At 42.7% G+C, this 286,927-nt stretch overlaps 6 protein-coding genes and 1 long non-coding RNA gene across 25 annotated transcripts; 3 read left to right on the top strand and 4 right to left on the bottom strand.

Annotated features, from left to right (window-relative positions):
- Window positions 1-19,653: 19,653 nt before the first annotated feature.
- Window positions 19,654-21,393, bottom strand: GADD45G (growth arrest and DNA damage inducible gamma). Its single transcript, XM_050329090.1, has 4 exons — window positions 21,239-21,393; window positions 21,022-21,123; window positions 20,700-20,913; window positions 19,654-20,331 (listed from the first exon to the last, which is right to left on the bottom strand). The coding sequence occupies exons 1-4, from the start codon at window positions 21,289-21,291 to the stop codon at window positions 20,221-20,223; spliced, it is 480 nt and encodes a 159-aa protein (XP_050185047.1). The 5' UTR covers window positions 21,292-21,393; the 3' UTR covers window positions 19,654-20,220.
- A 40,159-nt stretch (window positions 21,394-61,552) lies between these two features.
- On the top strand, window positions 61,553-154,415 carry SEMA4D (semaphorin 4D). 10 transcript variants are annotated; one of them, XM_050330159.1, is made up of 21 exons: window positions 61,694-61,793; window positions 62,322-62,371; window positions 113,826-113,888; window positions 119,922-120,314; window positions 122,563-122,708; window positions 123,921-123,983; window positions 126,342-126,440; window positions 127,631-127,724; window positions 128,663-128,776; window positions 129,659-129,810; window positions 131,387-131,562; window positions 131,700-131,856; window positions 132,640-132,862; window positions 133,281-133,396; window positions 136,848-137,020; window positions 137,224-137,267; window positions 138,190-139,065; window positions 140,988-141,194; window positions 149,383-149,592; window positions 151,808-151,905; window positions 152,464-154,415. In XM_050330159.1, the coding sequence occupies exons 4-21, from the start codon at window positions 120,221-120,223 to the stop codon at window positions 152,491-152,493; spliced, it is 3,072 nt and encodes a 1,023-aa protein (XP_050186116.1). In that variant the 5' UTR covers window positions 61,694-61,793; window positions 62,322-62,371; window positions 113,826-113,888; window positions 119,922-120,220; the 3' UTR covers window positions 152,494-154,415. The 10 variants fall into 10 exon arrangements, with proteins under 10 accessions (XP_050186113.1, XP_050186116.1, XP_050186111.1 ...); XM_050330157.1 differs by adding an exon at window positions 82,404-82,533 and having other exon boundaries at window positions 61,718-61,793; window positions 151,808-154,415; XM_050330156.1 differs by lacking the exon at window positions 61,694-61,793 and adding an exon at window positions 61,553-61,645 and having other exon boundaries at window positions 151,808-154,415.
- Window positions 154,416-154,513: 98 nt separating this feature from the next.
- Window positions 154,514-178,822, bottom strand: SECISBP2 (SECIS binding protein 2). Of its 4 annotated transcripts, none has more exons than XM_050330165.1 (18): window positions 178,767-178,822; window positions 177,544-177,689; window positions 175,469-175,664; window positions 173,954-174,083; window positions 173,316-173,539; window positions 172,182-172,269; window positions 169,877-170,022; window positions 169,184-169,342; window positions 166,618-166,719; window positions 165,305-165,424; window positions 164,021-164,153; window positions 161,289-161,458; window positions 160,371-160,509; window positions 159,827-159,956; window positions 158,532-158,752; window positions 157,679-157,833; window positions 157,049-157,250; window positions 154,514-156,400 (listed from the first exon to the last, which is right to left on the bottom strand). In XM_050330165.1, exons 1-18 carry the CDS (start codon window positions 178,806-178,808, stop codon window positions 156,291-156,293), a joined length of 2,613 nt encoding a protein of 870 aa, XP_050186122.1. In that variant the 5' UTR covers window positions 178,809-178,822; the 3' UTR covers window positions 154,514-156,290. The 4 variants fall into 4 exon arrangements, with proteins under 4 accessions (XP_050186122.1, XP_050186123.1, XP_050186126.1 ...); XM_050330166.1 differs by having other exon boundaries at window positions 169,184-169,339; XM_050330169.1 differs by having other exon boundaries at window positions 173,385-173,539.
- Window positions 178,823-180,463: 1,641 nt separating this feature from the next.
- Window positions 180,464-183,002, bottom strand: CKS2 (CDC28 protein kinase regulatory subunit 2). Its single transcript, XM_050328895.1, has 3 exons — window positions 182,905-183,002; window positions 182,072-182,199; window positions 180,464-181,116 (listed from the first exon to the last, which is right to left on the bottom strand). Exons 1-3 carry the CDS (start codon window positions 182,961-182,963, stop codon window positions 181,064-181,066), a joined length of 240 nt encoding a protein of 79 aa, XP_050184852.1. The 5' UTR covers window positions 182,964-183,002; the 3' UTR covers window positions 180,464-181,063.
- Window positions 183,003-214,515: 31,513 nt separating this feature from the next.
- On the top strand, window positions 214,516-273,586 carry SHC3 (SHC adaptor protein 3). 7 transcript variants are annotated; one of them, XM_050329663.1, is made up of 15 exons: window positions 214,516-214,694; window positions 215,338-215,530; window positions 215,819-215,901; window positions 216,826-216,990; window positions 232,543-232,613; window positions 244,467-244,530; window positions 247,236-247,355; window positions 250,264-250,317; window positions 254,595-254,646; window positions 258,667-258,793; window positions 259,843-259,996; window positions 260,956-261,052; window positions 261,959-262,153; window positions 264,387-264,682; window positions 267,504-273,586. In XM_050329663.1, the coding sequence occupies exons 4-15, from the start codon at window positions 216,841-216,843 to the stop codon at window positions 267,630-267,632; spliced, it is 1,509 nt and encodes a 502-aa protein (XP_050185620.1). In that variant the 5' UTR covers window positions 214,516-214,694; window positions 215,338-215,530; window positions 215,819-215,901; window positions 216,826-216,840; the 3' UTR covers window positions 267,633-273,586. The 7 variants fall into 7 exon arrangements, with proteins under 7 accessions (XP_050185620.1, XP_050185621.1, XP_050185617.1 ...); XM_050329664.1 differs by having other exon boundaries at window positions 214,516-214,765; XM_050329660.1 differs by having other exon boundaries at window positions 214,516-214,865.
- LOC126647436 (uncharacterized) lies at window positions 236,578-239,600 on the top strand. The gene is made up of 2 exons (XR_007630598.1): window positions 236,578-237,309; window positions 239,273-239,600. It is a non-coding gene; the product is annotated as an uncharacterized LOC126647436 (long non-coding RNA).
- A 3,313-nt stretch (window positions 273,587-276,899) lies between the features above and the next one.
- S1PR3 (sphingosine-1-phosphate receptor 3) lies at window positions 276,900-286,478 on the bottom strand. Its single transcript, XM_050329667.1, has 2 exons — window positions 286,380-286,478; window positions 276,900-281,407 (listed from the first exon to the last, which is right to left on the bottom strand). The coding sequence occupies exon 2, from the start codon at window positions 281,223-281,225 to the stop codon at window positions 280,080-280,082; it is 1,146 nt and encodes a 381-aa protein (XP_050185624.1). The 5' UTR covers window positions 281,226-281,407; window positions 286,380-286,478; the 3' UTR covers window positions 276,900-280,079.
- Between the last annotated feature and the right edge of the window lie 449 nt (window positions 286,479-286,927).

The following is a 286,927-nucleotide window of genomic DNA, read 5'->3' as shown; positions in this document are numbered from 1 at the left end:
CATGCAAGAGAAACTGGGTTTGACAGAAGAGAGTGAGACAGCATGACGAAAAACAGCCCATAATAACACTGAATATTCAATGGGGACATGAGAATTATAAGTGCTGCATTTGTGAATAATCCTAGACATGCGCTTATGTGGTCTCATTAGAAATTCTCCAAGTAGGGAGGATGCGTTTTGGGTTAAGAAATTGGGTTTTTTTTGCTTGACCTAGAAGAGACATCTCTTGGGTTATAGTTCCTGCAAGAAAACAAATTTCACTTCGGGACAATCTTGTATTCCTCTGGCAGTTTGATAACCAAAGCATACGCTTAAATATTCAGACACAACCTTCTCCTGGAATACTACTGGTCTCCAGCAGACAGAAATTAAGTGATAAAAATAACTGCTTTGAGAAAGTTTACTGAATGTCTACTTAGATACTGTTATATTCCCATGAACTACGTGATTCATTTCTTGCTTATGTTCCTGCTGAATATGTACAATTGGGATGCTTGAGGTTCCCACAAGCACAAAGTCTCAAGTCCAGGATGCAAACAGTTAAGCTGCTGCAAAACAAAAGTCTGAGCAGCCATGTAGGTGCCATATTGACTTATGAACTGTCTCACTCATCATGCTTATTCTTTGTACTGTAATGCAAATAAGACCCATGGTCTCCACTCTTTTCCCCCCCTCCCTTCCCCCCCAGTCCTTTGCTGTGTTTAGGTCTACCAAAACCCGACTTCTGAAGATCACCTTCCCTTCTCTGGGCTGAGCTGCCCTTCTGCAAATGGACCAGTCTGTAGGCACTGATTTGCACGTGGCTGGAGCTGTTTCCACTCCCTACTATGCCCATGGGCAAAATGCAGGAAAGGAAGCCTGGGCTATTAACTTGCTCCTAGCTCCACTGGTAGGCCAGAGTTTTGCCCCTGGTACTTGGTTTTTCATGCCACTAAAACAGATTCTGAAGGCTCCCAGCCTGCATTCCTTTCAGCAATGTTTCAGCATGGTAAGGATGTCTGGGAGAGAAGGCGACTGCAGGTGTGACTCTGTGTCTGGGAGCTTTTGTAAATCGACTTTAGTGGGGATTATGCTTGAAGACACTTGTACAGATGGTACATCCCCCCCAGAGCCACCACAAGCAAATCTAGGTGGGTGCACAGGCTCCAAAACTAGCTGGTGGGCATGCTTCCAGCCAGCTCTGAAGATGAAAACCCACAGACAGGCATCATGCACCACCAGGCTCCTCCCAGCCCCTCCCAGGACCTCCTTGGGGCAGGAGTATTCCCAGGGGTTTTGGTCTGTGTCCCCTGCGCCCGCTGCTGTGCTGGCAGCACAGAGACCATGGGTCTGCATCCTCCTCACGGGCAGCCAGGCAAGCAGCTCTTCTGCTGCCCCCAGCATGAGTGTGAAGCAGCTGGGCAGGTGGAAAGGACAGCCTTGGACCACCTCTCCAGCAGCTTGCCCCACCTACACCCCTGGAGTCACAAAGAGCTGGGAAGAGGTCAAAGGCATCGTGCTCTGTGGGTTACAAATAAAGGTACTAATTAATGTTTGGGATGTGTATAAGGTCTTGAGTTTAGCAGAAGGCACACTTACAATAGAGACACTGCTCTGGCAGACAGACTCTAAAGAGAAGAAATAGCGTGTATGTTGGTAAGGTCCTTGGTGGAAATGCAGTTGGCCTCATCCTCAAGCTCCTTTCATAGCACCATGCCATTCTTTGCGGAGAGCAAAGCTCTGTCCTTGCATGTGCTGGAAAGGGCAGTGCTGAGCGTTCGTGGGGGATGCTGAGAGGCTTTCTAAGCTACCTAGAGGACTGGGACAGCATGAGGAGCTGAAGGTAGAAAAAGAAAATACACAGATGGCTCTGAAGCCTGCCTGGCACCCCCTCTGCCCTGAGAGTCTCACCCTGGTGCAGATGTGGCTCAGGGAATGGAGCAGAGGGCAATCGGGGGTTGCCCAACGCCAGTGGCTGCACAAGGACCTGGGACCTCCTGCAAACAGGGCACTGTTCCCATCACACCGAGCCCCGCCTTGCCTCGTTTTGTGTCCTCATTCGATACACTGAAATCTAGGCGCCAGGTGTGTCTCTCTTGGAAGTACCAGATTGCACTGCGGGTACTGATGGGTGCATTTTGATACATAAATCCTTGAAACTCAAGCTTTGGGAGGTGTTGCTTACAGCCAAGGCCGAGGAGATCACGAAGCAAGGCAAAACTGATAAGAAGATGCAGTCACGTTCACAAAAGCGGATTTGTTGATTAGAGGAGAAAAATTTGAGTCCTGACAATTCTAATACAAGCCCAAAATGGTTGATGAAAGCTTTTACAACACACCTCTGGCTCAAATGCCTTTTGGATACCAATGAGTGCTCACCTGTGTGTATGCTTTACTATTGATACATTCAGCCATCTCTCAGACACCCATTTGGAGGGAAAGTTCCTCAGGAAAAGTAGCCAGGGCTGAAATAACATCATCAAGGAGGAGAAACTGGCAGCTCCTCACAAAGCCGGCTTCAGCTTACCACTTGTTTCAAGACTCCAACCTGATGACTGATCACAGGAATGCTGAGGACACAGGGTCCAAATGGAGCCGCCACCAACCCCCTGGCCAAGGGATGGAAAAAAAATAACCAAGCTACCAGTCCAGCATTGGTCTAATATGTGTTTATGCTCAGCTTTGGGGAAGGGAGTCAGCTAAGTAATTGCAGGCCTTGTTTGTGCTTTGTTCTATTCATGTGACTGCCCGTGTCCAGTCCCTTTTATTCCTGAACTGCTCTGCTCTCACTGCGGTGCCTGCTGACAAGGTGCACGACTGCCTGTGCAAGAGGCTGCTGCTCCTTCTCCTGCTGCTGCTGCTGCTCCTGCTGCTGTTCCTTCTGCTGCATGGATAGGGGACTTTGGCTGGGCTGGCTTTGGGGCAGCTCCCCTGGCCAGTGGAGCAGCTGTGCGCTCCCCATCAGCCTTCACTCTCAGTCAGAGCAGCTAGCCTGAATGTGAAAACGTGTTCCTACTTGCCCTGCAGAAAATCCCAACAGGAAGAAGGAGGGAGCCTGTTCCAGAGCAGGCTTTCCACATCCCTCGGTTTTTTTCACCTCTGACCCAAAGATGAGTCAGCAGTGACACAACAGCGAGACAGAAAAGCCAGTTCAAAATTGCACCAGAAACTCTTCCTTTGCACCTCCCCTTCTGCATGCTTACCTCTTTCAGAGGATCAGCTTTAAGACTGTGCAATTAGACACTTTTTTTTTAAAGTGTTTAAGCAGAATGCCTGTCACAAACCAGCTTGTACTGGTCACATGAACAGAGCAAATCTCACTTTTAAGAAGCAGTCCTTTATTATCTTATAAACCTCCCAGCCTCAGCAACTCAGTATTAGTGATATTCCTGCACAGGTTCAAGCTGTATAGTAGGACTCAGAGAGCATGGGCCAGAACTGCAAAGAAATCTGTTTTCTTGGTGCTTCTGCCAGCAGGGATTTTCTTGCCTGTCTGACAGCATGTAAGCACTATGACATCATACTTGTGTTATGTGTCATTCTCACTCTTAGGATCATGATCAGGGACAGAAAAAAAAAAAGATCCCAAACAGTGCTGCAGAACTGAAAATCAAAGCTGCAGAGTTTCCAGCATGACATATTACTCTAGAAACCTGGAAGGCTTTTTGATAACAAGGAAATGGGGTCATATTTGGAAATGTGAGAGAGAGGGGTCATATGGGGATATACCCTGAACTCGTGTAACACACTGTAAATGAAACAGGAAATTAATCCATGGACACACAGTAGCAGTGAGCAAAATTCACTAACCTGTCACAGAGGAAAAACATTAAATCTGTAATTTTGCTGTGGTTTTCCTCTCCCCTACAGACATGTTCTTCACTGAGATGGGCAGATTGCATTTTGCTCTCAGTAAAGCCTATTGCAAGTTTAGCAGTGTTGCAGTATTTGGTAAAGGGCTCACATGATCAAGACTTAGACTATAATTGACTCTCAGACTATTTACACCAACTATTTACTATAGCAAACAGGCACCTCAAATGTGTCAGCTGTCTTTGTTCTGTGATTACATGACTGCTAATTTTGAAAGAAGATGAACATAGAGAATGGTATAGCACCTGACCAAGGAACCACGTGCTCAAGGAGAGCACTGCAAGAAACTTATCCACCCACTCACGTCTGTGAGTTTAGTCACAAAAAAACCCCATATTCAAATCACTTTCTGTGATTTGTCTAAGTTATATCACGGCTGGGCTCTCCTTGCTGCTGAATAAATAACCTGAGCTCATTTGCTACCTATAAATAAGTACGGATCAGTGCAGTTGAGTCTAGTGTTATAATGAGACAAATAAAAACTGGCGTAATGGAACGAGAAGCCAGTGTGTGTTTTCCCACAGAAGGCAACACACAGAGCATTTTTTGAGCACATTTTGAGGACTCCAGCTAATAACATGTAGCACGAGCACCACTGCACTCTCTGGGCCATGAAAATTTAAAAACAATTTGGGAGTGAGGCCTGCCTCTGCAGGAGGAGAAAGAAAGGTGGAGCAGGAGCTTTGCAAAAGTTCTGTGTCTGCATTTGCAGGGGCTCTGCCAAGCGAAGTGGGTCCTGTAGCCAGAAAAGCATTGGCAGGAGCCAGCGTCAGGGGGACAGTGCTGAGGCGGGGAGGAGAAAGCACCGACCGAAACAGCGTGGCGTGAATGTGGGTTCCATGTGAGGCCAAGATGTCTTTAATCAGGCAGGAATGCTCGGGGCACTGAGGAGTTTTAATGGGTTTTTGCACACGCAGAGCCACGCACTGGCTGCAGCAGGAGACAAAGCGGTGTGGAATGCTCCCTGAACATCTGCAGACCAGGCACTGCCGGCTCTTCACCACAAACACCCTCCTGTCACCCAGCATAAGCCAGGAGAAGCGTATCCTTCGTGGGTACACACCTGAAATAAATTTTCAAATGCTTGGCCAGCTATTTCTATTAGAAGGCTCTGATACCTGATCCTCAGTGACATCGAGGGCTGATTTGCGTTCCTCTGGCCTTAAATCTGTCTTTACGGGCCAGTTGGGAACTAAGATGAAAGGGTGAATTAACTCATGGCAGCCCCAGGAGATTGGTAAAGGAGGATGTGATCCAACAAGGCTTTCCTCTTCGGTCCCTTCTGAGTAGCAATCAGGCTGCTGAATCTCCCTTGGGTACCAAGGCCCAGAAATAAGTATGGCTTGACAGCACCTGCAGAATAGGAAGGGTAATAGGTAATTCACTGGTAAAAAATGGGCTAATTTTGATTTGAAATGTTTACTTTACTGGGAAGCCACTCAGTTCACCCTCCTCCTCAAAATGGTCTCTAAAGTGAGACCAGGAACATTTTCTGTCCAGCTTTGAGTGTCTCCAGGGGTGGGGATAGCAGCCCAGTGTTCAGTGCCCACCAGAGAAAAACTGATTTTCTTTACAGCTTGTTCCAATTTTCCTTGATGAAATTTGTGGCAGTTTGCCTCTCATTCTCTCTCTCTCTCATTCCACCCTAAATGACAGATTTGACATTTATGGCCATCAGGGGGTTGCCATGAGCTCTGGCTTGTTGAGGTGACCAAGCAGCAGCGCTGCCCTTCCAGGCAAAGACCCCTTCTCAGCAGTCCATCCCCAAACTCAGGGCATTCTCATCCCAGCATCCTGCACACTGCCAACACTGGGACAAACGTCCTAAGCCCTGGGTGGTGAAAATGAGACCCAGTGCACTTGTCCTGTTGGCTTCATGTGTCCTTTCAACATGCAGTAACTGCGGACCAGCCCCTCCTTCACACGAAAAGGGGGTGGGAGTTTGCTGCAAAATAAAGTTGCTCTCCTCAGTTATGAGAAATGCTTTATGGAGTCTTTTCCAAAGCAATGGCTGAGGGGGGACAGGTATGTGTCCCAAGTGAACACTTTCAGATCCATTACTGGATCACAACACTTTCAACTTTCATTGTGAGCCATTTTATTCTATATGCATTTTTCACTAGCAAACAATTCCTAGAAAATATTTGTTGTCAGTTTTAGAAATTGACTTCATGATCCCTGAGGATTTTTGTAATACACAGAATTAAAATCTTCCTTAAAAACTTCTCCTTAGTAAAATGTAAATTAGTTGTCCTTTGGTCTTCTTTCCTTTGAGGCACAGCATCCCAGACCTGAAGTGCTTTTTTGCTGGCTGATTTCCTCCAGCAGGGCACAGTTAGTTTTTTAATTTCTCTTTTTTTCTTTTTTTTTTTAGCAATTAGTTTCCCTGTAGCAGTATTCTCATAATTTTACATATTTCTACAATGAAATTTTAAAGAAATATTAGAGATACTGCGCGCCTGCAATACTTGGGAAAGATATTCTGGATCTCAATTTGGTTTTCTTTCTAAAGTGAAGTGAACACACCACCAAAATTAATTTTTTACTACATCCAGTGGTGCTTTTTCCCTACACAAACTAGTTTAAAGACTTAATAGGTCATGCACCTCACTGTGTCAAAAGACAGAACACAAAGAAGTTACTTTCCTCATTTCTTCTTCCCTAAGATGAAATAATGAACCAGGCCCATAATAAAAATAGCTGCAGACCCACCACACTTTTCTTTAAGGCAATAGTTTTAATTCTTTTCACAGAGTGTAGTTATAGGAGGGTATCAGGGTATCTGAAAGCTCCCTTTTGCTCTGCAATGCTGTCTCCAGTTTAGCTGATGCAAGGCTTCAAAACCAGAGGTGAAAAAATTGCTACAGACTTTGACCTCCAGGCAACATTCACTGAGCAGTTGATTTTGTAAGAAAGCTCACTTTGCCTTCATTCACTGCAGTTCTCTTCTAAGGCACCATAGAAAGATATAGCCAACCTTTCACAGGAAAAAAGATATAGCAATGTCCTTAGGAAAGCACAATAGTGGAATTACATACTAAGACTTGCCAGGACGTTGTTCCCCTGCTGGGTCCTGCAAAACCTTTGGAGAAAAAATGTCCTTTCTCCATGGGCAAAATACCCCTCTGCACACAGCTAGCAAGTAACACAAGGGTCAGATTCTGGGCAGAGGTATAATAATAATAATAGTAGTAGTAACAACAACAATAATAGTAATTAGTGATAAACCCTGCTAACTGCCTTGGTTTAAAGGTTAATTTTGGGGTGGGAACTCCAATAACATTAACTCCCTCCCCTTTTATTCCCCACCAATACAGAGAGACAAAATGCGAGCAGGTACAAGTGGGAAAATAGCAGTTTAATGACGAGGAAATGGCAGCAACCACAAAGACACAAAGGAAACAGCTCAAGAAGGGGAATTCAGCACCCACCTGCCCCCACCGGGAACAAGGGGAAAAAAATGCCAGCCACCCCTCTCTGCACAACCAAACAGGAGAAACAATGGAGAAACAGGGGCAAAAGCTGTCAGCTCTTGGGTCCTCACCTTGGGGTTTCTGAATACTCAGGGTTCCCAACTTACTGTGCTCATCCTCAGTCCCCAGACTTCACACTGCATGCAGCTCATGGGACAGGCCTGCCCTACACTCTCGTCTTGTGAAGGGTGAACAGCCCCTAAGTTTACAGATAAATAGCTTCCCAAATTCCGTGGTTGTTTTCTCTTTCAAGGGGTCACGTCTACTGAAGAGCCTGCAGGCTCTCTGAAGAAAATCGTGAACTGCAATCCCATGCACAGTGGTTACACTTCAGTTTTAAGTTTCCTCTCTGTTTCATTTTTAATTCTGGCTGCATTGCTGCCATGCCAGCAAAACATGCCTTTGGCTTCTTCAGCCTGCGTGACTGCTGGTGTGGGTGACTGTGCACAGCTGGAGCGACAACCCACACGCTTGCAGGATAGATACACTTGTTGGCTAATCGTGCTGGCTGAGGAGAGGGAGAGAGGACAGCAGCTGAGGTAACTGTGCAAGAGTGCAGAGTACCCAGCACCGATGCCACGCTGAGTTTCAGCCCCCCACGCGTGCTCGAAAAACTTCAACAGCGCACAGTGCAAGCCTCACTAAAGTAGAAGAGGTAGAACATAAGTCTTGGAAGAGCAGTGCTCATTTTCCTACAAAAAAGATGTGCACGAATCCAGCTGTACAATCAGAAGCCCACTTCCCTACTTCCCCTTTCACACAGTGTGTAGTAAAAAGCAGTAGGTGCCAGGGAAGGTGGGTTTTCCTGTGCTGCTGTGTTTTTTGAAGAGAGCTGCACACCATGCCTCCATAAAAGAATCTAATAATTCAGCATGAAGGCCTAGGTGCTGTCTCTAATTAAAAGGCTATATCAAAAGTAAATGCAGGAATATTGTCCAGGAGGAGCAGCTGAGTAAGGCTGAAGACAATTAAACCATAAGGTAACATACAGTGAGGTTTTTTTCACGCTACCCATCAAATGGAGATGTGTCTTGGCTACACTTTGCCCACATCTTCCAAAAGCTAGCACCATGCCCACGTCATCCAGCTAAGCACAGGTACTGCATGTTTCAGATCCTTCAGCAGTACGGGCTGCGCTGGCAAGATGCTCATAGAGCAGTCTGGGAGTCACAACTCTCATTATCGTGCAAACAGCAATGAAAGTCAAGGGTGGTACAAATCCTGAGGGACTCTGAAGCAGCCATGCAGCTTCCCAAGGGAGCCCATCACAAAGTGACAAATTTAGCTCTTATTACACTGAACTGGACAGAGCTACCACCACAGCAGTTTGGCCCAATTTTTACAGTTTGCCACTGAAGTTAAGCACAGCATCACTCCTTTTCCAGCAGCAGCACAATCTCTGTGAACTACACAAGGGTAGCAGTTTGCAGAACTGCTTTCAGTGGCTGCTCTATCTCTCTGACTTTTCACTCTGCTATAATGTCCTGCTGTATAAATACATTTATAAACACCATATTCAGAGGGGAGGTTCTGCTGAGCTGTGCTGGGTTTTCTGGTTCTCTCAGAGGGATGCAAAAATCAGTGGCTTCAAATGTCCAGACCTGTGTTGTTTATGCCTGAAAAATGATGGTCAAGCAATGAAATCTTCCTGGAGAAACAGCAGGAGTGTTTCTTTTCTGGGGGAATTTGTGACAACAGAAGGCTGACACTCCTCACAGAAAGGGACAGCTTAGAGTCAACTCTAAGTTTCATCCACATCTCTCTTGAAGCCACATAGCTATGACTAATGTTTCTGTACATGTAAAGTGATAGGGCCCAAAATAATATTGTCCCTGTTGTATGATTTGGGTGGGAGAAAAAAACCCTTCAGGTTTACTCAGCTTTATTTGACACAGTTTTGTCAGCTGTTGGCTCCTGAGCCTGGGATTCTCAGGGTTCCCTGCTCACTTACCCACATCAAGGCTCTATAAAATAATACCATCAAACACCTGAAGAGGAAAGCATTTTTTGAAAACTGATAGAGATGGCATTTTTCTGCAGGTAATACCTGATTTTGTTTTCAGTAAACAGCTGCCTTTCTGCATCTGTGCTCAAGCCCACAAGTTGGGTGCAGAATTCAGGAAACAAGTATTTGTCCTTAAAGTCTCCCCTGCCCTCTGTCCTACCACTAGCAGAGAACCTAATGCTTGTTCTGGATACAGCCATATACAGTGAGCCCATTCACTGGGCAAAGGAGTCTCAGAGACAGCCTGATCACCCTGCCAAGGTGACTTTTAGGTAGTGTAAAGCCTGCATCCTTGGGGGCTCTTCAGCCTGTGTAAGGTAGTACAAGCTTCCAGCTGGCGAAATTAGATGACCCTGGAAAGCAGCTGGGTTGGCAACTGGACCTCAAGGTCTGATATTTTGTATATTTGTTAAATTTCCAAATTCAAGGAATTTACACCTTGTGTTCTTTGAACACACCCACATCCAGCTTTTGAAAGAGAGCAGTCCCTGCCCCATCACATATTCTTCTGACCCACACATGGAACTTCACTTTCCATGTCCATGAATGGTTGCTGGTTATAGTTTTTTCTTTCATCAGAGGTGTTCCTCAAAGTAAAGTCTATGTGTCTTTCTTCCTGTCGTTGGAGCAACAATAAAGTGTGCCTGCACTAATCAGATACCACTGAATTTTATTACTCATCTTTGGCATTAATTAGGTGGTTAAAATTGCCTTTTTTTTTTTTACTTCAGGGGCAATAACAAGCATTAAAAAATTATCAGGGCTACTATCAAGAGCATACATCGAACTGCAATAATTTTTTCCTTAGTAAGCAGTATAGCCCTTCCTGAGTTCTAAGGTATGACTTAACCAGAATAAAAGCCCTTCCTTCCAGACAAAATTAACAGTGAAGTCTTGCAACCCTCTCCTGGAAAAGGCACGATCATTGGACCCTTGCAGTGATATCTCTGCCTTCAAAAGCAAACAGAATATGCAGCTTTGCCTTCCTCTTTACTGAGGAAGAGAGGATCTATGGAAGCATGCACTTCACCTGGGAACTCTCTTTTTTCTGTGTTTCTGGAGATACAGTCCTTCTTCAGGGACATTTTGGATATGATTTTGAGTTGTCTGTGCACTTCCTACATATCTATTGCCATGTACCTGAATTTTAAGCATTCAGCCTCTAAGCAAGGTATGGTCAAAATATATATTGTTATTTTATATAGCACTAGACACAGAAATTCCCAGGACTGCAGCTTTCTGAAGGATTTCACTTAGGGGAAGGATCCCTCTGTGCTTGCCCTTTTCTGATACCCTTCTCTAGACATCCACTCTTGGCCACTGATAGAAAAAAAAATATATTAGGCAGGATGGACCTTTTCTTTGAATCTGTAGTTATATATTTTGCTGAACTTTGTCCAAAAGTCAAGCTACACTGCTCAGTGTTCACATATGTGAGTGCTGTAACAGGTATTTATGAACCATCAGGTATTTCTACGCAGTCTGCAAGGAAGAAAACACTGGTAACATCTAAATCAAACCACAAAAGCCAGCAGTGCCAAAGATGTGTTATATTGTCTAATCCACCCTGCCAGTGTCCAGTATACCATATGACTTTTACAGGGATTTTTCTGGTTTACCTCTAATACTTGCTGTAATACAGCACAGCAGAGTCCAGCATTGGTACTTCTAATTGGTATCTTTTAAAAAGAATAAATATGAAGAATTGTTAAAAATAAAAACATACCCCAAACAACTGTAAGTAGCTAGGAGGACAATGAACCTTTTAGGAACGGGTCACATTTCAGAATTAACATTATCATTTTTTTCCCTTGTTTTCATGTTTTTGTTTTTGTTTTTTTTTTTTAATAACAGTTTGTGCACCAATAGAGGCATCAAAGTAGGGCATTAGATATTAAAACATATATTCTTAAATATCACCTGTGTTTTCTAACTATGTAGAGTCAGCTTCTGCTACTTGGAAGCTGAAAGTCAGTAAGGAGTGTAAAAAGGAGAAGGGCTGGCATTAAGGCACTTCTAGCAGGGATGATTATTACAGGCAATTAGGCTACATAATTGCCCCAGGAGAGGAAATCATCTGCTGCTAAGAAACAAAGAAACCCCAGTTTCTAGTAGCAGCCCCTACCAGCTGATGTGCTGCTGCCCTGAAAGGCTTTATATATTTGGTAACCCCAGTTGTGGATTATATTCAGTTTTTGTTTCAATAAATAATATGCCACTGGCAGATTAGAATATTACTGTGAAAGCTGAGTCAGGTGGCTGCTTTCTCCTGCAGTTATCATAAAAGGAAACACTGTCTCTGGAAGGAACTGCAGCTTCTGAAGTTTTCCACTAGTCTTCTGATATTCTCTTCAGAGAGTCACAGAGAACATGGCATGGTTTTAGCAGATAAGCAGTTGGCTCAGTGTAGGTAAATCAGCTGGGAAGTGGGGAGTTCTGAGGGGCACGGAGGGAGCCCTTTCTCCTCCTCTGGGGCAGGAGGGTGGGTGGGCTGGGTTCAACCCCTCTGGATCCCTGGGGCTGAAACATCCCTGCAGCCACTACACCTCTGGCGTCCCAGAGAGTGACAGACAGTGACACATTTGCTACCCTTTCCTGTTTCAGCTTCAGTCCCTGTCAAAGAGGCGCTGCCGAAACCTGGAAAGGGCAACCAGACCTGGAAAACCCTGGATCAGCCTGCTCCTGCACAGGGAAGCTGCACAGATACCTCTGAAGCTGTGGGCTCTGCAGAGGCAGCAATACAGGATGTGAGCCTGAGGGGGAGAAATGCAGGTTTGGGAGGTGAGGAACCAGTTCTTGCAAAATGTCCCCAGCCAGCCGAGGCTTGCGCAGTAACGTCAGCGCTCCGGGGAGCGGAGCGTGCTCCAGCATCTTCTCCACAGGGTCCTCCTGGGTCTGGCCTGCATGGGTTTATTATCATAATTAATGCTGCAATTTGCTTCAAATGACACACTGAGGTAAGCTGTTAGTAATTCAGGGGAAGGTACAGCAAGGCCAGTCAAATGTTTACCTTGTAAACAGAGCATCGTATTATCCTTCAGGTCCATGCGGGTGATCACATGTAACTTGCGTGATGCAGCCAGGGCTGTTACAGTAGCCACAAGCTCTGGAGCCTGGTTTCACCTGGAGGTGTACCCTCATGGCTGGCTGTGCATGCTGCCAGATTCTGTTTCTGCAGCTGAATCATGCAGCAATCCTTTCTCCGGAGATGACTTCCTGGAGTCCGTAATGAGTTATGAGCACACGCAGCAGGCTTTGTGCCAGGCAGGACACTGAGCTGCTCTAATCTGTCTAGACAACAACTTTTGCAGGTCTTGTAGGGCTTGGTTATTTTCAAGACCTCTGGCCCTGTGGCCAGCTGGTTCAAAAACTCACTGTGGAGCTCCATATATGCTGCAATCGTAGTCTTAGGACATGTCCTTGTGCCACCAAACCAAACTCCAGTGACCATTTCCACTCCTGATGCCCTCCACTCAGCCATATATCTCCAGCTGCGCCTCTCCAAAAGCGAGCCTCCAATGCTTCCACATTCTTGCTAGGTAGAGCACCACTAATCTCCCCTTGCAAACGAGGTACAGAGCAGCCTGCATTTCTAAAGGGTTAGATATGGAATAATTAGGGTGCCAAAACTGTATTTGCACCATTGCTTTGAAAAGCACCATGCTGAGTTCCTTTTGCCAGCTTTGTAAGCCACGCTTGCGCAACTCCTTCCCTTCTTGCTGGAATAAATTCGGTGCTACCTCATCAGCTCCTGCACCACAGGGTGGCCAAATCATGGGCCCTTGATACCAGTGAACTAACAACTGTTGAGGAGCGCAGCACGAGACAAAAAGTTATTTGAAAATGCAGTCCAGCAGTCTGGGTAGAGGAGGTACAAGAGCTGAGAAACCCTTCACACCATTTTCCAAGTGTTGCTGTTGTTTTACCACTAAGTGACGGGACCCCTGGGAAGTGTACAACACAGACAGATCTTCGTAGCACAGTATCAAGTTTGTTTTTTGGTGTTTTTGTTTGGTTGGTTGGTTTTTTGTTTGTTTTGTTTTTTTGTGGATTTTTGGTTTGTTTGTTTTGTTTTTTTTTTTATTCTGTTGAAACAGCCAAGCTTGCAGAAAGTGATAAAGCCAGGGAATTCCATTCTGCAGCTGTGTTCCAGTGGTAAATTTCCTTCTGACAGAAGATGGAGCGGCGCACAGGGAGACAAAATGCAAGCCAAAATGTTTATGCAGTGTCACATTTGAATCATTCTGCATCTCCTCCTTGTCTGTATATGAAAGAATGCTTATGGGTGAGAATCTATTTTGCATGCACACTACGAAGATAAGTGTACTATGCTTAGTTAAATGCAGTGTTTCTCTTCTGGAAGTATGTCTGAATTATTTTATAGGTACAACTACCATGATTCATTGCTAGTGTTATTGTCTATTTATTTAATTTAGCCACCCATCTCCTCTAGTGCTTCTCAGGACTTTGCTTTAAATAAGGAATTATTTTGCCTATTGCACATATCTCAAAGTGAAGAAAAATATTATAAAATCCAAGATGTACCTTAGCATGGGGAAAAAAACACAACATCTTTCCCAATTAAACAATATTTTCACGTGTGTTACAGGCCATGGAGAACAGCCTGAAAGCTGTTTTAGATGTTATAAAAGCAAAAAAAGCAGCACAAAAATAAAATTTTATTTAAATCAAGGAACCACATTCTGAACCGGAAAATATCTCTTTCCAGAGAGCCACGCAGTCTACCTTTGCTGTAAATTAGACGAGCCAGATGGTTAGAGAGACCTGGAACAATTTCTGTGGTCACATTTAATAGGCAGAAAGCTTCCTTCTATTGCCCACAACCCGGAAACACAATCAAAAGCACCTGTTTTTTAAATTTGCACATTTCAGTCCAGCTTTGTAAGGCAGTGACTTACGGAAGGCTGAGCCTGGCATCCGTAGGGGTGAGTGGTTCCCGCCCCAGGCAGGACAGGCTGTGTCTGTCCCTCTGCAGGAGGGGTTCCATCCAAATAACACAGCCACGAGTGCTTGTTGTTGTTGTTTTGTTCTTCACCAGTTTTGCTTGAAGGATTTTACAGCACCGCAGGAACAGAGCGGAACGTGAGGCAGAGAGCATGTGTTCTAGCTAAAAGCACAGCTGATTCTCTGGAAGAAGTGAAGTGCTTCACCATCCTTCCGTTTTTGACCACATCTGGCCAGCTTGCACTTCGTTCCTCATGTTGCATAAACATGCCCTCAATGGCACAGAACCACCTAGAGTGGCTTCATGCATTTCTTTATTTGGGGTGGCACGGCTGTGGGGTGGGATCACCATGGCTCATGAGGCCACCTGCTCCTCAGGCACAAGGGCAAGGGGCCAGGCAAAGCTGTCCCAGCGCTGCCAGTTGGACAGTGCTGGTCCATTACAAAAAATAACCTTTGGCAACACTTCTAGAAATAGTTCCATTCATCGTTCTTGCCTCAGAGACAATTAAATTCAGCAAGCTGCTGCCAAAGCGGATTTTTAACCCTGTTAATTCAAAAGCATGCATTTGTTTAAAGCAAACTGGTATGTGTATTACTCTAAAATCTCTCCTTTCTTGAAAAGTAGGCCAAAGTGCTTCTCTTCTTTGATTGCCAAGACTTGCTTATTTACTCTTAATCAGCAAATAATTGTCTGTATGTACCTCAAGTGTGGTCTCGTGAACTGAATGCCCAATAGCAGCTGGAAAGCATCAGGGAGTTCCCCTAGGGCATGTCTTCTGGCTTGGTTTTTTCCAAGAGAAATCCTGTTTGCACACTCCAAGTCTGTTCTGCCACATGAACCAAAGCAGGTTACCGGGAGAGAACCCACAGATTCACTCCAGGCACTCGACCAATCCAAGACAAAACACTTTGATGCAGCTGTGCCAAAGAGTAACACATCTTTAAGCAGAGGAGAAAAACCTGAAGTCTGGTAAGTAAGTTTATGGCTACACAGCTAAATAAGTTGACTGGCTGGAGAGTTTTTAAGTCTGGGCTCCCAGTTGAGCATATCGATATCTGAATGTACTTAGCAGGCGTCTTGTTTCTGAAATAAAAAAATCTGAAACGTTGGGCCTTGATTACTCATTTATGCATTTAAATAGAAATTACTAAGCACCACTGCTTTGTGCTGGCTGCAGTAGGATGTGAAAGGTAAATTGCCAGAGCCTGGTACCCCCGAACATGGAGTAGAAAGCAAAACTTAAATTCACCGCTCAGATAATTCTCAACTTTGTGGCGTGGTGGGACATAAAAATTCCTCCAGATATTGAAATTCACGTTGCACGTCCTTTGCTAAATTTTGTCACTATTCTGCAATGGGTTACAGCACCTGGGACTTTCTACCAGGAGTTAAACAGACTTTCTTAAAAAAAAAACAAAACAAAACCAAAAACCAAAAAACCTCAGTTGCAGCATAGAGGAAATACAAAAACAGTAAGTAAACCTTGTGTTATATCTCTACAGTTATTTCTCCAGTCTGGAGGGGAGGGGGGAAACGAGCTGCAAAAACTAGTTTTTAATCAGCAATGTGCACTCACAGTAGCATTGCAAAGTCATGATTTCAAAGTAAAATTGGCTCTACAGAGAGGATTGGACACACAAAGAAAATAATTTTGTGTTATTTCCAGGAAGAGAAGGAAAATAAGCATGCAGAATAATCGTACACCAATGTAGTGGAAGACTGGAGGAGATATAACTACTATGACTGTGATGTTTGGGATCTGATTATACTTTTAATGATACCAATACATTCAAATTAATATTTCACATACACTCCAATAGTCTGAATGTTGTGTATAAGGATATTTTACTGGAGGACAATGCAGAATAATAGGAGTATTTACTCATTCAGTATAATTATACAGAAAGTACTAACTCAGCTTTTTACAATATCCTACTGTTGCATGTTACAGACTTTACCAAGTGAGTAAGTCACACCTGACACAACGAAAGGGACAAGGAACGAGCAGGGATGAAAAGCAGATTTCACAAAACCACGTAGAAAGGATGGCTGTGGTGAGGTGCATGTACTACCCGTGCAGCTCCATCCCCCTGCCAGCCTTAGATTCTGCCACTGCCCTGTGGCTGAATACTCATGAGCACAGCTGTCCACAATGTGTGTCCCCTACCAGGGACACAACACTCACACGTCCTTCTCCACACGTCTCTCTTGCACACACATGTGATGGCATTTGCTTCCACTGGGAAGAGCCTGTCTGCATGCTTGCCATGTTTTAACCTGGGCACACACACTGCTCTTTCCTCCTGGTGCCAGGGGACCTGAGAGCTGGAGTAAATAGATGTGTTGGTGTGAGCCAGAGTGTCCCTCGTGTATCAGACAGCCGTGCTATGGCACGTTTCTGACACGAGCAGTTTTGCAAAGACGGTCTCCTTGCAGAACATACGTTAATTCAAACATCCTCCGCCTGTAGCTAAAACTCCACCTGTTTGTAGAACTCTAAGCTCCTTCCCTGAGCATCCAGAGCTATAAGCACTGTTTATAACACGCAGCATACGCACAGAATTTAGTGCAGCAGTTTGCTCACCTCTTTGTAACACAGCCTTTATTATCTTCCTTTCTGTATTCCCTACTCACCAGAGAAAGCAAAATCTTCGTTTACAACAACTGTGTGTTGCTATTCATACATATATCCTGGTAAGATGGTAAGGCAGTTAATACAGCACGTACTAAAACAATCGGGCTTCTGAAGAGATCACCATCTACAACCACAAAGAGAGAAAAGTGAAGTGATGCACAGAATCGTAACAGGAAGAAAAGAGAATTAAGAGAAGGAAACCACATACAAGGGGAAATTCCTGTCAGTCAGTAGTACCATTAGATGGTGAAATAGATATGCAGGCAGAGAAACACAAACCCCGTTGCTCGAAAAATATGAAATGAAACCACTTCATGGATCACTTCATGAACAAATGTGCTCAGAAGTGTGGTCAGCACAACATGAATGTCTGTGATTACAATATTGAAATACACAGTTTTTATCACCTAGTGGCACACAAGTTAAAGGTTTGATGGGCAGCAGAGCCAGAACTGCCACTGCTCTGTGACTCCACTCCGTGTCCTGCACCTTCTGCCATGTCCTTCAGCTGGGTCATGTCCTGGACAACCACCTTTAGCATCAGCAGCTATTAACCTCAGTCTTCTCCCCAGAGCCCCCTAACACGGCCCATCATGCCACAAACCAAGCCAGCCCTTGAAGACCATGCAGCACAGCTGGGATGTGGACACCTCGGCAGAGCTCCCAGCAGCCCTGGAAACCCGGAGTGCCTCTCTCCTGGGTGCTTCTGTTTCCTGGGAAGGCAAAGCACTCAGGGCACATTGCTTACTGGCACAAGAGGTTGGTGTCCACAGCCTCCAGATCCCTCAGGTACTTGCAAAACACCCTGGACATCTGGTGAGCCAACCATCTCTCAAGCAGCTGTCCCCACTAGAGACAGTAACACTCGAGTCTACTGTCCACCTCTGACAACTGTACAGTTGCTCCTTGCACAGTTACACATCTGGGCACATCAAGATGTAGATACCAGCTGCTGAATTTTTGCTACATTAAGTAGAGGTGATCCTTACAGATGCTGGCAGCAGCAAGCAACTGGCAAGTTACAGCTGTCTCTGGTTGCAACTCCGCATTGATAACATTTGCAGGCTAATTCAGTTTGGCATTATTTGCATTACAGTGTGTTTGCACTGATCTGGAAGGGATTTCAGGGAAATTGTACCTGCCCCTAAAAAATCATGTACCTCTCATGGGGCACAGCTTACAGCTTCAAAAGGCTGATGGTAAGGTGAAGATCACCCTCCTCTCTTCTACGAGACTGCAGAACCCATTCCCACAAGGGCGTTTTGGTGTTGCCTCACTAATTTCATTGTTTGCTGCATAGTGTATTTCTTCCACAAAACCTGGAAAGTTAAACTTCTAGCAGCTACCACTGTCTATGCCTGCTGTCTCGGCAAACAGATCATCTGTGCACACTCTCTGCTATAATGGTCTGTGTAATTGTATACATGCTTGAGAGCTTCCTTTGGTCTTCTCAGGCTTTTGTTTAAACCACTCAAAGCTGTAAAGTATTGCTTACATTGCACAGGAAAGTTGATTTCGGGACAGTACATGTTAATCTGTTCTTGGCCCTAAGTACTGATTAGGCCCCAAGCAAAGAGCAGAAATATGTTTCTTGGCTGCAAAATGAAGAAACCTGCATTTACTAGGAGAAAAAAATAAAAACGTGCAATAAAGCACACAGACTTGATATTTTCTGTGTATCAAGGCGACTGCCTTACAGGCAGTTTCTGTTATCACAGCTGCCAGAGCTGCTCATTCTCTTGCTTCTCTGTGTGACTTCCCTAAAACCACAACTGCTCAAGACATCCCATGTTGAAGTAACCACTTTTCAGCAAATGCTACTGTCAATCACTGCAATGGAAATGTAATTGTGATAATGTGAGTATTTTTTGTGTCTACAAAGGAAGTGAGTAGTTTAGGTTTCTTGCTCTCTGGAGAAGAGGTCTTTACTATGTCATTTTAACATCAAGTCCTGGAGCACTCATACAGTTTGTGCACAAAAATGGGGTGATATTTTTCCCTTTTAACATAGGGCCAAATCAGCCTGCCCATATTAACTTTCCATGACAGGATCTCTAAAAAAAAGGCCACTCCGTCCTTAAATTGTTTTGGACTTAATTTGGTGTTGTCATGCAATTAGGTTTTGCAAAATTGGCTTCTGGAGTGACAGCTTCTATTGTTACAGCATATGGCAATCAGAGAGAAGCTTGTGGCAGATGTGATGTTTATTCACCATTTGCTAGTTTTAGATTTAATGATGTCATTCTAATCAAAGCAAATGTTAGATGTGTTTGACATCTAAGGAGTTTCGCAGCCCCCCCCATCATGTTTAAGCTGCTTCTGTCAAGTGGAAACACGTCAGCCCTAAATGCATCTAAGTCATATTTAAGAACTAATGATGCAATTTACTGGAGGTCTGTATTCCAAAAATCCATGTTTCCAACATGCATTGTGTTCCTCCAGCAGACTACAAAGACCACCTATTACAATAAGTGAGCTCATTAAGCATGCAACTCCTCAGTCTTGCAAGCTGTTGCGATAAGCAGCTGTTGCAAGAGGGTAAAAGGTTGAATTATCAACTTGGACAGCACAGCACTTCATTCAGCCAGCCCAGGAAAGTGTTTGAGCAATAGCTCCATTAGTGTGGAGTATACACACTCTGACTACTGCACACAAGCAAAGCATCAGTGGTATTTCAGTGACATGCTTCCCCACCCAGCAAGCAAGACACTCCCAGAAGTTAATTGTCAAAAATTTATTATGAAAGCTTCAATAGCAGCAAATATTTCAATAAAAGTTATTGCATTATTAAACCAGTTCTGCAGAGTGACCCAAGAGGCCTGTTGAAGTCTGTCTGCTTTGGAATCTTTGTATTTGTCTCAGTAACCAATCCCCAGTAGTCCACCAAATATTGACACTTTCTCCGGTGTGTTTTGCAGACAGCACCAACAGTTCCTAGTTCCAGAACTCTATCCAGTCCTTCTGGAAAGTTTTGGCCCACTTCCCCCGACTTTCTCTCTCCCTTCTGAAACAGCTCCACGTGGCTGACAAACTTGCAATACTTCTTTCAGTTCCATGGTATGTCAGCCTCTCCATGGTTGCAGCCTACTGAGGCTCACTGGTGAGGTGAGCCGTTCTCCTCTTCCTCCTCTGTAAGAGCCCACTGCATGCCAGTCTGAGGGACCTTAATCCAGTCTCTTGACCAGGCTAATCCATGGAATCAGCAGCTTGTTGCGCAGTTTGGTGAACCCACAACACGTCGAGAATGCAACAAAGGTTTCAGCCTCCCCAGTGCACCAGGTCACGATCACTCGGGCAGGGTGATAGTTGGCACCCAGTCATTGACATTTCGGCTCTCTTCGCAAAACAAGTTCAGCTTTTCAAGAGCTGGCTCCTTCCAGCCTTCTTCATTCGGGTTCTGCCAGAAAGAAAAAAAGTTGCACACCATGAGTGCTGCCCGCTAGCTGAGGTCAGCATAATATTTACAGAAGCATTAACTTAGGACGCCAGGCACTCCCAGACAGTTTCTGTCCCGACACAGACAAGGCAGGAAGCAGAGATGGTGCCCTTGTGGACAAGGGAGGAAACCCACAGTTACGAGAAGTGCTGCCTCCTCCTACTACTACAACTCAGCTGACTCTCTGCGTGCCAAGCGCCCTTGCCGTGCCCAGCAGAGGACTCGGACACCAGCAGCGAGTGAAGGGGCCGCTCCCGACGGGCTGTGGCCGTGCGGGGCAGAGCCCGGCAGCGGCGGGGGGACAGCGCTCGCCTCCCGGGGACACCCACCGTGATGAGGATGCAGTGCAGGTCCCGCGGCTCCCCGGACTCCTCGCTGGGCCCCACGATGGCCGCCAGCTTGGCCACGTCGTTCACCCGCACGATGTCGATGTCGTTCTCGCAGCAGAAGGCTTGGATCAGGGTGAAGTGGATCTGCAGGGCGATGTCCCCCTCGTCCTCCTGGTCCGTGGCCAGCACGCAGAACGCGACGTTGTCAGGGTCGCTGTAAAAGAAGGAAGCGGCGCCTTGAGCCCCGCGGCCGCCGCCGGCCGCCCCCGCCGCCCCGCCGGGCGCACCGAGCGCGTTCCCCCCGTCCCGCCGCCCTACTTACACATTCATCAGCTTGGCCGACTCGTAGACGCCGGCAGTGAGGCAGCCTCGGCGCTGCGCCGACACCAGCAGCTCGTGGAGGGCCGTGCCGGCTCCCTGCATCCTGCGGGCCGGGAGAAGGCAAAGGGTCAGCGCCACCGCCGCCACCGCCGCGACACCGCTCGCTGCGCGCTGCCCCCGCCCGGCCCCCACCGCGGCCCACCAACACCCGCACGTACCAGTCGTGGCCCACGGGCGCAGGCTGCTGTCCGTGGATCTCCTCCAGAGTCATGGCAGCGAGTCCCCACAGCTCGGCGGCTCCGTCAGCTGCTCGATCGGCGGCTCGACCGGCAGCTCCTTCCGCTAAACCTCCCCGGGCGCTCTGAGGCGGCTGCTGCGCGGCGCGCGCTACTTATAGCCCGCGAGGCGGCCTCGCGGGCTCCCATTGGCCGGCGGGGGAGAAAGGGGCGGCTTTATTATGCTAATGGGCGCGCGCCGGAGAGGAAGCGGGGGGGGGAGGCGCGGCTCGTGCCGGGAGGCCGCGGGGGCGGGGGCGGGGCCCAGGCACGCGCCGCCCCGCCCCGGCCGAGCCTGAGGGGACAGCGGGGGGGGAAGGCCGGGGGTACCGGGAGTGACACCGGGCACGGGGTACCGGGGGGGACAGAGCTCCGGGGGTCACACACCGGTGACAGGGGTGACACACGGGTGACAGGGGTCACACACCGGTGCCAGGGGTCACACACACCGGTGCCAGGGCCGGCTCCTGCTCCCCGGCGCAGCACTCGCCGGCGGGTCGTGCCCGCGAGCAGCCCGGCGAGCCGGGACCGAAAACCCGCACGGGAGCAGGGAAAAGAAAGAAAAAAAAAAAAAAAAAAGAAAGAAAGGTTTTGTCGATACGTTTTCTGCAAATGCAAATGCAAGACGCCGAGCCCTGGCTCCCGGGAGGGGGTGATGGCCGTGCAGCCGGCCGGGCTGAGGGCAGAGCCGGGGTCCGGGCTGGCAGCGCGGCCAGCACCGCCCCGGCTGCAGCAGCCGCCCCTGCCCGGGGCTGTACGAGCAGGACCATGGCCGGGCAGCCGGGCGAGGGGATAATCCACCCCCGATCTGCACTCACGGGACAACAGCGGGGGGAGCGGGTCCGCTTGGGGCACCGCCAGGGGAGGAAACACGTCGATAACCTGCAGCAGGTGCTGAGGAGTCCAGCCTGAGGGACCAAGGCCCGGGGAAGGCACAGTTTGGGGGGCAACAGCACCTCCCCAAAACCTGCGGAGGGATCATCAAAGAGACAGCTCCAGGGCTTTCATAGCAATGCCCAGTGGAGAGGCAAGAGAAAATACGGTGCGTCAAGAGGGATGTAAAGACAACCCTTCTCCTCCTGAGAGCAGAGTAGGCTCCCTGACCAGGGAGAGCTGTGTAGACTCCATCCTTGCAGGACTGCAGTCCCGATGGGACCAAGTTCTGTTCTGAGCTCACTGATGATCCTGCTGAAAGATGTATTCGCCTACGATTCTGTAATTTTTATTTGTTTTTTTTCCCCAGCAAATAGGTATTTTTTTGCAATTGAGCTTTATTAAAAGTAGCTCTAATTTGCACAGTGTATCCTTCGTAATAAATTCATCGCAAAACAAGTCCTGTTGCTGAACTCAGATCTGAACCTGTTTGTCAGCAAACTAAGCAACAGTAAAACAAATTTTCCCACTGTGAATGAGTACGGTCTAAAGGGGCAAATCACTTTCCGAGTGCCTTCAGCGTCTGACACTCAGGCTTTCAGGTTCACGGTTAGCGCTTGTCTACCGAGTCGCAGCTTCAGACCAGCCCCAAGTCATTTAACAGAGGTTGTGGAGAGCCACCTTGGAGCCGCCTGTGCCTATTGCAACCTGCGCCGGTACAGCAGGCTGCACAAACACAGCCCTCTGACTCGGCACGCTTGCTGTTCTCCAGCCTCCAGCCACATCGTCTCCTTTGGAGTGTGCTGAAACCCGGATCCCGCGGGTGTCGTTTCCAGTACTTCACAGGCCTGGATCAGGCATGCCTCATCTGTAACTCTGTATAAGATGTACTCTGCCCAGTGGTTTCAGTTACTTGGGCACCATGGTCTCCAAATTGCCTCTCAAACTGAGCCACTTCAACGAGCTGCTGTGTTTCTGCTTCCAGTGGTTTCTGGTTTCTAGATGTCCCAGGCATCTCCACAGGTGACAGCTTTGGACCCAGCAGTAATCATTTAGTGAGCTTCCATTTTAAACTGCTGACAACAGATGCATGACATCAGCCCGACACATCCAACCTCTCTGAGAACATTTCCCAGATATCTCCAAATCTGTCAGGACTTGGGAGAAAACTCTTTGTTATAACAACCAATTTTCAGACTTAACTAACGTTTTAACCCTACCTGACATGGAAAGACATTCTTGACTTGGATGCCAAAGCAGTGACCTGTGACACTGAATTTGCTTGAGAATGGTGTAAATTCTTAGTTTGCTTTCTTTAAAAAAGATGTGAGAATTTTTCAGAAAATTATATCCTGGTCTGTATTCATGAAATAGCAATTACCTTCACTAGCTGGAATTAGCATAGTGTACATAGCACGTACTGTTCATTCTCAAAACGCAAAAACCCTTCATACATCTGCCTCTTTTTTTCTTTTTTTTTCATTTATAAATGGAGATGAATGCAGAAGAATAGCTTGAGTGGTAAGATATGTTAAATGGTATGTATCTTAGAGGTATTGAAGGGCCTATTTCTGATGTAATAAGTGGCAAATCCTGATCTGACTCACATCTTTGAAAGATGATGATATTAGCTATGACTTTGATGGCTTTCTCCTTAGAGTAGAAATGAAAGTTACTTAAAATGGACTGAAATTAGCAAGCCAAATTAACTCATAATGGAGAACAGTGCATATGTAATAGTATAACACATACATAAATGTCTAAATAATAAAGTGATATATGGAACCATATTGATGCATTCACATGCAAGCTTCCAGTCACAGTTTAATGATGCAGGACCCTGGAATTAGGGGTCCTTGATATCACACTTTTCAGTCTGCCCCAGTATTCCCGAGCCTCCTAGCACAGATGGTGCTGAAGGCCATGAAGCATTCATTACCAGATACCTGATCCAGTTTATTCCAAACCACAGTATCAACAGCAGGCCTCTGACGCAGGAGAGGAGGTGCGGAGAGGAGAGCTGTGCAAGGCCCAGGTCATGTCCCCGTCCTGAAGGCGTCAGCTCTGCAGATGTGGTGCCTTTGATGTCTGTTGAGCAAGCTGAACTTCAGTGGAGGTCAGTCTCCACTGCTTGCTTTCTTGGTCTTTTCCTCCCGTGTTTTTAGAACGAGGGAGGCACAGACTTTTGGGGGATCAACTGGTGAGTGCCTGAAGCCATATCCTGCAGATCAAGGGGGAGATGGGGGAATGGGGGGAGGCAGGCGGGGAGATGGGGAGAGGGGGAACATCACATGGCAACAGCACTCAGACATGAACGCGTGGATTCTGTGACTGCTTCTGACAGCAGGTGCGACGCCGGTGCCGCTTCCCCGTGCTGTGCTCGGCGCGGCACGGCTCGTCTTCAAACCCTTCCTTCCATCATCCCGCGGCGCCTCCAGGGCGCTCCCGAGCCTGTCCCGGCCGAGGGGGCTCTGCGCGGCCTCTGGGGACCTCCAGTGCTCATCCCTGGAATTGCCGCCCGCTCCCAGCGCATCCCCAGCCCCCGGCACGCCACACCGACGGCGACTAAGGAAAAAAAAAATAAAACCCTATTAAAAAGAAAAAAGAAAAATTGGACCTCGGTGTTTCCTGCACCCCACAGTGGGTGTGTTGATCTGTTGAGCTGCTCGAGTTGTAGGAAGGCTCTACGGAGCGACCTGCACAGACTTGATAAATGGGCTCAGGACAACTGTATGAGGTTCAGCAAGGGCAGTGCCGGGTCCTGGACCTGGGCTGCAGCAACACCACCCAGTGCTGTAGGCCTGGGGAGGAGTGGCTCGAGAGCTGTTTGGCACAAAGGGACTCGGGGTGCTGGTTCACAGCCAGCTCAATATGAGCCAGCAGTGTGCCCAGGTGGCCAAGAAGGGCAATGGCATCTTGGCCTGTATCAGCAATAGTGTGGTCAGCAGGACTAGGGAAGTGATCAGGGAAGTGATCATCCCCCTGAACGCAGCACTGGTGAGGCCACACCTTGAGTACTGTGTTCATTCAGCTCTGGACTACTCACTTTTAAAAGGACATTGGAGTGCTGAAGTGTACCCAGAAAGGAAAATAAGGGTCTTGTGCTGCATATCCAGACTTTGCATCAGAAGGACTCTCTTTACCAAGACAGACCAGTCCTTTCAGTTTAGATGGAGTACTTCCTCCTCAACGTCTTTTGTAATCCAGCAGAGCTTCTCCTCTTCCCACTCCAGTCCTCCATGAAGTCCTCCTCCTCTGCAGCCCTGTTGTCATTATCCAGCAAGCTTCTTTCTGCAGATATGACATCTCACAGAAATAAAATAAAAATCTCACAAAATAAAAACCAAACCAAAAGCTGGGTCATGTCCAGGCTCTCACTCACCAGCACCCCCAGGTCCCTCTCAGCAGGGCTGCTCTCCATCCTCCAACCTGTATCTATACCAGGGGTTGCCCCAGCCTGGCTGCAGCACCTTACACTTGGCCTCGTTGATCCTCATGAGGTTCCCATGGGCGCCCCCCCTTCTCAACTTTTCCAGGTCCCTTAAAACTTTGGAGGTTTTGACAGAGATGCCTACTTTTAGGCAACTCTCTCTTTTTATATAGGTGGGAGGTTGAAAGAGGTAATTTTGAAAACACATTCTTGGAGTGGGTGAGAGCCCTCATAGAGGAAGAGTCAAGTACAGTTGAGGCCAAGGGAAAGGGAGAAAAACTGCACCCAGCGACTTGTACTGCAGCAGCTCTGCAAAATCTGCCTTGCTTTGCTGCAATAGACAGTAGTCCCTGCCTGATAATGTAAATGGATGTTGATACCTACAACACCTTGTAATCTGGCATCAGCTAAAAGCATCAGCCAGCCAATGCAACTGAGTGATTGGGATCAGGACGCCACTGACCTTCCTTGAAACTCGTTGTTTGTAAAGGCTCCTTCCTACCTCAAAACACAGTGATATTTTCTTCAGCAGGTTTGCTTTCACTGACATACTTAAATGGCAGTATTCAGCAAGTTCAAGCCTTGTATCTCTTTACACATGAGACATCTAAACTTGCTGCTTAATTTCCTTTACTGCATTTATCTAGCCATGTTATCCCTCAGTAGTGACACACAGAATCATAGAATCATTTACTGACACATCTGCACAGCTTTTAAATACCTCCAGGGATGGTGACTCGACCGCTTCCCTGGGCAGCCTGTTCCAGTGCTTGACAACCCTTCCGGTGAACAAACTTTTCCTAATGTCTATCCTGTTACATTCCTAATATGAGTTTATCCTAATATCCAATCTAAACCTCCCTTGGCACAACTTGAGGCCGTTTCTTCTTGTCCTATCACTTGATACCTGGGAAAAGCCGACACCCACCTCTCTACTGCCTCCTTCCAGGCAGTTGTAGAGAGCAAAAAGGTCTCCCCAGAGCTTCCTTTTCTCCAGGCTGAACAACCCCAGCTCCCTCAGCTGCTCCTCATAGGACTTGTTTTACAGACCCTTCACCAGCCCTATTTCCCCTCTCTGGACACACTCCAGCACCTCAATGTCTTTCTTGTAGAAACATTGCACATGTGGGTTTCATCTTCTGAAAAACAATATGATCCTGCTCATCTCTGTCCACCAGGAGTGACTAATAGGGTTACAGACAGGAAGTTTTTATTTCCATGCTTATCTTCGCTGTTGCACTCCTGAGAGACCCACCCTCGTATGCATTAAAAAAAAAAAAAAAAAAGCAAGCAATTGTTAAACCTGCTTTGCCCATTCTGTACTCAGACTGTAGTGAGCTGCAAGTGTGCAAGGAACATGTATCCGGAACAGCCCCCTCCCCAGCCCTGTGCCAAAATCTGCATAATTCACATCCTACTGGGAGCTGAGAAAGGCAGTCCAAAGCATCTCTTGGGGGGTAACTGATGACGTGTCAGGGAACCTTCTGCAACACCACAGCTCAGGAGTCCCTCAGAAACACTGGGAGGCATAATTTTTTTTTCTTTTCTTTTTAATTAATAACTGCTGAAAGCCAAGTTTTCTTGGCAACGCTTTCTCTTTTTTCAGATCAGAATTTTATCAGGGCAGATTTTTCAGGATCCTCTCCTGGGATTTCTGTGTGTCTGTAGGTCCAGCAACTGAAGCCTTATTGTGCATTCACAGCAGCCCTGACTGGCTGCTGTAGGACTGGTAATCCTAGACACATTCACAGCCCATATGCACCACGGCTGCAGAACACCCAGCTCAGTAAATCCTTTTTTTTTCCCTGGCCAAATCAGACAGATTGTGCAAGCATGTTCATCTGAAGCCTGTGTGCCAGGAAGTCTGCAGTGTCAGATTTACTATCCTTGAGCATTGTCCAGGAATGCCTGGAAATCTTACTTAGTAGTATGACTTCAGATGGAAGGTTAGAAAATTATACTAAAAAATTATATTTGTTAATAATTCAAGCCAGAAGAAGGGCAGCAAATCCTAGCATCAAAAATCCCAGGTTCTGGCTCTCCATTCACTCAACACTGCAGCCCTGCAGCTGCTGCCAACAACAGTCTCAAGTGAGGCTCAGTTACAAATAAAACTGGGAGCTTCTTGTGGTATAGCTGTTTTTCATCACCACTTACCTTACTTCCTTATATTGTTTTTTCTGCTCTATCTGTTAATGCCTGCACAGGGGCCTCTCTCCTCCAGCAAAATAAAACTACTGAAAAACAGCCTCGTTTTGCTGTCTCTCCAGTTCAACCAGATGACATTAAAGACAGATTTGAATTACGAAGCTGTTTGTCCCAATGACAGTGGCTCCATATGATGCCAAAGTGAGTTTTTTAACAGCTGAACATAATTTGATCAGTGTAACACTAAAGAATCTGATTTTTTTTTTTGTTTTGTTGTGTGCTGACCTTTCTTAGAGATGCCAAGAAATGTTAAAAAACAAATGCTTAAGGAGATCACTGAAGAGCTGTCTGTGTTACAGTGAAAGAAGAGCACGATCTTCCCTTAGCTCAGATGCTGCCAGAATTATTCATTTCACTGGGCAATTCTACAGCATGAAGAAATGTAATGCACAAAGTAGACAGATCACAGAAGCATAGATTGGTTTGGATTGGAAGGGACCTTAAAAATCAGCTACTTCCAACCTCCCTGCCACAGACAGGGACAACTTTCACTAGACCAGTTTGTTCCACACCCCATCCAACCTGGCTTTGAGCCGGGCAATCTGTTCCAGTGCCACGTCACACCACTCTCACAGAAAATAATTTCTTTCATATATCTGACCTACCTGAGTGAAATATCCTGATCCTTCGTTAGTTCTTTGGTGTCCTCTGTCGCAGGTGTAACAGAACGGGCAACTTGAGAATGAGAACTCAGATGGTTAGTCTAGATCTTAAATGTGCAACTCCGAGTTTTTTCCATGTGCTTTTTCCTGCCTTTGAAACAAAAATCTATGAGACTGGCTCACATCTAAACGTGTCAGAAATTAGATCTGATGGGAGTGGGGTTACCTTACCTCGACCCTTTTCTTTGAAACAAACTGAAAGGTAAGAACAGCAAAAATCTTTACCAACCAACCTCAGTTATTTGCTGAGACACCTCTGCACATGCCAATTTTCCCTGCTCACAAGCAACATCAAATGAGAACATTTGTATCCACCAATCCTTGAGACAGTAAATAAAGGAAAAACTTAAAAGTGGAAAACGGACACATTTTCTGTTTCCTTTTCACTCACACAAGATGAATAGAAACATGTTCTTTAGATATATATAAGCATATTAATTAAGCTAGTATGTAATGATATCTAGAAGTTCAGATTTTCTCTTTGAAGCCTTGTTAATCAAATGCCCCAAACATCACCCTGAGAAGTGAGCCGTGAGTGACTCCCACAAAGTGAAATCCAGTTGCACTCTTTGATGCACAAGGTTACAAAAAGCAAGCGGTGACAGATGATAAATGTGCAGAAATATAACTTAAGATTTAGATGCAGTTTAGTGCTGTGTAGGACAGCAGGCCAACTGGAAGCTATTGATTATGAAATTACTGCAGTAATTCCTGGCTATCACGTTCCTGTGCGTAATCCTTGTCATTTTCCCATGTAGCCCTGTTCCTCAGTTACTGAGTATTTTGGACCAAACATATAAATCACAGGTTTCCACCCACACCTTAGGTGTTCATTTGGTAGGGGGAAGGCGGGGCAGGCAGTGGCACAGGTGTTGTACATAAGAAGCAGGGTGGCATTTCTCTTGAGAAATGTACTCTGGTCAGTTACTATCTGGGGCATGGATATGACACTGTTTCCAGAAAATGTGGATACCTAAAACTTCTCTGATTCCAGTCAGGTTGTATACGATCCTGGGCATCAGGCAGACACTCTTAGTGGCAATTAAAAAGTCAGTGTCCACATCAACAGCGCAAGTTCTGTCAGCTGTGATTTATGCCTGGCCCCTGACACCTGCTCTCAGGATCACACATGTTGTTCACCATAAACAAGCCTTAAGGGAAGGATGCAGTGGTCCTCCACATGGAGACCAGAATGCAGTTTTCCCCAGTTCCAGCTGCCTCCCTTGAGCAATAGAAGCAGAGTGTCTGAGCAGGACTCTCTCACGTGCAGCATGTACTGGAGTTTGGTGAGGAGTGGGACTGCCTACTTGTACTGGCTGAACAGAAAGGGTGTCAGGCGGCACCCATGCCAGTGCAGCATATAATTTCCACCAAAGCTATGCCCAGGGAGGGCTTCTGACAGTCCTGGAAATGGAAACGGGGATGTATGAGAACACTGAGCAAAGTCTTTTGTGCCCAGCCAAATAAACAGGGGCAGAAGCAACAGCTGCCACGGGTCCTGGGTTTGCCTGGGCAGAACAGCCAATTTTGGTGCTCAGTGCAGCTTTAAAGATGTGGGCTGTGCACTCTGGACCATCAAGGCCTAGTTATAGGAGGCAGCACTGAAAGTCTGAAATTGCTCTAGACATTCCCACCAGCAAGAATTCATTTTTGGGAACGTCTCTATTCGAAGCTGAATCAGATATGGAGAGGATGAAGGAATAAGATCTATGCCCCTCAACTTGCACCCACCCCCTGCCCTTATGAGTCTTTCTGTAGCTGTGTACCCAAAGCTGTAACATCTGGGAAGGCAGTAGTTCTTCAGAGTCCCACAGTTATCGAACAGGGACTCCTCTCCTCACGACACCGCATTTGATAATTCGTTTTAGTGCACAGCATCTCATTTCCCACTACGGTGCTCTGCCTCTGTAATTTGTATAATACAGATAAGGGAGGCCATTAGCAAGCTCCTTCGACTTGTGCCTCCAAATATTCTGAGAAAAAGGATGCCAAAGTGGGCTTTCAAGACTTATCTCGCACAGTGACTTCACTGTCCGTACATACGTACGCAATGAGGACGAGTAAAATCACTGGAGGCATGCACTGATCTAGTCTCTTGTTTAGTATTCTTCTGTAACCTGATGAATGAGTGTTAAAAAGAAGAAAAAAAGATCTGCCTGCTACTACAGGTAATGCCAGAAACCAAAAAATACATGCTACCTTTAGGGTGGCATTATCATACATGTAAAGCAAAATAGCGTAGATGTTTTTTATAGTGTGGAAGAGTTTGAAAATTGGGGACTAATACAGAGTCCTTTCTCTGCTCTGCACAGAACTTGTGTGAAACGGACCTCTAGTGGTTAAAATGGGTATTTCTTCAAACCTTTTTATTGAGGAAGTCTGGGAACATTGGACCCGACATTTATGTGAGAATAATAAGACTGAATTTGTTACAGAGCTCTTCTTCCACTGTACAGCACTGTGCAACAAGCAGTTATCATTCAGAATACAGAAGCAACTGTAAAACCTTAAGACAACTACCGAAGACGGGAAGCCTAGGAATTATTCATGTAGCTTGGCATGTACTAACAAGGATTAAAGAGAATGCTGGCCAAGTAGTCTTGTATTGTGGTTTGAAATGGGGAATATGCTGTAGAGTTTAGTCATCTCTGTTTTTCACAAGAGCAAGACTTGTTTAGTAATCTGGACATCAGCACATCTAACTCTGTCCAAGATGATATGTAACCCTGGGCAAAATGGTAAATCTCTCTGTGCCTTGTCTAGTTCCAGATGTGCCAAACAGGATCAGCAGACTGGCTGAAGGTCTGCATATTTTCTGTAATTTTAGATCTTTCCAGTTCCTGGATTCATGCTAGCGAAGGGAAGCTTTTTGTTTTTTGAATTATCGCTTACTTGCTCTTACAGCTTGAGAGAAAAGCTAGCATGGGAATGAAATATATAGAGTGACGGCAAAATTTAAAAATAAAATAATAATATAAAAACAGGATTAAAAAAATCTGCTAATTGAAAAAAAAATCTTTAAATCAAATGTCATGACATTTTCTGTGGTTTGTTTGTCAAGCTTTTGGCAAAGGAGGGGCTACAGGGCTGTGGGAAGGAACAACACTGGAGGAATTCATGGAGGACTGTCTCCCGTGGGTGGGACCCCACACTGAAGCAGAGGAAGAGCGTGAGGAGTCCTTCTCCTGAGGAGGAAGGAGCAGCAGAGACATGTGATGAACTGACTGCTGCAGCTGGAGAAGGCAGAGAATTTTGGGTTGAAGTTAAATCTGGGAAGAAGAGAAGGATGGGATGAAGGCATTTCAAGATTTGGTTTGTATCTCTCGTTATCCTGCTCTGATTTGATTGGCAATAAATTAAATTGCTTTCTCCAAGCCTGTTTGGCCCATGAATGATCCCTCCCTGCCCTTACCTTAACACACAAGGTTTTTGTTATATTTTCCCTCCCTGCGCAGCTGAGGAGGCAAAGGACGGAGCAGCTTTGGTGGGCACTTGGCGTCCAGTCATGGTCAACCCACCACACTCTTAATTTTCAAGGAAGCAAAGTTTTGCTGATTAACAGTCTCAAAAATACATGAAAAAAAAAAAACCTAGGTTTGGTAAAACAGAGCACGTAACTGTCGTTGCTAACGCTGGCATTTTTAAGCATTTGTGAAGCATTTGCTCTGCACGCCTCCAGTTACGGGTGGATAAGTAACCTCGCAGAAGAGACATTAACAGCATCGCTCACAAGGTGTCACCCACGGGTTATGCTCCTGCAGATTTGCTGAACGCAGCTTCCCGAGGGGCTTTTGGAAACCCGTGGAAAGTGCATTAGCGTTGGGTTTTCTCTTAGGGCCACCGGTGGGGCAGGTCATCCATGTCTCGTGGTGAAACCAGGCTGAAGAAACCAGTGTGCTTACTGGGTCACTGCTGCGCTGAGCACACCCGGGAAGTTCCCACTGCCATCACTTTCTGGAATTAATTACAGACCCTTCTCTTTTGTTCTTGTTAATTTAGCATCTGCATACAGCATGGTCAAAATAGGATAGATTTGGTATACCCGAGCCTAAGCAGTGCTCGGCAGAAGGGGTAGGAGATGAGGAAGCAGGTTCCCCGCTTCACCTACAACGCCCCTGATTTCCAGAGAGCAAAGCCTGCGCTGAGGATGCCTCTGTCAGGCACCTACAGAAAGCATTGCTTTCGACGGCAGGCAGAAAGCAGCCAGGGCTTTGGAAGCACGAAAGCGACCATGGCTGGGAAGGACAGGAACAAACAACTCAGCCACCCGACAGCGTCAGCCTGATTTATACAGCATTCTACCGCCACAACTCAGAATCAAAGTTAGCCACTCAGTGTCCCAGCACCTGAAGCCCTGCATGTGTTGTAATGAGACATATTAAGGTAATTAGCTGCTTCTTCAACTCTTTCTGTGCGTGGATTAGGTTGTACCCTAAAAGTGACTTGAAAGCACTGCTGCAACAGGACTATTTGCAAATGCTTTAGCCTAGACGTGGATTAAATTCCTGCAGACTCTGGACCTGAATGTTTGCTCCATCACACAGCTTTGGAGTGTCTTTAGCGCCACTGTCCTGACAATTTTCCTGACACATCCATAACAGACAGAAAGAGGTTAATGGAATCCCATCTGCAGTCAGACAGTCTCAGATCCCTGCAATTAGATGTTATCATCGCATTTGTGCTTGTAAAATGTCTGACGGATCCTATGATTTCATTAATTTGCAAACCCACAAGTCTGGTTAAAATTATGCTAGAGTAAAAGCTGAATAAATACTTGCAATTTTACACAACAGTTAGATGATTATAATGATAATAATTATAGTAATAATTAATAAAGCTGAAGGTTTTGCACACTGCTCTTTTTTCCCAGCGTCAAATCCCAGGAAAAGAGACATCTGCAACACTTGAAGTGAAAGCAGGAAAAAATAAACCCAAGCTTCATGCTGCATGGCTCGTTCACCCTCCCCCCTTCAAGGCACAACGCTCCCTGGGGTCTCCCACTCTTCCTTCCGCCTCTGCTCGCACCAGTTCTCCCGGCACACACGGAGCCTCTTCCAGGGGTCACCACATCCCTGCTGGAGTCGCTCCGCTCCCTGGAGAAACACTCCAGTTACCCTTCCCCCTGATTTCCGCGGTGAACCCATCAGCTGCACGTCCCTGCTCCTGCCTTCACAGCTGGCTGACCCACTCCAAGTGCCCCTCTTGCAAGACGAGTCCGGGAAATTGAAAATGAAGTTTGTGGCTTCACCGAAAGAGAGGAAAGGGAAAAAAAATAATTAAAATAAATAAATAAATAAATAAATATAACCACCAAGAGGGGAAAATAATGTTTGATGAGAATAATGTGAAGATGTGTGTTCTGCTTTCTCATTCAAGGCTCTCGAGCAGTAAAACAGAAACAAAATATTTCAGGCCCTCTTTTTTGCAGATTTGGGGCCACCTTTGGACAGCATAGCCTTGCCCGCATGGCAGAGCATGGTCTAGGTCCTGTCATATATTTAATGTACAGGAGGTCGCAGAGTCCCCACACAGCCTTGCTGGCTTTTTACAGGTCCTATGAAACTTCTCTGACGTATGCCTGTGGCCAAAAAATAACGGCATTAATGCACTAATATGCTTCAAAATGTCACACCATTGTTCACAAAGAAACCTCCAGAAGGCTCTGAGAAATCACCACTGATTCTTCAGCTCAGGTTCGCTGCCACACCCAAAACTCTAATGCTTTTGCACCACACTTCTAGTGCAAAAGGAATAAATCCTTTATTTTGGGGGGGGGGCGGTTTCAAGGATACTTGTGACTCAGAAATGCCCCTTGTGTCACCAGGCTGCAAAGAAGGGGTTACTCCTGCCACAGTCCGAGGCAGTGCTGGTCATCAGGAGGAGAGGGGCGAAGACATGGGGTGGCTGTGCCCTGCTCCGTGCCCCTGGTGTCACCAGGGCCCCACGGATCCTGCTCTGCAAGCAGGATCAAAGCAGGATCCGCTGCTGGCAAAGAGGGCGAGAGCCGACCCCTCAGTCGCTCATCTCACGCAGTGTCTGCAGCTGGGTGGTGCAAAATGGACACTGCATGCACACGTGGCTTTGTCTAGATGGGAATGTACGAGATGTTGAGTGTACTTTAGGCAACCTGAGGCTGGAAGTCGAGTCCCTCCCGTGTGGGTTACTTAACAAGGCGCAGTGCTCGCGGTGCCTCAGATGTTAACAGCCTTCACAGAACATTTAAACTCGTTTTCTTATAATGAATTCAGATAATTTTGTTAAACTGGAATTGCAGACAGCCCAAGGACGTGCACTAAACCAGCAAATAATTTGCAGGAGTCTGACTTAACCATTTTGTAGCTGTTTGGGGCGGCTCAAAGAGAGAAAGATACTTAATAGGAGGACGTGTAACCAAACCACCTGGGACCCGAACTCAATGCTAACCCTTGAAATGAGTGTTCATCTTTTTAGGGAATAAAAAAAGGCAAACAAAAAGCAAGTCACTAGCAGGCTCAGCTGTACTTTGTTCAAGGCATAATAGAAAGGACTGTTCAGCTTTGACTTTCAATTTGCCGTAGATCTTGAACCTACAGCAGGAACAGCATCCTGGGAATAAACAAATTACTCTCTTAACCCAATTTAAAACAGTTTTGGCTGATTCACACCATCGTTGGAGTAGTATTCAACACATAGTAGCAGCTATGAATTTCTAAAAATGAGTAAGACACACATGTACGGAGCAGTGGGAGGCAGAACTCAACTGCACTATCTTTCTGCTTAGTGAGCGAGATCAGACAGCCTTGTACATTTAAATATATTGCCTTATATCTCTGAGGAACGTATTTGGTATCCCAAGCTGAGCACGGCACAGGCAGCCTATGTGCAATTACATTTATTCACAGAGCTCTCCTGTTATTTTAGGAACCACACCACTCCACAGTGCTCATCCTCCCTGGTGGCCTATACTCTTTGTTTCGAGATCCAGCAGTCGGTTGCTTTGAAATATGCATTTCAGTGGCAAATAAACATCCCAGCTCAGCGTATTTAACTGACCTGTTCACACCACAGCTCAGTTATGCCAAGCAGTGACAGTCCCACAGCTGATTTGTGATGATTTCAGGTTTCCTTTCAGAGGAAGACCGTGTTGAAGGGTACCGTGTGTACAGCACATCCTTCTCAGGTCCAGCTGCAAATGGACAACAGTTTCCCAAGCAGGGTTGCCTTTGCACTCCCCAGTTCCCCAGTTCTTAGTTCACTCAGTAGGGGGCTGCAGTCATTTTGTACAGCACCCATCACTATTGGTTTTATAATCAGCCTGTGGTGGAGGTTTAAGACCCTTCACTCTGTCGATTGCATCCTGTATCAGCCACTCCATTACCTCTGGTGATGGATGTCAGATTCAGGAGCATTTACTGCCCCACTCATCCCATTTACTCTTTTAAAATATTGGCTTTTTTCCAACCCTTTTCAGTATCTTTACTGTTCCGTTTTTTATTTTTCATTGTGTTGACACTAATGGTTCAGAGAGCTCTTTGGCCAATTCCTGGAAGTTATCCAATCCTGAAGACATTTAAATGTTTAAGCTTAATATCCACCATTTAATATCCTCCCCAGTCACTCACTAATGGAATAGAAGGTAATCATCATCACATCCTCATACCTTTCACACATCCATCAAAGACTAAAACGTCTCTTCCACAGAGAGGATGTTTCAAATCCCTTTCCCCTGTTGGTGGCCCTCCCCATCACAGCCAGGTGCCTGAGGCAGCAGGAAGGCACGGTTGAGGAAGGCATGCCAAACTGCCACCTTGAACTGCTGTAGGAGGGGAGCCCTTAAGCTCCAAACTGACTTATTTCACCGTTTCTTGTACTATTTCCTGCATCTCCTGCCTTTTTTTGTCTGCGATCTCTGCTTCCCTAAAAATGCCAATACCCCGAACCACACCGTGTTTTAAAACAGATGAACTTGGATCAGACACTGGCTGAAACTAGCCATGCCCTCAAATACATCCTGGCTGGCTTCTGCCAGGAAGATGCAGACTTTGAAAGATGCTTTGAAAAACAGTGTCAGAAATAAGGGGATTTCTGCTTGAAAGGGATTCCCTAAAGCTACAAATATTCTGATTTTCCGAAGCTGCAAAGAAATACAATGGCTCTCAGATAAAAAGCAACAATTATCTCTAACTTTGGATAGTGATTTTCATCAGTGGATCTAACAGGCCTTTTACAAAGGAGACAAGCATTATTATTACTCCTGTTTTACAAAGGGACAAATTACAGAACAGAAAGGCTGAGAGACTATTGGTCACCCGTTTGGGTAGTGATGGAGGTAGATAGTCATCTGATTTCCAGTCAGATCTTGTGGCCACTAACCTCCCTGCAGAAGCAGGTTATTTACAGAGACTTGTTCCTCAGCGACAGGTCATGACCACACAAATGTGTAACCAACAAACAGTGGAAACCACTGTTTTATTTTTAAATGCAGTCCATTTTTGTCCTTCTCTCTCTGCAGAGGTCTATGACATTTGTGTTCCTGCACTGAGACAGTCCAACAGAGAGGATTTAAGTAACCATCAAAGAACCCCACAGAGATCTATGGATTTTCCAATAGTGCCTGACTATCCATTTAATTCAGCTTACTTGTGAAAGAGAGATAAGCTTTTGCTGTTAGTGTTTTGACACTAACTTCAGGCCTGCTGACACACACTTTCAGAGCTGTGGCAGAAAAATCCCAAGGCTGGTTCTGCTAAGAGAACGGCAGAATATTGCTAACGCAGTGTGAGGTGCTGATGGTGCTGAAACACATTCACTTCACAGAGCAGCTTGAAGATTGCACGTTGTCCTTATGGTACAAGAGCTGGTTAGGAAATGGTGCTTGCTGCTGACAGTGCTGATGGTGGGGATGTCCGTCAGCATCACTATTCTTGCTCTCACAAAGCAGATGGAGTACTCCAGCTCTGCCTCCTACACGTCTCTGCTGTCCCTAAGAATGGCAATAGTGAACATAACCAACCCTCCAGGTGTGAAACTGTCAGTGGTTTGAGCAGAAATGAGTCTCCTCTTTCCTAAAACATGCATTAAGTTAACCTGTCACTTCTACGCTGGGGCCAAACTTTGCTGGAAAACACCTGAAACCAAATTACAAGGGAAATAAAAGTTTCTCCAAATGCCAGAGACATTTGAGCACAACACAGAAGCACAAATACTTAAGGCAATGAACATGCAGCTTTGATGGCATATTTTCCCTTTGATGTAAATTGAAAACGATGTTCCTGGTATCAGTTCAAGCTTCAGTAAATATAAGCTAAATTTAGTGGACTACTGAAAATTATACGTCAGCTTTATAAATACATTTTGGTTGAAACCATCCGAGTGGGCCATATTTTTTCCCCTGTGGCACAGATGCACAGCTCTGGACCCCAGCAGAGCTCTACTGCACCTTATCTGCGTGCTTTGTGATTACCTAATCCTATGAAAACTGGAAAACTGGCACCCACAGAAACATGAGAGTTTTCCCAAGTGCATTTCAATTCAGGGTTGTTTACCCAGTGTCTGCAACTGTAGGAACCACCTCATGTTTTATTTAATAATTTACATAGCAAATGAAATCATTCTGTGAAAACTGAGAGATTGCAAAGACAAGGCTGCGAGGTGGATTCGGCAAAGACTCGTACAGAGCTGAAGTGCTGCAATGATTTTTCAGCTCTCGACTCTTGAAAAAGGATCGATGGGTTTATGTTGTGTCCTGCAGCTGCTGATACAGGGTGCTGGAAGTCCTTGATGCCTCGGACTGAAGATGCAAAACACCCGCAACCACAGGGGCCACACAAACAAGCACTGAGCACTAAAAACATGTGAAATGTCAGCCTGCTCCAGGGGCTAAATCTGGGTCAGGGCTGCCAGAATCCACCAACCTGAATCCGGTTCTGAAAAACAGTTCAACCTAGTGCCTCTTGGTGCAATACTGAGGCTATTTACAGCACAGGAACAAATGCAAGAGCTAAGCCTAGGAAGAAAATCTGGGAGACCTGAGCTCTAGACCTTGCTCCAGAGGATGTTTCTGTGTATGCATAACCAGACATAAATCTTGTTTTCTGTGTAACAAGCGATGTTAACCACAAGACCAGGACATGGAGCTGCCTGGTTCCCTTACCAGTAGACCTCTCTTAGGCCCCCTCTTCAGTTCCCTCCTTCTCATTCTTGTTCTGGTTTAGATATTAACCTCAAAGGACTTTTGGTAAAGCATATCACTTTTTTTTATCCCTGTCAGGCCAGTGCCTTGCAAGAGCGAAAACTGGGGCAAAATGTGGGGAGAAACCACTGCCTGGTAGAGAAAGTACAGCCCTGTGGCTGACCTGGACTTGCTCATGGGAGGAGCTGCAGCCCGCTCTGGGCTCTGAAGACAAGGGCTGTTCTTCAGATGTGTTCAGTGCCTGCTGTGCAGACAGCAGGGATGCCCCGGAGAGCCAGGTAGCTCTGTCTGCTGACACATCCCATGAAACACCCAGGTTGTCAGCTGAATGTGGAACTACAGTTGGAGGAGCTAATTTTGCAGAAGCAGAGCATTTAGTAACCACAAACAATGCGGAATTAGTGACACACGTTTGCTTCAGAACGCGTAAAGGACATGGTCAGGAGGCAAGAAGGAGAGGAGAAATCAGATTTCACTAAAAGGCCTTGCATTTTACAAAGCAGCAAGCAGCCCAGTCATGGGACTCGCCGCATTTAATGAGCCAAGTGAGAAAGACCTGTTTAGCGAGACTTTGCACAGCAGCACTCTCAAACAATTATGCAGTGCTCCTGGCAGCCAGGAAGATGTGTTTTAACATGTACTTTGGCCTCTCTCACACGGCATATTGCTGTACTTCTGTCTTGACAGGCTTTCCCGCTCCACTGTCCTGGAGCCAAGCTGATGTGTGGTGCAAGCAGGTTCAACCCCAGAGCAGCCACTGCAGCGAGGGATTTGGCAACCCACGCTCGAAATGCTGCTTTTCACAGGCCTGCTCTTGCACAGCCCTTGGGTCAGCCCAGCTCACTTCTCAGATTTTATTGCAAGCTGAAAATCCTCAGCATTTTTTGAAGACTGGACTTGAAATAATTAAGACAATCCCAAAACCACCAACCCAACCTGATGAGTAGATTTTCCTTCTCCCGGTTTCAGTCTTGGAGGTTAACTTTTTGGTGGTGATCGGGTTATTGACTGTGTTACTAAGACTTCCCACTGTCCTGGATGCACAAACAAACCAGTTATGCTTTTGGAAGACATAACCCAGGGTTGCCACAGCTGTTATACAGCCAAAAATCTTTGCATTTTAGGCTTAAGTGAAGTAAGTACATAATAAAATCTCTTCCTATAGGTAAAACTATAGAGAACCTTTACATTGTAGGAAAGGGTTCCTGTAATAATGCAATTCTGGGTGCAATCCACATCTGTCAGTGCTTCATGCATCCTCTAGCCTAAAAGGTTTGGAATGTGTGGACATGCTTACAGGATAAAATGTGCCTGTAAGACAGTAGCCACGTCAAGCTGCCTTTCCCAACACACTTGCTGACTTCAGTTTCTGCCAGGTTCATGGAAGTTGCAGTATAATAATGTACCTGTAACACAAACCAGGCAACCCAGCCCAAGCTTCAAAACAGGCAGGAAAGAGGATCACTTTGTGTTACTCCCACGGTGCTAATGGCTCCTGCAGTACAAGAAGCAGTGGGGAATTTCTGGGGAGCGTATGACTGGCACAACCCTCTGTGCTACCCACCCCTCCAGACTTTCTTCTGCCAGGGGGCACATTAGAATAGGAGAGGAGATGAGAGGAGGTATTTCCAGATTCCCAGCTGCACTGTATTACAGGCAACTGGCTCCTGTGAGAACTGGGTATTTCGAGGCACTGAAAGGGAGCATCTGCATGTGGCATTTTGAGGCATCCCTCCGGGTTATCCTTAAACCAGAGAGCCCTTTGCAAACCGGAATCCGCTGTGCTGGGAAGAGCTCCAGGTGGCAAGGACTGGCTCCCCTGCAGTTACAGGTCAGACCTGCACTGGCACAGTGCATTTAAAGCTCACCCTGGTGCAGTGGTTCACTTGCCTTATTACTCACACGCTCAAAAGAGCACAAGTGGGCCACAGTGAGCAGGGAACTGCTCCACCTTGCAGAGGAAAGGCCCTAAAAGGAGATGTAGCTGAGTGTGTCCAGACACCCAAAGCCCCAGCGAGGGGACAGGAAGTGCTGGTGAGAGCACCAGGACCTAAAAAGCAACACAGGAAGGAAGACAACCCGTGCATAAGGTGCCTGCAAACCAAGCTGGAGGTGGGTTGCTCTCCCGAGACCCCTCAGACGGACCAGCTGCAAGATGCCAAGTCAGACCATCAAGCCCCAGCCTGCTGCTCTTGCAGCGCTGCCTGGCAGGCTCACCACACGTGGTGCAAAAGCAGGCACAGCACCCCAGCCTGCCAGCCATGGAAAGCCCCACTGCCGTGGACCATAAATCAGCACAGCTCTGGGGAAGAGGCTGCTGCCCCCATGTTCCCTTTTTGCCTGCCTGCAGCAGGAGCCAGACCCAGCCAGCGGCAACAGCCACCCCTGTAGGAACCCCAGCACAGCACCCCCTACTCCTGCAGGACCACCAGGAAGGACAGAATGAGCCGGAAAAACCACAATGGGAAAGATGCCTGAAGGTGGTGTGAGCCCTGCACTCTTGACACACTCTCCCTGCAGGGAGAAGAGCAGGTTTTCTGCGATGGTTAACCAAGCTGTAGGCACCGTGTGGGTCTTTCAAAGCCATCTCGACGTTCCATTACTTAAATCTGGACGTTAACATGTGGGGCGAGCAAGTTTGCATGTGAACAAAATCACACCCTTTCCCTGGCAGCTAAATACCCAAATAAGTACTCTGCTCATATATAAATATGTATGTCACTGAATGCCTAATGAATGTGTCAAAAACCAGTTATAATGCGTGAGATTTTCCAGGTTGTTTTTTTTTATGCACTATAAGCCTTTAATAAGGGATAATTCGGCACTGAAATCAAGTAAAAGCTTACTTCTTTGCTTTGACAGTTACAAAATGAGGACACAGAATGGGTACAGACAGCAGGCAGACTCCTAGCTCTGAATTCCACTTCTTGCCACCAGAACATGTTATTAACCACTGTTATCAACATGGATAACCACAGGAGGGACAGCACAAGGTAGTACTGCTGCCTTCATGCAGCTCAGTCTCCTCTGGGATGCTCCAGAGGCAGGTGTATGTTCCCTTTAGAAAACCAACCACTCGTGACAGATACTCTAGCACTAATTAGAAGGTGCAAGAGAGGTAGATCTGCATCAGGCCCAGCTAAAACAGTGAGGCATATTTTATCCTGAGAGACACCTTTGGCTGGGCCAGCCATCTTTCAAGTCACTCTAAGGACTGGGGACCGGCTGGGGCTCCTGGCCCGGACCCTTTGATCTCGGTGCCTCTGTCACATGATAAGCCTATGCATGATTTGTGTCTCCAAAAAAAAAAATCCCAACACCTCCTGCAGCTGCTGGCATGAAGGCACAGTGGGTGGTCTCCCCCTCTGCCCCTCCCTCACCTTCAGCAGCTCTTCCTGTGGCATCTCAGCAGTGAGGATGCAGCTCAGCCCTGTCCCTGAGAGAACCAGGACAAACACCGTCCTTCAGGGATGAAAACTCACCTTTGGGGTGGCAGCATCTCCCACCCTCCTGGGTGCCCTCTGGGAGGTGACCTGGCTGGCAGACCAGCACCACTGGTGCTCTGCGAACTGTTTTTATGTTCCTGGTCCTCACACTCCTCCTGCCTTCACAGAGTGTCCTCTGCCACCAGCAGTGTTTGCAGCTAGAGCTTCTGTCTTCTCAGGTCGTTTTCCCAACCCAGGGGTCTTGGCAGCTGGGGCTGAGCTGAAGCCCTGCCCTGAAAGGAGGGCAGCAGCAGGGAGAAGGGGAGGAGGAGGGAGTGGGTGCAGAGTGGATACCACAGTTTCAGGAAGGAAGGGTCGGTCGGGGTCAATGAGACCTGCGAGGGAGGACTGCCCTGAGTGGGCACTGAGCAAAAATGTCTGGACATCCTTCCCATTAATGCCCTGAGCCTGCCCTGGGCCCCCTGACCCACTCCTCCAGGATCCCTGTGCCTGCCCCTGCCTCTGGTTCCGATACTTCATCTGCAGCAAGATGGGTCCCACCCGGCAAACCCTGCTGTCAAGTGGCTTTTGGAGGCCGTGGCCCCTTTTACAGTGATTATGCGGCGCTGCAGCCAGGGCTGCTGAACTTTTCACCTCCTTGGTCACTCATTTTTTACAAATCACAGCACCACCACACTTTTGCATATTGCACAACCGGGGGACCTGACCAAGGGGCTTGCTTCCAGCACCAGGGAAAATAAAAGGAGAAATCAATATTCTAAAGGTTAAAACAGTCCTCCAAGGCCAGACACTCAGCAGCTACAAATCAATGCAGCAGCATTCGCTACAGAAAAGCTTATGGTAGTTTAGGATGTGGCCTGAAAAGAATTCAAATAATAAAATCGCAGCAACAAGATGGAAAAGAACGATTAGATCATCTCCTCCATCCCTCGGGCCTGGGACATCAGGCTACACTGAGTGTTTTGTGCTGTGGTCAGAATAGCTGTAGCTGGTTCAGGCTATGCCAGGGCTTTCCATTTCTGTTCTCCTAGTGCTTCTTCTTTAACAAATGTATTTTGAGTGAATAATTTATGCTTGGGATATTTAAAGAACAGAAACCTAAATCCTCTATTTACTGAAATCAAGCAGTACTAGCCTAGAAGGAAACAGCTGCAATGCCTCATTTCCCACTGGCTCCTCTCGCTGACCTGCTCAGGACCTTCACCCCAGCCCAGGAAGAGCATCCTCTCCAGGAGAAGCAGTTTTAGAAGAGCAGTGCTAAAATAATTCATAAAGGATCATGTTAAAACAGTTTACTTAACATGTTAGGGGTCCAGGAGTGTTACAATATGCTTTGGTTCCTTGTCTGTTCCACGACAAAGGTGAAAGATGTGCCATATCCTCAAAAAAAAAGATCCTGGTAAGTCCACATTATCGATTCCTGCAGCTCCAGCCTTGTCTCTCTTTTGAACACAGATTCCAAATTATGCTGTCTGATGCCATCTGGTGAATCCACAGGGGATAAGTAAACAATACCAAACTGATTTCCCTGTACCAAAGGAACTTGGCTTGCATTCACATTCCCTTGGAGATAAATCATTATTATTCTGATTGCTAAGGCAGATTCCACTGAGAGCAGAAGGAAAGGAAGGGAAGTGATAAAGGGGCCTCCTTGTGCAGCAAGAGTGCAGTGGAGATCATGGAGACAAGGTGCAATAATAAAAGCAACTGACGTGATAGGGATTGCTCTTTTGATGTGCTGGTGAATCATAAGCCCTGATTTAAGCAAATAGGTCTGCATCTGCTCTGCAGATAAGCAAAGAAAGAACAGCGTGACTGAAAAATCTACTGATTTTTTTAATAGGGTAGGCAGTCTGAGGTACACTGTGTTCTCAGCTCAATAGTAAAGAAAGAAAACCAAAAGAGAGAAGCTCGAAAAGTAGGTGCGGGAGATCTAGAAATTTATAAAATGGGGAAGGGGGATTTTATTCAGCACATCCTACATTCAGATTACTTCCTTTTGTAATTAGACCTCTGTGACTGATATTTTTCAAACCACCAAAACTGTGCAGTAACTTCGTAGTGTGAAAGAAATAAGACAAGAGGCCAGCCCAGGATGGCCCACACCTGACTGGCTGTGTCCCCCCAGCGAGGCCAGCGCGTTCCAGAAGAGCCCTGCACAGGCGACAGACCCCACGTAGGATAAACCCCCAGGGTGTGCAGGAGCACTTTCTTCAGGATGGCTGCCCAAAGCTGCAGGTGACAGATTGCTGCTTAGCACAGTGGTCTGCTGTCAGAAGGACAGGGGTTGTCAGGAATGTCCTACTTTTAGGGGATGAAAAATGCGCCGTCTATAGACTCGGGGACTACGTGAGTCATTACAACAGATGTAGAAGGAAGCAAATTTATTGCCGTATCATGGGGACAAAGAGGACAAAAAAAAAAAGTTACAATGTTACAATGGCCTTTGGGGACCAGGCAAGCATCTACAGGATGACTCTGGGGAGAAAGGATGACTGGCATCATCCACAAGAGCAAGCTCCAGTCCGTTGTGGGGAGAGCCAGTGAACCATTGGGAAAGGGATATTTCCTCGGTGTACAAAAAGAAAATACTCAGAATGCAGTACTTTTTCAGCAGTTGTAATAACATTAAGGAGAGAAAAAAAGAGCACTTGCAGGCAGGAATGAAGAATAGCTCATAGAGGACATCCAGGAGTGACTGAGAAAGGCAGATGTCCTAAATCACCCAGGCTGCAGAAAACAGGGAAAGAGAAAGGACTCCCAGCCTGCTCTCCAGGACTCACTTGCATCTCAGGTGGTGGCAGGGAGGGGATTGGTGAAGACAGACAGTGTGACTGAGCTCCCACCTCGGAGAGGGATCGGGCTCCCATGGGGAGCTGCTGCAGGCAGGGTTTTGGCAGCCTGTCCGGACAGGTCCTGCGAAGGGAGAGGAGAGTTTATCTGTTTCAGTCTGTTTTTTGTTTGTTTTTTAAACACCAACAGTGTTTACCAGCGATTATACTCGTGTTTGCCCTCATTAGAAGCAGTTAATACAGTATCTTTTGCCTTGGATTCCTACCACTTCGGGAAAGCAGAAACTTCCTCTGCCGTAGGGTGTTTGGGTTTGCGCAATTCGTTTTAGGAAATCTCCCTGGATTTCCCCGGGTTTTGTATACGTTTGGTTTTATTGGTGGTTGCCTCCGCACTTCAAACCCCTCTTTGCTTTTGGTATGTTCTCGTGGCTCTGCTCCACAGCACTCAGAGGCCAGCTGGGAAACAAAAGGAACCTCTGAGATCAAAAAGCTTCCAGCAAACGTGTGGTCCAGACCTGCGACAGGGTTACCTCGAGAAAAAAAAAAAAAAAAATTGTTTCGGAATATTTTAAGGAGAATGAAGTGTTAAGGATATAACTTACATATATATGTATAAATATATATCTTTTTTTTTTCCCCTTGCGTGTTGACAGCCTTATTTTTGTAACAGCTCCCCTAGATAGAAGAACCCATGTGCTAGCTAGGTGTGATTAACTTTAGGCTCTGGGCATCACCATGACCTGCTAACATCTTCTAAAGCCTAAACTATCCGTTGTAATTCTTGTGGATTCGCATATGATCATCTGCTAGGTCATATTTTCTATTTTAATCTTAGTTAAAACGTAACTGATACTGAGTCGATGTGTTTAGTAATGCAGTGCTTCACCACCCCTCCTCCCCAGCGTGGCACTTCCATACTTAGGGAGGCTTTTCAGTTAATTCTTCCAAAAAAAAAAAAAAAAAATAGAACCAGCAAGGTCCGCGCTTCTGCCAAGGCTCTTGTCGGTGCGGTCGGTCTGGCTGCACAACAGAGGCAAGCAGAGAGAGCTACTCCGCGAAAATAAAGTAGAGGCATGCATGGTTCAAACGCAGGAGTGGCTTCTGCCCTTCCCCTGTCCCTTCCCAGCCGCACCCCGGGGTCGGGATGGGCACGGTGAGCGGGGGAGCTTTCCCCGGATGGGGATACATCCCCATTCCTCCATTCGGGCCGTGCCTGGGAATCCCGAATCTCAGAGGAAAGAATTTGTTGCAGAATGTGCATAACCATTAACCCAAAGGGCCGGGGCAAACTGCCTTTTCACATGCAAGCGGGCAGGTAACACAAGCTCCAGGTACATGCCAATGCCCCCCTACAGGGAGGACAATATCACTGCTATCAGCCTCTCCCCTCCTTTTTCATAGCTGTGGGTTAAGCCCTGGCACTTACACAAGCCGTACCCATCCATCCGATCCCTTATGGCTCTGTTGCCTAGTTTAAAAGCTTCATTAAAATTCAGATTTCCAGTCCTACCTGATTATTCCAGCAGCGAGCTGCAGGAGGTCTGACAAGACCCGGGCAGGTGGCAATCCCTGTCACATGCGATCGTGATTTCCAAGCTTCCTTTTTTGGAAAGTGGCCAAGACCAGCACCAGAAGCACCAGAATTCCGAAAAGGGCAAATATAACAAGAGATATTTGTCGGGGGCAGTGGGGCGGGGAAGCAGAAGCGCCAACATCCAAACAATGCAGAAGCTCACAAAAGCAATTCCGAGGGGCTCTCTGGCCAACCCCCCCCAGACACTGAAAGTGCCACGGATCTCATTTGTCCCTGCAGCTTCACCTCTCTCACACATTAAGCTCTTGGAAGGGAAAAAAGGAAATCTCCCTGCCCTTCTCCACAGACTGCATACACCTCTGCACGGCAGCCAGACCAAATGCAGTACAGCAGAGTGCACATCTGTCTTGGAGATCTTTCCTGCTCGTTTTGGCTCCAAAGGAAACGTTTTACAAATGAAAGGGCAGCTCACCAGGCTCTCAGTGCATCTCCAAGGAACTTCAAAGTTTCTGTGTTGAACAGCTGTTCCAAAAAGAAGCCCCCCCAAACCAAAAGTGGTATCCTTCTTAAATGGTAGGAAAAGCTACTTTTTTTTTTGCCATATTCTTCCTTCATGAAAAATGGCAAAGCCTAGAGCAGTATTTTCTGCATGCTGAGCTGCCTCCATCTTTAATAGCTTCACACAGAAACCATTTTCCCTCTCTGTAACTGACTCTAGACTCATTGAGGACGCAATAAATTAAAACCACAATTATTTATTAATGAATGACCATATTTATTCATAGGAAACACAGTTATGGACCTCCTCTGAAAGGGTTAAAGCGCTTTTTTGGCTGCTGACCATCAATTTGGGTAGTTAACCCAGTGGGGACTGAGGAGCCAGGCTGGGAGCTGCTGTATGTTTGCAGAGTACACCTAAGATGGAAGCCTGACACTGTACAGAGTAAATGAAGATGGAGTAATGAAGACTACTTGTTTTAAGTAAGGACTTTATCCCATCTGAGCAAAAAGGATCAAGAATGTTTATAAATAAACTGTTGAGGAGAAATGTTTTTAGACTCCACCATAACAGGCTAGCAACAAACAGACATTTCTGTAACGTTAATTCTAGTTCAAGCAGTAACTGTACACACATGCATGCTGAGGGAAATCAAATTACACCAAAATACTTTGCACAGGGACAAGTCATTCTCACCATTTTACTGTGCTGCACAAGGAGTAAGTAATATCATAATGTAACTGCTCTCTACAGAACCTGATCACACATCATCTCCCCCAATTTATCATTGTGCTGGTTCATACCAGTAAGTTCCCAAAGGAGCAGCTTAGTTAGCAGCAGGCATCGATTTCTGAGCTCAGAATGCATCTTCCTACTATTACATTTTACTTGAGAACTGAAAATGTTTCTGAAAACTGGCAGTGGGGCAGCACACCGTCTTCCTGGGAAGGGAACATAATAAGGCATTTACTGCTGTCAGCACCAATTCCATTTACAAGGTTGTAGTGCATGGGAAACTTTTCTGCATTACTAATGAATAACAACTTCTGAAAGATGGGAAATTAATTTGATAAGAAGCCACCCCAAACCCTTGCAGAGCAGGATAAAGGCATCCAGGAATGCATAAACAGGATGGCTGAGTCGGCAGGGTGAAGCAGGAGGGCTGTCAGAGCAACACAGTCTCACATGAACAGATTTTGACTTTCCAAGAAGCTCCTCGGGGAGCAGCTTCCCTGGGCCCTGAATGCCACAACATCAGCAGGGCACTGATTTCACACCCAGCTTCACCTTCTGGCCTTCTCTGTATGGCCCTGCTCACATCCCTGGAGCAGCAGTGGGTCTGACAAGAGCCAGGAAGGTACTGAGAGTTTCAGACCTCCCTAATTAACTCCTTAGTCATCACAGCCCTTGATCTTTCCAGTATGGCCTGTCTTCCTTCTACTGATCCATGAAATCAGGAGAAGTGCTGACAAAAGTATAATTACTTGGGCTGTTGTTTCATGATAGTGAGCGTTTGGTGGCAATACAGCCTGAAGGTGTTCCTGTTCCCCTCCCCTTGCTACTGGTGGGGAGACCACTCCAGCAGCCTTGCTGCAAGCTGCTTGAGGAAATGTCCCAGCTTAAAAAAACTCTAAACCTGCAAAAAACCAGACACCACACCTAGGACAGATCCGTGTGTGTGCATGGGGGAGAGTGGGAATGAGGAGCTGATTTCAGGGCAGGAGCTGATTTCCAGGAGCAGGGCTGCCTCAAGCTTGGATCATCACCAAGCACTTGGTAGCCTTATACACATGAATGTTCAGGGAGGTTTCTCCTCTGAGAGGAACTCGCTGTATTTTATATGCAAGGAGACAGCCATGGCTAGCAATTAAACTGCTACTGAGTGTGATGATATTTCCATTAATTAAGATGTATTTGCATCTGAGTTCAGCGAGTGACCAAGTGCCTATGATGGCTTCATGCCTAGAGAGTTATCAATCAGTGCTCCTTCCTTTTTATTCTGCACTCCTAAATCTGATTGGTACTTTTATCTCTGAGGTTAGAGATGAACTTATTGTTCTTTCTTCCTAATACCATTAAAACCTTGTCATTTTGGCTTTGTGAGATACTTTATTTAATCGAAAAAGGAAAATAAGGGATTTTATTTCTACAAAGACTAGCAGAAGGCAAGAGCTGGTATTATAGAGCTTTGAGAACAGTTGCTATCAAGAAAATTGCTCTCCAGCTGGAGGCTGAGGGCACTGACCACGGTGAACTGAACTGTGACATGTAATTTCATTGCTCTGGCTGGGCTAAGCTGCCTAAGCTTATTGCTGCCTTCAGCAACAGGGCACGTGGGCTCGCAGCGCTGTGGAAGGATGTGAAACGCTCTGAGATTGCTAAATTTTCTCTGGAGTGCCTAAAAAGTGTCCAGCTGGTCATTAGCTGACCACCTCTCGGTTCAAACAGATCCCACACCTCTGAGATCCTGCAAACAGGCTGGTTGGCACCTAAGGCAGCGCCGCCGTCAGAGCAGCCCTTGCAGAATCACCACGCACGGAGGAAATCTGCTTGATTCCCACGTGTGTTTGGTTTTCAGACTTACAGGCTCCGTGGTGGGGAAGGGGGAAAAAAAAACCCCAACAACCAAACAATCCTTCTTTCTTTTGAGACCTGGGCTGCATTATTTTACTGTATGCAGTCCTTTGTTGTTCATGAGGCTGCAGGTACCCGTGCAGCATTTCTTCTCCTTCCTGGTCCTTTGATAGTGAGACGGTGAGATGGAGCGGCAATCCTGCATGGTGGGTATGTATATCTGTCTGTAAACATTTGTATGCGACTTTCATGTCTGTGAGTTGTGCTGGCCAGATAATCATGAAAACCTGACAGCCTCTCCTTCAAAAGCAGAACTGTGAGAAGCAATTACGCGCTCTTGGAATACCAGCCGGACAAGCTTCCCACACCGTAAAACACACCGTGTTTAATTTTGAACTTGGAGGAGAGAGAGTGTCGCATCCTGCCATCTTTACTCTGCCTTCAAATAAGATTACCTGTGCTGTGCTCCAGGGGAGGGGAGAAAAAAAAAAAAAAAGCAGCTCATTATTTGAGCTAGCTGCAGGAAACCCCGGCTGAAATTCGCTGAGCTCCGTGATACGCAAGGTGAGACTGAATGTTCAATCATCTTTAATCCTTAAAACCTATGAATAGAGAGAGGGAAGTGCCCAGCTCGCTGTGAGACGAGCTGTCCTGTTATCTATGGCACAAGCCCTAGTACATAAGGCCCTAAGCTTCCTAAACTGCCTCGTAAAATCCTGCATTTATCATGGGTGTTGGTACTGGGTGTAACTAAACCAGCATGGAGAGTGGTTTAACAACATGTATAAACAAGACCAAGCAATGCAAATCACAGTTCCTGCAACTCCTTTTGAGCTGTTCTTAGAACAGGGAAGAGCGATATACAATAAAGGGTGAAAAATCATTGGTTTTCCCCTTTTTGAGCTTTTACTTCTCGTTAATTAGTTCATACTGTGAATTAGTTCTGGTTGGTGGATGCATTTAGGTGTTTTGTGAATCTGAGAGCATGTCCTACCTCCATTCAGATTATGAAACAAGCACAACAAACATGCCTATTGACTGGGTATCCGTATTGCATTTGGCCATTTGGGAAATCTGTCCCCATAAAGGTCAAATGGATCTCTGAGGACAGGAGGAAGGTGGGAGTGTAGAGGCCCATACACTGCACAGGGGCTGCCAGGGGACAGAAGTTGTGGACAGGCTCTTTTGCCCCCCTTGTCAATCTAGTAATCCATACATTAGTGATAGTGATGTATTAACTTTTCTTCTAAATCAGTGAGTATACCCGAGCTCAATCAGTTTCAAATTATCACTAATCAGCACTCCAAAACTACCTTAAAGCCTTCACACACCAAGTGCTGTAAGCCAGTCAGCCAGGCTCACTGCAGAACACAGGAAAAAACTTCTTGTGTGATTTATTTAACTTCCTCAGTCTGAAACATCAAAGGGAGCGTTCATTATGTGGATGAAAATAATTTTCTGATTTATCAGGATTCTAATACGTGTTTTTAAATTGCTGTTTCTCTTTTTCCCTAAACATAGTTCCAGCTAGCCCTTGGAAGACCAACCCATGCTGAAGTGCCTGCTGTACCTGTTTGACATAAAGTGGCTGGAAAAATGGCCAAGAGTTACCAGGAACACCCAGAATACAGCAGAAGAGGAATTGGAAAAATTAAGGAAAAAAAAAACTATGAATGTTCTAAGTAAGGGCATTCTCTCATGTCATTTCCTTCTGTGCAAAAGCTCTGTGAAGAAGGCTGCCCTTGCAGGGATTTTCACAAATCCTGCTGAGAAGGGAGGTGTCACCCAGGAGGAACATGTTGTCCTCCGCATCTGTAATTTTTGCCAGAGATGAAGCAATCTGCACTGACAATTTTCTCCTCAGTATCAGGTCAGGATTTTGTTCAGCTTGCTCTGGCAGCACAGCTGGGAAAAGGGGAGAGGGGCTGTGACACTCTAAAACTGTGGGAAAATGGGAGAGGGGTGATGACACCGAGGGGCAGATGGGTCCCACTCATACCCACAAGACTCAGCATGGTAAGGGCAGGTTGTCTTGCATCACCCCCTGATCAAATCTGGTTGATGACCAGAGAGTTGGCAACAGATCCATCCTACAGAGACCATCCTACAGAAGCTGTTGGCCAGCCTAAGGTTTGAAGATCATGAAGGGGGAGATCTTTCACTTCCAAAGAGACGAGAAAACACCATTACAAGGCCCAGCCTTGTGTATATTTGCTATTGTATATATGCTATTCGCCTTCTCCATTTCATTGAAAACCAAGTCATTGTCAAGATTACAGACGGACACAAGACAACAATGCCTCACAGCTCGGGCATGGCATTAATAGGCTTAAAATCCCTCAGAACAGCAGTCGGTTATCTCATTTTTAAATAGGTTAAATAATTGTGTTGCATGGAACTTTAAGGACTCACGGTACAGGCGCATATTGTGCCACTAGTCCAGTGCACTGAGGTTTGGAGAGAATGTGGCTCCTCAGCTTGGCCTGCTGTACCCCAGGAACTCTTTTCCTGGGCTCCCACTGCTGGTGATTCGCTGCACAGATGGGCAACCCGAGCCTGCTTTTTGGATGCGCGTTCAGCCTTTGGAAGATCTATCACTTGGCGCTCGTGAAAGTATCTGCTACTCCTGCAAAAACAGCAGGCAGCTTAACACGTTTTGGATCTGGGCCTGGCTTACTTTTTTTTTTTTCCCCCCTTTGCTTCGCACAGAGGCTCACGAGCGGTTCTTGTGACGCCGTTCGCTTTTTCGCCGTGCAATAATTTTGCACTAACCAAGACTCCCTCGGCTGTTATGCATAAAAATGATTTCCAGGTGGCTGCCTGGCAGACGAACAGATGAGGCTGGGCTCTGCACCAGGTAAGGGAGCCTGGCCCTGTGTGAGCCTCTGCCTCCGGACAGTGGGGTTTCATGCGGGAAGGAGGCAGGAGGATCCGTATGGAGTGAATGGAAGGGACTGATATGATACTGATCCCTAAAATCAATTCAACTGTCTTTGACTGAGCTATTTGTTCAGCTGCAAGGTCAAAGGAAAAGCGGGCACAGAAAGCAATAAATACCATTTTCTTGCCCTTTGTTGTAGGATCATGTACTTTTTTCCAATAAAGGAGTGCACACAATAGATACAGACTGAATACACAATGCAAGCAGACTACCAGTGACTCTCAAAAGCATTGCTTTAAAATGTCTGCCCCTAGGCACATCTCACAACGAATCCCAGAAGCTGGAAACTCCAGGCCTGCCCTGACACTGAAGACAGATATAATAACCAGAAACAACAGGCCTTGAAAGCAACTTCAAAACCCTAGGAAGTCTGGGAGTGAATTTTCTTTATTGCTTCTAATTACAGAGTATTTCTTATCTTTCCCTTTATCACAGTGGAAAGACATTTTAAATGTGCGAAACATATAAATAACAGGCCCAGCAGAGTCATTACATTTTTCTAAATTTTTTTTTTTTTGCTGATCTTTTTTTCTCTACCCTTTTTTTTTGTTTTTTCTTTCTTTATCTTGGATTTTTCTTACTGAAGATGCATGCTTGACTTTTCGTTCTCTATTTTGATTCCTAAAGCCAAAGCAAAGAACAGTGGCTATCAGCTGATTCCTTATTCCTTCATTATTCCTTTGGTGAAGTTTTTCTTGGTCTTTTTCTTACCTCTGTTATCCTAAAATAACTAAAAACTTTATTCAAACGGAAACAAAGGGTAAATATTACATCTCGCCAGCCTCAGCACAGGTATATTAGTATATACAGGTATATTAGTTACCACGGCCCAGATTTTGGGTGGCAACGTGCAGAGAGACCATGCCCTGCCTCTCTAATGCCTTTGGCCACATAGTTGCATCACACTGTCATGAAACCACGAGACCTAAATGTGAGTTACCAGCAGACTTTTACATTCATCATTTGCTATCTTAAGCCTGTCTTAACATGAAGGAAAGCTTCCTTGCTCTCAAAGTGCCACCGACTCAAAACCAAAAAAAATCAATGGGGGGAAATTGCTCCCAGGCGAATGGTCAATCAAGCTGCTTAATCTATAATTGAATATTAAAAAAAAACCAAACAAAACAAAATTAAAAGTTTCAAAATAAGAAATCCCTCAGGATAAAAACTTTTTGGCTAATTGATAAAAATTTTGGCTCACTCGATAGTTTTAAGAACAAAGTCAGTATTTAATCACGGTAACTGAAACTCTTTCCTGGTAAGTTGTTGTTATGATAAGCAAGGGAGAATTTTTGGGATTATATGAAAAAAAAAAATCCCAACTTGCTCTGCAATAAAACTTTTGCTTCCTCCTCTTCCAAGACTTTTTTTTTTTTTTTTTTTATTTCTCTCTATTGTCTGGCAGTTTTGCAGAAACATGAATAGAGAACTTCTAAGGAGGAGAATGTTTTAGACAGATACAATAGCCCAACAGCCAAACCACTCAATACACATTAAATGCAGTAACCATAAGTCTTTGCATGTGTTCCCTTCTGGGGGGGACAGCAAGATACAGATGTGGATTTTGATATTGTGCACCTCTACTCACTTAGGCTGTTACACAAGTCTTAGAAAAACTGTAAAATGTTCCAAATTTCTGCACACCTAAAATGATCTTTTCCGCCTCTGTGAGTCTCTTTTCAAAGACTATCCTTGGTCCCTTCCACCCTATGTTTTATTTTTCATTTTGTTATTCTCTGGAACAACTGTGTTCCCAAGAGGGTCCTGATAGTTGCAGATTGCTCAAACCAGCTTAGAAGAACCCATCCTTTCCTGTACTGTATGTCCTTTTATTGAATTTACAATAATGAGGCAATAGGATCCTCTGCTTTTGTTCTCCATATGAAGGAACAGAAACCTGATAGGAACAACCAGTGGAAAGGAAAACCTTACTGCAGGGCAGGAAAGAAATGTCCCTGTGACATCACACTGGGAAATCGTGACCTGGTTTAGCTTCAGCCAAAGGGGTGGTTATTAGATTAACTCGGTGCCTTAGTTCAAGAACCAAGTTACATCAGGTTTTTGCATTCTTTGGGAGTGAGAAGGACAAGGGATGCCAGCACAAAAAAACCAAAACCCCCACAAAAAACAACCAACCAACTGGGAGTCTACTGGTTTTATCTGGGTAATTCAGCAGAAGTTACAGGCATTGGTACAAGCCAAAGAGTCCCACCAGTCTGGTGATTCTCTCCAAGTAAACTGGTGTGTATGAAAAGAAATTGGATTAAAAAGATATGCTGAATGATAAAAGGGCAAAGTCTTTGCTCACTACATAAAGGAGATGGGTTTGTGGCTACTATCTTTTACAATCAAGTTTGCCACCAGGAAAATCCCTTATAATTCCATTCCTTAACTTGTATTTGTGAAGTGTGATATATGAAGTCATTAGTCTATAAAAATAAGTGTGAAAAATATGAAAATGTCATAAAGTATTGTAATAGTGCAGCCAATAAAAACGTAGGGTTCATGCAGGAAAACTGGAATCTAAGTATAAAGTTTGTAAATGTTTCAATCCATTACTGTCAAACCCTACATTTGCTTTTCTTGTGTTAACAACAGACCACCCTTTTTACCTCTCTGGTTTCATATTTATTCATGAGTAGCACAGTTACCCCACATCAGTAGTTTGATATTGATATTATAGATGAGAAAAGCATGTAATCAGAAACAATTCCTGTCACCAGTGATGACTCTGTTAAAAAATTTCATTAATTTGATCTTTTTGGAAATGTAATTGCATTTTCAAAAAAAAAGATGAAAAACAATATATTGAGTTTTACTTTCTTCACTGTTCTTAATGTACTGCATTATTGATGTTGCCTCGTTGACCTTGTCCCTTGAGGCAGGCACTGCTGACACCTTTTTTATTATTTTTCTCATTAATAAACATGTTGTGCCTCCTTCACTAGCCGAAGCACTTCTTCCACCGTGTAGAGTGGATAAAGTGTCTTTTATCATTCATTTATAATTCATTGGCTGTTGATCCTAAGTCTTTCCATGCCAGCTTCCTACAAAAAGACCAACTGAGTGGTTACTTTCATAATTTTGTACCCATGAACACAACTTAGCTGTTTGAGTAAAAAATTTGAGTAAGGCTGCGTGTTTGGACACAAAATTACACAAAATATTTGGGTTTTAAATACTAAAATTAATCTAATAATTAATTTAATTTTATCCCATTTTAAAATACAAATGCTTATACAGCACCAGAACGAGGAGAATCCCTACTACTTTTGCCCATCCTTCCCTAAATTCACCATGCCCCTTATCCCTTCAGCAAACTTTTTTAACAGGCTTTGCAGTGAGATTTAGCAGACTGGACTACAGACAAAGCCATTGGTGAGAAAAAATAACCTACAGTGTAGCCCCCAGATGAGGAAATAAAAGAAAAAAAATACTCTCTGTGACCTTTACAGCATTCTTAACCACTAGATCCACCAAAAGTGGAAAGAAAAAGACCTTCTGCCACGTCATCTGGCCGTGTTCTTCCTCTGCACTACATCATCTAAATGCAGATGTCTGTGCAGCACTGACTTAGTTCTCTCTTCTGTCTTAAGACACACAAACAGACACATAGTAAATAAAGGAACAGTTTTAAAGTCTCAGAGTGTATCCTCTACATAATTGCTACGTTTATCCGTAATGATATAGGAAGCGTTCAGTCCCCCCAAAAAAAAACCTCAAAACCTCAAGCTCAGGAGATAACACCCCTTGACTATTATAATTTAGTTTCATTGCCTCTGTAATTACAAAAGTGAAGGCAATGCATTTTCTCTGCCTGATGGGGAAGATACAAAAGTAAAAGGTCAAGTCTTTATCTGTCTGTGGTTCTGCCAGTGACTTACTGTATAATCTTGCGCAAATCACTTTGAGATGTTGTGTATCAGGTTCCTTGGTAGGATAAAGAGTAAATGGCATCTTCCTACTCTGCAAGTAATTTTAGGTCTGTGTCCGTTCTAGTAGTTTAATAATGTTAATCAACACTAATTTACTGGACAGTGCTTTTAAGCCCTCTCTTGAGTTTATTTTTCTGTGTTAAGATTTCCAAACTTGTTTTTATTGTCACGACTGTAAAATGCATTTAAAACCTGCAGTTTTTATCATGCTATTTTCCCAAGATTGTTAGTGAAAATAGTTTTTCTTTCGGGAATTTGTTGTTTTCCTCTAGCGTTGGCTGACGTCAGTCACAACTGATCTGAAAAGTCATGCCATCACAGCAATATCACAGTACAGCCTGAAACTTTGACTTTGTTCAGAATTGTTCAGTCGCCCTCATTCAACCCAAGTATTTATTCTTTTATCCTCTCATCCATTCATTCTCTCACGTACTCTGCTTCTGACCTATTCACTGCATTATATATTGGTTTGCAAACCTCCGGGCACGTGGACTGCCCTTTTCACTGACTTACTGAAAACCTACCACCTGTTCCCTCACTCACTCTTGGACTGACCCGCCCTCAGCCTCAGATCTGGCTTCCGAGCCAGTTTTGGTCTTTCATCCCCTACTCTCCTCTGGTATCTTCTACCCTGCAGCTTATTTCTTCCTGAGTTTAATTAAGGACTTCAGGTTTAAGAGCACACTCAGTTGTTACAGCTTTCTTTAACTTTTTCCTTGCTCAATTCTTTGTTGGTTTTTTTTTTTCTTCCTAGCACAGATTCGATTACAGCTTGCCTAGACTTAAAATACCCACGTGTATATTCAATCCTCAACACATTGTCTGAACCAGGTATATTATGACTGAGGCAGTCTTTACATGTCTTTACCTTGCAGAACGCATTATCTGCCCTTTTGAAGATCAGACTTTATTATGCTTATAGTAGAGGTTTTTAAAAGCATGTTTCCTGCGTGTTCTTGGAATACTCATTATGGAATTGCTGTGGACATGTATTAATAATTGCTCATTGTGTGATCTCACTGCCGCAGCATCCAGCATTTGAAAACCGATAATCTTTTTTTAGGAATACAAAATCAGTTGTAATTACTGCAAGGACAAGTGTCTTCAGCCCTACACCAGCAGTTCACATACAATCCAGAATAATGTCACAGACCTTTGGAAGCCTCCCAGATTTGTGTCCATCATGCCTTGGAGGCCATTTGTTTTTTAAGTCCCGTGAAAGACACTGCTCCCAGTTGGAAGAGAGAGGAATCTTCAGTGGTGCAATTTACGCTACTACCCGTAGGTACCCAACACCATTGTTATTACCACAGTGTTTCCTTCTTCTCAACAAATTCCATTTAGTAATTCCATTTAGTAATTTCTCAGCAAATTCCATTTAGCTGCTCTGGGTTTTTGGAACCCTGTGCAGGCTGCAGGCTCCCTGGGGAAAACGTGACAAAATCCCTGTGGTTCTCCTACTTGGTTCTAAGAACCGCCCTAGCCTAGACTTCACAACATGTGAGAGAGATTAAAAAAGCATCTTTGTTTCTTCCTTTGGAATGCAATTTCATAGCTGTATCTCTCAGGAGATGCCTAAAGTCTTGTCCAGGAGGGTTTTGCTAGCATATAGGTGGCTAAAGCATTGGTGCCACTGGCAGAATTTTGTTTTTTTCGACCATGGGGCTAATTCTATGGTAGAGTCAGATGGGCTTAATCTATCTAGCAAGGGCAAAGGGACTGTAGCCCACAAGTTGGCAGGGGTGATCAGGAGGGCTTTAAACTAGGTTTGAAGGGGGAAGGGATCGAAACCAGGCTCTCCAGAGATGAGCCTAAGGGTGCAAAGCCCGAGTTAAGGGTGAAATCAGCAGCCCAGCTGAAGTGCATGTTCACCAATGCAGGCAGCATGGGCAACAAACAGGAGGAGCTGGAAGCCACCAAAAGCAGGAAAGCTGTGATGTAGTTGCTATCACAGAAACATGGTGGGATGACTCGATGACTGGAGTGCTGCCATGGATGGCTACAAGCTCTTCAGAAAGGAGAGGCAGGCTGGGAGAGGTGGAGGGGTGGCTCTAAATGTTAGAGAGTCTCTTGACTCTGTAGAACTTGAGGTCACCAATTATAAGGTTGAGAGTTCGTGGAGCAGAATTAGGGGGAAGGCCAACAAGGCTGATATCCCATACAGACCACCCAAGCAGGATGATGAAGGGGATGAATTATTCTACAAGCAGCTGGCAGATGTCTCAAAATCGCCAGCCCTTGTTCTTGTGGGTGACTTTAACCTGCTAGATGTCTGTTGGGAGCTCAACATGACAGAGAAGAGGTAATCTAGGAGATTCCTAGAGTGTAGAGAGGATAATTTCCTGCTCCATCTGGTAAATAAGCCTACCAGGGATGGGGCTTGCTAGACCTTCTGTTCACAAACAGAGAGGGGCTGGTGGGAGCTGTGGTGGTTGGAGTCCGTCTGGGGCACAGTGATCATGAAATAAGAGAGTTTGTAGTACTCAGGGATACAAGGAGGGCCATCAATAAAACCTCTGCACTGGACTTCTGCAGGGTAGATTTCAGCCTACTGAGAAGACTGGTTCAGAGGGTACTTTGGGAAACAGCCCTTGAAAACAAGGGGGTACAGGAGGAACGGACATGCTTCAAGAAGGAAGTCCTGAATGCACAGGAACAGGCTGTCCCAGCCTGCTGAAAGGCAAGCTGGCAGGGAAGATGACCAATCTGACTGAACAGGGAGATTTTGAAGGAAATTAGGGGAAAAAAGAGAGCCTGGAGGTTATGGAAAAAAGGGCTGGCTACTCAGGAAGAGTTAATGAATATAGTTAGGTCATGTAGAAAGAAAATCAGAGAGATAAAGGCACAATTTGAACTCAGTCTTGCCACTTCCATCAGAGATAACAAGAAGTGCTTCTCCAAATACATCAGTAGCAAAAGGAGAGAAAAGGAAAACCTCCATTCTTTGTTGGACATGGGCAGGAACATTGTTATCAAAGACGAGGACAAGGCTGAGGTATTTAACACCTTCTTTACCTCAGACAGGTTGTCCCGAGGACAGCTGGCTTCTGGAGCTTGTAGACAGGGATAAGAAGCTTAGTAGCTCCCTATAATCCAGGAGGGAACAGTTAGCAACCTGCTGAGCCACTTGGATCCTCACAAGTCCATGAGACCAGATGGGATCCACCTAAGGGTGATGAGGGAGCTGGTAGAAGAGCTCACCAAGCTGCTCTCCATCATTTCCCAACAGTCCTGGTTCACTGGGAAGGTCCCAGACAATTGGAAGTTGGCAAATGTCACGCCCATCCACAAAAAGGGACGGAAGGAGGTTGTAGCCAGGTGGGGGTTGGTCTCTCTTCTCGCAGGAGCCAGCAGTAGAATAAGAGGGCTTGGTCTTAAGCTTTGCCAGGGGAGGTTTAGGATGGACACTGGGAAGCAATTTTTTACAGAGAGAATGATCAGGCATTGGAATGGGCTGCCCAGGGAGGTGGTGGATTCACCGTCCCTGGAGGTGTTTAAGATGAGACCAGATGTGGCATCAGTGCCATGGTCTGGTAACCATGGCAGGGTTGGACTTGATGATCTCGGGGGTCTTTTCCAACCCAGTTGATTCTACGATTCTATATTAATATCAGCAGCCAGTCCCAGAGGAGATTGAACTTATTCTTCTGCTGGTATAAATTATAGCAATTGCCCAAATAAAATAAGGATTTTTTTTCTACCCTGCTACCGTATTTGCACTATGGACTTTCTGGCATGGGTTCAACATTTGATCCTTTTTTACACTCCTGGTAAGTCCCAGGTAAATCATCAGAAGTGGCCATCCCCCTTCCTGCCAGGCCCTGGCCCCTCAGCCCCTCCTGCTCCCTGTTGCTGTTGCCTCCCAGAGCTGGGCATGGCTACTTTTTTCTCCATACTTCATATGCAACGTTTTGATGGCAGATGAATGTATTCGATGTTAACAGTGCAATGGACAACCGGTGGCCCAGCGTTAATCTGGCCTAAGTCAAATCATCATTCTGAAAATGTTATGAAGGGAAGGGGATTCCCCAGCGTTTTCCACACAACAAACTGTCCGCTGTTTCTGCTAATGCCCTCCTTCAAACCCTACTGTTTCTAAGACCCTGAAATATCAAGGTGGTCAGGTCTTGCCTTACATCTAAACTTTCTTCATCTGAGGTTGTCATTATGACTCCATGTCTTCAAAAGGCTCCATTTCCTCATTAATTTCTTCTTGACAGTATTTCTTATCTACATCTACTGTGAATTATGGATATTAGAAATTGACTGCCATGTTATTGTAACACTACACACATACTGTGTAATGCTGGAATTAAAATGTCAGCCAGTAAAGCAAATGCCAATAAACAATATTCTGTTCGGTCTTGCTGAAATGACTCCTGCTAACCAAGCTATATCAATCTGATGACACTGGGTATCACCTGTTCCACAGCAGTAAAAAGAAAAGCCCAGTCACCCATGTGTTGGTTCATGTCATTCATCAGCACAGTCACACCAGGCGTGCAGGGACACGATGGTAATCAATAACTCATCCGTGACTCAGCAGAGGGATGGCGGGTGAGACCTGTGCAGACACACTGGTCCATTTTCTCTGCTCCTTTAACACCGCCGAGCAGCCGCCTCGGCGAGCCTGCCTTTAAGGTGCAGTAATTCCAGCACCGCCTGCTTTCGATGCGTGAGCTACTGGCATTCCCATGGTGGCGGGAGGCCGGATCCCGGATGCGGTTTGGGGTTCGCGGATCCATCCTGCCCCCCTGGCGAGGCGGAGGAGGCGGAGGAGCAGGGGGATGCGACAAGTGCCGCCGGGTGCGGGGCTGCGGGGCTGCGGGACAGGACAGCGCACCCGCTCCGGGCCGAGGCGCGGCCGTTCCCCGGCCCCGCAGCGCCGGGACGAGCCGTGCGGGGGGAATGGATGGAAGAGCGCGCCGCTGCCGTTAACGGGCAGGGCAGGGCAGGGCAGGCAGGGCAGGGCAGGGCAGGCAGGGCAGGCAGGGCAGGGCAGCACCGAGGCGAGGCCGGGCAGCCCCCCGGCCGGACCCCCGAGAGCGAGGGCCGGGCCCGCCCCCCGCGCCGCGCGGCCGCCATAACTGCGGGGCGACCCAAACTTGTTACTCGCGGGCACCAACTCCTCCTGCTGCCGCCGCCGCTCCTCCTCCTCCTCCTCCTCCCGCCGCCCTGCCCCTCCGCCGCGGCGAGGAGGGCGCTGCGCCGGCCCAGCCCCAGCCGCGGGGAAGGCGCCGAGGCGGGCGGGGGCCGTGCGAGGGCAGCGCCGCAGCCCCCCGCAGGTAGGAGCGCCCGGCGGGGCGGGCCTGGGGAGAGAGACGGCGGCGGGGGCGGGCGGAGGGAGCGGGCGGCGGCGGCGGAGCCGGAGCCGAAGCGGTCGGCGCTGGGGCAGCGGCTGGCCGTGCCCGCCGTGCCTTCTCCTTCTGCGAGGTGGGTGCGGGGCCGGGGCCCGGGCGGGCGCTGCGGGCGGGGGCGCTGGCAGCCCCCACCCGCGGCCGCGGCGAGGCGGAGAGGAGCCTCCCGCGGCAGCAAATGAGCGAGGGCTTGCCAGGTTTATAAATCTGGTTTTAGCTGCCACCTTCCCCCCCCGAGTCCCGCCGGCTCCGGCGCCAGCGACCGCCCGGCGCGGCTCGGCCAGGTGCGTGCCCGGGGTGGCCGCCGGGCCCGCTGCCCGCGCCGGCCGCACCTGCCGCGGCTGCGGGGCCGGGGCGGCCTCGGGGCGGTGCGGACCGAGGCGAGGCGCTTCGGCGGGGCTGGGCAGGGGTCTCGGTTTCCCTGTGCCGGCAGCCCAGGTTGCCGGGAGCGGGGCCGGGCGCTCCGGGGAGGCCGCTGCCCCCGCCGGGGAAAGCGCCGCGCCTCCGTCGGCGGAGAAGCGGGACGCGGCGCCGGGGTGCTCGCTGCTGGGAAACCGGCTGCCTGGGTTCTGAAGAGCTGTTGTGTGCTGTTTTTATTTTTCAGCTGTCAGGAGAGTTTAAATCGGGTCTCGGCGGAGGTGCGCGGTTTGCAAGGTATGGGTGAAGCGAGAGTTTTCCCGGTCCCCGTTTGCCCTTGGTCTGATTCTGAGGGGGTGTCTTCGCTGGTTCCCCGAGGTGTGGGCTGTTTGGGTGATGTTTTCCGCGTATACAAAACTGTGCATCGTCGGCATTGAAGGGAGAAGGATTGAGTGGGTGAATGCAGCCGTGGTAACTTCATTGTTACGGCTCCTTTTTGTGACGCGCTGCCTTTAGCAGGGTGGGGAGCAGGAGCTTGCTCCTGCCTTGGTGTGGGAGGGGACCTGATGGATCTGCAGGTTGAAGCGCTTTTTCAAGTCTGCTCTTTCATTTAATGCTGAAACCTTTTCCTGCCTTCATTCATGTCTCTTTTAATCGTGTACCCCTTGCGGGTGGTTGTTACTTAGGCTGAAAAACGTGAAACATCACTTTTAAGTCTATGACACCCAAGTGTTTCTGGTAGGCTCTGGAAATCAATGTAGTTGTAAAGCCTCTGAAAAAAACCCAATAAAATTCCTGCTATAATTATCGATAGGCTGTTGCCTGCTTTATGCCCATCAGGCTCAGAAATAGCTACTAATCTCGTACTCCCTTTTGGATACCTGTGTGAAGGTTTTGTTAGGGAACTGTTTAATGACTTCTTTTATTAGAAAGAGTGCGAGCCCAGGCGGTTACGCAAGTGCGCCTCAAGGAAGCCGCGCTGACTGCATGGATGGCAAATGTGGAGGCCGTGCAGGAGTGGGAGTATCATTTACAAACTGAGTTAGAAAGGGGCATTGTAGGAGAGAGAACCGAGTAGCTCGAGTGGGGTGAAGCAGTCCCTGCTGTGCAGGGAGAGGTGTTGGTGCAGTGTGCTCCCTGGGATGAGCACTCGTAATTCTTTCCTGTAGTCGAGATGAGGTACAGGTGACTTTTCCACTGGAAGCAAATGAGTGGCAAGGGAATGTGTTTCTGCGCATATGTTCTTAAAAGAAAAACAAACCCCCCCAAAAAAGCTTTGAAAATGTAGAGCTGGATCGACAGATGAAGCCTGGCTTTACTAGGATCTCTTGGCCTGGAGAGGAAGTCTTTCACGGTTCCCCCCCTCCCTCCCCTGGAGCAATTACTTTACGTACCCTTTGTGATGGTCAGGGATTGCTACAGAGTCTGCTGACAAAAGCTACTTACATTCACACCTACCGAAATAGGTCTACAGTTGTTTATTTATTTATTTATTCATTTATTTATTTGAAACGAGAGCCATTGTAGAGTGGTCACTACTTCCACAGCAAATGAAGCGTTTGATGTGCATGGATCTATTTCAAAACTGTAACACTGATTCATAGGTTTTTCTGGACACTGGAGGTAGAGGTGTGCCCACAGACTTCTTTTAACATGCTGTGTTGCCATCTCTTTGCTGGTATATTATGATTCAGTCCCTTCTCCTCCTCCTGTCCCTGTATAAACCTGATACCGTTTTGTTAACCTGCTCTCATGGATACAGCAGTACTGTGCCAAAATGTGTGTCTTTATACCACTTAGAAGTCCTGCAAGGAGGGGAGTTGTTCTGGATGCCCTGGTGCTTCCCTTGCTGGCCCCTCTCCTGGGCAACTGAGCTTCAGAGGTACCTGCTTCATGAACCTCTTACTGGGGAGGAGCTGGAGAGGATCTGTCATCTGCCCAGGGCCACTTGGCTGGAGTTGGAGACTGCACTGTGCTCGCTCTTTGGTGGACTCTCTCCCTCTCTCCCAGCTGGCTTAGAGGGTTTGTGTCAAATGAACATTCTGTTGTTAAAATACATCGTCTTAGATGTTTTCTTACGGTGAAGTAAGTGGCAGGTCGCTTTCAGTCATGTCAAAATTAATTCTTGGTCTGGGCTGCTGGCATTAGATGCATGTGCCACCTGGTTTGCAAAAGGTGTTGCATAAGTTGGTAGATAAGTTGTGCCATACTCTGATTTTAAGGAAGACTTTCCAATGTCTTGGGACTCTGAATCAAGGGAAATAAAATCTTGGAGCATTTCTGTCATAGTTATGCTATCTTGGAACTCTGCCAGTTTTTTTGTTTCAGTTGTGGTTTTCTCCAGGAAAAATGGAATCTCAAGCCACAGTTGTTGCAATAGGGATTTTGTAGATAATAAGGAAATAAAGTATTTATGCTGAATGCTCAGAGGTGAAGTTTTTTATCCCAGTTTTTGCTGTGCAGTGGTTACTGGAAATAATTGCCAAGGTTGACTAACATTTCTTATGAGCCTTCAGTACTTCGAAATGTTGGATCTTATTAGATTCATATTCTGTGATTTAAAGTGAGCTGAAAAGGAGTTTCTGAAGGTAAATTACCATGAAAGTGTTTTTCATGAGTGGGTGCTGATCTACTGTGCTACTTATTAAACTGAGGTTTAAGAAATTGAATTACTTATAGACGTGACTGAGAGAATTTTTCACAATGTTTTAGTTTCAGAAAAAAGTCATTAAATATTTTCTGGATGGCACGTGACAATAAGGTTGGAGATTTTAGTTGACAACAAAAAGAAGGAAAACAGGTTGTTAACTTCCCTGAGTTACCTGAGTTATCCATTAGAAGTTCCTCTCTGTTTTTTTTTCTTTTTACACATGTCTGTAAATTACTGTGTTGGAAGTTTAAAGTGGGAATTCAGATTTTTATTATTGTGTTAACATTAAACACTTCAGGGAGGTTGTTCTTTGTTGTGCCTTGTACTTAGCTGCTGTGTGCTATGTTAGCTGAAGAAAGGTATGCCCAGTTGGGAAGTTGCATAATAAACAAGGAGGTGGGAAGTGCTTTTGGCTTTTTATTTGATTCTTCTTTCTCTGAAGCTTTCTCCCTCCTTGTAACTAGTCATTTCTGTGATGATACAGCAGCCTTTTATAAGACCTTCTTATAGTCCTGTGCTTGAGTGTCTAGATAGGCAGGTAGAAGAAATGCATTGAAAAGAATGAGAAAAGTCCCACTTATGTTATTTGTGTCTCAAGTTTTGGGAAGCTGAAGTGGTTGTAGAGTTGCTGCACCAAGAGGAGCTTGTGGATGTCTAAAAGGCTGCTGCACCTTCTGTTTGGAGAGTTAACTCACCTCTGTGTGGATGTAACTGTGCAGGCTAGGGTGTGGAAGCTGTTTTAATTGTTTTCCTTGTGACATGAGGGGTTTGCGTTTGTTTCTTGGATGAATTAGTGAAAGGAACAAAATGGACTTTTTCTTATACCACAACTCTTCAGCTACAAAAAGTAGCACCTCATATTTCGGACTGATGTGTGCCATCATCTTGGATGATGGGGAAGTTACAGCTCTTGCTATCCAGAACTGGATTAATGAAGTCTTGCATTAATTCTGTTCTGGCCAAAAAGCTTTTATGTTCTGTCTTTTATCTGCCTCTAAAGTACCAGGAATGCAAAGGGCCGTTTAGCTTTCTGGGGGTGCTGCTGCAGCCTGCCTTCACTATGAGGAAACTTAGTGCCTGCAATAAGAAGTGCGTTGTGCTCCACTTCTGCTAACCAAAGGTGCCTGTGAGCTGCTCTGTCTCCTCCTGCTCCCTGCAACACTGAGCTGTGCTGCAGTGAGCTGCTGGATATGTGAACATGTCTCTGAAAACGGCATGAATAAATAAAGAAAAACTTATTTTTAGTACAGTTAGTGTTACTTTTTTTTTTTTTTTTAAATCATGGGATGGAGGAGAATAAAAGACTTTTTTTTTTGAATGAGAGGCGTGCATGTTGTTTGTAGTACTGTAACTCTTGAGATTTTTGACAAGTAAGGGTTTTAAAGCACTGAACAGCAGCCTTTACTTCAAGAGAATGTTCTTACATACCAGTTTTTGTGGCCTGAGGGGGACGCAAAACTGATGGAAAAATAGTAAAAACCTGGACTATAGATGTAAGCCGATAAGGAACTTCTCTGAAGACAATAAATAAAGTTAATTGAATCCCATGTATCAAGTTTAGAATAAGTTTTTTGGTAATCTAGAAGTAGTGTACCCACTTTCTTGTCTTTACCCACTCTTCCACCTATTTCTTTTTCTCTCTGTTCATGTCCAGCAGTGAACACATAATCCACCAGGCATTTTCTGCCCTGATCCTCTTAAAAAATTAGTATTAGCCTATATATGAGGCAGGCCAAAGAGGATTGAACACTGCTGCAAAATTAGTACCTGTTGGCCTCATTGCAAGGGCAGGCGAGTTCCCTTTCTCTTGTGAGGAGCTCGGCCGTGCCCTCTGTGCAGGACTGTGCGTGCTGAGCAGACATGCAGGTGATGGAGCACGGATATGGAAGTGACCGGGAAATCCTGGCCTTGTCAGAGCATCTGAATACTCGCATGGGAGACATGCAAAGCAGGGGAATGTTCAGGGAGACGGGCAGTTCTGCTGGGAAAGCAGGCAGGGCAGTAGAAACTTGTGCAGAGTTGGGTAGCTCTTCGCTGGTGCGCGACAGAGGCACCGAAGGTTGTCTGGAAGCTAAAGCAGGTCTGGCAGAATGTCATCGAGGCAGAGTGGGAAGTCTGGTGTTCCTCTGTGCCTGAATAAAACGTCCAGGTCCACACAGATTTGCATGCATTGCAAATGGCAGAGTGGAGGAGTAGGGGGAAAAAATGCATGAAATGTGATTATGGTTCCTGCTTTGTTCAAGAGTGGTTTTCAAGGGCAGGCTTTAGCTGTGTTTCTGCTCAGTTCTCCTCCTTCTGCCAATATAAAGCAGGCATTCTTCTTGCCCCAAATAATTGTTTGTATATGCTCATTTGTGCCTTTTTTTTTTTTTTTTTTTATAAATAATACTGTATGAACGTTGTCATTGTACATGCAGAGAGATGCATGGAAACATGGAGGCTTTTTGTTTTTATAGAATGTCTTTGTTCTCATTTCCAGTGAACAAGATAATGAGTTCAGTTTGTTTGTTACTGGAAAAACAATGCAGGATGTAGGGAAGAGACCTAGACATGTGCAAGCCTTTGGATTTGTATTTGAATTCTCCCTCCCTGCAATTTTGATGTGTTCTGGAGAGAATGGAGCAATAGAGACTTTTTAAAACACAAAGTGCCCACTGAATCTGTGCCTTAATTCAGGTCACAAAAGTTGTGCTTGGCTTTGGTTAGGTTTGTTGTAGTTAACCTTTTAAGTTTGAGATACTTCAAAAGGAGCTGTCTTTTGTATGGCTTAGAGGGATATAGACTGGTCAAAGCTTGTGTAGGGACACACTGAATTTAGTAATTTATGTCTGTAGGATGCATTACTTCACCTGTGTGGTTTGCAAGGTCTTGTTACAGTAGGAGAGATTAAACTTGCTGTGCCATGTGTTGTTTGGGACTGTCATATGCAGGTGGGTAACGCTGGTTTGTTTGCTAGAGTAACAGTGACTTGTGAGAATGTATGTCAGTATGATGTTTTACAGATACCCTTCTCTGTGCTCTCACTTCATCTCATAATGCTTGAAATTCGCTCAGAAGACACTTATTAAATCACATTTAAGGAATAAAATCCCAGTTAATGCAAGCAGACCACGTGGCTGTTCAGCGAAACCAGATGAGATTCCTCTCGCTCGCCTGAGGGTGTAAGGAAGACAGAGTTTGTGGAAAGAGGCTGTATTGATCATTGGACCAACTGATGTGATGGCAGGCTTTGGGACAGTCAGTATTCTCTCAGCCTGATCTTATAAAATATTTATTGCCCTTCTCTCTAAGCCCCATCTTAGACGTTCTTGGTAGACTGTAATTCTTTCCAGACACTGCAGTGTGAGCTGTGAGATATGGCTGTGTGTAAATCTGTACTTAATTCGAGTATGGTAAGAATTGTCTGCAAAGCATTTAAAAACAGAGGAGTGGTCTGCACACAGAACTTTATAATCAGGACCCTGACCTTGCCAGCAGGTTTGTGTGGGTGGAGTGTAGCTGAGGTTGGGGATATCCCTGTAGGACAGGGGCCCTGCACAAGCATACTGTCCTGACCTCTCTCAAAAACAGATGAAAAAAAAGCCCCCAACAACCAAACAAAACCGAAAAAACCAACAACAACAACCCCCCCCCAAAGGAACAAGAAAATACCAGACAAACAAACCAACCAAAAACCCCCGACCCCGAAGAAAACTCAAAACAACAAAAAAATTGCGGTAGTAACAGGGCAGTGATGCTCTGATTGGCCATTTCCAATATAGAAGTCTGCTGGAGCAGTGCTGTGCTCAGAGCTTTTTTTTTTCTCTTCCACTTACCTGTTATTGCTTCTCATAGAAAGTGCGTAAAATAGCCAGAGGCAAGAAATTGGACATTCCTGTTTCCACTCAGCAACTGCATAAAATTACTAAGAATTTGCTAGAGGTGCGTGTGTGTGCCCACACAGGTCCCCATCTATATTTGGCTGCAGATGTACCCTACCTGAAGGGTCTGTTTGTTCAGAGATCAGAACCATTTGTCATCCATCAGAACTGTAGGTGTAAAGAAAATAAGTACCTTTGATAGAACTGATACTCCCCCACCAAGAAACAGAAACGACAACAAGAAACGCCTGCAAAGCCACTAAAAAGTATTTGCTAAGAAGTAAGAATTAAGTTTTTCTTTGTTGTCAAAATCTAGTCTTACTTAAATGAATGACTGCCTTTTTCTTCCTGAGATGATTTGGATTGTTAAAAATCTTCAGTAAAATGTTTAGATTCTTGACCCTATTGGAAATAAATTTACTATTCAGTTTTATCAGACTAGGTTTTACTCATTAAATAAAATGCCTTGAAAGGCCATCCTGATTATCTTCTAGGTAAGTGAGACATAGAATGGCCTTTTCATTTCACTTCTTTTGCACTGGGATTAGTTGTGAGGGATTGTACGATAAATATGTAAGACAGACCTTTCGTTAGGCTTAAGAGCTTTCCTCTCTGCGCAATTCTCTCTCTCCAAAGAATTAAAAATAAAAGAACCAACCCATGTGTATACATTCACATATATATTAGTAATTTCAAATATTTGACTAACCATTTCCAATGAGGGTGGACACTATTGGAATAGTTTCTGTCCTCAGATATACAAATAAATTCACTCTAAATGTATCTGGAATCTTATCTTTTATGAGTTTAAGGGATTTATTATTGCAGTGTCAAAGGGAGTAAGACACAAATCTCTATTTCATACAAACACACAGCTGCATAAATTGTGTGTATTTGCTCAAAGTATTGAGATGCTGATAAGAAGACATTCTCAAATGGTTGAATTTGCCTATTTGGAATTGATTTAAAATTAAAAAAGCATCTTCTTGCATCCATCTTGAGACAGGATTCCTATGTGCATAAGTTGATTGTGCATCGAGTAGTACATGCTGATATTCAGGAATTCTGCTGAGGTTTTTTAGGAATTTCTTTCTCCTGCTTTAGTGCTGACAGCTACCAGATAAAAAAGTAACCATTATTCAGAACCTGTCTTCTGTTCTCTAATGGTTGGCTCTTATTGAGAGTTCAGCTCCTGTTGCTGCATGTCTGCCTCTGTTTTTCCTCATAGCTGTGCCTTCATCTTCCTGGAATAGGATGCAGGTTTACTATACATCACATTTCTTTGCAAAAAGAAATTTCTCAAGAGATTATGAAATGATGCTCTCGATCAGGATGAAGCATCTGATGGCCTCTGCACTCTCAGATTTCTGCTTGGTGTTTGCTGAGCAGGCTGTACACACCGAAGATCAATTTGCTGCAGTGTGAAGGGTGGTGCTGGAACAGGTCTGGGAGCGTGTCCTGGGGAATGGGCAGGAGCAGAAAAAAATTTGTGGGGCAGGAGTAGTTGCTGTTTGCCTGTGGAAGGTGAATGGAGTCGGCTGTGCTAATTTCCATGCACATAAATGGGCTCTGGGAGTCAGAGGTGCTAACGTGACCCTGTCATTACACGGCACCCCAGCAGTGAAGGGAGCTTTGAGGTTCCCACAGAGAGATGTTGGCCTGCTTATTTCCATGGCAACAGCCATCCCTCACACATTTATAACCTTTGATTAAGGATAGAAAAAGGAGGGGAAAACCTTTTTAAAAGTTAAAAATGTAAAGCTTTAACCATACCTTTAAAACCACATCCGTTACTTGCGTTCCTTGGAGTGTGGAGATTTTATAAGGAATGCAGATGTCCTTTCCCCATCTGCTAGACTTCAAGGTGACGTGTGGGGACAACTCTGATGTTCTGGAGATGGCCATCTGACTTTGATCATAGCTGCACTAACATCACTCCACCAATTTAGTTCCTATCTATTTATATTAATATATTTTATACCAAAATTGTACTTGAAGTCTGTTATGTGAGGAGATTTTTGTCTCTGATAAAAAGATTTGAAGGGAAAAAAAAACCCTTATTTTTCTGTTGAATAAGACTTATTTTCAAAGATGAGGAGCATGAGATATACCCTAAATCTTGGTTTCTGGAGCAGTATAATGGCTGATGCAAAAAAGCCTTATGCTCATGGTGAGAGCAAGCTGTTCCTGCAGAAACTTGCTGTTGGCTTGTGAGCTGTCTGGAAGGGCATGTTTATGCTTGGTGTATCTTCACGTCTCTCCCTCCTCTACCCCCCTGCCTGTTCTTGAAGGTGTTTTGCTTCATGCAGTGGTGGCCAGGTAGCAGTCTTTGTGAAAGGAGTGCTCTCTGTTCAGGGCCATTGTTCTCCTGGGTAATGCTCAGATGCACCGTGCAGCATTTCCTGGGAATTTGTCGCTACTGAAGAGCAGTGGAATTTTGCCACCCGTCACTTTTCTTGAGTCGTCCTTGGGGAGAAATGCTGAATTGTTTGTGGGTTTCATGTTTATGCTGCCAGGAGCTGAGCCATACTATCAGGACTAGTGCAGTGGGGGACCTCTGAAGAGGGATGAAATAAAACTGTATTTCTTCTGTGCATTTACTTTGGGTAGCTAAAGTTTGGTTTTGCTTTGGATTAATCAGTACTGACTGGAGGGGAAGGCAGAAGTGACTGGCTTGGTGAGGGAAAATGACAAATGGTTTTCTGGAACTACATGTGGAGTTTCTCCAGTATTTCGTCCTCATTTCTTTCAGAAAGAAGAGGTGTATAGATGCTGCTAAGCCTCATGGTGGGTGATTGATAGTTGAAATGGGCAGGGATGGATACAGCTAACAGAGCAGGGAGTTCTGCAGACCCGTTGTTCCACCTGAATTGCTAAGGCTGAGTGCACTGTATGGTTAGTAGTAGCCTCATGTGCTGCTTCTGCCTTGACCATGAAGTGCCCTTCATGCTGCTTATGTACAAACTCTTAACATTCCTGGAGGAAGTTTTTGGTACTGAAACATCCAGTTGGCTACTGGGCCGAGTTCACAGTGGCTGTGAAAACAGGACTGGAAAGTTCATGATGCTGGGATACTTAGAAGGATGTTGTTCTCCTTTTATAAAACAGAAAGGGAAGAAAAAAGAAAACTTGGAGGAAAGGCTAGCAGTGGATATTGATACTGTTAAGATATAACTGTTGTCTGCTTGGGATCTGAATAAAAGCAGTAGGAAACAGGTCATCCTGGTTGTACAGGATTGTATGTCCAATGGACTTGATGGCATAGTTACAGCATTTCCCTCTACTTTCAGGAATCAGAAAGCTGAGGTTTAGCACTAATTGATGTGAGTTGGGTTTTTTTGTTTGTTTGTTTTTTTAATAGTCAGGGGATGAAGCATTGTTTTGGCAACTTTGAGTTTCAACCAAAGTTAAACAGTTGGATTTTAAGGCTGAAGTAACTGCTGGACCACGCTGCCTTGCCACCTGAACAGAAGACATCATGCAAGTGTATTGAGTTACACCCGTGAAGAGTGTGGTCATTTGTCTTCTGGTGGAAGAGGGCTGTCAGACCAAAGTCACAAACACCTCCTCTCTGAGGTGGTCTTGTTCTAGTGGTTATTATCACCAGAGAAGGAAAGTTGTGCTGTTTTTTTCAGCTTCTACTGTGGGGCAGGAGAGATTCCCAGACTGTTGTATGGTGCAAACAGTGGGGTAATGCTTAAGAGTAGGAAACATTTATTAGTTTCTGTATCAATTACAGCCAAGAGTCTAACTCCTGTTTTAGGGTCATGAAAAGTTGTTTGCGAGCTTTGTAAGGGTTTATGTCCTGTTTCATCAAAACAGAATAAAAATAAGCAAGGTCCAAATAAATAACATAAATTCAAACTACCTAAAAGGCAGATAGGGATGTGTAGAGGTGGGGAACCAAGTGGTCAGAAATTAAGAATATTGAAAGCACATGTTGGAGTTTGAAGATGGGTGCATAGAATACAGGACAGACAGACCCTGATGATCTCAACACGTGCCTCTGGCTGGAAAGGTGGTGTGGCAGCTCTGAACTCGTGCATTCAGACCATGATGTTTGGGCAGTCTTGGTGAATAGTTCATCCAGATCCTGAAGGGTCTGTCTGGATAAAGCTCATCTGGAATAGGTACGTATGTAGAAGATAATGCAGTAGCCTTTGTTCACAATTTGCAGGCTTTTGCGTTGGCTTCTGAAAAATGTTTTAATGGTCTAACTAAGAAGAGCAGTGGGGATTTTCAGTGTAGTACTTTCATTACAGCCATTAGAACCATGAAAATGTTTGGTTAGATGCCCATGCAGGATTGGTGCCTTGACTTTGGGCCTTGTTCAGATGTGATCAGGTGACTTCAGCAGGCTCTTTTGAGACCCTTCCTGTGGTGTTGAAAATCCTTTGTGATAACATGAGTTCAAGATGTTCAAGCCTTGAGATTTAAGAGTTGGAAATTGTAAATGTAGATGAGATTCTATATTTGGTTACTCAGGCTATTACTTTTTTTTTTGCCACCTCTGCATGTGCCTTCCGTTCACAGACAGAAGAACCTTTGTTTAGGGTTAAAATTAATCAAATATTGACAGTAAAGCCATAAGCATTTTATAGACCATAGAATCTAAAGCTGGCATATATTAAGATTTTTGTGGGAAACAAGAAAAAAAAAAGCTTCATTACTGAGATAATAACAGTAATGATGCCTATCAATTTCAGCATTCAGAGGGAGAAAACACAGTTTTGAAGCACTGTGTTTGTTACAGCAAGTTATTTTTTTTAAAATGTATTGATGGAACTGTTTGTACTGTTGTGAGCCAGAACAATGTCAGGTGGGTACTGCCTGTACTGGAAAAAACAACTTCATGATTTCCTGAATCATCCTGACTATAGGAATGTGAAGGCCAAAACTGTAATAAAAATGTGTTATTACTGCTTTTCACTCAAAGAGAAAAGCCATAGCTAAAATTTAATTTAGTTTTAATTCTTGATGTTTCATTTCCTTTACTTCAAAACAGTTCATAAAAGCATAGTTGATACCTTGCTTCTAAAGACAAGTGTGTTCCATGGGACTTAGAATTCAGGCTTCACATGTTAGTCTAAATTTCAATCTCAAGCTGCTTAGAAATTGTTTTAATCTAAATTTTAATCTCAAACTGCATAGATAGTTACATGGGTAGAGGAAAGTTGGTATTTTAGTTATTTTTAGCTAGTAGCTCACATAAATCAGGTTATGTATGTAGCATTCCTACCACCTAGGACAAAGAAGTATTGCATACAAAGCTTGCTTTTTCGTTGCCCAAATTTCCCAGTGCTGTCATGTACAACAAATGTAGGCATAGCTGTCTCTTGTCTTTGCAAATGATGTGTAACGTTGGCACAGATTTTCCAGGCTCACCACGCTGAACCAGTGGGATGGGTGCCAAAGGGTTAAGTGTGTGGAATGACAGCAGTGGCATCAGCAGCACCAGCAGGGTGATGATCTCTTTTCTCTCTCGGGGTCTGTTGTGACTTACAAAGTTTGTGCAACGATCCTGCAAAACCTTGTACTTACGTTAGTGCTTTCAGTGCTTGGGGTTTGTGGCAGAGGCAGAGGGTGGGAGGGTGAGGAAAATGCACAGCAGAGTGTGTCTCGTTTGGTTGGGAGGCTGTGTCTCAGCCCAGCTGTCAGCCAGCGGACTGCTCGCAGGAATAAAGTGCTGGTGCTTGTTTTGGCGCCGGGCTTTGTGGCAGGGGGGAATTGGGTTCACTACAACAGCCCAGTGCTTGCTGTGGCAGCTGTGGCGTGTGCCTGGACTTGGGCTGTGACCCCTTGCTCAGCTCTTTTTGGCAGGAGGGCAGAGTGATCTGGTCCAGAGCCTGAGGTCACCTACTCAGGCTTTTACATCTCTGCCTAGCTCTGAAACTGCTGAAGGGGGAGACACTGTGGTAGCAGTGGGGGTCAGTAGTGAAGCTTCATGCTGCTTGTTGTGGCCATCTGCAGAGCTGGGAACGTGCTGGTGAGGTTTGGTGCGTGCCGTGTAAGGGCTGTTTATGTGGGTGTGCATCATACAGGAATACATTAATTAATCAAGGAAGTATTCTAGTATGAACAGGAAACTGTTGAAAACCTGAGCTTTTCAGTAGCACTTCCCCTTCCCTGTCTAGGCTCTGTGTGATGAAATAACTTCTGAGCTTGAATGCTTTAAGCACTTGGCAAAACTTTTTTGTACGCAAGCTTTCTGTATCTGCTTACATTACTACCATGTTTTTTCAGCTTTCTCAGTGTGCCTTGATCATATTAAGGATATAAAGCACTTCTTTTTGGGGGGAATCTCCCAAAGCAGGGATTGCTCTCTTCATTTTCAAAACTTAATGCTTTAATTTTAATTCTTAATTGTATTTGTTCTTCAGAGTTTTTGGGAAAAGGGTTAGATTTTTTTTTTTTTGTTACTGTAATGTGAGATGAAGCAAGAGCAGTTTAATCTTCTGTAGTTGATGAAATTGTGAGCTTTAAAAAAATGTTCAGGAAGGAGAGAAGAAAGCAAGCTGAGATTTCACTGATTCTTTGAGAGGCTGTGGAAGTGATTACGAAGGCTCCTGAAACTTTCATCCCAACAATCAAGCCGTGTCTGATATAACCAAATTAGGTAATTCCCTTTGTGTGGGGAAGAGGGACTTGAGGGTTGCGAAAGGACAGTGTGTCTCACTTTCACAGTTAATGATTTCCGTTTCCTGCAAAAATCTGGAGGCTCTAGACTCGAGTGTAATTGATGGGTTTATGGTACTAACAGGGCTATGTTGTGTTCTGGTGGCAGTTGAGGGCCCCAGTCAGGCAGGGCTTTGGTGTGTTAAGAGTTTATGGTATATAAACACCAGTGAGAGACGTGGTCACTTGCTTGAAGTTTACAGCGTGGTTTGAAACAAGAAGAAAATGAGCCTTGTGGAAGGAGGGTAAGCAGGATTTGCAAGATAACTTGAGTGGCCCTGCTGCATCCAGTCATCTGTTTTCTCTGAAAATTATTTCCTGTAAGTTTTTCTAAATCTTTTTGCAGATGTGAATCCCAGGTGCCTGGGAGTGAGAGAGGGGAAGCTGTTTTCTTTTGTTGTTGTTGTTGAATAATCTGCAAAATTAAATGAGCTTGGGGCAGAGAATAAGAGCATCAGCCATAGGTAAGAGCTGTGTGGTGTGGACTTCAAGATTGGATAGTTGGGAAGGATAGAAAACTGTATAAAAAGAATTATTTAAGTGTTCTCACAGAAAAGGTGATTTTAGTGTCTCTGAAAATGAGGATAGTAAGGATCATGTCCAGATTTTCAAGTGAATGCGTGATGTGGGGAAGAAAAGGTGACTTGCTCTGAAGAAACACATCCATGTGATTTCTAAATGCTGATGTTTCATTCTGGACTGAAACTACAGCATGTGTTACTAATCTGATGAAAGCCAAAATTTGTATTTTTCTGATTCACATTTTGCCTTCTTGGTATACCCACTGCAAGTGTCTTAACAAAGCCCATGAGCATGTTTTTTTTTTCTCTTAATCTCAATTTATTGAGAAATAGATACATAATTTTATTTTCTAAGATATCTGTGCAGAGAACTCACTGCATTTTGTAAATCTGGCGTAATTCTACTGGTATCCTTCCTATGCCACAGCAATGGAACTTGTAAACCTACTCCTGCTTGTTACCGTGTTCACACTGTGATAAAAAATTTAAACATAGTGCAGCTGATTATTGCTTGTGTTTATGTATCTAGGTATACCAAACCTGCTGAGTTCGTTTCTACAAATGGGGTTTTCCCTGAGGTTTGGATGCAGGCTGCACTAATTGATCCTTGGCAGTAGCTGTATCGATAAGCTGAGTCCTAATAGGCAGCTGGTCTAATAGAAGTGGGTTTTTGGAGGGCGGCCTTATTGGAATATGGCTCTCATTATGGGAGAGCACCACATTTAAAGTCATTTTAGTTCTTGCTGTTGCAGTAGTGCCTGCTGGAGATGGTGTGATTACTCCAGGGAGAAGGTGGAAATGCCTCACATCACTCAGCTGTCCTCCTGCTGATTAAGGAGTGCTACTGTCCAAGATGCCTTTAGGAGGTAGGCAATTATTTTCAGACAGAGAGATGTTAACCAAGAACTGGAGCCCTATGGGAGGAAGGGGTGAGCAGAGCTGGAGAGGGAGGGGGGCCACTCCCAAAGCATGCAGCATTTCTTTTGCTGCTTCTCAGTATTAATCTCTCTTTAGAAAGCTTTCTCCATTTACATGGTGAAGCATTTAGCACTTGTGGGCTGACTGCGTGCAGAGCTAAGTGTTCTCTGTTTCATATTCTTATTTTTGCACTTGCTTGAATGTAAAACAACCTAGTGCTAATTTGCATAGTGCTAGTAATTGTTAGTGAGAGCAGCACAGATGCTTTTTATTCCTGCTGCTCTTTCCAGAGAGTATTAGGGGGTTTGTTTTGGTTATGTTTTAATATTGATCCAAAATCTAGTTTTAAGCAGCAGAGGGATTTATGTGCAGCAGGCTGCTGCCATGTGGTCACTGTTTTTGTGGCAGACTCATTACTTGATGACAAAATTCAGGCCATTGCCAAGTGCTCAAGGCAACCTTTTGCTAAGGTTGTTGAAATGGAGCTCTGGGAACAGCCATGCAGCTTGAGTTGCAGGTAATAAATTAATTTTTTAGATACTTTGTTAGGGAGAGTATATTGAAAGCTCATTTAAAGATTCTTCATCTAGTAAATCTGTTGTCACAATAGGGAATAATTTAGTGGCAATGGAAAAGAATCGTCTTAAACTGTAAAATTCTGTAATCTAGACTCCAAGTGAGAGACATTTACATAGTGTTGCCACTGCTGACTGACCAGTTTCATTACATCATAACTGACAATGAAGCTGTTTGAATTACTCAGCAGACTGAGATGTCTTCAACTGTGAGTCATGCTACCTAAGTGGAGATTAATTTGTAAATGATCTTATGTTTATATGTACATTGGAGAGGGATTTCTTTCTCTGACTAGAGATCATGTTTTCATCATGTCTGTGAAAGGCTTGGTCAACACTGAGAGTACCCAGACAGGCACACGTAGGTGTAGTTTCCCACGGACAGCAATGCCTGAATAAGTGCCTCGGTGTTTTCATACAACTTATCGGGGAGCTGTCTTTCTTTAAATTTTGTTGGTGCACTTTATATAGATACTGTGTGTTTTCTACTGCCATACGGCTTAACTGCAAGGAATTCACAAAAAAACGTGGTGTATGTTGTGTAGGTTGTAGCTGAACAGTTGGCTGCTTTGTTTATGCTGTTTAAGCGTGCAAACCTGTAGTCTGAATCTCTAGATCTAATTTGAAGTCATCAGGCTTTGAAGTGATTTGTAATAACGTATAGAGAATAATATGTGTTTATGAAAGTAACTGGCAGTTGAATATCAGTATTCTTTACCCAAAGGCATGCTGAAGTTAGATGAATAAATGGGGGCTGGGATGACAGGGCCAGATTTCAGTTGTCTTCTAGAATGTATTATTGCATTTTCTGGTTATTGCTTTCAAATCATGCCAGTGCTTTTGTTTTTTATTAAAACTTGTGGTATGTATTGCGTAACTAGTTCTGGGTTTGTGTTTTTAAAATTTAACTGTGCCTTGGTTATCAGCATCACGGAAGCTCACTTGAGTAAATGAGCAGAATTCACTCCACACAAATCCAGAGTCAGTAGGGTGTTGTTTTGCAATTATGTACAAAACAAAAGGCAAACCAAGAATAAAATCTGCCTTTTTGGAAGACACCAGAATAATGTTTTATGCTTTCTTAATAACAAGAAAATACTTAAAGTTAAATATTGAAAGGATGCTGTTACCTTTTGATGACACTGATGCTTTGTCTATTAAGGAACAGAGAAAACAAAAGGGGAGGGGAATCTGGGAGCACTTTGAAAAGTAATAATTTAAAAAGGAATTTACCTTGTGTGAATTTAGCAGATTTTTTTTTGTTTTACTGGGTTGGAAAGTCTCATTACTCTAGTCAAGGTCTGAGTGAACCTATTAATTCTTAATTAGTTTTTTTTTGGTTGAATTTGGTCAGAGAAGGAAAACCGAAACTGTCACATTGACAAAAAAAGGTGGTTTCTGAGAAACAAACCTTTGTTACTGAGTTGTTTTGTTGTGGTTGGGCATGCAGTGCTGTCTGAGGCTTGATGTCTTGAACTTGCTTTTCCCCTCCTACTACAGAAATAAGTGTGTGTGTGTATATATATATTTGTTTCTAGGGAGAACAGCAAATAGCCTCAGTAAGAGCTGATGTAGTGTACAAAATGGGGAAGGTTTTTACAGTAAGTGAGACCATGGCACACACAAAGAATTGGATACCTTGAGGTGTCTTCTCTTGAGGAGGTCCATCTTTGTTGGGAAGGGAGCCTTCCCTGGCAGAGGCTGTGGCTGATGAGATGGTTTCCATGGATCGTTGTGCCGTGAGCACAGGATGGGTGCAGGGAGGAGAGCAGGGTTTGGCCTGGTGGTGGCAGGTCCTTCAGAAAGAGTTTGGCACAGCAGGCTTTTCTTGGTTCTGGTTTGGCTGCCGGGGCTGGCGGGAGATGAGGTTTGTTTCCATGGGTGCAGGTGGCCTTTCCCTGCACTCAGGTGGAGTGGTGTGAGAGGGTGGTCACGTCTGTCGTGGGAGATGTGTGTGATACAGACCTGCTTTTCTCCTGAATGGCTGAAACCTGGCATGGTGTAACTTTCTTTGGGGAGTGGAAAGATGATGCTTCTGATCTGGAGTAGCTGTCGTTGGTATTTTGCTTTCCCCATTGTCTGTCTGGGTATGTAGCTTTTTCCTTTTCCTTTTTTTATTTTATTTTATTTTTTTTAAGCTAATCAGATGCCATATGATTGGTGTCCTGAGTAACTCTCTGTAGTCTTGTTTTTGGATGGACTTCAGTACAGACTCCTCTGCCTTTGCTTTTGTACCTGTTGCTTTTATGCTGGTTGGTTTGCCCTGAGCTCTGCAGGCACTGGCAGCCAGGGGCAGAGGTGCCAGTGCTGTGGGGTGGCTCAGGAGGTGGCTCTGCTGATCTGGCAAACCCTTGAATTTTTTTCATAGTGCAGCTTCTGTTCGTGTCCTGAGAGTTACTGCCTTTTAGTGGCAAAAGTCACGCTGTAAATGCCAGTTGAGGAGATGTAGTTGCAGATTTGAAGTGGGCAGCGTTCAGGTTTCCTTCTTCATTTTGTCAAGAGCTAAATGGTTAAAGCAGTGAGAGGTTTCCAGTTACCATACTTGTATCAGCTGCCTGCGTGTTTTTCTTTTTAATGAAATGTGGCTAGCTGAGTGGTTGGCATCTGCTGTGAGGAAGGGTGAATGGAAGAGGGAAATACCAGCGATCAGTTTTGTGACTTCGCTTTGTAGCCCAGCTGTTCAACAGAGTGCAGTAAAACTTGGCAGTTTCAGCGATTCAGAATGATACTCTGGCAGTTTCACATTGTTTTACTGCTCGAACAGAGTAGCTGCTGTTGTTCTGGTTGTTGCTGTTTGCTGTGTGCCTTCATCAGTGTAAAATGAGGTCCACAGGAACTGCTGTGAAACTAATGATCTCTTCTGAGGGGATCACAAACGTTTGGGATTAGTCCGGTTGCTTCAGGAGCGTGACCAAGGACCGGGCTGGGGGTGTGTGGGACGGAATGCCAGGGCAGAAGCCCTTGGTGCACGCTGGCTTCTGCAGTTAAAACGGGTTTGTGAAAACAGTGCTGACAAAGTCACCCCGTTGCATTAGCAACCAGAGATGCAAACAAGAGGTCTGGGGAGGGCTGCAGTGGCTGAATCGCCACGTTTTGTCCCGCCTCTGGGAAAGCCACGGTGTAGCTGAAGAAGTTTTGTTTTAAAAAGTTCTGCGGGACTTTGGGGTGATAGCTTTGGTTATGTGGGCAACGTGAATCTGCAGTTTGAATTTTACAACTGGGAGGAGAATTTTCAAAAAGCTCAATGGAGTAAAGTGCTTAAATTTGCATGAAAGACTAAAGTGAGTGAATAACCCGATTTTCATGCCTCTTACATTTTCTCCTTTTATATTAAATGTTGCTTTAAACTTTAAAGGCATCAGTAAATGAAAGAAGTCTGTACCTTTCTAATTTTTTTAATACATATAAGTAATTATATCACTGTATTAATATATATTATAGTACCTAGCATATATCTTCTAATATATTATTATAAGTAATTATAGTAATTACATTATTAATCATGTAAATACAAATTTTCTTGTCTGGAAATCTAGTGAAGGTCAGAATCCTGAAGGGCCCTGTTTACTTGAAGTTCAGATGTTATTCTGGGGATGTATGAGGAACTTGAGGAAGAAAAAACAAGTTATACCTGTTTCTTTGATTTGAGAGTTACTAGTTACAAGCTCAGGAGTATTCACCGCTGTTATTACAGGACCTGCCTTGATTTGGATTTGTGGGTGACAGAAGCAGATGAAATATTTTAGGAAGTAGTCAAGGATGGAGAAGGGAGGCTTCTTGAGCTCAGTGCCTGCCAACTGATTATATTTTGTCCATCTTTCTAGGTAGTGGAGATTCATTACTTCCTGAAGGGACAACCCATGCCTTGAGAGGCTTGAGACGTACAAGGCTCGTGGGAAGGAGGGATTATGTTTAACTCTGTCAAGAGTAGCACTTCCATACCAGGCATTAGATGAGTGATCCTGCTCTGCTTGAGAACTGTAGTCTTGTGAAGAGAAGGTCTGGTGAGGCAGGAAATATCCTTAGCTGAGCTGGCACTGGTTGTTGACTTCAGTTTGGCAGGTGATGTTCGGAGTGAGGTGTTCTGATAGTGTGTTTTCAATAACCCTTCAGCCCGTTTTGGTTCATCAGAGCAGTAACAGTGGGAGCACAAATGCCTTGGTCGAGTGATGATTTGGACGAGAGACTTCCTCCAAACACATTGCTACTACCTCATGCAAAACATCACATCCTGCTGCTTTTCTTTTGCTCCAGACCATCCCAGACAGCTTCAGATCCCATGTGAGGTTTTAAGAGAAAGTCTTCCGAGGTCTGGCGTGCGTGCAGATTTCACAGTGTCTTGAGGATGAAACTTACCTTCCCATTTATTTGATTTTACAGATTTTACTTTTGTGGTCTACAATGAGATTTTTTCTTCACATGGGGTTTCTCAGGCAGGCTCTTGATTATCATGTGCAGTTTGGGGGGTTCCACTTGCATTACTTTCAGCTGATGTTCTGTCAGTGTACTTAGGTGTTCTATGTGTTGTTACAATTGCTGTTCATGAACTACACCAGAACTATGCTAGTGTTTATCTGGAAATAGAGAAGTAAATGGTGTAGCGCAGTGTAACCATGACATATGAAATAAATCTATACTGACACATTTCCTTAGCCTTAGCTTGAAATATCTCTGAGTTAAATATGCAAAAATATGCAGAGAGAACGTTTGTAATTATGCCGTGCAAGGTTGCAGGAGTTAATATGGAGAACTCGTATTGAAAGGATTCATGGCAAACAAGAGCAGACTTCAAGGAGTATGGCTTTGTGAAGGAGACTTCTTTAAAATCTGGGTGGGACTCTTCCAAGATGAGTATGCAGCCAAAGAGAAACAGGAAGGTTTTTTCAAAATAATTTTCAGATAGTTGACTGAGCAGAGCGTTGCTTTGTAATGATGAGACGTTACATTTCCACAAATGTACTGGTGCCTGGGTTTAGCTTCCAACTTGGTAATGGGTTGGTCAGATTCACAGTGAAAAAAATCTGTGCTCTAATGATGAATTGTTGTTTTTTGCTGTGGTGTGGGTATCTTTTTGGTTTTGTTCCAGTTTGTTTTTTGGCGGAATAATGGAGAAATGTGTATTCGAAACAGCCACAGGACTGATTGCCGCCTGGATCTTTGCTGTGTCTCTCAGAGGTACACGCGTGAAGTCTCCCTGAGCACTGCATGGGATGACAAGGTTCCCTGTTTGTGAGGCAGCAGCGCGTGTGACAGCAGGCTGGTGAGTGGTTTCTGCCCTACACTGCAGAGCCATGCATGCTGGTGCTGCAGCTGTGCTCTGCCCTTCATTGCTCCTGCGGCTTTCTGGCTAGGGCTGCTTTGTAGAACTATCAAAAAAATGTAAAAGTTAGGAAAAGTCCTGATAGGGCTGGGAAATCAGTTTTCTTGTAGCACCCCAGGCTTACAGTGGCTGATATCCTGCCTGCCCCTTCAGTGCCCTTCTCTTGCCTGAGACAGAGGTTGGTGGGGTGTGAGCTTCAACCTGTCGGAGGTGAAAAGATAACCTGAAGAAAAAAGTAACCCAGAGCTTCCCTGAAGAACAGCAAATTAAAGGTGTTACCTTAGCCCCTGAGGAACATGGGCCTCTGGAATGACCGGGTGAAATTCTGTACCAAGCCTTGTCCACTGCTCTCATGTTCCCCATGCAGAAAACGGATCCCTCCTCATTTTGTTTCTAATGATTGCAAATCCCCCATGTCATCTTATTTCCAGTCTTTAATGACTCTCCCCTGTGAGAGTCTGCACTTTTTATTGTTGATCATTAGTTCCTGGGTACTGGATCTTTTCAGTACCTTATGAAATACGCTATTTCATATCACCTTCTCCTATAAACATGATAAACTCTTCAGTTGCTTGCATATTGGGTTTTTTTCCCCATAAGTAAATGGGTTACTGCTGGAAGAGGTGAACTCTGTGCACAAAGAGGTGTATAAATGTCTATAATTTCTAGTGTTAAAATTCCAGAATATAGTTTTGTAAAAGTGAAAGTCTTCAAATGCTGTAAAATGAGATTATAGGAAAAATGAGCAAAATCAGTAATAAATCTTGCTAGTATTTTTTTTTTTCAGTTGATTTACCAGATGTTTTAATTACAGTGCTGAGTAATTCACCACCTAAAAGCACGGTCCTAGAACAATCAACCTCATTATTTGATCTTAAGTAAATAAATAATTTTGCTGCTTTTACTCTTTTATGAGAGGGTTGGAGAGGAAGATGAGTGGTTATGTTATTGAGTGTACAAGTTAAATATACTAGGCTATTTACACTGTAACTGATATTAATGTTGATTAACTCTGGGGATGAATTTGTTTTTACTTAGTATGAAGAGACAGCTATAACAGTTGTATGCTCTATTAGACATGAAATCAGTTTTTAAGTACAGGTAGAGTAGGAATTTTTTTGAACCAGCAAGTGCAGGAAAACTAAACTTCTTGTTCAAACTGGTGAGTGTATGCTTAGCTGTTAACTTGAGCTGTGTGGTCTGCTGCCTCTCCTCCCCTGAAAATAAAAGCAACATGTACCTTGAGCAAACTCAGCCTATGTCTGCCTCGAGTCCTGCTTTTGCTAGCAAAAAGGAGGGGGGTGTTTTAAATTAAAAAATCCCCGAGGGGAACAGGAGAGGCTCGGGGCAGCATGCTCTGTTTGACAGTGTCTGCGATAGTTGGAGGCAGGGTTTGGGTCCCCAGAGATGCGAAGAGGGGCAAAAGCTGCTTGGTGCATTGCCTTCAGGTACACTTTGGCAGTGAAAAACACTCAGCAGCCAGAGTCCCAATTCAGTTTTTCGGTATTATTTATTTTAGCATAGAGAACAGTTGCTCTGTTTCTGACTGCCTTTTTTTTTTTTTTTTTTTTTTTTAAATCTCTAAGTCTTTCTGAACCTGGGACTAACCCTGGTAAGTTCTTGAAAAGCTTTGCAGAGAAATACGTATAAAATCAGTTTAGGAGGAGGAGACCACTGCAAGCAGTTGCGTGAAGCTGTTCATGCAGATGACACTGACTGGCAGTGAAAACATGCACTCCTGTGTTTTATGCCCTTAACTTGGTGATGCTGATGTGCTTCAGTGGCGATTCTCAAGAGATGGCACATACGCATCTCAAGCGTGCCCCCTTCACAGTAGCTTTTTGTGACACAACAGCCCGTTTTTTCAGTGCAGTTTGCTTTGACGTTTACTCGAGTAGTTGAAAAGGGTATTTCAGATACCTTACAGTAAGGTTTACAAAAGAGTTGCATTTAATTGCTCGGGCTGAAGTGCTCACCCCTCCCCACTCGCACACACTCTGCCCATGAAACATGTTAATCCCCTCCTGCCCTCCCCCCCATTGAAGAAGCCTGATACATTTCCTTTTGCATTAGTTAGGCCTTCTGGGAAATACATGCAGAAATAAAAGGCTTTTCTATAGCCCTTTCTCCCTCAGGAATGCATAGAAACCAGCTCCTTGGATCTGGTCCACAAACTTGAAACTTGATTTTGGTTGGGAGTTGTGGGGGGAAGGGAAGGAAATCTATAATCCTCTGCACATGTGACTGAGAGAATCCTAATTACAAACTGAGGTAAGGTATAGGAGCTCGTAAGATCTCATGGTACTTTGTAAATAAGGAACATGTTTTTTTGTTTTGTTTTGTTTTGTTTTTTTAAACCTCTGTGTTGTGCTGAAGTTGTCTCCAAAGGAGGTATTTAGAACTCTTTTAGCTTGGTGAGCTGCTCGTCTTTCATCTTCCTGAGCAGCGTGTACCCAGACAGTCTACAAAAAGAGGGTTATTTTGTTTACGGAGATGACTCAGGTATGGTGATGGTTTCTCAACTACCAGCAAATACCTCGGACATCTTACCTTAACTATGGCAAGAAGTGGACCCTTTCCCTTGGGATAACTATTTATGTGTGCTGGTTATACATGCACGAAAACCCATGGGAAAAGGTACTGCAGGTTTTTACAGTGGTATTGCTGTATTGATAATTGGTACCTGTGGTGTACCACGGGCAGAAAGGCCAGGCTGAGCTTGGTGTATTCTTTACCCCTCAGTGTGTTGGGATGTACAGAAACGCCCTGCAACTTGGAGTGGACTGGCTGTCGTGTTACAGAGGACCCAGAGCTTTCAGCTCCCTATATATCTCAGTGGCTTTTTAGGCACATAGGTGCCACACTTTTACAAGAAGGACCTCGGGAGGAGCCATCCTGGGGGTAGCTGTGGTGACAGAGTGGTGCTGACAGGGTAGGGAGCGTGTAAAGTGGTGTGATGGCTTGGGCACATGGTCACTCCATGTCACTGGGCACGTCATGGTGTTCATGCTGTCCTCCTCCTGCCTAAAAGAGGTGTCAGTGTGACTTGAGACACGTGAAACGTGAATACAAGCCCTTACTGGCAGGACAGTGTGGTTGTTCCCAACATATGCTTGTCTGTGGGTTCGTCATTACCATGGGCAAAACCAGAGCTGCCTCTCTCTCCTCCATGATTGTATTTATTGTTTGAATGCAGCTTGAGCATTGCACAATAAAACTCTTCTTGTGAACACCTATGCAAACATCTGATGTCACTGCTTGCTCATTAAGATTAGCTCCAGTGCAGCATCATTAGTGGTGTTTTACGTGTGTCAGGTGGTCATCGCGTTTGTGGAAGCTTGTGCCTCTCCATGTGGGTGCTCCACTGCCTCTGCATGTGCCAGAAAAGCCAGCCTGCCAATTCCCACTCCCTCTCCTTGCTCCCATGCAGCCTCCTCAGAAGTGGTGGTGCTCAGAGGCCTGATGCTGCACCACATCAGTGCTGCTTGCTGTGGTGTGCCCCCACCAGTGACAAAACAGCACCGCTGTGGGGCCAAGAGCTGCTTCAGCTGGTTTTGCCAGCAAGAGGAGTGTTGGTGAAACCATGGTGTGATCTGTGCTGTGGTGAGCTGGAGCATGAAAATGGGCATCAGCAAATTAGGGGTGAATCTGACTTGACCGAAGCGACAATTTCTTTCAGCTGATAAAAAAATATTTCATAAATGCTGGCTTTCTTTCACTTATTATCTAGTGTGGAACTGTAGGTCGTGTTCCTTGGCAGCCACCAAAGGAGGGAATTATTTTAATTCCACGCCTCTCCCTGAAGCAAGAGATTATGATCTCTGTGATGATGGGTTGTCAGGTTATCTGTTCTCCCCCCAAGTTTTAGAAGAGGATTGCAGAGGATGGGGTGTCAGAGACCTGTGGCACAGTGTCCTTATCCTTTTGATGCCAACATCTTCATCTCACACTCCAGTGATCTCTGCTCCCTGACTTCTGCTATGGCTCGGTTTAATAGCAGCATCCATCGCCCTTATGAGTCCAGCTGGCAGTTCCTTAGGGCAAACTGTATATTTTGTTTTCTCTCTGATTTTAGTTTCAGGTTAGCAGTTGATCCTGTTTGTGCAGGCACAGATTTTCACCACCTTGTTTGCTCTCAATAGAGGTGGCATTTCGTTCTGCGGGCTGTCTTGGGTTAAGCCCAGACCTTCAGTGTAGAGGGAGGGCTCTCCCTAAAGAATGCAGAGGTGGTGTAATCTGGCCTGTAGGCTTTTGGGTACACTTTGCAACGCTGACCAGCTCACTGACATTGATTACTTTGCTGCTGATGAATTGGGGGTTGTTTTCTGTACTTTTGTTACTGTCAGTCCTTGGTGCTTTTTCACAGCTTTCATTCTGCTGCCTAAGTAGTTTCCCTGAGATTTAATATGCTGCTTCCAACCTATATTTTTTTATTATGTTCAGCAAGTTGCTGATTTTAATATGGAGTAGTCATCCGTTAATGACTTTGCAGGCAGTAGGCGGTGGTTTGGTACAAAACTGTTTTGCTTTAGCTCACCCATATGTGGCAGTTGCATTGGAGTTTGTTGGTCCAGCTGACTTAATGCCAGACTACTTACTAGGTAAGAAGGCTGAAAGCAGAAGTTTTTGTTTAATTTGAAAACTGTGAACTTTTTGTAGACTGAAACACTTTTCACAGTATCACGTAGTACGTAAATATAGCATACGGGTAGTCTTTTTTGGGAGTATTGCTTGCTTTTGAATGGTGGAAAAGTTCTGAAAAGAAATGTGTTGGAAAACACAGCTGTTTAATGACAGGGTCTTAATTTTCTCCTTGATTTAGTGACTTAATTTTTAAATATGCAGATATCTTTCTGTACCAAAACTTGCATCGTAGGGACAGTGCGGTGTGTAGCTTCTTTTTAATCGCCTTCCTGGAAGAATGGTTTCTATACGCATGGTAAGTCTTCAGTCGATTTATTGAAGAGTGCCTGAGGGTTAAAATGTACTTAATCATGCTGAGTATGTTTATCTAGCACTTTAAACTCCTAATTTGCTGTATTGTTTAGACTGGTTTTATTTCAAATAATGCATTTGTCTGTGGAACAGGGTTAGGGTGCGGGGAATATACCTCCTTCTTTTACAAGGGGTACAGTGTTATTTTGTGTTTGTGGGTCAGAAAAGTGAGTATCAGCAGGGTTTTTTCAAAGCTAGAAATGTGTACAAATTGGGGGAGGGATGTTTTATTTTGTGTGTGTGTGTTTTTTTTTTTTTTTTTTTTTTTTAATTCTAGTTACAGTACGAATCATTTGACAGTCAGGTTCTATGTGAAAAACCTGGGCAAGGGTTCCAAAGTATAAAATGTGAACTAATAAAAGCTGGTTTTGTGTGCTGTAGGAAAAGAGGGCTGACCCTTAACTTGAAAAACTGATCAGTTAATGTGTTCAGCATGGATAAGATGCCTTTGAAGGGTCCAATAAATCAGTTGTGTGGCTTAACATCGAACAAAACCCCTTTAAAAAATAACTGTCTGATATTGTTCCTTAAATTATCGATGGCTAGTGATGGCTGTAGACCTCCTTCCTTCTTTTGCGAAGTATCTCAGTGTCTATTGCTTGTGGACTCCCTGGCTGTGTCAGCAGTGCTGACCAGCAGCTGATGGCTTGGTGTGGCCAGAGCCCCCTGGGGCAGCCAGAGACTGACTGGGATGTGAGGTGTGCTAAGGATATAGGGAGGCTTTGACCCAAACTTTTCACCAAACAGGAATGCAACTAGGGGTGCATTAATAAGGGACAGTTTGTGCCACGCAAAGGGCATTAAGAGCATGGACTTAGTTTTCTTTGTAAATTAGGTGTGGAGTTGTTTAAGCAGGTTTAATGAGTAAGATGTCTTCCTAGAGGATTTGTATTTGGCACAGGACCTGTCGTGAGGGCTGGGCTCTCTCACTTTTAGGTAATGATGCTGTTAATAAGATAGTCCAATGTGTAATGTGGGAGTATTCTTTGTCCAAACTGATGTGTTTTGTCCGAATGCTAACCCATGCCACCCAGGCCATCAGGTTTCTGCAATTTCCAGGGCTCACTTTAAATGCAAGATTGGATTGGATTTTTTTTTTTTCTTTTACCATTTTGGTGTTGCTGAACTTTTTTCTTAAGTCCTCTCAATTCCTTAGGTATCATTTTTTTAAGTATTTTTGCTTGTTTTGTTGAGGAGCTTCCTGGAACAGACAGCTCTCATCCATGAAATGTTTAAGCTTTGGTTGAGGGGCAGACACTGGGTTTCTTCACTGCTTGAATGAAAGTAAGTGCAGATGGTAATTGATCTGAGTGATTTCTGCTGAGTGACGAAGGCAAGAGGTTTGGCTTATAGAGGATGAAAAGGGAATGAGTCAGAATGTTTAATTTGGTTTCTACAGTCCCATTTGTCCCCTTTCTTTTGCAAACTTTTATGTACATTTTAGCTGATGGGAATAAGAGGATGAAGGTGATTTTTTTGTATCCTCTAGCAGTATGAGAATTGAACTCAGATTGAAGAAAAGTGTGTGTATTCATGGTGTGGTCAAAGTTGTGTCACAAGAAAAATCTGTTGTAACTGTCTCAGTGGCTTATCTCTTGTCCTTACTTAGTCAGAAGGATTTCTACCTGACATAGCTTCTTCATCCACATGAAGGGATGGATGTACCTTCACTCAAAAAGGAATGCATAAGTATTCTAAGGCTTACTTCTTGCTTCTTAACCCTAGGAGTGCTTTTCCTGTGCTCTACTGGCTGAACTGGCATAACTTAAATATTTTTGTGTATGGAAATAATAGCTGATTTAAAAAGAAAAAGAAAAAAAATAAACCAAAGCCAAAACGAAACCTCCAGAAACAGTTTTACCTATGCACCACATGTTGTATAACAAGCGTGTCTTTGTCTTAGAAGATTCTGGAAACTATAAATGCCTGCTGGAGGCTTCTCCTTTCAGTAACTCCAGAGCTACCAAAATTGACTTGACACCAGAGGACTCCAATGCTGACAGCCCCTGGAGGCTGGTGGTGTCAGTCATGACTGTGGGCTGTCCAAAACATGAGGTTTTGGACGGACATTGTGTCTGAATGTCTCAAAAACAAACAGTTCTAAAAGCCACTTCCAAGGATGTGTTTGAAAGTTTGGGAGTTTTATTGTAACGTCTTAGCCATGATGAGCTGATGCTGTGTGTGTTTTTAATCTGTGGTGCTTGTAATGCGTATCAGTTTAGCGAGGCTCACAAAAGCAGGGTTTAACCTTCTTCCATTATCTTGTGTGCCTGTGAAGGAGTACAGGAGTTGGTGAGTGCTAGAAAATGTTTACAGTGGGATAAATTCAAGAAGCACTACCTGTGTGGCTTAGCAAAGAAAAGGTGATGGGCATAAATGAATAAATACAGATGATGGGGGGGGGAATACAGCTGACTCCTTAGAGTAATGCACATAGCACCTCAGTGTTTGGAAGCTGAAGGCAGGTATTTCAGGGCAGTGATGGAGCACACTTACATAACAGAAAACTGGTAATGTACTATACCTCTGCAGGAGGCTGTATGTTGGGGACTATCTACTTTTCTAAGAGCAGATTTTCACTTCAGCTGACTCGTGGAGGGGTTTAGAAGAAGCCTCTGTTATGCAGGAGAGCAAACAGATTTTCCGTGACAGCTTTGGCTTTGTTAGCTGCAGGTTTTTTTTCCCATCCATATCTTCCCTCCTGTAAATGCCTACCATGTAATAATTGATCTTTGTGAGTCTGTTTTATTGCTTATAGCCTTCTCCCCTTCTAATTCATAGCTCTTGGGTTACCTACCTCTGTGCTTTGGCTTCATACATCGTTTCATCTATACCCTAATTTAGAAGCAGAGATGTTTTAAAGTAGGTGATGTTCTGCTCTTGGGAGAATTACAGCTTACATCTACTTTTCTAAGTTCTTTTAGTCGATTTTGAAGATAGCATTAAGGCATACCTTCATAAACTTGGGGTCAAAAAAAGTAATGAATTTTGAGCCGTTGTTTAAAGTCTTCATCTGTCATTTCCACGAGATTATCGCTTACAGGCACTTGACATCAGCCTACCCAGATCCATATTGCTAATTGAAAAACACTTTCTCCCTGCGTGAATTCCTAAATCATGTGGGCTCATTACATAACCTGACACTAACAGGCTGTGATAGAATAAATCACCACCATTATTAGAGGCCCTTTACTTATATCAGCCTGTTACTTCATTTTGTTCTGGGGTTCCTTCGTTACTAGTTTCTGAAACTTTGGATGTTTTTTCATCTGTTTTGGTGCTCTTAGGAAAATTGGGATGAAAGTATTTATTTTGCTCTTTGGAGTTGGTCCTCACATTGTGCCAACTGTGATTGCTGTTTGTAGTTGGTGCAGTTGATAAAAAAATCACAGTTTAGAAAGTGTTGATATGAATATGAATCGATTTTTGTTTTTAAATGTGTCATTATGTACTCATGGAACACCACCAGCAGTTCAAAATCCCTCTTTTGTTTACTCTCCTTCCCTCCTCCCAGGTCACCATATTTAGTTTACTCTCCTTCCCAGGGAGCTGTTTTGCACCGTGTCTCTAGCTAATGACATCGGGGTGTGCTGTCGGACTTAGAATCTGATGAAAGGGTGCTGTTCAGTGAAAAACTGCAATAGAAAACCTAAGTTTGGTTTTGTTCTGTTTTTGCTAAGGGTTTTCACCTCTTCTTTCAGTGCAAGATCTTTCTTTGCTGTTGTGTTTGTTGGTGAGGAGCCCTGCTATACCTGCAGAAATCCTTGTGGACTGTGCAACACTCACCTTTTGTTCTCCAGTTGAATATGTAAAAGACTGACTAACAATGGTTTCCTTATGTGATGGCTCCTGAATGCGCTGTTGCCTGATGGGCAAGGAAGCTGTCAGCTTTAATTAATGGACAGTCTGTTAGTACAGTTTGTTTGTTTGAACTGTGCTAGGAGGCCCATTGGTCAGTGATACACTAACCTACAGGAATATTTGCTGTCTGCCTTGGGAACCTCTCAGACCAGTCTGCAAATTGCAGCACCAAAAACTCACTGATGGGCAGAAGAGTTAGACTTGCACCAGTAGCTGGGAATGATGATTTATGTGCTTTGAAGCTCCACTTCTGAGTGACAGCCTTAGCATCCAGCTCTTCTTACGGGGAAGTTAAGTGGGTGCCATCCACGCCTGGGCAGGGTTTTAGTCACAGACTTGCTTCTAGCTCCTCAAGACTGTAGTACCCTCATAGATCGATTTGGGAAGTGCAGTTCTTTGGGACCCCATGAGGGCATGCATTTGTACTGGGGTCGACATACCTCTTAAAACAGAGTTTCTCATACCCATTGCTCAGGGGTGCATAGCGGGAGAATCAAAGGTTAATGAAGTGCCTGTGTGTGAAGGTCTTAGTTGTATGTTAACTTTTTCTTTGGCAACTCTAAGCTGTCCTGATTATAGCTTTTGTAAAAAGCCTTTTCTCTCTGCTACAGCTGTTGTGACTGTACCGTGTGTTGTGGTCAGTCCGTCACTGTTCATTGATCTGGAGGGTGCAGCCACTAATTACTCGTTCCACTACCTGTTTCTCTACCAGTTTTGCATTTAGAATCCTGTGATGACCATACCAGTCTAACTTTGATAGAGGGAGATGGAAGAATTTGATTAAACATCAGTTTATTTCACATTAGTTTATTTAAAACTGTTTGTTCGAAGAATTGTGTTTTCTGATTTTTTTTTTTTTTTGGCTGTTGTTGTTGTTTTTTGGTTGATTGGTTTTTGTTCAGGCAGCCAGCAAAGGCTGCAAGAAGTTGTATCAGGCTGAGGGCTGTGAGACTGTGTAACTGTAATGCAGTTGGTTTGTGTGTTTGCTGTACCCATTGCCTTGGTTTGGCAAATCATCCTTTACAGTACATTTTCAGCCCTGAACATGCCATGGCAGGTGAATTTTAAACACACTAACAGTGCTTGCTCATACTTTTTTTTTTTTTTTTTGTGATATCCAGGTGGTGAAACCAACTTGTGGTAGAAATTGTACTTCTGAACTTGTGGTCGGGTGTTATCTGCTCTATCTCACAGCATTCAAATGGCTCTTGGTGTTCTGCACTTAGTGAAATTGGAAGACAAATAAAAGTAAACAAACAGGCTTTAGCATAGGTGACTTGTCCTTTCTCTTTTTCCTCACTGCTTCTTTTCGGGTCCTGCTGGCCATTTGTGATGGTCGCACGCATCATTATGGTCACACAGTGTTGAAATGTTATGTCTGTGCCACAGTTTGCTGGCTTTCATTGGCCTGGGAATGGAAGAGGACTGTGGGAGAGCTGCCATTCAGTGATTTTATTTTATTTTTTTTAAATCTTCTGGGAGCAGCTCACATTGAGGCTGGGGGTTGGGGGTAAGATGGAGTGACACAAGGTCTGGGATGGGAATCGAGTGAGGGCAGCATGATCTGGATTTGGAACTCCAGATTTTCCACTCTTCAGAACACCTGTGTTACAAGCTTTAACACGTTATCAGTACTGTAGAAGATCAGAATCCTTCAGCTGTGCGTGGCAGGTATGTTTCAGGGACGCTCACGTTGCTGTTTCTGAAGTGTGCTCCAGTGTGCACAGCTCATGCATTTGCACTTGTGTTTTATTCAGTCCCCTGGCACCAACATGGGGCTTTCAAGACCTGCGTGGTCTAACTTCTCACCTTCACTGGAGCTCTAACACAAGTTAACAAAAGACTTCAGATAGAACAGGTTGGTATTTTGCAGTGTTTTCTCGTCCCAGGTGCCTGTTAACCCTGTGCGTGTTATGAGCTCATGAGACGTGCGTCAGAGTTTATGTCAAACCTCTGGTGCAAGTGCCAGAAGGAAAATTACATAAAAGAGGTTCAGAAGATACCCAGTTGCAATTAAAAATTGAGGACACAGGTGCATCAGTGGAAACCCCAGCTTGTGAGGAACACATGAAAGATGCTTTGTTCCATGGCAGCAACTGGTCCAGTAGATTCCAGTGTGTTTTCTCTAGTTGGCAGAATTTCAGTCAAAACCTTAACACTTCCCCAAACCGTGGTTCTGCACAGTGAAGGAGACAGAGCATATTTTTCTTGAAAACCTGCAGTTAAATGAGCTTTCACTTTTTTCCCTGCATTAGTATTACAATTTGTCTGGCTGTGTAGTGAGCTACATTCAGAAACTGATCTGACTGAAAAGTAATGTCACACCTCCTTTTTTCCCTGTAAAAGCAAATGGCCTAGTTTTTCAACTGGGTAAGCTTCTTGAACCAATGTAAACTTTAATATTTCTATTTGTCTCTTAAGAACAAGGAAAAAAACCCTGTGAACATGTATCTTTCTGCATCTCTCATCCTAATTTATATATGTTTCATATTTACTGCTGTGTGTCACTCCAGGTACCGTCAATCTAGTTTTTGTATAAAGTCTTGTGTTTTTCTGCTTGTGTGCCTGGTTGTGTTCTTCTGATCCCCTGGATGATGACATTTTATTCCTGGTTGGTGGAGGTGGAGAGAAGCCTGTGTCTGCTGCTGACAAGTCGCTGCATCTCAATTAACGCGCTGCTAATATTTGTTCAAATTATCTGCTGTCTCCTCCCTGACACAGTTCAAACAAGTGAGTCTGGGGGCTTTTCCAACGAAGCAAATTTAAAGCAGTTGGGTAGTTTACAATACAATCTTTGTAATCCTTGATAAATAACACGGATCTGACACTGAGAGGGAGAGGAAATGGACGTGCTCAGATGTGACTCTAAGGCACTCACCTGGAAAACATGTTTTTGTTTTATTTGTCTTTATATATCCCAGAAGGATATTCTCCAGGACAGGCTGGATCTGGGAAGTGCTACAACGAGCAGCACTATGGGTCTTTGCCTCAATTGTTTTAGTAGGATCCCTGGTTTGTGGGATCCCCCCAGTGTTTGGGGGAGCACTGCTCCTCTCTTTGCTGTGTTAGTAGGGAACGCCAGCCTTCTCCCCATGTGGCCTAGGCTGGTTCAGGATACAGTGGGGGATAATGCTCAGAATTTTCATTAGTGTGAGAAAAGGGAAAGGAGTTGGAATATAGTGCTGTTTGAGCAGACTGCCATGCCACGTTTGATGGGAAGATCTTTTCCTTCCCCTTCGCACAGTGATGAGATGTGTGTTGTTGGCTGCCTGTTTCCTGGCCTGAGGCCAGGAGTGTTCAGGGACTTTGACTGAAATGGAGGGCACAGCATCCTGGCAGCGTTCGGTGCTGGTGTCCAGATGATGTGCAACAAGGCCCATCCTGCCATGGCTCTGTGGATGGTCCTTCTTACCTGTCCTGCCACACACAGGGTGAGCCAACACAGTTTCAGTTACTACAGTTTTTGCCAGCAGGGCACAAATTCTCAGGCCAGTGCAGAGGAGGAGAGGTGTCTTTTTAAATCACTGAGTGTAGCAAACACCCTACTTATATACCATTTTCCTTTGAATTATGGAGTGCTTTTGCTTCTTTGAACAGCAGGTGCTGCGTGTCTTCACTTGTGGCACTGTCTTAGTGCTTTCTGCTTTGATTTTCGTGAACCTTATGTTTCAGTCACTTATCACGTGCAGAAGGAGGAAATGGCACCATTTGCAGTGGGAGAACTGGCTGTTTGTAGAAATTTAGTTTTGGCCTTATGGAGTTCCTCTGATAGCTTTGTCCTGGCTTGGGAGCACTCTGTTAGCCACATGTTATTTGAGATGAGTTAGCTGTGCCTGTGACAGTAGCCACACGACTGCTTTTGGAGAATCTCAGCACTGGAGAGAAAAAGGTAATATTTCTTTGTCCTTGCAGTACCATTTCTGCCTTTTTTTTTTTTTCCTCCCTGTATAAAACCCAGGAATTACAGCCTTTCTTTCGTTGTGAAAAGGCCAAATTTGGGAGGCACACTTCCTTAATGAATGCAAGTAAAAGACTGGTTTTATTGCAGAGAAATCTGGGAGAAAAAACTGTAAATTGAGAATTTCTTGTTTCTCTTCGTGCTGCAACAGGCTTGGCCCTGTGAAGAAGCAGCACTTTGACAATATGTTTTGAACTGTGAGCATGGAATTTTGTCACTTAGTGCTGCAAGAGCAGAGCAAATGTTCGCACCCAGGTTTTGGTGTATGGAATTTTACTGATTTTTTTTTTTTTTAAAGCAGCTTTACTCTGATTTTTGCTTGTCTTGTGCTACTGCTATAACTCTCACCAGATGATTACTGAAATTTTGAATATGCAGTCTTAGTATGTTAAATGCGAGTCCCCCTGAGAAAACATGCTTTTTGGAAACTGCCATAAAAAAAACATTCAAAAGAGAGATTCTTCTCCCTTTCTTGACCCCAACCTTCTGCAGAAAGTCTTGCTGTGGATACAGTAAAACCCAGAACATCCATGTTGTGTGTTCATGCTCTTGCTCTTGGTGTCTGAAGGCTCCGTTTCCCTACAAATGAACTTAGGTTCATTTTTTTGTGCCACTCATAGCTTCTTTAATTTTTTTTTTTTTTTTGGTGGTTGTTGTTCATGATGTTTTGTTTGTAACTGAGCACAACCATTAATTGTGTTGAAAAGTGATTTAAAGAGCCAGGCAAAAGGTAAGGCTCCATTGTGCTTGGTACCATGATGAATGTATTTTCTGTTCCCCCATGACTTGCAATGCTATTAATTTCAGAGTTGTCTTGGATACACAAGGAAAGGGGTTTTTACCTTTCTGATCTTGCATTATGATTGAAGGGTGTATTTTTCAGTTGGAAACCCACACTTCAGCTTATTTAATACTGCCAGATGCAGCAGAAGTTAATCCTGTGCTGGAATACATCTCTTTGAAAAATCACATTTTAAGCTGCTGCCAGAGGGGCGATAACAGATGGGAAATTGTAGCAATGGGCCTCTGAGTTTGGAGTGTTAAAAGTCAACGTGTGTTACGTATCTGTACTCTGTGTAAAAGCAGCAACTTCATGCAGGAGTGCTGCCTCATGTTCAGTCTTGCCTGGCTGTGCCTCTTCCAGGACTCCTTCCCTGCATATCCCAGGGGGATGGGCAACATCCTCATAGCTGGAATGAGCTGCTGAAGGTGTGTGGCAATTGCATGGTGTGACAGCGCTTTCCTATAGCCTGTACAGCAGTTGTTTTAAATCTGTGTTTCCTGGTTGGTGTTTTACAGATGGATTGGATAGAGTTTCCAAAAAGTAAGTGAACGTAAGTTTTTAATTTCGGGGCTGTGCTACTCTGAGGCTTAACACTGAGTTATTTTTAAATTGTGGATCAGTTAGCTTCCTTGATTGGACATTGTTTACGTTACCAAATAATATATTCAAATATTTAAAAACAAACATTGCAAGTTTCAGTTTTATATTTGCAATGCAACTCACTAGTCTATTGCCTTTCTTCAAGATACAAACATTGCCAAAACTGTTGTCAGTAATATGATATCTGCATATGATTATACGAGCAAAATATTTTCAGTGAATTTTTCTTCTGCTTCTTGCTTTGCTTTTTGCAAAGGTTGTAGCCTTGGGATGCTAGCCAGGCTTTGAACTGCAAAAGAGAGTGTAAAGAATGCAGGATGTTTTTAGAATAATCTGAACTGTGAGCAGATGGCTTCATTAAATTCTCTTTAGGAACAAGGAGAGCAGTTGCTGCTTTTTGGAACAAAATTGGCTAGAGCAACTGCTTGTGCATTGCCATCTCAAGTGTGTGGCAGGTAGAGTACTTGTGCAACTTTATGTACAGCAGTTGGTCCATAAACCTTTGAAATACAGATGCAGGAGAGTGCTGCCACTGCACTGTGGAATGATAGGTACAAATGAGAACAAAAGACTGTTTCATCTCTGCACATGTTTGAGATTTTGGGCAGGGGAAGCTCTGCTTCGTGCTTTACTTTTTGCTCCTTAACCCCAGAGTTCTGTTCTTTGCCGCAAAATTCTTTGCTTTTACTTTTTTGCCTTCCTTTCTGGACAATCCTGTGGAAAAACTACATTTATAACTAAATATATCAAAATGTAGTTATAAATGACTTGCGAAGGAGAGTGATTTAAAAAGGGTAATTTTCTTCCTTCAGAACATAAAGACTTCTGGCAGAAGTGTATCAAGAGTGTGGTTGATCAGGGTTTCAGTGTTCTTGTGTTGATCAAAGTTAAGTGTCTACAGTGTGAGCTTGCACCTAAGCTGTAATTAGATACTCAATTTTCTCTCAATCCTTTCACCCCCAGAGTTAAAAACCAACTTCTTAAGTTTTGGTCAAGGCAAATACTCTCAAGTTAAGAGATCTGAATAGCCTGCCATAAGCAGAAGAATGTCTGAGCTTTAAAGATGGGGATGGCTTTAAGGAGGAGACTTTGAAGCTGATTTTTGTTCTTGTAGATGCAAAGTCATAGATGTAGGAGGCTGTTGTGCCTTTTGTGCCCTTCTAGAGTTGTGTGTTTCCTTTAATCTGTGGTCTTTAAAATTAAATTTGAAGGCAGTAAGCATAGCATCTGTGAAGACAGTGTCCTACTGTAATGATAGATTTTATCAGTACTGATCACTAAATATTCATTCTTTTGCTCATGAAATGCCTCTTTATTACAAATTAGATATTAGGCTGTTTTAAGCTGTGGAAGAGGACTGGTGAGTCTGCTTCTGGTGGGTCTGAACTCGTGTTAAGGCTTGTCTGTTGATACAGGGTATATTCTGGGGAAGACATGCTCTAATCAAGCTTTGCTGGTTTCAGCTCTGTATTCTGTTAAACAGGTAATCTAGGGCAGTGGCACTGGAATGGATTTGTTGTTTGAGATCATTGAGTGAGATGAATGTCTTTGTCTATGAAAGTGGTTGTGCATCACTTTTTCACCGTACTGAATTAAATACCTCTGTGTAATAGTTGTGCAGAAGTTTGGATGTGCATGTTTAGACACATTTGCCTAACAGATCAAGTCCATGTTTTTCCCCATGTTTGGTTTTTTAAGGGTAAATTTGTAATGTACACATGCGTTGCAGAAAACCGTCTGAACCAGACATCATATTGCTGGAGGAAATTTTGTGTTAATTAGGATCAATACGTTCCACAGTGAGAGTAGAAAATGACCTTGTATTTGGAAGGATAAACTACTGGCGTGTTATTGGCCTAGTTTCAAGTTTTTGCCTGTGTTATTCTCACCCAGGGTTCTTCTGTTAAATTTTTTATGTCAGTGATACCTGCTTTCAAAATACTGTCTTTTTATGTGTGTGTTCTCTGGAACTGTATGTGGTACTAAGAGAGCTGGACAGTGCCACTATTTCAGTAGAAGTATCTGAGCAGATCCACTCTAAGTGCAGTTCTGGCCCTAGTTATTTCTCAACTGCCACTACCTGTAAGACAAACCTATTGGACTTATCCTGGAACACCTGGAACAGGCGTGGCTGTAAGGGCAACAGTTCACCCCACTTCGTGGTGTATTGGGTGTTTTGCCAGATTGGCAGCGTTTTTCCTGTCTCACTTCCTTGCTCCAACTCCTTGTTGCTGAAAGGTGCAGACTTAGTGGGTAGGTCTTTTAGATTCCAGTTTGTATCTTATTTTCCCCTTTCCTTCAACCAAGAACCAAACATTGTATAACCACAGTTTGGGCACATCAGTGAGCTTTAGCAATACACGCTGCCAGAAATAGCCTTGGTAAACTCCAGGCCTTACACGTCCTCTGGACAGGAACTCAGTCATGTATTTGTGTCTGTCATCCTTTATTGATGTTTTGCAAACATCTCACAACAAAGGCTGCTAAGCCATTCGGACATCTGGGCTGAATCACTTCTAACCAGCTTATGTGAGCAAATGTTTCTACCCATTCACATAGTGAAATGTTAGCTGCAGAGCCTGGGACGTTGTGCCACGGAGATGAAGGGCTTATTGTGGTTATGATTAACTAAATTCACTCAGCTTTTTCTGACTGTGGCTTTTCCCCCACGAAGGCGGAAATGATTGCCACTTTGCAGTCTGGGTTCTTTTGATCCTTAGACCCATGGAAATTCTCTCCTTTTGCACTTGCTCTGTGTTTAGGTTCTGTCAACCACAGACCCTTTATAAGCAGAAGAAAAGGAAGGGACTGTCTGCAGACATATTGCAGGTCAGTGTGCCTCTGGTCAGCCTTGGCTGGGACGAAACAGTGCACAACATCTGAAAACATCTTTTGTTAGTGATGATAATGTTTTTCCGTGCTGGTGGAATAAATTATCAGTTGAATTGTTGTTTTGGGATCCAGCATCTGGCCTCCTTTGTGCCTTAATCTCGCTTATGGGAATGTTTTAGAACCTGGTTCCCCTCTGCGTCTGAGTGGGTCGGAACAGCCTTGTTTCCGGACCTTCTCTAACGTGCAGCAAAGGGAAGCGATCTGGTGCTTTCATATTTACTCCTGCAGGTTGTAGGTGGGGACAGTTTCACACCACTCTGAGCCACGGCAGGAAGCAACCCAGGAGCAGGGCAGGACGAAGGCCAGTCCTCCAAGGATGCAGCCATAAGTCACAGCTTCACGCTGTGCTTTATTCAGTAACTGAAACTGCCTCTTCCTTGTCCTTTTTCTCCCTTCCCTGACCTCCTGTGTTGCTGCTGCTTCCCTTGAATGAATCAGATCTTTATGATGATGAGACTCTATGGTTAAAAATGTATTCTTTGTCTTATTCCCCTGAAATATCTTTCCTCCAAATTTTTTTAATGTTACTTTCATTTTTGCTTTGTATCTCCACTGGTCCACGTGGCCATCACTGTGTGGTGTGTTACTTGCCCAAACAAGCAGTACTTACTCTGTTCTTGTATTGTAATGTCCTCTTTAGTGCTGAATGCAAATACTGCTAGTCAGGAGTTGTTCTTTACCCTCCATGTAAAAAAAGCTGAGGCAGTATGACACTAGTTTCCTCGAGTCCTGGTTGATGGGCAGCATCTACTGTGTAGGTTAAAGGTCTGAATCCTGTATAAACCCTGGCCTGACTATAGTCTTGTCGATGGAGTGGACTATTACTTTCTGGACTGTACACTTGCCTTCTCCTCCCTCTGCTGGTGATCAGCCTTCTGCAGTCTCATGGATATAATTGTCACAGACAGGCTTTTCTAAAAGTGACATGTCATCCCTACTAATCCAGTAGAGTTTAATCTTTTGGACCACAAACAACTGACATTATTGTAATGGAGTTTGACACTATTGTTTGTTCTCTTAAGCATTTTCATTTGCTATTTTCCTGTATTTAAATATGGCAAACCAGCAGCATAAGCAACCCTGTGTTCTTCTGTGATATTCTACAGCTATGAAGCCCTCTTCCTTTATAAAACAGGGTTTGTGTTTTGGTCACGTCCTCCAGCGTGCTGCAGTAACACAGTGAGGTGTTTATCTGCTTTAATAGATCACTTTAAGATCTTGTAATCTTATTTGTCTCAGTTTCACAGCTGTGAGGGCAAGCAGTGGATTTGCTGTTGGATGAGCATTTCACCTGAGAAACACTGTTCAGCTCTAGATTTTTTTAGTGCCTTTGTCCCTCCTCAGTCAGGTGATTCGGATGATGGTGCATTTAGTCCTTGAAATCGTGTGTCTTTGTTGATGACAGCAGATATCTCAGGCCCTGTGCTTTGCTATCTGAGAGGCTGCTTCTTGTTGCCTGTTGTTCTTAAAATTTATCACTCATCCAGGAGTCAAAACTATATGAAACAGGACACTGCATAGCAGTGGGAGAGAGTTGCCTGCCTGGCCCTTGCCCCTTCTGGCAGTGTGGGAGGGAGTGGAGGGGCTGGTGTGGCGTCTTTGCCTGTACCTGCATCTCTCACCAGAAGCACGTGGAGGTGGGTTTATTTGGGGCTCAGGGGGAAGGAAGCAAGCTGTTAAAAGGCCAGATTGAGTGCTACTGAGAGAACAGGCACTTTTTCAAACCTGTCTGCATTCATGTGCCTCACTCAGATTGTCTCTGCTGATGGCATTTTCTAACCTTGCTTGTAAGTAGTGAAAGTGTGGTCATACTACCCTGTGGCAGGCGTGGGTCACTGGAATGAGACGGCTCCCTACCTGTGGAGGTGAGTGTGAAGGAGAAAGGTGAGTGTCCCTTCCCAGGAGGGGACAGCAAGTGGTGGGAGAGGCTTGCAGGCTGTGCTGTGACTTCTCAAACTATTAAAGAGACAGGTGAGTAATGTTTATTAAACTCGTTTTCCCCCTGAAACCTTATGAAGTGGCTTAGTAGGAGGGAATTACTTGGTGAGCAAAAGCATTAAGATGTGTAAGCTGAAAGTGGTGCAGACTTTCACTGAAAGGTGCAAACTGTAATTTTTACGAGCCATGTGAAAATCTATTATATTAATTGCAGTGCCATGGATCTCACCAGGCAGTCCTTTCAGTGAGTCCATGGTGACACTTCAGTAGGCTTCCTGAGCCCGGCTTTCACCACCAGCCTTTGTGCACCACAGGAGCTGGTGGAGTGCTCTGCTGAGTAGGTGCTTTTCCAGGCATGGTCACCTGGTTTTGCAGCTTCTGTGTCCTTTGGAGGTGAAGCAGCTGATCCTGGGCGTTTGCACTCTTTCTCAGGCATGGAACTGACAACTGTGCTGGCACATACCAGGAAAAGTTAAACCTAACACATGTCCCTGAGAGCTGGAAACATACCCAAGCATTGGAGAGAAGGTAAATACCAGTGAGAAGTTGTGGGTGTTGGATGAAAAAAGACTCATCACCCACAGAGTGGTCTGAGAGATTGCTGGTCAGCAGCTCATCCTGGCCAGGATCTGACCAGGTTGATTTCAGGACATGTTTTCTCAGGAAAGCGTCCTGTGAAACCTCTCTCATGTCAGACAGGAAGGACTCTATAGGAAATCTTACAAAAAGTACTGTAGTATGTAGAATGAAGCAACCTGTTTTCATACTTGTAGAAGCAGCAGGAGATGCATCTTGGGTTCCCTGTGCATTGGGAATAGGCTGGAGTACCTGGGTGAACGGCAGCAAAATGGAACTTTTATATCACTGCTGAAATGTACATTAAATAATACCAATTGTTTTACCTTTTCACTAGCTTGTCATTACCTTGCAGAAGGTTCATTTCGAGCAGTACTTGCAAATGTTAACATTTGAATGTCCTTGCTTCGTTTTAACGAAAAGGTAAGTAAGCAAGGGCTTTTTTTTTCCTGTTAAGGACTGATGTCAGTTCGCATCATCTGAGGCTATACATCATGGCAAGTGTTCTGCTAACAGTCTTGGGGGAGGGGGCAGCTGTAGTGAAATTGCATAACCACTTTCTGTCATTTAAACGTCTGATATGCCACCAAGCCTTTCAAAGCATGTTAGCGTTTAAATACTTTAACCTACTCAGGTATTTTTAAAGTGCCGTGGCTCAGGAGAGCTAATGGTAAAATGCACAAATGCCTGTTGTGTTAGAAAGACAGAGAAGCTGTTTGAACATAAGATATTCTGGTACCTGATTGTTTTGTTTTGGGTTTTTTTGTTTGTGGGTTGTTTTTTTTTTTCCTGCAGAACCACTATCAGTTTTAGGCTTTCTGAGAAGGGCACCATAGAAGTTTTGGGGGTCAGTAAGGAACAGCTTGTGCTGTGCCTTGAGATGTGCAGTTGGCTGACCTTGCCCGTGCACAACTCAGACCGCTGCGTGCAGACTCCGGCACGGTTTTCTTGTGTGCCACTGAACAGCAAATCTCTTGTTAAAGGCAGCCCGTTTTGCCAGGCACAAATATGTCTGTGGCCTTGAAGAACACCAAGGAGGCTTAAATGAAGCTTGCTAGCAAACAGTCTGGCAGGAGGCAGGATTCTTAGCAACAAAGGTAATGAAATCTGTCACCCCGTCTCCAGTTGTCAAAGGGCAGTAGCAAAGCAGCTAATGCCCAATTGTTAATCTGGAGTACTGATTTCTGTTTGTGGTCTATATACTTTGGATACCTCGGATGACTTCTAAGAGATCTGCAAAAGCTACTTAAGAAAAGCAAGCCGATTGTTGGGAGATTTAAATTCTCACTGCAGATCTGCACATCCTGTAGAAAACTTGCAGACGGGTGGTTTTTCGGTTTCTAAGAAAAAAATTTCTGGGCTTGAAGTCTAGATAGTAGTTTGCTGGAAAGAAGACTGTATAACAGAAGTTACTCTACTCGTAAATAACATTACCTAGCTAGGTTCACATTTTAACAGTGGGACATACTAAGGCTTTGCTGTTTTAAACTCTTGCAGTAATTTAAAGCTGATATTCCAATTAGACAAATCTGGGAGAAGTGTCAAGGGAGAGTGAAAAGGAAACCAAAGCTTAGTAAGAGCCACTGTTTTGTTTACTGTATTGAATCTGCATTTATGAAAAAACAAACAAACAAAACCCCACAAAAAACCAACAACAGACCCAAAACAAAACAGCAAACTTTTAGCATATAAGCTGCATAACAATTGAAATTCGAATTTAGGAAATTAATACCTCAACAGAGAACTTTGAACTCAAAGGTTCAATTGATTTGAAGCAATGTGGAATGATTTTTTTTTAAAGAATTGGGCCATTTATTTTATAGGCTGAATGGGGGCTTTAGTTTGTTTCTTGCTCTGTTAAGTGCGCTTTGGAACAGGAGATGTTTTGTGATGTAGAATGACACTTGGAATATAGACAGTGAAGGGATCTTCTTGAGTCCTGTCTCTGCCAGTTTGGGGTCATGCAGCAGGAAAGAGGATATAGCAGTCTCAAGGATGTTCTTCCTCTTTGCATATTTTTGGGAATGTGGTATCTGGAGCTGACGACCTTAGGAGGTTATAAAAGGATGCAGGGAAGCAGCTAACAGCTTGAGCACCTCTGCAGAATCTGGTTCACAAGTAACATTAATTCTGAATTCTCTGACATATCTGTCTTGTCTGGGATTAATTTTTGCATTTGGCTGAGCTTAACCTGATTTTTCCACTGTGACGTTTGACATGTGAAAGCTGTAAGTGGTCTGGAGTGGGGATCTCTGGTTGCAGATAAGACATGAATGGCGGTTGCTGTGGCATTTGGAGGTCAGCTTTGCCAAGGAAGGCTGCGTTTCTCTGAGCCCTAAACCATGAAGGAAGCTCACAAATCTTGTCTTGCCTCTAATGCCTTCATGTAATTTTCCGATTCTGCTTCTCTGTTATACTAAAACCTGTCAAATTTAGCGTTCTGGGGCTGGAAACCTGCAGTAATTATCTGTTTTGTCAAGGAAGTTTGAGGCAGAACCTCCATGGTGTGCAGCTCTCACACTGGTCTTTTCCTTTCAAATGTCTGTAATGATAGTGCAAACAAGGTTCTTAAAAGTTAATCATCGAGTGTAATAATGGCTCTCTCTGCAGCATTTCATTTGGCGTAAGAAAAAGCTCATTTTAGGCTTGGCAGGAGTTAAAATCCCAGTAATGCTCATGAGAATGTTCTGCAAGCAAAGCTTCTATTAATCCTGCTCCTGACATGCTCACACATAATTTGATGTGAAACCTGAAGCACTTGTACTGAAAGATCTGCACCTGTGTTTTTGGATGTACAGAAGGCAGTAATATGGGTACAAACTGATAACCCAGTTGCCAGCTAAAGGTCAGAATGACCTTTGCATTGTTGAAGTCAACACAAGGGTTGTATTGAGGCAGGAACAGGTATTATCAACGCTCTATAACCCGATAGAATGGGTGTAACAGCACATGATAAATCACTTCATTTGTGGAAGTTATCCCAAAATCAGAAGGTTTTTTTTTCAGATCCAGAATTAGTAATTGCTGACTTGTTGCTAACCAAATTCTGCAACAAAACACCAGTGTTTAACAAGCTCTGCTCTGTGCAAACATTTTTACAGTGGTGGTATCTACCATTTTTTTATGTGTCTTACAGAAGTGTGCAGACTCTCTGGCTGTACAGAGTTTAAAGAATAGCAAAGGTTAGTGAGCAACAGTACAATAATATAATGATGATTTGTAAAATCTGTGTCTGTGCCATCTGTGAGAAGTACTGGAAGCTTATTTCAAAAGCATGATTCTCTTACTTTTCAGCATAAAAAATGCTAGAGTTGGTGCAGAGGTTTTAACATGTTAAAAAAGGGTAGCTCATTTTTGAGCTAGCAGCAAAATCCTAAACCTTTTAAAAAGCTTACCTCTGAAGCTGTGTGTATTAGGTGTATCTGTTAGGGTGAAAAGATGATTTCTTAAATTTCAAGGCTATTTTACTGCATTTCCATGGTGCTTGGCAAGAAAAAATGAGCTGCAGTCTGCTGCTGGAGATTAATCTCCAGTCAAGATCTCGGGTATTTAAAATGACCTTTGTAGTGTGCAGTGAATTCTGGATTTTGACCTAAACCTGGTGTGCCCTGTTTTGAGTGTGGTTGGCTGGGACATGCAGTTGTCCCACGGTACCTGCTGTTTGCCAGTCCTTCAGAGACAGTGCAATTTCTTGAGTGTGCAAGTAAATGCGAGGCTAACACGATTGTGGCCGCGGTTTAGGTGATGAGAAGGAATTGTAGTTTGTTACTCATCACTGGCAGAATAAACTAATAATGATGCTGCAGCAGAAGAGCAGTGTTTAGCCCTGGGGACGCAGCCCTACCCTCAGGTAATTCTGAGGTTTTCAACATCTTTTTCAGCAAGCCAGACCTGCAGAAAGCTCGTCACCCTGAGTGGATGCTGTGCAGCATCCGGAGGGAGAGCTGTGTTGTGTCTGTCACATGCCTACTCGGACACAGCCCTCAGTCCTTCAGGGTTTTCTTTTTTTGGACCAGGATCCTTCATCGCTTCCTTAATTTCTCTTACTTTGGCCCTGAGGTGAGACAGAGAGGACTTGTAGTGAGTCCAGGAGTCTAGCACTTGGTTCCCACTCCCCTTTTTTTTGTCTCCCCCCAAGAAAGGCTCAGAATATTCTGAGCTGGAAGTGGCCCACAAGGATCATCAAATCCAAGTCCTAAGCAAACAGCCCATACTAGGATACAACCTGTAACCTTGGCATTATTAGCACTCTTAACCAGCTGAGCTAATCTCAGGGTCATAATATCTCCCAGTAGTGTTCCACGTAGCTTTCAATCTGCCCCAAGGTACCCTGGCTGCTGAAGGACGTACTGTGGATGGATTTAAACTAACCCTGAGCCTTCCCCTCCCTAAAGCAGGTTTTTAACCTGTGGAAGTTGATCGGTTGACCTCCCTAAGCTTGACAGGCCAGGTGTGAGAGCTGAGAATGTTCAAACTCTACGTGTGTCAGTGCCATGAAAACTGCATTGCTCCTTCATGCTGTTGACTCTCTACCTTAAAATCGACCTTGACATATGTTATCTGAGGGTCAGATGTCAAAGAATGGGCATGGAAAGTAGAAATAAATGTTTCTATGTTACTTTCATTAATATGAGGATAGTCGGGCCTGAGGGAAATTACTGGCTTGAGTACGGAGTGTTTTTGTTGTTAAACTTCAACCTGCACCGAGTTCTCAGTGGAAATAAATTTGGAAGCCAGAACTGTATGTACTTTGAGAAGTTTCACTTTTGAGAAGGTGCAACTTCATCCCACAACCGGGTGACAGGAAGAAAGGAACTGATTTTCTGTAAATCTGTAAATCTAACGCCTGTCTCGGTCATACAGAAATATGAATGTTGAAACTTGGGAATGTTTTAGAACCTGGTTCCCCTCTGCATCTGAGCAGTTGGAACATGGAGGCACTGACTTCTGCGTGGAACTTTTGAAAGATGACTTGATGTTTGCTCTTCAGCTACTTGCCACAGAAATAGAATTAACAGAGTCAAAAAAAAGAGGGCTTTACCGCACCGCCTTCAACGTGTGTAATGCCACACAGAGGAAAAATTGCAAAAGTTACACTTTTTAGCCTGTGTGATTCATGTCAACTACAAAGCTGGCTGTGCGTGGTGGGCAGGAGAAGCAGCTCTTGTGGGGTGGCAGGTGAAGCAATGGGACCTGCAGTGCTGCCATCCCCTCACTGCATCCGAAAACTGAGAACTCAGAGTTGTTATCACACAGATCTGTTCGCCATTTGGATGTTGTATTTCTTTGTCCCAGATGAAACTGGGAATGTGATACAGGTGGATTCAAGAACGTGTGAATTTTTTTGAGGTCTGTTCTGGTTGTTTTGCTGTTGAGTGGGCATGTTTTTAACATGATATGAAGTATCATCCTAACCAGTCTAATGACATTCTCGTTATATTATGACTTTGAGCAGTTGAACCTGAGAGGAAGATAGCTTCAAAGGGGTGTGTGTGATAGTAAGATAAAGATATTCAGAAGCATAACAAATTTTTTAGCTGTGTTCATAAGTCAGAGGTGTCCTTACATAACTTGTAAAGCTTGAGGAAATCCCTTTTTATATCTTTCTGGGTTTTTTTTGGACACGAACAGTTTTGTTTTGTTTTTACAAAAAATTGGTGAATTCCACCTGTGAATTTTAATTGATTTTTTTTTTAATAGTAAATACTGCTGCAGGGTTCAACTTCTGACTTTTGTGCAGCCAAACTCAGCGAAGCTTTGTTTTTGTTATTTCTCCACTGTTTTGAATAACTTGGTTCAAATCCCCTACTTCAGCAACCTTGTGCAGCTCCCTCGGGGAGGCTGTGCTGTGTCTTACACAACCAGGGAACTGACTCCCTGGCTCCTTGAACCGAAGTTGCCTGCTCTTCTCATCACAGAAGCTTTTTCTCAGGATGGGCAGGTAACCTCTTGCCAGGGCTTCTCCTTAAGGTGCAGAGTGCTTTGCTGTGCAGGTGGAGAAGTGCTGTCTTTTAATCTTGTGTGCTGAGATGAAAACTACTTTTGCTTTTCCTTCTCCTCCACCTAATTCTGATTAGCTTTGGGGGCTGGGGGAAGGAAGGCAGTGTTTTGCATGTGCTTTTAAAGTTTGTTTAAAGCTGTTGTGGCACTGTGCCCTCTCTGCTGTCACTGTCCCTGAGCAGTGCATCCTGTTCACAACGTGGGAAGTTGAGTGTTCTCAGTGGGCAAACTGGCCAGGGTTGTTCTGGTACTGAAAACCTCTGCTTTGTGGACAAGGTGGTTGTTGGATTTGCCTCCTCTGAGAGTCAAGAAATGGCCTGGCACGTGTCAGTGACTGGCATAATTAGTTAAAAACTGGCTTGAAAGCCTGAAAGTCTAGGATCTGATACTGAATAACTGGGGTTTTCTACACCATCATGATGGTAAAGTACCTTTGGTTCTAAAGAACATTACTCTTTTTCCTGTCTTTTCATTGCCTATGGGTTTGTTGTTGTGTTTTGTTTTTTGGGAGGGGCCATGCATTTCTCAAGGCAAGAGAGAAAGAAAAATATCAGGACAACATTGAAAAATACTAAATATGAAACCCTGTGAGGTAACACCTAGGTGTTTTGTAATCTCAATGTTCAGCTAATTCTCCTGAATGCATTCAGATTATCACCTGTAAATAGTGGTAAGTGCAGTTTATGTAAAGAATCAGAAAGTAAAAAACCGAAGTAGTGTCAAAATAAATAGCTGAAAAGCAACAAAAATTGTTCTCTGAAAGTGACAAAGTATGTGATTTAAGCTCTTACTAAAGCAGGTGGTACAATACAGCATCTTCATTTTAGTTTTAGCTTTTCTGGGTGATTGTGTTAGGGTGAATATGGAAATAGATAACATCCATTCATTTTTTAATATTAGGAGGTGTTTCCACATGATTGGCAGCTGATAGTCTTTTGGGTAAGACAGGTGGTTGTTTTGAGGTGTTTAACTCTTGATTTTCTTATAGTGTGCTTCATTTATTCCATTAAAGAACATGAGCAAAAAATACAGGCAGAATTTAGACTTTGTTTTCTGTTACTTTTCACTGAATACTTAAGAGTAAGATTTGGAGGATCATGTGCTGTTTCTTCTTCAGGTTTTTTGAACCAGCAAATAGTTTTCAGGATTGTTCCTTTTAGAAGGAGAAGGAGACCTGGATTGTATTGGATTTTATGATGAAAGAAGAGGTGATTGTCTCCTTGGTACTGATCTTGTTGCAGTAAAAAAATCGTTGAATATAGAGGTGCTCCTAATGGTCTCTGCTCTTCAAAGGCTATGTTGTTTATTGACCAGAATATCCTATTGTTGCTTCTGAAAGAACATTTGCTTCCCTAGCAAGTGCTGTGCAAGTACATAAAAATTTTACATGTCCCCTAAGTGGTGGTTTAAAAAGTTCAATCTGAAGCCAGAGTGTTACTTTCTTTATGCAGATGTGCGTCCTCCTTTCCTTTCTCTCATGCTGTGTGGCTTTTGGTCTCACACAGTTGTGCTGTGTGTTCTCTGTTTTTGCTGGAATTTGATTCAGAACCCCTACTATGTTTTGGATTAAAATAACCCTGTGTTGATATTTGTAAGGTATTGTAACTGGAATAAAGTTGGAATTGTGAAACACACTCAGATCCTTTCCTGAGGAATGGTTGGGATGCACAGATAGTATCATGAATGTTCTTGTTCAGTTTTATGGAAGTTAGGTGGCTTAATTATAGAATCACTTCATATCCTTAAAAATGGGAGAAAATCCTATCTCTGCAGTAGCTGGCCCAGCCCTGATATTTGTATTTTGCCATTGGGACACACAAGGTATTCATAACTCTCTGCCTTCATGATAGTCTCAGTGTTGTTCTTGGCTTTTTTCAGGGTGCTTGTGAGATCTGAGGAGTGTCAGGGTGTCCTGGGGAGTTGAAAGCTAAAGATGCCAGCACGGTTTGGGCTAGGTTGAAGTGACTGTTTGACGTGAGAGGGCTTTTCTGCTTTGTTGTTTCAAAACTGTGTTTAGCATGGGCCCCTGCCGCAGGTTAAAGCTCCTTCACGTAACTTTTCCAAGTTGAGGGGTGTTGATAGGCCATATTTCCACATGGTTCTGTGAAATAAAGATGCTTTCATGAAAAGTGAAGCATTGCAGGTAGGAAGGGGGAATAACATATGAGTCTTTGCTCTGTAAACCGTGTGGGGTGTTTGCTACTTGACCCCCCCCACCCCAGCCCACCTCTTGTCTCCACAGTGTCTTGCACAGGGGGGTTAGCAGATAGAATCACCAGCCCCATCCTGAGAGGGTGCGAGCAGTGGAAGTGGTGGCAGTGTCAGCAACAGCTATTTTGGTATGTCAGACCCATTACTGAAATACAGCACTGGTGCTGTGCACAGTTCTTGTTGTCTGGCCTACCTTTTCGTGCAATTATTTTAAGACTCTAAAACCACACACAGGGAAACTTTGTAGTGACAGACCATCTGTGGGCAGTGTGTGTGCAGCCTTAGTTATTCATACCTCTGTGCTGGCTTTATTTGTGGCTTCCATGTAAGCATTTAAAATAGGTTTTCTGAGAAAGCCAGTGCATGTAGATTATGGCTGACTTGAGTTCCGGGAAGCAAATATACCTCTGGTTGTGATCATCAAGATATTTATCTGGAAATTGTGTTTCGGTAAGGTCTGTGTGCAGTGCTGTGATACTGGAAACAGTCCCACACTTAGAACTTGGCCTCCAAAGGGTTCTGGTCTCCCAAAGAGTTCTCAGGGTAAACAAAATTTGCTTGTAAGATGGTTTTCTGGTATTTCCTCTCTATTTAGAATCACAAGGACCTGGTTACAGCAGGCATATGCTTGAGTAGAGAATGAAAGAAATGCTGGTGATCTGGATGGTAATTGATGTGCAGAAGGGAAAGGAGTACATATTATGTGTTGTTCTTTGAATTTCCTCTTTTCTTTAAATACAAGTAGGCTGTGACAACCAGAAGTACCTTGCAGTAGATTAATATGCTTTGGAATTTGACAGATTAGAAGAACATCTTCAAATAAATAAAGTATATTCATACATACACATATGAAGGATTGTGGATCTTTTATGAAAAATTTCCTTAAGGTGGCTGTCCTTTTATTCTGCATTAATGTATTCCAGGTTGTCTTTCATTTATAATCCAGTAGGTGTTTTCTTTAATCTTTGAGGACTTAGTCACAGCTGTCAAAATAGCGAGCTATTCGTGGTGTAATTTTCCCCCCCCCAAGCTTAAGTAATTGTTACCAGAAGAAGTTGTTTGTTGTTTTGTGGGTTTTTTTCCCCTTTAAGTTTGTATTGAAATACTCTTAAAACCTGACTGGGTGTAAGGTTTATTTGGCAGCCTAACAGTGCCTACAGTGCCTGCTGTAAGGGATCACCTGCGAGGCTTGGGTCCAGCAAGAGGACCTGGAGGATGTGTGCCAGTCTGCAGTGCCTGCATGGATCTTAATTTCCTACTCAAGTCCTGGTTGGATTGAAGTGCTCAACTGTGTCAGAGCTTCTGGCAGCCAGCTGTGAGTGGTTACTCATGTGTGTAGCGTGGCTACAGGTGGTGTCCGGACAGGCCGGCGGTGGCAGTCTGATCAAAGGAGAGGAGCCAGCCCCTGCTTGCAAACCACCCTTCACCTCAGCCCAGCCGCCCTCACACCCAGCCCCGTGTCCAGAAACACCGCTGGTTAGTGGCCCCTTCCCAAATACCACACCGAGGAGGGATGGATGGATTGCTCTTGGGAACTGAGTTCTTGAGCTGAGGTGCCACATCTCGGAAGTGATGGTGGATCTTCTGTCTCTCCACCCGGCTTTCAGGTCCTCAGTGGCCTCAAACCCCAGCTCAAGTTCAGAGCAACTTGTGCAGACTTGAAAAACTCTAATAAAGTATACAGGTCATCTAACTTGCTTTGAGGAGTTTCACACCTACTGTAGCTGTTCATTTATATGCAAGTGTTTTGTTACAGTGACAGCGCTCCTACAAGCACAGGCTGCTAGAGAGAGGCAAAAGAGAATTTTGGGTTTTTTACCTTAAGGTATCTGCAGCTAAAATAGGTGATTATAGTTTGCTCTGCAAGAAGTAAGCTATAAGGAAACATACAGGATCTGAAAACTCCAGCAGTGATAGTGACTACACTGTTTGGTAGCCTCCTGTGGCAGGCTGCAATTTTTGGTAAATTTTAAGTGTTCATTTAAATACTGAGTAGCTGTAGAGCCATTGGGATGATCTGGTGCAAGTTGGTTCATGGAGAGCTTCATAGCTGGTCAGATGATTCGCAGTTTGCCTGCTCTGTTTTTTTTTTTCCAGCAGAATGAAAGGTGCATGGTTGTTTTTACATCAAAAGTTAAGTCAGTTATATTCTGCCAATGCTTGTGAAAAATAGCTGGTGGGTAATAACATAGATGGGCAATGAATTTCTGTGGGGTGTTTTGTTGAAAAAAGTTTGTGGTGAGAATCAGACTGGATTCCCTTCTCTGTGGCACAAAAGACCCAGAAAATAGCTGAAAATGCTGTTTTAAAAGCACAAGGAGGTTTGATCTAGCTGTTTGATAACAGCTGCTGTACTGGTAGCCATGTTGAAACTCCCTGAAGAAGACTCTGTATAGACTCTCCCTTTCCTTGGAGACCTTGAAGTATTGAGCTGTTTCTTGTAGTTTTTCTTGGCCTGTTTCTTATGGGACCTCTGTATTTTAAGCCATTATACTCTTTTGGATCAAGAACGAAGCCTTCACACGTGCAATGGAGAATGTGGGGGTTTTTTAGGTGCACCACCTTCCCACCTGCATCTCTGGGAACCCCCGTATTGCTGAGTGAAATCTACTTCAAACCCACGGTGACTTGTATTTAGAGAAGCTCCACCCCTTTACATGGCTCACACCCTTCTGAAAGCTCTGGGATGAACAGCAGGAAGTATATATGCTAAACACAGTCTGATGTAATGGTATTATGAGTCTACACATTGAGAAGTGTGCTACCTACAGGAGTCTTTGGATAAATGCCTCATTGTGCCCAGTTGTGATTGTTTTGGAGTGGCCCTCTATTCTCCTGTGATGACAGCAAAATACGTACAAGCCTGCAGGGTTTTGTCGTAAATATCCAGATACTCTTTTCTAAGCTTGTGCATAATGCAGTTGTTCGGTAATCCAGGAGGGTGTTGGAGCTCCTTTATGTAGATTTAGTAAAGGGAGTTGTTTGTGGGGCTGGCTGGTTTTCTAGCCTTTCTGAGCTTCCTCTAGTACACCCTGCACCAGCACAGGAAGGGTCCCAGACTCTTAAACAGTATAAATAGTTGCTACTGCAGTGCAAATGCTGAATAATTTCATACTAAGTAGTTATCAAGCAGCTTAGGATAGGAGAAACAAATTAAATTTTAAGAGGGTTTGATGTGTGTGCTTTTTATCAGGTCTGCTTAATATTTTTTTTTGTGTTAAGGGCAGTGTCAGGATCTTGGATCCGTTGCATGCAAATGTAGCATGTCTGGTTTCTGTCAGGAATGGTCTGCCCTGGTAATCTTGGGAAGTAAAAGCCAAACTTTTGGGGGAGGATTTATTATAATTCCCGTATCAGAACTTGCCCTTCAGGTTTATGTGGTAATGATGTCAAGGCCTGTTTCTTCTCTCTTCTCAGAAAGGACGTGCTTCTGACTGCTTCCCAGCTCCCGGTTGTGCAGGAGGCTCCAGAGGCTGGCAGGTACGTGTAGTGAAACTAGAGGTGCAGCACCCCAGCAAAGGGGCACTGTGGTGGGTTCATGGTGACTCTATGATGAATGTCTTTGTTAGCAGAACAAATAAACACACTGCAAGAAAACTGGGGACTTAGGGCATGCTGAAAAATGTAAATAAGGGGGTTTATTATAAGCTTAATTTATTGCTTTCTTTTTGTTCCAAGATCAAAATACTCAGGAAACTTAGCAGGAAATGGGATATTTCCACTTGGAAACTTACTATGAATTTACTTGTTCCTCATTTACCACTGAATGGTCACGTTCAGGATTGCAGCTTCCCTGTGTTATGCAGTTTGTGTTATGAGGGGGTATTGGATCTGCTTTTGGAGATGTTTGACTCTGAAAGTGTTGCTGGACACTGAGTATAGTTTTTTTGGAAGCACACGTGCCTGTTAATTTAGACATGCAGAAGATACTTTCACGAGTGCCAGTAGTTGCCAGTGGGCATCTTCAAATAACTTGAGTGACTCACTCAGTCCTATGAGCCCCAAAAGAAATGAGAATGAAACTGAGCAACATTTTTGATTGTGGCAGTATGTTTAGGTGGTAGGGGAATATGAACTTGGAATTTTAGGGGCTGTATTTCAAGCTCATTTGAGTGGTTTTCGGTGCAGCACTGACACTGTCACAACCTGGGGTCAGTATCCGAGAGTACCCAGTGAGGCAGAAGAGGGTCTTAGAACATGCCCTGGGGAGCTCTTGAATTTTGTATTTGGGATAGCTCAGCATCCAAGTTAGTTAGCTCTTTCCTGTTGCTTTTTGAAATTGAAGCCTGTTTCTAATGATCTGCCCATGGTAATCTGAAAAATAAGAATTTAAATCTCCTATCTATCTTGTAATTTAATTTTTTTTTGCATAATACTTTATCTTTGTGTAATCTTCAGCCCCAGAGAGAGAGCATGGTAGTAAAAGAAAAGGAATTTAAAAAAAAAAAAAAAGGAATATCTTTAAATATTCCACTGAAGATAAAGATATTCTCTGCTTTAAACACAAGCATTATTTCCCTGAGTACTGCTTGATTAAGCACATTTATCATGCAGAATCAGAAAATACTAATTTCTGGCCTAAAACTGGGAATCTTAGTTTCCTCAGAAATGTTATCCTCTTTTAGCACTAGGGCACATCCTGCAGAAGGCTTTGCAGTAGAAATAAAGACCACATCAAATTATCTTAAAAATCTTTGCCTCATTTTTAAAGCACCTAGCAACTACAAAGTGTTTCATTTACAGTTTGAAATGTAAATAATCCCATCCTCTACATGTGTGTTAGTCATAAAGGGCTACTGGTGTGCTAGTTTGAGGCTGTGCCTTACTTCAGCAGAAAGTGAGTCCAAATGTATTCTGTAATGAAAGGATTGTAAATACTGATGTTTTTCATGAGACTGTTTAAAAATGGCACTGTGCTTGGGGTTTGGAAAGGGTGAGAAATAAAGCCAAGGGTATATCTAGCCTGTCCTTACTGGTCTGAAATTCGTGAACTTTGTAAATCATACTGGGCTCTCAAAGGTTATGAAAAAGGTATCAGTGAACATTGAGGCAGGCCTGTATTCTGTGAAAGCTTCATAAGCTTTCAAAAGAAAGTTATTTAAGGAGAACGTGCAATTTATGCCCTCTGACAGTTGAATCCTTTAACCCCTCCCTTTTCTGCTGGAGGAAGCACTTTGCTCACAAATTTGCCTGCCTCTGCATATTGAGCTTCATATCCCCCATCATAGTAACATACAAGTTTTGCAAATGCATAATTTTTTAATTTTTTTGTTCTAACAATATCAGGGTAGGTTGCCTGATAGACCTGCCATGTGTTTTTTCGCTCCTGGCAGTAGGAAAGGAAGGGTTGTTGCTTACTGTGAGGTCCCCGTTTGCTGTGCCTGGAGAACCAGTGAGTGGTGTGAAAGGGATTTGGTGGAGAGCTGGGGAAGAACACATTTTAGAGAGCCTTCCTTAGAGCCCAAAGGAAGGTGCTCTTTTGCCTGGCAGCCTCGCTGGGGGCTGGCATCACCTCTGGTCACGTAGTTGCGCGTTGCTTGCGTTGGGGAAGAAGATGATTGTGATAGCATGGGTGGGAGCAGAAGCACAGAGTAGGTGAGGGATTGCAAGGAAAGATAAACCCTGTGGAGGAGAACTAAGTGCAATACAAAATGGGAGGAAAATGATGGGAACACTTAAGTGTGGCTGGGGAATCCTGAAAAGGGTGACAGAATTAGGCCAGGAGGGCCAGGGCTCGTTTGGCTTTCTGCAGGGAGAGGCAGGATGCTCTGTGGTGGTCATGATCATTTATTGGTATGTTAGTAAATTCTCCTGTGTTTTTAACCTTCATATAGAAAATAAAGATAGATCCACTTAGCAGCGTGTGTAATATTGAGCCAAACTGCGAAGTTGCACAATGCAGCTAAGTATTTCTTAGAAGGAAGAATATTTCAAAACCAGTGTTGTGAAATCAGGTATTTCTTAACCTTGAAAGTCCAGAATTTAGATAACTTGTGCAAGACTTTTTGCATACGAGATACACACTTGGATCCACCTTTACTTTGCTGACTGGGGAAGAAGACACTGGCCTCTGGTTTGCATTACTTGTAAAAAATCCTGGGTATTGGTAAGGGTTGCTGAATTGACATCTCTGAAAGATGTTCACAGGTTCTTCTGTGAAGTAAACATGGCAGTCTCCTTCCCACTGTTGGGTTTTTCAGCTTCTCCCACTGCAGGGCTAGTGTTTTGCGTTTTTCCAGAGGGTGGACCAATGCGCTTTGTCTTTGATGCCCAGTGACACAGGCGGTGTGAGAGACAAGTTTTTGATCTTGGTAATAGTCAGTATATGCCACTGCAACTCTGTGCTTTCATAATTCGTGCTAATATTACTTATTAGCAGTTTTGCAGCCTGAAATTTTTCCAGCAGCTTTGATTTTCTGTCCTGTGAGAGAGCAGGAAGTTGGCTCTAGCTGTTTCTCTGCCTGTGCATTAAAATCATACGTGTGAGTGGGAACGTTCGCAGCTCTGAGCTTCCAGCTGTGCTGTGACAAACTGACAGGAGCTCTGTTGAGCTTGTTTCTTCTTCTATAGTTGCCCTGTTTTTAGCCACCATAGGCACAAGCATTATGGAAAACTCTTGCAGGTAATGTATGTTATTTTGCTCCCTTTCATCAGTATACGTTGATGTAAAATCATCGCCAGAGTGTGTAAACTAAAATTACTGATTTAAATTTACCTCAGAAAGTTGTTAATGGTTTTACAGAAAAGCAGGCCTGTGGTCACTTTTAATTAGAGTTTAAGTATGTAACCAGGCATTTCAGGTTTCTTTTACTTTTTCAGTGTTCTTATTTTCAAGCAAATTGTGGCTCGTTTTTTGGAGTAAAACTTAAAACATTAGGAGCTCTAATTTTTCAGAAGTGCAAAGCACTCAGATCTAATCAAAGCCACTGAACGCTAATGGAACTGAGTTAATTTGGAAATCAGGCCATTGTCTGGGCCTTTTTTTTTTTGGTTTTTCCTTTTTCTACCCCTTGTGTTACATAAAAAGAGGTTCCTATTAGATTATGGATGACTTCCCATTAGATGTCAGTGAAGGATAATTTTTAGCACAGGGAAGGGAGGGGTAAGGGAGAGTAATTAAATTGAAGGCTAAATTAAAGGACAAGGTCCTGAGTGCATTTTCGTCTCTATTTAAAGTAATAGAAGTGAGAACAAAGTGGATCTTGCACAATTGGGCATGTAACATTCACTGCAGTGTGTTTCACCCCTTTTTATAACATGCAAAATTTTAGCACAGATCAACAAATAATGTCCCACTTAATAAGTCAGAGTTATTAACGTGAAAAAAAGGACCTGTCTTGCAAGCCTGTACTGTAGGAATGAAATCAGATTTCCACTTTGTATGGCCAGAGCAACTCTCAGTCCGCACAGCAAAGCGGGTGCTAAAGCAGTCCAGCCAGACCTTTTGTCTTCTTCAGCAGAAACTGTCGTTTGTTTCAGGTTTTGTTGTGCTTTTGCATTTTCTGAGGGGGGGGAGCTAGGCTAGGAATGTAAGCATGGCTGTAGGGGAAACTCAGGGTTTTTTCCTTTAGTGCTTGCATTTGCTAGTCCTGTTTTAAAGTCCAGAAAATTTGTAGGACTTTAGAATTATTCTGGAGTCGTCTCTCTACCATGTGGTGTAGTACATAAGTTAGAGCTTATAGGTGTCCTGGCTCTTTTAGAAAAACAAACAAACAACCCAAAACATATTTAACAGGGAATTATTACATGGAGTCTTTTCAGTAACTAAAGGTAGCAGGAAATAAAGAATTAGCAGTGTGTAGAAATAATGGCTCAAAGATCTTTTCTTCAAAGTGCTGTTTTCCCCCATACATTTCTATTAAAGTTGCCAAACTGCCTTGAACTGAATGACTGAACTGCTGTTTGCTTTTAAACACTCACCTGTAAAGCTGTGTGTTTAAACACAATATATTTATGTGATACCTTGTTACTTTGATGAGGACTTTTTAACTTATTGAAGACCAAATGTGGAATTTGTTATGTATGATGATAAACAGGAAGGGAGAATGACAGACAAACAAGCCTAGTCAGCTTAACTGATAATATAATGCCTTAAAAAAACAAAATTATACACACGATTTGCTACAAACAATTGGATCTGATCTGAGCTGCTTACCGAGATGACAACAACAAAAAACAAAACAAAAAAAAAAAACCAAACCCCTGAAAAAAAAATTCATATCACAGGTTCAGTTTGAGCAAGTTGTGGTCTTGTGCGGGTCTTTCTCTTAGTAAAAAGACAAAAGATTTATAGGAGCAGATGAGGTATTTAAATCTTTTAATCTTACCTGTGGTCATTTAGTAAAGCAGATGTAAACACTTCAGATGTAGTTGCCCATTGTCTACTCAGCCATGTTACTTCTGCATTTGTTGCAGATCTGCTGGCTGCACTTTCCAGAGGCTCCAACTTGCCTTTGCCAGCTTAAACCTGGGACCTCTCCTTCCCAGAGGCTTGACTGTGCTTGGAGATGCCCTTGCTGTAGCTTCATCCCAGTCTTTTTGATTCTGTGTTCCTCAAGTACTGGCCCCTTCTTCTTTAATGCTACTAATGATTTTTTAACCTTTGCTTGCCCTCTTGCTGGATCACCCCTAGATGTTGTGACTGTCTTGGATTGTGGCACGTCTCTTAGTGGTGCTGTGCTGGTCTCCCAGGCAATGGCACGGTGAAAATCCATCGTCTTCTGTGCCCTGCTGCAAAGGACAGTGTGCTTTTCTCACCACCACGCTGCCCTGAGTGTACAGCCCTCCAAAGTTATCTATAATCTAGTAAGTGATGAATGCACTCACTTCTCCTGGTAGGTGCTTATTAAGCCTTCGCCTAGGAGTGGTTGTAGGAAGGCAGGAGCAGGGGAGACTTGTGGAAGATGATGTAGAAAACAGTGAACAGGTTTGTTGATTGTTTTGGACAGGCCTTTCTGGGCCTGGCAGAATCGGGTGACTCAGAGTGACTTTCACAGAACTGTCCAGCACCTTCACTAGTTTACTGTTTTGTCCCTTTATTTTTGTATTTTATATTAGCTCTTCATTTCTGTAGATGTATTTCTGTCAACCCCACACACCTTGAGTGCATTAGTAGCATTAGAAAAGTTCATTAAAGAAGGCACTTGTGTAGGATCCCGAGGATGGGAGACACAGCAGGTTTGTGTAACCAGTGCTTAGGATTAATGCTGCACTTCTCACATCCTTTGCTCTCTGAACTTAAACTACAGTCAAATTTCGTACATCAAACATAACTGAAGATTCAGAATATTTATACTTGGCATTCCAGATTGAAATGACTCCTTTCAGTTGCTGCCTATTTGCCATGTAATGTCTTGCTTTCAAAAATATTATTTTCATCGATTAATACATATTTTTTTTTAATCCAAATTAAGCTATGCAGACAGCTGTAGAAGTACTGCAAGACCAGGGCTATTTTTGGCAGTATTTGGTTTGCTTTATCTTCTGCTTCTTACTCCCCTCCTCTCTCTGCAGCATCGTTCGTCTCTCCCTCGAAACAGAAGAATGCGCTCGGTCGCGCTTCTCAGCAGCTCTGCAGCCTGTGGAGAGTGTGGGCAGTTTCTGTATGCAGCATCCTGGAAAATGTGCATTCTCTTGAAGTGATCTGCCAGAAAGCACGTACTCGTACAGTTGTTCCAGCCCGCGCTGTTGCCCTGCTCTCAGGGTCTGAAATGCCTGCTCTCTGATACTGCCCGGGACTCGCGTTTCGCCTGCCAAAGAGACTCTTACCTGCCGCGCTTGTCCCGAGAACCCTCAGAGCAAGGACGCTGAAAATGGCTCTGTGTGCTTTCTATGCCCTTTGGGGTTTGCTGCTAGAAGTGGCGATAGCGTTTGGCCCAGTCCCGAGGATCACTTGGGAGCACAGAGGTAAGAACAGCAGCTGAAGTCGTGTAATACGGGACATTTCCACAGCTTCAGGGTCTCTGTGGGATGTGAAACTCACTGAAAAGCCCTCTGTTCCCTTCAGCCTGTTTGCTGTGAGTTTGGTCAGGTGTTGCTGGCTTTGCTCTGTTTATGAAGTGCTTAGGACCAGAAAATTCAAAAATTACTCGGGCATTGGTTTAACTGATTTCAGGTCCTTTGAGCATCTCTGGAAACAGAGCTTTTTAAAGGAGGAATTCCACATTTGGCTTTCTCAGCAGAAGGATCTTGCAGCTTAAGTTTGCTTCCAGAGAAAAACCCAATAGGTGTATTTTGTTTAAAACAAATTACCTTCACTCTGAGTCTGAACATGTTAGCAAAGTGCACCTCTCCAGCTAATAATCTTTTCTATACTTTTTCAGGCTGAGATGTATTTTGACACCAAGCCAACCTGTGCACTAAGTAAATCACCACGCAAAGGAAAAATAGGCCTTTGGCCCTCTTCTACCAGCATTATCTGGTGCTTAGATATGAAACAATCTTTCACAGAACACCGATTTTCTTGTATAAAAGTTGCAGCAAATATTCATAACCTCCCAATACAGTTACAGGGGTCTGCAAATGTGGTGCCAGGAGAAATAATAGGAATCAGAGAATAATTTAGCCTTTGACTTAATAATTTAACCCGAGTCTGAAAAGAACTCTAAAACAAGGGCTGTAGAGTAGTTATTTGCTGCTGTTTGTGCATGTATATTTTTTTTCTCCATTTTCTCCCTGCTCCCCTCCCTCTCTCCATGTTTTAGGTCCTCTTTAACTATAAGTTAGGAAGCAACAATTGTTAAATAACTAAACAAAGCCAAACAAATACATTGGCCAAGTGAAGAAGCAACCTTAAAATAAGAGTATTAAATTCTGAACAGTCCTACTGTAGGAAAAGATAGATGGATATTAGGAATGTAGTAGGAATAAGCAGATTATGAGATGACTGTAGGAAGTGTTGGTATAGCAATTGGTAGTTGCTGACAAAGCTTTTCAGAAAGGGTGGTCTGGACAAGGCTTGGAGTTGCTTTGACTCTTTGATGCTCAGATCTTTCATGGTAGTTAAAATTTGGCAAGTTGCTGTAATGTACTGCAGACCCACATCCAAATTAGTGAAAATAAATGGAATTTATTTTCATTCCTGCTAATTCTCTGTGTCTGTCTGCTAAAGATTGTTGCATTTAAATATTGGAAACCTACTTTGAGTGGGAGAGGGAATTTTCAGTTCAGTGGAGTTGTAGGAACCAGTTCATACACTTAGGGAAAATCTTCCTGCCAAGTAAAAGATTTCAAAATTACATTCTTGAGAATCTAGTTTAAAATTAATGTTTCATGAGTACTATAGTTGAAAATGTGCAACTTACTAGTGTTAGAACTGAGCAATAATGCATTGTTTTCAGCTCTATCTTAAAAAAACCATGCCTGATTAATCTTGTGGTAGTCTCATTTTTCCATTATGGTTGTAGATGCAGAAAAAAACCCATTCTTTTATATTAGTCAGTTTGTGTCATCTTTCTCCAAGCTGTTCTGGTCCAGTCTGCAAGCTTCCTCATTCCACTGCCTTTTCTCTCATGTCTCACTCTGTTTTGCATCTTCCTCCTTTTCATCTTGAGTTTTCTCTCATGCTGTTTCCTTCTACTGTGTGCATTTCATCTCTGGTTTTCGTTTCACTCTCAGATTATTGACCATCTGTAAATGTTCTCCTTTTAGCTTCTGTGTCTTCCCTCTGCTGTGGCAGTATGCTGAAGTGTCCTCTTAAGGTGCAGGATATTTTGTGAGATTTGTTCAGGGCGGTTGCAGGAGATGTGGTGACCAAACCTGATTTTCCACAGTAGGTTGGTGGAAAGGAAAAGGTGAGGAGGGACTTGACAGTGGATATGGAAAATGGAAGTTTAGAAAAAGCAGGTAGGAAAAAAAATAAAGGAAGAAGTGAGTTACAGGGATCACCACGAGAGGAAATATTTAGGCATTTGACACTGAATGAGAAAGTGTGGACAAGTGGTTTTGATGTTTGTGGTGGAACTGCTGTTTCTGCTGACTCAAGCTTCTGAGGGGTCCCTTGTCTTTTTTTACATGGATTTTCTGAACTAACCTTTGTTGTTTTCAAGTTATCCAACAGCTGTTAGACAACTTAGAAAAAATGACTCATAAACTTGAACCTAAGTGATTGTGTTTCTTCATGTGGTGCTGTTTTTTTTTTTTTCCATTTCAACAGAGGTCCAGCTAATACATTTTAATGAATCAAAAGTGTCAAACTATTCAACCTTGCTGTTAAGTGAAGACAAAAATGTTCTATATGTAGGAGCCAGGGAAGTGATCTTTGCCTTAAACGCAGTGAATATTGCTGAGAAGCAGCACGAGGTATGAATTTTAATACATTATCCCCCATGTGAAAATGATGCACCAAATTTGACTTAATTTCCTAATATCAGTAGCATTGCACTTTAGGTAGCAGGTACTTAAAAGAGAAACCAAAGTGTGGGCTACTCCAGTGTTGTTTCTGGAAGATGCTTTAGAGTCAAAGAGAGGACAAAAGGAGAAGTTGGATATAAACAAGTAATTAGAGGTATCCTTGGGTGTTTCCTTCTTGTGGTCAGAATGCCAGACTGGAGGGACTTCAGGTGTCATCTGTAATGGTGGTTCTTACCCCTGTCCTTATTATCAGGAGTGGGCCACATTTTGTTAATCGGACTCAGAAAGTAACCTAACCTGAAGGAGAAGCACAGATGGTGCTTGCTGAGGAGGGCAGACTGCAGATGTGCTGCAAGTAATGGCCCTGTCCTTTGAGTACGAGCTTCTGCTTTGTGTCTGGGTGTGTCTGCACAGCAAGAGGTGGTGCAGACAGGTCTGATCCAGCTTGCTCAGATATCCACCTTGGATATGCTGACGGTGGCTTCTCAAAGTAGATTAGCCAGGCAGAAGTCTGCTAACGTTGTATCGCTTCCAGTCCTTCCCAGGCTCCTGCTTCTCATCCCATCAGCAGCAGCACAGGCTGACACGTAGAGGTGCAGCGTGGAGTCCCACCCAGCATGCTCTGGAAGATGCTCATATGATCTTTAATCTGAAGAACATATTCATGGATGGTGGTGGGAAATGTCACCAGCATATAAAACTTGTTTGATGGGTACATGTAACTGTCAGAATTGTACTCAGGATGGTGTAAATTGGTCCAATAAGTTTTCTTTGATTCCTCTCCCCTGTATGATTTTATTCAAGTAATAATGAAATTGAGAAGTATTTAAAATTGAAAAATACCTAAACCAGTTACAGTTGCATCTCCCTAATGCATATGGTAATGAAAATTTTATTAGCAATTTGAGGGGAGTCATCGTTATGAACCCAAAAGATATAATAGCAGTAGTTTTGTCCTGGTTAAGGCACATGAATTCGAAACTGTCACCTCCCTGGGAAAGAATGGCTTTGAACCTTTGAAAACTACTTGGAAAATAAATGACTTGCATTTGCTGCGGATAGTTTTAGGAATGCCTTTGTGTGTTATTGCAAGGTTTTCAGATCTTGTATTGAATTAAAGTACTTTGAATGTGCCTTTTTGTTGCTTCTTTTTTCACTTAGCTACACTGGAAGGCCGCAGAAGACAAAAGGACTAAATGCGCAGTCAAGGGCAAATCAGAACAGGTACTTTTATTGAACTTTGACAAAGATGTTACACATTGCACTTCAAGAGAAGTGATGTTAAAAAAAAAAAAGGAAGTATCCAACTGCTTGAAATTAGATTTTGAAATAATCACCTGAATGTTTTAAATTAACTCGAGCATTAGAAACTGCAACATGCCTAGGTTGGTGGCTTTTTGGTTTTGGGTTGTTTTTTGGTGTGTTTTTTTAGTTGTGTTTTTTTTTTTTGTTTTGTTTTTTTTTGGTAATAGTTCATTACTTTTTGCTGGTGATATTATTTAAATGTCTGAAAATCTGAACACATCCTGATGTGTGCTTAGTTTTAATGGTTTGCAGCTTAAAACACTATAAACCAGTGTTGCTTTCACTGAAGTAACTGATAGCAACTGCTGCGTTTTGTCATTGCAGTAATTCCTTCCCAGCACTTGGTTTTACAGAGTGACTGATAACTGTGTTGGCTTTGCTTTAGGGCATAGGGTGTCTGGTATTAGGCCAGGGTGTTTTTTCCCCGGATTCTTTGTCTCCTTGTGGTGCTCAGCGGGTGTGCACCTTCCTTGCCCAGACAGCTCCTATGGCACCTGAGCAGCCTGACCTCCTGAGGCTTGGCAATGCAGGCAGTTCCAACCCCTGGGATCCCTGGGTGTTTCTAGGAACCACTGACTCCTGGGGACTGCCAGGGCGCGGTCTGGCTTGCTGATGTTGCCTCTCTGTGGAGGTGGTTTACTCGAGGTAGCTGACTGTATGTGGATGTACCTTTCCCCTCCTGTAAAACCACTTCATTTAATGATATACTAAAGTGAGGGTTTGCTGGGCAAGACAGTCAGTCAGGCTTTTAGCACAGGTTTGAAAGCAGAATCCTGCAAGTCCTGTGAATGCGAAAAGCAGTCCCGCTCTGCGGTTGCATTGATGTGACCCTTAAACCTGCAGCCTCTTCATTTCACACTCTTACAAAGCCTCAAGTGCTGCATCCAGGGCTGACAGGCATTCTGCCTTCATGGGCTGTCAGTACATTGTCCAAACATGAGGTGTGGCAGATATTTAAGGGCTGTTTCCTCGTTGACTGCATCTTCAGGATGGGGTTAGAAAATGTTATTTGTGTTTTCCAGGTTCAGCTGGGGTTGCTAGTAATAATACTAACAGCCATGATGAATGTGAGATGTGAGTTTCTCTTATGTGCATATGTTTAGCCAGCTGTGTGTGAATGTCCACAAGTCCTCTGCAGAGATTACTGGCGGGTTATGCTAGACCCCGTAAATAGGTTCTTCCTAAGAGCTCTACATTTATTTTCTTCATTTTCCCATGTCGCCAGTTTAGCAACTCACACGTATTGATGGCCATGCTTTTTTCCTCGTTGTACTCCTAACCTTTTAGTAGTCACATTTCTTGTAGCCATGATGTTTTGCATAGTGCAGTAGTTTCAAAAGGGTCAAGGTTTTAAGCCACTATTACTGTTTCTTATACTCCCCCATCTATCACCGCTATAGTGTGTAATGCCAGCAAAAAGCATTCATGAAGTTGTTCAAGGACTTCATCAGGCACAAAACTGGTGTTATTCTCTTCCCCTCCCTGCAGTTTTCTGCCATGCAGTCACAGGAATACCTAGTTTGTCTCATAAGAGGGAATAGTAAGGCCAGTGCTTAAGCTTGTTTAAGGAGTTTATGGAACAGCAGTTCCGTGGTGGCGTCTGGCAGTACACCAGCAAGAATTAAGGGATGTTGTTGATACTGGTTTTTCCCCCCTCTCTAAGTGGGTGCTTAGAGTTGTTTTTCTTCATTGTTAATCTGAGTCTTTATGGTATCCTTTATTAAGGGTTTTGCTCAAACTCCTTGTTCTGCTTCAGAGCCAGAGAAATTAAGAAGATTTCTTGGATGATATCAAAGACTGGGGGGAAGGGTAGCCAAGGGCATGGAAGGACAGCAATAAATGACAAAGCTTTATAGCTAATTTAGGGGAATTACAGGTTTTGCTCTTAAGAAACAACCTCGGCTGTCACTGTTTTCTTCAGGTGTACAAGGGATGGTGAAATGTAAAACTTACTTTGTGTTTAAGTAGTTTTTCCCATGGATTGGATGTGTGTTTGGAGACTGTGCTTTTGTAAAACACCTTGAGGTGGGTCCTACTGAGCATGTGGTACTTGGTCATGCTACCCTGATAGGATACCGAGGCAGCTGTAGGAAACCAGATGCTGCAGGATTGATTTAGAGCTCCTGGAGGTCGCAGGGAGATGGTAGCCCAGTGTCACCCACGGGTCACCCCGGCGTTACTGGTGTGCGTGGCAGCAGACAAGCCGATAGTTTGTTTATGTTGGAATGTGGAAGCCGTGGTTTATCAGGCGTGTCCTTTCCTCGTCCTCTCTTACAGACGGAGTGTCGTAACTACGTGCGTGTCTTGCAGCGGCTGAATGATACTTTTCTCTACGTGTGTGGAACTAATGCGTTTCAGCCAACATGTGATTACGTGGTAAGAGATCTACCTGTGTTTTGACCCAGCAACAACTCTAACTTAAAAGCAGCTCAAGTGAATGACAAGCAGATCTCCATTCCCCAAACTGTTATGTCTTCAGTGCTGGTCATGAGGTTGGGAGCATTTATTGCACTGTCCCACAGTAGAGTATGGAAATAAACTGTGCTGCTGCCTTTTTCAGAGCACTTAATCCCTGATTCGTCTTGCCTAACTGCAGATTTACTTTTTCATAATTCTTTGTGTGTCGTGCGTTAGCATAAAACCAGTTTCTGAAACTGAAATTACATTGTTTGCAACTTCCACCCCATTACCAAATCTTCCCGAAATTTCTCAGATTCCTGTCTCTGCTTGTCTTGCCTCTGCTTCTGGCTACGCCACAGATTCACAGTGCTGAATGCTTCAGAGTGAAGTCTTGGCACAGAAAACTCCCCTTTCTCGCTGCTGACTCTTGTATCGTTTTCCCTGCTGCGTCTCTTAGCAATTTGAAAATTGAGAAATCTTGTAGTTGTGCCTTTCTGTCTCCCCTGCTTGCAAAGCCTGCCAGCCATCACCTCTGGAGTATTGCCAGGAGACACTGTTCTTAGCTTCCAATGTCTCCAGTGCACAGTGTAGCTGATTACTTGCCCAGTGCTGTGGCTACAGTTCATCATCTTCCTGATCCTCATTCGCTTGGTTTTTAAGGGATTTATAAAGTAGCAGCCAAAACACTCTGTTGCTTTTTAAAGCCTTACTTGGATTATGCCCTATCTTACAAATTTACCGTAATCTCGAAAATTGCTAAATCCACTTCAGAAAGCCTTCTTGATTTCTAAGACTCTTTTTTTTCAGGCTAATTCAATAATTGGCAGTTCTTTCCATATATCAATTAACTTCCCTGCAGTTCCTCCTTGGGTGTCTTTCCTGAGGTTTGTCTTGATTTAACTTTTCATCTTCTGCTCTTTTCTGTTCCTGGCTTCACAAATTACTGGGATCACATTTCTTCTCTGTCTGTGGGACTTGATAAGGTTTTCCAAAAACACATATTCCTTTTATAATTCTACACAAATGTCTTTGACGCTGGAAGTTGATGATACAGCCCAGTAGTTAGTGTTTAGTTTTGAGTTAGCTTTGCATGAGTTGAGTGGCTGAAAGAAAAGAGTGCTAAGAGTTGTTCTGTGGTTTTCAACTTGATTTTTTTTTTTTTGCAGAACTTAACTTCATTTGAACTTGGAGGTAAAAATGAGGATGGTAAGGGTAGGTGTCCATTTGATCCTGCTCAAAGCTACACATCTGTTATGGTTGGTAAGTTCAGCCTTTGCATACTTCATTCTTATGTATAAAAATGTTCTGTCTTTTCCACTGTCATGCTCCAGTTTGTCAATGTCAAAATGGTAGCTTGCATCCATATTTTTTTTCTTTACTGTGTATCTGTAAAGATATTAAAATACTTATTTAGTCAATCTTCACGTGTTTTTTTTAAAGGAGAACTTAAAACTCTTGGTTGTTTTGGAAACAACCTGTAAAATACTAATTTTCAAACTGTGTTTCCAGGTGTTCAACTTGTTTAGTCCAGGTAGTTTAAATGTACTGGGCTGCATTTGTAGTATCAATTAATGCAATTTCAGTAAATTTAACGAGTAGTACTTCTTAGCTGCCCTGAGGACTTATCCATGAGACAGAATAGGGAAGGAAGATACTGATTGCAGGTAGACTTAGACTGCATAGAAAGACACCCCTGAATCTCGACCTGGGTAAACCAGAGCTGATGGATTTACCATTGGGTCACAAGATCATGAGAGAAGCTCAACACAGGATGACACAGGAAATGGGGAGCACAACTCCCTGCACTGTGCCTACATTTTTAGAAGTCGAGTTTGAATCATGGTGGCAAAGAAAGAGAGAAAAATAATTCCAAACTGCTGATGCATTAAAGTAAATTTGCATGTTTTTACATGAACTGTAGGTTTACGTGTTAAGCGTTAAAGTAGCACAAAAACTACTCTGACTTTTGTCAGTTCTTGTGTTAGAGCAACAATAAACCAAACTGTGTGAAGTGTTAGGCTTCAGCACAGTCAGCAGAAATGTAAACATAAGATACGTGTCTAGGGCAATTTAGAGGAAGTCCTTGTTTATCTTTTCTTGTGGGAAGCTTAAACTTACACAGACTCAGAAAATATTTATGTACCCTTTTTGGTATCCAGTCCATACGATCTAAAATAATATTTGGTTTTGTGTTAAAGACGAGGAGCTTTATTCTGGGACTTCTTACAATTTCTTGGGAAGTGAACCCATTATTTCACGGCACTCTCATCAGAGCCCTCTGAGAACAGAGTATGCAATACCTTGGCTTAATGGTAAGTGGGCATGACAACTGGCCCAAATAAATGTCTTTCTTCAACACCACACTGACAGAGTTTTCCTGGGTGTAAGGAGCAATGGCCTGACAGAGAGAATGGATTTTGTTATCCTGGCTTGTGAGTGTGTGCCCTCGTGCATGCCATCAAGAGATGTAGCTTTGAAATTTTAGGGTTTTTATCGGCACTGACAGTGAAAACAGCTTCAAGATATACAGGTTTACTCTGGACATTGATGGCTGCAGTTTATTTTATATCTAGTTGTTCCTCTTCGCAGTAATGCAGCTTAGTTGTGATACAGTAAGGAAGGCAGTGTTTTTGGATTGGGATGGGTTCCTGATGATTTCAGTTCCTGAATTTCAGAATTCACTGAGCTTTGTGAACATTCAGAGGTCTGAGGCTTTGTGCCAAAAAGGACCAAAATCACGGTCATCGTAACCAAAAAATACAGGATAGTGAGTTTTGTGATACATGTTGTAAGGTCATTTTTAGTCTTTCAGCTAGTAGCTGAAGTAGAGGGGAGGCAGGCAAGAGAGGTCATGTCCTCCAGGCCCATTAGAAAACCATGTTTGAGTATGGGCTGAAGAACATTATGGTGCAATAATCATCTCATTACTGCAGAGATCTCTCAGGTATCTTAGGGATTTCGTTTAGGATTTGTGGGGTTTGGGAGTCTTTTTCTGTTCCTGGTTGGTTTTTTTGTTTTGTTTTTAAGAAATACTATTCATATTATGAACAACCAGCTGTGTAGGGAGGTCAGTGACTAGAGAGCAGGTAAATGCAGTGGGGAATTTGGGTGAAAGGGAGCTCCTAGGGGGTCTTTGAGGGAATCAGGTTAGTACTCTCCTTTATAATGGAAAATTCTTCTGTTTGTGTCTGTAGAGCCCAATTTTGTTTTTGCTGATGTGATAAGAGCAGATCAAAACAGCACAGATGGAGAAGATGACAAGATATACTTCTTCTTCACCGAGGTGTCTGTGGAGTATGAATGTATTGGAAAGCTGATGATTCCAAGAATAGCTAGGGTCTGCAAGGTGGGAGAAAGTTCAATTTACTATTACTATATCAACTAGAATTTTGTGTATGTGTGTTAAAAAGCATTTATTATTGTGAACTTACTACCAGTTAATTGGAAGTGGTTGAATTTAGTGAATCTTAGTGAATCAGCAGTTCCAGTCAGGTCTTCAGGACTGGGAAAGCCTGATTGGTTGCTTTGTGAATAAGTACTTGATTTAATTTTGCACAGTAATGAAATTTTTATACATTTAAGGGTTCTCCTCTTCTCTGAGGGAAAACAAACCAACCATGACAAAACCCAGCAACAGAGAAGGTGTCTCTGTAGGGTTTCTTTTTTTTATTTATTTATTTTATTTTTTTTTGACAAATTCAGCTCCCTGTGAAGAGCTGACTTTGGTTGGAGCTGAGCAGACAGGATGTCTGTCAGGTGACTTTCAAGCACCTATATGCAAACAGAACTGTATCTGTGTCCACAGCAAAATAGTTCTTGGCTGTGGTATAGCAGATGAGGCCTCTGTGAAGCTCTTAGCCAGAGCCTGAAGGAAAATGGTCACTGGGAGCCTATTGTGTCACACTTACTGTGCTTAAACCTCAGTGTGTTGGGCTGATTTGAGTATTTCCTCAGGAGTGCTGGTTGGAAATCTTGCTGATTTAAGGTTTTTTCCAGTATAAGATGTTAATTTAGCAAAAACCTTTTAAGTGGAATGTATCAATTTCCTCAAGGTTTTTTTTTTTTTCCCCCCAACAGGAAATTATCTGCCTGTTGCATTTTTATGAGGTTGAAAGTTTTGTTTTGACTTCGCTGTTTTATGTTTAAACATGGAAGTCAAAACATAAATAAAAAGTTAGTGCCCTTGAGATTTCTGTTGAACAGGGAGCTGGAGGCAGGTTTATGTTGGGCTTTTCATGGCCCTTTACCCACTGACAGCTTGTACATGCTTTAAAAGGGGACTATTATGGAATATGAGAACTTCATTATTACATTATTATGTATTTCAGACTGTTCTCTTTGAAATAGGAGTCAGTGGCAAGTTGCAAATCCATAAGCATTTATACTTAATTGTTTTAATAAATTTTGCAGATTTCCTTTAATACTTTGCATAACACCCTCAGATAATGAATGGGATTTATTAATAACAGTTCCAATATGCCCTCCTTTTTGAAGTGGAGTATTGGAGCTACAGCTTGATTATCCGATACTTTGGAACATTTCTTGTTGATATATCTTAACTTCTTTAAGTCTTGGTACTGCAAATCCCGAATTAAGGTGGTAACAGCTAGCAGGATGAAACCATTGCTGCATTTCTTTTAATGAAATTATCACAGAAAGTTTGGTTCTTCATTAACTCTCGTATTCCACCTTGCCTGTATTGTGATAGAAACAGCTCTGCATTATTTTTGTTGAATCAGTTTTCCTGTGGCTTTCTTACTGTTCTGTTTGTGCATGTGCTAACATTTATTGATGTTGTATAGATGAAGTGTTAGAAAGCAACAGAGCTTAGTAGTTTCATGCTATAACAATGTTCTTAAATGCAAAAATGCTGCTAGTTCTCCTCACAAACACCTTTTTATTTTTTTTTTTAATATCACAAGAGGGACCAAGGAGGATTAAGGATCTTGCAGAAAAAATGGACGTCCTTTCTCAAGGCCAGGCTGATTTGTACCATCCCTGATAAGAATTTAGTTTTCAATGTTATCAATGATGTTTTTATTCTCAAGTCTCCGACTTTGAAGGAACCAGTGATATATGGAGTCTTCACCCCACAGCTGTAAGTGTGGCATAGCCTTTTCCTGGATAACTACCTTCAGTATCACTTACTACAAGAACTAATAATTGCTCTAATAATTGGGTTTTTTTGGGGGGTGTTGTTTCTTTTTTTTTTTTAATCTCTTCCTGAACTTCTAGGAACAACGTGGGGTTGTCAGCAGTGTGTGCATACAGTCTGTCTACTGTGGAAGAGGTTTTCTCGAAAGGAAAATACATGCAGAGTGCTATAGTGGAACAGGCTCATACAAAGTGGGTCCGATACAATGGGGAAATTCCTAATCCTCGGCCTGGGGCGGTAAGTTTGTGTAATCTTGGATCTGATGACTGGTTTTTTTTTTTAAATGCTCAAAAGTAAAGAGACTAAAAAACATTAGGTTTTTGAGTTATTTGTTTGCCCTACCTGGTTGCTTCTTGTGGCAAAGACTGTACAAAACCAGTGAAGTGGTATGTTCTGAACTTTGTACCTGGGAAACAAAGTCTTTCTTTTTAATTTAGAATTGAGTTATTTGCTGGGTTTCGATATTAATTATTAATAACATTCTGGTGGTGAAACAGAACTCAGTTTATACGAGCAACATCAACTACTTATGAGCTCAAATGAACAGAAGTATAGCGACTGTTGCATTGTCTCTGTAGGTTCAGCATGTTTATCCAAGGCAGTGCATTGCTTTGCAAACTAAAATATTCACAGTGCTTGGTCTCTTTCAGACTTGTCTTGCTTTCCTTATGTTCCTTACGGTCATCTTGTTGTTAGTGCTGAATGAGGTGACATTTAAAAGCAGTTAAAATGCAGGAGAGTTAGGGAAGGAATATTTTCCTAGAATGTATTCTGAGACCAAACAAAAACGTAGTCCAAGGCTCAGGGATTAGTACAGCACAGAAGCCAGAGTGTTAGGAGACCTGAGGACCTGCCTCTGTGGAACAAGTGCAGTGTAAAGGTGTGCTTACTGGCCAGAGTGGTTACAGAGAATAAAATGCACGCAGCTGCATCTTTATTTTTTGTACAAGTAAATGGTATAATTTGATTGTCTGTTCCATTTTGGTTTTTCTCCCTCCCCTCTCCCCGTCCTCCTGCTAGTGTATAAACAACGATGCCAGAGGGTCAAGCTACATGAGCTCGCTGAATTTACCAGACAAGACACTGCAGTTTGTTAGAGACCATCCTCTGATGGATGACTCGGTGACCCCCATGGGAGACAGACCTCGGCTGGTGAAGCAAGACGTGAAGTACACACAGATTGTAGTGGACAGAGTCAGAGCACTCAATGGCACCATGTATGATGTGATGTTCATCGGTACAGGTGAGTTCTGCAAAGAATGGTACACTGACTCTTGAGCTCTCAAAGGGAAACTCTTGAGATTTCTGTGTTTGCAGCACTTGTACAGCTGGTGTTTCCATGGAAAGGTGAGGTGCCACGGTAAGTGGGCAGTCTTAACGTACCTTGAAGAGGCATTGCGGGAAAAGAAACTGCAAAGCTGCATGAGTGCAGCAAAAACACACAGAAAACAACCCCTAAGTGATCACTGTGTGTACCAAAATGTTACTTCTTGCTCAGAGCTCCTGCTGATGGCAGATTTAATGGTTGCCTTTGACAGAGAGTTATATGAAGTCTTCATCTGAACAGCAAGCAGATTACTGAGACAAAGCAATTTTGCAGGTGTTTTTCCTGCCTTTTTATTTCGAGGATCTTACTTAAACATATTGCTCTGTTGTTTCAGATCGAGGAGCCGTGCACAAAGCCATCAGCTATGAAAATGGAATGCATATTATTGAAGAAACACAGTTTTTTCCAAGTTTTGAACCGGTCCAAACTCTCTTGCTTTCATCCAAAACAGTAAGTGCTGTGAGCATCACAACATTCATCTCATTTTATTCTTCCCTCAAAACTTTTTAGTGCCACTTTATAATCCTATGACGGGTGACCATCACTGTGTACCTCCCCAAAAGCTGCATTTGTAACTCACAGCACTGCAGCCTGCTGCATTTCAGTCTGTTTGGTAGGGGCCAAGGTTCTGAATGTGTGTGAACACGGGGAAGGGGCGGGAGGGGAGGCGTGATTTCACTTTGATTCCTTGTGCAGAAGCTGAAAGCCTCTCAGGGTGTTTCAAAATACCAGGTTCTGGGTTAGGAGCAGTGTAAAAACCCCGACCTCTGGTGGCCACTGCTGGTCTGCGAGGAAAAATGCTGTGGGTGAGGTTAGCAGAGGAGTGGTGTGGGTTCTGAAGAAACCGACCTAAGAAGAGAGCACAGCGTTGTCTAGCACAGGGAACAGATAATTGTGTGATAACTGGTTTCTGCTGTCTCAGATGGCTCAGGCTGCTGCGTGCTGGACTCGCCGTGAACGCAGTCACGTCAGTGCAGCTCTGGGTGAGGATCTCTGGTGAGGTCCTGTCTGCCCAGTGGGGCACCAGACAAGTCCTGCAGCAGGCTCCAAACCCAGCAGCCACCCTGCACTAGGTTATTGGTGGCTTGGTTTAATCCTAGGGGTTTTGTGACAGGAGGAGGATAATCGCTGTGTGTAGTTTGTACACGAGGTGGGTTTCTGGCTGTAGTTACTCAGACCTGCAGATCCATGAATGCCTGTATCTGTGCCCTGAGCAGTGAGTTTGTAGCATCAGGCCCCTCAAACAGCGAAGATTTCAGGGACTGAAATGCCTGTTTTGAAGTGTCTGGTAGTAATACCGGCATTCGGTAGCTACCTAGTGAAAGATGAATTCTCTGCAGCTTAGGGATTTAGGAATGCTGCCAACATATCTTTGAAACAGCTTTTATTTTCCTGTGATACTTAATAGAACTTTGCATGTCAGCATGATCAGCTCAGTGGAACAGAGCTTTATGTCATAATTCCTACAAGCTCAGCTTGCACGCTTATTTGTCCTTTCATGCTTATAATAGGAAGAAGGCATGAGGACAGAGTATATTTATGCTGGACAAGTGAAAATCAGGCTTAAAAAATTCCTTGCTAATAGGTTTCAGTAAAGATGTTTGTATTATTTTTGTATGATGCATCACACTGGCAGCTCGCTACATATGTTTCTAGATACATATTAAGTGTGTATGTATTATATGTACATAAAGTATTTACTGTTTTTTTCTGCTTTATCTGCAAAGAAAGCTTCAAATGTCTTGTTTTGACAGGAGTTTTCAGAATTTGCCCTATGACAGAATATAATGATAGATAACTAATAAATATCTGATGCCCATCCTTCTAAGTGTGGGTTTATTCATACACTGGCTTGCTTATGACTCCTCCATTCCTGGGTTGTGCTAGAGAAGAGATAGCCTTGTACTGAAGACATGTGATGTAGCAGTTCCATCACATACTTGATAGCCTGGACTAGTATAGAAATAATGGCACTGAATGTGTTCATTCTTAGTCCAGGTGTCCCCTGCTCGGTCCCTCAAGAATATCCTGAGTCATGGCATAGAGGCTGCACAGGCAGTGCTCTGTCTTTTCACTTCTCTCAGAGCTTAGAGTTGAAGCAAAACACTGCTTCGTGATATAACTGTTGACACATAGAACTGCACCCCGAAACTGAAGCAGTGCTGCCCTGTCCATTCTCATAAGAGCAGAGGTCCTTTTCAGTGATGATGAGCGGGAGGTGGGGTCAGGTGCCAGCTGTGGAAGCTGTATAGTCGTGGTACCACCCAGGCAGGGATTTACTTCTGCTCCCCAGCATGAAAACTCAAGTTTCTGCCTCCATAGTCAGTGGCTGCTGAAGTCCACAGAGCTTTTGATACACGTCATGGCATCCCACAGTAGTGGATTAACCACAGAAGGGTAATAATTGCCCTCATGGTGGGATTTAGGACTCTTTGGAGTCAGAGTCCTTTCTGAGCACATTCTTCAGTAGTTTCCAGGTCCTTCCCACATTGTTTAGTGTGCTGGGCAGAGTCAGATGATCCAGTGTAGAAAGTGTCCTTGAAAGCTGTCTGCACACTTCATATGTGAGACCAATCTAAACTAATTTGTGCTTGGTCTGGTAACTTCCTCAGGAGACTTTCTTATGATCCTTGCATTAAAGACACTGACCTATTCTGAGTTCTCATGGCAGATCCTCCCTACATACTTAGCAATAGATTGCATCAGTGAGCCCCAGAACCTAAATTCACCCTGAAGAGAGTGTGTTAGTTGTTTTCTTGAGGCTTTTTCTCATGTGGAGACAAAACTTTTGCAACTATGAACATGAGATTTTTGAAGAATGTTTCTCTACAAGAAATCTTTCTTGGGTGTCTGCCCATCATTTTGTGACCATGCTCGTTCTGCCGGGGTCAGACATGACCCCTGAGGATGTTTGTGTGCTGAGATCTGTGTGGCTGCACTACAGGAGGAGCTGCTCTGAGCTTGGATCTGGCCCATTTGCTGAGACAACTGCAGTAGGGTGCTGATAAATCCCCTCAGTGTTCTGCTCAGGGTGAAGCCAGCCCACTGCCAAGGTGGGGTGTGCCCTTTGGCTTTCTGTGCAGAGCCTCTCAAAAGGAGGTGGTTGGTCACTGGTGGTTTGGGGTTGCAGCACAGGTCCCTTTCTTCAGTCTTTGCCTAATAATATGTGAAGTCAGTGTAGCTTTAACCATCAGCTTCCCTGAGCTTTAAAGCAGATGAGTGAAATATGACAGCTTCCTGCCTTTCATAGGAAGGTGTTTGGGATGAGTCTTTTCCTGTTGTTGAGTGACATTTGTTTGGGATGCCAACAGCAATGGTTCAAGACACCTTTTCCTTGGTGTCTTGCCAGTGCTGTTTTCCTTTGGATACTGCCAGTGTTCCTCCTTGGAAAGCACTTGGCTCTGGTGAAGCTGAGGCAGAGGCCTGGCTGGTTGATGGAGCTGAAGGCAGTAGGGCTGCTTTGGGTTAACAGGAGCAGGTCCTGCACAGAGCCTGCTTAGGCTTGCATGTGCCTGCTCCAGGCTCGTCATCCTCACAGTCTTGCCTTGCCTCACAGAAGGATTGCTGGAGCATTCATATTTCTGAGAAAACTCTGTAATAAAGCCATGGTTAGATATGATTACTTTCCATTGTCATGAACTGTATCTGTTTCAGGTTTTTGTTGTCTTTTCTGCACTTTCAGCATTGCTGCAATATTTTCAACTTCAATTCCTAGAAATAAAAGCTAATCAAATGCTTATTTCCCCTTGTACACCAGTCGTTACAGACATGGCTGAATGTGTGCAACTCTCCAATGATACTTAAAGCATTTAATGAATTGAGCTTTTGGCTTTGAGGAAGTGATGAGCTGTGATTTCTTTCTGATTCTTATTTTTTATTTGCTTTGTTTGTTTCTCTTTAGGGCAGAAAATACCTCTTCGCTGGCTCAAATTCTGGAGTGGTTCAGTCTCCAGTGGCATTCTGTGACAAGTACACCACTTGTGTTGACTGTGTTTTAGCAAGGGATCCTTACTGTGCTTGGAAACCCCTTGAAGCTTCCTGCACTGACATTTTTAAGGAAGGTGGAACTGAAAGGTAATGGTAGCATTTGAAGACCTTGCAGTTACAGTCAGTATTTAATCAGTCTTGTCCCTTACCGATAAATGGAATTTTAAAAACCAAATACTTTTTCCTACCATCTGTGTCTGCTAATGCTGTTGAGATGACTTAGTACAAGGGGATGGGCAGGCTCTAGGAAACAGGATTTGAAGTTTTAATGGTTGGGCTTCCTTTTACAGGAACTGGATTCAGAACATAGGTGGAGATGCATCTTCTTGTTCTGGTGAGTTAGTCTTTGAAGAGCTCTCTCATATGTCTGGGTGGAGTAGTGAAAGAGTTGTGTTTAGTTCAGCTTTGCTTTTGTGATTATCTGAACATGCGTTTACATTCTTATAGGTATGAGATTCTGCTTTTGAATATTGGAGCATCTCTGTACAGCCTGCATGTTGTCTTAAAATGTCTGTGTTTGTGTGCATTTCAGTGTGCAGTGCACAACCCCCTGAAATGAACGGGGGCGCCTCAGCAGTGACTTGTGAATGAGAGCAATACCAGAAGTACTTCTATTGCAGAGGCCTCTGTCTCTTTGATACAGCATTTGACGTTCTACTGTGAGCCTTGACAAGCGCTTGGTTATTGCTGCTAGATCAGATTAATTAAGTCATTCGGGGGAAAAGCTGATTTTATAGTGAGAGGGGAGGGGGAACTTGGAGCACAGTACAGAGCAGCTGAAGTACCTTCCGTAGTGCTCTAAGGCAAGTAACCAGTCACAGGTCCTTTCTTTGTAGTGTGTGCTGCTGCCACCAGATCAAGGACATCTTAAAGAGGGAGTAGTGTTACAGGAGATTTGAGCTGCAGTAAACAAAGCTCCTAAGAGTTTGATTTACTCCCAAGTTCAGTATCTTGCCTGAATGACTCGTCTCAGGTGCACGCTCAGTTGTGGATCAGAAGGGTCTCCTCTTTGTCTAGAAGTGAAGGCTGTCTTAGAGTTTGAGGTGTCCTATCTCGTAGCCTGTCTGGATGTTTGGTGTCCAGCTGTAGCTTGGTGTTCCACTGAGGTTCTTGCATGCTGTCATCTTGGTCTTGTGAGGTGAATGCCATAACCTTCACACTTCCATTAAGACTGTTAGCGCAGTCCTGTGAAGCTGTACAGATTAGAGAAACTGGAATCGTTGCTGATACTCTGCACATTTATTTTGATGTTCCAGATAAAGTAAGAGAGAATCCCCTACAGCATACATTCAAGCATGGGAGCACAGCAGAACTCAAGTGTTCTCAAAAGTCCAATCTGGCACAGGTAGTTTGGAAGTTCAAAGATGATGTGCTGAGAGTGGAGAGTCCCAAGTACCGTCTGCTGGAAAAGGCACTGCTCATCTTCAATTTATCAGAAGGAGACAGTGGTGTTTACCAGTGTTTGTCAGAAGAAAAAGTGAAGAACAAGAAATTCTCTCAGGTGCTGGCTAAGCATGTTTTGGAACTGAAAAAAATACAGCACACCGTGGCGGGCCCCACCGCAGCAGCCGCGCCAACAGAAGGTAATAGTGATGTGCCCAGAGCGCCAGCCGTGTCAGCCGAGGGCTCTGCTGCTCACACCTCGACCACTCACATGGTACCAGTGACGACAGCAAGGATAGTAACAAAGCCCATTGGCCCTGTCCTAACAAGTGTAGCCTCCAACACCGAGCTCTTCAACTCGATCCCCGACGCGGTCCCAGAAAAGACGATGTTCCTCAAGTCGAACGACAACTTCCTGTTGATGTTCCTCTTCCTCTTCTTTTTCATTCTCTTTTTGTGCCTGCTCTCCTACAACTGTTACAAGGGGTACTTGCCGGGGCAGTGCTTGAAGTTCCGCTCCGTCATGCTGCTCGGCAAGAAGAAAACCAAGTCGGATTTCTCCGACTGCGAGCAGAGCGTGAAGGAGACGCTGGTGGAGCAGGGCAGCGTCAGCCACCAGAGCGGGGAGCAGCCGAAGCCCGCGCACGACACCGGCTACGAGACGGAGCCCGACTGCGGGAACAGCCAGCTGCAGGCCGGGGACTCGCAGGCGTCCCGGGAGGCCAAGGACAAGCCCTTCGACGTCAAGTGTGAGCTCAAGTTCGCGGACTCGGACGTGGAAGGGGACTGAGCGAGGGCCGCGCGTTCGCGCGCCGTGGTCCCTGTCGGAGCGCGGGCAGCCAGAGCGGGGTTCTCGTGCTTAAAGCTGTACAGCAAGCCCGTTTTCGTTCAGATCTCAGCAGATTAGAGAAGTGGTGTTCTTGTCTGGAGACCATGGCATCTTGTGTTGTACTGTCCTTTTTTTTTTTTTTTTTTTTTAAAATTTTTTTTTTTTTTTTAAATGGCCAGTTTCAGATCACCACTTGTTTATTCCCGGTTTCCCCCCCCCCTGAGCGTTTTGCTCTAGTGAAGCTACTTGCTTGTTCTTTGGCCATGTTCTTCCATAGAGTAAAAGTAACTTTCTAATTCAGTTGGCTTTAAAAAGTACTTCAGTCTACACATTTTTAGTTGCCATTAAAAAAAGACCTAGTTTCATTTTAATTCCAAATTGGAAATTGAGTTTAGTTTATCAGATTGGTAAATTATAGACTTTTGTCCAGATTGGGACATTTTTTTCTTTGCTTCTAGTGATTATTTTTAGTTTTATGCTTTGTGTTTTGTCACACTAGATCTCTTTAGTTAGTTAAAGTTAATTTTTTTAACTACTTTTTAAGTATCTTAGATTTTAAGGTACAATGGGGATAGCATTGCCTTGATTTGTGTAAGACTCAGGGATAATCTTGTTTAAAGGTTTTTTTCTTTGCTGCTTTCTAGAAATGTAGGTACAACAATATCAGTACAAAACATGGAGTAAGTGGGGAATGGGGAAGGAGGAAATAAATGCTTTTCTTTCTTTGTTTTTGGGGTTTTTTTCCTCCCCCCCACCAGCCAGAAAGCTGGACATAATGATGTTTTATTTTCTATACAAAACTGGATTTTTTTTTTTGTTGTTTAGTTAATGAAACAGTACAGTCAAGCAACTGTCAGTTAGCAGTGACAAAGGAAAGAGTTTTGTTGCATTGTGGAAGCAAAACAGGAATTAAGAAGAATTAATTCCAACAATTCATCTGATGACTCTCTGAAGTGGACTGTAAGGACTCAGCCTGATGAGAAAACGTTGCCGATTTTATTTCTTCTTCTTTTCAGATTCAGAAATAACTCAGCTTCTTTTTGTGACAAATCTTTGCAGCATCACCCTTTTCTGGATGATACCTTCCACTCTCCTATGCAACTGGAGACTGAAACTGGAGCTGCTTAAAACAATCAGTCCTTTGAGCTGTTTATGTGAATCATGCCTGCTGACGTGAAAGTGTGCATTTGTTCTCAGCCTGGTTCACAGCAGCACTGTTTGTCTGTAAAAGCATTTTGTGTGCAGTAACAGTCCTGAAGAATTGTTCCTCTCACTGCATCTTTCTGTAAATATTGCTAGAAGTAGAATTTGTTTTACCAGTAAACAGCAGAATGCCTGGGCTGCTTTTCTTTGTTGAACTTCCATGCGAACATATTTTAGGCCATCTTAGTTGTAAACAGTTTATATTTTATAAGATTCAGTTTGGTTTTATTTTTCTATTTTTAATTATGTACATATAACAGAATAAATATTAAAATAAATTGTATTATTTATGAAACGTGACACCATGACACTGCTTTCCATTTGGCAAGCACTAATGTTCCTTGTGGTTTCCTTCAAGGGGAAAATAGAAAACTTTCTTGTGGTTGATTTGAAACAGCCTCTTGATTTCTATGAAACAGGTTATAACCCAGGGTGGAGGGATTGGAAGGATGGGGGAGGGGGAAAACCATGGGTGAAGGAGGAAAGTGCTTTCCTCTAGGGGCCAAGGGACACTTCTCTTACTACCTTTCTAAAATTCATTTGTCTTTTTGCATTATTTCTTCGTTGTGTGATGTATTTCTTACAACTTTTTTCCTCAGTACCCTTTCACTTTCTTTTCTGTCCTCTTCTGTCACACAGCCTCATCTCCTATACCTTTCCCTCCTACTGGTACCTCCTTTTTGTCCTGTGTGGGAAGTGGTTCTCCTCCTTCACCCACCAGTACCCAGCCTGATGTTTGGTCTAGCCCAGACCCCATAAAGGTCATGTTGTTGCCACCTTTCCTAAGTGACCAGACACAGCATGTCAGTGTCCGGCGACCGTTCCACCTCTTCTGCCAAGCCACAGGTAAGCTGGGGCACCCCTGTATGAGCCAGCACTGTCTGCATTAAAGGCTCAGCCATGTCACCATGTGCTGTGTACATTTTACTTCCCTGATGCTGGGGGTGGGCAGAGGGGGAGGGAAAAGAGGGACAATTTCGGGGTGCCAACGTGCTGCTGCCGAGGGTCAGTCACTGCAGGTGCCGTACCGTGCAGTGGGGGCTCTGATTTGGCAGCTTCAGTGTGGACATTGTCAATTGATTGGGTTTTTTTTATCAGGCTCAGTGAATCAGGATTGCAGAAGGATGTTCAGCAGGTAGATGTTTTCATTGTCAGCTTGTAGGCAATTTAAAAAATACGCTTGAGTCGGATTTGAATTTGGCGTATTTTCTGGGCCAGCTCGGTTATTCCTTTCTCATCTTGTTTTAAATGGTGAAGGACTTGGAGTAACAACAAATTCCATTTTATGGTGGATGCATTATCTGAGGTGTACAGGAGAAGGAAAACGCTATTTTTTCCATAGAAATTCAACACTTATTTTTCAGCTTTTGTTTGGATTGTTGCAAATTACAGTTTGCTGGTTTAAGCTAAATGTGATTTAATGGATACAAACAGGTCTTTGGATGTAACCTTGTTCCTTAAAATAAGAGATTGTATAGATTGAGGGATTTTAAAAAGTAGCATTGTTTCATATTGGTCTCCGTGTGAGTATTGTCTGGAGTCAGGTCAAAATGCATAAATTAGTGTAGATCTTAACAAAGGCATTGTTTTTATTTCTGTGGCTAAAAAGAACAACAGTGGGATGAAGGTTCTTTCATAGAATGGAATAATTTAGATTGAAAAAGACCTTTCAGCAATAATTTGTTCACTTTTTCTCTAGACAATTCAGAAACCTCATTGTGCAACATGAAAAAAAAGTTGTAACAGCATAAATAGCACAAAAGATTTAGACAGACCTGGGATTTATTTTAAAATTACTCTTTCTTTCATCCAGCAGTGCCTCTTTTAACATGATGCTCTTGAAAATTGTCGTTAATTGTATTTGCCTTGGCAGTGAAGGAAGGAGCAGTGTCCTAAAGTCAGCCCTGTGGGATTCACTCCTCAGGAGGTGCATGTTGGAAGAAAGTGTCACAACCAGCTGACATCCAAGAGATGCAGAGGTGGCACAGGCAGGGCCAAGATGCCCCAGCTGTGGAAGCGCTTCTGATTCGTCTCAGGAAGCAGTGAAAGACCCAACTTTGTGTTACAGATTTGCTTCCTTTGGGAAACAAGGCAATTGGCTGATGCATCACACACTCCTACCCGGAATTACAACTGTTGTCTGTTGATATAACAAAAAAACACCAAAACAACAAACAACCCCTCCCCACACACACCCCCCAAACCAACAAATGCAAACCATCATACTGAGCTGATGCAGATGTTTTGCATCTCTCTGCATGTGAGGATGGATGTGATAAATGATACATTTATCCTGAGTGGGGGGTGGCTATGCAAGTGCTCTTGCTAGGAAGGTCTGTGCTTGGATTTATTCACATTTCTTCGGTGTCTGCTGATACTTCTTTATATGAACATAGCTGTAATGGAACTTTATTTCCCTCAGCTATGAATATAAGGAAAAATGTGTTCACAAGGAGCAGAAGGGCTAAGTGAGACTGGCAGAGAGTTAAATGTTGTGCCTGCTTGTCTGCATAAGGGATGTGGTATCAGCCATACACTGCAAATGCACAGGCTGTCACATCATCCAGTCAAAAACCTTAAGCTTATTTTGAAGCGAGTTTCTAATGTTATACTATGAAAACTGGCAAATCTCTTCCCTTTTTTCTTTTTTTTTTTTTTAATTGTGAATGTCCTCCTGAAGAAGAAGGAATAAATCTGCCTGTACAGCTTTTCTCCCAGCTCGTTTCTCCCCTGAAGAGTCCCACGTTTCTCCAGAGACCTGCCCGGTGTTTGCTCATGGGCAGACATCAGTCTTCCTGTATACTCCCTCTACTAGAGTTTTCTCTCCCACTGCAGAATTTTTAAGCCCTTTACAGACATTTTAGGCGAGGTTCAAATAAATTGAGTGAAATACTACACCATCTGGCTCAGGGAGGGAGGGGTAGCTGGTGATGTATTATGCACCTGCTTTACAGATTGATCTGGCGTGCTCTGTTGAAATTAGGTACAGTAGGAAGAGGCTTTTCCCAGCAGTTTTGGTTCTGCTTGGAGATGCTTTATTGACCCTTCCTCCTCCAGTATTAGAGTAGTATATCCGTGTTTGCAGCTTTGCAGACAAACAGTTGTGCTGAGCAGGCGTTTAATTGCTTTGATAATAAGATGTGAACCTCCATGCGTTATGTGAACTTCTGCCCTGGAGATTCAGACCCTCTGTGTCTGGTCCCCTGTCTCCCTTAGTTTGTCTGCAGCTGAAGTTTTTACGTAATGGATTATTTTCAGTCTTGGTGAAATAACCCCAGGAGTGTGAACTATAAAAGTTCTGTGAATGTGCTTTAAAGCAGTTGCTGTTCCATGGATCTACTGAGATGGGTGTCTGATAACACCCACACTCAGTGAGGAGATGCTGCACATCCAGGGCAGAGCGATCCTGTGTGGGGATGTGCTTTGTGTTGGATAAAATGTTTGTGTAGAACCACAGCACTTAAATCACAGCAGGCATCTAGGGTTGTTACTTATTTTTACTCCTACCAGAACATAAATACCAAAGAGCAGTTTTCCATGAGCGTATAAACTTGTGGTTTATAACCAGTTGCATTTGGTGTCTCTCGATGTAAATTGTGGCTGTGGACAGATGCAAAGCTACGTTTTTGAAACCTGAAAATGTTTTAATTAGTAGCCTAGAAGAGATAAGCTCTGCATCTCTCAAGACAATTCAGTCCACTGAACAAATACTTTAAAACTTTATAAAATTTCTAAATTTTTTTGTGCAGTATATTTTGAGATTTTGAAGCAATGCCCTTGACTTTAATCTGCATGCTTGCTTAGTAATCCCTGCTCGGTTTATCCTCATGGGAATGCTAAATTTGCACCTTGTTAAACAATTCCATATCCCACTTTATGGTGCCCTGTAAGTGGTTATTACTGTTGTAGTGTGCTTTAAGCATTTCAAGCTGCAGGTGTGTCCCACACCCATCAGTAGGTGTGCAGATCTTGCTGCCTGCATCACCCATCAGCAGAGGGCTTGGCTAAACTGAGCCCACTGCAAGGTTTTCAAAGCTTCTCCCTGGAACCAGGGCAGAGTTTGAAGAAGCCACCCTTTTGAGGAAAGATAAAACAGGCAGTATTCTGGATTTAATATGCACCTGATTTTGGGAAGACTCCAAGGGTGCAGGTCAAAAAAAGGTTTTGCAGAATCCATGCCAGCTTTTGTAGTGTGACTGGGTAGGTATAAAGTCATAGAATCATGGAATTAACTGGGTTGGAAGAGACCTCCAAGACCATAAAGTCCAACCCTCGATCCAACCCCGCTGTGATTACCAGATCATGGCACTCAGTGCCACATCCAGCCTCGTCTTAAAAACCTCCAGGGACGGTGAATCCACCACCTCTCTGGGCAGGCCATTCCAATGTGTGATCACACTCTCTGTAAAGAACTTCCTTCTAATATCCAACCTAAACCTCCCCTGGCACAGCTTAAGCCCGTGCCCTTAAAACACATTCTCCAATTTCCTTCAGTTTATTTTTAAATTCAGCAAAGTATCCTTGTTAGCTGATAGGAGGGCCAAAGATAATTGTGCAAAGTGGAATCTGATTTTTTTTTCCTGCCAGTCTGTAGTTCATTTAATTTTTCTTCGCAGGCAGTTACCTGGGTCCCAATTTCTGGGCTCACTCATAAATAAACACTGTTCCTGCTGGGGAACACACTGACCAGTTGAGTTTTCATCTAAGGGGCAAGTCAGGCATTTTCCCAACCTGCTCTTAAATGCCACTGTGAGAAGACAGGTGCAGTGTCCCACTTCCATGGGGTATTTTATGGAAGCCCCAGCAGTTTGAAGGAGGAGTGTGTTGTGCGCTCCTCAGTACGAAACGCTTGGTGTTGGAAGCAATATTCTGGCATTTCAGGTCTGTTTTCCTTGACCTTTTAAAGTGATTCTCCTGTCAGGCTTGCCTTCCTGAATGCACTGCCCCTACTTCAACAAACAATAACAAACCACCAAAACACACAACTACGGAAAACCCCACTCCGGTTATAGGATGTACAGGCTGTGTAACTTGCACACTTATTTTCAGAAAACTGCAAGGATGCTTGTCTGAGTTTAGAAAATCTTTCCCCACTTTTCCAGTAGTTACCCTCTCATGGCTTCATGTACTACTGATTTATTATTTTGGGAGCTTAGCAGCAGCCATGGCTCAGACTCCTACAGATCAAGACACTCTAACCAGCCTTAAATCCTTCGTTCACATATGGGGTAGTGCTGGTTTTAGTGCTCCACATTAATGACTGACTGACCTTTTCCTGGGCTAACTTTGTTTTAAAATAACCTTCCTGCATCCAGGTAGTACTGCCTACTTACACCTTAACCCGTGCTCCAGGTGAGAGCTTCCCGTATGATCTTGGTTTTCAGAAAGCTGTGATGTTTGCTTCGGTAGCACTGAGCAAAGCCCCAAGCTAGATGGCAAGCATTAAATCCACATGCCACTTTATTTTTTTTCCAATCTGCTGCCCATGGAAAGGGTTTTGGTGTGTGCAGGGTTATAGAGGGGAGCCTTTCCTCCTAAACCTAAATTTCCAGTCACTGTGGGGAGCCTCTGGTTAGCAATTCTATTTAGATTATATGGATTTGTGTGAAAGACTTTTTGTTACCCTGATGGAATTTCTCTGTGGGATACCTGTGGGTTATCATCCCTGGATTTCAATTTACTGTCAACTTGGTATGAATTAGGTTAGCTGGAGAAAGCTTTAAGAGGTTTAGGCTTGCAGGCAGCTCCTGCTTTGTTTTACCAACTCCCCTCCCTCTATCTTGGGAGTGTTTTTCTGAATATAGGGAAGCCTTGTCCTAGTGCTACCCTTCAAGAACCATCTTAAAAATCCAGGTAAAGCACATGCTAAGCCAGCAGCAGTGGGGTGGCACCGCTCAGGGTTTCACTGAGAGCTTGGCTGGGCTGCTCTGGAAATGCCTGCACAGCCCTGCACGTCTCGGTGTTCGGCTCAAGGGGCGAGCGTGGCCACTGCTCCCTCCCCCAGCCTTGTGTTGGTGAGCTCTCCTTTAATCCGTAATCTCCTCATTTCAAATTGGTTATCTCCAGGCTGTCTTGAAATCCCTGTGTCTGTTGGGATGTGATGTGTATGTGGGAAATGCTCGATTCGGTCCAGTTTATCAGGGCACACCCCCAGGGGCTGCTCTGGATCTGCAGCTGTGTCCTTCAGTTCTTTAAACCTGATTTTATTTACCAGTTTGTTTTACCCTCAGGTCAGATTTACCCCCGTAGCTCAGTGAACACAGACTGTGGGAGGAGCTTACAAGCAGCTGCACTGGTTTAAGTTTTTATGCTGTGGCTGCCTAATTTGATTTTTTTTCCTCATGGAAAACACTGATGAAAAATCATCTGGGTGTTAAATACATGGTTTGTGCAACCCAGCCTGACTTGACACAGACCAGAGAACTCCTCCTGCCAGCAGAAACTTAACCTGGACAGTTCCTGGGCTGTTCCTATCTCGGCAGTGCCATCTCATTCAAACTACCGAAAGCAGAGGTGTAGAAAATGAGATCTGTATGGGAAAGAAGAAAACACTTCCATAGACACTGGAAACTGTGGAGGGCTTATGCAAAAAAAAAAAAAAAAAAGGGTAGTTCAGACAATGCAGCAAGGTTTTTTGCATTTTTTTAATATTAATTTCCCATCTAAAATCAAGGCGGTGAAGTTGATTTTACTTAATCACGTTTTATTATTATAATTTATTGAAGCAATGTTTCTGAAGTTAACTCTTAGAAGCATCTTTCGTGGTTGCTTAGACATAGCTACTTACATATCTAGACTGTTGTGCTGTTTAATTCTCTGCTTATGATGATCTAATAAGTTTACTTTTTTTAATCTTTCAAGCATTCTTGAAGTGGATGGCAAAGTAAGTAGATCAGATGTGTCAAACTTGTATTTTAAAGTTTGCAGTAGACATGTAATTAATTTGTATTAGAGCAACAGCAGAAAACGCAGAGTATATGTTCATATTATTTTCCTTCACCTTCAAAAAATAATTCTGTAACCATTACATCCAAGTCTGAATTAATTTCACCATAGAGCTGTAGAAAATTTGCCTTTCACAAATGTGATTGAAAGCTTTTGCAGAGGACACTGTTCCACAGTCTGTTTTTTTTCTGTTGTTCTATCCTGAAAGTGAAATCAAAGTGGAGAAGGTAAATGGATAAAATTGCCCAGTTGCAACTTCGTGAGGGGCAGACCTTGAACCATCACAGCTTGAAAAATTTTCTGCATAACGAAATTGTTGGGCTTCAGTCTTCTGGTGAAATGTGGATCTGAGCTGAACTTCTGGCAGATTTTCAGCACAGCTCTGATCTTGAGCACCAGAAAGTAGAGCAGGTTCTGTGATGTGAGTAGTCCATTTTAAGTAAGTTTAGGGACGTGTCCTGCACTGAACGTGCCACTCCCTTGCATGGCCCTAAGATGGTACTTAAAGGTCTTTGTCTTTCTGCTGTGCTTGTACTGACAAATTTGTTCAAATTCAGCATTAGTTTACTGAAATAATTTGTCCCTGGTTTCAGATGTCCCATGGTTTTAGTGACAGGTAACCTCAGTTGTTAACTGAGGAATAAATACAATCACCCACAAAATATCGTGGTTTTTTGTTTGTTTGTTTGTTTTGGGGTTTTGTTTGTTTGGGTTTTGTTGTTGGTTTTGTTGTTGTTTTGTTTGGTTTTTTGTTTGGGGGTTTTTTGGTGTGTTTTTGTGGTTTTTTCCTTTTTTTTTTTTTTTTTTAAAGACTCTGTGCTGGACTGTTCTTTTCTATGATTTTCAGTCCAGCATGTTTGCTCTTTCCTCTTAGTTAGAGCTGTGGTCAAGTCCTTGGGACTGTGCCACTTCCTTTGGAGGAGCTCTTCAATGTTTTAACTGGATTTCATTCTCTTTATTGCACCCTTATTCCTAATTTGTGTGTGATTCTGTGGCAGACTGGGAAATAAAACTAGTAAGAGTTTTAACATGTTACACCGAGGAAGTGTACAGATGTAAAAAAATATCCTTTTTTTGGTCTGCCTGCATTATTATCTAAAACTAATCACAGACTCAGAATTTTCTAGGGGGGAAAAAACCCACATCAGTTTGCAATTTGAAGTGCTCATGAAGCTGAGTTCTGTAGTAGGTTACCCCTTCTGTCAACGCGTATTTGCAAATATAGCTTATTTTCTTTTTACCCCAAATTTCCCTTTACGTCCTCTCTTGCTAAGACTAGTCTGGATCGTAGGCCCAGAGGGGGAAATAGGCATGTTTTAAACCTCAGAATTACTGCAAAGCTCTTAGTTTGGCCCAGATGTCTGCCTTTTAAATGAAAAGGGCTCTGATGCTGCCAGGTACACTTCAGCCAGCCTTGCTAATTTCCTGAGAACAGCTGTTCCGTCCTTTAGGCTACTGTCAATCTCTGATTTACTCAGACATTGTCCTTGCAGGTTAAGACAAATAATAGCAACGGGGCTAAAAGATTAGATTGTTCTTTGTTGTTAATCCAAGCTTCTTTCAAGCTGTGTCTTGCCCAAGCGCCTGCTGTGACTGCAGGCTCCGTGCTTTTTCCAGCTCTGTCTCTTTCATCACTCGTTCAGCATCCTTGACACGCTGAGCTCCCGAAAACACTTTTCCTCTCCTGGCCTTGTTTTCAGAGTCTGTGAGGCACGACTCAGAAGGTTTCAGCTTCCCACCAGAAGCCTGGCCAGCAGTAGGTGAAGTGTCCTGGCCCTGCAGGAAGTTGTGCAGGCGGGCAGTGCTGATGTTCATCATCTGCTCCACCACAGTGGTGGAATCCACACAGGATTCCTTGGCACATATGGCCTCATTTACAACTTCACCTCGAACCCAAGTTACCCAGTGCTAGCAGCTCCTTTTTGTCCCGGGTTTTTTGGGAACCCAGAATTTCAGCCGAAGAAACCTAAAGAAACATCACAATCAACCATTTATGCTCTTTTAAAGCCTAGTCTTGAGGCTTTTTGTTCTCTCTTGGAAGACTCACCTGCTGTTTTCTCACAGAATAAGCTGACTGAGGTTTTTACAGGTCCGGGCGGCTCCTATTTTGTCTGGAGGAAGAAGGGACAGAAGATGCAGGGGTGCCTCACGGAGCAGTCCCACGTGCTGCTTGACGGCAGAGTGCACGTGCTGAGCTGGGTGAAGGATTCGGTGTCGGAACACACGGAGTACTCGTGTTCCTTCGTCTCCAAAGCTGGAAATGCAACGTCAGGCGTGCTGATCACAGTGCAGGACAAAGGTAGGCTCGTTCCCAACGTGTGACGGGTTTGGCCTGACCTTGGTATGAGCAAAACCTCTGTAATACTTACCTGTAAAACGTGCACATCCGCAGGTAACTCTCGCCTGCTGTATCAGTACCCACTTCGGTTGTACATGAAAAGGTTTTAGAGCCATAAAAGCTTCTTCCTCCACCCCCTCCCACAAAGGACTGGCATGTAAATCAGCAGTTATGATCTAGGTATTAAACCAAAACCTGCTAAACCAATGAACAAAAATTTTAAGTCAGACTCGAGTACTAGAGACCTGCAAATAGAGATGAATGAGGAGAAGAGTAGGAAAGCCTACCTTATCAATAGGTGGCTAAAGGATTGGTGCCACTGCCAAAATTTTGGTTTTTTGGCGTGGGGCAAACTCCACAGTACCCAGTCGTCTTAAATCAGATGGGCTTTATGTATCTAGGAGGGGCAAAAGGACTGCAGCCCATAAGTTAGCGGGGCTCATCAGGAGGGCTTTAAACTAGGTTTGAAGGGGAAGGGATTGAATCCCAGAGAGAAGCTCGGGGATGAAAAGCCTGAGGTAAGAGTGAAATCAGCAGCCCAGCTGATGTGCATGTTCACCAGTGCACACAGCGTGGGCAACAAACAGGAGGAGCTGTGAGGCACCAACAGCAGGAAAGCTGTGACGTGGTTGCCATCACAGAAATGTGGGGGGATGACTTGCATGATCAGATGGGATCCGTCCTAGGGTGATGAGGGAGCTGGCAGAACAACTTGCCAAGCTGCTCTCCATCATTTCCCAACAGTCCTGGCTCTCTGGGGAGGTCCCAGATGATTGGAAGTTGGGGAATGTCACACCAATCCACAAAAAGGGCTGCAAGGAGGACCTGGGAAACTCCAGGCCTGTCAGCCTGACCTCAGTGCCTGGCAAGGTTCTGGAGCAGATCATCCTGAGTGCAATCACACAGAACCTACAGGATGGACAAGGGATCAGAGCCAGCCAGCACGGGTTTAGGAGGGGCAGGTCCTGTCTGACCAACCTTTTATGAGCAGGTGACCCGCCTGGTGGATGAGGGGCAGGCTGGGGATGTGTCTGTCTGGACTCCAGCACATCCTTGGACACCGTCTCCCAGGGCACACTCCTGGAAAAGCTGCAGCCCAGGGCTTGGACAGGGCACTCTGTGCTGGGTTAGGAACTGGCTGGAGGGCCCAGAGAGTGATGGGGAACGAGGCTGCATCCAGCTGGGATCCAGTCACCAGGGGTGTCCCCAGGGATCAGTGCTGGGCCCAGCCCTGTTTAACATCTTTACTGATGATTTAGATGAGGGGATTGAGTCCATCATTAGCAAATGTGCAGACAACACCCAGCTGTGTGGGAGTGTTGATCAGCTGGAAGGCAGGAGGGCTCTGCAGAGGGATGAGGATCAACCAGGCCAAGTTTTGGGTCCTGCACTTTGGCCACAACAACCCCTGCAGCACCATGGGCTGGGGACAGAGTGGCTGGAGAGCAGCCAGGCAGGAAGGGAGCTGGGAGTTTGGAGGGACAGGAGGCTGAACATGAGCCAGAGTGTGCCCAGGGGGCCAAGAGGGCCAATGGATCCTGGCCTGGATCAGGAACAGTGTGGCAGCAGGAGCAGGGCAGTGATCCTTCCCCTGCACTCAGCGTTGGTGAGGCCACCCCTGGAGTGCTGTGTCCAGCTCTGGGCCCCTCAGGGCAGGAAGGACATGGAGGGGCTGGAGCAGGTCCAGAGAAGAGCAAGGAGGCTGGGGAAGGGACTGGAGCACAAGTGCTGTGCTCCAGGAGAGGCTGAGGGAGCTGGGGTTGTTTAGTCTGGAGAAGGAGGCTCAGGGGAGACCTCAGCACTCTCTGCAGCTCCCTGAGAGGAGGCTGGAGCCAGGTGGGGGTCGGTCTCTTCTCCCAGGCAACCAGCAATAGGACAAGAGGGCATGGGCTTAAGCTGTGCCAGGGGAGGTTTAGGTTGGATATTGGGAAGAAGTTCCTTACAGAGAGAGGGATCAAGCATTGGAATGGCCTGCCCAGAGAGGTGGTGGATTCACCGTCCCTGGAGGTTTTTAAGACGAGGCTGGATGTGGCACTGAGTGCCATGATCTGGTAATCACAGTGGGGTTGGATCAAGGGTTGGACTTGGATCTTGGAGGTCTCTTCCAACCCAGTTAATTCTGTGATTCTGTGATTCTATGACGTGGCTCTGTAATCATCCCATGTACAATTCTCAGACAGTGCTGGTCAGGACACATGGACCAAAGAATTGGACACCTGGAGAAGTGCAATCAGTGAACATGCCAAGATGATGCAAAACTGGAAGAAAACATGGGTAAGAATTTTTGGAAAAGATATCCCCTACAGTGCTTTCTACACATGAGCCACAGCAACCCCAGTTCTATAAACCGCCTCTCACACTTCTGCAGCAGAATGTATAACAAAAATGGTTAGTGTTCCTGTACATCATTCTTGACCCTCTGTGCAGCAAAAACTGCTCTGTGACATTCACTGCAGTTATATCAGCTTGTTCCTTCAGTCCAGTAAGTGCTCATCAGTCAGAAGTTCTCTTCCAGCCCAAAACAGTAAGTCTGTGTATACTAAATATAGCATATTAATTTCATCACATCTGTGGACTAATTGAATTGCAGAGACTATTGGACTTCATAAATGGTACTGTCCATCCAAGCTGCCTTTAAAAAAAAAAAAAAATTGCCCATATCCAGCTATTAATGTGGTGTGGTTTTTTTTCTACAGTTAGAACAAAGATTATTTTTGAAGAGTTTGGATATGGCACACTTTGCATGTGTTAACAGTTAGTACAGGGCAGCCTTTAAGCCCCATTTTAATTTTTAAAGCAATATTAACACATCATTCTGAAATTTTTCTTCAGGAGACCTGCAACAAGAAAAACAGCCTCTAATGGACAAAGGCATGAAGAACAGGCTAGAAGGAGAAATGTATGCAAGAGTACCTGGTACTCTTTAATATTACAGCATTTGGAGATGTCTTTGCAGGTGTTAGTGCTGGCATTAAAATTGATATTCAAGAGAATCGACTCAAGCGTGAAGTGGAAGGGGATATTCTTACTGCACCAAAGTAACAAAGTTAGTTACATGCTGCAAGGAAGGCCACCCACCCCATGCTGGAACTCTCTCTGGTTTTCTGATGCCAGCTATTCCAGCTTAATGAAGGACAAAAGTAGTCTCAGTAAGACTTGTGCTGCTCAAACAGTGTATGATGTGTCTTCTGCATGGAGCTCATTAAATAAGCCAGTTAATGCTGGCCTTGGCTATCTCTGCATAGGATTTAGAAACTTTAAGATGTGGGTCACGTTTATTTAAAGGCACTTCAGCTTGCACACTTATTTTCTTCTGCTTCCCCTGCCACTCTGTTGCCAGGGTTCTGGAGGGCATTCCTTTCTGGGGTCGGCAGCTTCCATCTGTTCGTGCGTGCTCCCTGGGCAGCTCTGCTGGTTTGGGCTGGGGCAGAGCTCATTTTCTTCTGTGTCTGTCTGGTATGGGCCTGTGTTCCAGACCTGTGCTGAACCACAGTGTTGACAGGACAGAGATACTCTTCTTGTTGTTGCTTGCACAGAGCCAGGGCCTTTTCTGCGTTTCGTGTTGCCACGCTGGGGAGGGGAGAGGGATGCACGGGAGGAGACACAGCCAGGACAGGAGACCCTGACTGAAAACTCTTCCTAGTGATCAACTGCAGCTTGAAAGTATGAGGGCCTACACAATCCACAGTGGAACTGCTTTTACTGCATGGCTTTTCAGGTTTTTGTCCTTCTGCATCTAATAAATAGAAAGCTGTGGTATAATTCAAGTTTTCTGTATTGTAATCATCTCAGTGGTTTTCAACAGCTGGAAGCAAGCAAGGTGCCAGCTAATAATCATTCATTCCATGGGGACAGCTGCTCCTAGCAATAGCAGAAAGCTTCACACTTATCCCTAAGTTATCCCCTGGCTGCTAAGATTTAAATTAGATTGTTTCCCACTTATTTAAGGGAAGCATTCTCCTCACGCTAAGACCTGAATGACCTTTTTTTTTTTTTCAATACCAGACCACATGCCAGGTGAAAATTCTTTTGTTTTCCCTATTTTTCTTAACCATTTCCTCTGTTTTTCATATTGGCAGTCATAAATTAATGCTGATGCAGGCATCTGACACTAACACTCAGAAATAACTTTTTCCCTATTTTGTGTTCTCAGGACAACTATAAATGGACTTTTCTTGAATTGTCTCTCTCCTCCATTTGTTCAACAGATTTGGAGCAGGCCAAGTTTAGTTCTGTGGTGCTGAGGGGGAAGGTAAAGCTCTGTAAGACTGAGGTCAGACTTGTAGTTAAGCTTTGCTTTGTTTCAGCAGTGAATTACTGCCAAGTGGTAAAAAAAAATTGCTGGATTTTTTGCTTAGCTCAATTTTCTGAAAAAAATATCTGTGTAACAGAATTAGTGAACACAGCTGTGACACCCTGTAGTGAATTTTTTTTTGCTCCTCTCTGAGAACAGGGAGTAACTCCCTCAGACTTTGAGCAAGCCATAGTATTTCCAAAGTGACTTTTTATGTTCTTCTGCAGTAAGACAAAATAGAAAACGTGGTCAAAAAAAAATAATTTCTTCACCAACTGGTCCCCATTCCATGCAATGCCTAGGTTTAGCAGTTTCAGAGTTTTAGGTGTGTGTCCAAGTGGCACAAGTATAACTGCACGAGTCACAGCTCACCTCCAGACCAAAGATACATGCTGGCCAAAAACATCTTTTGTCACTGGGACCTTTCACCCCTGATTTCAACTTAAGATTAGAAGAAACGAATACAAAAAGATCATCATCACCATAACTAGCGACAAACTGAGCATTTCAGCAGAAGGCAGGCTCCCCTGATCGATGCTCTTCCTCGAAACCGACAGTTCAAGTATCATTAAACTCCCACAAGAAGAGTTTACTTAAGTCACAACCATTCTTTATAGAATCAGTATACACTGTAACAGATTTTATACAATTTACATTCTAAAAAATTGTTTGCATTTTCAAAAGTTATTTAAAGTTTTTATGTCACCGCAAGGCAGCTACTTTCCAGAGTGTTGCACTACAAACGTTCAGCGTGGTGAAGCACTTACAGACACACTTCAGAGATGCTGGCAGCAGCACACAGGGCATCTGTATCATCTTCCAGAAGAGCTGACAGAAGCTACATGTCCATCCCTCCAATTACTTCCTTTAGGCTCGTCCTCTGAACATCTACAGCTTGCACACAACAGTGTTTATACAGGCCGTTCCCACCAGGATGCTCCATCACTGCTGTAAGCGCCATTTTGCTTTTAAAATTTTATTTCCTCTAGTATACAAACTTTATTTCTTACAAGATATAAATTTTCCCTATTTAGATACAAACTGAGATTGCTGAAAAACTCTTATCTCATATATTTATATATATATATATATATACCAGCACGACCCCAAACTGAAGGAATGAGGAGTCTCAGGAAGGAGCAGGTACAGACAGGATAGCAGGCTGGCACATTCGCTGTCCTTCAGTATGCTCTAACTTAAAAGCAGATCTATGATAAACTAGTCTCAGCAGCAACAGAAACATCAAATTTATAAAATGTCTTAACAGAGCATATTTACTTCAGGAATTTCAGACCTTTGTAGTCTGTGCTTTCACCTTTACACCTGATGTGTGAGCCCAAAGGAACAAGATAGCACACAGTAGAGCTAATTGGGAACTCTGTCATCATGCCCTTCCTTCGTTTCACTCAAGCTGCCTGCCCCAAATTAATTTCTTGCTGACTTGAAGGAAGTGACATTGACACCAGCCTGTCCATCTGAGCAGCCTTATTTATTTAGAAGAAAAAACTAAGAATCACAGAATCATAGAATTAACTGGGTTGGAAGAGACCTCCAAGATCATCGAGTACAACCCTTGATCCAACCCCACTGTGATTACCAGATCATGGCACTCAGTGCCACATCCAGCCTCGTCTTAAAAACCTCCAGGGACGGTGAATCCACCCCCTCTCTGGGCAGGCCATTCCAATGCTGATCACTCACTCTGTAAGGAACTTCTTTCTAATATCCAACCTAAACCTCCCCTGGCACAGTGTAGGCCCGTGCCCTCTTGTCCTGCTGCTGGTTGGGAGAAGAGACCAAACCCCCACCTGGCTGCAACCTCCTGTCAGGGAGCTGCAGAGAGTGCTGATGTCTCCCCTGAGCCTCCTCTTCTCCAGGCTGAACAACCCCAGCTCCCTCAGCCTCTCCTCACAGTGCTTGTGCTCAAGAAGAAACCCACAATCAGATAACAGCTGAAGTTCTTTAAACAAGACTCAGAAATTACGGATAACTCCCCTCAAGCCCCAGCCTTCTGGTTCAAGGAATCTCTTCCCATAGAAAGTTATTTTTCTATCAGATGCTTTTGGTATCTTGTATCACCAAAGAGAAAAAAAAAAAGAAAGCTAGTCCATTAAAGTATGCCAAGCCATTTCAAGTGGTTTGGGGCTAAAACAAATTGCTGTTGCATCTGCTATAGTAATCAGCCAAACACATAGAACACAAAAACGTCAACCAATGCCTCATGTGCTCCAGTGCTTAATAGGATTCAGAACAGTTTACTTGGCTAATTAACTTCAAATACTTCTTAAAATTCTGTTATTTTGCTACCTTCTTCCTAGAGGTCTAACAGAAAAAAAATATATCCCCAACAGAATTAGATCTGGATTTACTGAAGCTCTTCCAAATTCACTATCGCCATGTCAGCAGTTGCACTCTTTTCCAATTCCAGTGCATATGGGTTGTATTCTTCTTCAAGTTTTCTCTTCCAGACTTTAACTAGGGAATATTGGAAAACAACAACAACGACAAAAAGACAAAAACAAACAGACAAGAAAACAAAAACACAACAAACATGTTATCATATAATGTTTGAGGAAGAACTTAAAATGAAAAGTCAAAATTGATTTCTCTACTCCCTCTTCAAAATAAGTGCTGAGATAAATGGACACACAGGCATGTTGGCATTTATACCATGCAGCCATCAGGAGATGCATGAAAGAATAGTTTAGCAGTGGTGGGATCCACTCTGAAGGTGGTTCCAGCTGGGGGAAAGTGTTTCTAGAAGTGAACGCTCGTGGACAGGAAGATGCATTTCAAACAGGTTCAATACAACCATAGTTACAGAATATGCACTTCCAGAAGGAATCTCAAGAGGATTTTTTAACAAATATAGTAAGGAGCTCTGTTAAATCTCCTTGAACAAAACAGTGAGTGCTGCCTGCCATCAGTGGATTTCAGAGAGGAATTTTCTCTTAGCACTTCCTCAGCAAGAGCTGACCTCAGGTTTATAAAACCATGGGGCAAATAACAGAAAAGCATTCCCCCCCCTTAGTAACGACTACTGTCAGGTGTCATTTGAAAACTGCAGGATTGAAGAGCACTATAAATGCAAATGGAACAAAAAACAAATCAGTAAATACTTACTATAATTTGGTACATCCTCATCGGAGTCCTTGGAAGATGTTTTACCAGTTTCTGATAAGCCATTTTTTCCAGATTCAGTTGTTAAGAAGCTGGAGTGGGTTTCTTGTAGTCCTCCTTTAGCTTCTTCTTCTAAAGCTGCTATCATATCTTTGTAGGCCTTCCTGGCCTCTGTTGTCAGCTGTACCATTCTGTGAAAATGGTCCTGTAGCAACATAAAATATTAGCAGAGTTTAAATCATACAGTAAGTGTTAAAATCTGCAATTAATATTTCTTATTCAGAACATGTACGTTCATACATAAAAGCTGAGCAGCTAAGTACGTATGAGGACATGAAAAACACATCATTTATAAGCACTTATAAAAACACCAGTTCTCTTGATTAAAAAAAAACCCAAAACAACTTGAGAGAGAGATTAAGAGGATGTTGGAAAGAGATGGCAGAAGTATTTCTTTTTTAAGCAGTGCTGACCAGCTGTACTTCTGAAACCAGTTTCTCTATGACCTGTGATGAAAGAGTGTGCAAAAGCAAAGGAAACAAACAAAACCTTAAAAATCGGAGTATTTTCATCTCCCAGGTTAAAAAAACATAAAGCCCAACAAACCCATGAACTGGCCCCGTTTCTGCTCACCTGAGCCCCATCGTAGCTGAAAATCCCCACCACACTCACAGGCACTGCTTTGTTCACGCACCGGCCCAGGGCCTTGCGGTTCAGGGCGAAGACAAAGGGGATGTTCTGCTCACAGGCGCAGTCAATAATGTTGTGTAGGGTCTCATCCAGCCCACCTGCAACAGACAACACGGTCAAGCTGACTGGGACTAAAGAATCACACTGCTGAAACACGGCACAAAAGATCCCAAGGTTACTGATATTACAGGAAAAAACGCAGGGATCTCGAGAGCAGCGTTGGATCTCCATTTCTAGAGGAGAACTTGACATTTATTTTTCTTAATTCTTAGTTAGCACTATCCTTAGACTGCTGCTATTCCATATTTTGCTGTATTTGTATTACAGTCTAATGTAGTATCAATAAAGGACCCAGCTGCTAAAAAGTTATTTAAATGGTAACAATTACAGCAATTAAGTTAATCCCAATAATTACAACAACTTTTAAGCAAACTGTCACTGACCATTTATTGTCACCCTGTGGCCTCCAAGAGACTGATACAGTAGGATGCCTCATGGTGGCAGAGCAACCTTTGGATCTTCTCAGCTGTGCAACCTCCTGTGCAGCAATATTGCAAATCAGGAACTCAGAGAGACCTGAAGTCTCAGATAACTTCTCCCATCCCAGACAGTCTTGACTCAGCTTACACTTCAGCTGCACAGCAGGAAACAATCTGAACAAGGCAACTTCACACGGCTGGATTTCAAAGGCTACTCAAATAAATCCTCTCAGTAACAACTGCCAGTATGCCGAGTCTGCTCTTTTACATTTATTTTATTTAACAGTTATGGGGTTTTTTTAAAAGAACTTATTTACCCTTTGACTGAATCTTTTCACAGTTAGGAGAGATGATGACACACTTCAGCTTCTTCAGCTTCAGATGTTTCAGAACTTCTCTAAGACCCATCACCAGCCTGCGTTTTATCTTGGCCTTTACTGGGTCTTTCTGATACAAGCGGTCTTGGAAACGAACCAGTTCCTTTAAAAGATCTGTCACACAACTGTCAACTTCTTTACTAAGCACCTGGCTGCAGTAACTGGAAGAAAGGATCAATCAAATGTTAAATCCCCTAAAATTAATGTGTAATATATAAATATGTAATATGTTAAATATGTAAAATATAAATTGTAACTTCTATTCTCTGTCTTTGCTTTTTTTTTTCTACTTCCACTCCAAACACACTTATTTTATATATATATATGAAAACAAAAAATTTAGTTAAGATTTTTTTTCAGTGTCTGAGAACTAAAGAGGAAGTTTTGTTACTTGTGTTATCTGGCTCCCCTATCACACTACACTCAAAATACACACATGTACAATATAAATACATATATTTTTATACCAGTAGATAGAGGTGTATCTTTTTCTACTGAAGCATTTTTCTGAGGGCATTTATTTTGACACAACCAGAGTATAAAATTCTAACTTATTTCTACAAATTCAAGGCTACATGTAACAGACATGGAAAACTGGATCAAATTCCTCCTCCCTACGTTGATGTCTGTCACCCCACTTCGCTGTAACTGTTATGGTAATTAAAAGTTAAATTAGAGCTAACCCAGAAAGAATGGTTGCATCAATCACTATTAACCACTGCTATCAGATGCAGTGGTGCCTTTTTGAGAGGAGAACTGAAAGTTAAAAAACTGATTTCCTCAAGTAACTGTTTTAAGCTGTCATGACTGGATCTCTGACCTCTTCACATATAGTGATGACTTCTTATTTTATAAAGAAACGTGTATACACATAATATCACACAAAACTAGAAGTGTTTATACGTAATAAGTCATAAATATTCCTTTTATTTCTCTGCCACAACATGGAAGTGTTGTCTGGTTAGTCACAATCTTTACATTTTTGCCATCTGATCTGGTAGCATGAAACAAAACTATTCACTAAAAAAAGTATTTAAGAAATAAAGCAGTGCACCTTATTACTTAAGCTGTTACTCCATTATTTAAAATAAAGTTCTTAAACCTTAACAGAAGCTTCTTTTCCTCCCTTAGCCTCTAATGCTTTTGTAGCATTTTTGTTCCTTCAAGGAACATACATTTTCAAGTGAGAATTACAATGCTTTTCTCTGCATATCATCAACACAACCCACACTTACTCTCTGAAGTTCCTACTGTGGATTTTTGGAAGAGTGGGGGTTAGCTGCTTTGAAGTCATTGAACCTTCTTTAGATTCCTTGATCCCCGTGTTCTCCAGAGGCCCTTCAGCAACTTGCATTACAGGAAGAGCTGTGAAGTAAATGAAGATGATACTTCAATGAAAAGACAGACCAGAAAGCATTATGAAGAGATTAATCTGCCAAATATATATGGAGGAGTCAAAATTATCTCAACAGAGTTTTTTTTTCTCATTTCAAATTTTGTTAATTGCCAGAGGCACGTGGGAACTCTCATTACAAAACACCACAAAGCCAACAGGTGGAGAAGTGTGAAACTGTAATCAGAATCCCTGTTGCTCAACTACACTGACTGTGAGCTTTGGCCCACTTTAAAGTCACAATAAGTCTGAGATTATTCTTAGAAAATTCTCTGAGGTTACAGCTTTCATTTGGTGGTATTTGGTACGAATTTTCAAAAGTACTAAATGTGCTCACTCTCAAATTTTCAGCTACGTACGGAATTACAGCTTCTCTTGAAAGATACCTGCTTGACTATCCTGTAGAAGTGTTTCATTTCCAGTAATATTTTCTGCAGACTGAGAAACGTTATCTTCATCTTTTAGTGCTGCTTTCTGTTCTAACAGGTGCTGTTGCTTTCTTTGTTCTCTTTCTTTCAGAATGATCTAGAAGTATATATCAAAACCAAATCAATGCAGAGTCACAGAGATAACAAAGCATTACTCTTACCACATGTTTACATACAGACCATTCACAAAGGGGTTCAGCACTGGCATTTAAGGCTTACAACTTTTTTTTCTCTATTTTCACATAAAAAGAAGGAAAGATATTTCCTAAATTTACACAGAAATGGACTTTTCCCTTGATTACCAGTGTCAGGGTGGAGAAAATATTTACTAGGGATAAACTACAAGGGCAGAACTAAAGTTTAAAAAATTCACTGTACAGAAGATGTGACAGAAAGCAACATGAATGGGCAAAGAGAGAAGATACTAGAGAAATCACCAGATGGGCCTAAACCTAGTTGCTGCAGAATCAGGTGAAGTTCTGGCTTGGAAGAGCACAGAAACACCAAACACTGTCTCCGATCCATTCTCCCCAGTCCTGCAAATAAATATATATTTGCCAAAACAAGCTAATACTTCTTTGCATGTCCCCCTGTACCAATGATGTGTGGACACTTTGCTAGTGGCACTTTTCAGCTCCCAGTTGATTTAAGCGAGAAAGTATATTTTTGGGGAGTTTGTATATGCTGTTAGCAAAACTATCCTCTTCTCCCCCGAGCCCCTTCCCTTTCTGAAATCAAGCAAAGTTAAAATTGAACTCAGGTAAGTGGACACTGAGATGCAGATCTCCATACAAGAGGGCTTAACACACTCTCAAAGTAACACTGAACTCACATTACCCCATATTTTTGCTAATTAAGGTAAAAAGATATGCAGACCTTTTTAAGAGGTGTTGGTCTCTTTGCTTTAGGTACTTCTCTCTGCTTCCCTTTCTTTACCAAGGGAGCACTGGAGTCCAAAGGGTTATGAGGCATCTTTGCTTGGTTTGAGCGGTGAGTTTTCGTGGCTGTAGCAGGTTCCTTTGAAAGCAGGGGTATGGCACCACCAACTGAGATTTAAAATAAAAAAAAGTCTGCATCAGACAACTGCAACAAATCCCTCAACTAGAATCCAACTTCAAGTTTGGGGCTGGTATACACATTTTAAATTTGTGTTGTGCTGCTATTAGGAATATTTACAGGCAATCCAGTGTCATGAAACAATGCTACTTTAAAAAGATGCTCCTCCCAGAAGACTGGTATGCCCTTTACTTTTATTTTACCCCTAAAATCACAGGCTCAGTCCCTGAACTCTCAGAAGCAGAATCTGACAGAACACTGCAGTCCAGGCTACCTTCATGCCATGCTGCTTTAGTAAACCTCCAGGTATCTCCATGTTTCACAGTAATGGCATTTCCTCCTCCACAGACTCAGTACTGTGTTAAGACAAATACTGGGTAGCAGTATTGCAGAGTTTAGACTTGCTTGCTGTAAATAACCTTGAGCGCTTACACATACCATTTGTTACACCTTAAGCTGAAGATGGATGAAGCTACAGCCATGTCTCTTTTGCTTAACCCACACAGCTCTCAGATGTCTACGTTTCTTTTGTTTTATCTGGGGGTTTAGAGCACAGAAGCTTTAAATGACTGCACAAATCTGGATCTTCCAAACCACAGCCTCATACCCTAAAAGCTACTCTCCCTCACTATCAGTAGGAATTACTGTATCCTGTGAGAGCACTTTGTCAAACTTCAGTTACCTGCAGCATAAACCACTTTACATTAGCAAGTCAATGAAGAGGATGACATAGGTATCAGTGGAACGAGCCTGACACCTTTGTGGCTCAGGCAACCTCTCTGCCCCAAAAAAACACCCAAATATTCTGGCAGCTTGTCTTAAGTCATCTTCATTCCACAGTATTTATATGCTGATCCTCCAACACCACATGCAGTAGTGCCATGAGCAGTTTACTTCATAAAACTGCTACATGGCAACTTCTTTTTTTTTTTTTTTTGGCTCTGTGTATCAAAAGGCAAATTGAGAACACTGCCAAGGCTGTTGTGCAGCACAGGTGACCACGGTAACTGAAGCTGGATTTGAGGAAACACATAAGCACACATCCTGCAGACACATGATATTTTCTTCACTGTGTACATTACCATTTCTAGTTCACAGTTCTCGTGCTCCTGAACTTGATGGCTTTCACAGATATTATTTATCACATGAAGTAATAAGTGGAATTAAAAAAAAAAAAAAACAAAAAAAAAACACCCCCCCCCCCCAAAAAAAAAACCAAACCTACACAAAAAACCCAAAAACCAACAAACTGTCTGTGGTCACACTCCTTGCTCTTTTTGTTTACTGTCCTCTTCTGATTACAGAGGTCAGCATAACACCACTTTGCAAACTAAAGTTATATTTTGGTACACACCAATTTAACGGGTGCACTGAATGCATAAAAAAGTATAAAGCTGAAGTAACATCTGCCTTATACTTCCAGGATACAAACACGACACATCAAATTTCTCTTCTGCAACAGATTCAGACACAGGAAATTTAACATTAGAAAACAGGTATTTTGAGCCACACCTTTGTGCTCCACCATCTATCTGCTCATCAATCCATACACTGTATAATTTTATTGACAAAAACCTGGTTATTAGCACCTCTGCAGCACTAAGTTACTCAAATGGACCAAAAGGGAAAAAAAAAATCAACTGCAAAAAAAAAAAATGTAAAAAGCATATTACAAGTTCTTTCACTTAGTGAAGGAAAATCTCATCAATACTTAATATTTTGAGCTTCTTAATGTGACAGCTTTTAAATGAGCTTTTAAATAAGTATTGCAAGGTGGAGTCACTTGTGATTAGGTCTTTTCTGAAATAATTTCTAAAAGAATGCTTTGCTGCAATTAGGAGAGAAATTTCATCACCATCAAATTCTAGCAAACATCATGGTTCCTTCTGAGAAATATACCATACCAGCATTGCAGGGATTAGATTTGGACCTATAATGAAGAAGACTGGGCTATTTGTTTCTACTCCTGGTTATGCATCCAGGAGGACTGAAAGATTTTCTCCATTACCAAAACATAGCATATTGTTAACAGAAATTATTTCAGAGTTATCAGGTATGTCAGAACATACTTTGGCTTGGTCTGCCTGACTCCCACATAACACTCCCTGTGCTTGCAAAGGAGCTCTTTCACTCAGGTTACAGCTCTAGGATTTCTAGGATCAGAGGTTAAGAAAGCCTTTGTTACTGTGCAGCCCCTTCCTGCAGGTTCAGATCAGAACAGAGACACACAGACAGAGCAACACCCTCCACCAACCATTGGTATTTCTGTCAAAGCAACATTTCAATCATGTCTCATATTTGTAAAAGGTATTCCTGTACAAATCTCTGTCCTGAAAATTTCTCTTTTCACAAGTCTTCCTCCAAACAATGCAGATCGCCAGGCTTTTTTTTTTTTTTTTTTTTTTAAGAACCTTCATTTTCTTTTCTATCTGGTGAACTCTGCTCCAGCCTGGATATTGAGAGATTATTTCAGATCAGAAATCAGACTACATTTAATGTCTGAATACTTAAAAAACAGCCAGAGTTGAAAGAAATTTCACAGTAACCAATACCTGAAAACACCACAGGTTTAGAAGACTGCTTCAACTTCTCTGTTTGCTGCTTCTGCTCCAAGACTGCCAGCATGCCACCCAAATCCAATTGCACAGGAACCTGACTCTTCTTACCACTGCTCTTGGATGTTTCCTAAATGAGTTGTGTCAATTAGTAATGCTCTCCATTTCAGAATGCAAAGACTTATTTTGTATGGTTTAAATACACTCCAACATCTTTATCTGTAATGCTTTTGACTTTTAACTTGATTCAATGATCTTTAAGCACAAATCAACTTCAGTGTCAAAAATATAAAAAATCAGAAACAGTTCAATTAACTTCTCAATAGCTACTGCAACAAAGCATAGAAGTATAAAGTCTTCAATTTAGGTGTTTTATGTCAGGCTCCCACTTTGGTCAGACTGCCATCTATCTCTGAAAAAGATAAAAGGCTTATCAGAATTTAGAGTTTTGTTAACAGCACAGAAAAACTACTCTGAGTCGTCCAGGGCATGTGATTGCAACATAAATAAATCATTATCTTCAATGTGTTATTTAAGAGAGGGGTCATTATCTTTGCACCACCTCCTAATAAGCACTGATCTGTCTGCTTTGAAGGGAAGGCAAAAGCTGTGTTTCATATTTAATGATTCAGAACAGACAAAGGTTACAAATGAACAGTCTAGAAAAGACTACAAAAGAGTAAACTACCACAGCAAAATATGCTATCAGATATTGCACTTTCAGAAGTCTTATCCTGGAGGATCAATTCGTTATAGTTTCTGTTACAACAAGGTTACAGAATGTGACCTTCTAAATCTTAATCTGGGATCTCACCTTGCATCAGAGCTGTGCCAGAACCTACTCACCAATACAGAACTACTTTCTGGCCTCACTGTTACTCCCTATTTCTCTTCCTTGCCCCAAGATAATGGGATCTCCCTCCCTGCCTCCTTGTCTTAATCTGTCAGAACCCCTTTTACTAGACTCCCAGCTCCTTAAGACAATCAGTTTGGACTGGAATTTATGGCACAGTCCAGTAAGGCAGGTGAAAGAAAAATTCCTGACATCTGGAAGACTCACAGACATTAATGAAAAGTTTGCATTTTCCCCTAAACTCAGGATCACAAACTGGGCATTAGCAATTACTACCACTAAGTGCTTCTGATCAAGGAAACCTCATCACTTATCTCAAAGTATGAACACAATCCCAAATGAGCTTGGACTTAGTCTTATGTTTAAGCAGGTTAATTTCCCTTGTCATTTTGAGCTGTAAACTTGTTTTCAAACATGAATTCATTTACCTGCATTTTCTTCCTTTCTAACACAGAAGATGAGCCTTGCTTCCCTGACAGTCCGTCCACCTTGGGAGTTTCATCCAGTGAGGGAGACTGAGTATCACAAGGCTCTTCAGGGATACGGATCTTTCAGATTTAGAGACAGAAGTGACAGGGAGGAAGAGAAAAATATTTAAAAACACATTCAAAGACACACGGAAAAGGGTGAAGATGTTATTAAATTCCAGCGGAACACAGGCGGCGGGACTGAATGCACCCTCAGCAAGTCTGTGGAGGACACCAGGCTGAGCAGCACGCTCCAGAGAAGGGATGATATCCAGAATGGCCTTGACATGCCTGGGGAGTGTGTGCCTGTCTGAACCTCATGAAGTTCAACAAGACCATGTGCACCTGGGTCAGGGCAACCCCTGGTTATCAGCACAGGCTGAACATTTGAGAGCAGCCCTGCTGAGAGGGACTTGGGGGTGCTGGTGAGTGAGAGGCTGGACAAGACCCAGCAACGTGCACTCACAGCCCAGGAAGCCAATTCCATCCTCTCCCCCTGCTCTGCTGTTGTGTGTCCAGTTCTGGGGCTCCCAGCACAAGAAAGACATGGACCTGTTAAAGCAGGGCCAGAGGGGGGGGCCACAGAAATGGTCAGAGGGCTGGGAACACCTCTTCTGTCATAAAAGGTGTAGAGAGCTGGGGTCGTTCAGCCTGGAGGAGAGAAGACTCTACGTGGCCTTCTAGAAATGTGACCTTTTTTCAGCCACCACACAACTTAACCACACTCATATTTACCCCCCTCAGATTTGGAAGAAAAGCCTAGCAAGGCAGCTACATCTTCAAGTATTTGTTACAGAAGTGTGCATGTAAGCTTTAAGAGGTTATATCCCACTTATGTCTGCAAAGCTAAGGGGTTGCTTTCATCTGAGGTGCATGTCTGTATAGCACTTTTTTTATGACAAACCTTTCTTGAGCTATCACTGTGCCTTTTGCTACTCACTCCTCCCTGTCGATGCAATTTACTGCCTCGAACAAAGCAGACAATGTGGTTTGAGTTTTTTTTTAAAACCACTAATAATCACAGGGAAACAAAGCCAAGGACAAACATTTTTAGCAGCAAAACTAATTTCAAAGAAACAAAAACCTGGAATTTTACCTTATTATTATTTATGTTATTATTTTCAATCCTTGTGGTTTATGTTTAGGGTTCATTCCCCTACTGAATGAATTTCGAAATTCTTGGGATTTATTTCACTCATGTAAAAAAAAAAGCCAAGCAAACATCTTGGATACATAATTGACATTGTTTCACATAATAGTGCAAGATTACTTACTTCAGACTGCTTTCTGACTGCAGGAGTAAAGGATGATTTCTGAGATCCTACCCTCTTTCTCCTATCAGAAGCAGCTGTCAGATCAGGAAACTCCTCAACATCCTACACAAATCAATCAAAAGGTGATTTAGTAAGATAACAACCAAGCACATATTTTCAAAACTGGTTTTTCTACATTCAAATGATTTTCTCCCTGCTTATCAAACACTCATCATGATTTGTTTCATGCTACAAAAATTCAGAAGCCAAGTTGTGGTGCCACCAACTATGATGAGTACTACAAAAGTCTTCTCTGCAGCAGCTAATTCAGGGCTGAGAAACAACAGCAGCCTGTTATTGTTATCAGCTGATACAAACAATTAGAGGTAAATGACACCTAAAGGAGTGTTCTTCAAATTGCTTAACAGCCTTGAAAACAACTTCCCTCTTCTTCCAGTACAGTCTCCAGCTGTGCAAGTCTGCCTTAAACGTGCGAGTGGTGAAGCACAAAAAGGGCAGTGTGTAACAGAGTACTAGACCATGGAAATAAACACGTAAATCACTCAAATGATTATGGTGGCTTACACAGAAGAGCAAGTTTTATTGGCAGAGGATACATTATGTAGAATCTGGATTAACCAAGTGCAGACAGGCTGGAGCTTGCTCTACACTGGTCACCTTATATCCACTATCTCAATCATATGCAAGAAAGAGAAAAATATTTCACAGGCACGCTCTTCCAGCTTAGGGACATCTGCAACCACACATAGTACCTTCAGATTTAAATAGCCCCCACTAGAATAAATTTTTACTTCACTCTGTCAAATTGCTTCCTAAAGGCAAATCAATTCCCAGCATTTGCAGCACCCTGTAGCAAAATGAATAATTAAAATCTAGCACTTGGTGAGACATTACACTCCCCTATATTTGCTCTTCACTCATCACCTGTAAGAACCAGAGGACATCAAACAAAATTAGGAGAAAGGCCACATAACTCCCTTTTTATTTTCTTGTCATTGTCAGATTCCCGGTTAGCCAACTATTTAACATCCTGAGACGTCCTAATTCATTCAGTCTTGCCTCCCACAGAAATTGCTTCATACCTTTGATTCTTTTTGGAGCCCTTTGTCTATCTTTTTTTAGTTCAAATGTGTATTTTTTAAGGAGTAAGAGGAACACAAGAAAACAAAATCCACGGTATATTTAGATCAGACATGCCCTGAAATTCCGTACTGCCATAATCCATTTTCCTTTTTATTTCCTAATACTTCCCAGCACTGTTTGCATGTTTGACCACTACTAATAGCACTACCCCTGATTATCAACAGCAGCTTCAACATTTTATTCTTCAAGGGAAATATCTAGTTCAGGGCCTATCGCTGTGTATCAAAAAACCATTCCCTTTCCCCAAGTGCATCATTGATGCTATAAATGACTGACTTGTACAGACTAGTAGGCAATCCCACATACTGCTCTGGTGAGTTGCTGCCCACGGCAGAACCTTCTCAGACCTCCTGGGTGCCCAGCAGCTCCCTGTGAATGATCCTTTCATGCCTTACTAATTCAAGAGCCCCATTCGAGCATCTCACCCACTTTTCAAACTGATGAGGAGACAGGCATTGCCAGCAAACCGGGAGGGTCTGAAAACATTCCCCCCACTGCTGCAACACGGATCCCAGTGCAATGTGTGTCTCCTGTTCCATGATTCTATGCCATTAATTTTTCCAATTTTTTCTTTAATAGTCCCATTTACCATCCTACTATTTCCCATGACTTATGCCATTCATAGGCCAGGCACTGTGTGGCAGCACAGAGCAAAAACAATAAAGGACCTGCTGATCTTTGATTCCAATCCTAATTCTCTAATAAAGAGGTCTGTTAACAGTCACTTCTTGTGCCATTCCAGGACAAGGAACCACACAATGAAACTGTTTCACGTGCCACGTTAAAACACACAGAGCAGAAACCAGCTAGAAGGGCTTCTTTATGCTGCCATTTCATGCTGAACCATATTTGGCCTTCAATGAAGCACTGTTAAACCATGGACCACACAACAATTCCCTAACGTGGGAGAGTCCAATGCTTTTTGCCAAACTGATACACAAAAGCAACAAAATACTAATATGAATATTACAGCTACATGAAGTTGGAAAGAAACTGGAATTAGCAGCCAGAAATGGAAGCAGTGTCAGCTGAGTTACACAGAAATTGCTTCCAGATGTGAAAGAGTCACAGTTGTAATACTGGTACCACATTTTTTAGAACTGTGGCACCCTGTAGGACTCAGCATGTTCCCCAACCCCTGTGCAACAATTGCTTAATTTAGGAAATTTCACTTTTGTTATCTGCTATGCACCACTCCAAATTTGCCAAGTCTCCTCTGCACTCCTGTGTGCTCACTGAAGAGGTGGCCATTGGAAAAGCACAAGTTTCCTGCCAGTAACCTCTGACAAACACTGCAACTGAAACAAACCTGTACCGACATCCTCTACAAACTGGTTTCAAACTTAAATCTGTGCAAAGCTGTGTTATCATCTCATCTTCTAACACACTTAAAAGAACAGCAATGAAAACCTCTTCACTGTACCTCAATCTTCGGTGGTTCCTGTACTGTAGCAGATTCACTTTGGGGTCTCTCTACATCAGTGGATGACTTTGTTTTTTTCTTCTTTTTCTTCTTTTTTTTCTTCTTTTCTGAACCTTCTTCAGGCTCAGTTTCACTAGCATCATTTTTTGTTTCTGACTGCTGAAAAAACAGTCATGAGGCATGACCTTTAGAATTTTTTTTTTTCAGTATCACCTACCAAAATAAATGCAAGTGATTATACTTACACAACAAAAAGGTATTTTAATCAATGCAGGCTAGGACATTAGGTGGACAAAAAAAATTCAAGATCTCTTAGAAATTCACAGCTACTGCAACAATTCCTCATTTAAAGCACATTGCATTGTTATCAGAACACACTCAGACTACTGAGATTTCATTAGGAAATATCAAGCCAAATAAGGCAAGAGTTCTATGTTTCATGCTTCAGTCTGAGGATCAAGAATTTGGAAAGAATCCAGTCTAAAAGTTGAAAGTTTTTGTTCAGTAGCACTGTCTTTTTGACATTCTGTGATTCTTTTCCACTACAAGAAAAATTCTGATAAGACCAAAGTGCCTTTAGACTATCTCTTAAAAGCTACATTAGAAGTGGACAGAGCCTAGGGGAAAAAAGGCCAGCAAAGAGTCCCAATGACAGTTACAGAAATTAGCTGAGAGCAGAGAATTCTCAAGTACCTTTGGCTCACTATCCTCCTTCCCTTTGCCCCTGGAAAGACCTTCAGATGCTGGTGATGAAATAATTTTCTTTGGGGGCTGTGAAAGTATCCCCGCCCAAGACACACGTGGCTGAGCAGAGCCATCTGCAGGCGCTTCAGGAAGTGCTGTTGGAAAAAAAAAAAGACACACAAAGACATCTCAAAAATATTTCTCAAATATTCAAACCAAAAAGGACCATTAGTGAATTAACCAAGGCCTAGCAAATACAGCAGAGCCATATTTCTCCTGAGGAAAGACTGAAACAAGGCACTCACACATTTTATTTCTCCAAAAAGCTCTCCTCGGTTGCAGTTAATCCATATACTTTCCAATGCTATATCTAGAGAATCACAATTAAATAATATTTGGAAGTCTATTGAACTAACTACACTATACTTCCTCGTGTGTTTCAGTGTACAAGAATGTAACCCATTACCAACTCAAGAGATACCAAAGATATCAACTCAGACATAATCAGTTTCGTAAATATTCCTAACACACAACAAACACAGAACACAATCTAAACTTTTCCGAAGAATAAGAAAAACTTCCACAGAGCAACCAAATAGCTCAATGAGTTGAGATGGCAAGGTTTTGGTAGCAGGGGGAGGCTGCAGGGAGCCTCTGTGAGGAGATGGACACTGCCAGCCCCAGCAGAGCCCGCCAGCCACGCTGGCGCTGCCTGTGTGAGAACACGCTTAAGAATGACTAAAAAGCACTGTGCAGCAGTTGGGAGAGAGAATGAGATAAGAAAACAGACAGCAAGGTCAGTGCAGCAGGAGGGGGAGGAGGTGCCCCAGGTGCTGAAGCAGAGATTCCCCTGCAGCCCATGGTGCACAGCACAGAGAGGCAGCTGAGCCCCTGCAGAGGGAGAAGTTCAGAGTGGGCCCTGTGTCCCCGTGTCACTTCGGTGTTAGGAAGAAGAAAGGGTGGGGGAAAAGAGTTTTTAGTTTTGTTTTTGCTTCTCACTGTCTGACCCTCTTTTTAATTGGTAATAAATTAACCTTTACCAAGTTGAGCCTGCTTTGCTTGTGATGAGTGTCTGGCAAGCAACCTCCCTGCCCTTATCTTGGTCCAAACAAGTTTTTTTATCTTATCTTCTCCTCCCATCCGTCAGAGAGTGGTTGGGTGGGAGTTTGCCTGCCTGCCAAGGTCAACCCACCAGAAACTGCTACTTTATTCTCAGGGACAGGACAATTCTCATGAAATGAGAATAGTATGTGACCAAAAAAAAAAACCATTATCACATGACTTTAAAGTTTCTGAAATACCTTTATCTTTAGAGGGCCCTTCAAGAGATGCCAGCAGATTAACCTGTCCTTTCTGAATCCTTACTGAAGTCAGTGGGAAGATAAGGACTAAACTGTCCAGACTGGTGCATGTCTTTGTACACACAGAAATCCAGTGAGAGGCACTTAAGATAATCCAATACTTATTGCAACTGATGCCTCCAAGAGAGAGGAGGTGAACAGAACCTTCTGCACACAATTCTGCTGGGGGCAGAGTGTCTGGAAATCTGCCCAGCAGAAAAGGACGTGGGGGTGCAGGTCAACAGCAGCTGAACATGAGCCAGCAGTGTGCCCAGGGGGCCAGAAAGGCCAGTGGAATCCTGGCCTGTGTCAGCAATAGTGTGGCCAGCAGGGCCAGAGCAGTGATTGTCCCCCTGTACTCATCACTGGTGAGGCCACAGCTCGAGTGCTGTGCCCAGCTCTGGGCCCCTCAGCTCAGGAGGGACACTGAAGGTGTTTGAGCGTGTCCAGAGAAGGGCAACAGAGCTGGAGAAGGGTCTGGAGCACCAGCCTTGTGAGGAAGCTGGGGTTGTTTATCCTGGAGTGGAGGAGACAGCAGGGACTACACCACTCTCTACAACCAGCTGAAAGGAGGTGGCAGACAGGTGGGGTTCTGCCTCTTCTCCCATGCAACAAGCAATAGGACAAGGGGAAAAAGCCTCAAGTTCCACCAAGGCAATTTTATATTGGATATTAGGAAATTTCTTTTCACCAAAAGGGTTATCAAGCATTGGAAGAGTCACCATCCCTGGAGGTATTTAAAACAGGTGGAAACAACAATGAGCAGTAAGTGGTCATCTCATTTGAAAGAAAGTGATCCAGTTTAATCTGTCTGGGCTTTTTTTTTTTTTTCTGTTGTAATGAACTTGCTCTTTAATTCTTTTTTTTTTTTACTTCACACATCCACAGCTCCTCAGAACACTTTAGTTTTCCAAACTGATGAGATGCAAGCAGTAAAAAATACAGGCAAATAATTTTGCATTTGGAGCCCTTACCTCTACCAACAAATGAAGAAGGAATTAAATAGGCTCTTGTTTCACCTAAAGTTCTTGATGAAGCTTTGCTCCCTGCAGAAGCATCTTCCTGTAAACAGATAATCAGGTATCATTAAAGTAAGATTAAAATCACTAACCTAAACAGTGCTAAACACACAAAAAAAACCCCACCATAAATTAAAAAACCCTCCAACCATCCACAGACAAAGGTGTAGAAAATTTTGTAGCCTTTTGATTTTCTTAGTGGAACCATCATATCAACCCTCCAGCATTACAAAATATAAGCAGATGTCTCTTTACTGCTGAGAAGAGATGCCTTCTGCATTTTACAAAAGCATCCAAACAGGATCTAACAACAAACAATAAAATATTTTGATGTTTTTAGCATACTTGAAACAAAGTCCATAATCAAACTCAAATAAGTAATGAGAAAGGATATTTAAGGGATATCAAAAAGGTCTTTTTTCCATCACAGGCAGTTTCCTACTCAGAGGCACTGGAAATATTAATCTTTTTGGATCCTTCAAAATTATTAATTTTTTATTACTGCTGAAAACTCTGATTCAATATGTATGACATACTGTTGTACGTCATCAGTATTTTATTTACTAACAAACAAGGAGGCAAGGAAATCAAGAAGAACAAACTTAAATCCTTACATCTCAACAATGTTTTTTTTCTCCTCCTGGAATTCAGTTTCTTATTTTTATCCTTGAGCACAAAGCAATTAAGGACAACAACGCAGACTTGAGCTTTCTTTTTTTTCTTAAATCTGTTACCTATCAGGTAACAAGCTGCTGAGAAAGTTCAGGAATACATGTGGTCTGTGTAGGCAATAGAAGTCTAGACCTACAGCAGGACCAATCTACATTCTAATGGTACGTGGCTTTCCTCTATCTACTGGCAGCAAAGAGAAGGAAAGAACAGTAAGAAAGGGTGAGAGACTGCAAGCACTGACACCACCACCTACAAAAAAAACCCTGACAGCCTCTAGCTCTGAAAATCCTTGCTTGCAAGGTACTTAGCTAGGTCTTAAACTATCACACTGAACACAAAATAGTCGCATTCAGAAATGCCTGCACTTCAGACAAGCTTTATTTTCATGAGTTCTGCAACATGAAAGCGTTGGCTAACCTTTGTACTCAGCAAGAGGGATAGCTGAGGCTGGCTAAGGCAGGTAGTGCTACTTCCCACTGAACTTACTGGTGCACTTTTGTGCTGTACATTCAGTGTTTCACTGCTTCCCAAACTCTGTGACTTGTGGAAATCCAGAATGCTAGCTTCAAATGTGGGTACAGGAAGAGACTCTGGTTTTGGAGTTTGAGTTGACTTCTTGTTTGTAGTTTTATTGAACCTGTCTGAATAAAGCATGTAAAGTCCAAGTAATTAAACTTGCTTGTGATCATTTCTAGGTACGTTTTGTAGCACACTAATTAACATAACTACAGGAATCATCTCGAGGATTATTGCTACACACAGCTCATATTAAATAAAAAAACCTAGCAATTATAATCAGTGTATACACAACACTGACTCAACAAGTAACTGTAAATTCAGGTGCTCGTTTTTTGATACATTTTGAATCAGTTTATTGTAATTTGTTCAACCAGCAAAAGACCTAAGTCACCGTTCTCATAAACAGTCACACAGGAAAGGTACCTCTTTCTTTAGCTACTCTAGGTTTAGAGACATGATCACAAACTGCAGGCTAGAGCACAGACAACCATTTTACATCTATCCTGTGAACTTCTAACCAAAAAACATGTTGGTACCTGGCTTCATGGAATCTCTGCTGCATGCAGGAGTCGGGAATGAAGTCCTGTTCATAATTCTGACTGAAGAGTCACTTCCATCATGCCTTTTCTTGTCCAATTTTTTCTCACTTTCTTTGGATCTCCTCTGCTGCAAGTATTTTTGAGATATTTAGTTGCTTTAGTTTAACTTTGTAAAGTCAGCAAGTTTGCCCTGAGTTAACCATTTCTCCACCTAGAGCTTGACCACCAAATTAACACAACATAGTTAGTGTACCATCACCACAATTAACCAACAAAAAACAGGAACAGCCAGTTAGAGATGTGTTATTTAATTTCATCTATCTTGTTAACTGTGCCATTTTTAGCACTTATAGCTCAAGCTAGATGGGTAACTTCTACACGACTGCACTTTTAAGACCTCATTAATCAGAGCATTTCCAATAATTTAAAATTGTTTGGTATTAAATCATCCAATCCAATTTTCTAAATCTGAGCTTCTTCTAGAACAGGGCTAAAATCTTAAAAGCTTGCCCATCTTTTGACTAAATTACATATTACGGCAAAAACTTCATGAGACCGATGTCACAGCATCCAAAAATCTTGGAGCAGACAAAGTAGCTAGAAAAGACACATGTATCCCTGCAAAGGACACCCATTCACTTATACTGTACAGTCACGAAAGCCTTGTGATTCTTCCAAGAATCACAGTTCAGCAGAGCTGGGTGTAGGAATCAGTGTGGCAAGCAAGGAATACACACTACACCAACCCAGACAAGTGGTTTAACCTTCTGATTACAGGATGCTGGACTAAATTCAAAGTGGGTCTGGCAGCAGGATTATTTTTCTGAGTGTGAGAACAAGGCATTTCTTGATCTCCAAAGCTAAATTGTTAAAGCTTTGGGAGACGTGATCAAATTAATTCAAAGCTGCAAAGATCAATCATTTCTCTTAAGTTCACGAAAAAAAAATAAATGACAGGGAACAATGACAAAGACTGTCAGACAGCACACAGCTTAGCCCAAGCCACTACAAGATCACAGAATTAATATTCTTGTTTTAAATCTTCTACCTATAGTAAGTTCTAGATGTCCTTCAAAAACAGGTGGTCTGATCACTTAGCAGTCCCACAGCTCTCCCTCTTAACTCAGGTTCATGGAAGCTGCCACTAGACTCAAAAACAGCCCTTCCTCTCTTCCCCCAGGCCCAAATATAGTGAGCAATGGAAAGCACAGTTCCCAAATGAATGGCCTTCTTTTCTCCCTTCGATGCTGCTTGCTGAGGAAAAAAAAAAAAAATTAAATTCCCCTCATGTTCCAAAAATGCTGCATGAAAAACTATCAATTTGAAGTGTAGAATCCCATGAACTTTTGGTAATCTGAAAGTGGGCACATCACACGTCCATCCTCTTTAAATGCCATTCATGATCACTACAAGAGTGATGTTCACTTTAAAAAGAGGAACCAAACATTTATACAGTTGATTTAAAACAAGAATATTCATTTTTAAAAAACAAAAACCACGTTATTTGCTCACCTTTGGAAGACTCTTACTTTCTTGCCTGAGTGGATATGCTTGCTCAGAAGATTCACTGACTATTCCTGAACTATTATAGGGTGTTGTTGAGCTGTTAGAACGATACCGTGAGCCAGCTACTGGATACACGTTTGCAACAACGTCAGGTGGGTAAGAGCAGCCGGAGTATTCACGGAAGGCAGGATCTCTCAGATCACTATGTGATGGACATTGAGAAAGAAATTAAAGTCATCCTGGTGCAAGCCTCCAGCATCTACACAAACACATCGTTCCTTGGCTAAAGAATCTGTTTAACAAGAAAGCTCTGTTTCAAAAGAAAACTATTCCATGTTATCTCACTTAAGCATTCACTCTGATACACACCCCCTTAAAAAATAATTGATTTTGTTTTGTGAAAACATGCAGTCGGTTAAGCAAGTATCTTAAAGTACAGAAGTTATCAATATCCAAATTTCAAAGCTAGTCTGCTCTGAGGTTACAGTTCTCATGCCTTCATATTTATTTTCAGTAGCTTTTTTCTTGTGAAACAAACCAAAAGCACAGTGTAACGACAGGAAATGAGGCACAAGTTGACTGCAAAAAAAAAAATGTTAAAACCTATCTCAAAATGCCATAATAACAAAGCAGGAGTATACCATTTCATGGAGCATGAACCATGTTTGAGATATGACATAGACTCGTAAGATAATAATTAACTGACCTACATTTAACCATAACAATTTATGAAAACACAACGTCTGGGGCATGACTCTTTTCTTTCAAAAGTTCCCTTTCACTTTCCATCCACACTTTTGTCCAGAAAATATACACTGAGTCCAGATTTCATCAGGGGGAATGGAAATTTCTCAGCTTAAGAAAGCTGCATTTAGTTTTTAAAGCTGTTCACTATGAAGTGGCCAACCCTGGAATTCTGGGTAGATAATGACAAACAGAGAAACTTTCCCATCAGAACAGAAGACTTCAGATAGCACATTTCATGCTGCCTGTTGCAATTCTGAGGGACTGAAGTCAAAACAATGTTTATAATAAGGTTTATACAGAGAAGAAACATAACAAATAAGACTCAAAAATACAGCTACGTCCCACTCCCAGCAAGGCAAAACATTCATCAGAATATTGCTGCTAGTTTTTTGTTTTGTTGGCTTTTTTAACATGAATTGATTTAATGCTAATGCTGTGGTTTTCCCCTAAAGCATATATCAGGCCATACTCACCTCAACGTTAAATCTCTATTACAAATGAAAAGAGGTTGCAAATACTGAGATTTTCCTGTAGGATAAAATTAAGGCCTGCAGTGACTGTGTTTACTAAAGCTGTACTTGTAAGGACACCTTGGATAATTAATCCAATGCGTGGGGTCCTGAGAAGCAACGAGGGAACTCTGTAACACCATCAGATTCTTACGAGACTCAGTTATTTCCCATCCTACTATGTAGGCTTTTTTTCCAGTTTGCTCTGGGTTTAAGGATGGGTTTAACTCTGGGTTTCATGAATGCCTTTTCTCAGGCCCTAATTGAAATTAAAAAAAAAAAAAACAAAAAACAAACAACCACAAATAACAAGAAAACAAACAAAACAAAACAGAAACCCCCAAGACTTCTAGAAACCCACAGCACTCTTACTAAAACTGCCTTTCTGAGGATGTGGAGAGGAGATCCAGGTAAGGCCCCACATATTAAATACTTCACAGGATGAGATGCCTTCTTGAAGACTCCTTTCTTTTCCTTTTATACAACGGTATCTACCCCAGATCACTCATTGTGTAACCCTTCTTTCACCCAAGGGCTGGATTCAGCCCCTTCCAAAGCACAAACAAGCCACATCAATCACTAGGGACCACCAAACCCTCCTTCATGCTCCGTAACAACACAGGCCCTTGGGAGCAAGATACCAGATACATGCCCAGAGAACACAGACGTAAAAACCTAAATCATGAAGGCAACACAGAGGCACTTCTACAGTTAGAATGTATCGGAGCCTTTGACTTCAGACGAGTATATTCAGCGTCCAAAAAAAAAAAAAACCAGAAGGTTAAAATCCCCCAAGAAATAAGATTCAGAAAAAAATGTACATACTTATCCAAAGATGGTTCCTGAACAAATGGGTAGCATGTAGTTAAGTACCTAGGAAAGACACATGCTTCTGAGGGTTCTGACCATGCCACAGCTACCGCCGCGTGTTTTGGAACAAATGGTTTGACCTCTGCTGACAACTTGATGCCCTGAGAAACAAAACGGGTTTTGGCTACATGCACTTGGAGATTAATGTTATAAGTGAGAAATACTCAAGTCTTGTGACCCTTTAAGTGCCACTGGAAAGTGTTAGTTTGCTCTCTCCTAAGGGAACATGCAAAGCAATAAACTCACCGAAAAGAAATGGAGGGAGAGGGTGAAAAAAAACAAACAAAAAAAAGGAATCCTAAAACAAAATGGGATTGCTCTGAAAAGTTATTTAATACCCTCATTTATCATGAAACACTCACAAAGGTCAGTTACATAAAGGACAGAGGCAAATATGCAAATTCTTCATATTTGAGCAGTAGAAGCTAAAATTCATAAATATATTAGCATTACTGATAATCAAACTCTGGAAGTACATAACAATCACGTCTTTGTGCACATCTGTATTTTAGGGCAGTCTGCCTAAACCCAACACCTCATTAAACAGCCTTCTTGTTTCTGGCACAACACAAACTTATTAGGGCAAGTTTTCCATTTGTTCTGAATTACCATCGAGCTAAAACTGGGTACGTATACGCGGAAGGACGACGAAATGAGACTGGAGGTGCTGACTGCCGTGTCACCAAGACACGCAGCCGTGACCGCAGGCTGATGTGCAAGAGCCCCCAGCCTGACCAGTGTGCACAACGCCGGCCCGAGCCTGGGCACCCATGTCTAGAGCGGCTGGGACGCTGTCCTTACAGCACTCCCCAGCCCGAACAACAAGAGCTTTCCACACTTAAGTTACGCCCGGGGTTCCCCATCCCGAGCGGTGGGGAGCGACTCGCCGCGCTCCAACCTCAGCGCCCCCTCCCCAGGTCCTGCCCTTCCAGAGGGGTTCTTACCCCCAGTTCTGCCCCTCCACAAGGGCTCTTCCCCCCGGTCCTGCCCCTCCACAGGGACTCTTCCCCCCGGTCCTGCCCCTCCAGCAGGACTCCTCTCCCCGTCCCGAACCCAAGGCTGACCCGAGGCGCCGCACCCTGCCCGGCGGGGAGCAGGGGTGGCCGGCGGGGCAGACGCCGGGGCAGGGAGCGGCAGCCGGGCAGGGGCAGGGGCTGCGGGCCCTTGGCCGCCCTTACCTCGCCGGCGCGGCCCGAGCGCGGCCGCCCCTCGGCCGACATGGCGGGGCCCGGGCCCGGCCCCGCGCGGCGCGCGGTGATGACGCCCCAGCAACGGCGCAGCGGGCGGGCCGGGCCGGGCCGGGCCGGGCCGGGGTGAGGAGCGGTCTCTGAATATCTAAATATCCCCCTCAGGAAGTCTCCCATCATCCCTACATCACCATTGGTGAACAGAGCTTAAATCAGTTAAGTAATTTAATTACCGGAGAAGCATCATCTCCTCGGATGGTAAGATTGATGCAGAAATAGACAACAGGTTAGCAAAGGCACACAGAGCTTTTGGTAAACTCCATAAAAAAGTGTGGCGAAACAAACACCTGAAGAGAAGTACAAAGATCAGTGTTTACAGAGCCGTTGTACTGTCTGCTCTTTTATATGGGTCCGAATCATGGGTCATTTACCAGCACCACTTGCGTCTCTTATAACGCTTCCATCAGCGCTGCCTCCGTACAATTCTAAACATCCACTGGTCTGATTATGTGACCAACACTCTGTCCTTGAGCAGGCAGCAGTCACGAGCATTGAGGCCATGCTGCTGAGAACACAGCTGTGCTGGGCAGGGCACGTCTCCAGGATGCAGGACTGCCGCCTCCCTAAGATCGTGCTCTGTGGGGAACTTGCCACTGGTGCCACAAGAGAGGAGCCCCGAAGAGGAGATACAAGGACTGCCTGAAACAATCCCTCAGCCTTGGCCGTATTGATCATCACCATTGGTCTACCCTGGCCTCCAATCGAGAGGCCTGGAGACACACCATCTATAACGCTGCTGCTGCTTTTGAGAACACACGCAGGATCACTCTCGAGGAGAAAAGACAACGCAGAAAGAATCGCATCTCGTCTATATCACCTGGGGAGTCTTTCTGCTGTGCCTTCTGCAACCGGACTTGTCTATCTCATATTGGCTTTTTCAGCCATCAGTGTGCTTGTAGCAAGCATGGGTAGAGCCCTTCCCAAATCTTCGTTTGCGAAGCCCAGCCATGATGATGATGATGACATATACATATACCATATGTTTATTTTCACAACTAGAGCTAGGTTATCTCTTCAACAGTGATAGTTCTCCTATAATTCATACATTCTTAGACTACAAGACGCCTAAAAGATCATATAGTTCATTTTAGGAAAGCAGAGATGATTTAAAGCTTTTGATCTTGATGGCCTTACAAACGGTCTGCTTTATTTCTTTATGGGGGTGTAATTAAGTTTTACAATCTGTTTATTCTTTTATTGACATGAATTTATGGCTATGTATATGACACTGGTACTAGCAGTTAACTGAACAAGCATGAAGACATCACTATGCAATCACAGAACCATAGAATTAACTGGGTTGGAAGAGACCTCTGAGATCCTCAAGTCCAACCCTTGATCCAACCCCATTGTGATCACCAGGATCATGGCACTCAGTGCCACATCCAGCCTCATCTTAAAAACCTCCAGGGACAGTGAATCCACCACCTCTCTGGGCAGCCCATTCCAATGTCTGATCACTCTGTCACTCCACACTCCCAGGTCCCTTCCTGCCTGGCTGCTCTCCAGCCACTCTGTGCCCAGCCCATGGTGCTGCAGGGGTTGTTGTGGCCAAAGTGCAGGACCTGGCACGTGCCCTTGGTTGAACCTCATCCCACTGGAATCAGCCCAACTCTCCAGCCTATCCAGGTCCCTCTGCAGAGCCCTCCTGCCTTCCAGCTGATCCACACTCCCCCAGTTTGGTGTCATCTGCAAATTTGCTAATGTAGTACTGAACACAGAGTTTATACCAAATAATCATTAATAGCTTCACCAAGTTAACTGAAGTAGGTACTCATAAAATGTTAGTCAATGAATACTTGTTTTGACCAGTAAATTAGAACTCCAAGCATTGAGGCTTTATAGAACATTAAAAGCAGTTTATTTCTTAAGCCTACTTACTACTAAACAGAACTATTGAATTTGAATATACTACGCTACAGCAGAAACAGTGAGTGCAAAAATCACTAAACACAGATAACAAGTGAACATCTAACCAGAATGTGCAACACAAACATGAAGCAATTTAATTCGGAGAGGCACTTGCACTGACAGTAAAGGTAAAGTCATCCACTCTGAACATTATAGCAGCCTACTTGAAATTTCACTTGACTGAGCTTTGTTGCTGTGAATAATACAGCTCATGCACAGGTTTGGATGCATGTTTTGTAAATTTAAAGTATTCACTGAATACTACCAACATATATACACTCATATACATAGTTCCAGAAGATTGAAGAGGTGATGGCTTATTTCTGCTCCTCCTTTGGAAGAGGTCTCCTGAAGAGCAGAATATGCGGTTCTGTGGAAAGAAAATCGAAAGCATCAGTCTGTCACTCGAGGCTCATTTGAAGGGATTTCTTTCATTTTGGAAGTTTGGGATGATAGCTGAAGCTTGCTATCAGATTAAGTAGATCAAGAAGTCAAAATATGGCTCCAGGTGTAATATTAACAGACCAACTTTGCGGTACCCTTATAACAGTCAAACAGGTATTTTTTAGTTTTACACCAAGTGGTAGCAGTATCATAAACTTAAGATACTTACAGAAGGAAGTATTGGAAAAAATAGAGAATATTTTTAGTTACTCTTTACATTGGGCTATTTGATGAACTCTTACTGAAAACTTAGACTAACAAGTTAGGCAAACTGTCTGTTAGGTACATCATGTCAAGCATCAACGACATTCACTTCAGTTAATATAGCTAGCTTACATTATTATTGACGTGACTTAATCCTAAACACCTCCAGAAAAGTCTAAAGTATCAAAGGCAACAAGGTAAGGGAAACACTTGGTTACACTGATTTCTTCACCTGATTCTTCAGAGACTTGGACCTCCAACTGCTGCTGCAGTTCACGTATCACCTGTTACTTTTTAGTCAGGCTTGTCTGTGGTAAGTTACCTGGCAAGGCTCTTCTCACAGTGCATCCTCATGGGTAGAGTTTGGGGCTTCACATCCCATAAATTAAATGAAATACTGATTTTTCAGTAGGCTCTGTAGCTAGAGTTTAAACTACACTGTGGATTTTTCAGTGCACTAATAGAGGACCTAACCTATGTAAGTATTAAGGTTATGTTGCCTTTGTTGAAAAAGGGGCTAAAATAGCAAGAAGATAAGCAGGAGTCTAAACATTCAGTATTTAATTCCAGCTGGATTCCACAGCACAAGGAGTTACGCATTACACGCTTCAGCTAAGTACTAGGCAGTTAATGTTTTAGACACTTTTTTTCATCTAACTCTGTTCAGATGTGCTCACCTGGCGCATGGATCATATAGTGAACCCAGCCAAGACTCTGCTGAACACCAAGACGTCTCCACTCTTCTTCAGACATCAGATGAGATTTTGGCACTTGTTTTGAAAGTTCTCGTGGCAGCATCACGTGTCTGTAGAGATTTAATTATTAAACACACACACAACACTAGAAAAGAACATCTCTACAGCGAAAGCAAGCAACTAATGAATACTTAACTCTTCCTATAAAAAAAGCCTAGGGGATATGACTCTTACCACGACTTTGATTATGAAACCTGTCTCAGAATCGAGCTTAAAATCACTTATGGCTATTAAACATTACATCTGTAATGCAATTAAACACTGGAAGCCAACCTGCATTCTAGTGGAGATTAATTCGCCTTCACGCTCCATTTATATAAGTATGCGTTCCTGGCAAGCGGCTGCCATATCAGCCGCTTGAAAAAGTAAGGACTTTGGACTTCTACAAACATTTGTAATACCGCTTTCAAGGAAGCCTCAGCAGCGGCCGGCGCAGCCCCATCCCAGGCTCTGCCACAACCGCCTCGCTGTGGCGGCGCCGCTCCGCGCGCCCCATCGCCTTGCGGCCGGGGCTTGCCTTCGGCGCTCGCCAGGCGAGCGTGGCCAGCCCACAGCAGCAGCCGGCCACCCGCCCCAAAGCCACGCGAAAACCCAGCACGGAGAGGCTCAGCTCGCCGCGGCCCTGCGCCCTCCCCGGCCCCGCTCCCTGCGGTGCGGGCAGCGCGCACGGCCCGGGAGCGGCGCCTGCCCCGAGCCGCCCTGCTCCGGCGCAGCTCCTCCGAATCCCCGCAGCGGAGCCTCCCGCAGCCTCTCACCGATACTCGTACTGCTCGTCGGAGTATTTATCGGAATAGTAGATCTGCTTGTGGGCCATGGCGGCGGGAGCCTTCTCTCTGTCTCTGTCTCTCTCTCCGTCCCCTCAGCCCTCACGGCCGTCTCGCGCACCAACCGCCCCCCGTCCGCGCCCCGCGCCGTTTGAATCGGCCCGCTCGGCTCCCATTGGCTCCCGCCGCGCCGCGTGACCCGCGCGCTACCACCCCCCCCCCACCCCGCAGCCAGTCGGAGGGGGCCGCTGCGGTGACGTCAGGAGGAGGGAGGGGCACGGACGCGTCGTGATTGGCCAGCGGCGGGCGGGGCGGGGCGGGGCGGGGCTCGCGCCCTTCCAACGCTTTCCAGGGCGCGGGGGATCGGTTGGGGGAGCGGATGGCCCCGCGCATGCGCGGCCCGGTGTGGGGCCGGGGTCCCTTCAGCCCCCTCACGGTGTCCGTGGGGCCGGGCTCGCCCCACAGCGGCGGGGAGACCGCTCCGTGCGGCTCTGTGCTGCTCCGTGCTGCTCCGTGCTGCTCCGTGCGGCTCCGTGCGGCTCCGTGCGGCTCCGTGCGGCTCCGTGCTGCTCCGTGCGGCTCCGTGCGGCTCCGCGATCCCGCGGGGAGCGCCGTGCCCTGCTGGCTGCCCTGAAGCCCGCGCTGTCCTGGCGTGCCGCGCTTCACGCGTGGCGCTCGCTGGCGGTGCGGGCGGGCCGAGCGTGAGGGCGCTCGGGGCGGTGTGGGCGCTGGGGCGGCATTCCCAGCGCACGGACCGCCTTCCCCGGCGAAGCGGCGCAGCCAGCGCTTCCCTGGGAAGCTGTGCCTGGCAGCTCTCCGGAGTTGGATGAGGGGCGCCGGAGCTCCCGGGATGTGGGTGATGTTGGGGCCCTGTGGGGTGAGACAAAGTGGGGGCATGGCCAGGAAGGGCGATTTCATAGAACCGTAAACAGTGGGAAGCGACCTTGAAGATCATCCCGTTCCAACGCCGTGCGTGGGCAGGGACACCCCACACGAGATCAGGTTGCTCAGGGCCCCATCCAGCCTGGCCTTGAGCACTGCCAGGGATCCACATCCACAGCCTCCCTGTTGCAGTGCCTCACCACCCTCGCAGCAAACAATTCCTCCCTGATATCTCGCCTGATCCATGTCCCCTGGCTGCAGTGTGCTGCTCTATCCTTGCTGGGCCTCTGAAGAAAAAGGAGATTAGGTTTTAAACTTTATGCTTTCATGGTGCTGCCCGAAATGCAGGTGCTGCCCGTGATAATCCATCTGTCTGGTAACTGTTGATGGAGAAAATACCAACCAAGGCCGTGTGAGGCATGGCATGCCTGGGTAATACAGATGATTTTCTTATCATCGTTTCAATTGGCACTGTAGCCTGTCTTAAACGGTAAAGTTTAGGCCAGTCTCACACCTTGCAGCGTATCGTAACGTAGCAGTAACAGTTTTCTCTTAATTGGACTGCATATTATGGCTCGTTGGCACAGGTCTTTTACAGGTAGAATGAAGTCACTGTTTTAGAAATGCTGTAGTTCAGTGTGTGAAATTCATTTAGCAAAGATCCTCGGCAGAAGTGTCAAGTGCAGTATAATTGTAAAAGTACAAACCACCTGCAAGGATTAATTGGATTCTTCAAAACAGAGGAGTTTGGCGTTTTTTTGTCTTAATCTCAGGCAGCACAACTGTTATTTTTAAATATTTGAGGCAGAGCACACACAATAATTTCTGTTAGGAATGTCATTGTGTAATAATGGGGTAAAAAAAGATTAAATCATCGTGAGAAAGGGGTTTGCTGGATTGGAAGACATTTCTGTGCCTTCTTTATGAGCTATGTGCTCCCATGTGCTCATATGCTACATGCATGTTCCACCTGAGAAAAAATTGACCTTCATGTAAGGCTTTGTGTAAGCCTTCCTCCTATGAATTCATGAAGTGAAGGTCTGACGTCCCTTCAAAGCAACTTTTCTTCTATTGCTAATACTCTTAATGATACCTGGTCAGAATTCTGAAGAGGATTAAGAGGATTCCTAGGTAGATACGTGTTCAATCTTATCTGAGATCCCTCTGATGAATTTGAAAATCCTTGTTCCTCAGGACTGACCCAAGTGTGTTTGTAAGGCAGCTGGCAGAGCTGACAAAACTAACATATTGGTTTTAATAATCTAGGATTAGGAGATCTTATTTAGTATCCGAGTGTCATTTCAACTTCTTCTTTCATCAGTTCTTTTCCCAGACAGGACTTAAAAGCATTGGTGAATGATAAATAATGCAACAGTACCAGGAGCTTGTTAAGTTCCACTATTAATTTGCTGTTTGCCAGCACACTGAGGAAGGTGATCCTGCCCATTCAGCACAAGTGAGGCTGCTGCTGGGGTACCATGCCCAGCTCCGGGCTCCCCAGTGCAAGAGAAAGATGGTGCTGCTGGAAAGAGTCCAGTGAAGGGCTAAAAAGATGAAAACGTGAAGGCAGTGTGAAAAGAAGACCAGAACCAGGCTCAATCCAGTGGTGCCCAGTGACAGGTCCTAGAGGCAGTGGGCACAAACTGAACCACGGGATGTTCTCTGTGGACATCAGGAAGCCTTTTTTTTTTGCTGTGAGGGTGATGGGGCACTGGGAGAGGTTACCCAGAGAGCTGCTGGAGTCTCCATCCCTGGAGATCTTCCAAAGCCATCTGGGCATGATCCTGGGTAGTGGGCCCTAGGTGGCCCTGCTTGATCAGGGATGTTAAACCAGATGACCTCCAGAGATCCACCCTCAGCCACACTGTACTGGTACTGTGTGAAACGGGGCTCTTCAGCGTTTTTTTCAGAATGCTGTTACGCACGAAGGCTGTGTCAGTCCCACTGCAAAGAAAAGAACAAACCGTTCTGTATCCAGTGTGGAGAGAACAAGAATGCTTGAACTTTGTCAAGGCAGCTTTGTGCTGGACCTTAGGAAACATTTCCTACCTGTACCTAATTTAATTGTCTAGATCATTTTAGGAAAAAAAAAAAAATATATCCTGCAGGAATATTTTTGGTGCAACTGATCCCGTCTTTGATCAGTGGTTTCTTTGCAGCCTGCTTTCTGTGACTCTGTCAGTTATGCTTTCCCATTGTAACATTTACCAATATGGAGTGTAGAACAAAAGTAATTTCTTTCCCATCTCCAATGCTCTAGAATGATGTTTTAATTTTAATTGTAATACGTTTTCCTATTCAAAGAATTTAGTTTCTGAAGTTAAGATTATTAGATGGTGAATCGATATCCTGACTGAAGATTTTGAACCAGGTTAGAAGTGAACGAAACCACAAATATCTATATTTATTAAAGAGAAAAGCTGCTGAGAAGCTGTTACCTTACACTCATGCCTCAGCATGTCAAAGGCATGTATCAAAGCACATTTCAAAGTTTGCCATAGTGCAGACTGAAAAAGATTCTGCGTAGCCGTAGGGGCATAGATCTGTTAGAAGAGGCGTGAGGCAGCTGCTCAACTGGTATGGAAACTCCTGCTTAGAGCCCTGCCTGATTAGGGCAGTTGCTGTGATTCAGTTGCTGCTGAAACACAAGATAAAATGGCGAAGCACAAGGAGAATGTTCTTGAGCTTCTCTCCCTGCCTTCTGTAGCTGTTACACGGGCGTGTGTAATTTTGAGCGTCAATATTCTGCACTCTGTTAAGAGAACAGCATGACTGTAGTCAGCATAGAGGCTCTTTAGGACTAAAGATGGATGATGGACATTGTGGGCGGTGATCTCAGGTACCTAGATAGGAGCAGATTTAAATCCTCTCTATAACCTGTTGCTTGTGACCAAGGCCATCCACAGAGGTGTGTGGGCCATGATAAATAAAAATCTGTTGCAATGAAGGGCCTGTGTACACCTTGCTATTGCATATACAGAGTTCAGGATGAAAGTTGTGGTAGATGAAAATATTTTCTGTGCTTTCCGTCAGAAGGGAAAGATGCAAATTTTCCCGTCTGTATTGTGCATAGCAGCCTCTGATTGACATTTTCTGCAGATTTTTCTGTTCAGTTCTATTAGACATTTGGAAAAAAAAAAATATATGTACTTTTACTGTGCTTCAGTTTTCAAACATGTCCTTGTAAAACACGAACGTCAGATGCTTGAATGTATTTTTCTGAATAGAACAGCAAGATCAGAGTCAAGGAACCTTTTGTACTATCTTAATGAGTCATAGTCATATATACAGTTAATAACTTGTGAATAATTTGCGCATGAATCACATTCATAGCATATATTGATGAACTGTTACCTATGTTTTTGTATTTTCAGTGTTTCTTATAGAAGCAAGGCTTAAACAATCAGAGTCTTCATCAGTTTTGATCCTTCATTTTGAACCTATTGGCTGGTTTGGTGAAACTTAACAGAAATGTTGATAAACTATTGTAGGTTTCATGGTAACAGGTGGATGGATAGAGCAGAAGGACTCTGATGGGGGATGATGCTACAATTAAAACTTATGCCTTGCTAGATGGAGAATCAACATGGGGAAAAAAAGCTTTGCATAAATGCTTCAGTGGTAAATATCCTTCGGCCTTTGGTGCATATGCCTTCTGCGACAGCAAAGCCACAAACCTTTGAGTCAGTAGAAAATCAGTCTCACTTAGTTCTTATTTCAGTGATATTACTTTCTTTTTGCTGATTTTATTTGCTGGTTTTATATGATCTTTACCTTGTATTCCACAACACTAGTAGCCTTCAAAGCACTCTCAGGCTACTTGTATGTGTGATATTAACAACATTTGTCTCCACAGGCTTGATCTTCAGAATTAGTTTGCCTCAATTTAGATACTTAAATTTGAATTTACTGCCTCACTTAATTTGAAGGACTTTATAATAAGCATTGAGTTATTTGTGTGCTAATTAACATCCCCCCAGTTATCACAGAAGATGGATTATTTTTGTCTTGGTTTTCAGTTACACAAAAATATGAACCGGGTCCTGGAGAGACATAAGAACGATGCTATGTTTTGATGGTTTAGCTTTCTGTGAATAATCCAATGTAAGTGTTGAAAATAATCTAGTTGAATTGCTGAGAATTTTCCTCTGAAAGAAAAAAAACTTGAAAAATAGAGCCAATTATAATGCATGCTCCTATCAGTACCTGTGCTGGTTCAAGAATTGCATTTTAAAAGATGTTCTTGAATAAATTCTTGAATAAATTATTCCCAAGCCATAGCTTGCAGGATGAGTTCAGAAGTGCAGACTGTGTGCGATTCATTCAGATCCTTGCAGAGCTTGGAGGCTACTGTTGATCTGTGTCATTTCAATGACATTTAATTCTCTTACTCTGTTTCTGTGCATCTTCTCGTGGAAGTAGTCATTAGAACCTAGTCAAAAGACTACAGCTCAGATCTGAAAAGTGGCACTGATGAGCCTGGGGGTGACAGGCCAGTGCTGGGGGTGAAACAGTAGCTCAGCTAAAGGGCATCTGCACCAGTGCACACAGCGTGAGTAACAAACAGGAGGAGGAGGCCACTGGCAGGAGGAAAGCTATGACGTAGTCGTCATCATGGAAACGTGGTGGGATGGCTCTCAAGGCTGGGGAGAGTCAATGGATGGTTCCAAGCTCTTCAGAAGGCACAGGTGAGGAGGGAGAGGGGATGGGGTGTCTCTGTACCCTGGGAGTGTCCTGACTGTGCAGAGCTCCAGGGCAGGGCTGACGGGGCTGAGTGCCTGTGGGTGAGGATTGGGGCAGATGTCCTGCTGGGAGACCATCCCGCTGCTACAGAGCTCCCAGCCAGGATGAAGAGGCAGGTGAAGTGTTTTATGAGTGTCTGGGTGACGCTCCACAATTACCAGCCCTTGTTCTTGTGGGAGACTTTAACCTGCCAGACGTCTGCTGGAACCTCAGCACAGCAGAGAGGAGACGGTCTGGGACGTTCCTGGAGCGTGTGGAAGAACAACTTCCTGGCACAGCTGGTGAGTGAGCCTGGCAGGGGCTGCCCTGCTGGACTTGCTGTTCGTGAACAGAGAAGGGCTGTGGGAGATGGGGTGGTCTTGGGCACACTGACCATGAAATGATATTTTCAGTTCTTGCTGAAGTGAGGAAGGGGGTCAATAAAACCTCTACCTTGGGCTTCCAGAGGGTCGACTTTGGCCTGTTCAGGACACTGGTTCAGAGAGTCCCTTGGGAAACAGTCCTTAAAAATAAAGGGGTCCAGGAAGGCTGGACACACTTTAAGAAGGAAATCTTGAAAGGTGAAGGATTGGGCCATCCCTGTTTGCCAAAAGACAAGCTGGCAGGGAAGTAGGCTGACCTGACTGAAGAGGGAGCTTTCACTGGAACTCATGGAATAAAAGAGATTTTATGACCTTTGGAAGAAAGAGCAAACTCAGCAAAAGTACAAGGATGTTGTTAGGTCTGTCAGCCTGACCTTGGTGCCTGGGAAGGTTGTGGAACAGATCATCTTGAGTGCAGTCACACGGCACATACAGGACAACCAGGGGATCAGGCCCAGACAGCAGGGGTTTAGGAAAGGAAGGTCCTGCTTGACCAACCTGACCTCTTTTATGACCAGGTGACCTGCCTGGTGGATGAGGGAAGGAGGATGTTGTCTCCCTGGACTTTGATCAAAGAGGATGTTGTCTACCTTTACTTTTATCAAAGGAAAGCCTTTGATACTGTCTCCGATATCATTTTCCTGGAGGAGATGGCAACCCATGACTTGGACATGTGCAATCTTTGCTGTGTTGAGAACTGGCTGAATGGCCAGACCCGGGGAGTGGTGGTGAATGGAGTTAAATCCAGTTGGAGTCTGGTCACTCCAAGTGTTCCCAGGGCTCAGTATCATGGCCCATCCTGTTTCATATCTTTATCAATGATCTGGACAAGGGAATCAAGTGCCCCCTCAGTAAGTTAGTGGACAACACCAGGTTGGGTTGGAGTGTTGCTCTACTGGAGAGTAGGAAGGCTCTGCAGGTGGATCTGGACAGGCTGGATCAGTGGGGCCAGGGAAAATTGTATGAGGTTCAGTACAGCCAAGTGCCGGGTCCTGCACTTTTGTCACAACAACCCCAGACTGCGCTGCAAGCTTGGGGAAGAGTGGCAGGAAAGAGGCTGGAAGAGGACCTGGAGGTGCTGGTCAAAGCAGCTGAACATGAGCCAGCAGTGTGCCCAGGGGGCCAAGAAGACCAATGGCATCCTGGCTTGTGTCAGCAATAGAGTGGCCAACAGGACCAGGGCCGTGATTGTCCCTCTGTACTCAGCACTGGTGAGTTCACACCTCAAATCCTGCACCCAGCTCTGGGCCCCTCAGTTCAGGAAGGACATGGAGGGGCTGGAGCAGGTCCAGAGAAGGGTAAAGAAGCTGGTGAAGGGTCTGTAAAACAAGTCCTATGATGAACAGCTGAGGGAGCTGGGGTTGTTTAGCTCGAGGAAAAGGAGGCTCAGGGGACACCTCATCTCTCTACAACTACCTGAAAGGAGGTTGTAGCCGGTGGGAGGTTGGCCTTTTCTCCCAGGCAGCTACCGACAGGATAAGAGGAAATAGCCTCAAGCTGAGACAGGGGATGTTCAGACTGGACATCACGACGAATTTCTTCACTGAAAGAATTGTCAAGCTTTGGGATGGGCTGCTCAGGGAGGTGGTGGAGTCACCAATCCTGGAGATGTTCGAGAAATGACTGGACATGGCACTTAGTGCTGTGGTTTAGTTGACAAGGTCAACTTCAGTCGAAGGTTGGACTTGATGGTCTTGGAGACCTTTTCCAGCCTTGATGAATGAAAAATGACTCTATTCCCATGTTAAACAAAATCAATAATGCTAATTTTAGCAGATGATTTCCATAGCAACCAATGCTTATATAACAAATTCAGGATGACACTGTATAATGACTGGAGAATCAAGCAGCAGAAGATGCTGTCAAATGAGGCACAGTCCTCCTCAGATTTTTCCTGTAGGCTGTGCAATATGATGCTGTCTTAAAGTGGATCAAGGACAGGAAAATCTGTAGTGCAATCTCAGAGTTCTTCATTTACTGGATATTTTTGACACAGTGTTTAAATAGTTTGAGTAAAGGTTCTATTTAAACTTTAAAATGTCAGTGCTAGACCTGAGAAAAGATCCTTTTAGCCAAACTTATCTCTGTGGCTTTCTCTAATGGATACCTTCCAGAACTAAATAGTGTAAGAGTCAGAAAAGTATGTGATGACATGTTTCCAGCTTAGTCTAGATTCTGGGCCTACTAATGAGGGATTTCTTTGCAAATAATAGGGCATGTGGATTTTTGTTTCATGAATCTTCAGGTCATCTTTGGGCCAAACATTTTGTCTCCACTGTATCTTATTACAAGGATTTCCATGGCTAAACAAATTCCTTTATGAGAAGAAGCATCTTTTGTTTATGTTAAATCTGCCACATGCTGGGTTTTGCATTGAAAGAGCCCTCGTATATTTATTCATTGTCCCAGATGTTTGTAGTTTCCAGAGGTAGGATTTACATACTACAGGATTATGGGCAAAGATTTTGATTTTGAGTCCAATGAATTGAAAGTTTCCCCTCCTCTTACAAGAACATTCCTTGTTAACTTCTGTGAAGTAACTCAAATGTTTAAAATGTATCACTTAAAAATTTTGTTCATTCACAGTAGTGAAAGGAAATGTATGGGGGCTGAGAATACATCTGTTTGCAAGTATTAAAAAGGTTGTTCAAAGTCTTGTTTAATTAAAGTAGTAGAAGATGACTGAATTCAAATGAAATCAAACAGAATCCGAATAAATCCACATACACACAAATATTTTTTTCTCTTAAGGTTATTGTGGCAATTTAAGGTTTAGAATAGCCACTGGAGGGCTCACTGATCTCATGTGAAATGACAAGCTTGTCTTTGAAAGTCAGTACTTCTGGGTTTTGGTTAAGGCAGTATTAACTGCTGTGCTCCCCATTCGAAGAAGACTGGATGATAACAGAATTTTTGAAGGTAAGGGGCAGAGAACAGTTACATTTTTGTGTCAAAGAATAGCAGTTTTGTGACTGTTACCCGTGTCACAGTGTGCGAACGTTTACAAATGTTTGGAAGGTAGGAGGATCTAAATGTCATAAAATAAGCATAAAGGACCAAAGTTCCCAACCCCCTGACCATAAAACATGTGAAAAGGTCTTCCTGTCAGACAGCAGGGTTCCCCCATTTTGAGGAGCCACCTACATGGGACAGATTTTCTCTTCCCTCCTCTGTTTTGTGTGAGACACCAAAGCTCCAGTGATGAGTCCAGGGTTTCTCCTGGCATTTTGAATCAAGTCTTTATTTCTTTGGAGTTAAACAGAGCCTAGTTTTCGGAAACTTTGGGAACAATGAATTCTGTTTACATATTCTAATATTTTTGTATTTTCCCCAGCCTGAATTTTTCCTTTTTCCTTTTGTTTTTTTAAGTATCTCTCTCAGATATGTTGATTATTGTCCTATTCCTGACTCAGTGAATGCAGCTGGATGGTTTATGTGTAGTATGAGTGTGATCCTTAAGTTTACAGGAGTATTTACCACTCTTCTGTGGGATACACACATGCTGAACAAAATACACAGCTCCTGAAGTGATTTTACCAGTCAAATATATCCAAATATTTTTCCAAAATATCATTCTTTGTGTTATCCCAGAACTTCACTAGTCTGTTGCCTTACTTTATGGAAACTCCCTTGATTTGTTGTTGTCCAGTGCTCATTTTCAGCTCTGTCTGTTCCAAAATATTTCCCTTGCACTGAATAGCTATTTAAATTCTTTCCCACGATTTTGAATCCTGCATTTTGCAAGATACTTTTTTTTTTTTTTTTTAATACTCTGCTTATGTGTCTCAGCTTTGAGTGTTCCTGGTCACTCCCTTAGTCTTTATTTTAGACACTGGAAAATCATCTGTTGCAGGAAATACACAGAACTTTGAATTTGTCTTGACAGGTAAACCTCTTTTATCATTCACAATGGAGCATAAATATTTTTTAGTTTCTTAGTGTTCAACCCATCTTTCTAATAATCAGCTTTTTCATCATTCCTGTAAAGACTTAAATATCCACCACTTAAACTGTTCCACTATACCTTATCATGCAGTATCTATACAGAAAATGTTTTAATAGCTATAACACAGATGGAAAGAGGATTCTACCTGGAAATGCATTTTGTTGAAGTCTGTTTTTCCTACTGCTCAGACTAAAAACATTAATCAAATAAATCCATTTCATTCAGGACATTTGTTCATGGTGCCATCTTGCTAATCTGATACAAAAAGAGCCTTCTTCAGGTGACTTCACTTCTAAATATTGGAAAAATGCTCACGTTGAGATGTTGTCTTGTTTTTCCAGCTGTATCCCTTTTCTTAAGATAAAGATTGCCTCTGCCCTGAACTTTTCCAGTCAGAAGATCACAGAGAACCTGGCTTTTAGTAGTTTTCCTGAGAATATCCTTGACTGAGTTGGCCATACTTGAATCTTACATCATTACATGCATGCATTTACAGGCTTACCTTAAAAAAAGAAAAAAAGGTAGTTCAGCAAATTCACAGAAAAGAAACACAGGCAAACTGATTCATCTTGCTTTACAGGTATTAAAACTTAATGCCTTTTCTTGTTTTTAGCAGAATATCAGCAGTGTTGTCATGGATACTGAGTCAGGTCCTGTTTTGCCATCTTGCAGATGTGCTAAAAATGGGATTTTCCCTTCCCACCTGTTAACCATTCATATGGATTTGACTGAGGGTCCACCGAAATCAGTGAAAAGTCTCTAGTCCTCTCAGCAGATTTTGGACTAGAATGTAACTGAACAGTAGAATGGCAGCAAATATTCTGTTTCATGACAGTTTTCAGGTATTTTGTGCATCTTATTCCACTGTTGAAAATCAGATGCATGCTGTGAGCCTGCTCTCATGCTGGAGCACACCAAGCTGCCAGCCTGTGCTGGCTTAGCCTGGTAGTGCAGCTCCTGCATCTTGGTGTTCCTCCCATGGTAATCTGTCATCACTGCAGGAGAGACATGCAGGTGCAAAATAGTAGGCCTTGTGACTTTTTAAAATACATTTTTTTAAAACTTTTGTTTTGGGGCATAACCTTTTTATCCGAGGTTCAGAGTGTGGACTGACTGCGGGCTTGGAAATCATTCTCTTCTCATCTCGGTCCATGAGCCGTGGGAGCGTGCTCCCCCCTTGGGTGGGTTTGGCTGAGTCAGTGCAGCTGCCAGGGATCCCTTCCCACCGCTGGCAGGGGTGGGAGGAGGCTCCCAGGCACCACTCTGGGGAGGATACGCCAGGGTCAGCCCCAGAGTGCAGGGAGCCTCGGCTGCAGACCCCTCTGTGTCACAGCCATGCCTGTGCCTGGCACTAAAATTTTTCAGCTGTATCTCAGAACTGTCAGGTCTGTCATACCTCCTTTTTTTCGTCTTTTTTTCAGTTTCCCTTCTCTCCCAGATCGTTTTTCCAACTCGTGCTCCCCTCTGTGATGGTGGAACTGCCTGCCTTTCTGGCACAGCAATGTCACTCTTGACTCACTGGTCCCACTCATCCTACCTGCTGTACAGCACAGAGCTGAAGCCTGCGTGACTGTCCTTGACTTCAGCCTCAAGCCAGAGGTTATACAATGCACTGCATCTCACAAAACTGCTGGTAGTTCAGACTTTATGATTGGTCTCTTTGTTTCTTTGCAGGAAAAATCCCTGTGCTTACTGCTGGCCATGCTGATTTTAGATGAAACCTTAAAGGCTGTGGGAGATGATAGCCCGATTCTTTGAGAAGACAGAAAAAAACACCGTGAATTTGCCTCTTAGCACGCCTTCCAGAATGAGGTGTTTGGTAACAAACCACCTCAGTGCAAGTTTTTGGCAGGCAGAGGGCTGGGGACGTGTAAACTCGGTTCACATTTTTAACTGAATCTGCACCGTGCAGCTGCACGTGCATCAGTGCCCATGGGACACGCCTGCCAGAATGCATCCCAGGCTCCCCATTCCTCTACTGCACAGACCAAGGACTGGCCAAAACCTGCCTCAAATTTATTTCTTTTGGAAACTGCAGTGGGTGGTAGAAATGGATTGCAGCCACATTCTTACAGAACCATAATATGCAACAAACGGTTGCCATACTCATGCAAACCTGGTCAGAGCTTCCCCTTTCATGCTCCTCAGCCTAAATAGATTACCTTATAAATTGGTACATGAAGGCCATTGCTAAGTCTTTGGTATATATACAGCTTTCCAGTGGAATATAACTTTACTATCAAACCCTACAGCTGACTTCAGAAAGAACTGGGTTAGGTGTTGTCACTGCTCTTGGTTTGCAACTGCAGGATGGTAAGGCTATAAATCTGGAACAGGACTTAAAAAAAAAAAAAAAGCCATAAAATGCATACAACTTGGAGAATGTACTTTGGGTTTGGACTTAGAAATCTGTTTGGGGAAGATACCAGAAATAAGGGTGGGTTTCAGGACACCCCAGGTAAACAATTTGTTGCCTGAGATTAAGTCACCTTATTTTTTTGGTTCGGGGTTTCACAAGCTGCTTCCAGAAGATATTCTGCTTTGTGTAGACAGTGTTATACTTGGAGTTTTGGTCTTGACAGATAGGAAACATTTCATTTCATGTAAGAAGAAGTGGATTTCAGAGACCTTGTGTTGTCAGGTCTACCATTTTGTACATATCCATAATGCAAAACAAATCTGAAGTGAGTCCCCATTGGAAAAATAAAGGTGACACTGGTCTGTTGTTACTATTATATGTCACTATCCTATGGGGGGTGGGTTTGCTATTGAAAGAAAATTAAATAATGAAGCCTGAACTCAGACTTGTTATCCAGCCTGAAACCATGAGAAGGAGTTCTTTCTCCCTGGGCTCCAGTTGCCAGAAGTGCAAAAGCATGACATGGATTTAGGTGTGTGCTTTTTACTCTGAGATGAAAGGCTGCATATGGGATTAATGCTCTGGGTTGATCATGCTGTTTTCTCCTGCTTGATATCAGCCACTAATCTGTACTGCTGCAGGGGAGCCCTCAGTTAAGATAGGGTTAATCTGATTTTTAAGGGCACAAGAGGAGTCTAAACAATGTAGCTGGTCTAGGTCTTTGGTGACAGAGCTGGATTTCTCATAAGGACAAAACCAATATGTGCTTTTGAATTTTCAGGCAGATTAACTTGTTGTCCCTCAGAATTAATCCTTATGCATATCACTTGTCTTTTAATGACACTGATCACTGACATCAGTAGTTGATGCTAAGCAGTGAAGTTTAGATTTCAGAAATGCCAGTTCACACTTTGAGAGCACTTGAACTCTTATTTTAAACAGCAAAATGTTTTGCATCTGTGAAATACCCAATTGTCTTTCATAATGGACACTTTTTCCACTCTCTCTGTATTATAATTTCTTAATGTAAAATATATATATAATTAAAAAAATCTATGAAATCTCCTAAAATAGTATCTTTGGATACTATCACTATATCTCTGGAGTGTTCTTCTGACATTATTGTGCATTTTTTTATGTCTTAGTTATGCCTGAGGAGTATGACAACTTTCTTCAATGTGCCTTATAGCATAGCAAGCGTTACCATGGTACCTTTTAACATTTTTTCAATCAGCATATGGAGAAACAAGGGGGGAAAAAAAAAAAGATCTGAGTGAAGAATTTTGGAATGGAATAATGCTAAAATAAACTTGTTATAAAAAATGCTCCATATGACTGATGGTAAATTAAAGGAAACAGTCCTGTAATGTATCATCTGTTAGTTAAACATGTGCTCTCATTTATCTACTCAGTATATAACCAAAGCCAATTACTGTAAATTAGCAACAACTAATGACAGCCTTTAATTAACTTGAAGCTGTATCCCCTTATTTAAGCCCTCAACCTAATATCTGAAAGAGCAGAAAAAAATTAACCTTCAGGGTGTTCAAAAATATACTTTTTCAAAAGGTACAATTAAATTAAAGCCATTGGACTGAAGGTGGGAATTGGGAATGTGGTGATTTAACATTCCATGGCGTTGGTTTGTCAGTGCAGTCAGCTCCTTTCTGGAGATGCAGTAGGATGTGAGAGGTGAAAAAGACTTCCTGAAGGATATTAAGTGTTGTAAGTTTTCTCACCATTCAGTCGAAGACTGGTAGAGATGCTTAAACAAATCCATAGTTTACCCAAATTTTCCAAAGCACTAACTCCTCATGACTACCCTCTTTCACAGTACCTTACCAAGTGTGAGTTTTGTGATGCTTCCAAGAGATATGCTAGGTAGTAAGGCTTTAAATATGTTTAAATATGTTACTTTTTTTAAATATAGTCAATCATATGATTGAGCTTTTATAAATACAACATGTTCCTTGAAGACATATGGTTTTATCAGCATGGAATGCTTTTTATGTTCCAGTTTCAGCTTGTGACAGGATAAGGATGTGTTTTGCTCCAACTGTTGCTCAAAATGAGTTTTTTTTTTAGAGAGTATATAAATTGCTGTATGGGTTGTACAACCCAGCAACCAAGTGCTGAACTTACTCTACTCTGGCAATTAAAAGAAGTTGGGCAGTAAGAAGGTCAAGTTGTTTTTGCCCTTGTGTTTGCTTCACTTTTAAGGTGACCAAAATAAAGATAAAAGGGAAGAGTCTGAAGTTTAATCTAAAATCAGCAGTTCTTCAACATGCTTTTTGGTGCAGCCAGAGTTCTTCCTGCTGCATGAAGCAGATTAAAAGGAAGAATCTGGGTATTTTGCAATGCTGCAAATGTAAATGCATAAGTGAACCTCAGATTTTAAAGTGCAAGAATGTTTCCATGAACCTTACTTTCCCCGGTGATTTGTCTTATGTTAAACTGCTCTTGTGCTGGCTGTTAATACTGTATGTCTTCTGTGAATGAGCAGAGAATTTCAGTATTCAGGATGACATCTTTGGAAGCATTAAATGCATATGCAAGCACTTTAAAATGGCAGAATGTAATTAGAGCTGTGAGTTTGACAGTAATTCCTACAAAATTACAATATTTTTCACTGTGCAGAAGGCAAAACTAAATGAAATGGATGTTGTTAGCATCTGGTAAGCATGAGCATAGTTTCTCTGAGATGGTTGAATGTCATATTTATGGCACTCTGAGTGAGATCTGTGGCTGTGACTGATTGTGCCTTACCACTCAATTGTTGCCTCTCAATCTGCCCCGTTTCTAATTGGACATTATAGAGGGTGCCTCTTTCTGCAGCTTGAAAATATGAGTGGGGAGGAGGTCAAGTTCCCTTTAGTCATTCAATCAGGGGTGCTCCAGTGCAATCAGACGTGCAAGACCTATTAGTTGGGAAAGCAGCCCTCTAGTGCTTTCCCAGTGCAAATAATTGCCAGGAACAGAATAGGCTTTTTGAGTTAAATTCTCCTCCCCCATTTTAAAATCAGGAGTAGCGCCAGTTTGATTCTGTTCCTGCAGATACTCTCTCTTCTTACCCCTGTTATACCCAGTACTAAGTGCTGGCTTTGCTGCACGTAGGACATATTAGCACACACTTCCTAGTGCTGGAAGAAGATTCATGATTTGAAGTGGGTTATTTGCATAAATTCCTTGCATTCTTAGTTCTCCAGTGAGTTTCCCTCAGTTGTGTGCTAAAAAGTATGTACACAACATAAGGGTCAAAAAGAACATGTTCCTTTTTTAGCCTACAGGCCAAAATGTGCATTTACTCCCTCACTACTTTCCATGCACCACAGGTATCCTTTCAGGGTGGTTTAGCTCTGAGAGAAACCCCCAGCTCTGTGGGATTTTCTGTGACTGCAAAATTTCTACTGTGGGTTGTTTGGGGTTGTTTTAATCTGTTTTCTTGCGCTGTGTTCTGTAATGGTGTTATGGTACATGACATATGTCACTGAAATATGAATAGCAAAGATGATCAGAATTAGAAGGAAGATAATGGTAACAGGGTTCTGGTTTGGTTTTAAATTAATCTAGGCATTCTGATTTACTGAATTTAAAACAGGCCTTCTGATGCAAATGAGAAAAATTCATGTAATCTTGTACTATTTCCACATTATTGTTAATTAATGGGCTTCACTGAACTTAACTGACTCCTTAAAAATATTATAAATGAGACAAGCATGTATTTGCTTGCTTCTGATCTTTGTCATAGATGTTCTACAAAGCAAATCCTATCCTAGTGCACAGTGAGCAATAAACGATTTAATGAGAGAACAGAAATAGAGTTCCATTTTATACTTACATGAAAAGTATTTTTATTAATGAATTTATTCCTGCGTATTTTACTTCACTTCCAAAAGGTTTGTTAGCTTCTCACAATGCAAAAAAAAAAAAATAAAAAAATTAAAAATTTCGAAGAAAATGTAGTGCTTCTTCTGAAGTGTTTATAGTGTAGTATCTGTATGTACCACGATAAATCCCAGTAAATGTTGTGGGACCCTGCAACTTTCCCCTCCCCACCTCCAAATGAGAGCTATCATATTGCATATATGACAAATACTTCAATATATGAAGTAAATACCTGAAGTTAGGTGTGGAGTTCCTAGAACACTGAAACTGCTAATGAAGAAGGCTCCATAGATAGGTTTTGTGAGCAACTTTGGTGGCATGTAGACCTGAAACTGTAGGGACAGGTTTTCTTATGTCTCAGGATACATGTTGTTTTGGTTGGTTTTTTCCTTTATTTTTCCGAACAAATCTTTCATTAAGTATGTATTGTAACTTAGCAATCAGGAGATAATTATATCTAAAGATGTTTAAAATTCAAGTAGGTTTGAGTTTGTTGGCTTCCCACACACACATTTCCTTGGTTCTATTTTTGCAGCTGCAGTCCATGTTTCTGCCTTTATTTAGTCAACTATATTTGGCTTGGAAAAAGTATCATTACACTATATGCACTGACTAGATAGCTTCCTGTCTTCATATTTTTAAATTGTTGAAATGCAAAGGGCAATAAATGCCTTTATTTTTCCTATTGCCATTTTCCAATACTCACTGTATCATTCTGTGAAATTGTTTAACTGTTACTGCCAACAACTTCTGTGTCAGAGATTTTGCTTTTTGGAGTAAAATTGATAAATAATGATACGTTCCCAGGCTTCCAGCAGAGGTTTTGACTGTGAGAATAGAAAATTATTGAATGCTAATCAAAGTATTTGGGAGTTATGTGTAATTTTAAAGTAATCTAAGCCATTAGGTGGACAAGTTGCTCATCCACCTGTAGTTATAAAAATAACCTCACTCTGTTGTGGTGCTCGCTTAGAGAGTAGATTTTACTTATTTGCCATCTGAGGAAACAAGAGGAGAAAAGAGGGAGAATTCTCTCTTTAGAAAGATAATAAATACAGAAGGAACGATGATTAAGAGGCCAGGGAGTTGCTGTTCACAGAACTAGCTACTGAGAAGATTGAATAAGGGGAGAAAGTATACAGCTCTTTTAATGATTAGACGGAATTTGTTTGTTCCAAACAAAATTCAAACACTGGAACTGCTAACATGCAGATAGGCTTCTGCCTGAATAATGAATAGGCATTCACTAGATGTTATTCAGCTGCAGTGAAATCTTATCAACCCTTCACCACTGACTATCTCTTCCCACAGCCTGTAGAGAGAGTTTGGGATGACTAGGTTTCTAACTTTAGCCCCTCCACTAAGTGCCTAAAATTAGGTGGGTTGAAAAATGGACTTAAGGAACACGCTGCTCAATGGAAAAACTATCTTTGAACCTGGAAACTCCCACCTGCAATCTGCATATTAAAGTATCAGAAACATGTGCTATATATGGGAGGGATAAAAACAGTACTGCTGCTTGTGGACACGTTGCCTTTCTGCTGATACTCAGTAGTCATACTTGAGATGGCTTTCTGTGACTATTTTAAACACACTGAGTTCTCACTGGCATATCTGAACTTTCCAAGCAAATATTCGTAGATTTTGTTCACCAGCTTGACTTGTTGCTCAGAAAAGACTTGTGTTGGTCCACCTCTCAATATCTGGGAACTGAATTTTCACAAATACTGCAAATGGCAATAGCGAATTGTAAAAGCTATGTGATCTTAGCCAGCTTTTTGAAATCAAAAATATTTTATCCCCCTTTTTTTTTTTTTAACCTATAGCATTAACGTTGAGAGAATATCCTCTTTTCCATAAAATATGTGGTCAAAAATCTGGCTTCCAACAGTGTCAGCAGTGCCCTTTTCTGAAGTCAGTAACCTCTTTTGAGCTAAGCCCTGAAATGAACCTATCATGGACATGAATAGCATTTTATGACCTGGCCATGATAAATGGAGAATTAGTCCTGTGTTGCTCTTCCATTCCAGTTAATCGCTTTGCAATTTTGAAACAGCAGAGGGAGATTAGATTATGTTCTTTTTTAACATTAGGAAAACCATTTTCTCCTCAGTAATGTCATGCGATTCTTAACATCACGCAAATGTGATGTTACCTAGGAGCTCAGTAATCTTGGCTCCCAGCATTAATAATGTTTAATTACATAATATGATTTATCACTATGTTTGATTAATTTCCTTTGAAATGTAAGGCAAACGTTTTGCCACAATGGTAGCCATTAGTACTGTATCATGGGGACACAGCACAATTTTATTTTCTTTTGATTAATTGTATGTCACGTTGTCCTGTTATAGCAGCACATTTTTGTGCTAGGGGTGCAGTGAAGAGGGTGACCAACGAAGAGCACAAAGAACAAACTTTGCCATTTTCAATTTGATGTTGCTCTGCAACAGTCTCCTTAGCTTTAATGCAGGTGGAGGAGGAGAGGAGGAGTAACCTGTTATCCAGACTTTCGTGCTTATTCCTAATTCTTGTCTGATAGCAGCGGGTTTGAAAAGACCATTCTCGACTCTGAGAGCTTATCCAAGCTCTCTAAGTATGGCAGTAGTATATTTACTTTGTGTTTTATCAAATTTTCCAACAAATTGTTCCGTGCTTTCCTTTAAGGACTTTATTATTTTAAAGTTTACCAGTTATTTCTAAATTAAATTTGTCCTATTACAACCATTAATATGTATACAAATTTCTCTTTACATTTTCTTCTTCTTGACTACCTACATGTGATTTTCTCTTTTCCTACTGTGAGGACCTTAATTCTTTTTCTCATCAGCATCTGTTTTTTTTCTGCAGATACAGCATTTTATATATTTCTATTACATGTATATTAATTTACATTACTTGTATATTTAAGTGACAGGGTTTTTAGTTTTTAAATCCCCTTTGGTTCTTTTTCAGTTTATTTTTTGGTTTGTGATAAGAAGCTAATTAATTTCCCTCCCTCCTGTATGCTTGAAATCTGTGGAGAGTGGTTCTTAATGACTTCTGTCTTTTATGTAAAAATAAAATGAGTTTTTATCCTGATAACATTTCAAACACCCAAATTTGTCATGAGGGAATTCTTCAGCTTTCAAGCCTTTCTAAAAGACCATTATTTTTCATTATGAATGAGAGTTAAAATCTTCATTAGTTGTGCCTGTGCTTGGATATAAGATCTGAAGCTGTTATATCTGCTACTAAGAATGATGTAACTGATCTGGTATTTAAAAATGCCAGGGTGAGTAGGTAGTCGTGGGAGATAATATGAACACTTTTAGAAGCTGTCTTGCTTTCCAGTAACCATGGACCTTAATGTACATTTATAGACACCTGAATGTTTAGCATTTATGGTTTGATTTTTTTTCACCAGAGTATTGTTTGAATTTCACCTTTTGTGTGTGGTATACAAATATTCAAGCAACTAAACAATTACGTATAACAGAGTAGTTAGTTAACAGGCATATGAGGCATCAGGCCAAAGATAGAATTTGCAGTGAGTAAACATGGGACAGAAATAGGAATGTGAAGGCGAAGGAATCTATTTTGGAGCATGGAGTTGTTCTTGTGCTTTAAAAACCCTCAGGAACATGTAACAGGTTTTTTTTTTGAGCTCCACAGCTAAAATTGCCTTGTAGATTTTACACCTTTCAGTGCTCATGTTATTGAAATATTTTGTTTCAAAAGTTTTGCACCACAGACACTACAGTGCATTTCACTTGTTTTGCTTTTCTGATTAACAAATGCTTTTGTTTGTTGCTTGCTATGAGTTTGGATTCTTTATCTGGAGGTGATCAGTAACAACACGTGGAAGATACATGCTGAAAGGAGAGTGAAAAGGTCGTTCTACCTTAAGGCTAATATTTGCTATTTTTATTGCACCCACAGAAAAAAAATTCTGTGAGAAGCAGTATTTTTGTGTAATTCCAGCATTAGTCATAGGAGCTATAGCATTAACCAATGGCTGCATCTACACCTACGGTGTAGCAATTTGCTCTTGTGTGCTGGTGCTGTTGGAGTCCTTTCCTGGTTGCCTTGAATGCTGCTCAATTCAGCGCTGGATGCTGCAGTCTTCTATTGTGGTGCAGGTCACGTAGCACTGAATGAACAAGGTTGCATGAATAATGTGCTTTTTATTCAGCGATTGGATAAAAATTAATGCCCTCAACACCTACGTACATCCAATCTCCACTGCTTCCTGTGTGCTTATTCTTCCAGAAGCTTTAATTATTTATCCTTGGAGGGAATTTGACAGTTACAAGTAGTCACGACTCAGCAGGTTAACCATACAAACACCAGAACTGATCTCCATGTCAAGTACACTCAAAATGTCCCATGGAACCAAATGTTGATTTTGAAGTGATGTGACTCCAGATTAACAGGGGGGAAAAAAATGACATCCCTAACTGCTGCTTGTTTTTAGATCTAATGCTGTCTCTAATTCAATTAAAATTTGTTTAATATTCTTGCTAATTTCAAGAGGTTGTCTTTAAAGACTGAAGTGTGTGATATGCTGTAAATACTGGGCATTTTGCAATGGAAATATATTTTCAGGAGAGAAGGGTCAAGTAGTTAATAAATCAAAATATGTGCAGAGGTGTCCATCATACAGTGTTGCGTAGTGATGGGAAAAAAAATGGAATTACATAAGATGCCTGCAGAGTTTGCTACTTGATCTTTACAAAGGATCTTCAAATTAAAGCAAAGCTGTGGGCATAATAGGGGTCAGTATGACCATATCCACTAGAGGAAAAACAGCCTCAGAAATAAACTGTAACTTCTTTATGTTTGCTAGAGAGAGAAAAAGGGAGGAGAGCATGTGTGTGTGTGTGTGTGTGTTTATGTGTATACATGCATTTAAATATATAAACACATTTTGTCTACTTGATCTGAGTGCAAGAAGATGATCCAAGAAACAGCAAGATAATTTTCCATGTGCACTCCTTTTTTTTTTTTTTTTTAATATATTTTATTTTTACTAAAAATATTTATTGTGTGGCTGCATTTTAGAAGGCAAGGCTAGAAAGGCCACTGTTAGACTACCTTACTGCAGCTTGTTGAATAATGTAACTGTATTATCTGGCTGGACTGCGTGAATCACAGCAGGTGGGAGCAAATCTGTCTGCATCATCAGACTGCATAACGTGGGAGTATGTGCAGCGCTAGTAGCTACTAATGGATTGATTCAAGCCTTAGGAATCACCCAGAAAATCTATACCTGATAACAGAGCTTATCTCCCCGTGCCAAGAGCAGACCCAAAAGTGTACGGCAGAGCGGTTTTGTTTTGTGCTTTTGCTTACGTGCAGTAAGCGGTTGGGTGACTGATTACGGCAGCAATTCACCCAGAGTTGTGACAGCCTCTCTGAAGTTTTAATAAACACCAGGTATTTTCCTTGAAAGTAACTGACTAGTCTAGTGGAGAATCCATTCACGGAAGACGTGTTCCTTGTGTTATGTGAAAGAGCAGAGAAGATCTTAACAGCAGCCCCTTTTTGCCTTTTGTTCCAAGAATTATTAACTGTTAGGCTTATTTCAAGCCTGTTGGTGAACTGCGAACTGCACAGTATCATATTTAGTGCTGTTGAAATGAATGTGCAGCTGAACAGCTCGACCAGTGGCTGAGATTATCCAAAATACTGAGGAACCATGAGATCTGTATTCTAATTAGGGATAGTAATCATGATCGTGATGAGTGTTTGACAGATGAACTGAACTGGTTCTAACTGCTTTAGTGTGTGGAACTTGGCAAACTCAGATTTTAAATTTCTGAGTGTTAGCATGAGAAATATTAACTGAAATAACCATAATAAAAACAAGTGTACTGAAATAACCATAATAAAAACAAGTGTACTGAAGTGAGGTGATATGCTCAGGTACTGTGTGGTGTGTCTTTTAAGCAATTACAACAGGTTTATGTCAGTCTGCATGAGGGTACAAGTGACAGAGAGGCTGGCACACTTTGTGAGATAGATTAAGGGCATATGGACAGTCTTAGGGCTTCAGAGGAAGGGAAATGTGGTCTGGAGTCCCAAAGTTTTATTAGGAAACCATTACCAATTCTATAGTTCTTAGTCCTAGATACAAACTGCTCTATGGCATAATACAAATTTTTACTCCAATACAGAAACAGCAAAACAAAACTCCTGATAACCATGCTGATTAAATTGCCAGTGTTGCTGACATACATCTGTGCAGTTTTGCAATAGTGGTAATGCCTCAGGTAGTATGTTTATTAAAAGCATTAGATTTTGAGGAATACGGGCTAACACTGTGGGGCCTCCCCTTCATGGGTAGAATTTCACCTTTTCCCCTTCCTGTTTACTCAGTGAGTATGTTGTTCTTGGACATCTTCCAACCTCCCTGCCCCCTTTCTTTGTAGTTTTTGGCTGAATTTGGTCAGTGGTTTCATCACCTGTTGATTGACCCATGATATGCAGATAGAGGGTTCTGAGCAGTCACAGAGGTAACCGAGGAATAGAAACTAAGCTTAGGGATCACGAATCTTATACTCACTGTCTCTACATAGAGGGTGCTTTTGTGGTAGATTCCTAGGAACTAAACTTAATTTACTTCGGCCTAAGCTCTATTCTAAACAAACAAATCAATGACAGTTTAGATAATCAATAGCTTTCAAAAAAAAAAGCAACTTAACAGCTCTTAAAAAAATGTTTTCACACTGGTAAAGTTCAGTAGCATCTCTGGTGATGCCAAATGAATATTCTGCTGGTTCAACCCACTGCTTATTTATCAATAAGATTATGGGCATCTGCTATACTGAGAAGTTTCAGTTATTTTTTTTTTTTAAATCTTGAAGTAAAAATTAACTGATAAAAGGGGAAAACTCAAAACTTCTTTATTTTTATCTATGTTACAAAAATTTGCCTTTTTTTTTTTTCTAGTTATCCTTTTGATCTATTTGCTGTTTCATGACTACGAGATGTTTTTGTGGACGTAATTAAAAATTACAGAAGGACGAAATGTGTTATCCTCCCTGTACTGCTCACGTGACACGTTTCTGCTCACTCTGCACCACCTCTCCTGGCGATACATATCCCTTCTTTTCCTTAAGTGATGGGAAGATCATTTCTCCTGCAAAGTACCTCTCCTCCCCCCGAGGCCTACCAAGACTGTTTATCTATCAGTGACATTTTATAGACTGCTTTCTTTCACAAGAACGAAAAGATGAAGCAGCCACTGGAACAGGATTGCTGCACAGTACTCTGTGCTTCTGAACCATTCAGCACAAACCCAAAGCACAGCCCCCCATGCTTAGACACTGTGGTCAGAACTCTACCCCAGCCAAATCCAGCGCACGTGACCTTGCAGACGCCTGTAAGATTTTTTTTCATTCTTCTTGTTCCATCTTGTAGGTGTGATTTGCTGGGAGGTGATACAGCTGCCCGTAGATGTTGGTGCTCTAGTGAGACTCAGTGTGCTCTGCAGAAAATGAGGGCTCCTTCCAGCTTCATTTGCATCTCGGGCAGCAGAGGGCAGGTGTTACTTTTGCGGGGCTGGAAGTTCGCCGGGCGGACTGGCTGTGTTTGTACACATGGTGAAAGCATGCTAGAGAGGGTTACAAAGAGGGAACTTAAATATAGGTTATGCTTTTTTGTGCCTGTAGGAAATGTTTTTCCAGTAGAATATTTTTTTTTGCTTTCACTTAAAAACCCTGTTGCTTTGGCCGAAAAAACAGAATTAAAATGGTATTGGTAAGGTAAGAAGGAGTTTCAGTCTAGGAACATGACCATCTACCCATATTTCACTATACAGAAACCTTCTAGTATCTTCCCATTTGACTCTTGTCATGGTTCTGTGAACATTTGTGTTTAAGTCACTGCACAGCAGACAGACATGTATATTTCGATACAAAGTTTTTGCAGCAGAATTATTTTTGCATGAACTGTTGAGTTTTTAGTTTAATTGCACTGAAGGATTTTGTAGCCACGTGGCAATCAATCCTAATGCTTGTAGCTAAACAACAGATTTCTGCCAGTTTAGATATTCTGGTCAGGCATATGTTAGTCCGGTGCTGTGCAAAAGCAGGTGTGGTATTTACCCACTGTTAGGTGCAAAGTTGTGTTTCTATGGGTAAAGTTTCTTGCCTTTGGGTAGAGGAGCAGCTTTAGTAATCCAAAGATGGATAAAGTGCTGCTGGTCAAATTAAAGTGTTAGTTTAAGGATAATTGCAGTCCATGGTGGTCAGTAATAACTGTTAGACAAGACAGTTAATAGGTTGCTTCAGTGGCACATGATAATTTCGTAACAGAATGGATCCTTGCTCCTTCATATCCTAGTCAAAGTGAATAATAACTGCAAACAATCAACATGTGTACAAATGCTAACATGTTGAATGTAAGGACAGTGTTCTGTTACTTTCTCAGATGTGCTCGTTGAACTAACTGGGATAACAGCACTACTGTTGCCACTGGCTAGTAAGGCTGATTGCTTTCAGTGAAAGCCTTACTTATTGCTTTACCTATTGCTCTAATAGACCTTCTCAGGCCACATGGTGGCTTCGAAATCCGTGTTTCCTTCCCCCCTTCTGGAACTGTGAGCTGGTGTCAGTGTCTCCGCCAGTGGCATTTCTCCTCCACCTTTTCATCCTGGCACTGGTGCTTCACTGTAACCCAGTTCACGGTGAGTCCTGGGCAGTTCTGGAGTTGGGGCTGTTGATTTCTCAACGGGCTCTCATAGCTGATAATTTTCTCCCATTCTGAGGTATCTCCTCTGACCTGAATACCCATGAATTACCTATGGTTAGCCAGTGGGCTTCAGTTTCTGCTTGTCTGTTCAAGCTCTTGCCACGTTTTTGCTCTGGCCTCTCGGTTGTACATCCTTGCTTTGTTGTTACTGAAATCCCTAGGTCATGTGCTCAAACGCCCTTTGGAGAACTGCTGACCCTCAGAACACCAACAGTTTTCGTGCTTTCTCAACTGTGATTGTACTGAAGCTCCTCAGGGGCTTGCCCTGCTTGAGCAAACAAAACACGTTGCCTGAGGGTACCTGGAGAAAGTCACTGTATTCTTTTGCTACAGGAAGGAAATATACAAGTTGCCCTGTATGACAGTAGAGCAGTAAACACACCTTTGTCTCGATTTCTCTGCCACTCTTAAACATTTTTTTTAATCTTGGAGTGCCTTTCAGAGTTGAGGATCCTTGCTTTCCTTCTGCTCTGCTTCAGTTTGTGGAGCTTAAAACAGTTTCTCACTCTTCTCATCTGCAGCCATTTTACTTCTTGCCTTTCCTCACGTTACTAGTGGTGTACTTTGTGCACTGCAATCCAGTTAAGTGACCATTTAAGCAGCTGTTTAAATCCTGCCACCCAGCCCTGCCTCATTACCACGTCCTTCCCAGATTTGCAGTCCTGCTTTCCATACCTGTTGTTTCATCTAAGGTAAGTGACTCGAAAAGGCAAGGAAGACAAGCAAAATAGTCCAGAAAGGAATGCATCCCTAATAGATGCATGCCCATGTTGCATGCCTGCACACATGCACATACACACTTGTCTGCAGATGCCTCTTCCATCTGACTAGCAAGCAGTGAACCATCACTTCTGGCCAGATAACGAGCAGCATCAGTGTGAAACAGGTACAGTGGCTGTTGTCAGCTAGATGCACAAATCATACAGAAGCAGCCCTCGTTCTCAGTTCACTGGGAATGAGTGCTGGGAGTGCTGCTGTGGATAACCCTCCACAGGTGCTCTTATCCACTACTGCAGATTGGTTAGAATTATTTCAGTCCTGCAGCTAATCGATGGTGGGTTTGAATGTAACTCCTTAGTTGCCAAGAAAACCTCCGTGGTTTGATGGCAGAAGTTGATGGGTTATGTTTCAGTGTGAAGTTGTTGCAAGTGGATATTAAGCACATTTCCTGGCCTATGCAATTCCTCTCCTCTTCCTCTTCATTGTAGTCTAAAACTGATCTGGTTGAAAATAAGTGAAACAAAAAAAATCCAACATTTTTTCCTGTGTTGTTCTTCAGCCAGGTGCCACAGAATGCGTCTTATGGCACCATGGCAAAGGTGATGGACTCAGAGACAGGGGGGAGAGAGCAGTCTTGAACACCTCTGCTACTGCCACCAAATCTCTACACATGAAGCCAGAATTTTGGTCTGGTGTGCAACATAAGACAAAGATGGTAATTTATACTCTCTGTTGTTTTTGGTTCTTATGATGTTGATGATAACCTACTAATTAGGGGAGGGGGAACTAATGGATTAGGGAAAGTCTGGGTTTTTTAAGGGGCTTCTACCTACTCAGATAAGGTACAGTTATCCCTGCCTGATGCCAAAAGGTACAACTAAGTGCACTGTGCATCTTCTCACATTATCCTTTTTGTTGCTACCCTTCTTGCCAGAATTTAACTATGCTAATAAAAGAGTAGGAGTATATTATACTGGAGTATAAATGTGGTGGTAAAGCACATATTTGTACCTATACTGTATAAATAATAAATTTTTTTTTCATGGATTTATAAAGGAAAATATAAATAAAGCAACTTACTTTTTCATAAAAGTAAACATAAAAGTAAATGGCAGCCAGCCTAAGAAATCTTGTATGAAAAGTCAGACACAACTAAGATTCCCAGACTTGCATTTGGATTTGGAAACTGGCAGTTAAACTTGACTCCTGTTGAAATCGATAGGAAACTCGTGAAGTCAGAATTCATATCAAGGGTTTTCTTAAAGCAACTTTGCAAAACATTCCTAGGAAAAGAAGATATAAGCAGAATAAAAATAAAGTACTCAAAAAAATTATCAAAAACCAACAGAACAAAAATAAGACACCTTATTATAAAGTAGGAAAGAACACTACTGAATTATTAAATGCATTTCATGAATGGGAACCAAAAAGATGCTGTGTTAACAAATAAGTAAATGACTGGTTTCCAGTCTAAGGAAGACAGAAAAGAAGTTCTTGCATAACTTGTTACTGAACTAGGTTGCTATTTACTTTCTCCTCCGAATCTCTAGTTTTTCTGACTGTTTAAAGTAGAAACACCCAGAGGCACTTGGACATTAATGCTCACGTACCCAGAAGCAGCATCATTTCCATCAGTGTGAATGTGTCATTGGACCAGAGGGAATGTAATGGGCTTCTTGTTGCATTATTCACAGTGCAGTAGTTTGTTGACCATATCACAGTTTGTGGACACAGAACAAAACATGACTGGGATGTATTTCTTTGGGAAGCAGAGTCCCTCTCTAGGGCGATGCTCCGGCTGGGCTGTGGCACCTGGTGCAGAGGGTGCCAGCTTGGGACAGAGAGAAAGAGGAAAAATCATGGAAACACAGAATTGTTTAGGTTGGAAAAGGCTTTTTGATTACAAAGGATGTCTGTAGCAGGTGTAGGCAGCCAAACAGACACGGCTGAGCTTTTGCTTGTGAATTTGGATTGTGTATTCTTTAGAAAATGCAGCCCTTTTACGCTGCTGCTACTTCTTTTTCTCACTTCAGGGACTGGCTTAGAGAAACAAATGATTTACTGTAAAATTTTGGGAGTTTGCAAGAGCTGATTTAGTGTTGGTTTGCAGACTTTAACGCACTTCTGTGCATGATCCTGCCTTGCAGAAGCTTAGTGTCATGTTCAGATTTGAGTATTATCTCAGATCCATCTTTTCTCTGAACTTTTATAGTGTGTTGACTTTTAACAGTAAGCCCCCAGGAACCACTAATGGAGCAGAAGGAGTTACAAGTTTCATTTTCTTCCAAATATTTCATGTCATATTTCACTGGGTGGATGTGTCTTCTGACAAAATTGTTTCAGTGTTCTCAGCTGGCAGAAAAAACATCCTCCCTGTTTAGGGTCAGCTTCTGGCTCGACACACAAGCATCTGCAAAGAGATATATTGGTCTGTTTCAGACCTTAAGTTTTACATTCTACTGATGTTATTTAAGTTTGAAGGTGCTCATTAATGACTAACGATCGCTGATTTTGAACAGTAGTGCTTCCAGGAGTGTGGTTTCCCAGAGAAATAACTTGCAAAGCCGCAGATAACGCTCCCGTTTCCTGGCGCAGCCCACTCTTAGCAGTAATGTTGCCACGGAAACAGCAAAACTCTGAGCCCGTGAAAGAGAATGGAGATGGGGGCAATTTACAGCACATTTTTTTAATCGAAATAAATCAACTGGAATATATTAAAATAGGGGTTTTTTTTTTCCCCCAGCTTGTTTGATTTTTCCCCCTTTGTGTTTTTTTGTTTGTTTTCTGCTAGCCTTTGCTTACAGACCTTTGAGGCTTTTTGTTGGTGGTTGTTTGGTTTTCTTGCCTGGGACAGTAAGCTGAGGTCTGACTCAAACACCCAGTATGGAAAAAAAAATGATGTGAGCCCACTCTGTGCTTTTGTTCCTGCAAAATATTTTGAGGTAACAGTAGATAGTCATGGCGCTGGTGGGAAGTTCAGTGCCTTTCATTATTTCTGTCAGCTCCAAGATAAGCCTCCCTTAAAATCACAGTAGGATCTCACTGAGCTCTGTGTGCAGGTAAATCAGGGAAACAGAGGAATACAGAATATGATATATTAAGTATGTACAAACAGAACAGATCAAATTGTTTAGCAATACTTTTTCTTTAGAAGGTTGTATCATATTTCTTTCCAGCTTGTGTTGATGTCATCTTGCTCCACTGTTACTTACATCATCAAAGGTTGTCTCATATAAAGAAAGCTGGGTTAGACTGATTGATAAATACATGGGTAAGAGATTTCTGGTATATGTCTGGCTCACATCGTGTAAAGAAAGATGGTATTTTTCCATCTCAATAAACCAATCAAGAGAAGAATGTCCCCACAGGACATTAGAAATCTTTATCCTATTGAAACACTGTCTTTTTTTTTAAATTTTTTTTTTGTAGGAATTGACCTTTGTTAGTATTAAAGATTCTGCAAGAACATTTACTAAAGCCCAAGCACAAACACTCGTGTCCATCGTGCTACGATGTGAGGAATAGCATCCTGTTTGCTGATGGCTTAATGTTACATCATAGTAACAGTAATTGTTTAGGGCTTGCTGCAAAGAGGGATGTCAACTATGATGGTATTATGGCTACTTTTTGTGTAGTATTAAAACTCTTAGCAACACCTGTATTTATGTTTCTGGACAGATTCATTGTTTCTTTAAACTTAGCTAACCCAAATTCACTTTGGATTGGTTTGTTTTTCTCCCCACAGACACTGTCTTTCTCATTTTTCTTAAATCCAGTTTAGTCCTCCACAAGCAATTTTTTCTGCCACCGGGCAGAAACCCTGGAAATGCAAATAGTTTTTCAGCAGAACTTCAACAGTTTCCAGCACTTATTCAAAGAGAGTACAGGTTTGACCACCGTGTGTTCGTGGAACTAGGTATTTTTGCCAAATCTGAGTATGTGATTAATATTTCTCTAAATACAGGTCACTGAAAGTCACCTTTTTTGCATTCAGGAGAGTTTCTTACTGGAGTTAGGGGAACACAGTGGTTGCACTCCCTGTGTTTCCTCTTTATGGTGATCACATCATCTTACCTGGTTTAGCTTGTGGATCGACAATGTCTCCTATGTTTGCAACTGCAGCAATTTAAAGCCTTTTAATTCTCAACGAAATGTAGCTTCTCCCTCTAAATTTGTCCCCAGCATCTGTTTTTTCCCTGCCCTTTGCTGTTAATACAAATTACTTGCTTCTGAAATACAGGCTGCAGTGAAGATACAGAAGGAAAAAAGGTGTTAGCTGTGGATATGGCTGTGAGAGCTGCCTGGGGGAAAAGAAGGAACAAGGAACAGTGACATGAAACAAGGACTGCACCAGGATGAGAGGAGTGTCCCTGAGAAAACAGAAATGAGAAAGAAAACCAACAGGAGTTGATTAAGAAGTCCAAGATGCCGGAATTACCACTAGTTCACAGGAAATACTGTACTTTGTCAGAGGCAGTGTACACCACCTCACTGTGTATGTATTTCTAGGATTATATATTACGTTGCATCTATTAACATAAAATTTCCACCTGCCATTTTATCACTGGGTCAACAATGAAGTCATTGTTCCACGGCCATTCATTAATAGTGGTGTTTCATAGCCCTGCAAAAAAGGAAAGAAAAAGGCTCATTTTCAACTGGATCCACTTTACGAGCTGATTTAACATGGGTTGCAAATAGAGATAAGGAAGAAATGGTGCTTTGAATGTCTTGCTGTCTATGATATTAGCAGAAACAAGCTTGTTTAAGGCAGGCATGGTACAGTCAGTGTGCAAGCTACAGGCATAGCGTTGGAAATGCCAAAGACATTATAAATTCTTTGGCAATAGCTAGAGTGAGCTAGATCCTAATTTTAATTGGAGTTCATGCCTATTACACGGTCTCCTTATTTCATTCATTATTTCCCGGAATTGGATTTGAACCTGCTGCCTGTAGGGCAAAATTATGCACTGTTTCTAAGCCCAGGAACTATAAAAGGCAGGGTTTTAAAATGTTCAGTTCTGCCAGTTTAGGGCTGGATTTGTAAAGGACACAGTTTCCCCATCAGAGACTGAAATAAGCACTGGATTTCAAGCACTGGGTGATGCAGTGGATTCTAGTCCTCTGCAGTGTTTAATATCAGTTTTCCAGGAGAGCTCTACATGCAGCAGATGTCTTGGTAGCATTTCTGTGTCCGGTGAAACAGTGTCAGAAAAGAGACCTCTTGCTGGTGCTCTGGGAAGCTTTTGTCTTCTAGCTTTCCCTCTGCCCTCCCCCCGTCCCCCCGCCTTCGGTGGACTGACGATCATACCATCTTCAAATATCTACTGTGCTCACAGGGTAAAAAAAAAAGGGGTAAAAAAGTACATGCGATTTCTTCTCAAGCAAGCTTTTGGCTTTGTTTTGTGGCTAGGTTTTTTATGGTGGTTGTTTTGTTTGTTTGTTTGTTTGTTTGTTTGCTCGGTGTGAGGTTTTGTTTTGGTTTTTTTTTTTGTTGCTGTTTTCGTTTGTTTGTTTGTGGCCATTTCGCCTCAGAGGTCTCTGAAGGCAAACCTGTAAAATCAGTGAATCTGCGGGCGCACGGAGAGAGAGAGCAATCAAACATCAAACGAAATGTGCACATTCATGTTCCTGTCCTGGATGTAAATGAATTGGCTGAATGAACACAGTCGGGGAGAAACACGGACCTGGCTCCGCGGTTTTTCCTCACCTGCCACCCCTGCGGACACCCCGGGCATCTCTCTGGCGAACACCCCTTCTTCCACGGGGGGCTTGGCGACCCACTCCCTCCTGCTCAGACGCCGGCTTCATTTTCTGGCGTTGCTGCAAAACAGGGTGCCGCCTGCGCTCGAAATGGGATCTTCCACTATTTAGCAAGGCTTTGCTGAATGAGTCATCAGCGCCGGCTGGTATTGGCTGGGCTGGTTGAGCACCCAAGGGATTGCCTGGCAGAGGCTGCGAGGCCTCGCTTCATTCACAGAAATGTGGGGATGCTAGCCAGCCCTTTCATTCACACGCACAGAATCTCATTCACATTTTTTTTTTTTTTTTTTTTTTTTTGCAGTCTCGCTAGCCGCTTCTAATGAAGACAGTCGTTCGGGAGCAGTAGGGTTTTCTGGGCAGTAGAGACACGTAAAAATAGGCTGTGGTGTGTATACTTGCTGTTGCTGTGCTAGGAGGATGAAGAGAGGAATGCATGCTGTGAGGATGCTGTAGCAGGTTTGCAGTGTGGTGATGAAAGGCTGTTCTGCAGATCAGTAGAAAAATGCTTTTACATTGACTAAGACATTGACATTATTCATCACTGCTGGGATAAGAGGTGCTGATTTAATTCAATATGTCATGAATATACTAATTAAATACCTGTATTTGGGCTGGCTGTTTCACTGTATTTACACTTTGTGTACTGCAGCCTTTAGTAATGGGAGAAGGAAGGAATTCCATAGGATTTTTTCCTTTAAGTTGTGCTGCAGTTAGTCATGTATTTAAGAAATAGCTTTGCACTATGCAACTTTTCTGGTCTGAATTTGTTTATAATGCAGTGTATTGTCCTACATCCAAAAGATGTTTTGCAAAGCAGATTGATTTATAAGAAAAAGCCATATGGCTTGTGATGGGCATTGTGTGTCACAATGCTGTACATATTTTGTCTTTTTTTTTTTTAAAAAAAAAAAAGAGTAGGAGACATTAAATACCTGTTTTCTGCATGTTTTGCTGCTTCTCAGATCAAGTGTTTGTGACTAACGTGCTAAATAAAGCCCATTTTTTTTTTGTTTTGTTTTTCACTGCAGGATGTCAGTTTGCTGCTACCGGGACTTTTTAATATTATTTCAGGTTTTTAAGTTTTTCAGAATTAAACTAAACATTCCAGTGAATTGAAGATCTTCTTCATGTCTTTCTTGGGAGTGAATATCAGTGGTGAATGAAAAAACATCTGTTAAGCCTGTTGTCAGACATCAGAAAAATACTTTTCTTCACACATAGGTACTTATGTAATTCCTGAATTAAAATAGAATGTTCTTGTGGAGTAACAGGGAGAAGGATTTCTTTCTCTGTCAAAATTTGGATATAACAGTTTCTGTGAGGGGCAGCATTGACAAAAAGGCACTGTTAGACAGCTTTTGTGGAAGAAAATGTCTATATTCCTTAGTTCTGTCATCTATTCTGAAAACCTTTAAGGTACCTGTGTTTTGCTGCAGGGACAGGAGAAAGGGGATATATGTGTGTAAATATTATCCAAGTATTTGCTATCTAATTGTGATTTCTTTATAGATTCACAAATATGTGAGGTGGAAGAATTTTAACAGAAGAATAAAGTGTGATGTTTCATAAAGGCTATTAATTCAGTTTTGAAGGTAATTGCCTTTGGTACTAAAAGGGTGGTGGGAGGGGATAGGAATTAAAGGTTGAAAGGAAATATCTGTTTGAGAAGATAGGAAAAGGAAATTTGAGAATTGATTGGTGCTAGTGTGCTGTAAGTGGGTGGATGTGGTTTTTTTTTTTTCCTTCTCTCTCTCTTTTTTTTTTTTTTTTTTTTTTGGCTACAGGAAGTGATTTGCAGTGTTCACAGCCTTTTGTTGAAAAGGGTCCTTCTCATTTGTGTGAGTCATGCTTTTGCTGTGAGCGAGTTGGCAGCTCTAAGCAGGACTGGGATCTCAGTCACAGAAAACTGTTACTTCTCCCAGCCTTAACAGGGAACCAAAAGAAATCGCTTTAAAATATACATCTTTTTTTTGTTTGTTTGTTTGTTTGCTTTTCCTTATACTCTCTGATTTTTTTTTTTTCCCCCCCAAAATCTTGTCGTCCGTCCGTGTCGTTATGAATCGCCTGCTATGTTAGTGCAGGCATCTCCTGCGTTGGCACCAGATTTGCCAGAACATATGCAGGAGAGCAGATAGAAGGGCATGCTTCAACGTACCAAGTATAACCGCTTCAGGAATGATTCCGTGACATCAGTTGATGATCTTATTCACAATTTGTCCATGAACAGCAAGGTCTCAGCAGTTGCTACGACTTCGGCTTCACCTTCGTACCTGGTCCCGCCAGAGGTTCTCCGCAAGGACCAAGAAGATGGACCCACCACCCTGTGTACCCTCATCCATAAAGTGTCCCACTTGAAACTCTCTAACACAGGCAGCCTTTTGGGTATCAAAAACCTCTCCTCTGCAGTAAAGGAGCTTGCTGTCTCCAAGTTGCAGGGAAGCTCGAGTGCTTCTAGTTCAGCAGCAGGGGCTTCAGGCAACACATGTAACCTTGTCTCTGCCACTTCGTGTTCTCAGCAGGACGTGAGCAAGATGAGCATGGGGAAAAAAGCACGGTCAGAGGAAACGCACCTGGGAGGTGAAGATTGGAATCAAAGTAGCAGCTTTGTCAATAAACCCTCTCGAGGATGGCTGCACTCGAGTGAGAAGATCCTGGGACCTGGTGTGACGTACATTGTGAAGGTTGGTCTGTTTTCTTCCATTCTCTGTTTTAATCAATGAAAAATTCTCTGCTGGTTTTGCTGTCAGGCTAGTCAGGCTGAAAGGATCTCTATCTGTATATTGCTTTTTTGGTGCATAATACGTGGAATGTAAATGCAGGAAGGCAGGGTTGGGAAGCTGTGTTAATATGGTTCATTAGAGCAAACCTGCAAATAACGTTCTACAGCTGTGTGAAAATACTGTTCCTAAGCTAAAAGCTGATTTTCTTACTTTTTGGTTTGGGGTTTTTTTTTTCCTTCTTCTGAATTCAGGTTTTTCAGTGTTATCTAGCATACTGTATATATCTTGGATACGTAGGCTTTCAATATGTCTGGTGCAACATACAGGAGGAAAGAAGGAGCCCTTGATGTGAGAAAAACTGTTAATCATGCATGATTTTTCAGTTTGAAAATACCTCTCAGGGCAGGTGTGTTTCTAAGCTGCAGTGATATTTGAAATCTTAGAGCAGTAAGTCAGAGAGCACAATTCTTATTGTGTTCCACAAATAGAAATACTGTAGGGGGTAGAGCAGGAAAATGCAGCTTGTTTTACATAATGAGGATTCAGCCACCTTAAATGTTATTGCTCTTTTCAGTTCATTGATACAGCATGTCAAGAGCAGAGGTTCTTAGGTTTACAGGGTAATACTTCCATATGCTTTGAAAGTATTTTGAAACCACCTGTTAAATTAGAGCCTTCAAAAGAAGGGTGTGTGCAACGTTTTTGTAGTTAGGTGAGATTGTGGCTACACCTCTCAGCATAAAGTTTCAGTGCAGAAAGTATAAAAATAACTTTGTTTTCCTGGATTTGTTCTTCAGTTGCCATGTTTTATTTGCCAAGAGGCTTTTGTATTAAGTGTTAAAAACTGTTTTGTAACAGACTATCAGTATTACAGGTCTATTTTTAATCTCATCCTATTTTTGGTGTAAGAGTCACAGTGTGACTTTATTTCAGGATGCTCTAAAAATGAGTGACACCCTTGTTACTTAACTCTCACTGCTTCTCCTCCAGTCTCGTTATCAGAAGCAGAGTGCATATTTAACTGTTGCAGGACTAGGAAGCAGTTTTCATTTCTTTCTGCTAGTGGTGATGGAAGATTTTGCAAGTGGTGCTAGGTTGAGGAAGTTGACCCATTCGGAGCACTACTGAAATTGTGCTGTCTTTTATACTGCTCTGAAATTTACTGGAACTACAAAGGAGTCAGTGCTACCTTTCAAACCACAAACTGCTGCTCTGTTACTCTTCAAGTGCCTCTATAAAAATAACCCACTGGTGCTGGGTATAGTGGTGTTGAGACTCTGATGTTCTTTCGCACAGAAATACTTTGGTTAGCAGAAGGTCCTTTGGCATTTTCACCTTATCTCGGGGGCCTCAACTGTTTGACTTTAAATTTTGCTTAGGATAAGTGAGAATTCACTGCTGCTGTTTGTTTTACCTGAAGTGATCATTATGAATGAGAACAAACACAGTATTCAATTTCTTAATTTTTCCAGTGGTTGACCTATCATATGTTAGAGGAAGCTGATATCCTTGAATTAAAAAGAGAATTAAAGCTATATAGAAATGGACTAACACTTAACCCATATCTAACACAGACAGCATAACAGATATTTTAATCAGTTCAGTTGGTGTCAAATACCTGAAGGTGTATTTAGTGCGTGTCAGAATTTTCAAAATAAATCATTTATGCCAAACAACTTTCTTTTAGGTGTTTGCTAATGTCATTAAAATGTATGGAACCTAGATTATTGCTCCTATTTAAAAAAATGGGTGATAACTTTGGCTTCATGCTCTCAGGCATGAGAGTCACAGAGCAGTGGTCTGAATGTAAAAGCAAAGGTTGAAAATAAATACCAAAATAAGGGATCAACGAGTAAATGAAAATAAACCGGTCCTGTTTAGTTCCTAATTTGCTTGTTTATTAAGTGTCTCAACATTTTCCTCAGCAGCTGCAGCATTAATACAGATAAGAATAAAAGTGCAGTTCCCAAATCCTCAAACATTATTTGCTACCAAAGCTTTTATCCATCCAGACCATCAAATCAATACACAGACAATGCCCACTGAAGGGAAACATTCCTTGGATACCTCGTGGCTATACTGACTGTCTGGTGGACTCATACCATGATCAACTAATGCCATATGCCTTGCAGAAAATTCCATATGCCCTTTGCTGAATGAGATGAAAATTTGATTTTTTTTTTTTTTTTGACCAGCGAAACTTTTGTCATTTCTGTGTGTAAATGTGCGTGGGTTACTCTTTTCTCATTAATCCACATTCAAAGCATAAGATTAGCCATGGGATAGGGCTAATTGTACCTACTGGGCAGTTTGATAACTCACATTAGAATCTTCTGAAGAGGCACAAAATTCCTATGTACAATTTATGACAAATCTGAGACTTCACTGCTGTCCCCATTTTTTCACATATTACTCCTTTTTAAAATGGGCAGTGTGTAATGCTTAAAAATGGGTGTAGGATTATGGTAAACAGTAGCTGTATTCTGATTGGTCTGCTATGATGGAATTATTTTCAGCCATAAAAATGCTGGCACTTTCTGTACTTTTTTTTCTCCCAGTGGATTTCATGTTGCATTTTTATGTATTATATTAATATAAAAATTTTCACAAGAAAAAAAAATTTACTGATGAATTAGACAATCAACATAACCATATTAGGGGACATGAAGTGGTGAGTTACCAATGTTTTACTTAATGCTACTGCTGAACAGTTTAACAAGTTATGAATTATTGAAAAAAATGAAATATTTTGCTGTTGTGATGGAAGTCATTGAAGAGCTCAGTGTTTTCCCCACAGTGGGACAGGTTACTATGGGGAGAGATGGTAAATGTTCATGTTGTCAGAAAAAGAAATACATAGAGTAAAAAAGAGTGTAAAACTGAGTAAAGTAATGATGGTTAAAGGTTTCAATGTAACCTTTCTTTCCAGTGATAAATATCTACTGATGAGATTAATCGGGTAATGTAATAGACATTTAGGGTTTTGTTACATTTAATTAACAGCACAGTCAAGAGTCAAGAGGCAAATGTATGTCTGTCTTTAGGTAACTCGTGATTTAATTTTGTAACAAGTGTCAAAGACTTTAAAATGCTCTTTCTCAGCAGCTCAAAACTAAATAAGCCAAAAGTACTGTAGTGTAATTTTATATACCTATGTGAAGTATATCTGAAAAAGCTAATGAGCCATAAACCCAGATAGAAATATAGTATCTGGGAGAGAGGAAGGAAGAACCACTTCATCCAAAAGAATCATCACAAGCCAGGCAAATATTTCAGTGAAAAGCACATTAAATTATTAATATTATAGCAAAGTATTTAAAGAGCATAATTCCCAACTGCAATTATTTCTTTAAAATTTTTACGCTTCCATTCCTTGGGAGGGGATGACAGCACATACATACATCTGACACAGAAAACAGACACCACTGTGGTGCTGTTCAAACACACCACCACGTCAAGGCTTCAGTTCTGCAAACATTCCTGCATGGCACTGTTTACGGGGAGCACTCCCTTTGAGATGATTGAGGCTGCCTCTGTACACTGAAAGCTGTGTGTGTGCTGAAGGATGAACTGAGTTGCTGTGCCTCTTTGGTGGCCAACCCAGACTTTGAAGCTCAGCCTTAAGCGGAGCTGGCACAGTGGAGGCTGCAACACACGTGGCCTTCTCCTGGAAGACTTGAGGGCTGTTAGGTAGAATGTTTCTTTTTTTTTTTCTTTCTGATCTAACTAGCATTGATATGCTGTTAAAAAACAAACCAAAACAAACCAAACCAAAATTAACATTACACCAAGACTTTTTAGCTTCCCTTTTTGATTGATGTTGAATTTATCTTTGTTTTAGAAAAAAAAAATCTGGATGAGTTTTTTTTTTTAATTATTTTTTTTTTAGATCATATTCAATTTCAGATTCCATCAGTCAAATTGAAGCAGTGCTGATGGTTAGTCAGTGATAGCTTGACATGGCCAGAGTGAAAACACACTCAGTAGGGTTATGTGCATGTGTTTCTAAAAATAAAGAGCGAGGTCCCAGAGCATCCTGTTTGTAATGAGGTTTAACAAGTGTGTTGTGTGTTTCAGTCATGTGGTGATAACAGGGTGGAATACTGACTTTAGTTCAGAGTCTGCTATCCTCAACACAGGTACCCAAACAGTGTTAGCAAGCACTAATGAAACAGGATAATCGCTGTGGGTTTTGAAGCTGCATGCATGCAGATTAGGGTACAGAGAAGTAGGTGACAAAGAGAGCATTGGTTTTAGTAATTAATCCCTCCTATTGTGCCATATTCCTGTGAGATCAGTTAGTTATCCTTTGCATTTTCTTTCACTGTTATTTGGACTGTGAAAGAATGACGCTGATGCCTGTTGCCCTCCTGAAAACTGTTCTTTTGATCATCATGGATCTGAAGTACTGTGGGTCTGTTATACAGCCCACTGATACAAAAAGAGCATTTCCCGCAGAAATTAGATCAGTTCCTACGAGCAGAAATCATACAATAGAGCCTTTAATTATAATATTATTCTGATTACATGAATCAAGTGCTATTACTGTGCATTTTGCACACCTTTCATAGAAAATAACACACATATTGATTTCAGACTTGAAGAATTCAACTGTCAATGTGAATGTCTGTTCTTCAGTGCATTTGGATTGTTTGCAAAGTGCCTTGGAAGCTTTGATATAATTTCCACACCTAGGGTTATTTTGTGAGTGACACGACCCGGACACTGTTAAGGTTGATTTGAATACTTAAACTGAGAAATATTTTTGTTTAAGGCAAAAATTATAAACACCTGCTAGCTGTTTATCCTGCTGGTTATACATACATCCTACAGTTTTAAAATCCCCAGATGAATTCAGCTGGTCAGTTTTGGAGGTAAAACCGCACGCACCCGGAACTTCTTCTCTCTTTTTCCTTGGAAACTGGGTGGTTGGTTTCTTTAGCTGTCTTCCAGCAACGTTTACAGTAAGAGTATCACACACCCAATGTAAATCTCTGCCACTACAGACATGAAGGAAACACACAGATGGACCAAGATCCTCGGGGAAAACCTGTGCTGCTGGAGACAAGGTACTCCTTTGTCCCAGGGATGGGCTGCTTCTTTCTCTCCCAGGCAAACAGAAACCTCGTCTCCACCAACACAGTAGCCCATACTTGTGCTACAGCCTGGCTTTGTTTTGTAGAAGAAAGTTCAAGTGAATGCAGAAAGTGTCAATATTAAATTTTCTTGTTGTTTATGATGAAAGAAACCCTCAGACCTGCCCTGGCAGTGTCAGAGGAATCCCGTCTTTCCAGCTAAGGGGACTCTTTCAAGTTGATTTGCTCCCCCAAGAGATGAAATAAATTTCATAGAGCAGGAGGGATTCAGTATTGCTTCTCTGCAGTTCTACATAGTGGTGTGATATTAATTTCTTTTGATTCTATATATTCAGAACAAAAAGTGATGCAGCTCTGCCTTGGTCTGCTCCAGGCAGGTCTGAGGCAGGGCCTGTCCATTTGAGTTGTGATGGGAATAATGATGGGACTCGATGCCAACATATTTCCAGTTATCCCTTGTTTTCTGGGAGGGACTGGGTGCAATTCAATAATCTAGAATGTTTGTTTAGTAAGTTAGGTATTTCCCTGGGTTTTTCAAATAAAATTTCATAGGGACAGGAAAGATTCTCAGTCTCAAAAGATTGAATCAGACAATCCAAGTCACAGCTAAAAGTTTAAAGGCTAAAAAAAAAAGGCCTTTGATATTAGACAGGAATGGCAACCAAAACCATAAAAGATAAAAATAAACAGGGGATAGAATGGCACAAAGAAAAGAGTGTAAGGTAGACAGAAAAAGCAGGAGTGCCAGGTTTAATTGGTGAACTCTTGGGATGAAGACCAGAGGTACATGTGGCATTCAGATAGAAAAGGACTCCTTCTGCTTCCCTGCACGTTTTGGATTTTCAGGTTTGACAGTGACAGGTCCTCCTGACATCACACCTCCAAATGCACAGATTAAAAAGCATAACAACACAGTTTGTGTGTCAGATACTTAACATAGCTTTGTATTTGGCATAGTGGAAAAGCACCTGTTAGATCCTCCATTTTCTGGGTCTGTGCTTTCATAATACTCCTTATCAAGCAGTTCTACTTAACAACTGAGGTGGCATAAATTTTTTTTTAATAAATGGATATATTATTTACAGTGTCCATATTTAACAGTTTCAAATGTCTAATTATGATTTTCAACCACTGGAGCATAATGTTTTGGCTGCAGAAGCTTTTGTGCATTAAAGGAGTTCTAATGCAGAACATAAAGCTGCTGTAACTAATCTGCATCATGGTTTAAAGGGAAATACATCTTAGTGGATATTCGAGGTAGCAGCAAAACAGTCTGGAAAGTTCACTGAATTAAAGTATGCAGCTGTGAAAATGAACCAATTTATTTGTGGTACTGCAGTGTATACTCTAAGTGGTTCACGCTACAATAATTGCATTCATCCATTATTATATATTTTTAAAATTAACTTTAAAAGGTGTAGAACTAAAGGTTGTGTTTTTTCTTTTTTTTCTTTTTTTTTTTTTTCCCAAGTGTAGCTTTTTTTAAAGAAAACTTTTGGCCCATGCAAAGAATTGAGTCGCAGTACAGAATGTGTTTACATTTAAAATAATGGAATAAATCATTGTCCGATGTGTGAACTTCTGATAAAGGCGTTTCTGAGGTTTTGCATGCAGAAGCATTTGTCTGTAAGACAGGAACATAAGGAATACTGTTCACGCAAAACTACTGGTTTGTTTTTTTTTTCCTGAAATCTTTTGAAAGCCCAGTTCATTTAGCATCTGTACAGCAAAAATATTTCTGACCAGGATGCTGGCAATCTTGTTCCGTCCACCCACAGGTATGAAACAAGAAAAAGGTATTTTCTTTGAAGATGTTTTGTTTTCAGCCCCATTTGAGATGGAGATTAGAAAATTGTCAGAAGCAAAATTTGTTTCTCTGTTACATCTTTCCCCTCACTAGCAAGAAATAAGACCTTAGAGTTAACTTAAGAAATTGCTTTTCAAGATAAGATAAAATATATTCTTCTTTTCCTAGCTGAAGCCTTCACCTTTTTTTAAGGGGTTCTGAATCCTTACTGTGTGATTTGTTTGTGAGATGCCACCAGAATGCTTTCACAGAGGACAAATTTAAAACCAGTATAGATACCAAATAGAATGGATTCTTCTTTTCTTGCAGAGCTTTATGGGATATACTTTTATTTAACTATTTTATTACTGGTAAGATGTCCCAAATTCTCATATTGTGTGGAGATTTCTACAGTTAATAGATGGAAACTAAATGCTGAAACAGAGTGAAAATACTGCACCTTGTTGCACAACTTTTTTTCAGATATCTCTCATCCTCAGCAGCTGATAATATTTAGTCACATAAAACCTTCATCATACTTCAGAGATGTGTTAACAGACACGGAAAGCAATGTTTGGGATTGCTTAGTATTGTTTTTCCTGCTGTCCTGAGGTCGGTGGCACCCAAGTATATTTTGCAAACACTGCGCTCCCTCTGTGCTTCATCATCGGCAAGATTTGGAGGCATTCAACTGGTGTTATTCTCCAAGGCCTCTCTGTTTATATGAATCCTTGGCTACTGAAGAAGCACTTTGCAGGTTTTCTGATTTTGTGGGAGAAAAAGGAATAACCTTTTCAGAGTGTTGGCGAATCTTGATAACTTTATATATACATATAGTTTTTATATATGTATATATATATATAGTATGTCAGTTTATTAATAGATATATACAGCTGCCCACTGAAACTTTTAAATAGCTACAAATATTTATATACTGCATTTCAGAAATAATAAAAAACAGCAGGCTTTCTTAGAGCCAAGGAATTTGGGCAGGCATTTTAAATATCAGTGGCACTGTATATTTGTGTATACTTCCAGTCAATAGATAGGATTTCAAAGCCTGTGCAGAAGAATATATACATGCATATGTATAATATGCATAAAAGTAGGTATAAGTAAATAAAGTTGGGGTTTTTTGTCCTGTTAAGGTGCATTTTTCTTTATCACCTGAGCAACTCAGTGCAAGAAAGGAGTGTAAGACAGGAAAATATGGTTCCCTTCCTTTATTTAGAAGCTGATTTTTCTACTGTTAGTGGGTTAGAAATGGGATGCATTTATTTAGATGAAAAAGTTTCACAGCCTTTCAGTTTGAATTAATCAATGGTAGGAACTTTGTTCTGTAGTTGATCCCAGAATTTCTGTGGAAGTCAGCTTCACTTTACTTATGACTGAAAGCCTTTATGAAAATCCTAAGGAAAAGGATTTTCATGGTTAAAGCTACATGTATAACAAATACACAGAAACTCACATTCATGCAGTGAAAATTTTAAAATGTGAGCTCTTTTTTTATTGTTTTGTACTCTGGATGCTAAAGAAATACTTTGTGTTTGGAGTGGCCTCCTGTGAAAATATTTTATAACTCTACTATGGTGGTTAAATCTAGAGCTTATGAAGGCTACTTCATTTACCAAAAAGTTCTATAGCATAATTTTAGTGGCATCCCTGTTATTGAAAGCACAAACATCCAGTTCAAAGAGTAAAATAGAGAAGTAAACAGAGTAAGTTGCCAAAATCGCATTGGATTATACTAAAAATGTATTAATTAACAAATCAAAGTACATGAGTCAGAGAATTAATTTCTGGGAGACACTGGTCTCATGCACAAAATACCCGTGTTTGCCTTCTAAATCCCTTTATTATTACAGTTGTTCACACCTGAGCCATGTGTTCAAACAGGACAAGTCAGTTCACTGAAGGTGTTGCCTGTCGTTCGCCAGTTAAGAATTGTTATTCTGCTTGTACTGAGATGTATAATCTATTTCTATGCTACAGAAATCAGTAATTGCACAGGAGGAAATAGCAAGCAGCTAGGTGTTGGCCAAAGTTGGGGATGTTCTTAGGAAAACTGTATTCTCTCATCCTCTGTCGAAGAAACAAACCACCCGTTTCCAAGAGGAGTGCAACTGGTGGTCATATGCATCATCATTTGTACTAGTTTAGAAGCTCTGCTGGTTTACTTGTCTCATGGAGCATTTTGTGATGACAAGCCTCAACCATTCAGCTGTAAATTTATTTGCAGTTGAGCTCCAAAGAAGATTTTCTGTTCCATTTCCATTCAATCAATCCTTACTTAGATTTTTTTTTTTTTTTTCTGTCTGGATTGGAACACGCGTTCTTTAATGAGGAAAAAACCTTTGGGGGAAATATTGATTCACTATAAAGCTCTATACATGATTACTTACTGGCATAAAAATTACCAACTGCAGAAGCATGGAAGCACAGAAGAGAGCCTTTCTGTTTCTGTGTGGCAGCATATGTTTGTGACACATTTTTGGTGCTGGAATGTGGCAAGCTCTAAATATAGAGCCTTCTCCTCATTCAGAACAAGGCTGCCAGGGTTTCTTTCACTGCAGGATGGCTGCTCCCCCAGCCAGGTATGCCCTTCTGCAGGTGGCAGGAAGGCACAGGGCAGAGGTGCAGAGTGGGTGCTCTGGCATGTGCTGGCAGAGCACAGCGCCCTCAGAGACCTGCACATGTGCCTGGAGAGATGTCTCAGCCCGAGGGGAGGGAGCAGCAGGAGGCTGGGAGAATAACACTCACGTTAGGTAAGATCTCAGCATCGTGCTATGTGATAGCTGAGCAGAGAATTTAAAGGCAAATTTATTTATATCCCAAACTACCAGAGGAACTGAAATCTCTAGCAGCTGACTTGGAGCTCTGTGACTACTGCTTAGACAAATTTATTTCTCTCTGAATATCCAGTCTTGGTTCTGCCCACAGCTTTTTCTAATATTATAACTCAATCTACATTAGAAATGTCACTGAACAAATTTTCCATTCCATTCTTTTTCTCGAAGTATCTAGGAACACTAACACAAATCTGAATGGCTGTGTGCGTGCAGGACCTTCTTCCAACCACTCTGCTGTCTGCTCAGCTGATGGTAGCCAGCATTTTCAAAGGCTGCCCATTAAGTGCTTTGCATTGTCAGCAACACCTGAGGTGAGAGGCTGTCCCACGGACTTCTGTGATGCCAGAGTCTGGGTGAGATGTTTGCCATGCTTATGGCAGGACAGTGGCTCTCCACCTACCAGGAAAGGGTTTCCCTGAGGTTTGACAGTTACCCCCTTAGCAATGGGAGGGTCTTAAGGTAGGGAAGAGAAAGGAAGGACCCATAAAACAAACAAACAAACATAAAAAATAAAACAAAGAAAAAAGGTTTGTTGCACAATAGTCTTCAGAAAATACTGAGTTTTTGGTGGTGCAGAGAAGTACCTCCCTACAGTGCTAGGTTTTGCTGAAGTTTTACTTCATCAGTAGTTTGGGGCAGGTAAGCATTGAGGTCAGAAAGACTTACCAAACTCCCAGATCACTGTCCCAGTGGGGTAACTGAGCCACCTCATTGGGTCAGTGACTAGCATCAAATGTATAAAGGCCTTTTATGTATAATGTTTTTCAGTGCCTCCATATTTAAAAGATTTCAAGTGTTGATTCAATCAAATCATATAAGTCAAATACGCGTAACTCCACTGCATGTTTTGATAAGATATCTTCTCTTTTTGTGCTCATTTCTTGCTGATTATCTGAGTTAAGTAAGTTTGTGGCGCATGTCTCAGTCAAATTAGTAAGGTATTCAAGGTAATAAACGTTCAGCTAAAACACAATCAAAAAATTAGGAAGCATTGTGGCACTTATTATTCTTCTTTAACTTAGTTTATTTCATTAAAGGGAACATCTGATTGCAGTTCCTTTTTAGTGTTTGTTTTGGGGTTTTTTTGTTTGATTTGGTTTGGGGGTTTGGGTGTTTTTTTTGTTTGTTTGGGCTTTTTTTGCCTTTTTTGGTTTCATTTTGGGGTTTTCTTGTTTGTTTGTTTGTTTGTTTTTTGGTTGGATGGGTGGGTTTTTTTCCCACTTCAGTGGTTTAGAAAGTGGATATTGGGAATTCGGTTAAGCTGGGATTTTCATCTAACGTTATGATAGCAAAAGGATTGAGATTTACTGTTTCATATAAATTTGTAAAGGGAAAAATTCATTTTGTAAGATGCTTTTCAATCTTGTAGTCTCTGGCTGTGGATTGGGCTATTTTTTTGTGTTGGTTTTGTGGGTTCTTTTTCCTTCTCTTTTCTTTTTCGTGCATGAGTATGGTTATTAAAAGTCCTGACGGGGTCCACAGTTACATGTGGACAAACTTACTATCTTGAAATCAAGTCCTGGGCTGTTACTATTTTTGTATTATGGCCTGCTTGTTAGGGTGCATCTGGATTTGATTCTTAATGTGTTTTAAGTAAATAGCAAACTTGAAAGTAATTTTTAAGTATTGTAGAACCTTGTGGAACTCTTAGTGCATATTTCACAAGCCTCGTTGGCTGTTAACGATGGTCCCTGAAATTAGAAGGAGCTGTCATTTTGATGCATAAATAAATGCATGTTGCAGTAGAAGCAATAAAATCTGAATTTTAAATAAAAGGTCTTATTTTTAAATAAGAGAGTCTTCAACTGTAATTAACTACCACCAATCAATTCATACTAACTACTCATTTACTTTCATGGATTAATTTAATTCTGGACTAGCTTTTTGGATAATGAGAATAAAATGTAAAAAAAATAAAACCCACTAAACCAACCAAGCAAATTGCCCCAGTCTCTTGCCCTTCCCCACCCCCCAAAAAAGGGAGAATAAAAAAGAGAATCATAAAAACGTAGGCATATGACTTGAGATACACGTGAGGAACAGATCTGGCAAGTAAAAAGATGTTCACTTTTGCACATACCAAGTAAAAGGGCAGCCTAATCCCATGGGTGAGAAAATTGCAGAGAATTGGCCAGCTCATGACAAGATACCTCATCTCTGTTTTCAAAACCTGGATCTCCATGCACCACCCGGAACACCAGGAAGCAGAATTTGTTTCTGAGCCCCCAGGCTGTTATCTGCAGCTGTGCAGCGTAAGAGCATATTTTGGATACATCAGTATCTGAAGGCACTGGCTGATTTTTGGCCGGCAGTGCGGGTGTGTGTCTGTTTGCTGATGTGTCCACGTCATGCCTTACATAACTTCTGCAAGGCAGGTTCGAGCTGCAAGGCAGCGAACCACTCAGGCCTGATGATGGGTCATCTGGTTACATGATTAAAACCAGCCAGCCTCAATTTGCTGAGGATACCCGCGCAGTTTTGATGAGCTAATGGTATTCCAGTAGCTCAATTTCAGAGAGATTATAGGAGTTCTTATTTTGTTTGGCAGCGAGTGATGGGTAGATCTTCGTGCTACCCATGCACGGGGCAGACACTCCTCTGCTAGATGTGTGCATACAGCACTCAAGCACTCAAGCATTTGTGGCTCCTAGGTTGGGCTGCTGCAGTGCTGCAAGGGGCTACACCCTCACAGAATCACAGAATAGCTCTGGTTGTGTTCTCATGAAAGCATTTCTTGCTGTTGTCGCTGCTAGCTTCCGGGTCCAACAGTGGAGGGTTTTTTTTTCCAGTGACTTGGTGTTTTGGAGAGCTTGTTAGGAAACACTGAACAAGGCTGTTCACATTCATGGAGCAAAAGGCAGCTCTGACATTGACTACCCGGATTTGCTTTCCCTCTTGTCTCCAAGCACACACTCATGTGTTGAACGGTCTCTCTCTGACAAACGTTGGGAGAACTCGATACTCTCTCTTGCACGGGCTCCAGTAAAAGATTTTAGCTACTGAACAAGGATTTTCTGCCTGAGTCATAGTGAAGACAGGTACTTAAGGGAGTAGGGAAGAAATCCTCACAAACCATGCCTTCTCTTACACTAACCTGGCAAAATTCTAACTAGTAAGGATGCTTGAACCTCATGCGATGAGAGCTATGTGGTACCAGGTGTATGTGGCACTCTGCTCTTAGGTTTGCATCTGCTTCATGCAAGGTACTGTTTAGCATGCAAAGCACTAATTATGAATCTAAAGCCTCTGAATGGGAAGCTGTTCATTCATATGAAAGCCCTTTTCCTGGGGACACAGTGCCTTTCAGTGCTGGTATGCAAGCTGGAAACTCATTCAAATATCAGAAACTTGACAGAAGGCAGAATGTTATCTGAGAGAGCTTGGAACTGGTAGTCCCAAATCCTCCTACTTCAAGGTGGGCTGCATCTCGGTATATTTGGTTCCTGAGCAATGAGAGGGAGGATGATAACGGGATCTCATAAATTTCACAGCATACAGTAGCTGATTGGCTAGAATATACATTAAGTGCTGGGTGAACAGGAGCTTTTTTTAGAAGCAGACTGTTTTATAACTATATTTTAAATGTTTCATGGAATGCCTAAAGCAAAAGATAGCATTTCTTTTTAATCAGGGTATTTATTTGTTGAAATAAATGAATAATTTATTTACTTGCTATCTTGGTTGTATGTCTTCTTTCTGTGGATCCTTGTCAGGATGTACTTCAAATGGATATTTTTAGAGAGCAGTGTTGGTCTTGGGGAATAATTGAAGCATAGCAGTAGGTGAGTTATATGTCCCTGTAGTTGGCCTTTGGACCTTTTGAATGTCAATTTTTATAGTAATTTCGTTACTTGAAAACATGCCGTGGTGATTAAGTGTTCACATCTCTTATCCCAGAAAATCAGTTGCCATCTTTGCATTGATCAGTCAGGAATACTGCAAGCCTTACTATGTTGTGTTCAGCTGTCTCCATGATACACATAAAACAAGTACAGGGTAATTTTTCCATCCAACCTCCCTCCAGTCTGATCTTGTCTCTACTTTTGTTAATGTAGATCAGGTAGTATGACTCAAAGGAGTCTAAATGCACGCCTTCTAAGTATGTTTATGGGTATTTGTCTAATTATTTGTCTATTTTGACAGTGACTTGTGTGCATATGTGTTTGTGTATTTATTTGCACGCCTGCATGTACTCGTCAAAATACCTTCCAGAGTTTGCTTCCAAAATGCTGGGCCTGGTTCTCAAACTTGTACAATTTCTTTACTATAAAAGACTTGTGGCAAATATAGATAAGTGAAGAAACAAGTGCAATCCAAGAGTGGTCTTGTGTCAAGAGATCTAAATTAACAGTTGATGAGATAATGAAAACCAAGTAATTTTATATAAAAAAAATCACAGGAATACCTTTGAGTATTTGTACCATTTACAGCATATTTAATTATAAAAGCATCTTGTATGAAATAAATATTTACTTTATTCAGTGTGTAACAACTTCATAGCATTTGATAGAAATAAATAATAATGGATATGTGAAAAGAAACTAGATACTCCCTCAGCTTGTAAACAGTTTATGGCATATATGTTTCTATGAAAAAAACTGCTGAAATTCCATATATATTTACTGATGCAGTTAATTCTCTAATTTAAATATAATTTTTTCCAGTGAAAATAAAATTCCTGAACAGGCACTTGATTTTTGCACCAGTTTCGTGCCCAAATAGATTGCATTATGCTTGTGAAGACACCAAAACAGACGCAAAACTGATATTAGAAGCTGATATAAACCCACAATACTAGAATAGCATTGTCAGGCACATGATGTAAGGACTCATCCCTATTTCCTCTGGCTTTCAGAAGCTGGGTGTGTGGTTGAATGCTCACCCTACACGCCAGTGATGAGCTGGTTTGTGCAAAGCCATTATCCAAATACCTGACAAGAGCTGTGGCTCTGGCAGACTTTAGCACATGCAGAATATGACCGCTTTTGGAAGCAAGTCTAGAAGATTCATCAGAGTTTTTCTCACTCCTGTGATACTGTTACATTTTAATGTCTTTTGTAATGGTCCTCCCTCTTTTTTCCCCTCAGAGATGCAGGGCAGAAATCTGGGTCAATAAGTCTGGTCTTTTCTTAATATTAGCTAACTTTCATGCCTTTCCTTTCTTGGATGACCCTCCCAGCATGGATTATTAGTGTATTTTGTTAGCATTTTCCTTTATCTTTATACTAGTGTAATTAATGAAATTACGAAATCACATATATCCCTGAGCTGTTTATTAAGAATTGGTTGCTGGTACTCTTTTCAGCTTTCCCTACCATAATTTGCCTTTTTTTGTTCTAATGAGACTTAGTTCTCTCCTTTTAAATAAGTTTTTCCTACTAACCAATGCTAGATGAATTTCCTTTACCACAACTTCCTTCCTCATTAAGATTATTTTTTACTTTTATTACCTTCATATCTAAAATGGAAAGATTAAAATAGAAGAAAACACATAGTAAACACTATGATAAATATCAACACATTACAAATTAGGAGTATTACAGTGATTAAGTTAAACATCAAACGATATGTTGAACCAAACCTGAGACTTAAATGAAGTAAAATGTTTATGGAACAAATCTGTGACATATGACAGCGTAATCACAACGACCTACATAAGGCATAGGACAAATAAAGTGCAAAAATAAGAACTGCACAGTGACTCTTAATGGTTAGCTGCATTTTCTCCCAGAACTCAAGCATAATTATAATACATTTTCCCACTGTTTATTTCTCCTTACAGTACTTGGGGTGTATAGAAGTCTTGCGCTCAATGAGATCTCTTGACTTCAATACTAGGACACAGATTGCAAGGTAAGACTTTGTACAACTATGTTTTCTAAAGCAACTTCTGAGTTGTGTGCCCGAAGTGGAAAGGCTGGGAAGATGGCAAAACGCATAGTAAAGAACTTTTGGATACCATCACTCCACTTTCTAATTTTTCTTTTGCAGGTAGATCTCTCACCTGGTGCTAACACAGCTCCAACAGGGCTTAGGGGATATTTCCTTCATGGATTTTTGATAGGTTAGGCAGTGCTTTATAAAATGTTTGCCTGTTTGTTATGCCAAATAAAGCACTTATCTCGTTACCAATTTCATGGCATTCAAGCCAGTGAGAATTGAAATATGCTTAAAATCTATGATGCATTAGCAAAATTAGTCTAGGGAGCTGTTTTGGGGACCTATGCTTATATGTTTTTTTTTAGTAATTTCTTATGAAAAGATGTCAGAATTTCTTAGGAAGAGATGTCAGAGTACCAGCTATTTGTACCCTAAAAAGGATACAAATGAAAATATATCACCCCAGTGATACCAGGGACAAATGAAATAATGTTTTCTTTTTCAGACTGTATTTAAGGAACAATAAGCTTGTATTAGGCTCTTATTGCAATTCTTTTAAATGTGTCATGGTATTTTTGTAAGAGCAGTACATAAGTGCAATGCTCTCTAAAGAAGTGTCCATGAATCATTTTATTCTAAGAAGAATATTTTCTAAGAACTATAGGAAATCGTGTTTTGCAGGCGTTTTCACTTGAAAACCTGAGTCATTGATTTCAGAGGAATGTGATTTCAGGGAATGTGATTTCAGAGGAATGTGGCACTCATAGCAACTAGAGACCACTTTTTCAATTTCTGGAATTGAAATAAAGAAGGAATCCTTTCCAAAGAAACACATATAAAGTGATATTCCTGGATGCTGTTCTTGAATTTGACCTCTCTGAGGCATCTTACAGCTGCCAATAGGTCTATCATAAACTGTTTGTCATACCGTAAACAGTTGAGCATTTCTTTTATTAAATGAGAAAAATTGCTTGTTTTCAGACATGTGTGCTGATTGTATGGTCTATATGCAATGACTTGGAGTTCCACTTGCATACAGCAGCTTTGAGTTGGACCCCATAAGTCCCTACAAACAGTTAATCGTTAATTTGTCAAGATGCTGCACTGATGAGAGGCATGAAAGGACAAGGACAGGCAAATGACAGAATTCTCTTTTTTAGGCAATGTAGACTGTGGAGGCATTTGAGAATTTTACTTGTGTACTTTCAAAGAACACCATCATGTATGTTTCTGGTGTATTTGCAGCAGTGAGCTTTTAAAATTATTTAATGTCTGAGCAGACTTGTAGTTCCAATGCAGGTGGTCCACTTGTGTTTACCACTTGGAAGTTCAATGATACTGGCTTATGAAACAGCTGTGATAATCACTGGGTTTGGTTTCTATAACCGAAGCTGAACTGAATTCATCTTTATTTTTCTGCAGTTTCCTTCACTGTATGTCTTCATTGGAATAGTTTTGTACTTTTCTTCTCATCTGGCTTGAAGGCACTAATCTGCCATTAATACTTAAGCATATTTGGTGATCTGAAGCAGCATGGTGTACAAAAACAAAATATCTTTGCCTTGTAGTTCCTTCAACATGAAAAAATATGATTTTTGGCATTTACTGTGAAATGAACTTTGAATTATATTTTTTCTGTTGGAGTTACAGCATATTTGACTACATGGTGGTCATTTTATTGTCCCGTCTTCCTCTGATCACATCTATATCACAGGACTTTTTTTTTCAAGCAGGAAGTCATATCCTCCTGTTTTGCTTTTTGTTTTGCATTTGCGGTTTTCTGTTTATCATTAAACAATGAAAACTCATCATTTTGATCATGTAGTTCCTGATCTAAAATTTTTCTGAAAGCACAAGTTTTTAGGTGACTTTTGAATCAGGATCTAGCATCTTAGTGTGCATTTCCTTAATTCCTCTGGCTCTAGGAATCTCCTTGTCATGTCTTACATTTTCGGTAGTCATATGCTTTGTCATATAGCATTTCTCATACAAGCCCATTGTTCATTAAGAAAACATTATTAAGCAATTGCTAAAATTCACATGTGCTGATTGATTTCCTCGTGTGTATTAAGAAACATAACATGACATTCAGGTGTGTACTGATTTAATAAGGCTGATGTTCTGATATCTGGATCTGGTAGCGTTAGCAGCGACTGCATCAGCTGAGAAACCTGGGTCCCTAGCTCAGTAAAGGCTCCTGTGTGTAAATTCCTCTGTGCTGTTTTCCTACAACTTGCAGAGACAGCTGTGATCCCCTTCTGACCCAGAACTCCATAAACTGATCCTACTGCATGCATCAAACCTGTTTGATATGTTACTTTTCCAAGACCTTGCAAAACCAGTCATAGAAGAAAGCGATCTGTCTGGGGCCAATATGACTTCTGGCATTATGCAGTGTTTACTAAATATGATTTAAAAACAGTTAGAAAAAATGAGTCGAGTTACCTGATTTAGTGTGGAAGTCTGCATGCACCTCTTCCTCATCAGCAAAGCATCATGTTTCTCACATACAGAGCACTTACTCCCCTTCTAACACTGCATCACTTCTGTCCCTGCCTGCTTTCTTACCCTTTTTCTCCTTGTTTCTGAGCTCAAACATAGGAAGTCAGTCATTAGGAATCCTGCATTTGCCTTCTTTCTGTCTTCCAGTTATTGATGTGTCATTTTATGTCTCTGCTTGCCTTGGGGATGAGCAAAATCCCAAATTAGGATAAGCTCCTAGAATAAAAAATGTGTGTAACTCAGTCATGGGAGGCTCAGACATGTAGTCTGTGGCTCTGCTGAAATCTCTGGGTATTATTTTAGACAAACTGTTAGTCCCAGTCACAGACAATTCTGTGATTAAATGAATTACTGCTTGAAAATGGCACTTAAATTGTTGAGTGAGCATTTAGAAACTACTTAAAAATTTTACTAAGATTCCCAGTTATCTAGTGAATTAGAGATAAGAAATCAATGGGCAAAGCTTGTCCAGATAACCTGAATGGCTTTGAAAATCCCAGCTGTTATAGTGCACTGGGAAAGCTTACGCATCAGTGTGTATGCATGGACCAGTCTGACAAATGAAGAACTCTGGCTTCAATTTCAGGAATTGAAGCCCCAGTGTAAATACTTTGGTCAGTGGCCTTTTCTTCCTTATCACAGTCACATAAAGCATCAACTCATGCCATCTAATGCTGTTGTACCCAGCCTGTAACTTGTGTTTGTTTTGCTTTTTCACTTTTTTTTTTTTTAAATTAAAATGTTAGAACTTGCAGCAAGACGTTTATCTTCATGTGAAAGCAAGTGAGCAAGCCCTTTCACGTGTCACACACTTCACCGGATCTTAACAACCTCCGTGGTGCCTTGCAGAGCTATTGTTGCCCTAATTTTTGTATCTGATTTGAGAAAAATTAACACCTGTGTACAGTTTATAATGGATTTTCCCCTTTGCCGTTCACATTTGAAGTCTCAAGATTCTCTCGCTACGGGAGAAATAGAAGCAGTAGAGTAGAATAATCACTTGTGTTGTATTTATTCTTTTCCGTAATGAATGTAACATCATGTGAACTCTTGAACAAATAAATGGGTGCACGAGACAAGGGGTCAGCAGTCATACACAGTGATAAATGGAAGCCAGCTGTATCCACGTGTTGCGTCGTTAATTATCCAGTGATGATTCTGGCAACACGTGTGAAGTCAAGAAAACTTCCCTGGGGAGCAAGACGAACAAAAGCATTTAATTTTCGACGTGATGGAGCAACAGGAGGACCAGCAGACAAGACTACTGGGCTCGCCACAGGTGGCAAGTGGTTAAAGTCCATCCGAAACCTACCGTCGTCCTCACAGAAAGGGGCCCCTCTTAAGCTTCTGTGGCCGGGCCCTTCGTGCCTTTGGGCTTTCCATTTAAAAAAAAAATTTAAAAAAAAAATAAAAAAAAAATAAAAATCAGGTAAAATTCTTTTGCAACGTGACAGAGTTCATGCAGTGTGTTTGCGTGCTTGTTGTTAGAGCTGTTGTGGTGTAATGAGCCCTCACCTGTGTGTTGTTGTGCATGAGTGAGTCGTGCCCTGGTTTGCATTAGATGCTGCATGCGCTGTCTGTTGTACACCCGGGTCTGGGCTGCAGGGATGCACGTTCACTGGCGTTTAATGGAGCGCCACCATTTTTCTGCATGCAGAAAACCGCACCTCCCCACGCTGAGTGAAACACTGTGTTGCATGCTGCCTTAATAGCAAGTAGATCAGAGGACTAAGATGCTTCACACCAGTGCTGGACCCAAACCCAGACTCTGATCCCAGCCCTCTCCACGAACTGTGTTGGGCTGAATGACTGGAGGGAAGTTCCTCTCCAAAGCTGTGGCCTGAGCTTTGTTAATGAAATTATCAAACTGAATCCATTTATGCTGATATCCCAAGCTTTTAGGGGAGGGATGGTAGAAATCCGAATTTCAGAGCTGGATTTGAGTCCAGTGCTAAACGACACGAATGAAGCTCGGTTGATGTGTTTCAACTACCTCTCTATTCTTTGCAGATATCCACTGTCAGCAAGCAACACTGAAAGAAAGGATGGAAGACACTGAAAAGGAAGAATGTTTCTCCTGTAATTTTTTGAAGGTGGATAGGTAATGTGTTATCTGCAGGGAATTCTATGTTCAGTGTCCTCCTTAACAGGCTGTCTTGCTTAGAAGGTGAGTGCAGTTCACCTCTGCCTTCTGCTCTGCGTATTCTGGCTATGGGGTGGTGCTTAGGGGATGGCAGAACACATAAACCATCTGGATGCACAGCTGTAGGCAGGAGGGAATGTGCACAGTTGCTTCAGAGTCAAAACTCTAGGAAGCAGGGGGTGCTGACTACTGCAGGGTTCACCAGGAAACAAGATTCTCAAAAGTGGATGGAGGCATCCTTATAATTCACACAGCACACCACTAAGTGGGGCAATGACAGATACAGTGCCTGATAGTTAGAGAATAATTTACATTTGCTAGTTAAGCTGTCATTAGCACAGAAATGGGGTAGAATAAATAGGATTTTGTATGCCTAACACTGGAATCTTTCATTTTTGAAGTAGTATTAGGGTAGAAAATGTTACCCAGTGTTTGGAAGAATTTGACTAATATATGGTAATGCAAAGCTGGAGTGAGAGCAACCAATTGAGCTCACATGCCTTTGTAAGAAAACAAAGAGCCTCTCAGGGGATGGAGAGGGTGTAAAGCTGAAAGCCAAAAAGTCAGGGAAGCAGTTATGTGGATGGTTGTACCCTGGGTTTTCAGAAAGCTGGTGGCTCAGAAGTAGGACTTGAGGAGGAGTGGTCTTAACACGTTTTAAATGCAAATTGCAGTACAAAGTTAATGACTGCCTAGAAACTTGGAGACACTCTCATGTTCTGCTAGTAGCACCTGGCAGCTTGATTACACACAGAAATGATGGCTTAAGGAGTTTATGTGTCATTCTCATGACACATCCAGCCACACAAGACAGTTCATCACCACTGGACAGTCCTTTTTGGCAAACACAGCTTGCATATTTAAAAAACTGTCTTATGCAGTTATTCAAAAGGGCATCAGTAGAACTACAATAATCTAATAAAAAAAACGAGCTTTGGTAAGATATCTGTCTCTGAAGTCCTGCTTTGGATGTGAAGCCAATTAGAGGTGAGAGAAAAACATTTGTTAGACTAAATTTTTTTTCATTTTACATTTGTAAGGTTTTATGTCGTCCTTTGAAATATCTGCTGTGCACTCCTCTTTGACAGAGAAGATACCTTAGTAAATGAACCTGAGACTGGACCCAGTTTGGGGGTTATTATGATCCTGATTTAGCAACAGAAAACAGTTTCAATTTCCCTGTCTCCATCTCTCTGACCTATACTAGGATAAATAGGCTAGAGACCAGGCTGAGGGGAAAAGAGCCTAAAGGCCACAAAAGAAGTTAAAGGGTTGAGCTACTTAACAGATCTAAACCTTCAGGTACATTGTGTTTTTTTAGATTTTTAGGGGTCATTGACCAGAGTCCTGAGAGATGGAAGGTTGTGTATAAGAAAGGTTGTGTAGGTGTGCGTTCAACGCCAAGGTTTTATACACTCCTGCCCTATGTCCATAACAGCTGTGTGTTCATGTGGAGTTAAGAGATATATCTAAATAAGGTGTGCTGCTGGGTAAACAAGTCTCACTCTACATTACTTAAATAAGATTATTGCTCAGAACTACTGCATTGGAAGAAGTCATAAAGATCAGGTGGACTTTTCTGTTACCGATGAATGAAACTGGGTTTCTGAAATTTACTCACATGCTATAAAAGAAGGTGCAAATTGCACAGAAATTGTCCCAATTATTCCTTAAAGTTAGGTCATCTATAAATACTAAGAACAGAGCTGTCATTGAACATACCAATGGATAAAAAGTCTCTTTGGCAGTAAAAGCAAAGGAGTCCTCACAAGTGCACTGATTTCTCTTAGGAGTTGAATGGGAAGTCTCACACTGAAGATGCAGGAGCATAAGGATAACTATCATTACATAGATTGCATGCTAAATACCTAATGGCATGTGGTACTCTGTGTCTAACAGTTGCCAAAGTCAACAGTTTTACTGTATAAACTTTATTCAATAAAACAAAAATTATGATGGCCAGCTTCCTTTCATTTTCTGCTTGTAGATTTCCTACACGTGAAAAAACTCCATTGGAAGAAACGAAACGAGGAGCTGACAAAAAGAAAAAGAAGACTGTCGTCTCCTTGCTCTGCAACTGATGCCACATCAGCTCTGTGTGACAGACACACCTGCTGATGTCACCTTATTCCACAGACCTTTTCTTCCAGGCTTCCCAAGTTGGCATTTGAAGTTCTGTGAACAGAAATGCAATGGTGTAGTGTTCAGAGATTGTCAGTGTCCCCTGTCCTACTTCAGACAGCACATGCTCGTTATGCCTGTTTTGCAAATGAACAAACAGCGTTTAAATTATTAAACAGATTTCTAAAAATGTATTTCTTGTCTCTGTTGGGTTTTTTTTCAGAAGCAAGTTATTTTTATATTTAGTACAGACTTTTGTTTCTCCTCAGGAAATACTGGTACAATACTTGGTAATGATTTAGAAGTTATTAAAATTGACAGGAACATAGTATTGAGTCTTCTGTACAGTTCTTCTGGTCGTGTCATGCTTTCATTTAGAAAATCCACCTTTTGATGTCTGCTTTTTTTAACCTGTGAAGCCCTAAGCTTTGGAGGTGAAAAAGGTAAAGTTGAGAACTACAGGATACTAAAATATCTTAAGAGAATGCTAGATGGCTTTAAGTATTGTGATACAAAACATTTCAGACTAAAGACGAGTCACATTTTCTTGTCTCATTATTTGGCATGGCTTTACTTTTTCCAAATATGTTGAGAAAATCTGTGCTGTTTGTATGTGCCTGTCATTTCCCTGAAATATGAGTTCCAGAGTTCTGGTTTTTAGTCAATTAAATCGAATTAATTAAGAACAGCAACAACAAAACATCACAGTCAGAAAAATATTTGAAACCACAAGAATGGAGAGTATTTTCGTGTGATGGTGCTCCATAGAGGAGCAGATCTGAGCTTCCTGAGAGGGCTGCTTTAGGTAACGGAGAAAAATATCACTAAAGCTATGAAAGCTACCAGGCTTTTTAATGGAGCAAAATAGCAACGTAAAATGTCCTTTTTTCTGACTCAGATGTCAAGCCACTTTAAAGCAGAACAGCACAGTTTCAGAAAATGCATATTGGTAATTTTTTTACTTGGATACTCTTGCCTGCTGAAATTATATTCGAAATACAGCAACATGTTTTGTGCCAAGAAAGTGACTCCAGAGTATGACCATCTGCAAAGCAGAAGATGCTCCTGGACAGATCTGGAACTCAACGTGTGGTCCCCACTGCAGACAGTGCAGTCACTAATTTTACAAGAGATCGGCCTCACTCTACACTGTTTTTTGTCTGAGCCTAACTAATGAAAGAGGATGTGGCTTGGAAAGGTGTAATGTGTGTCTGTGTCAAATAACTTTATGATTGGAAAGGAAGCAAATGTAGTTGCATACAACTTTTCCAAACTCCGTGCAACAGTTAGCCATGTAGATATATCCAGAACTTCTGCCTTCCTTGGGCAAGCATTTCCACACACAGGTGATGGCACTCTCAGTGTAGCAGCACTATCTGTTTCTGGGCTTGATTTGTGGATTTTTGTGCTGCTGAGGCATTTTGAAAATTGATTTGCTGAAAAAAAAAGAAGCTTACGTCTGCCCTGTACTGCCTGGCCATGCAAGGTGGAAAGAAATCTTCAGGCTTTCTTTTCCACATCACCAGGCTATCTGTGTAAAGACACCCCTGCCCCATCCTCCTAGAATATTCTGAATGGAGGGGTCTGGGAACTGTCATAGAATCATTGAATTTTTTGGGTTAGAAGGGATCTTACAGATCATCTAGTTCTAACCCCCATTCCATGACTTTCAGTGGACCAGGTTGCTCAGAGCACCATCCAACCTGATCTTGAACTCTTCCAAAGACAGGGCATCCATGGGTTCTCAGGGCAATCAGTGACAGTGTATCACCACCCTCACAACACAGAATTTTTTTCTAACATCTAATCTGAACCTGCTCCCTTCCAGTTTCCCCTTGTCCTTCCAGTATCTGAAGGGAGCCTACAAGAAAGATGAAGAGAAACTTTTTACAGACTTTTTACATCTAGTGATAGGACATTTAGGTCACCCAAAAGCCTTCTCTATTCCTGTCTGAAAATGCCAGTTCTCTCAGCCTTTCCTTGTAGCACAGGTGATCTAACCATATTGGTGAACCTTGGAAAAACGTACCAGTCAGTGCAGTGGCAGATATTCAGCTGTTCTTTTTCATCTTGTTTTCATCAGATACCTCTTTTAGACCTCTTTACTCCCACGCAGGAAAAGCACTGTGCCTTCTGTTGCAGGTATGCAAGGGGTTTCGATGCCAGGGCACTCTGACTTTGCCTATGCAGAACTGCTCTGGGGATGTATTTTCTGAAGTTCCCAGCATTTTCATTAAAAGCATTGTTAACTCCAACCCTGCAGTTGCTTGAACGCTTTTAGTATTCACAGAGTTTCAGAAACCGAAGCGTCACAGTATTGCCACAGCCTTTGAGAACACTGAGTGCAGCAAAACTGAGATATTTTTCTAAAAGGAAGATAAGTAGCTGGAAAATGTGTAGAACTTTGTTACTGAGCGAGGGGACGTACAGCCCAGCATTTCTGTGCCTCAGTGCTTCCCCTGCTTTGCCAAGGCAGAGTGTAGAAGGAGTAGCCAAGGCTGTCTTGCCAAATCCCTGCCCTGAGCTCAAACCTTTTCAGCATTTCCACTCCTACACCCAAGTGGCGGTTTTGGTCTACAAGGTCTTTGAGTCAGATGAATCTATTGAGTAACACACTTCATGTCTGATTACAAGGAGCTGGCAGACAGAAGAGGTAGTAGCAAAACCACTACAAATCCCAACCCTGTACTAGAAAAATAACAAGATTGCACACCATTTTTGTCAGATGCAGTGGCCTGAAAAATTCTCTTTTATTCCATGTTGCCACTAGAGAGAGAAGATGGTGGAGACAAATAGGAAGAGAAAGGAAATTACATCTGAATTTATCCCTCAAGCACAGTTCATATCTCTGAAATAGAAATCCTTTCTGTGAGAGGCAGAACCTGTGAGGTGTCTCTGTGCACCAGCTGGACCACTGGAGGAGACAAAGAGGATGAAGTGATGTCTCTGTGAGAGCAACCTGGAGACAAAATGCCCGGGAAGCTGAGACACACTTGGTGAAGCAAGAGCCATGAGTCCTCAAGACAGCAGTGGGCTGGAGACTGTCACTGGCCAGGACTGCTCACCCCATTGCCTCCAAAGGACTTGGTTCCATGGAAGAAAGAGACAGGAAACCACAAGTTTTAGCTCAGGAGCCAAAGGGAATGACTCTGTAAAACATAATGGCTGATTGTTTGTCCTGAATCGAAGAAAAGCATTTTTAGTGAATTCTTCTTTTGAGAAGAATAATATTTATTTCTCCTGATTGCATTTTCAGGACTAACCTGTGTCTCGGAAGCATGGTGATCAGTGTGCCTGATGCTTGCTGTGCTCTTATTTCTGAGATGCATCAGAGCTTCTCTTTTAAAGTAATTGCTTTTTACTTGCTCTGTAAGAAAAATTAGTAACTACTTTAACTAAAACACTTGCTTGGAGTCAAAGAAACATCGTGGTGAATGTGGGAACTAAGTACAAGCACCGATCTGTGAAATGGAGTGCTGTTGTAGCCATAATGGTCTGAGTGCATATGCAAAGCAGGGTTTGTAGTGAGAGGCAATTTTGTTGGATAGGCAGATGAAGTTAGGGGGCAAAAAACACCCCCAAAAAATAAGCTATGGAACAAACAAGCTCTCTTCTAGATCTGAAGAAAGGATTGTATGCCTGAAAGCTTTTTTCTTGACCGTCTCTTGCTGTAAGTCTCACACTTCTTCAGAATGGCAGGACTGTAGACCTGGTTCAAGGACTGTTCATACCCACAACAACCCACCCCCCAAAAATAATAAAGTCATATGATTCTTTCAGGTGATTCAAATTTTGGATTGAGCCCTAGGTTAAAGCACCCAAGGCATAACTATATATCTTGCAGTTACTGAGTGCAACCAGATATAACCTGTGACATTTCCTGAGCTGTTACACATTGAATACTGTACAGTATATGAATTTCTCTCCAGACTCCTTTGTTGATCCTGTGTCATCACCTAATGCACAGTTGAAAGACACTGCACATGGCACAAAGTTAACACCTTTTATGTTTATATCCAGATGATGTTTCAAAGTTTTGATTATTTTGACTGTTCTTTAGCTTGTAGTTCACTGTCTGCCATTCTCTTGTTTTCTATTTGCTTGTTGCATAAGGTGTGTGTTATTTACATGGTCTGGGCTCTGAATATAATGTCCTGTTAGTCTCACTACATATTAAAAACAGTTAAATAAGGTCTGGAGCCACCTTTGCTCACTCCTGTGAAATGAGGAATTGCTCTGCAGTATCAGCGGGGCAGGCCTGTTATAGCTTTGTTTGCCGTGGTCAGAGAAAAGTCTCTGTGTGCACAGGAGCAAATTCTAAAGACTGACCAGACTGACTGTTCAGAAAATAAGCTGGTAAATCCTGAGAGGAGCGACAAGGTTTGTTTGTAGCAGTATGATTTCGAGGGTTTTTGTGGTACACACTCTTCTATGAGAGGGTATAACTTCAAATCACTTTTGAACGTGCGTTTCTTTCAGTCAACCCGAGTGCAATGGGATGAATGAAGAGACATTATAAAGCTGAAGGAAAATGTTGTTGGCATTAACTTTGCTTGCAATATAAAAATAAGGCTACTAATAAATTATTCAGGTGGCATTGAACAGATATCAGTTAAAATTTTGTGTATCACAGGTATTATATACAACATGCATATTGTTTTAGGGTTGTTTTAGGAATGTTTTAGGGTTCTGATACTGTCTAAAGCCTTGTGGTTTTCCTCTGACTGGATAAATGCACAGTATAGCAGTGAGAAAAATGACCCTTTCTAACTCTTACATTACAAGAAACATTTTTTTTTTTAAAAAAGGTGTTAAGCAATGTGCAAAAATGAGGCTTGGAAGAAGGCATTAAGACTAATATTTCTATTTACAGTGAGAAAAATCTCTTTTCAATAGAGCAAAAAAACATTTTCTTTTTTGAGGAGAAAGCTAACTGACCTGCTAACTATCCTCACTTGTGAACAGAAATATGGTCCGAAGCTGTTCTCTCCAGTGCATTTGAAGCGTAATGAAGAAATCCACACATTAATTTGCCATAAAGCTATTTTCTGTCTCTTCAGGGAAGCAATCAGTCGTGTTTGTGAAGCCGTGCCTGGTGCCAAAGGAGCCTTCAAGAAACGAAAGGTATTTTTCTTTTCTTGTAGTGCAGTTGACTCTATTTTCTTAGTTCAGCACAGAGGAGACCAGGCACAGCAGGCAGGTGACTTTAAAGCAGCTCTGAGAATTGCAGATCATTAATCATGTAAAGTATTGGCTGTTTTCACCCACAGTATGCTGTCGCTTGCCCTTTTCATCAGGATCTGCTTTTTTAGGCATCTGGAACCATGAATACATCTAGGATGAAGATTTGAAGATTGTGCCTTTATGTGGCTTCTGTAGAAACCCCGGTTTTTTTTTTGTTTGGTTTGTGGGTTTTTTGTTTGTTTGTTTGTTTGTTTTTGTTTTGGGGGGTTTTGTTTGTTTGTTTTTTTGTAGATCACATGTGGAAGAGTTAAAACAAACAAAAGGGAAAATGGCTTTTCATAGAATGCATGAGTAAGTTGTGGGAAAAGCTGCTGGAAGATAGAGCAGAAGCCAAAAAACATACAGAGTTTTGAAAGTGGTTAGGTCAGTTCTTTGAGCATGGCTCTACTGGTGACATTTAATGAGTTTGGTTATCACTGATTTCTGGGAACGGAGAGAACATATGAGGTGATCCTTTGTTCCCTGTGCCCTTTCCATGTGGCTGACTCTTAGTGGCCAGCACTTATGGTGAGTCCAGTGTGTCCCTGACACGGTTATTGTCATGCTTTTATTTTTATTTGTGTGGTAGGAGTTAGAATCTTCAGGCAGGGAGCGGAGTAAGCCTTGGCTCAGCTCATGCACTGGTGGCTCTCAACAGTCTTGCTCTGCCTGCTCTTCCAGAGGCCTGCTGGCAAAGCTGGGATACACTGCTAACTCTAAGGCAAGAAGCATAGAAAGCAAAGCAGTTAATTACAGTTCTTGGGCGCAGGAGGAGAGAGGGGAGGTGAGCAAAAAGGTCTGTCCACTTCCCCAGCTGCTGCACCGTCTAGGCAGGATCTCAGTAGAAAGGGATGGGACGAAATGACACTTGTTTGCACAGGAGAATCTTCCTCTGGTGAAATTTGACATATGTGACAACATATGTCATGGTGCAATTGGAAATTATCTCAGAAATTTCCCCACCACCAAATTTCTCATGTTGGCATTTCTTGGTTCTCAGGCTTTTTGTTTTAGTACTGAAAGTAAAGACAAAAGTACCTTGTTTCCTTGGACAGCAAAATGACACAATTGGAAAAGTAAATTAAACAGAGTTCCAACTGCCTAGTGAGACAGCTTGCTGTATTACAGGTTTTAGAGGCGATGTTGCTTACTAGTTCTTGAAAAGGAATAGCAACAGAACTTAGCTAGATGTCAAAGATAGATCTCTTTTGCTGGTCTATACCTTCATCCTGTTTTTGCCACTAGTGGCTTGTCGAATTTGTTAAGGTGACATGTGCTTCCTGAGGGCGTGTTTTCACGTTTTAACCACGCTGTGGGCACCTGATCCTTAGGCAGGATCATGAAGAATTGAGGAAAAAAACCGAGATATACAAGAGTATTCAAAATAAGTTGTTTTATTGAGAAGTTAATGAATTACCAGCTCTGCAACATGACAATGTTAAAATAGTGCAGCACAAATGTTACAGGGGAGCAGGACGTAGGTAGTGTATTTTTTAATTAGTTAAAGAAAAGAAGCTAAAACTAAATGTGTGTAAACTTTAAGGTCTACAAAAGCACAGGCATGTCCATCCTGCTATGAATAAAACTTTCCAAGCTTGCAGGCAGCTTAGGAGAAATGCAAATACAGTGGCAGAAGAACACTGCCTCCAGTCACAGCTTTGCTTTTATATCTCAACGACCAGCATAAATACTCACCAGAGCAAATTCAGCAAGTAGAAGGGCCTGGTCTGTTACTGCTGGGCACCCTGATTTTGCATAGGTTGTGGTTTACCTGAATGAGGCTGTTCTCATTCCAGCTGTGTGGTTCTGCAAAGCTGTCAAAGGTGAGAAGTTTGTGAATTTTGCTTTGTCAACGTAACTTGTATTGCTACAAAACCTCCTGGGAGCTAGTGAAGTGCCTACAAAAGTTATTGTTATTGTTACATCCCCCTTATTACATTCCAACACTTTCTACTTGTTCTCGGGGTTAGGAGTAATCTTTAGCTGCGTGTGGTGCCCCAGCCTACTGAGATTTTATTTAGCCTGTGTCTGGGCTTTCACCTACTGCTAAGGAGTCTGCAAGCAAAATCATAGAATGGTTTGGGTTGGAGGAGATCTTTAAAGGTCCTCTAGTCCATAACACACTATATCCCATTTTGTAAGCATCCCATTAGTTTCCCTGGACTCCCACTTTCCACTTGGGGAGCAGGTGGAAGAGTCAGCAGATGCAGAGAACAGATTTCTTTTCAAGAGCTGAAGCTATTTTTACAGAACAAGAACATTATCGTTTTAAGATACTGACTGAAGGCATTCATCTTAGTCTGATTACTTTGTCCCTTAGTGAAGGTGAGAGTTTGCTGCCTTACAAACCCCCTATTTTCTATCAAGTCTTCTTTTGTGTCATGTATTCCTATTTTGTTGGGTCAAGAGCAGATGACTACCTGCCTTTCTAGTATCATCAGTAGGAGCAGTAGTAGTATAAATGAGAAACCATTTCCAGGGGAAAGCAGCCGTTGTAAGTAAATGTTCTTTGAAAGTCATAAACCTTTTAGAGGCCCTGCATACAATGAAGGTCATCCCGAATAAACAGAGAACAAAAATCTGCTTTTTTCCCCCCCTTCTCACAGCCACCAAGCAAAGCCCTTTCTAGCATCTTGGGAAAGAGCAATCTTCAGTTTGCAGGAATGAGCATAATGTTGAATATCTCCACCACCAGCTTAAATCTAATGAATCCTGATACGAAACAGGTGAGTGCAACTTCTGTATTAATTTGTATGGTTTTTGGTGAACAGCCTGCTGTTGTCTGTCAAACAGTTTCTCAAAGTTATTATTCTTCAATAATGTCTATAAAATGAATAAATAAAAAATATGAATCATAGTAGAAGTCAGCTTATTCCAGTATTCAGCACAGCTGTCATGAATGATATCCTTCTTGACATGTTTCTGGTGGAGTGGTTTTGCTTTTATAAGACCTATAACATAAAATGTCATTTTCTGGTCTTGGTAGTTCTCATTGGGTACAATAACAAACTTCCAGGGTGGTAAAAGGGATGTGCTTGGAGTAACCAACTAAAGGACTGAATGTATATCCCCAGTTTTGTTGTTTTCTTTCCATTTAGAGTCTAAAAGGGCAAACCATTCCTGAGGCACTGCTAAAAATACTGCCTCAGGCATTTTGCAGTGCAGTGAAAGGCCAGTCTTTCACAGAGACAAGGCAGCCTTTTTCAAGTAGCTTATTCCTTCTTCTTCTTCTTCGCTGTGCTGAAGGAACAGACACACTTTGGGGAATCACTGCAGTGGTTTGTGAATGATGTATGAGATGAGAAAAATCCTTGCTGAGGGTGTGCAGAGAGAAAGCAGACGGACATGCGCAGTCCCTGCTGTGCTATTTGCTGCCAGCCTCATATTCTGTAAGGGCACACGACTTTCTGCCCAGATACAGCTGGGGAGGGAAACAATAAACTTCCTGTGGTCCTTCGGAGCGCCAGGATTAAAGATTAAGAAAGAATATGTACACCGTACGCTAAAAACCCTTTCTGATTATTATTACTGTGCTTTCATTCATTTGTTGTCGTTCTTATCCTTGCTCAGAAAACATCCAGCTCCTCTGCAGTGAGCACTGAGACGCTGGGAGCAGTGCTGTGGCTGGTTGCAGTAGTCTGTAGCCTTGCTGTGGAATATACACAGCAGTGCTTCTCACAGGGACAGTTGCCCCCAGTCAGAAACACGGGAACCTGATGTTAATTAGGTCTACTAAGAAAGTGCCAAACCCTGGAAGTCGCCTTGTCTTCCGCCAGTGCCAGGGCAGAATTGTAGTTAGACTGATTTATCCCAGAGAAGAGTCATCCCCCAGATGTTTTGCCTTTTCTCTGAGCTGACAAAACTCTTCATCTTTCTCTCACATAATTCTTTTCGAGATATAGGCTTTTCTGGGTGCTGCTGGCCTGGGAACCGTCTGGTTTCTCAGAGGTCCCTAGTCTGGCTGTGGTCTCCCCTGTTTCTTGTTTGTGCCAAGCATTTGATTTGCAAATAAGAATGGCCCGGCAGCTTTGCCCTTTGAGGCCCCACAGAGGAAGAAGGCTGTGAACTCCTGTAATAGCCTCTTTTTCCCAGGGGAGCTGAAAAGAAAGAAAAGACAAGACAGCGTTGTTGGCCCTTAGGGTAGAAGGAAAGCACTTGCATATGCTGCAACAACAGTTTGTGAGTATGTTAAGCAGGGCTGAGTGGAAGATGATTTTGCTTTGTATATTCCTTTAAAAAAAAAAATCTGACTTGATCTAATGGTTTAGAAAACTTTTCAGTTTTCTTAAAATTTGGAAAAATTGGTTTAGAGTCAATCTGAAATAATTTTTGCTTTATATGATGCTGAAGTAAAAGATTGGGTTATTTGCACAAGTCAGAGTAGTGACAATATTAAATGTGTAACAGATCTTCAGTACTTCATTTCTATTGTTAGGATTAATTCTTCTTTATGGGAAAAAGAGAAGGAAATCCTCACTGATGAGTAATGGAACACTAATTCACCAGTGAACACTTAAAAACTAACCACATCTTCAGAGGCTGCTGTGAGACAAGCAGGGCTATTGAAAATGAAGTGCTCTTTACATGAAAGAAACACTGCAAATAGTTATCAACTCACTCTGACTTAATGAAGCAGCAAGATCCAGAGAAAGTCATGTCAGGGTTTTTTCTTTCCAAGGAGGATAGTTGCTAGTTGAGGTCTTTAAGATGCAGGATAGGGAAAACAGCCCAGAGAATATATTTTAACCTTTTTTTTTCCCCAAAAACCAGTTTTCTAAAGTATGTGGTTTCCTCTCCAAACTGAGATACTAATTCTATTCTCACATGCTTTGAGGCGCTAAATAGAGGCCTGTCCTCTCCCAGATGAATTCCTTGGCATGCATTATGTGACTCAAATATCAAGTGAAAGTTTCTTTCAAATGACCTTTTCTTTCTTGATTATTACATGATTTCATTATTAAAAGATTTCATAAGTTAAATCTCAGAATGGCAGAGCTGTTCTGCTAGTATTGTATGTTCAGGACAATTTGTCTCTTCCCAGAGAAATATTGTATTAGTTCAAATTGTGCATAAGCAATTTGAATTTCAAATGCCCTGGAGTATGCCTTTGATTTTGTCCACAACGCTACAGTGCAGCCAGAGTAAAATTTTTGTTTGCATATTGCAAACACTGATGTTTGAAACATAAAATGGCACAGTGTGTGTTGGAAACAATGTTAGGAACCCTAGCTGGGTGTACAGATTGGCATGGTTTCATTGATTTCACCAGAGTGGCATCAGCAGAAAAATGTTTTGATCAATAGGACCTTTTGCTTCATTCATCATTAGCTGTAACAAAGAAAGGGAGTCTTAGCTGATTAAAATTTCTCCAAAGATACTGTCTGACAGATCTGTATGATTTACTGGAGTTCTGAGCACATTTAGCAATTTTGCAGTGTCCTGACACGTTTTAAAGAACACCGGAATAGATTCATCGATTCTTAGGTTTGTTTATATTATTACGCTACTCTCTGTACTCCCTGTAGGTCAGTTTGACCTTGATTTTGGGTTACATACACAAACCAAAAGAGAAATCGAAAGTGTAAACTGTAAGAAAACCATCTGACTCACACTTCTTCTTTCTGATCCATACAGATCATAGCAAACCACCATATGCAATCCATTTCCTTTGCGTCTGGAGGTGACCCGGTAAGCACTTTTTGGAAGCCTTCCCCCACACGGATATTGCTTTGTGAGGACTGTGGGACAGAATTTATTGCGTATCCTACTGAAAGAAAGGAAAAAAAAGAAAAATACAACCACAGTAGCTCCTGTTTCTTGTTTCATAAATTCATCTCGATCATTGCCATCAAACTCTTTTTGAGGGGAGTGACTGACAAGATTCTCCTCTTTGAATGACTGAAAGTATCGAGGGATTGAGAGCATTTGTGTAGTAACTGATGAGCACCACTTTGCTTCTCAGAGTATCGTAGTACAGTCATATGGGATTGTATGAATTTTTATCCTGTTTTTATTTTGCACTTTTTGCAGTAATGGACTATGTTGCAGTTATAGTCATGCATACGCTTTTTGTTTGTTGTTTTTTTTTCCCCTTCACGTCTTCACGTGTGCATTGAGAAGGCTACTAAATACTGCCTGCAGGTGTATTTGCTGCACTCATGAGGCTTGAAGGCAGGCTTTCAGGAAGCCCAGATCTTACTTTTTTGTTTTGCAAAGCTTTCAGTTTTCAATTCAGCTTTCAATTTTACACATTTGGTTCCTTCGGAGCAAAGGGCAGATTCCTGCTTGTTGCGCTTTTCCTTATTTTTATGAGCTGTCTATTGAAGGTATATTAATAAATGTGCTTTAGAAGTATTTGCCACTCAGGAAGCAATGGGAGAATTATAAAATATTGACATTGCTCACCTTTTACCTTAGAGGTTTGAAAGCTTTTAAACCTAGATTAATTGAATGAGTGCCTTTTCCTCCATCATATGATCATCCATGATTTATCACTCGTGTACTACAGGTAAGGCAATTTCTAGCCTGCTTTGTGAGTTAATTCTCTCAGTTCAACCCTGTTAAGGTAAGGATCCTCGGCACTTTCTCTGTTCATTTTGCTGTCCTCAGGAAACATGAAGGCAGTCTTCAGTCGTAGTACAGCTTTGCAGAGTTCAGTACAGTTACGGAAGGGAAAAGGACACCATATCATAATAATTTGGGGAACAAAATATGGATCAACAGCAGCTTTGAAATACAACAGATTGCAGTGTGTGCTGTAAATGAACAATTCCTGAAGTGGGCAGAGGAGTGATTAGCACAGTTCCCTGCCTCCGTAAGAAGATTCTTCGCTGCCCATCTGCCATCCCAAATGCTAAGTCCTGGAAGCACCATTTCACTCTGCCCACTGCTAGAGTGATTTACCAGGAAAGAGGAGAGGAGCAGCAGTAGAGATTGGATTTGGAGTAAACAAGCTCTTCCAAATGTTTCAGAGAGAGAGAGAAAAATCACGCTACTGAGTCAGTGAGCTACCAGGGAAATAAAATTGCATGGTGGAAGGGATCCTACCAGATCCTGTGAAATTGCAAAGCTGTTTTTCTGATAAGGTTACTACTGCATGAATTTGTTCTGGTGTTGGGGGGAAGAGGGTAGCTGTGAGTATCTAATTATGCTCTGCAAGTTCATCTTAGTGATCTAGTATCTGTCACAACTTTAAACCGTAAGCTTGGTCATAAAACAGGTGGTTCCTTTGCCCTAGGTGCACGTAGAAGAAGACAAGATGCAAGGATGTGATTTAAGTCACAACTTTATTTACTCATGAGAGGGCCATCTATGCATAACTTTTATGAGCCCTCAGTGATTTCCACTTGGTGGAGGACTGCTGCCACCAAACTGTATCTCCCAAACACAGCTGGGCTCCAGCCCATAAGCTTATCTCCTCATATGAAATTTAAACTCAATAGAGAAAGTCCATAGTGAGCTAGGAACCTAGATCTACACCCATGTTTCTTCAAAAAGTGCTTCCCTTATTTTGAATTTTGGAGTTTGGTTTATTAGGAAGAGAGACTGCCCTCACCTCTCTACCCCATCCACCTTTCTACTCTGGATATCTGCCTCACATTCATGACAGAAATTATCTTTACAACTTTCCACCCACTCCCATACTGTTAATTATCTTATATTATTCAAAATATAACCACTGGAGAAGTGTTCCACAGTCTTGGAGAAGCTTGAATACATCTATATCTATATCTCTATATCTATATCTATATCTATATATATATACTCCCATTTGCAGTGAGTCAGTTTCTGGCTGTGTCAGTACATGGCAGCTTAAAAATGTCCCCACCAAATCCTTTTACACACCATTTCAAAAACATTTTTAGTTCACTTCCAAGACTGTGTTCTGGATTTGCTGTAGCTCTCTTCAGCCCCTCCTTATGATACACTAAACAATTTTCATCCATACTAATTGCAGGTGGTTGTTTCCAGGCTGCTAGACAAGACATCTGTTTTTGGAGATTTCTGCTGAAATACGAGAGTGGAGGATTTCATGAGGTCTAATAAGGCAGGTCTCTCAGAGGTCCCTGAAGGCAGTAGTTTTCCAGTTTCAGCCACACCTCCAAATTTTACCACCACGATGCAATTTCTTAGGGGTGGTAATTACAGCTCATTCATACTTGTACTCGGGCCTGAAATGTCAAGGATTGCTCTACTGCATCAGCCCATCTTCATGTAGTTTTTGGTTGGGAATCTTCTAAATTAGACACTGTGCAATGTGCCCACATTAAGTCCTTAATGGTTTGTCATAGTCAACTTCAATCTGAACTTTTGAGGAAATAAAGAGTAGTTAGTTCCAGGCTGTCACGTCCACACTAACTATGAGATAGATCTATGATTTACCCAGTCGTTAACGCATCCATTAGCTATGCCTGAACTAGTAAATAAATTGATCTGATTTCTGGCCCTTCTGGCCCTGCAACTAAATAGCACAGTGCACTTTGCATCCAAACATTCACTCTCTTCCCTTGTAGTGGTCTCTTGGGATCGATGCCCAGCATGTGCTGGTCCCTCAGAGAGTTTCAGAGCATGGCATGAGAAACCAGCACAGAGAGGCAGGGGAGAGTAGCAACAGTAAAACAGTATGGACAACTATGAAACAACTCTCAGGCCTTTATCTTGGCTGTGTTTTTTTTTTTTTGCTATAGACATAGACACCTTTCTTGTGCCCTTACTTGCTGATATGCGTCCTTATTTCCACTTCAGTCATTGCCCAGACACCGTGTCACAGGATGCACCAGAAATTACTGGACAAAATGCTAGGGCCATTCTTCTCCACTTTTTTTACAGGACAACCTCATTGCTGCTGTGTCTGAGTGTCTTCCAGTAGTCTGTTAAGGGACATGGCTACACATCTGTCACCAGAACCATGAATTTGCTTCATCGTTTCCCTTGCTCTCTCCTTAGGACAGAAACTGTACAGACATGCAGCACAGTGATTTGTTTGGGGTGGGTGGTTGGGGTGTGTTGCTTGCATTGGAGAAAGCTAAGCTAAAGAAACCTGTCTTTTAACAGATTTAACAGATTCGTGTTTGTTATGGCATTAGATCTGGGCAAGATTGCCAGTGATCTGGGGTCAGTCACCTAAAAAGGCTTTGGATAGATTTATACAGCCAGCTGTAGTGTATCCCATGCATCCCTCAGGTGTAGCTGTATCTGACTAGCCAGGCATGTCAGGAAACACCAGATCTAACCAGGACTTCATGACTGCATCAAGGCTGTGTGGCCTGAATGTTTCCCAGAAACACTGCCCTTTCTGTTCCATCTGCACGACGACACAAGCCTCCACCACTTATGGCAAGAGAGCAAGCAAAAAACCCTTGATGAAGATGTTCTGCCTACTCTTGCCTGAAAATCCACCTGGCATGTGGCAATGGCTGAGGCAAGGAGCAGCCCATGGCCTAGGGGAGAGCGTGCTGGGATTCTGCTGGTCCCAGCCAAGCAGGGGCTGACCACCTCTGTGCCACATGGTCTAGTAGTCAGCAACAAACCTGCTTTCACACAAGAATAAATACCACTGCTCACTGTTTCTGGGGAGCAGGGCTGTTACCCCCACTCTTTCTGCCGCAGAACCAGTTGGTTATTTATGTTCTGAACCAAAATCTCTGGGCAGTTTGAAAATAAGGGCTTGTAATTCTACCCCCTCCTAAATGAGGCCCAATCCAAATCCTGCTGAGTTTGTTTAATTGATTCTCAAAGGCCTTGGAAGAGATTCCTGGAATAGATCACATCCTGGAGAAAGTGGTGCAATCAGTACCAAAACCCATAAACATTTATATGGGGTTTAATTAGTATACAACTGAAGAGCAAAACATGTCATTTCAGGCTCTACCCACAGGAATATACGTACTCTGGACTGTGATCTTTTGCTGTGATCAGTGCAAATATTTTTTGCATTCATTGTAGATATCTTAATTTTTTGACAGGATACAACTGACTATATTGCATATGTAGCTAAGGATCCCGTTAATCGGAGAGGTAAGTTAGAAATATCTATTTGACATTTGTTTTTCCTTTGGGAAACACAAATTATTCATGGTTTGAGTCAGATTTTTTTTTTTCTCCCAGAAAATATAAATGCAGCCCAATAAAAAGATTGCCTTTGACAGAGTCATGAAAAGACTGCGTAGCAATAAGAAGCAGCAGTTTGGTTCTCAAACTTGGAACAGGTCTTGCCTCTTCTTCATATCCAGATATCACTTTGATTCTCTTAATCTCTAAAATCAAACACTTGCTTTACTTGGCTGCATGAGCTTCTAGGCAACAGCTAAATCTTACCTACACCCAATCACCATGCAAGAACTAAACAGTCCTCTGACTAAGTCATCTGAGGAGGCAGCTGAATCTGTAAGGTCTTCTCAGTACATGCCTAATTCTTCCTGGCAGAATCACATTCCTTACCAAATAGTGAGCTTTCAGGCAACTTGCTGTAACTCTCTTTCTCAGTGAAGTTTTATTCAAGGTTGCATTGCTCTAGCAGCAGTCGGTGAGGGACAGGGACCTTCTTGTTGACTGTCTTCAAAAGCTAAGGCACAGCTCACGTTCTCAAAAAATAAACTGTAAGAATCGTAAATTACAGTCTGAAATAACAGGTGCAAAAGACATTCCTGCTTGTAATGCAGAAAGCATCATTAGGTCTTAATGCAAGATATGAAGTATTGTGTAATATACCTGAGAATCTATTTTATTGTTTAGATAGTCATAGAGAAGAACGGAGTAGTGCCAAAAAAAGCCTAACAAAAAGTACTTCCAGCTGGATTTCTAGAGAATTCAGGCACTTTAACTCCAAAATGCCAACTCTGCAAACCCTGGGCTGCCAATCTTACCATTGAAACAACCAATTTAGTATATCTTCCATATTTTGTCATCTTTAATGATATCAGGTACCTGAAGAATCTGCTGTGCCCATGTGCAGAGATGTCCAGACTTGAGATCATTGCCTCATAAATAAATAATACTTACACTAAACATACTAATATTCTGAATACTGGTGAAACACCTGGAAAACTTACGGGAATGGGAGGTGTGGAGTTAGTCCAGTTCTTTGCAATGATTGATGTGTTACAACATCATGTGTCCCCCCTCAGGGAGGCTCCAGTGTCAGACTGTGGGATGTGTGGTGCAGAGCTGCTCTCCACCCCACCTGCTTTAGCAGTACCCTTCTGTTAAATCAGAGACTGATTCGGTTGTTCTGAGGGATCTCAGTGACAATGTAGTGGGCTGGCATGGTAGATGTCTGCACTGTACGGCCTGCAGGAGCCCTGTGCTCTGTTTTCTGTTCCTGTGTGAGTGGATTTTTGATAAAAACCGTTTCATATAATATGTTCCTTCTATCTTACATGGGGTATGTTTAGCCTTAACTTCCTGAGGCTGCTCCTTGTTGAGCCAGTCTATCCCAGATTGAGGAGTCACCTGAACACCTCCTTCTGTCATCTTCCTTTGGTGTATTTAGGGAAAGTAATTTCTCTGTTTTCTTTATGAAAAGATTGACAGTGAACTCTGTAGGTCTCCAGCTGCAGTGCACATCCTTCATGCTGCTGATGATTTCTGTACCTCCTTCTTTGATCTTTCTGCATTGTTTCAAAAGGGTATATGACACCTTTATAGCAGGGGCTGCCACTACAGCAGAGGCTGCACCTTCCTAGTGTCTTCCTTGCTTTTGTCCTCATCATTAGCCCTTTCTGCTGCAGTGAAGCCCTGTTATCTTGTGTGAAATTCTTTCATGCTGTGATCTTAAAGCCCTCTGCATCATGACTTTCCTGTGGGTGCTTTCCCCACTCCTGTTTATACGTCAGTGATTTGCAGACCAGTGACTTTTTGCGTGGCCTGTATCAAAACACATTTTTTTAAAAAGGGTCTAATTTATCAAGGGATCTGAACTGCCCTCTTTCACCATCACTTGCCACTGTGTCATTCTTTGTGTTATCTGCAAATTGTATTAGAACAGAATTTGTCTTTATTTCTATATCTAGTGAAAATGTTACTGCTGTTACTGACACTACCACCAGTGCTGTAGTACAGCTTGCATCTCAGACTCTTTTCTTCCCAAGCATGGAAAAGCTGTCTTCATGTTTTGTATTCTGGATCTAGCAAGCTAAAGGCTGTCTATTTTCTGCTGTAACATTCACAAAAAATCATCTCTGTGTGAGCCAAACCTTCTCATCCTTTTACAAGAAGCATATCTCCTACCTGCTGAAAGTCCATTCACGTATCCAAGGAAACAGGTTACTCATTATGTCACCTACTGAAACTACTTAATGACTCATGCTTCATTTCAGCTCCACGCAGGTTTAGCAGTGAGCAATGTAGCCTCCTTAAATCTGAACTCTAGTTTTACAGGGTGCAAATATTTTAGCTTTGTTTGCCCATACTGCTTTTGGTCCACGTTCATGGGGATGCTGACACCAGAGGTGCAGAGGGTGAAAGCGAAAATCCTGCTGCTAGTCAGGGATGTCTGCCTCCAGCTTTGGACACATGGAGGTCCTATTTTTGGCTGTTGAATCCACCTTCAACATGCAGGTAGTGGCCTGCCCCCTGAATCAGGATTTGCCTCGGCTTGCTGGTGGGCACAGCAGGTGCTGCCAGGTGAGAAGAGAACACCACTGTACCTGTTTAGCACTCTGACTGGTGCCACCTCACGCTGTGTGAGCTCCTGCTGAGGAAGAGGCAGCAGGCATTCCACACCTGCACATTCTTGGCCCTTTATTTTGGCCTCTTCAGATGTCTGTCGACTTCTCAGCCTCTGAGAAGTCATTTCTAAACCTACTTAATCTCCTTATGTAACGTTAATTAAAATCGTGTCACACAAATGTGGTGACAAACCCTTATTTGTAGGACATTGGCATCCAAAGAACTTGTTTCCACTGAGCTGGACACTAGGCATGTACTAAAATGCAGTTTTTCAGCTGGAGAGTTTATATTCAGGTTTTAAAGCAGTCTGGGGTGATACAAATTGATGACTTTGAACAAGGACCCACTCTACTGTGTAGGTCTTGGAAAATAACCAGAGTTTCAAATCCAGTCCAGGCTACTGCAAGTAGACCATGTGCTCATCCAGCTCTGAATATGGAAAATTGATTTGCCTGGGCTTTCCCACATATCATGATGAGTGCTGTTCATTCAGATCTTTAGCTTCCAGCTCTTAACACCCGTCTGTGTCCCTGCAGTGTCGAGTCAGTTCCCCATGAATTCACCTCTGTATGTTGTCACATAAGACCTCTGAGCCACTCACTGAGTTAAAACTGTGGCAGATTTGGCTACTCAGACAGCCTGATAAAGATTTCTCAGTCTTCCACAGGAAGAGAGCTCGTGCTGCCAGCCTCCCTCCTTACTGCATCTGTCACAGTGGGTTCAGAGAGGTGGCACACGAGGAAATGCTGGAGTTAATCAGGCTCTGCGCTCCTCAGTGATCCAGCCATTTACTGGGAGCGTCTCCACACAGGGAAGCGGGAAAAGGTACCGAGATCTGTATTCCTGGAATAAGGTCAGGGCCCATGATCTAGAAAGTATTCTGAGTATACACTGCTCCTCCCTCAGACTGTAATTTGGAAAAAGCGATCAGCTTGTGAGCTTGGGGGTGGTTACATACAAAACTGAAGTGGTAATAAAATTGAGGAAACCGAAGAAAGCTTTTATTGTTATTACCATCTATTAATATTTTATATTTTCAACTTAAAGCTTGGATTCTTACGTAATCTACTGCATTCAGGTAATAATGTGCAATTTTATTATATTTTTTGCGTTTGTGGACTTGTTAAAGTAGTAGAACAGATTTGTGATCCTGCCCCTGGCAGTTACACACCAGGGCAACTTTATGTAACCTTTGCAAAGCCACCGTTGCCTGAAATTCACTGGATCAGAACTGGGTTTTGTTGCTTCTAACACGCTTCTAACAGGGCAACTACACTTGACACGTAGGTGTTTTGTCACGGGTCAGCGCATCCCACCGTAACACGAACAATGATTTGCATGTGCATGTGTCGAATCTTTTTCATTTAGCTTGTCATATCCTGGAATGCTGTGATGGCCTGGCCCAGGATGTCATCAGCACCATAGGGCAAGCGTTCGAGCTTCGGTTTAAGCAATATTTGCGGTGCCCCTCTAAGATACCTACTTTCCAGGATAGGTGAGTGCGATTCCAGAAGACTGCTAAAGGACCTCCTTTGGCTTTCTGTTTACGAAACTAAATGTGTGGCAGACAGTATTGCTGGAGACAGATAGGATTTAAATGTTTTTAAAAAGAGATTTCTGCTGAATTAGCGTAGCGGAGTTTACCTAATGAATATGAGAGGAGCACGTTAATTTTAAAAGAAGAGGCTAAATATGGGTTTCACGGCAGTGTTGAAACGGTCACGTGTTTTCTGTTGTGGTTAGTAGGCAGAGTTGGATGGCCAAGAATGGATGTTATTTGTGGCATTTCCTCACTGTTACTGTCATAGCAACTGTGTCAGTTTAGATGGAGTAAGTTAGAGTGCTGGGCTTCCAAAATGACTAATGATGTTTCACTCTTTCTCATATTAGGGTGATGTTTTGGGGAATGTGATGCACTGTGCAGAGGCTTAGACTGCATTGTTCTCTGGAGGATACAAAATCTGTCTGTTTGTGTATGTTTAAAAGCCTGGGATATAGCATTCTGTTTTCTTTGGAGACATATATGCTCACTAATATTAGTATAAATCCCAGTGAGCTGGTACCCTCCACCATCTCTTATATCAAATTAAAACAGGTGTATGGTGAATATAAAATGCTACTATCTGGAAGCATTCTGTATTCATATCTCTTGACTTTGTGAAGTTCTTCCAGATTTATATTGGTGATAGAGCGTATCTTTAGAGATAAAGTGTTAGAGCCTGGTCAGTCAATCAACTCAGACTATTACAAGTGCTATTGTAGGGTTAGATAAAACTGCTTAATTCAATTTGTAGTGGTCTTTAAAGCTAAGTAAAAATATCCTTTACTCAGCATAAAGAATTTTATCCATTGCAAAGGAGGTTTAGATTAGTTTGTCTAAACAGAGAAGGTCTGCTGCATGATCCATTGTTGCTTCCTAACTTATAATGGTAGCTGAGTTGTCCAAATAATACACAGTAGTGATCCCCTCACGGGCAGTCTTAACCTGATGAGAATATCTGTAAGTGCTTTACAAGCGAGGGGCAAAACAAAGCTTCCTTACAGGATGCAGAGTTTTGAGGACCCGTGGACGGAGGAAGATAACGAGGCAACAGAGCATCCCTATTACAACAACATCCCAAATAAAATACCTCCCCCTGGCGGCTTCCTCGATGCCAGGCTCAAAACGAGACTTCCCACTGCCGCAGACACAGCTCAGGTCAGTGCAATTGCATCTCTGCCATCCTGCTGATGGATGCAAAACTTTTAAAAGACACGTGTTTTAAGATGGGATTTACGTTGGGAGCCTTTGTAGCTCACAGCCCTTCATGTATGGCCAGTTTCCTTTTGAACGGGCATTACAGACCTAGGTGGGGGCAATGCATTAGGCAGCTTCAGAACAAGCTAAAGGAGGTGAGTTCCTTGAGGTTTTCAAAGGTTAACCAGGTTCTAGGAGGAGAATACATTGAGGGTAAATATAATTGTACAAACCATGTGTGCTTCAGAGAGCACAGAATCCTGTACACTAACTGGGAATGATTTAATGCAGAATCACTTAAACAATCCAGTGCAGTTATTGCTAACAGTTCATTCTGTTAATTCCTAGCTTGGTTTTCCACCTCGTGTTGAACTAAGGTCAGCTTGGATATTTCTACCAACATTCTTGTCAGAAGTCTGACCACAGTATCAACATGGTCACTTAAGGGGAGTTTTCAAATCCAGCACAACTCTGCTCAAGTCCAGATGCCTGTAGACAACATCCTCCCTTCAGTGCCCAGGTGCCTTCCCTGGTACCAATGTGGGTCTTTCAGCTCGTGGTTTGAAGTGTGCTGGGGCTGTCTTCTGGTCCCAGGCATGTTTCTGTGGAGTGCTTTTCCCAGGAACAGTGTGCCAGGGCTTGTTATGTGAAAGAAAAATGTACTGAAAGAGGTGATGCATATCCCTCGGTATTGAGGAGGTTAATAAAAGCAGGAAGTAGGGAAGTATACATAAATATCACTGGTAATATCTTACCCTCACACAAATTTATTTGGGTTATCTATATTCTGATACCATGATGAATCAGAAAGGAAGAGTGTGAGCACACAGAATACAGCCAAGGAAATTGTCAGAGCCACTGATAATGTATCTGAGCATTTTAAAGGCAATTGAAAATTTCCTTGCACATGTCCATTCTAGTCTGCAACAGGAGTGGGAAGAGAGCAAATTTATTATCAGAGCCATCACTTAGGAGACAAATCCAGTGAAGAATGGCATCATGAGCCTGTTACACAAGGTGAGTTTTGCTACTTTTAGCTGTAATACTTCAGGTGGTCTTGGGTGGGCAAAGCATGTGAACGTCTGATGCCTCTTAAAGCAGTGAACTGCATCTTTTTTGATAGGTTCCCTTTGTCTGAGTTTTAGTGTTGATACCAGTAAAATGCATTTGTTAATTACCTCTGGATAAATTATTAAACGCATGCCTACATAAAATATTTTCTTTCTGCAGAACTGTTCATAAATAGAGTTGCCTGAATCTTCATCTTCCTAACTTTCTATGTCCTAAAACCCTGTGATATTAAAAGGCAGACTGCATGGTCTGTTCTGAAAATCTGACCTACTGGGGTATATGCAAGATGGAATTTTTAAAGGAAAGGCCTAAAGTGAGAAGTTTCATTTGAAATGTGAAGCAGTGCTCTCTGCTCCAAAAATAGCAAATAATGTATAATGGGAGTTTTTGTTGTTGTCTATAAATTCCAAGTAAACCACCTCAAAACGTGTTAAATTTCATCTCATCCACCTTTATGTGACAACTTTCTGTGTTTCTAGAGACACTTTCTTTTCAAATGCCAGAATATGTTTTCTGTTGTTAATCTGCACAGAGCTGAGGATTTTATTCCTTCTCCTCCTCTCATGACTCCCCAGCTGAATGTAATTGTTGAAACTGAGTCTTTATTTACAAAGGTTTCCTTTCCTCCTGAATAATAATGCCCCCTAACTCTCATTGAAACACACTTCTGAATCCATTAATCAAAGTCTTTTTTTCTACTAGATCCTGCAATTATTGACTTTACATCTCCCATTCCAGGGAATTTTAAACCTGTAGTAATGTGGTGTGGTGTTAATTGGTCATTATACCAACACTGTTTTGTCAAATAGAAAAAAAAAAAAAAAGAGGAAAATAAAGTCTTGAATTTTCTAGGATCTCTGGATATCTGTAGTTTGCCTGAAAAGAAATCAGAAGTAATACCAACAGCAGAGATGCCAACATATGTAAACACCCAGCATATAAATATAGACGCTCTACTGGCACTTCAGGCAGATGCTGAATGTACCTTCAGTGGAACAACAGAGGAGACCAAAGCAAGCAGCCCAGGAAAGGATCTGTTTGACATGAGTGAGTTCCCTTCCTATTCACTCCCTTTCTAACAAACGACCCAATATGCTTATGCATTAGTTCTGAGTTTAAATTAAAAAAAAAAAAAATTAAAAATTTCTGAAGTTTGGTGTTGCTGCTGTAATTATGGTGAATTTTAGAATTCGTGGTGGTTTCATATCGGAGTGAGCTAAAACAGGGTGGCTGAAGATTTGAAGCTAGCCTGTGTTATGTCTGAGTTAAGGTAAGTTGCAGGCTATGTTATCCTGAACATCACGGGCAACTATGTCAGAAGAAAAATAAATCAGGAGCCCTGTCATATAGGGAATTCAAGGAGAGTGGAGGAGTGGATGGGTGGAGAACCAGCTCCAGCCTCTCCTGTGAGTATTTTACTAGGAAGTCAAGGTATATAACAAAAGCTTTGTGCAACAAGGAATGGAAATTAAAAGGCTGAGTTATCTCTTGCACGGGGTAGGCCTGGTATCCTATCTATTCCAACTTTGAAGTCCGCTTTTCCTAAATTAGAGTTATAGCCATATACCTGCAAAACAATGCTTTAAGCATCAACCACAGTTTGATGTTGGTGCTACCAATAAACATTGTTTCCAGCCTTGAGGAGATACTTAAAAGGAAATAATGGGGAAACCATGTGATGCACAGAAAAATTTCTTTGTTTTTCTACATTTCCTACCTCAAATAAATTCCTAATATGTTGTATTTAATTCAGTTTACAAAATTAAAAGGCAGTGAGACAAAGCAGCTGGTGCCTATATGTTATTCGTAAAATAACGCATCTACATTTCTGTTATCTCAGCATAGATAAAACTGTCTTCCTGGCATTTTTTGCTGAGGTATGACTCTATTTCCATAGCTTGGTGGGATTTTGGATTGAAAGAAAGGGGGAGGGAAAAAAGTTGAGAGAGTATCTGTCTCTGAATATAAATCTGAAATGAGAAAAGTATGCGGTCTGAAGTCAGAGATGTTAATTTTGATTTCTAACATACCATGCCCTTAAAAACATGCATGTACTTACTTCTATTTTTTACACATTATTTTCCTAAAAAGGCGGAAAATTGATTTATCATCTTCCAGCCTTCATAAATCTTTACCAGTCATTGGATCATCAGCGAAAAGTAGTATTAGAAAATGTGCCAGCTTAGGTTGGTGTTTGCCAGGCTAAACACGAGTTGGGCTTAGTGCAGCCTGCAATATAGAGAAAGCATATTTAAGCTGCCTCTAATACCTGAGACATCAATAAGCTGTGGCAGCACGGTATTTACTCCATTTCTCTGAGCTAAATTAACCTCTCTGTGGTCCCACACAAGCTCTGTGCTCCTCGCTTCTGAGCAGCCTTTTCAGAGCCGCTGTGCTGCTTGTACCTGGTGCTGCCCTGCAGATGTCCTTTTGCAGGCCCAGTGGGGCACAGAACAACACTTCTTTTTAATTTGTACTGGTGGAACAGACGAAGGTCGTGCAAGGGAACATACCTTCCACTAGGTCAGTACAGCTCGTAACGAAGCACCCACCGACACGTTTGCTGTTCCTGGAAGACTGCTGGGGTCTGTAATGACACATCCCTCCATTCAACCCTGCAGGACGGAGCTCTGAGTTTGGGATTCAGCTGAGGTTTTTAAAAGAGGTTTCCCCGAGGCTGATTTTGGCCAGGTGAATGGCGCTAAATGTGTTAACCTTTGTCTATTTTGCGAGATTCTCTTCCTAGATGGAGGCTGGGAGTAGGCTGAGTGGTACAGGTGGCTGTTCCTTTCTAGACATAGCCTTGGGCTGGAGACTCAGTAATGGATAATTTTTAAATGAATAAGTTGTTTGAAGAAAGACCAGATATGAGTATAATGACATTAGCTGCCCATATGATGCAATTTATTTGAAATTAAACTGTCAGATATACCTAGCAAGACTAAAGGAGAGCTTTGCCTGGTGCCAGATCATATAAACACAGCTGTTGACAATAGCCACAGCTGAAATAGAAACAGTACCTTTCAAAAGCTCCTGCAGAGGTTCACTCTGATTTTTATTGGTATCTTTCTATGCATAATATACATTTTAAACACGTTACACTCCTCAGTCTTAATATAATCCATAAAACAGTAAGTCTCTTAGTATATCTTACCTTTTTTTTTTTTTCATAAAGGCAAGTGGCTACAACGCAAAACAAATCCATTTTGAAATGGCTGGAATATCACCATTTTGTTTTACCTCTGAATGATCTTGCTCCTGTTTCTGTCTCCATAACCAGAACCATTTGAAGATGCCCTCAGGAATCAAACTTCTGAGGCCATGATGAAGCAATCCACCTCCACGGGATGCACCAGTCCTCCTCCATCCAGGGCAGCTGTCCGGACTGAAGCTGAAGAGCTGAGTGCAGAGCCGTGGTACCAAGGGGAGATGAGCAGGAAAGAAGCAGAACAGCTGCTGAAGAAATGTGGAGATTTCCTCGTGAGGAAGAGCACCACGAATCCCGGCTCCTATGTGCTGACAGGCATGCACAACGGACAAGCCAAGCACCTTCTTTTGGTGGACCCAGAAGGAACTGTAAGCACTGGCTCCCCACTAATACCTGAGGTTTCTGGCTCTACAGGTTTTCTCTAAATGTGCTTAACCTTCTTTGCAGCTTATTCACATCTGTTCATAGTTACTGCCTTGTATCTCTAGTATGCCATCACATCTCTGATTTCCTCCCTGATGCCTAGCAGAAGACACACTGCATGATTTCTGCAGATTGCAGGGAGCCTTAGGGACCTGATTCCCAAACAAGACCCATCTCTTTGCTGTACAAGGACTGCCTTGGTGGATGAAGGGACCCTTCCCACAGCAGGATTGGAGAGGTCAAGGGAGCTATAGTTTTATGTAGCTATGTTGTCCTGCTTCTGGGGAGGCTTAGTCTCTGCTAAGGGATTAAAATCATTGTCCTGAGTTTTATTCTTGGCTCCTGATAGCTACAAGTGGATAACTCTTTTTCCTCCGTAAAGGACGACTTTAGATAACCAGCCCCAAAATAAGTGAGAGTTGGCCTGCTGGCATCTCTTTCAGCTGAGAAACCTGTGGCAGAATTACATCAGTCCTGCAGAGTCTGTGGTGAGGAATGCCCATGGTGCTTCTTGCTGTTAGTCACATTTGTCACATGAGGTCAGTCAAAGGACGGTTTTGCACTTTTGAGGTGCCAACTGCCCCGTCCTGGGCTTGACGGGGACACCAGCCCGGGGCAGTGGCTCTGAGCCTCTTGGGGGGCAGCCTCCCTTGCTGAACTTTTGCCAGCAGCTTTGTGGCTCCTGGAACAAGGTCCCCTAATTTTCCCTTTAAGGTAAACCCACAAATAGCTGTTACAGGGTACTGCAAGGAAAACGCTGCTGTGTGACGTGGCAAGAGCAGGGATGCGGTGTCCCAGCAGGAGCTCTGCTGCACTGCTGGCTGGCACGGAGTACTCAGGTCCAGCGATGACTTCCTGGACATTTTCCTCCTGTGAAGGGACATTTTCCTCCTTTTTTGCACTGCCTCTAGTGCGTCTCTAATTTGCTAACCTCCTTGTTTGGGGACCTGCTTGTTCTCTGCCCCTGTCTGTGATGTGCCATCGTGGCCCAAATGGCCCTGAAATGCCTTGCTCAGGAGGCACCATTCCAGAACAACAGCTTTTCTGAGACGTGTGGGATCCTGACAGTGGCTTCTGAGCATCCCCATTTGCAACTTGTCAGAGTGGAGAGTCATCAGTAAAACGCCAGTGTGTGACCAGCTGCAGCGCCGTGCCAGCAGCTTGAATTTCTTCTGCGTGGCCTCAGTGTGATTATTCCTAAAAACCGACTCACACAAATGCTGCCTGAAAATTCATTTCACACACATTACCCAATGACACAGTTACAGCTCTTAAGGGTGTGTTTTCAGAGCAGAGTTAACTGCCCAGTTACTCTGCTCCCATCCAGCGAACAGAGGAACAAAAAGAGTAACAGGAGATCCCTCGTTCAGGTGCTTAAAATGGAGGACTGCAGGATTTTTTTCTGGATTTAGAATGAGGACTGGAACTCTGGTGATGGCAGGTTACTTGTGTTAAGAAAATCTCAGAATATAGATACAGAAAGGCACTGCTTTTTTAAAGACACCTTTTCATTTTGAAAACGTAGCTTTGAATTTAGAGAAAGTTACTTTTCAAAGCAGTGTGCCTCAGGAATGCAGAGAGCCTGTTGGTTTCTTTCAGTGACATAAGTACTTGGGGACTGAGCAGACATCAAAATTCTTTGTTTCTGTTTTTGTTGGTTTTTTGTTTTGTTTTGGTTTGGTTTGGTTTGGTTTTACCCTGTGACATCCTGTGTTGAAGTTTACAGGAATTTTGCCAGGATTTAATGTCGAAGATTGAAGTATTTCAAGAGAGGAGCCCACCACAACATAAACTGGCTTTGGAAAGTTGCAACAAAAGTTGTTCTCTCTTCCTGAGAAAAGTTCAAGGAGAATAGATGACATTCCTTACTCAGAGCAGTGCTCACAGGCATTTTCTTGAGGCAGCGTAGAGCCAGCCCAATGCAAAGCTTTACTTTAAAATATGTTTGCCAGAGTGAACCTGTGCGCTCTGCCTGTATGCCAAATTAATTTTAAACATAGGAAGGAAACGTTTTGTGAACATGTGGCTAAATCATTAAAGATTGTCTTGTAATTTGGATTAATTTTTGGCCTCTCCTGATAATTTTGACTGTTTTAACTTGCGATATCAGTTTCCTCTTTTCACAGGAGTAATCACAGGTATGTTAGCAGGATGCTAGAACAGAGGGTTGGTAAGTGGGCTAGAAAAGTGATGTTCCCTGCCCTGAAGTGTTTCAGTTCCAGAGCCACAGGGACTTTCTGTGCAGCACGGGGCAAACACAGGCTAAGCACATGTGGTGGCTGGATCACTTTTGGGGAAGGAAACTTCCAAGTACCTGAAGAAGAAGGTCTCTGTAAGGAAAAACACAAAATTGCTGAGGTGCAGGGAGAAGTTGGGTCCTGACATATCTGGAGGGACAGCCCTTCCTAATGAAAAAGGTGCAAACACTTAAAAGAAGCAGATGGTCTCCTGAAGAAGAAAAGTTGATCTCAAAAACCTGACCTACAGTGAAGCAAAATGTTGTACAGAAAGCTTTCAAGCAGACCCAATCAGAAAGAGTAGACTGACCTGTGGGGTTGCTTGCAAAATGCCTGTTTGGTGAGAATAGAGAGAGCAATAGATAAAACAGAAGCCAAGAAGGATAAGCACCAAATTTCCATCAATTTTGGTGGGAGAACAATCAGTCTCTAAAACATGATTGTGTCATTATATTCTTAGACAATTTTAGTGTGAAGTTAAGGAGGAAAGTACTTTTTAATCTATACTCTTGCATCCTTTTTTTTGAAGGTTCGTACAAAAGATCGTGTCTTTGACAGCATAAGTCATCTCATCAACTACCATCTTGAGAATAATTTGCCAATAGTTTCTTCAGTGAGTGAACTCTGCCTGCAACAGCCTGCTGAAAGGAAACACTGACTCCAGATCTATTTTAGGTTTTGTAACTTGCAAGCTGTAACTGGTAGGAATTGCAGATCTAAAAAAAAAAAAAACCAAACATGTATATTAAAAAAAAAAAAATCATATTCACATATACTTCACCAGTATGTTCTCTTTGTGTTTGAGAAGCCCCATTTCATATGGTACACTTGAAAATTCTCAGTTCTTTATGTAGACATGAAATCACAGCAGAGAGCTTTCTTAAAAGTAATTTCAATAAAATTGTTCAGATTCTCTAATGTGACTGTTGATAATGTATATATACATACCACATATATAAATACAGTATATATTTATATTTTTTGAGTCAGTCAATTGACCGTATAGAACTATCTTCTGTGTCGTGTGTTTTTACCAGAAAAAAAAATGACAATTGTGATTGTTCAGATAAAAAATAGAATTCAGCAGTCTCAGTTTCTTGAGAAATTTATTACTAGGAATCTTATTTCTGATTTTACCTAAGAAGCACAACTATGGGGATTACAGGTGGATTATGCTAATTTACCATGGTAGGAGTCTGAATTCAGCAGCTAGTATTCCAGCTCAGAAATACAGCATAAAATATTTTTGAAAGCATTATCCACTTATGTCATTGATATCAAAGGATTTTATCTTTCTGATGTCGTTTGAATTCTTATATGATGATACTCGAAACATTTGTATCTTACTTTAACAATGATTTGTTGTGATCTCTCTGTGTATGAGGTGTGTGCTTTGATTTTTCTAATGATGTTGTAACAAGATATTGTAATTTATTAATTTCAGTGCTAAGGTTATTTATAAGTAGTTCTCTGCTTATGGTGAAGATCTAGGTGTCCTTGACAAACAGTCTCAAATGAGATGTTGCATACTGAGTAGAAAAGTTCAAATAACTTGTGTGTAATAGGCTTAATCCAAGATGCACATGATAGTTCAAAGACATATCTGAAAAATCTTTTCTTCTTATGAACGCTGAAAACTATCCCAGCTCCGCGGTCAGTTTTGCAAATTTTGCCACTTGCACTTACCTACCAAAGCATAACTCCATTTTGGCCTTCAGCAAGTGATAGGTATTGCAAATACAACTGTTTTCCTCCAAACATCAAGTTTAAAAAAATACGCATATACTAAAGACGCATTTCTGGCAGAAATGACCTTGGCTTCTGGTACTGGGAAATGCTTTAAGGGACGATTGTACTATCCACATTTAAGCATTATACGAAGTTATTTTCCCATTTTAGGAATCTTATTATGAGTCAAATTCAATAGACACAGTTCCTGTAAAGACAAAGCTTGTGCCAGAGTCAAGATTTAGCCTTCAGCAATCCAAGGTCTTCTCTAGCACCAGTCTCTCAAATCAAATCTTCAGATTTGATTCATAAAGACTTGGCAGGGTAGAGTCCAGGTTAAGCAATTGCCTACCCTGCAGTAGTCAACACTTAGATGTACTTAAAGTTGGATTTGTTTCTAAGAATTGGCTAAGTTTAAAAATTTGTCAAGCCATAACAAAACTGACTGAATGACTCACAGTACATTCGGGCAGGACCATGATATTAAAATTCTGAAATAATTTTCTTGTATCTTCTGCTTTTAAATATGGTGAATTTGCAACTTGGGAATTGGATTTTGGCTAATCTCAAAACTGAAAATGATCAAGGCACTTGAGACTAATCAAGTAGTCTGTGCCATAAAGATACACTTGATTCTATAATCAAGACATCCAGAAGCCGAACTAGGACATTAGCAAAGAAAATACTTGTGATTAATATTACTACACATAGTTTTTATTTGGTGTTTCTTGATCTGGGTGGAAGCTGAGAGCAAAGGAGAGAAATTAAGTGCTGCATTGGAACCCAAATCAGTATGGCATTAAATTTAGAGGAACTCTTAAAATTTGGTTTTACTAGATTGGAAGTTGTAAGGAAACGTGAACAGACTTTGTATCCCAAAGTAGTGTTCACCAAAATCACTTTGAGTTTCCGTGTCTCACCATATTCCACTTTGAAGTATCTCAGTTGCCACTTTTTTTTTTTTTTTCTCCTTAAATAACACTTGTTATTCCATGTTCTAACCTTCCTGTAGCCATGTTGTGGAAAGCTTTAAGTGTGAGATCAGTACCTATAAGAGAATGTGTCTTTTGTTCTTTTGAATATTTCATATAATTTCAGAAAAAGTTTGATGCATAACCCCCTTAGGTGTCTTGAAAATGCCCACCTGCTGCCTATGTCTGTTCTGGATTCCTAAGTATTCTGGAAAAAACTGACAAGATTTGGGTGTATGAATTGAAGGCACTAAACATACACTGAAATAAACATCTAAATTTTCTTACCATTGTCCTAGCTGTAGCTTTAATAACTTAGCACCCACTTAGCTGGATGCTTTGGAAATTAAAGCACCCGGCAAGGAGACAAGGAATGAAATAGCTTGACAGAAATACTAAACGTCCCAGACTACATTTCACAGGCTCTGCCTCCAGGAAAATGTGGCTATTTTAAGCTGCTCTGTCAGCACAGCCAGCTTGCACAGCTTAGCCTGTGCACTGATTATGCAAAGGTTGCATACACCTTGATCAGGTGCAGTTTGGTCCTGGATAGCAATAGTGCCATTGGGCTGTGACAGTGCCCTGCTGATGCAATGGGCCAGCAGATCCTGTCTGGCCAGGTGGGAGGATCCAGAGGCTTTCCTAAGTCATTTGGGAGCCAAATGATCTCACAACTGTCCCGGAAGGAAGGGAATGTGTGCCAGCCAATGCTCTGTTTGCGGATCCTAACATGGCTTTCCATCTGTCACTCTGGTAGATTCAGCTTCCCTCTTTATGAAAATGTTAAAAAAAAACCTGTATGGCCATTTGGATGGCAGTTCCAAACCTGTTACCATTAGAGTCAAAGTCCATTTTAAAGTGAACCTGACAAGATCTAATTGAACCTGCTAGAATGGCTGGGCTCATTTCTGTGAGGAACCAACACTGACAGCAATTTCAGAGATGTAGAAGTTATGAGAGAGGCTCAAATGCTGTGTGATTGGCTGAAAACCAGACAAATAACAGCATAATAATGGGAGCCTTTTAAAGTTTGCCTTCGATTTGGATCCCTCCACCTTTTGTTATTGTTGTCTTGTATGCAGTCTCAAGGGCTACACACTTGATGGTAATTTAGTGCCATGGCTTCAAGAAGTGAGATTTTACTGAAAGAAAAGATTTTCTAGACTCAGTAGAAATTACTGAGATTAGGCAATATTATAGTATCCTTTGGTATTTTCCCAGGGAATAGATGAGAAGTCAAACTGAAACTAAATATCCTGCAAGGCTGTTTACATTGCTTTTGAGCCCTATCTGATTATGAGTTTTGCTTGCAGTTGTTTTGCAATTATAGAAATTATTGGCAATGAAAACACACTCAATTCCTTTAAAGGAAGAAGTTTTAGAAGTGCTTCTTATCTTCTTCACTTATAAGTGAAGTTATTCTGCGTACTTTTATTGCAGATCTAGAGTAATTATTAAGATAATAAAATTTTCCAGTGATGCTGGCAGTGGTAGACTGGACATCTAGGTACAGTCACCCTTTCAATTATTTTGGATGCTTCAGAAGCAATGAAACCTCAAAGGTAGAAAATGTGATTTGAAAAGTGAATTACCTTCTGACAAAACGCGAGTTTGCTCAGAGTGAGGACTCCCAGCTTCCCTTCCCTAATGCAAGGAGGGAATGTTGAAATTGACCATGCCTGTCTGGTGGCCACAGAAGGAGATGCAATTTCCATGGCTTAGTGCCTGCCTTCCTGCCCAGGGCTTTGAGCACACAGTGGGGATAGAAGGTTGTACAGGAGTTTCACTCCACGTCCTACAATTCACAGTGGAAGATAACACTGGCTCTGCCAGAAACCCCTCTGCCAGACATGTTCAGTAAAAGCCTGAGCAGAGGACGCAGTCCTGGGACCAAGTCTTGTGTGCAGAATTGTGCACTGTTGCTGTAAGAAAATGTTTAACATTCTGGTAAACATCACCTGCCAGCACTAAATTTTCTATATCCTGGGTTCATTGTTTTTTACCTCTGTGGAATAATATGCTCACATTTCTTATCATCATAGTCCTCAGGCATCACGTGCAACAAGATGAGAAGAGTTTTTAAAAAAATTATGCCAGAGAGTGATTGCTGCTGGCACGTCAAGTGCCAGATGCCAGCTACAATGTATTAATAATAGAATTGATGCATATTTAGATATTTGTAAGTAGCAAATGTTCCATTTGAAAACTAGCAGAGTTTTGCAGCTTCTAGGAAATTTGCAGCTCTAAGGGGGATATTTGGAACATGTGAATATTCTGACAAAAGCTTAGAAATCCTGCTTTCAAGATTTTGTTCTTGTTTTCCAATGTCAATCTGAAGGAAGTGGTAGAACCAAGAATTTATATTAAGCAAACCACATTTGCATAAATAAAATCTAAACTGAAGTAATAGACATACTTCCCTTTTTATCTTCCAGAGAGTTTCAGAATATATCTTCATAAAGTCCAAATTCAGATTTACCTCAGTGCACTGTCAAAAACATCTTTGTTTACATGGTCTTTTTGCCCAAACCGAGGGTTGCACTCTTTCACAAGTCTGTGCTTGCTCAGAGCTGCCAGGACATGGGCAAATTCCTACTAAAAGCTCTGTGATCAGCTGTACCTGACTCACTCAGACATAGTGTCTGTGGACACTGGTTATGTCTGCACTGGATGCAGCTGGAATGAGGGCAGGCCTGTGGAAAAGATAACAAGGCAGTACAATCTGCCAGCAGTTAACCAGAGCCTTGGATAGAGAACGAGAAGCCGTGCTGGGAGGGGAACCTTCAGGGATAAGAAAATATGCAGCCTGGAAACACGACCCAATAGGCATGAAAGCTGCTAATGAGAATAGAGTGCTGTTGCCAAATTGCAAACATGCTAATTGGTTGACGGGGTTAAAGCAGAACCCCTGGGGATGCAATGCCTACTGCTCATCTCTTATTGAGACATTTATGTTCATAAGCCCTGATCTGTACCTCTGCATGCTCCAGCAAAAGCATCTCGTATGGCTTCCACTGAGAAAAAGCAGGGCTAATTTTTTTTTTTTTTTTTTTTTTTGTCTCAGTGAGGGGAACAAGGTTTCAGAGCTATACATTTCTAGCAAAAGCACCATAAAAAGACTGTTTAAACCTTGTATGACAACAAAACAGGCTGTGGAAACCAAAGCTAGAAAGAAGCGAAAACTGGATGACTCATTCTGCTACCCCAATGTGTAAGAGACAGTGCGGATGACTCAGAAAAGAAAGGTAGCCTCAGATTTTGAGATTAAGATCATGAAGATCAAATAAAATCCAGGTCAAATGAAAGATTTTTTTCAGCAGGTCTCCTTTTTTTTCCTTGAGGAAAAAACACCAAACACATCCAGGCATACTTTAGTTCAAAATAAGTGAAATTTTCTAGTAAATGAGGAATGTAAAGATTATAATTGATATATATTTGTGTCCTTTGTGTCTGGATTGGTGTGATAACTGCTTTTCAGTAAAGTCCTGCAGAGTTAAACCTTGAAAGAAGCCAGGTTTCTTCTTTTGAGGTAAATGTTTTTCTTTGCGTTGTGTAGGCAGCAACAAACAGAAATAAAAAGTGACTATTTTGCTGTGAAAGGGACTTTTACTGTACAATCATTATTTATTAATATTTATTATTTTTAGAAATATTTTTAAATGAGAATTGCATAAAAAAATAATGTATGTGGAGATATTGTGATAATTTATACTCCCAACCACTTTTGTGAATTTCAAGTTTTTGCCTGTCTGCTGATTGTGGTATTCTGGCTCTAGAGGAAAATTTTGTCTCTGAGGAAGTCCTTGAGCAACATAGTTTGGAATATAAGTGTCATGCAACTGTTTTCTGACTATTCAGTTTGTATATGTTTAACCAAAGTAATAAAACAGTGAGCACCACTATGAGATTGAAACGTGTAATAAAGTGGGCGTGAGTCTGTTCTCCTGCACTCGGGTTCCCTAAAGGCCTCAATTGTTGGGTTTGGGTTTGTCTGCTGTTTGTTTTTTTAACTGACCTGAACCGAGGCCCATTTTGTAGCAGAACATGTGCCGTTCTGCAAGGCTCACCTAGATTTTGAATATGAACAAATCAATGAATTACTCAATCCGGCAGAGCCAGGGGTGAGAAACGTCAGAGGACCAAATGGCACATGAGGACCTGGACCTCAGTTTCAGTGACCTCATGCCACAGGAGCACCACTGACTCTGACAGAGGCAACGCCGAGTTCAGTGGGTTTGTTTTTGACAAGCACCATCTTCATGATGCAAGGAATGGTTCCCACAGGCCCTCTTCCTGAGCCAGATAATGCTCTCTCCTGGAAGGGCAGTTTTGCTGCTTGGCACACTGAACAGGTGAGGATAGGCAAGGGCAGCCTACTCCGTGGTCTTCCCGTGGAGACAGTGTATTTGGGGAGAGGGGAATGGCTCCATGTCAGCAGGAAGCTCATCTGGTCTGGTGTTCCCCGAATCCTCTTCCTCCACTGACCAAAAGTCTCCCTGCAAAGGCCCTCCCTTCCCCCCTGCCCTTTTGGAGAAAAGCTGAGCCTGGCGATGCCATGGGAAGTTGTGCTGCTCTCAGGCAGAAGAAATGCAGCTCTGAAGGGGGCAGGAGTACCTGCTGTGCCTCTGCACCCCTCTGTGCCTCTGCACGGTGCCTCCAGCCCAATTCTCCTGCTGGGGAGGGACTCAGGGTAGTGGCAAACAGAATCCCCCCATCACTGCTGCTGTGCCTGCCCCCTGAGCTGGGCCATAAGGAGGGAGTGTCTCCAGGCCCAGAGTGGCCCAGGTTCCCCACCTTTAGCTGGGGGACACCAGCACATCCCTGCTCCCCAGCAGCTGACTGCCCATTTTCGGGACCCTGGCTTTTTGGAACCTGGCACTTTACCTGGCACAGGTGTGTTTTCTGTTTCCTTACTAGAGCAGCTGGAAACAGCAAGCCTTGCAGGCAGCATGGCACCCTCATTATGGTTGATCCTGGCAAAACGTGCCTTTCCAGGGAGCAGCCACGGTGGTGCAGCTGGAGCAGACAGCCCTCCAAGCAGGTGGGCCTAGGGAACAAGCCTTTTTAAAGAAAGCAGGGGGCAAAGCCTTCTTCCAGCCCTAGGGATCATCACCTTCAGCTGCACAGCATTCCCATGGGTAGAATCATGGAATATTCTGAGAATATTCCAAAGGGATCCGTCAGGACCACGGAGTCCAACTCCTGGCTCTGCACAGGACACTCCAAGAATCATACCATGTGTCTGGGGGTGTTGTCTAAATGCTTCTTGGACTCTGTCAGGCTTGATGCTGTGGCTGCCTCCTGGGGAGCCTGTTCAGTGCCCAACCACCCTCTGGGTGAAAAACTTTTTCCTGATGTCCAACCTAAACCTCTCCTGAGTTAGCTTCATGCCATTTCCTGGAGTCCTGTCACTGGTCACAAGAGTGAAGAGATCTGTACTTGCCCCTCCACTCCACCTTGCCAGGATGTTGAAGGTCACAGTGAGGTATCCTCTTCTCTAAACTGAATGAGCCAGAGTCTGAAGCCACCATGTGACCTCAACTGCTCCACAGATGGTTTACCCTGCAGACTCTTCACCATCCCTGTTACCCTCCTTTGGACACTCTGTAATAGCTCAATATCTTTCTTATATTGCAATGCCCAAACCTGCACACAATATTGCAGGTGAGGCCGCCCCAGGTCAGAGCAGAGCAGGACAATCCCCTCCCTGGCCCGGTTGGTGATGCTTTGCCTGATGCCCCCAGGACAGGGTTGACCCTCCTGGCTGCCAGGGCACTGCTGACTCATATCCAACTTACCACCCACCAGAACCCCCAGGGCCCTTTCTGCAGTGCTACTCTCCAGCCTCTCATTCCCTGTCTGTGCACACAACCAGGGCTGCCTTGTCCCAGGTGCAGAATCCAGCACTTGCCCTTGTTGGACATCACATGGTTGGTGATTGCCCATTTCTCTAATTTGTTGAGGTCCCTCTGCAGGGCTTCTCTGCCCTCAAGGGACTCCTCCCAATTTAGTGCCATTAAACTTAGTATTCCCTCAGGAATACTTAGGAGTCCCTTGTCCAAGTCATTACTAAAGATGTTCAAGAGAACTGAGCTAAGGATGGGGCCCTGTAGAACCCCACTGGTTGTCACCAGTCTGATGTCACCCCCTTCACTGTAATTCTTTGTGCCTGACCTGTGAACCAGTTGCTCCCCCACTGTGTAACCTGGTTATCCAGCTGTGTGCTTGGCATTTTGTCCAGAGGGATCCCGTGAGGGACACTACTGAAACCTTTACTGAAATCCAAAAAGATCACACCAGCTGGCTTCCCTTGGTCAACTAGATAGGCTGCCTTGTCATAGAAGGAAATCAAGTTTGACAAGCAGGACTTCCCTCTCATGAAGCCCTGCTGGCTGTGACCAGTGACAGCGTTGCCCTCCAGGTGTTTTTCAACACTTCCCAGAATAATCTTCTCCATCACTTTACCAGGCACTGCAGTGAGACTGGCAGGCCTGTAGCTTCTGGGGTCCTCCTTCTTGCCTTTTTTGAAAGCTGCGACAACATTTGCCAGCTTCCAGTCAGCTGGGACCTCTCTGGATTCCCACTCAAAATTCATCAAGAGAGCCTTTGTGACTACATCAGCCAACTCTTTGAGGATTCTGGGATGATTCCTATCAGGCCCCATAGATTTGAAAGGATCCAGCTGGAGCAGCAGATCCCACACAATTTTAGGATCAGCTGGGAGTTGCTCATTCTCACAGTCGTAGTCCTCCAGCTCAGGGCACTGAGACCCCCTTGGTCCATCATCCGTGTTGAAGAAAGAGGCAAAGAAAGCCTTAAACACCTCTGCCTTGTCTCTGTCCCTGTTAGTAAGGTGACCATCCTCATCCTGTAACAAGCTTTTATTCCTACACTGCCTTTTGCCACTAATATATTTGAAAAAACTCTTTTTATTGTCCCTCACATTTCTGGCCAGCTTCATCTCCAGCTGAGCCCTGGGCCACATGAATTTTCTCCCTGCAGCAGCAAGCAGCATCTCTGAATTCTTCCCATTTCATTAGACCTCTGGGCATACACCTTTCTTTTTCATCTTATTTCCAATAGATCCCTTTCAGCCAAGCTGGCCTTCTGCCTTTGGAGTATTGCCTTCAGGCTCAACGCTCAGCATTTAAATGCATGTTTTCAATAGAAGGCCAAAACCTATTTTACAATTCTTTGAAAAATGACTGCTCCATGACAACTTTGGCTCAAAGGTTTGAGTTCTTTTATTAAAAGTTTTCAAAATGTTTATGGTACCTAATCAGTGGCAAATACTCTACAAGGCTGTTGGCAATAAAAGACTCTTGGTAAGCAGCTTGTGAAAACCTTTATTTTCTCCATAGGTGGCTGGGTTAGCATTTATTTTGTAATCCAGAAAAAAAACCCCAAACATTCCAATTAATGAAATAATATGAATGAAAGGTTAAGTGCCCTTTGTAGCCTTTGCTCCACATAAAACCAATTGAAATGGAGACCTTATTCAGTTTTTTGTATGCTCAAATCAGCTTAGATGGTAACAAGCTTGGATTCTGGGGTGTGTTTGAAGGAATTTTCTAATATTTTAGGGTTAAAGAAATATTCTCCATCTTCTCCCAGCTTCAAGGATACATCATATTCTTGGTTGTTTAATGTCCACTGCTGTTAAGCTCTTGACTTGTCCTATTTTAAAATTCTGTTCTGAAATCTTCCACGATACATGCCTTACGTAAAACTTCCCAGTGGAATGTGCCCACTGAAGATTGTGTCAACAATAGGGTTTTTTTTTTTGTTTCTCTTCAGTCCTAGGTATTTTGTAAATTATATTATCAGTGTTATATTTGAATCTTGGAAGCCTGCTTTAAGTACAGCAGGAAAGTGAACTAACAAAATATCCCCACAGCTCCAAAATAAGAAAAGGAAATCAAAGTAGAATGGAAGGTTTTTGTACTGACGGGCAATCCCATGGCCTCCAACAGTGGAGTTGCCTGAATTACCAGTACCTTGCACCAATACTGACAATAGCTAAGGATAAAATGCAAATGATAAAGCTCACTTTTCTTGGACTATGGCTATTAAAAACCACTTCCCCCCTCCCCCCCAAATAGCAAGAATCACGTGACATCACTGACATGAGGGTTGGTGTGGGTTCAGCTACCCTGTTTTCTCAAACCTTTGTGTTCCTAAGGCCTGTCTGTTGTACAATAGCAAGGAATGTTGCCAAATGCCACCACCATGTGAACTAAGTTACAAGTACACAAATATCTTAGCTGGCAGTTTTCAAAGACACAGCCTCAGGGAAGAACTTCTACAATGCAGCCAAAAAGCAGTGTAAGACCTAAAACCCTAAGCAAGCCATGGCAATGCAATGTCACCATTTCTATTTCTCACAAAGTTACAGAGCCTGCAGTCTGTATCTGCAGTCCATATAGTTATATCACGCTTTGCTTGGTTTAGCTTTTCATTCTTCTCTAAGTGCACTGCTTTTCAACATTTTTGGTAGAAATTATTTTGTATTTACTACTCTCTTTCACAGTTATTTCACTCAAATACAGTTCTTTGTTCTTACACACTCTTCTAAAGGCATAAAATATTTACAAGCAGACCGTTAATTTGTAAAAGATAATCACAATGCAAACCTCTACATTTTAAAGGCTTTTGCTACACACATTACACAGCTTACACACTACACATATTTGGGAATAGTCTAATGCTGCTGCTTTAAATGATTAAGACCAGATTAAAGCTAAGGATGAGCTCTTTCAGGCTGTGCGTTAAAAAAGCCTCAATTACTTCTGATTGTGCATAAGACAAGGTGTGTCTTGAGACCTTAAACACAAATCTTTGAAAGAGCCCAACAAAGACATTCTTACTGAAAGACAACGGGAACTTGTCTCAGAATTTCCTGCCAAACTTCACTGAAGCCTCCAGCCATAAAGGATTATTGATGGAAGTGCCACGGGCTGCCTCCATGAGGACTTGAAACCAGATGTTTATGAAGTCTTAACCACTCTGGGTCTCAGGGAACCCTTTGACACTGACCACCATTCTGTACCAAGGCTGGTAACGCAGTGACGAACCGAAAAGTTGCTTTCAGGCTTCTCTGGAACAGCCTCTCAAAAGGCTGGGGCTGGGGCTCCAGGTCTTCCAAACCAACAACCTTTCCTTCCAGATCCAAGGCAGGGTCAGGCATAAATGGAGGTATGCCCTTCAGTATGATCCTGTTGTACCGCATCTTTTCTCCTGTATCTGCAAAAGTGTCCGGAGGTGATAGAAGTGCAGGGTCCCATTGACAGAAAATGGGATATTGTCCCACTTGCTAAACTTCCCAGGGAGAATTCCTGACACAATCCCATGCTGTGGTGGTGCCTGGAAAGAAGGAACTCCATAGGAACCCACTGTGGTTCATTGCTTTCTGAAATGATATGTCTCTGTTTCAAAACTGAAGGATCTCAGCTCAGGTAGTGCATTCACAATGTACACAGGTTTACATAGGTTGGACATAAATTTTTAAATACACTGAAAATAGTAAGCAGAATTATATGCACTGAAACAGTATGCGAATACACATTTGTTACATGTGTATTGTGGGGTCACATTTTGACTACTTTAAATAGCAAACATATATGTCCTCTCTCAATGGCTATTTACTACTGCTTAAAATGTGTTGTGAAATGCCACAGTGACAACTGACATATTGTCTTTCACTAAACATGAAAAGTTTGAATAACAATGAAAAAAAAAAAAAATACTGCATTGATATGACATGTTAAAGTTCCTGACAGTTAAAAGTTACTACTTCATTTTAAATATCCCCATTGAAACACATCTATTTGTATAATTAGTCACCTTACACTGTATACTGCAATACAATGTTTAGCATATTGTAAACTTTTACCAAACAATGAATTTTTAGTAAGAAATTGTACAAATATACAGCTATTTATACCACATATATATAAGGCCATTAACATAACAGCAAGATACATATAGAGAACTAAATTCAACATTACAACATACGTAATGAACTCTTCTCCCAGCTGACAATAATCGGGTTTATTTTCCAACCATCAGCAGTCTTTAGTGAATCTAAAGTTTCTAACAGGTTTTAGTGATGTCTTCCAAAACCAGTAAGTGCCAAATACAGTCTCAGCATGCAATGCCATTGTGGTGTGTGATGTCCTTAAATGAACACGGACTCTGTCCTGGCTGTTGGGCAACATGAATCGTTTTTTTCTGCATCAGGTGTGTTACTGAATGATCACCCCAAACACATGATTGTTGATAAATAAGTCCTCAAAGTTAAATAAGTGGTTAGTGTCTTCCCCTGTGATTTAAGTGCATGAATATTTAAACTACACTTGTAGTTTAAATCTAAAAGCCACGGAAAAGTACTTGTCTTGAGGAGTCCTTTACTTACAGAAGTTCCCGTTGTGAAATGAAGATTCATTTTTCTCGGCGACACACGAGGGAACGTTCATCGGTGGGAAATCTTCCTTTGGCTTCTGGGTGTTGCTGCTGCTGGACTTGCTCCGACTGTGATCCGGTGTGGGCTGAATAGGCAAGGATCTGGCCACCTTGGATTTCACCAGGCAGCCACAAACAAGGCGAAAGAAAGCGCGGCGCATTTCCTTACTGGCCAGGGTGTAAATGATTGGGTTCATTGCAGAGTTGATGACCGCCAGAGCAATAAACCAGTTGGCTTTGTACAAGACAGAGCACTCCTTGACTCTGCAGGCCACATCAATGAGGAACAGGATGAAGAGCGGAGACCAACAGGCAATGAAGACGCTCACGACGATCACGACAGTCCTAAGGAGCGCCATGGACCGCTCCGAGTTGTTGTGGTTGGTGACATTGCGACTGCTGGACTTAACCAGGATGTAGATACGGGCATAAAGGATGACAATGGCAACCAAAATGGCTATGAAGATACTGATGCAGAACACAACATACTTTTTGGAGTACAGAGGCAAAATTGTTGAGCAATCTGGTAAGTTGTTTATACAGTTCCAGCCGAGGATGGGTAAGGCACCCAAGGAAATTGAAATGAGCCAGCACGTACCAATGAGAAGGAACACTCTGTATTTTTTGTTGGCATCGTAAGGCCTCATTTTAATCATGGTTAAATGCCGCTCAATAGCTATTGCTAGCAAGCTGAAAGTGGAGGCTCCCAGGGCAACAAACATGCTGCCTTCCCTAATGAACCAGATTGTGGAGGATAAGCTCAGAGTCTTCTTCCCAGACATAAGAATGTTCACTTTGTAAACAATCCCAGCTAAAAGATCACAGAGAGCTAGATTGCCAATGAAAAAGTACATGCGGTTGTGAAATTTATTGTTTTTCCATATGGCAATCAACACCATCAAGTTTTCCAGGACTATGAAACTACATAGAATCAGAAATGCAATAGTGGGCAGGTCTATATTATCAGTTGCCTTTTCCCTTAAAATAAGCTTTCCTGTGTAATTATAATGCAGTACAATTAGAGAGTCCATCTCTTCACTTCCTTGAGGGCTGACAAGAGCATCAGGTGGCATGGTAACTGCTGCCATCATTTGTTCCCTGGTGGATGCTGGACTTCTTCTCCTCAGTATCACCAGAATATAGTTCCAATAATTTTCCACAAGAGGGAGATCAAGCCACGTTCCTCCCAGCACTCCTCTGGGCGGGCGTTGTGTATCCCCAGCTCCAGCAAACCTCGCATATTAATTCGGCAGAGTGGCTTGCAAACCAGGCTCTGAAAGCAAAACCAACAAATGCAACATAAGTATCACCATCTTCCCGTGTCAGTTCAAGCTGCAAGACAGACCCAGGAGCCGAGAGAGAGGGACAGTGACTGTGACAGGAAACTAAGGCAGAGCATCGCTGCATCCCTGCCAAGGTAGCTGTAAGGTAGGTAAGTCCAGACACAGTTTGGCTGCAGAAACACAAGGGCAAGGTAGAGAACTGCTCAAAAGTGTTTCCCCCCCCTCCAAAATCTCTGGTCCCAGCAAGCCTCAGCGTGCACAGCAAACAGGTCACTGCTTCTCCAGAAGACCTGGGTGTACATGGTGCTACCAAAACACCACCCAACCATCACTGCCTGAGCAGCAGCAGGGCAAACTCCCTGCTTTCTAAGCTTGTTCTTGTTCCCCACGCAGACTCGAGGTAGGAAGGGTCCTGAGAAAGCTGGTGTCAAGTCTTGATGCCAGCGTGCATGTTGCCAGTGCCCAAAATAACTTCCCTCCCTTAATGGTATAAAATTGTGATATTTACAGTTGAGAAGATGCAACTGAAGAAAGTCAGTCGTCATAAAATCAATCCTAGTTTCCATTCAAATTAGCTGGATTTCTGCTACCTTTTTAAAAACAAACACAGCAAGTCATATTTTTATAAGTATTCATTTTCTTTTTGGTTCACTTTACTTTTTTTTCCCCCTTTGCATATGTATAGAAATCATACATTTAAAGTTTTTGTGTGTGTGTGGTTTGGTTTGTTTTTTTTTTTAAATAAAAACCAGTTACACGCAATTTAATTATCCTTCTCAGAAATTCTGATTTTCTTTAAGTTACAGCTTAGATTAACTGCAATGTTTTTCCCTGGACTTTGAGGTTCCACTTTTGCAGCAGATCCTCCATACTCTTTTTCAATAAGTATTGGACGAGACCTGTAATCTTTGTAAAAATATCAGATGTCAGAAGCACTTACTGTTTTATCAAAAATGTAGCATTTTTGTCACTGCAATGAGAATCAGGAATTGTGCCCCAAATGTATGCACTGAGGATGAAAAAACAGTCAATATTTCAGTTTTCTATGAAAACCAGGATGGGGATGAGGAAAGAATTGGTTTAATCTGAACCAAATTTGTAATTTTTTTTTTTTTTCTGTGAAAGGTAAAAAAATAAGAATTTGTGCTGGACGGGAGGATACTTTCCATTGGCCCAGAATTAAGTAGCTTAGTTTGGGGAACTTTTTAAGAACTAGAGCTCCTGACCATACCATCTATTTACTCAATGAGTATTTTCCTAGCACATCAAAGACACTTTCAAAGGGCAGGTATCAAGGAAAGAGAGGAGGTAACTAGATATCTTTAAGATCCCTTCCAACCCAATCCATTCTATGATTTTATGATTCTTTACAGGTTTCTGAAGACCAGAGGAATGTGTGAACCACTGCTGACCCAGCACTCTGTTTGTGGCACTTAAAAAGTGAGAAATACATTTTCAAGTGGCTCTCAAGAGGATGAGGGGAGGAGCAAACCACATCCCAGAGGAATGTAAAGGGATTTAAATGGATGACCCACACCCTATTTTTCCACTCTCTCTTTTCCTGGATTCCCTCCTTCAGAAAGGACATGATCTGACAAAAGCCTGCAGTAAATTGACTTGAAATCTTTAGTACATACAGGATGTTTTAAAATTATTTTCTGAGAAAATAATTTGCTATTTACCCATTGTTATTTCCCCACTCTAGTTCATAGTTCCAAACTGTGCTTGGTGTCCTTGGTCCTTTTTTAACTCTGAAGATCACAGCAACCACCTCATTCATTTCCCAGAAGCTGAACTGGGCCCTCGAATTGTTAAAACTCTTTTCTGAAACATGGTAACAGCGAAGCTCTCAACAGAACAACTTCACCTCAGCTAAGGTTCAATGTAATTGTAATTCACTTACAATCTGCACACTGTTATCACATAAATTGTCACAGCCTTTCATTGTATTGGCTTATAACAAAATCCCACTGTGTCCATATGAATTGCAAGTGCTTTCCACTGTAAAATAAACAATTACATTTGACTAGAAAAGTGTTTGTTAATAATAGCTCAACCAGCAATACTCACCAGGCTGGCTGATGGCTGCCTGAGAGAATAATATTCCTAACATTTAAGAGCACCACATATAACAAAAATAAACGTTTCTGGAAGTCTTTTTCAAGCGAGTTATCACACTGGTCTATTATCAAAGGGCAAATACATTTCTTTCTGTGAAGAAAATTATATGGCATACGTAGGAGTTTATCAGCCACAACTCAGCAGATGCAAACTGCCATGACTCTACTAAAGGCAATGGTGCTATACCAGTTCCCCTGGCTGAAGGCAAGGACGATGCACTCAATCAGCAGAAATCACACAGGGTCCCTGCCAGTGTTCGTAATTACTCCTCTTAAAATTATTACAGCAAAAAGTAAGTCTTTGCCTGTGACAGGTTAGTGAGAAGGCGGTGAAGGTTGTAACATTACTGTTTGCCAGGGCTCTCATGGCATGAGTATCACGCACAAGCCACTTGGAAGTTAACATAAACAGTAACGCAATGAATTAAAATTTATTCTCTTCTGGCAGCAACATTTCCAAGTAATACCTTTCAGCCATTTCAACCCTTCTCTTGTTTGTCTCCAGCTTTGTAGCCAGTAACTCAGAAAGCCTTTAACAGTTAGAAAAATTAATGTTGGTTTTGCATTATAATAACAAGACAGCAACAGCCAGGTCCAGGATAACCTGTGTCACTGCTTTGTGACAGTACCACGACTTACTCTGCAAAACACGTCTGCCCCAGTCACACACTGGCTGCAAAGTATGGACTTCAGTCCGGAATATTTAAAAAACAACCTGAAGAACCTGCCTGTGGCATGTTGTTTGCCCAGCACTGCCATGCTTGGGTACCTCAGCACCCCAAGCTCTTGAAACCACCGGGAATGAGTTTTACTCCCTCCGAAGCAAAGCAGGGGATCCCTATCGCTCCACCACCAGGTACCACGGGAAAGATAAAGCAACCCCTCTGCACTGCAGGGGCAATCCGGCCACACCTCCTCATGGATGCGATGGCTACAACAGGGATCTCTAAATTACTCACACAAAGGCAGTGGTACAGTGTCAGGAACCACAGTCATGTGGAACCACAACCACGTGGAGGGCAGAATTCAGCTGCCTCTTCCAGCTATTTGGCTTCCTTACTCCAAGGGTGGAGAGAGGAGTTGGGGTCAGCCATGAACAATAAGGTATCCCCCTCCTGGGTAATCTCCTGACCCACCCCATATTTTGGGGTTTCTGCAGAGGTTCATGTGGTCTCCTGCAGAGGTCAAGGATCCTAGGAGGGTCAAGTACCCTTTCAAGTTGGAGCAGGGGCTCTCTACCATGGCTCATAATCCTAGATCCCACTGGGGTCTGTATGGTCTCTCTGCCACATATGCCATGAAAAAAGCAATGCTGTGTGGAAGGCCACAATCCCATGACCTGCCCTATTGCAACACACACCTCCACTGTCCTCTCCAGCTCAACCACATAGTGGTACAGGCAGAAACTCAGAGTCATATCTCTCACCAGCTCTCCTGGCCTGCAGTCTTCCTCTGGGAACATGCAATTCCCAATGCCAGGAGGCATCGGGGAACTTGTGATAATGGGGATGCCAAAACCCTTCAGCAACCATCTCCAGTACATCTCTGCTCTCTGCTTCCAGCAGGCACTCTGGTTAAGTGTCCCACGGGACCTGAGGGCTTTTACCAGCTCATGAATCACTGTGTAGTTTACATCTAAGAGAAATGAGAAATTTCTTGTTTTCAAAAGAGTGAACCCAAGTGCTCTCAATTTTCTGAAAGTCAAAGCAACAAGTGAGAATAAAGTGAGAATAGAACTTAACTTTTCACTACCTACTTCTGCCTGCACAAGAACGCATAATGCTATGCATTCAGTACACTCACTGTAATTTGGCCAGAGTTGTATTTTCCTGCTTTCCAAATAGTCATGAACAGACTTGACCAAAGAAACTGGATGCCCCTTCACCAGCACTACACATATTGCAGTTCTCCCTTCTCTGCCACCTTCTTTGGCCACCAAAGACAATTTTAAAAATGGCAAAGAAAATAATACATATCCAAAGACAAACGTTTTTATATTTTATGTGTTTGTACAGCCCTTGCAAATAAAGAGTAAACGTGAGTAATTTATCAGGCAGTCTCATTAACAGAAAAAGCTTTTCAGAACAGCAACACATTTCAGTATACAGTTCCACTGAAATTAAGCTGTGCTAGATGTAAATGAAGTTTAGACAATAAACATCTGCTGCAGAACAATGTCTTAGACAACTCGAACGTTAAAAAGATTTTCTATTTAAGTGAATGTGCTGGCAGTTTACAGCCTCAGAAAAAACAAATAATTACTTTTCCTGGCTTCTGGCTCGTAGATATCTGTTTGAATTTTGTAATTCCGAGTAGCACACATGCACACCTCCTCACTCCAGGCTGGTTTAATTCTTGCACGTTAAAGGGAAGTCGCTTGGACTTCTTTCCCCGTCTCCCAGCACTCCCAGACCTATTTCCCCCCCGCTCCAAACTCCGGGGTTCCGTTCACAAACTTCCACCCGAACTTTTCCGGGGCGATAAACACCTCGCCTAAGTCACACGAGGCGCCCGCGGCGTGACCGCCTCGCAGAGCAGACACCATTCCCGGGGCTCCCACGCGTGCCGCTCCCTCCCCGGCAGCCGGACCGGCCCCGCGCTCCGGGCCCGGCGGGACGGGCACGCCGAGCCCTCGCTGGCCGAGCAGGACGGCCCCGACGGGCGGGAGGGGCACGGGCCGGGCCGTCTCGGAGCCCCGAGCTGCGCTCACCCCGCGGCCCCCAGCGCTCCGCGGCCGCCGCATCCAACCCCGCGGCTGGGATGGGATAGGATGGGATCACCCCGGCCCTGCCCGCCGCCAGTCCCCGCAGCCGCCCCGCCCGGGCACCCCCGGCTGACCGACCTCCCCTCCGGGCTTTCCTCCGGCGCGTCCGCCCCCCCCTTCGGGTCCTGCCTCCGGCACTCCGCTCCCGCTCCGCCGACACGGCCGGACAGGCTTCGCTCCGCGTTCCCTGCCTGCCCCCGTCCCGTCCCGTCCCGTCCCGCCCCGCCTCACCCCGCCCCTTGGCCGCTCACCGTGCCCCATGCCCCGGGGAGCAGCGCCGCCGAGATGGATGCTGCCGGCAGGGCTCGGCCGCGGGCAGAGCGAGGGGTTTAATTCCTGCGCGGCGAGAAGGGCAGGCGGGGTGAAAATGTGAGACGGCAGAGCCCGCCGGCGGGTATTTGTATCGTCCATAACAATGCGGGGTGGAGGGGGGAAGTTCTGGGTAGGTCTTACTCAGCTCGAGCTATTATCGCGTTCGAGAGAGGTTTTTGCGTGTGTTGCCTCTGCCCCTCTGTCTCCAAGAACGAGACCTTCAGAGACCTTGAATCGAGAGGCACACGGTGAAGAAAAAGTACTTCTGGTTTTGACCCAGAGCTGCCGATTACATCGTGTTTCCTGGTAAGGTA

Source organism: Myiozetetes cayanensis, unplaced genomic scaffold, assembly GCF_022539395.1.
Source record: "Myiozetetes cayanensis isolate MyiCay16 unplaced genomic scaffold, myiCay2020 scf4, whole genome shotgun sequence".
Lineage (NCBI taxonomy): Eukaryota > Metazoa > Chordata > Aves > Passeriformes > Tyrannidae > Myiozetetes > Myiozetetes cayanensis.
The sequence above is the reverse complement of the archived record's forward strand: the minus strand, read 5'-3'. Positions and strand labels throughout refer to the sequence as shown.

What these genes read in the sequence shown, in the direction of transcription:
- GADD45G (XM_050329090.1), bottom strand. Translation starts at nt 21,291, where the DNA reads ATGACTCTGGAGGAGATCCACGGACAGCAGCCTGCGCCCGTGGGCCAC. An exon ending in TCGGCCAAGCTGATGAATGT is followed by an intron (nt 20,914 to 21,021) that starts GTAAGTAGGGCG and finishes CTTCTTTTACAG; the next exon opens with CGACCCTGACAACGTCGCGT. An exon ending in TGCACTGCATCCTCATCACG is followed by an intron (nt 20,332 to 20,699) that starts GTGGGTGTCCCC and finishes TCTTTCTGGCAG; the next exon opens with AACCCGAATGAAGAAGGCTG.
- SEMA4D (XM_050330156.1), top strand. Translation starts at nt 120,221, where the DNA reads ATGGCTCTGTGTGCTTTCTATGCCCTTTGGGGTTTGCTGCTAGAAGTG. An exon ending in TCTTGCTTTCATCCAAAACA is followed by an intron (nt 133,397 to 136,847) that starts GTAAGTGCTGTG and finishes GTTTCTCTTTAG; the next exon opens with GGCAGAAAATACCTCTTCGC. An exon ending in CCTCTTCTGCCAAGCCACAG is followed by an intron (nt 141,195 to 149,382) that starts GTAAGCTGGGGC and finishes AGGTTTTTACAG; the next exon opens with GTCCGGGCGGCTCCTATTTT.
- SECISBP2 (XM_050330165.1), bottom strand. Translation starts at nt 178,808, where the DNA reads ATGTCGGCCGAGGGGCGGCCGCGCTCGGGCCGCGCCGGCGAG. An exon ending in AAAGTAAGAGTCTTCCAAAG is followed by an intron (nt 174,084 to 175,468) that starts GTGAGCAAATAA and finishes AAATACTTGCAG; the next exon opens with CAGAGGAGATCCAAAGAAAG. An exon ending in AGGAGGATAGTGAGCCAAAG is followed by an intron (nt 169,343 to 169,876) that starts GTACTTGAGAAT and finishes CTGTTTTTTCAG; the next exon opens with CAGTCAGAAACAAAAAATGA.
- CKS2 (XM_050328895.1), bottom strand. Translation starts at nt 182,963, where the DNA reads ATGGCCCACAAGCAGATCTACTATTCCGATAAATACTCCGACGAGCAG. An exon ending in GACGAGCAGTACGAGTATCG is followed by an intron (nt 182,200 to 182,904) that starts GTGAGAGGCTGC and finishes AAATCTCTACAG; the next exon opens with ACACGTGATGCTGCCACGAG. An exon ending in CTATATGATCCATGCGCCAG is followed by an intron (nt 181,117 to 182,071) that starts GTGAGCACATCT and finishes TTCTTTCCACAG; the next exon opens with AACCGCATATTCTGCTCTTC.
- SHC3 (XM_050329659.1), top strand. Translation starts at nt 216,451, where the DNA reads ATGCTTCAACGTACCAAGTATAACCGCTTCAGGAATGATTCCGTGACA. An exon ending in TTGCGTCTGGAGGTGACCCG is followed by an intron (nt 250,318 to 254,594) that starts GTAAGCACTTTT and finishes ATTTTTTGACAG; the next exon opens with GATACAACTGACTATATTGC. An exon ending in AAAGGATCTGTTTGACATGA is followed by an intron (nt 262,154 to 264,386) that starts GTGAGTTCCCTT and finishes CTCCATAACCAG; the next exon opens with AACCATTTGAAGATGCCCTC.
- S1PR3 (XM_050329667.1), bottom strand. Translation starts at nt 281,225, where the DNA reads ATGATGGCAGCAGTTACCATGCCACCTGATGCTCTTGTCAGCCCTCAA.